Source organism: Sordaria macrospora, chromosome 1 (assembly GCF_033870435.1).
Source record: "Sordaria macrospora chromosome 1, complete sequence".
Taxonomy (NCBI): Eukaryota; Fungi; Ascomycota; class Sordariomycetes; order Sordariales; family Sordariaceae; genus Sordaria; species Sordaria macrospora.
This window is the reverse complement of record NC_089371.1, coordinates 198,261-449,825: the sequence shown is the minus strand read 5'-3', so window position 1 is coordinate 449,825 and position 251,565 is coordinate 198,261. Positions and strand designations below refer to the sequence as shown.

The 251,565-nt window shown below is 51.6% G+C and overlaps 74 protein-coding genes and 1 non-coding gene across 75 annotated transcripts; 37 read left to right on the top strand and 38 right to left on the bottom strand.

Annotated features, from left to right (window-relative positions):
• Positions 1-3,546: 3,546 nt before the first annotated feature.
• SMAC4_08050 (uncharacterized protein) lies at positions 3,547-4,912 on the bottom strand. The gene is made up of 3 exons (XM_003347435.2): positions 4,764-4,912; positions 3,983-4,704; positions 3,547-3,910 (listed from the first exon to the last, which is right to left on the bottom strand). Exons 1-3 carry the CDS (start codon positions 4,782-4,784, stop codon positions 3,772-3,774), a joined length of 882 nt encoding a protein of 293 aa, XP_003347483.1. The 5' UTR covers positions 4,785-4,912; the 3' UTR covers positions 3,547-3,771.
• A 129-nt stretch (positions 4,913-5,041) lies between these two features.
• Positions 5,042-9,000, top strand: SMAC4_08049 (uncharacterized protein; the record flags this gene model as incomplete). Its single annotated transcript, XM_003347434.2, has 4 exons — positions 5,042-5,577; positions 5,632-5,721; positions 6,176-8,355; positions 8,657-9,000. Exons 1-4 carry the CDS (start codon positions 5,465-5,467, stop codon positions 8,998-9,000), a joined length of 2,727 nt encoding a protein of 908 aa, XP_003347482.1. The 5' UTR covers positions 5,042-5,464.
• An 809-nt stretch (positions 9,001-9,809) lies between these two features.
• Positions 9,810-13,085, bottom strand: SMAC4_08048 (uncharacterized protein). The gene is made up of 4 exons (XM_066090733.1): positions 12,659-13,085; positions 11,281-12,321; positions 10,969-11,094; positions 9,810-10,687 (listed from the first exon to the last, which is right to left on the bottom strand). The coding sequence occupies exons 1-4, from the start codon at positions 12,839-12,841 to the stop codon at positions 9,974-9,976; spliced, it is 2,064 nt and encodes a 687-aa protein (XP_065945467.1). The 5' UTR covers positions 12,842-13,085; the 3' UTR covers positions 9,810-9,973.
• Positions 13,086-13,376: 291 nt separating this feature from the next.
• On the bottom strand, positions 13,377-17,746 carry SMAC4_08047 (uncharacterized protein). Its single transcript, XM_003347432.2, has 2 exons — positions 17,449-17,746; positions 13,377-17,372 (listed from the first exon to the last, which is right to left on the bottom strand). The coding sequence occupies exons 1-2, from the start codon at positions 17,563-17,565 to the stop codon at positions 13,728-13,730; spliced, it is 3,762 nt and encodes a 1,253-aa protein (XP_003347480.1). The 5' UTR covers positions 17,566-17,746; the 3' UTR covers positions 13,377-13,727.
• Positions 17,747-18,322: 576 nt separating this feature from the next.
• Positions 18,323-21,491, top strand: SMAC4_08046 (uncharacterized protein). The gene is made up of 3 exons (XM_003347431.2): positions 18,323-18,522; positions 18,644-20,979; positions 21,135-21,491. The coding sequence occupies exons 1-3, from the start codon at positions 18,474-18,476 to the stop codon at positions 21,213-21,215; spliced, it is 2,466 nt and encodes an 821-aa protein (XP_003347479.1). The 5' UTR covers positions 18,323-18,473; the 3' UTR covers positions 21,216-21,491.
• A 447-nt stretch (positions 21,492-21,938) lies between these two features.
• SMAC4_08045 (mitochondrial 37S ribosomal protein mS29) lies at positions 21,939-23,509 on the bottom strand. The gene is made up of 2 exons (XM_003347430.2): positions 22,811-23,509; positions 21,939-22,742 (listed from the first exon to the last, which is right to left on the bottom strand). Exons 1-2 carry the CDS (start codon positions 23,439-23,441, stop codon positions 21,958-21,960), a joined length of 1,416 nt encoding a protein of 471 aa, XP_003347478.2. The 5' UTR covers positions 23,442-23,509; the 3' UTR covers positions 21,939-21,957.
• A 523-nt stretch (positions 23,510-24,032) lies between these two features.
• On the top strand, positions 24,033-24,653 carry SMAC4_08044 (uncharacterized protein; the record flags this gene model as incomplete). The annotated part of the gene is made up of 1 exon (XM_003347429.1): positions 24,033-24,653. The coding sequence occupies one exon, from the start codon at positions 24,033-24,035 to the stop codon at positions 24,651-24,653; it is 621 nt and encodes a 206-aa protein (XP_003347477.1).
• A 1,203-nt stretch (positions 24,654-25,856) lies between these two features.
• On the bottom strand, positions 25,857-31,115 carry SMAC4_08043 (uncharacterized protein). Its single transcript, XM_066090732.1, has 4 exons — positions 30,027-31,115; positions 28,856-29,611; positions 28,025-28,774; positions 25,857-27,967 (listed from the first exon to the last, which is right to left on the bottom strand). The coding sequence occupies exons 2-4, from the start codon at positions 29,451-29,453 to the stop codon at positions 27,105-27,107; spliced, it is 2,211 nt and encodes a 736-aa protein (XP_065945466.1). The 5' UTR covers positions 29,454-29,611; positions 30,027-31,115; the 3' UTR covers positions 25,857-27,104.
• A 2,502-nt stretch (positions 31,116-33,617) lies between these two features.
• On the top strand, positions 33,618-35,286 carry SMAC4_08042 (uncharacterized protein). The gene is made up of 2 exons (XM_003347427.2): positions 33,618-34,229; positions 34,300-35,286. The coding sequence occupies exons 1-2, from the start codon at positions 33,863-33,865 to the stop codon at positions 34,917-34,919; spliced, it is 987 nt and encodes a 328-aa protein (XP_003347475.1). The 5' UTR covers positions 33,618-33,862; the 3' UTR covers positions 34,920-35,286.
• A 1,055-nt stretch (positions 35,287-36,341) lies between these two features.
• On the top strand, positions 36,342-39,526 carry SMAC4_08041 (uncharacterized protein). The gene is made up of 6 exons (XM_066090731.1): positions 36,342-36,835; positions 36,905-37,231; positions 37,301-37,879; positions 37,941-38,187; positions 38,250-38,277; positions 38,333-39,526. Exons 2-6 carry the CDS (start codon positions 36,908-36,910, stop codon positions 38,802-38,804), a joined length of 1,650 nt encoding a protein of 549 aa, XP_065945465.1. The 5' UTR covers positions 36,342-36,835; positions 36,905-36,907; the 3' UTR covers positions 38,805-39,526.
• Positions 39,527-41,207: 1,681 nt separating this feature from the next.
• On the top strand, positions 41,208-42,824 carry SMAC4_08040 (uncharacterized protein; the record flags this gene model as incomplete). Its single annotated transcript, XM_003347425.2, has 3 exons — positions 41,208-41,240; positions 41,295-42,563; positions 42,626-42,824. 3 exons carry the CDS (start codon positions 41,208-41,210, stop codon positions 42,752-42,754), a joined length of 1,431 nt encoding a protein of 476 aa, XP_003347473.2. The 3' UTR covers positions 42,755-42,824.
• Positions 42,825-43,184: 360 nt separating this feature from the next.
• On the bottom strand, positions 43,185-46,658 carry SMAC4_08039 (uncharacterized protein; the record flags this gene model as incomplete). The annotated part of the gene is made up of 1 exon (XM_003347424.1): positions 43,185-46,658. One exon carries the CDS (start codon positions 46,656-46,658, stop codon positions 43,185-43,187), a length of 3,474 nt encoding a protein of 1,157 aa, XP_003347472.1.
• Positions 46,659-51,542: 4,884 nt separating this feature from the next.
• On the top strand, positions 51,543-53,740 carry SMAC4_08038 (uncharacterized protein). Its single transcript, XM_003347423.2, has 4 exons — positions 51,543-51,837; positions 51,905-52,030; positions 52,095-53,220; positions 53,288-53,740. The coding sequence occupies exons 1-4, from the start codon at positions 51,668-51,670 to the stop codon at positions 53,456-53,458; spliced, it is 1,593 nt and encodes a 530-aa protein (XP_003347471.1). The 5' UTR covers positions 51,543-51,667; the 3' UTR covers positions 53,459-53,740.
• A 7,333-nt stretch (positions 53,741-61,073) lies between these two features.
• Positions 61,074-61,658, bottom strand: SMAC4_08037 (uncharacterized protein; the record flags this gene model as incomplete). Its single annotated transcript, XM_003347422.2, has 1 exon — positions 61,074-61,658. The coding sequence occupies one exon, from the start codon at positions 61,656-61,658 to the stop codon at positions 61,074-61,076; it is 585 nt and encodes a 194-aa protein (XP_003347470.2).
• A 492-nt stretch (positions 61,659-62,150) lies between these two features.
• On the bottom strand, positions 62,151-66,339 carry SMAC4_08036 (uncharacterized protein). Its single transcript, XM_066090730.1, has 3 exons — positions 65,653-66,339; positions 63,401-65,572; positions 62,151-63,173 (listed from the first exon to the last, which is right to left on the bottom strand). Exons 2-3 carry the CDS (start codon positions 65,483-65,485, stop codon positions 62,883-62,885), a joined length of 2,376 nt encoding a protein of 791 aa, XP_065945464.1. The 5' UTR covers positions 65,486-65,572; positions 65,653-66,339; the 3' UTR covers positions 62,151-62,882.
• A 268-nt stretch (positions 66,340-66,607) lies between these two features.
• Positions 66,608-68,524, top strand: SMAC4_08035 (uncharacterized protein). The gene is made up of 2 exons (XM_003347420.2): positions 66,608-67,947; positions 68,004-68,524. Exons 1-2 carry the CDS (start codon positions 66,678-66,680, stop codon positions 68,036-68,038), a joined length of 1,305 nt encoding a protein of 434 aa, XP_003347468.1. The 5' UTR covers positions 66,608-66,677; the 3' UTR covers positions 68,039-68,524.
• Positions 68,525-69,241: 717 nt separating this feature from the next.
• SMAC4_08034 (uncharacterized protein) lies at positions 69,242-71,348 on the top strand (the record flags this gene model as incomplete). The annotated part of the gene is made up of 4 exons (XM_066090729.1): positions 69,242-70,095; positions 70,171-70,234; positions 70,310-70,879; positions 71,014-71,348. 4 exons carry the CDS (start codon positions 69,242-69,244, stop codon positions 71,152-71,154), a joined length of 1,629 nt encoding a protein of 542 aa, XP_065945463.1. The 3' UTR covers positions 71,155-71,348.
• A 186-nt stretch (positions 71,349-71,534) lies between these two features.
• SMAC4_08033 (uncharacterized protein) lies at positions 71,535-72,606 on the top strand. The gene is made up of 2 exons (XM_003347418.2): positions 71,535-71,996; positions 72,203-72,606. The coding sequence occupies exons 1-2, from the start codon at positions 71,616-71,618 to the stop codon at positions 72,590-72,592; spliced, it is 771 nt and encodes a 256-aa protein (XP_003347466.2). The 5' UTR covers positions 71,535-71,615; the 3' UTR covers positions 72,593-72,606.
• Positions 72,607-76,934: 4,328 nt separating this feature from the next.
• On the top strand, positions 76,935-80,241 carry SMAC4_09688 (uncharacterized protein; the record flags this gene model as incomplete). Its single annotated transcript, XM_003343130.2, has 3 exons — positions 76,935-78,002; positions 78,159-78,787; positions 78,867-80,241. The coding sequence occupies 3 exons, from the start codon at positions 76,935-76,937 to the stop codon at positions 80,239-80,241; spliced, it is 3,072 nt and encodes a 1,023-aa protein (XP_003343178.2).
• A 3,176-nt stretch (positions 80,242-83,417) lies between these two features.
• On the bottom strand, positions 83,418-87,046 carry SMAC4_09095 (uncharacterized protein; the record flags this gene model as incomplete). The annotated part of the gene is made up of 2 exons (XM_066090892.1): positions 86,500-87,046; positions 83,418-86,409 (listed from the first exon to the last, which is right to left on the bottom strand). Exon 2 carries the CDS (start codon positions 85,815-85,817, stop codon positions 83,418-83,420), a length of 2,400 nt encoding a protein of 799 aa, XP_065945462.1. The 5' UTR covers positions 85,818-86,409; positions 86,500-87,046.
• Positions 87,047-88,492: 1,446 nt separating this feature from the next.
• On the top strand, positions 88,493-89,964 carry SMAC4_09096 (uncharacterized protein; the record flags this gene model as incomplete). The annotated part of the gene is made up of 2 exons (XM_003345007.2): positions 88,493-89,557; positions 89,644-89,964. 2 exons carry the CDS (start codon positions 88,493-88,495, stop codon positions 89,797-89,799), a joined length of 1,221 nt encoding a protein of 406 aa, XP_003345055.1. The 3' UTR covers positions 89,800-89,964.
• A 452-nt stretch (positions 89,965-90,416) lies between these two features.
• SMAC4_09097 (uncharacterized protein) lies at positions 90,417-90,830 on the top strand (the record flags this gene model as incomplete). Its single annotated transcript, XM_003345008.1, has 1 exon — positions 90,417-90,830. The coding sequence occupies one exon, from the start codon at positions 90,417-90,419 to the stop codon at positions 90,828-90,830; it is 414 nt and encodes a 137-aa protein (XP_003345056.1).
• A 688-nt stretch (positions 90,831-91,518) lies between these two features.
• SMAC4_09098 (uncharacterized protein) lies at positions 91,519-91,953 on the bottom strand (the record flags this gene model as incomplete). Its single annotated transcript, XM_003345009.2, has 1 exon — positions 91,519-91,953. One exon carries the CDS (start codon positions 91,951-91,953, stop codon positions 91,519-91,521), a length of 435 nt encoding a protein of 144 aa, XP_003345057.2.
• A 783-nt stretch (positions 91,954-92,736) lies between these two features.
• SMAC4_09099 (uncharacterized protein) lies at positions 92,737-94,112 on the bottom strand (the record flags this gene model as incomplete). Its single annotated transcript, XM_003345010.2, has 3 exons — positions 93,685-94,112; positions 93,440-93,593; positions 92,737-93,313 (listed from the first exon to the last, which is right to left on the bottom strand). The coding sequence occupies exons 1-3, from the start codon at positions 93,812-93,814 to the stop codon at positions 92,737-92,739; spliced, it is 861 nt and encodes a 286-aa protein (XP_003345058.1). The 5' UTR covers positions 93,815-94,112.
• Positions 94,113-96,546: 2,434 nt separating this feature from the next.
• Positions 96,547-98,275, bottom strand: SMAC4_09100 (uncharacterized protein). The gene is made up of 2 exons (XM_003345011.2): positions 97,834-98,275; positions 96,547-97,776 (listed from the first exon to the last, which is right to left on the bottom strand). The coding sequence occupies exons 1-2, from the start codon at positions 97,918-97,920 to the stop codon at positions 96,922-96,924; spliced, it is 942 nt and encodes a 313-aa protein (XP_003345059.1). The 5' UTR covers positions 97,921-98,275; the 3' UTR covers positions 96,547-96,921.
• A 1,803-nt stretch (positions 98,276-100,078) lies between these two features.
• Positions 100,079-100,512, top strand: SMAC4_09101 (uncharacterized protein; the record flags this gene model as incomplete). Its single annotated transcript, XM_003345012.2, has 1 exon — positions 100,079-100,512. The coding sequence occupies one exon, from the start codon at positions 100,079-100,081 to the stop codon at positions 100,328-100,330; it is 252 nt and encodes an 83-aa protein (XP_003345060.1). The 3' UTR covers positions 100,331-100,512.
• A 555-nt stretch (positions 100,513-101,067) lies between these two features.
• SMAC4_09102 (uncharacterized protein) lies at positions 101,068-102,131 on the top strand (the record flags this gene model as incomplete). Its single annotated transcript, XM_003345013.2, has 2 exons — positions 101,068-101,293; positions 101,780-102,131. Exon 2 carries the CDS (start codon positions 101,811-101,813, stop codon positions 102,129-102,131), a length of 321 nt encoding a protein of 106 aa, XP_003345061.2. The 5' UTR covers positions 101,068-101,293; positions 101,780-101,810.
• A 651-nt stretch (positions 102,132-102,782) lies between these two features.
• Positions 102,783-103,226, top strand: SMAC4_09103 (uncharacterized protein; the record flags this gene model as incomplete). Its single annotated transcript, XM_003345014.2, has 1 exon — positions 102,783-103,226. One exon carries the CDS (start codon positions 102,783-102,785, stop codon positions 103,101-103,103), a length of 321 nt encoding a protein of 106 aa, XP_003345062.1. The 3' UTR covers positions 103,104-103,226.
• Positions 103,227-103,935: 709 nt separating this feature from the next.
• Positions 103,936-104,184, top strand: SMAC4_12935 (uncharacterized protein; the record flags this gene model as incomplete). The annotated part of the gene is made up of 1 exon (XM_066091169.1): positions 103,936-104,184. The coding sequence occupies one exon, from the start codon at positions 103,936-103,938 to the stop codon at positions 104,182-104,184; it is 249 nt and encodes an 82-aa protein (XP_065945461.1).
• Positions 104,185-107,492: 3,308 nt separating this feature from the next.
• Positions 107,493-107,873, bottom strand: SMAC4_09104 (uncharacterized protein; the record flags this gene model as incomplete). Its single annotated transcript, XM_003345015.1, has 1 exon — positions 107,493-107,873. One exon carries the CDS (start codon positions 107,871-107,873, stop codon positions 107,493-107,495), a length of 381 nt encoding a protein of 126 aa, XP_003345063.1.
• A 2,960-nt stretch (positions 107,874-110,833) lies between these two features.
• On the bottom strand, positions 110,834-112,123 carry SMAC4_09105 (uncharacterized protein). Its single transcript, XM_003345016.2, has 2 exons — positions 111,797-112,123; positions 110,834-111,707 (listed from the first exon to the last, which is right to left on the bottom strand). The coding sequence occupies exons 1-2, from the start codon at positions 111,864-111,866 to the stop codon at positions 111,127-111,129; spliced, it is 651 nt and encodes a 216-aa protein (XP_003345064.1). The 5' UTR covers positions 111,867-112,123; the 3' UTR covers positions 110,834-111,126.
• A 197-nt stretch (positions 112,124-112,320) lies between these two features.
• Positions 112,321-113,800, top strand: SMAC4_09106 (uncharacterized protein; the record flags this gene model as incomplete). The annotated part of the gene is made up of 3 exons (XM_003345017.2): positions 112,321-112,529; positions 112,591-112,833; positions 112,895-113,800. Exons 1-3 carry the CDS (start codon positions 112,464-112,466, stop codon positions 113,798-113,800), a joined length of 1,215 nt encoding a protein of 404 aa, XP_003345065.1. The 5' UTR covers positions 112,321-112,463.
• Positions 113,801-114,305: 505 nt separating this feature from the next.
• Positions 114,306-115,755, bottom strand: SMAC4_09107 (uncharacterized protein). The gene is made up of 3 exons (XM_024655988.2): positions 115,451-115,755; positions 115,073-115,384; positions 114,306-114,834 (listed from the first exon to the last, which is right to left on the bottom strand). Exons 1-3 carry the CDS (start codon positions 115,653-115,655, stop codon positions 114,350-114,352), a joined length of 1,002 nt encoding a protein of 333 aa, XP_024511768.1. The 5' UTR covers positions 115,656-115,755; the 3' UTR covers positions 114,306-114,349.
• Positions 115,756-117,441: 1,686 nt separating this feature from the next.
• SMAC4_12818 (uncharacterized protein) lies at positions 117,442-117,636 on the top strand (the record flags this gene model as incomplete). Its single annotated transcript, XM_066091089.1, has 1 exon — positions 117,442-117,636. One exon carries the CDS (start codon positions 117,442-117,444, stop codon positions 117,634-117,636), a length of 195 nt encoding a protein of 64 aa, XP_065945460.1.
• Positions 117,637-118,742: 1,106 nt separating this feature from the next.
• On the top strand, positions 118,743-120,587 carry SMAC4_09108 (uncharacterized protein). The gene is made up of 2 exons (XM_066090893.1): positions 118,743-119,102; positions 119,373-120,587. The coding sequence occupies exons 1-2, from the start codon at positions 118,775-118,777 to the stop codon at positions 120,239-120,241; spliced, it is 1,197 nt and encodes a 398-aa protein (XP_065945459.1). The 5' UTR covers positions 118,743-118,774; the 3' UTR covers positions 120,242-120,587.
• Positions 120,588-121,040: 453 nt separating this feature from the next.
• Positions 121,041-123,118, top strand: SMAC4_09109 (uncharacterized protein; the record flags this gene model as incomplete). Its single annotated transcript, XM_003345020.2, has 2 exons — positions 121,041-122,484; positions 122,674-123,118. Exons 1-2 carry the CDS (start codon positions 122,231-122,233, stop codon positions 123,116-123,118), a joined length of 699 nt encoding a protein of 232 aa, XP_003345068.1. The 5' UTR covers positions 121,041-122,230.
• Positions 123,119-123,533: 415 nt separating this feature from the next.
• On the bottom strand, positions 123,534-127,688 carry SMAC4_09110 (uncharacterized protein). Its single transcript, XM_003345021.2, has 2 exons — positions 126,973-127,688; positions 123,534-126,911 (listed from the first exon to the last, which is right to left on the bottom strand). Exons 1-2 carry the CDS (start codon positions 127,407-127,409, stop codon positions 124,409-124,411), a joined length of 2,940 nt encoding a protein of 979 aa, XP_003345069.1. The 5' UTR covers positions 127,410-127,688; the 3' UTR covers positions 123,534-124,408.
• Positions 127,689-129,858: 2,170 nt separating this feature from the next.
• On the bottom strand, positions 129,859-133,493 carry SMAC4_09111 (uncharacterized protein). The gene is made up of 3 exons (XM_003345022.2): positions 132,273-133,493; positions 131,612-132,210; positions 129,859-131,556 (listed from the first exon to the last, which is right to left on the bottom strand). The coding sequence occupies exons 1-3, from the start codon at positions 132,697-132,699 to the stop codon at positions 130,072-130,074; spliced, it is 2,511 nt and encodes an 836-aa protein (XP_003345070.1). The 5' UTR covers positions 132,700-133,493; the 3' UTR covers positions 129,859-130,071.
• An 834-nt stretch (positions 133,494-134,327) lies between these two features.
• On the top strand, positions 134,328-135,509 carry SMAC4_09112 (uncharacterized protein; the record flags this gene model as incomplete). The annotated part of the gene is made up of 1 exon (XM_003345023.2): positions 134,328-135,509. The coding sequence occupies exon 1, from the start codon at positions 135,090-135,092 to the stop codon at positions 135,507-135,509; it is 420 nt and encodes a 139-aa protein (XP_003345071.1). The 5' UTR covers positions 134,328-135,089.
• A 2,561-nt stretch (positions 135,510-138,070) lies between these two features.
• On the bottom strand, positions 138,071-140,371 carry SMAC4_09114 (uncharacterized protein; the record flags this gene model as incomplete). The annotated part of the gene is made up of 2 exons (XM_024655990.2): positions 138,071-139,982; positions 140,152-140,371. 2 exons carry the CDS (start codon positions 140,369-140,371, stop codon positions 139,144-139,146), a joined length of 1,059 nt encoding a protein of 352 aa, XP_024511770.1. The 3' UTR covers positions 138,071-139,143.
• A 1,180-nt stretch (positions 140,372-141,551) lies between these two features.
• Positions 141,552-143,585, bottom strand: SMAC4_09115 (uncharacterized protein; the record flags this gene model as incomplete). The annotated part of the gene is made up of 3 exons (XM_003345026.2): positions 142,705-143,585; positions 142,497-142,575; positions 141,552-142,416 (listed from the first exon to the last, which is right to left on the bottom strand). Exons 1-3 carry the CDS (start codon positions 142,850-142,852, stop codon positions 141,552-141,554), a joined length of 1,092 nt encoding a protein of 363 aa, XP_003345074.1. The 5' UTR covers positions 142,853-143,585.
• A 262-nt stretch (positions 143,586-143,847) lies between these two features.
• On the top strand, positions 143,848-145,075 carry SMAC4_09116 (uncharacterized protein). The gene is made up of 2 exons (XM_066090894.1): positions 143,848-144,192; positions 144,406-145,075. Exons 1-2 carry the CDS (start codon positions 143,864-143,866, stop codon positions 144,602-144,604), a joined length of 528 nt encoding a protein of 175 aa, XP_065945458.1. The 5' UTR covers positions 143,848-143,863; the 3' UTR covers positions 144,605-145,075.
• A 307-nt stretch (positions 145,076-145,382) lies between these two features.
• On the bottom strand, positions 145,383-145,781 carry SMAC4_09117 (uncharacterized protein; the record flags this gene model as incomplete). Its single annotated transcript, XM_003345028.1, has 1 exon — positions 145,383-145,781. One exon carries the CDS (start codon positions 145,779-145,781, stop codon positions 145,383-145,385), a length of 399 nt encoding a protein of 132 aa, XP_003345076.1.
• A 1,128-nt stretch (positions 145,782-146,909) lies between these two features.
• SMAC4_09118 (uncharacterized protein) lies at positions 146,910-147,956 on the bottom strand. The gene has a single exon (XM_003345029.3). It carries the CDS (start codon positions 147,658-147,660, stop codon positions 147,109-147,111), a length of 552 nt encoding a protein of 183 aa, XP_003345077.1. The 5' UTR covers positions 147,661-147,956; the 3' UTR covers positions 146,910-147,108.
• Positions 147,957-149,962: 2,006 nt separating this feature from the next.
• Positions 149,963-150,373, bottom strand: SMAC4_09119 (uncharacterized protein; the record flags this gene model as incomplete). The annotated part of the gene is made up of 1 exon (XM_003345030.1): positions 149,963-150,373. The coding sequence occupies one exon, from the start codon at positions 150,371-150,373 to the stop codon at positions 149,963-149,965; it is 411 nt and encodes a 136-aa protein (XP_003345078.1).
• Positions 150,374-151,556: 1,183 nt separating this feature from the next.
• SMAC4_09120 (uncharacterized protein) lies at positions 151,557-152,324 on the bottom strand (the record flags this gene model as incomplete). The annotated part of the gene is made up of 1 exon (XM_003345031.1): positions 151,557-152,324. One exon carries the CDS (start codon positions 152,322-152,324, stop codon positions 151,557-151,559), a length of 768 nt encoding a protein of 255 aa, XP_003345079.1.
• A 2,564-nt stretch (positions 152,325-154,888) lies between these two features.
• SMAC4_09639 (uncharacterized protein) lies at positions 154,889-155,420 on the bottom strand (the record flags this gene model as incomplete). The annotated part of the gene is made up of 2 exons (XM_003342373.2): positions 155,181-155,420; positions 154,889-154,991 (listed from the first exon to the last, which is right to left on the bottom strand). Exons 1-2 carry the CDS (start codon positions 155,336-155,338, stop codon positions 154,889-154,891), a joined length of 261 nt encoding a protein of 86 aa, XP_003342421.1. The 5' UTR covers positions 155,339-155,420.
• Positions 155,421-161,601: 6,181 nt separating this feature from the next.
• On the bottom strand, positions 161,602-163,007 carry SMAC4_09807 (uncharacterized protein; the record flags this gene model as incomplete). Its single annotated transcript, XM_066091013.1, has 2 exons — positions 161,602-162,520; positions 162,580-163,007. 2 exons carry the CDS (start codon positions 163,005-163,007, stop codon positions 161,602-161,604), a joined length of 1,347 nt encoding a protein of 448 aa, XP_065945457.1.
• An 8,117-nt stretch (positions 163,008-171,124) lies between these two features.
• Positions 171,125-171,511, bottom strand: SMAC4_13005 (uncharacterized protein; the record flags this gene model as incomplete). The annotated part of the gene is made up of 1 exon (XM_066091213.1): positions 171,125-171,511. One exon carries the CDS (start codon positions 171,509-171,511, stop codon positions 171,125-171,127), a length of 387 nt encoding a protein of 128 aa, XP_065945456.1.
• Positions 171,512-172,857: 1,346 nt separating this feature from the next.
• On the bottom strand, positions 172,858-173,309 carry SMAC4_13004 (uncharacterized protein; the record flags this gene model as incomplete). Its single annotated transcript, XM_066091212.1, has 3 exons — positions 172,858-173,065; positions 173,152-173,164; positions 173,237-173,309. The coding sequence occupies 3 exons, from the start codon at positions 173,307-173,309 to the stop codon at positions 172,858-172,860; spliced, it is 294 nt and encodes a 97-aa protein (XP_065945455.1).
• A 2,398-nt stretch (positions 173,310-175,707) lies between these two features.
• SMAC4_13003 (uncharacterized protein) lies at positions 175,708-176,233 on the bottom strand. The gene has a single exon (XM_066091211.1). It carries the CDS (start codon positions 176,186-176,188, stop codon positions 175,823-175,825), a length of 366 nt encoding a protein of 121 aa, XP_065945454.1. The 5' UTR covers positions 176,189-176,233; the 3' UTR covers positions 175,708-175,822.
• A 3,534-nt stretch (positions 176,234-179,767) lies between these two features.
• On the top strand, positions 179,768-180,181 carry SMAC4_09566 (uncharacterized protein; the record flags this gene model as incomplete). Its single annotated transcript, XM_003343422.1, has 1 exon — positions 179,768-180,181. The coding sequence occupies one exon, from the start codon at positions 179,768-179,770 to the stop codon at positions 180,179-180,181; it is 414 nt and encodes a 137-aa protein (XP_003343470.1).
• A 4,476-nt stretch (positions 180,182-184,657) lies between these two features.
• Positions 184,658-185,122, top strand: SMAC4_09565 (uncharacterized protein; the record flags this gene model as incomplete). The annotated part of the gene is made up of 1 exon (XM_003343421.1): positions 184,658-185,122. One exon carries the CDS (start codon positions 184,658-184,660, stop codon positions 185,120-185,122), a length of 465 nt encoding a protein of 154 aa, XP_003343469.1.
• Positions 185,123-189,029: 3,907 nt separating this feature from the next.
• SMAC4_09564 (uncharacterized protein) lies at positions 189,030-189,587 on the top strand (the record flags this gene model as incomplete). Its single annotated transcript, XM_003343420.1, has 2 exons — positions 189,030-189,216; positions 189,313-189,587. The coding sequence occupies 2 exons, from the start codon at positions 189,030-189,032 to the stop codon at positions 189,585-189,587; spliced, it is 462 nt and encodes a 153-aa protein (XP_003343468.1).
• A 1,643-nt stretch (positions 189,588-191,230) lies between these two features.
• Positions 191,231-192,076, top strand: SMAC4_09563 (uncharacterized protein; the record flags this gene model as incomplete). The annotated part of the gene is made up of 2 exons (XM_003343419.1): positions 191,231-191,636; positions 191,988-192,076. The coding sequence occupies 2 exons, from the start codon at positions 191,231-191,233 to the stop codon at positions 192,074-192,076; spliced, it is 495 nt and encodes a 164-aa protein (XP_003343467.1).
• A 1,443-nt stretch (positions 192,077-193,519) lies between these two features.
• On the top strand, positions 193,520-194,143 carry SMAC4_09562 (uncharacterized protein; the record flags this gene model as incomplete). The annotated part of the gene is made up of 1 exon (XM_003343418.1): positions 193,520-194,143. The coding sequence occupies one exon, from the start codon at positions 193,520-193,522 to the stop codon at positions 194,141-194,143; it is 624 nt and encodes a 207-aa protein (XP_003343466.1).
• A 516-nt stretch (positions 194,144-194,659) lies between these two features.
• Positions 194,660-195,607, top strand: SMAC4_13002 (uncharacterized protein; the record flags this gene model as incomplete). Its single annotated transcript, XM_066091210.1, has 1 exon — positions 194,660-195,607. One exon carries the CDS (start codon positions 194,660-194,662, stop codon positions 195,605-195,607), a length of 948 nt encoding a protein of 315 aa, XP_065945453.1.
• A 26-nt stretch (positions 195,608-195,633) lies between these two features.
• On the bottom strand, positions 195,634-196,715 carry SMAC4_09768 (uncharacterized protein; the record flags this gene model as incomplete). The annotated part of the gene is made up of 1 exon (XM_066091008.1): positions 195,634-196,715. The coding sequence occupies exon 1, from the start codon at positions 196,582-196,584 to the stop codon at positions 195,634-195,636; it is 951 nt and encodes a 316-aa protein (XP_065945452.1). The 5' UTR covers positions 196,585-196,715.
• A 2,190-nt stretch (positions 196,716-198,905) lies between these two features.
• SMAC4_09766 (uncharacterized protein) lies at positions 198,906-199,454 on the top strand (the record flags this gene model as incomplete). Its single annotated transcript, XM_003342928.2, has 1 exon — positions 198,906-199,454. One exon carries the CDS (start codon positions 198,906-198,908, stop codon positions 199,452-199,454), a length of 549 nt encoding a protein of 182 aa, XP_003342976.2.
• Positions 199,455-201,019: 1,565 nt separating this feature from the next.
• SMAC4_09593 (uncharacterized protein) lies at positions 201,020-201,520 on the bottom strand (the record flags this gene model as incomplete). The annotated part of the gene is made up of 1 exon (XM_003343594.2): positions 201,020-201,520. One exon carries the CDS (start codon positions 201,518-201,520, stop codon positions 201,020-201,022), a length of 501 nt encoding a protein of 166 aa, XP_003343642.2.
• A 1,076-nt stretch (positions 201,521-202,596) lies between these two features.
• Positions 202,597-204,033, top strand: SMAC4_09592 (uncharacterized protein; the record flags this gene model as incomplete). Its single annotated transcript, XM_066090980.1, has 2 exons — positions 202,597-203,397; positions 203,465-204,033. Exons 1-2 carry the CDS (start codon positions 202,971-202,973, stop codon positions 204,031-204,033), a joined length of 996 nt encoding a protein of 331 aa, XP_065945451.1. The 5' UTR covers positions 202,597-202,970.
• A 2,644-nt stretch (positions 204,034-206,677) lies between these two features.
• SMAC4_09590 (uncharacterized protein) lies at positions 206,678-207,117 on the top strand. The gene has a single exon (XM_003343592.2). The coding sequence runs from the start codon at positions 206,843-206,845 to the stop codon at positions 207,077-207,079; it is 237 nt and encodes a 78-aa protein (XP_003343640.1). The 5' UTR covers positions 206,678-206,842; the 3' UTR covers positions 207,080-207,117.
• Positions 207,118-208,142: 1,025 nt separating this feature from the next.
• Positions 208,143-208,224, bottom strand: SMAC4_13001. The gene is given in 2 exon segments: positions 208,143-208,177; positions 208,188-208,224. It is a non-coding gene; the product is annotated as a tRNA-Glu (tRNA).
• Positions 208,225-208,984: 760 nt separating this feature from the next.
• On the top strand, positions 208,985-213,254 carry SMAC4_09589 (uncharacterized protein). Its single transcript, XM_066090979.1, has 2 exons — positions 208,985-212,043; positions 212,103-213,254. The coding sequence occupies exons 1-2, from the start codon at positions 209,456-209,458 to the stop codon at positions 212,857-212,859; spliced, it is 3,345 nt and encodes a 1,114-aa protein (XP_065945450.1). The 5' UTR covers positions 208,985-209,455; the 3' UTR covers positions 212,860-213,254.
• Positions 213,255-213,941: 687 nt separating this feature from the next.
• On the top strand, positions 213,942-215,570 carry SMAC4_13000 (uncharacterized protein). The gene is made up of 3 exons (XM_066091209.1): positions 213,942-214,739; positions 214,806-215,052; positions 215,127-215,570. The coding sequence occupies exons 1-2, from the start codon at positions 214,429-214,431 to the stop codon at positions 214,864-214,866; spliced, it is 372 nt and encodes a 123-aa protein (XP_065945449.1). The 5' UTR covers positions 213,942-214,428; the 3' UTR covers positions 214,867-215,052; positions 215,127-215,570.
• A 2,960-nt stretch (positions 215,571-218,530) lies between these two features.
• On the top strand, positions 218,531-219,487 carry SMAC4_09579 (uncharacterized protein; the record flags this gene model as incomplete). The annotated part of the gene is made up of 2 exons (XM_003343660.1): positions 218,531-219,149; positions 219,207-219,487. The coding sequence occupies 2 exons, from the start codon at positions 218,531-218,533 to the stop codon at positions 219,485-219,487; spliced, it is 900 nt and encodes a 299-aa protein (XP_003343708.1).
• A 2,629-nt stretch (positions 219,488-222,116) lies between these two features.
• Positions 222,117-223,325, top strand: SMAC4_12999 (uncharacterized protein; the record flags this gene model as incomplete). The annotated part of the gene is made up of 5 exons (XM_066091208.1): positions 222,117-222,341; positions 222,412-222,875; positions 222,949-222,994; positions 223,056-223,106; positions 223,287-223,325. The coding sequence occupies 5 exons, from the start codon at positions 222,117-222,119 to the stop codon at positions 223,323-223,325; spliced, it is 825 nt and encodes a 274-aa protein (XP_065945448.1).
• A 4,716-nt stretch (positions 223,326-228,041) lies between these two features.
• SMAC4_12998 (uncharacterized protein) lies at positions 228,042-228,428 on the bottom strand (the record flags this gene model as incomplete). The annotated part of the gene is made up of 1 exon (XM_066091207.1): positions 228,042-228,428. The coding sequence occupies one exon, from the start codon at positions 228,426-228,428 to the stop codon at positions 228,042-228,044; it is 387 nt and encodes a 128-aa protein (XP_065945447.1).
• Positions 228,429-229,804: 1,376 nt separating this feature from the next.
• On the bottom strand, positions 229,805-230,557 carry SMAC4_12997 (uncharacterized protein; the record flags this gene model as incomplete). Its single annotated transcript, XM_066091206.1, has 1 exon — positions 229,805-230,557. The coding sequence occupies one exon, from the start codon at positions 230,555-230,557 to the stop codon at positions 229,805-229,807; it is 753 nt and encodes a 250-aa protein (XP_065945446.1).
• Positions 230,558-232,027: 1,470 nt separating this feature from the next.
• Positions 232,028-232,309, bottom strand: SMAC4_12996 (uncharacterized protein; the record flags this gene model as incomplete). The annotated part of the gene is made up of 1 exon (XM_066091205.1): positions 232,028-232,309. One exon carries the CDS (start codon positions 232,307-232,309, stop codon positions 232,028-232,030), a length of 282 nt encoding a protein of 93 aa, XP_065945445.1.
• Positions 232,310-233,247: 938 nt separating this feature from the next.
• SMAC4_12995 (uncharacterized protein) lies at positions 233,248-233,550 on the bottom strand (the record flags this gene model as incomplete). The annotated part of the gene is made up of 1 exon (XM_066091204.1): positions 233,248-233,550. One exon carries the CDS (start codon positions 233,548-233,550, stop codon positions 233,248-233,250), a length of 303 nt encoding a protein of 100 aa, XP_065945444.1.
• Positions 233,551-233,832: 282 nt separating this feature from the next.
• Positions 233,833-234,711, bottom strand: SMAC4_12994 (uncharacterized protein). The gene is made up of 2 exons (XM_066091203.1): positions 234,379-234,711; positions 233,833-234,302 (listed from the first exon to the last, which is right to left on the bottom strand). The coding sequence occupies exons 1-2, from the start codon at positions 234,655-234,657 to the stop codon at positions 234,252-234,254; spliced, it is 330 nt and encodes a 109-aa protein (XP_065945443.1). The 5' UTR covers positions 234,658-234,711; the 3' UTR covers positions 233,833-234,251.
• A 248-nt stretch (positions 234,712-234,959) lies between these two features.
• SMAC4_12993 (uncharacterized protein) lies at positions 234,960-235,358 on the top strand (the record flags this gene model as incomplete). The annotated part of the gene is made up of 1 exon (XM_066091202.1): positions 234,960-235,358. One exon carries the CDS (start codon positions 234,960-234,962, stop codon positions 235,356-235,358), a length of 399 nt encoding a protein of 132 aa, XP_065945442.1.
• Positions 235,359-241,631: 6,273 nt separating this feature from the next.
• Positions 241,632-247,720, bottom strand: SMAC4_09536 (uncharacterized protein). The gene is made up of 2 exons (XM_003344175.2): positions 246,620-247,720; positions 241,632-246,552 (listed from the first exon to the last, which is right to left on the bottom strand). Exons 1-2 carry the CDS (start codon positions 247,096-247,098, stop codon positions 245,625-245,627), a joined length of 1,407 nt encoding a protein of 468 aa, XP_003344223.1. The 5' UTR covers positions 247,099-247,720; the 3' UTR covers positions 241,632-245,624.
• A 1,011-nt stretch (positions 247,721-248,731) lies between these two features.
• SMAC4_12992 (uncharacterized protein) lies at positions 248,732-249,169 on the bottom strand (the record flags this gene model as incomplete). The annotated part of the gene is made up of 2 exons (XM_066091201.1): positions 248,732-248,904; positions 249,085-249,169. The coding sequence occupies 2 exons, from the start codon at positions 249,167-249,169 to the stop codon at positions 248,732-248,734; spliced, it is 258 nt and encodes an 85-aa protein (XP_065945441.1).
• Positions 249,170-251,565: the final 2,396 nt, after the last annotated feature.

Genomic DNA, 251,565 nt, shown 5'->3' with positions numbered 1-251,565 from the left:
GCACTGAGATCACATGCAGAAGAGCAAAGAAAAGAGACTGATTTCGGAGGACGAATCAGTGACTGAGTGTTGACCATGTCTATAACTTTCGAATCGACACTGCCGGTTTGTGCACGTCGAGTAAAGGTGAAATGGGATTATGTGAAGTAAACAAACCCCTTTTTTGCAAGTACTTCTACTTCCGGAGCACCGCGACCAGGGACACTCAACACACACGCCTCAAAACAGCCTCGACAGAGTAGACCGAGGCCTTACCTAGGTACTCACAAACCTGCCCTGCCCATACTTCGTGATATTTCCTTCTCCATTGCGTCGGTCTTTCACCATTGGTTACTGACCATTTCTTTTATCGTCTTTAGGTCTAAATGCGTAGGAAGCTATAGACACTCCTCCGAAGCTGCTGAAAATTCCACACCTTCTCGGCCAGCAAAACGGGGAAGTAAACCAACCTCTTTCGTTCGATATAGGCACTTTACGGAGTTCTGGGATTCTCAAGCAGTCGAAACGGAGTCTACCTTCCTTGCTGATATCCTATCATTCGATCGGGCATTGATCATTGATCATCCATAATCGTCTATCAGACAACAACAGGCCACCTGCCCGTTGTATTGACACCGTGGCTGATCCGGGAGCTGTCCAGAAAAGTATTTAACATCGTCCTCCCCTCGCCCTTTTCCCCTCTTCTTTATCTTCCTCCTCTCTCCATCATCAGCAGCACACTTCTCAAAGTCCTTTTCTTCTCCAACAGTGCCTTTTCAACATCTGGCACATTATAGACTTCTTTGTAATGACTTCAGCCTTATTTTTCTTTGGCTCTCTTTGCGACGTAAATATGTCCAGCCTTGGGCCGCTCGCCGGCGTTTTTGATGATGCATTGTCCTCGTTTCGCATGCCTGCATCCAACCCGAACGCTCTTCCACATCGACCGTCCGAATGGAGTCTTCCGAACGAAGTTTCACAACGATGCCAGCAATTGGGACACCATTAGGGACATTCGATTGCATCCTTCCTTTCCACTCCCAAGTCATCACTCTCGACCACGAGCGTGACTTGTAAGTTCGACCACCTCCTTCTTCCAAAGATGGCGGACCAATTCTAACAAGCCGCCTGTGTGCAGCATGACACCTCCAACTCCGCTCAAATGAACATTTATTTACCACTGCGTGGTCAAAGGCTCACGACACTGTTGACTCTTCGCTGTACAAGCCATTCATTCAACAAACCATCTGAACCTTTCCGATGAAAGGCCACCAAGCTGCAGCAAGACCACAGCCACGGCAAAGATAATTTGACCATGCTTTCCTCGATCTTCGACCCATATGCCCGCCGCCAATTGCACCAGGGCTTCTATCACAAACACATGACTACCCATCATACATGTTGCGGCCAACACTTGATGACTTCCAGTTCCATCACACCCAGCGACCACCATGCCCAGCCGTCTCCCCATCTCTGAACCCACGCGCGTGGCACTTGAGCGTTCGGATGTCCTCCTGCAAGGCTTCCGTGTCCGACTTGGCATCATCGAAATCAGAAACGGGTGCATTGATCGAATTCCATGTGGCGGGACCATTCCAGCCATCACGAAACCCAATCTGTGTCCCGCTCAGAAAGCCGCATTCATGTGCTTCGACCAGTCTTACGTCGATTCGGCCACCTCGTCATTCTCCTGGAGGGAAGATGAAGGCCCATCCGAGAGAGACCCTTTTCTTCCGGCAACTACTTTGCCCAACAATTCATCGCCGGCCTCCATTACCCAAGCGACTACCTTACTCATTTCTCTGCCCCGACTACGACGGCTACTACTCATGTCTTACCGATTTTCTTCTTTTTCCGAAACTTCTGGCAGTGGAAATATCTCAGGGTTGCAATGCCCAAAACAAGAAGAGCGCGGGCTGCGACTGGAGGGAGGCCACCTACCTAAACAAGCACTTTACCGTTTCCGGTGAACTGAATGAAGGGGCTGAGGAGTTCAACAACCAGCGGCCATTCTTCCGTCTCTCAAAAAGTACCGGCCGGGCCTGGCCCTTGGCCGAAGCCTCGCGATTCGTGGGTGAACGTACTGGACCGTCCTTCTTATCATTGTGTGGTCTTTGGGTGTCTTTTGTACGACTGGGGGGCTACCACAGGCACAGGAACCTAAATTCCCCACATGGACCGAGAAAGTTTAGATGACTTGCTCCAGCATATCATCGATCTGGAGGAAAACTGGCAATGGCCCGGGCTGCTTCAGAACCTCAACCTCAGAATCAGTTTGAATCGTATCTGCCTTCCATTACCTACTCGGAGCCAGAATCAATATCAGCCACAGGCTTACAACCAGCCCCAAGCTCCCTTAAGTTCGAGGAGCTGCTCGGAAGCGTCAAGCCTCTCCCTCTTTTACCTTTTGCCATTCACGCCGGTGTCTCCTCCCAGAGCGTCGACGAAAGCCTCGCTCGCCTGCCCCTCATAACTCAGCCAGCACCGTACCGTGTCTACGGTAGCTGGGCCGAGGTGGCTAAGGGGAAGAGAAGGGGTTTTCACCCTGAGGATGGGCATTGTTTGTGATTGGGCTTGGCTGGCATGACGAACGACGGGAATGCAAACCGGCGAATGTAGGCTGATTGGGGTTCGAGGAGGTTTGAGTTGCAAACCGGCGAATGCAGGCTTGGTGTGGTGCGAGGAGAAGTTTGAAATGGCTTTGGGTTGTTTACGATTCTGGATACCTACATTAGGTGCCGTTCTTTATATGCGTAATGTACTATGGTTCGGGACTTGAAGAATTGGCCGGCAGCATTGGAGGAAGTGGTTGCGAGCAGCGAGCCAGAAATGCAGGACAAAAGCCGCCAAAAGCCGTCATCGTTTCTGCAAAGGTTGATAAACGCAGAAAGCTTTACCGTCTCTGATTCTTGGTTGAACGTCAATCGTGCGTGCGTGGGATAGCAAAGAGATGCAAATATTCGCTGGCGTAAGGATGGGCACAGCAATGGCAAATATGTTGAAAACTAACTTACTAGGTACCTAGAGATAGCTTCCTGGGGTACTCCTCTGTTAGGTTTTTTTTTTTTTTTTTTTTTTTTCCAATCATCCACCACCTTGCTTGCTCCTAGAAAGTATCACTCTTCTAACGATGTGCATCCTCCTATTTGAACTTTCTGCATCTTTTCTCCCTGTTTAGGTACTGTCTTGTGTTTCTCCTCTTTGATCTCCAAAGTGCTTGCTCAGAATCTTGCCACTCGCTCAGCAAAATGGTAAACTCTTGGGTGCTGGACAGGGAGTCCGTTTGGGGGGGACATTGGTTGAAGAGCTCTTGGTACGGGTCAGCGGTTATCCTGCGGACGGACATCCCATGGATGCAGAATTGGGATGGTGAGAAATATAATGGAGGATGTTGTTGTAAAGAAATCGGTTGAAAATGCTGCCAGACACACCCGGCGCATGCTTTAAGCCCTGCGTTTATTGTTCCCAACTCGCCCGAGTCATCCGGCTGGCTGATTGCAAGATCACTTGGAAAGATAGCAATAAGGGTGATGAAGGTGTGGTGCTTGGTGAAAGAAAGGACTAGATCACGGCTTGGAGTGGATGCTTAGGTGTAAACGACAGATACAAACAGCCGAGAATGAAAACAAATGGGGTATGCGTGAAAAGACATGCCGAAGAGTATCAATCGTGAATGGAATAAGTGATTGTGACGTCTTGTTAGTTGTACTGTTTGCCTGTTTGAGTGTGCACAATGCCTCGTGATTATTATTCGCTGTTTTATATTCAATTCTTGTTCCCATCCAGCGCTGTTTAGAGCTTAGAAGCAGGTCCAGAAGCCTCAAACTCGACCTTGTTTTTGCAACTACCGACCTTCTCCAGATCCACCTCGACAACATCACCGTTCTTGAGCCAAAGCTGGGGCTTGCGGCCCATGCCGACACCTTGGGGACTATTTCGTTATATTTCAGCAATCAGCAATCATTTACCACCGCTCAAAGTCCCCCAGGGAGGCAATACTCACGTCCCAGTAAAGATAACATCACCAGGCAACAACGTTGTTCCCTGGCTGAGGAACGCAATCGTCTTCTTAACGCTGAAGATCATATCAGCGGTACTGCTCTCCTGCACCGTCTTCCCGTTCAACTTGGTCGAAATCTTGAGCGTCTGCGGATCCTGAATCAACTCCTTGCTAACAATGCCTGGCCCAAAGGGCGCCCATCCATCAAACCCTTTACCCAAGCTCCACTGGCCTCCGCCGCGCTTAATCTGCCAATCGCGATGAGAGACATCATTACCAACCGCGTAGCCAAGGACATAATCCAACGCCTTGTCTTCGCTAACCTCGCGACACCGCTTCCCGATGACAGTGACGAGTTCGCACTCGTAATCGAGGCCTTCGCCCTCCTGCGCGAGGCGCGAGATGGGGATCGGGTCCGTGGGGCCGGATAGGGAGGTGACGGGCTTGTAGAAGAGGATGGGGTAGGTGGGGATGGGCATGTTGGATTCGTGGGCGTGTTGCTCGTAGTTGAGACCCAAGCAGCGGACGGTGCGGACGTCTTCTGGTGCCAAGGGGGAGAGCAGGAGGCGGATGTCCTCGACGGTGTCGGTTACGCTGTGGGTGCCGAAGATGTCACCTTGAATAAGGCGGGCTTGTTTGGCGGCGCGGATGTCGGATGTGCCAGAGGGGAGGAGGGCGTCGCCGTAGTAGGTTTTGCCGTCACGGGCGAGGAAGCGGATGAGACGCTGGTGGTGGTGGTGTTAGTGGCATTGTGAAGTGATTGGGTTGAGGGTGGTTTACGTACAGTGAAGGACTTGGAGGCCATTTTGAATGATATGTGAGTGTGACTGTATGGTGGTGAGTGAGAAGAAAGGATCAGGACTCAGTGAGGGACTGAGAAGTGACGATGACGGCATTTATAATGCAGATAAGGCGTTCATGTTTCCTCCGCCGTGCCCCGGACTCGGAGTGGATGTTGCAGTGGGCGATCTGCGGGCAGCGGGCGCTGGGCAGCGGAGCAAGCGGTACTTCACCCGGCTCACGGCTAGGTAGCTGTTGTCTGTTAGTGGTTACCCCACATGACCGCCTAAACGGCATGTAAGAGGACGTCGATGACATGGTGAAACGGAAGTGTGTACTTTGCTTCCGGTAAAGCGGATATAAGGCAACGACATGTTCAGATTTCAATGTCCTAACGGGAGCGTTCCAGGGATACTCCCACTGTAAACAAAAGATATCCCGGTGTGCGGGAACCCCCATTGTTAGCGCTCGGCCGCCCGGGGTAAGCTCTGCCGAGGTCTCCAATTGGTGACAGCATTCCCGTAGCACTAACAATTAATTTGACGATGGATGCCGAGCGCTCCGCCAATCCGATGTCTTGCGTCATAACAATTTTCGACATCATCACCACCTCCTAACCAGTAGTCTACACATCTCAACTGTAACACCACCTCCTAACCAGCTCAGTCTTCAACTCTACATACTAACACAGTCAACAGCATCATTATGGCCCGCTTGTCTGGTCTGCAAAAGGAGGTCCTCGGACTCTACCGGAAATGTCTGCGTGAATGCCGCAAAAAGCCGGAGGCCACTCGGGATCACTTCAAGGCCTTTGCTAGGTGAGTGAGATCAGATACTTTTCTTCTCAAGGCACAATGCTGATTAGAATGCAGGACCGAGTTTGAAAAAAACATCAAGGTTGACAAGAGAGACTTCTCGGCTATCGAGTTCCTCTTGCGCAAGGGGTCGCGCCAACTGGAAACGTATGCCTCGCCCGGAGTCAAGGATATCAGATAGGGAAGCTTCATCTCAGCATTCATCACTCCTTCTTCCGTTTACCGCTGGCGGCATCTTATTTAATCCAAGTTCTTTCCTCCTTCCCTCTATGGTTCAAGTAGCTGTGGTGCCTTCCGTCCACAGCTCCCGTCTTGATGCAATCTCCTGGCTGTCTCCGTGTTCCCCCATCTCTCAGTCCAACAACAACATCCGCACATAATCTGTCAGTCATTTCCAGCAGACCTACACCAACGGCTTTTGCAATAAACACTCTTGGATCCGTCTCTTATGGAACATCCTCTCTTGGATCTGTCCCCTTGAAACAACCCCTCTTGGATCCCTCTTGGATTAGAATGGCCCGACAATGCCTGCATACAACTTAGCTTAGAAAGGAAGTCCGCACCGTCGGCCAAAGATCAACACCGCCTCTCCCTCCCGCAGTCCCAGTATCGCCCGTCGCGCAGCCGAGGAAGTCTTTCGCAAACCTCTCAGTCTATCCCTCCAGAAACTTCGTCGGGCTCAGGCCAAGCGACATGCCACCAAAGTCCGCGTCTCGTTCGTTCACTCCAACGGGAGTCAGAATCGTCTTTCGGGGTCTGCCAGGAAGAGGTCGTCAAGTCAGCGAAAGCAGCAGCCGAGTCCTCCGAAGCGCGGTGCGAATGGCGGTGCTATACCGGGGATATGGCAGGATATCAACTACAAAGGAGGGGGACCGAGACAGCTACCCAAGAAAAAGAGCCGCGGTTCATATCCCAAGTTTGGTCCATCTGATGCCTCCTCTTCACAGGAAGACCAGTGTTGCTTGGGCAGCCCGTCGAAGAAAGATGCAGAGAAACCACCTGGAGCATACTGGGGAGAACTTTCACGATCACCTGTCAAATCACCGCCAAAGGTCCCCAACCAGCCAGGCGAAGAGCCATCATTATACTTCAGCAGAGATAGGCGATCCGTCATCAAGTTACGACCCCTTCCACCTCTTCCGAAAGGCCCGAGTGCACCAATGCCGAGGCCGAGACCAAATCCAGGTACACCAACTTCGAGAGGAAAAGCCGTTGCAAGACCATCACCTGTCAGGCCGGGAGCATTGCAGACGCGGAAGATACCGATGCATACTGAGGCATGGGTTCCTCCTGAAACATGGGGTTCCACTAACAGACAGCTCAAGCCTAACAAGAAAGGTTCTCCTGGTGGTAAAGACCGCGCCAGCAAAAACCGTCATATCGTGTCCCGCTTCTGCAACCATCGAAAAGTATCGAACAGACCAATCGAGCTCGAAGAGGCACAGCCGGTAAGTGGTGCAAGCAAGCTTCCACATCCCCCTCCCGCTATTGGTGAGACGCAAAAATCCATCCGCACAGTGAAAGAGCTGCTCCCATACCAAGACCAGTTCCGGGCTGCCGGTCTTGCGGTGACATCGAAGGAGCAAAAGGCATTTCACAGGCGAGGCAAACTTGCCCCTTTGCTTGGAAAGATGTCACCTTCAAGTGGAAGTGAATGGCTAAGACTAGACGGAGGAACCGAGACCAATGAGATCGTCACTGAGGTTAAGAAAGATGACTCTCCCTCTCCTATCAATGTTGAACAGATACCACTGAAGAGTGGGGAGGATAAGCTTTCCAACGCGTCGTCACCATTGTCGACAAAGCCGGAATCCGTATCAAAGGGCCTATCATCCCCAGGTCACCAGTCGGACAGACAAACGCCATGCTCTATGCACGATGAAGAGAAAGAAAACATCATACCAACAGCCCAACCATCACCTGCACCAAACCCCGAAGGCATTCCAAACTCCGATAAAACCCTCCCCGCCTTGCCGCGCGTCTTCTCTCAAGTCTTAGTCCGACACGGCAGTGGTCCCTCGCGAAACTCCAGTTGGAGCGCAGCCATGCGCCAGGGGCAGTTTCCGCCTACCATTGTTGAACAAAGGGAGCCGTCGCTTGATAAACAACAAGAACAACGGCAACAGCCCAAGAAGCGTCATCAACCAACCCCTACCTCCAGCATCCTATCCGCGACCAGTTACGAAACGGCCGCCATTGTCCAACCAGCAAAGAGCTACGGGCAGTTACCTTTACAGATACGAAACACAAGACAAAATAGCGTTAGCGAGGTCACTGTTATCACGACCAAGACACCCCATCCTAGCGTTGTTTCCAGTATTGAGCTACCGAAGAGTGTTGTTTCAAGCATGGAACTGCCGGGGAGTGTCAGAACTAGAACAGGCACACCTTCATCGCTAGAGAAAGCTCTCGACGAAGCAGTGCGACGGTTGCAAGCCATGAGGGAGACTGTTGTGGCTAATCCTGGCACTGTCAATTTCAAGACTTCGCCAACGTCCAGGTCGAAAGGAACGGGTAAAGGGAAATATCAACACAAACGGTCGACGAGCAGCAAGACTGTGCCGTCTCCGTCGCAGAAGTTACGAATGGCTAAGGCTTTGAGGAAGGAGAAGATGTTTGGTGCTGCTGTGGCAGTGGCAGTGGGTGATGATCACAGTCCACGATCGAAGCCGTCTTCTCCAGCCAGCACATGCACAGCCCTAGTGAAAAGGGAGGATGACATGCGGTCTTCTCTGGCCAGTATGGGCACAGTGGAAAGGGAAGAGGGTCAGGAAGTGAGAGGTATGACGGCATCGCCAACGCCGACAGTCGAAGAAGCAACGGTTGTTATCATCCCCAGGCCCAGGGTTCCGTCGAGGGCTCCACCTTCACCTCCCAGACCGGGGTCGGTGTTGGCTTCTATTGAAGTTCATTGTTCACCTGGTCCATCGGTTTCTTCAGTACCGGCAGTTCCATTGGCTACGGCGAGGCATATGCCGGAGGTTGCTGCTGGTGGTTCTGGTGGTCATGCGCCGCTGAGGATTACCCGCCCCGAATCAGGACTGAGTCCGAATCCTGCTGCCTTTCCACTCCCTCCTTCCAGGCCGGAAAGCAGCCGTCGACATTCCCGTTCTGACCTTGCTCATCAATCTCAGGCACAGTTCCGCGTTAGCAAAAGGTCTAGCTTCATCTCCAACCAGCGAGGTTCCGGTCAACGAGGTTCTACCCACCGAATCCCCAACCAACGTCCCCCCTCCCAACAACAACACCAACGACCACCAACCCGCCGCCAAACCCGCCCACCACTTTCTGGCTTATTTCACTCCCATTCCTCTGATCATCACCTTCCAAGCACACGCACATGCACGAGCTATAGAGACTCTTACCGACATTCACAGCGACATTCAAACCACCCAGACCGACATCTCCCAGCCTCCGACATCTTGAAGGGCCTGAAAATCATGTGCGCCGCTTCAGCCGATGAAGATCTAGATGCATGGTTTCGACATAAAACAGGATTACGACTTCGACGATTTCTAGCAGATCTGCGAACGTTCGAGGAGCTGGGGGAGGAGGGTATGGCTAGGCGGAGAGCTATTAAAAAGGAAGAGAGGGGAAGAGAGAGGAAGATGGGGATGAGAAGTTCAAGTAAAGGGAAGGGGAAGGAAAGGGCCTCAACTTACAGCAGAGAGGGGGATGGTGGGAGGGAAAGAGGGAGGGAATCGAGATACGGAAGGGAGTTAAGTCATGCAAGAAAGGCGAAGAAGTACGGGACCGGAACCGGTGATGTGAGAGATTCGAGGTGCGGTGCCTCTCGAGGTTATGGGGCTGAAACTAGGAGGCAGTCAACCTACGGAAGCTCAAGTTGGGAGACTCGAACTCAAGATCACGGAAGCAGTAGCAGGACTCATCAGCGTCAGCATCGGCTTGGTGGGAATGGGATTAGTGAAGAGAATGGGAATGATACGGAGAGGAAGCGCAGAAGTGGAAGTGGACGAAACAGCATCGGATTGGGAAAGAGAACGAAACTTGGATATTAGACTATCAGATTGACATTGCCTAGGTTACTTCGGTTCGGGAGTTGATATATCTAGGTACATTATTGCATTCATACGGACGTTGTAGAAGACTGTTTGGTCATCATTGTATTTTTTTATTTTTTTTGATTTGCTTGTTTGGAACTGGTCTATATCATCGTTTTTGGTACCTACTAGGTTAGGTGGAAGAGAGGTAGCTATCTTTTGTTTATTCTGGGCAATTCTTTAAGTGTTGTGTTTATTAATTCTTTCTCCTTTCTCCTTTGTCCTTCAACCTTTCAACCTCCAACTTTCAACTCTTTCGGACACCAACCAGCCTTTCGGCCTTTCAGCTATTCAGCCCTACCATACCTACCCATCATTTCACCATCAAGCCCCCTTACCTAAGCCTCACTCTCAGCAAGCTCCTCCTTAGCAACCTCCTCCGCCTTCCCCAACGCCTCCTCAAAAACCTCTTTTAGTTCCTCCCACCTCTCCAATCCCACACTAACCCTAACCTGCTCCCCCACGGCTCCATAGCCCTCATGATAACTTTTAACCTTTTCCTCCGCACCCCACAATAAATCGTTAAACGGCAACGCAATAGTCAAATGCGCTCCCAAGTGCGGACCCTGGTGCACGTGCAAGTTATCGTAGAAGGCTTGCGCGATGCGCTTGGTTGGGAAGTCGATTGATAGGAGGCAGCCGTAGCCGGGGGTGAAGGATTCGTTGCCTTCTAGTTTTGCAAGGGCGGTAACGAGGGTTGGCGGGGATGATGAGGAAGTAATAGCGGTGGTAGGAGCGGGAGACGCAAGGCGCATATACTGCTTGTAATAATTCTTGCAGGGGTTGGATTCGGCGGGGAAGAATCCTGGGTAGAGAACGCGGGATACCACCTTTGGAGACTGGTGGGATTGGGAATAGGTGTGGAGGAGGGAGGCGAGGTTTTGGGCGTTGGAGTTGTGCGTGGCGGAGCGAGTGAGGTAAGAGGTGGAGTTGGCGAGGAGGTGAGACGCGTCTGGGGGGGAGAGGGTGTTATTGTGAAGGGTGGTGAGGGTTGAGAGGAAGGGGGTGTGGTAGGAAGAGGAGGGGGAGAGGAGGATGGAGCCGGCCATTACCTTTTACCAATAGTTAGTATGTACGCTTGTTTGAAGATGAGGGGTAGGGGTAGAAGGAGGGGAGAGGTGAAGGATTGGAGCAGAAAAGGAAAGGAGGGAAGGGGGAATGAGGGAGGGAGTGTGGACGGGAAAAGAGAAGAGATGGAAGGGAAGGGAAGGAGGGGACAACAGGGGAGCAGAGAAATAATAAATGAAGAGGTAGACAACACCTGAAAAGGCGTAAAGTCTGGAAAGGGAAAGGGAAAACGGAAAACAGAAAACGGAAAAAGGGGAAGACTTACATCCGCATAACCGCTAAACGTCTTGGTCAAAGACGTAACCACCACATCCGCCACGGGCAGGACGTCGATATTGCAGAATGACCCGACCGTGTCGTCAATGACAACCGGGAAGTCGTACTCATCGGCCTGTCAAGTCATCTTGGTCAGCATCGCCCTTCCTCATTAATCCTCTTTCACCCAGCCCGGGTCCCTTCCTTCATCCATCATCCATCAACCCCATTCCCCTTCTTCCTCACTATTTCCCACCTCTTGTACAACCTCAACCTCAACCTCAACCACATCCACACAAGGGGTCACAGGAGAAATACTCACAATCTTCCTCAACCGCCCCAAATCCACGCTCACAAGCAACGGATTGCTCGGAAACTCCACAAACAAATACGCCACCTTCTGTCCCTTTTGTCGCAGTCCCTTGCAATACTCCTCGAGTTCATCCATCACTTTGTCGGAATCCTCGCAGTTGCCGAAGTGTTTGAAGCCTTCAACCTTTTCTTTCTTCGCTCCTTCCACCTTTTGTCCTCCTCCCTCTACCGTCCTTTCTCCAACAGTCGGCTTCGGCTCGGTCCCCTTTTCGGCATTGAGGTCCTCACTGCGCTCGGCCTCACCTTCAAGTTCCTCAAACAAATGAAAAGTACTATGAAACACCGCCCCCAACGCCACCACGGGCCCCTTCCTGCCCATCTTAAAGAGGGCTTCCTGCAAGCGAAAAACCGCCGCCATGCCTGTGGTATACAGAAATACGTCGTTCGGTGTAAGTCTGTTGGCGATTTCGGGGTCGCGGGGGAGACGTTGGCAGAGGGTGACGATTCTTTCTCTCAGCTTTTCGTGCGCAGAGCTCTCGGGTAGATGAGTAGGTGGGGGGACGTCCTTCTCTGTCAAAGGGCCGGTGGTGGTGGTAGATCCGGGGAGGAAATCAGAAGCTGTAGCGCTCCATTCCAAAACTTTGAACTGTTCCTGGCTGCCCTGCTCGGGATCCTCAGAGTTGCCAACTAACGGCAAAAGCACCTCGGCCAAACGAGTAGAAATCCCCACACCAGGATCCGTCCAAATCCCTTTGATACCCTTTGCTTTATCAAGGGGGTAGATCACCAGATAGAGTCTGACCTTCTCGGTAAGACCTCCACCAGGGGAATTGGAATCGGCGTCAGGGATAAGCGGGACGTTAAAGAAATCTACCACTCTGAACAAGAGAGCGGAGGTGTCGCTTTCGGTGAAGCGATGTTCGGCTCCTCGGTGGTGAGAAACGCAGTAAGTGGCGGCGAGGGGGAAGACGTCGGGAGTGGTGAAGGGGAGGCAGCCGTGGGTTTGGGTGGAGATGTCGGGGCCGAGGTGGGTGAGGAGGTTGTTGCAGAGCTGTTGTTTGTTAGCTAGGGTGCCTGAAACGATGAAATCGACCTCTATTGAGGATGGAAACGGAAAGAGGATAGCGAAAATCAAAGAGAAGAAGCGGAAGTGGAAGTGGAAGTGGAAGTGGAAGTAAAGGTGAAGGTGAATGTGAAACTGGAAGCAGAAGTTCAAGTGAAAGTAAAGCAGAAGCGCAACGACAACCCCAACCAGCACCACAACCAACCGAACCGCAACAGCAAAAGCAACCCAACCTCCGCCAGGACCATAACTAAACCCCATCCAAACCAAAACCAACCCCCAACCAAACCACACCCAAAAACAACAGAACTCAAAGAATACATACCTCCTTAACCAAACTCAGCGGAGAAAATCTCGGATACATGCTCTTCAACTGCCTGCCTATCTCGGGGTCTCCATCGCGGAAGCGAAGGGCGGTGTCCCAGCCGGGCAGGTGGGCGGTGATTGCGTGGGGAGTGAAGGGTGGGAGGGATTGGCCTAGGGGGGTGGTTATGGGTTTTATGGTCATTTTTACTGTCGTGGGGTCCTTTGGGGTTTGGGTTTATCGTGAGGGTGAAGGTATTCGGTGGTGAGCTGTCTCCCAATTACCCGTGGACGTGAAGGTGTCGGCGGTTGTTGTTCGATCGACGTTACTTGGGATGTTGGTGAAAGAGGAGGGAGGTGAGTGATATCCAGCTAGCACCGGTCCTATCTGCTCAGTAATGTCAGTCAAACCTATGGTTCTGCGAAAGCTAAAGGGCTAAACTACCAAGGGCTTACAAGAGTGTCTCGTGAGATGTCAAGTTCTAGTTCACCGTCCAAGACCTTGACTAAAGCTGAATAAGTCGACGTTTCACTGCATCTCCTGAGCCGCTTTTGAGCCGCCCCGAACCCCGAAACAACCTGACACGCCGCAGCCGCTGTCACAGAGCCGAGACAGGGGATCGTGGTCCGGCTGCCACGGTGCCACGGTGGCCTTCAGGAACCAGGGCCGAAGCTGTGTCAGCTGTATCCACTGAAAACGTGTGCTGACAAACGCCAATAGCCGCTCGCCGACCATGATCCCCGACTCCCGAGAGCCGCTTGACGGCTTTGTGGTTCGTGAACCCCTGAAGGGCAAAGTAAACAAAGCGGCTCTCGGGAGGACGTCACCGAGATCACCGCCGACCAAGAAACGCAACTCTCAACTCAACTATTAACCCTGCATTATTTTCCAACTCTGTTCTATATCTATACTATTACATGCTTGCTCTTCTGGTAACCAAAACTAACAACTCCCAACTCTAGTATCAACCCTTCACCACAACCATCCATCTCCCAATCGCTGGCTTGCTTGCTTGCTTCCCACCTCCCACATCCCACTTCTCACTCCCATCCACATCCCACATCCCATCCACAACAACAGTAGTCTACACCTACATCAAACTACTCCTCCCCCCAATCTCATTACTCCCCTGCCCATCCCTCATCTCGCCGCTCCGTCCCACCACAAACTCATGATAAATCTTCTCCAGCCTCTTCCTCTCCTTGACACTAATCGACGCTCTGGTTCCTTCCAGCGCTTTATACAAATGCTTCCAGTTGACCACCACTTCTTTGTTTAGTGCGCCTGCATTGTCCTTACCCCCCTTGCCTGTTGTGGCATTGACGCCCTTATCGGCGCCGTTCGTCTGACCGTGAGCAGCAGCAGCTTGCCTAGCAGCGGCAGCAGCCCTCTTCTGCATCATCTTCAAAGTCTCCAACTTGGCGCTAATAGCCGCCTTCTCCGCCAGTTCAGCAGCTCTGGTTCTGGCTTTGACGAGTGTTCCATCGCCCTGGCCATCACCGTCGGCGTCTCCATAGCGGAACTGAACAAAGTCGTTCCTTCCTGAGCCCTTCGATGCCACACCCTTACGTGAGTGAGAAACCATACTAGTGCCCATATCAGCCAACGCATCATGAATTGCCTCAAGTTGCGCATTCGACACCAAAGCCTGCAAATCCGCACCAGTGAACCCATCCGTTCTCTTGCCCAACTCTAGCAGATCCTTCTCAGAAGACCAGACTTCCTCCGCGACGCGAACTTTCTGCGTCAAAGCCTTGATAATATCAAGACGATCTTCCAGGTTAGGGAAATCGCATAGTAGACTCTTGTCCAAACGACCAGGTCTCAACAGCGCAGGGTCGATCAAGTCAGGGCGGGAAGTAGCTGCCAAAACATAAACACCCGACAGACCCTCGGCACCATCCATTTGCGTCAAAAGCTGGTTAACCACGCGATCCGTCACACCGGTAGAATCGTGACCACGCTTGGGAGCAATGGAATCGAACTCGTCAAAGAACAAAACGCACGGCTTAGCGGCAGAGGCGCGCTCGAAGAGGTCACGCACTGATTTTTCTGAGGCGCCGATGTACTTGTTTAGAATCTCGGGGCCTTTGACGGAGATAAAGTTGAGGCCGCATTCGCCTGCTACGGCGGACGCTAGCAGGGTCTTGCCGCAGCCTGGGTAGCCGTATAACAGCAGACCGGAGCGCAGGCGGAGAGGGCATTGGGCAAAGATGGGCGCGTATTTGGTTGGGTACTCCAGAGTTTCGAGTAGGATTTGGCGGGTTTCTTGGAGGCCGCCGATGGAAGCGAAGGTGGTGCTGGATGATTGCAGGGTGACGTTGCGCAGCGAGGTGGGTGTGAAGCCGGAGATGGCGGCGTCAAAGTCGGCGCGCGCGAGGGGGATCGTGGAGACGTCCTTGTCGAGAGATTCGCCCACGCAGCGGCTGAGGGCTTCGTTGCGGGCGCGGGAGATGAGCAGAATGAGATCACCGGGCATGTAGCCGTCGGTTTGGCCGGCGATGTCGAGGAAGTCGAGGTCGGCGTCGAGGACGAATCCGCTGGGCTTTTTGGAGACCTTCTTAGGTGCGGGCTGGTTGGAGCCCTCCATCCAGCCGTCGCCGTCTTCACCCCCGGTGGTGCTGCCGTCGCGGGTAGGCGGACGGCTGTCGAGATCTCCGTCGGCGATTTCGCCGGTGACCTCATCAGCGGGAACCGCGTCCTTCTTCGTAAGAGCTTCCATGATGCGGCGTCTGGTTTCCTTGTCAGGAGCGCTCAGGTCGACGATTTCACGTGCGACGTGACCCCCAACAATGACATTGTGAAGGGAGTCTTTGCCTTGGCAGGTGGCAAGCAAGACGACGTTGCTATCTTTTCCGCAGTATTGCTTGACCATGGAGCAGATGGCTTCACTGACTTGTCTGCTCCGGGCATTATCGTTTCCGACTTGGAGTTCTTGTTCCGAAGGGCAGAGCTTATCGAGGTCATCCAAGACAACAACTGCCTTTCCGCCGAGTCTTGCACCCCAGCTGGCTGCCATGAAGAGGTGGTTGAGGGTTTCCTTGATGTTGGATATCCTGCTCTCATCATTGACAAGTTTCGTGCACGGGAAGTAGGTGGTGTGATAAAGATGGGTTGACCGCAAAGTGCGAGCAACTGACTGTGCCACAGATGTCTTGCCGGAACCCTGACCACCAGTCAAGAGGACTGAAGACATGTGAGTAAGGTGCAACTGAAGCTTCTCCAACAGTGAATCAATGCCAACTAGCAAAGAGTCAGAGGTCTCCAGAGACAAGTCAGTTTCACCCTCTAACCACGCTGGCTTGCCAATAGGGGCCTGGACGGAAATGGGAACCTTCCAGTCTGATCCCAGAACCCAACTTAAAGGCTTCTTTCCAGACGCCTGAGTAGGAAGCGCGGGCTCAAATTTGATGATACCACCCTCCCAGCCACGAGGGCAGTCAAAGCCATCATAGAGCGCCAGGACCTGACCATCAGTAATAGGTCCAGACAATATCCCATTACCCTCAGGTCCGTAGATGTGGTTGACCTGCTTGGCAGCCTCCTCCTTTTCAGCCTTGGACTGACCACCGAATTTCAAGCCAGCGGAAGAGGTAGCCTTGGTCGAAGCAAACGGGTATATGTTGATTTTTGTAAGCGAAGCGCGCGAAACACCGTCCTTGTCCACGCTCTTCTTGCCCAAGGGAGATGGAGCCGCTTCAAGCTTGACCACTCCACCAACCATACCCTCGCTTCCAACTGCCGCAGCAAGAGGCGATGAAAGAGCAGCTACCTGTCCATCAGGAGGGTCATCCCATCCGCGGAGGTGAGCCACAATTTTGGTTGATGGTGCCGAAGCCGGATCGACCTGCTCGGGCTGAACAGGGGTATCGGTTGTCGGTTGCAAACCAGCTGGGCGCACCACGGTAACAGACACAAATTTGGCCCCCTTCAAGTCTCCCGTTGTCAACAAGTCGCGGTCAACCCATACGCTAAGGTCGTCGGTCGGCTTCTCGTCGTCGAACCATTCCTGGAGATGTTTCCGGTCGATACCCCTGAGAAACACGGGTGGCTTCTTTTCCTCCTTCTTTTTCCGACTTGTGCTGGCCGAGCTCTTGCCGCTCTTCTTGGAGTTTCCACCCACACTCCGGTTATCCTTGCTACTGCGTGTCTTGGAGCGGACCTTGGGGGCCACGATGATTTCGGCGTCGGGAGCGATCTTGGCGCATGGGGCGTCAGGAGGTAGAGGAGGGTCGATGGAGATGACCTTGATGTTGGCCTTGGATGTTTGCGACAGGTGTAGGGTTAAGGGGTGGGGTGTTGAGAGAACGCCGCCGGGAGCGTAGACGGGGTTGGGGATGGCGCGGACTTGGAATAGGAGGTTGTCTTCGAGGAAGGTGCCGTGTAGCTCGATCATCTCCCAGTCGTCGGGAGTAAGGGGTTCGATGTTGACGGTGGTGGCCATGGGCGGGTCGAAGTGTACTGTGGCCATGACCTTTTGTCCTTCTTTAAGGCCTAGGGTGCCGGCCAGAGTGGTGTCGATCTCGACGAGGGGGATTTCCTGGTCGCGTGACGATGTAGACCGCGTCCTGTCGATGCCGTGACTCCCCACCAGGGGGTTGACCTTGCGCTTGCTGGGCATGCCGGTCCATCCTACAAAGATGTTTTTGTTGACCGAGGCGGGGGCGCCTTGTGCGATGGCGTCAGGGGTCGACTGGACGCGGTAGTTGAGTTCGACAATGACATTCTGGGCGGGCTATTTGTAAGGGTTCTGTGTCAGCTAGAGTCTAATAACATATATGGTTTTTCTTCCATCTCTTCTTCTAACTCACCGTGTTGACGTTGGAGAGGAGGGAGGCCAGTGACGGTGGCAGGTTGACGAAGCAGTTTTGGAGATGGACCAGGGAGATTTCGGCAGCCGTAGACTGCGCGTTCTTTCTGGGAGCCATGTTGGCTGGTGGGTGTCGTCTTCGTCGGTGTCGACTACTGTTATGGTCGTGATGTTGTCGCGGTGTTTTGCATAGATGATGAAGAGTCCAAGAAAGATGCCAGATGAAAGTGTCCTGACCGTATGGTTAGCTTAGCAGAGTTAACCTAACAATTACACCGGGAATCCGCTCCCATCCCCGGGTTTCCAGCTGTCTTGGTTCTCTCTTTGGGCGGAGATCAGGGGACATGATTGGTGTTGACTGCAGCTGATTTGGGGAGAACTGGAGCCGCCGCTGGAGCCCGATTGGAGCTTCTCCAAATGCCCCAGTCGCATGTGCCGAGGCACAGGGACCTGTTACAGGGGGTTTCGGGGATGTCCCAGCGCAGGTACAGCCGCATGTATTGTTAGGATGGACTTTGTCTTGAAGATGGTGATGATTTTGAGGAAGAAGATATCCGGAGTTGCAACCACAGGAATGAGTAAATCTGAGAGATGAAGGATGTCTAGATACTGGACAGTGTTTAAGAGAAAGATAAGCTGGTTACAAGTACTCAATGGCTTGAGATGATGGTGAATGTCGCACTCTTACAGTCTACACTTATGAGGCTCAATTCAAGACACAAGTCCCTCTCCAACACTGACACGCATCCTGTAACTTCATTCCTGCCACTCACTGCCAACTGCCACTGTCAGTGCCCAGGGACGGCTGCAGCCCATTAAAGATTCCTTTGCTTGGACGCGTCTCATGGCGACTCAAAACGCGACAAGTCCAACCACCCCCAGTCAACTTGGGGACCCACTCTTTGCTTCTCCATTCAATGTTGACATTCATCCAAGCCGAATTCCCATCGCAACCAAAACACCAAAACAACCTCTAACCACCACACCACATACCGAGTTGCGCCACATCACCACACAACTCCCACCATGGCGCTCCTCAGATACCCCGCCCCCGTCGATTACGACGCGCAAATGTGTAAGTGATCATATTACAACTCCAGAGCCAACGAGGAGGAGGGAAAACCTGGATCGCATCATCTTGAATCGCGGAGGAGAGGATCGCAAAAAGGCAGGAAAGCTAATGGTCAGAGAAACAGCCGCGTTCGAAAACTTCCTCGACGGCTTCAAGACATCTCCCCAAGACACCATCACCCATGCGCTAGGAAACATCGACATTAACGAGGACGACCTGAGCGACGAGTATGACTTCATGGACGAGGACGACGATGCGCAGGAACAGCGCCGCCAGAAAAGAGCTAGGAGACGCGCCCCCCGCCACAAGTACAAGGAGCTTCTTCAGGAACTGGCCGACCGCAAGATCAACGAGATAGTCATCGACCTGGACGACCTGCAATCATGGGAGGACGATGTCAACGAGGGCCTCAAGCTGGTTGAGTCGGTAGAGCGCAACACCAAGCATTACGTCGAGGTCCTGTCGCGCGCCGTCGACAAGCTGATGCCCCAGCCCAGCCAAGACATCACATTCAAGGACGATGTGCTCGACGTCCTCATGGCCAACCGCCAACAGCGCAACCGCACCCTCACCGAGGCCGCCGAGAACCTGCGCGACCCCGACATGCTCAACGACACATACCCCGCCCAGCTCACCCGCCGCTACACCCTCGTCTTCAAGCCCAGGACCATGACCGATGATGGCCCTCAAAAAGCCCTCTCCGTCCGCCAAGTACGCGGCGACCACCTTGGCCACCTCATCACCATCCGCGGCATCGCCACCCGTGTGTCCGACGTCAAGCCCATCGTGCAGGTCGGCGCCTACACCTGCGACCGCTGCGGTTGCGAAATCTTCCAGCCCGTCACCGATAAGCAGTACGCCCCCCTGACTCTCTGCCCATCTAAGGACTGCAAGGAGAACCAGGCCAAGGGTCAGCTGTACCCCTCGTCAAGGGCTTCCAAGTTCCTGCCCTTCCAGGAGATCAAGATCCAGGAACTCGCCGAGCAGGTCCCCATCGGCCAGATTCCCCGTACTCTCACCATTCTTGCCTACGGCAGTTTGGTCAGAAAGGTTCACCCCGGTGACATTGTCGACATTTCCGGCATCTTCCTCCCTACCCCTTACACCGGCTTCAAGGCTATGCGCGCCGGTCTTCTTACCGACACCTACCTCGAGGCGCACCACATTGTGCAGCACAAGAAGGCCTACACCGAGATGCAAATCGACCCCTCCCTGCTTCGCCGCATCGCCAAGTTCCAGCAAACCGGTAACACCTACGAGTACCTCGCCAAGTCCATCGCCCCCGAAATCTACGGCCACCTCGACGTCAAGAAGGCTCTCCTCCTTTTGCTGGTGGGCGGTGTAACCAAGGAAGTCGGCGACGGCATGAAGATCCGCGGCGACATCAACATCTGCCTAATGGGTGACCCCGGTGTAGCCAAATCGCAGCTGCTCAAGTACATCTCCAAGGTCGCTCCTCGGGGCGTGTACACCTCCGGCCGGGGTTCTTCCGGCGTGGGTCTCACCGCGGCCGTGATGCGCGACCCTGTGACGGACGAGATGGTTCTCGAAGGCGGCGCCCTCGTGCTCGCCGACAACGGCATCTGCTGCATCGACGAGTTCGACAAAATGGACGACAACGACCGCACAGCCATCCACGAAGTAATGGAACAACAAACCATCTCCATCTCCAAAGCGGGCATCTCCACCACCTTGAACGCGCGCACCTCCATCCTGGCGGCCGCTAACCCGCTTTACGGGCGATACAACACCCGTCTGTCGGCCGTAGAAAACATCAACCTCCCTGCTGCCCTCCTCTCCAGATTCGACATCATGTTCCTCCTCCTCGACACGCCCACGCGCGACACCGACGCCTTGCTCGCCAAACACGTCGCGTACGTGCACATGCACAACCGCCACCCGGACATCGGCACGGGTCCTGACAGCTCCGTGTTCACCCCCGAAGAAGTCCGCGCCTACGTCGCCAAAGCCCGCGAATACCGCCCGGTAGTCCCCCAGGCAGTGTCAGAGTACATGGTCAAGACCTACGTGCGCTTGCGCGCCCAGCAGAAGCGCGCAGAGAAGAAGAACCAGAATTTTGGACATACCACCCCCCGTACTTTGCTAGGTGTGGTCCGTCTCGCGCAAGCCCTTGCGCGTCTGCGGTTTAGTAACACGGTGACGCAAGATGATGTGGACGAGGCTTTGAGGCTGGTGGAAGCTAGCAAGGAGAGCTTGGCGCAGGATGATCGAAATGCTGGTAATAGGAGGGCGATGAATGCCAGTAGCAGGATTTATAACTTGGTCAAGGGGTTGGCGGATAGTGGAGCTTGTCGGCCTGATGATGCGGACGCAGAAGAGGAGGAGGAGGATGAGTTTGGGGTGGAGATGAGCTTGAGGAAGGTCAAGGAACGGGTCATTGCTAAGGGGTTCACGGAACAGCAGTGGCTTGGTGCGTTGGATGAGTATACTGATTTGGATGTGAGTACCCTTCTTTTCTTTACTTTCCCCCTTACGTTCCCTTTTTCATTTCCGTCTTCCCCTTTCCCCCTTTTCCATTTCCTTTTTGTTACCCCCTGGTTTTGGTTTGGTGTACTACAATTGGGGAATGATGCTAACAACATGACAAAAAACAGGTCTGGCAAACAGCTGGTAACGGAACGAGGTTGGTGTTCATTACTGCGGGTGGCGAGAGGGAGGGTAGCGAGGATATTTGAGGAAGTCACTAAGAGAAGACGGTATAGAGGGTTGAGGGAGATTGTGACTGGATATTGTTGTTGGTGTTAGGGAAAAACTGTTCGGCTGTTTCTGTTTATGATATTGATGTCTGGATTGTGTTATTGTCCAGATTGGCGTTGTAAGGGTTCAATGAATGATTGCTGAGTTTTGGGTTTTCATGATGACTTGAGTTGATTTGTGCTGTGTAGTGAAATGGTATGGGCCGGATGTGAAGTTGGCTTGAAGTTAGTTTCCAAAGGACTTGCACTTTGTGGTTGTTTTTCTGGCCCTCCTACATGTGACCGAATCCTGGGTGAAAAGTAATACATCCAAAACATTGCTATTTTCGACGTCCAAACGAAGTTGATGTGTTCAAATTACCAACCTGTTGTGAGATAAATATCTCTGGAATGGACTTTACCTGGTGACGGTCATTCAAACTTTGTTTGATCATGTTCAAAACAGTTGTCAAAAGAAGAGTGACTCAGAGTTTCATCTCATCCAGCAAGCTTACCTGATCTCCTTTACTGTCTAACCCCAATTTCGGATACTAAAAATACAGGCTGATATTTTTCAATCCCTACCCCCACTACCTAACCCCTATTTTCTAGAGTTACAAATATCTATCACATACATACACTTACCCACCTCTATATACTCCCCCAGCCTCATCCCCCAACCCCCTATCACTCCCTTTCCCCCCTTCCCCCCAACCCCCTTCCCCCCTCCTCATTTAGGAACTTAAGCCTTCATAGTCAAAAGCGTCGCCCTCTCCATCTCCCCCACCACTCCATTCCCGCTCAACGTCCACTTCTCACTAACAATCTGCTCATCGACCCTCTTCTTGAGCACGCCGCTCGCAGCCCAATACTCGAGCAATCCCCTGGCCTCAGCCTTGCTCACGCCCTTGAGCCTCAAAATATCCACGCTCTTCATGACGCTCTCCACGCGATCGTCGTATTTCTTGCTGTAGGGGTCGCGCTGCGGCACCACCTCGGCCTTCGCCTTCTCCGCTTCGCGTTGGGCAATAGCCAACTCCATACTAGCGCTTCTCGGCGAGTTACCGCGGGTAGTAGCAGCCAGCACCGCTCCGCCGTTTGGCATCACTTGGTTGCCCGACAAAATATCCGTGAACAGCTTGACGAGCGTCAAGTCGTGCGAGTGAATCAGCTTGAAGGCCGGGTCGCGGTAGTCGGAGACTTTCATGATGTGGGCTAGGCCGTCGAGGGAAAACAAAATGGGGGGACGACCGGCGTTTTCGGCGTTGAGTTCGCGCCAAAGGGCTTGGAAAACGGCCCAGGCGCCGTCGGCTTCTTTGGCGGAGTTGATGAGTTGGAGAAGCGGGGAGTTGATGGGGATGATTTGCGGCAGGTCGGCGTGCGAGTAGACCGTGTTCATGCGCGACAGGACTTTCTCATTGGCGCGCTTGAAGGCTTGCAAAAGCTTGAGGGTGTAGGTTGGCTGCGTCCAGAGAGGGGAAGACTCGATGGGGGCGTACTCGGTTACGGCTGTGGTTAGTTCTTGGGCTGTTCGTCACACGAGGTATATGTTAGTTTGGTGAAAAAGGGTAGGCAGAAGAAGGGCGGAAACGCACCCTCCGGAATATGCAACACCACCCAGTCGTTCATAAACGCATGGGTCATGGCTTGCAACAACATCATGCTCTTGCCCGTTATCCTGTTACCCTCGATGACCACGCGGATCATCTTGCGGCCCTTCTCGGCAGCCTTCATCTTGTTGACGAGGTCGACCGTCTCCTGGCGGACGAGCATGGCGGGCTGGCGGAAGATTCCCCAGCACTGGGTGGGCTTGAAGGCCTCCATGGCGCGGAGGGCATCGACCACGTCTTCGGGCAGGGCCTTGATGGTGCCGACGTTATCCTGCTTGGACAGGTCCGCTGGCCTCAAGTTCTCGAGCCCCGGCACGGGAAGGGCGTTATTGTTGCTGAGCACGATCTTCTTGCGGTAGGCCTTGCGCTCGCCGGGCGCAGGCGGCTTGCCCTGGTGGGATGCGACGCCCTTCTTCTTGACCTTTCTGAAACGCAGCTTCATGGGCCGGTTCGCGGGGGAGTTACGGCCTCCCTGGCTGGCGCTGGCGCCGGCGGCCTTGAACGAGGCGTTGGCTGTGAAGGTGAGGGTGCCGCCACCGGCCTGGAGCATCTGGCGGGGGACCAGGGCCACGGCCGAGGGGCGCACGAGGCACCGAAGGCAGTTGGACGCCGACATGGTGTGTTTGTCCGGTCCGTCGATCGGTCGGCCTGTCGGTCGGTCGGAGGGGTGGTGGTGTGTGGTGTTGAGAGGCTGGCTGGACAGCCCGTGGAAGCTACCGGGCAAAGCTATCGCAAAGTCAACAAACCGGACCGGGACGGGGACGGGGATGGGGACCACTGATGCCGCACACTGCACACGGCACTGCGGAGCGGGCGCGTTCTTCGAAAGTTCGCAAGCTCGGACCAACTTTGAGAGGGACCATTCCCCGGCGCCAAGAAATCGGCCGATTTGCCTGTTTGGGGTAACTCGGCCAATGGGAACAAGAGATTCCATTGACAGGCGGTCCCGCACCATCCCCAAGCTCAAATCTGCTGCCCGTCACCGCCTAAATTTTCAGTAACAGCAGCATCTCCCAACGTTCTTCCAGAGACTTGCGATCCCCAGTTCTGCCAACGACAAAAAGATACCCCCAAGAATTTCATTTTCAACCACCAACATCAACATCGCTCGGGCATATTAATCCCAACACGGCGCGCCCATTGAATCCATACCTCGGTCACCACAAATACCCAACCACTTAAATCAGTCGACAACAAACAAACCATCATGTCCGACGCCGCCACCACCCCCGCGGCCGCTGCCAGCAGCACCAAGCCCAAACTCCCCGTCACAGTCGACAAGCCCACACCCTACACCTTCGACCTCGGCCTCCTTCTCGCCAACGACCCCAACCCCTTGAACCTCGAAAAGTCCTCCCCTCTCGAACCCCAACTGGCGAGCATCGCCCGTGACGGCGCCCAGTCGTTAATCAACCAACTCCTCTCCGCCTGCCCCATCTCATCCACACCCGCCGGCGTCTTGCTATCACTCCCCCCTCCGCAAACCCCGCTTCCTCGCGAAAAGCCCGTTCCCAAACCCAAAGCCGAGACCAAATGGAGCCAATTCGCCAAGCGCCGCGGCATCAAGCCCAAGACGCGCGAGCAGCGCCGGAACCTGCAGTACGACGAGTCCACGGGAGAGTGGGGACGTAAGTGGGGATACAAGGGCGCCAACAAGGCCGGCGAGGACGCGCCGATTATTGAGGTCAAGAAGGCGGCTGAAGAAAAGAGGATGGAGAAGGGACAGAGTGTGCGGGGCGATAAGAGGCGGGAGATCAGGGAGAAGGTCAAGAGGAATGAGAGGAAGATGAGGGCTAATGCTAGGAGAGAGGATGGGCGGAAGAAGTAGATGTCACCTTGAGGTTGGCATTGCTTACCGTTTTGTGCAGGGTTGGAAGGGTGGAGGAAGGAACGAGTGTGGAAGTTGAAGAAAGGCATGTGGAAGGAAGGATCGAGCATGGAAGGGTGATGGAAGTGAAGTGCTGGCTCGTGTATCAGCAAGATCAGCAAGGACACAAGAGAGAGAAGACAAGACAAGACAAGACAAGAAGAGGCTTCGTTACTACCCTTACCTTACTAGGCATTTCGGCGTTCAAGGTTATACTTACTGTTATACTTACTGTACTACTGGGAGGATTCTACATTACAATCAAAGTTATTCGATCGATCATCGTGGCAACAGGCGTTAATGTTAATGGCTGTATCAAAAGAGCCGTATCAAAGAGATGGATAGCAAGTCCATGGACCTCCCAGTTTGCCTGCTTGCTTGCTTTATTGTTTCCGTACCATTGCTGTCGGATATCTATCCTACCGTACATGTTTAAGTACCATTCATTGACACCCGAGCGACTATTTTACTTCCTTTTTGACCATTACAGTCTACCTAATACACTACGCCACATTCCATGACAATACTTACACCTTCGGCATAGTCCTGCACACCTTCAGGACACTCGTCCATGCATCCATCCATCTGTCAATGTCTTTATGAGTCTAGTATATATAAGTCTATACGAGTCAAGTCAAGTCTGTTCAAGAACTCGTACATCGAAATCCAAATCGTCTTCGGGAATCCAAATTCGTCCATGTAAATGATGTTTCAGAGATAGACTCTGGTTTGACATGGTTCTTGCCTGTTACGTGCATGCTGTGGACTTCTGTTCTTTGTTTTTCTTTTTTTTTTTCTTTTTTTTTTCTTCTTTTTCTTCTTTTTCTTCTTTTCTCCTTTTTTCTTCTTTTTCCTCTTCATATTTTTCTTTTTTTTTTCTCTTTCTTATGGTTAATTTTTTTCTTTTCCTTCATTGTTTGGTTATTTTTGTTTAATTTCTTCCACTGCCTGGCTTCCTTGTGTATACCGTAGGTAGGTTCACCCTTACCACACCATTCGGTTGTCAGTACCCTAAGCATCGACCGTTATCATCGCATGGACTTAAATGTGTTCAATCACCATATCCATCGCATCGCCATCATCACCATCACCCATATCTTTTTGCATTTCAGTTGCATTCCAGTTACATTTCACTTCATCACTTCATCAGTCTTCTATATCATGCTTGTACCCAAGAAATTCAGTTCAATTCCATTTTACCAAACCGCAACCCGCAGTCCGCAACCCGCAGTCCGCAATCCGCAGTCCGCATACCACGTACCAAGCATGGTATCTACCTAAGCTAGCTTCAATAGCAACCCATTCTCTCTTTCTCTCTATTCTTACAAGTCTGACTGTCCGGGATCTTCCCCGACCCGGATTCATGCTGTCTGACTGCCTATTATGTCTCTTTTCGCCATCCAATTCAAGTCAAGTCAACTTTTCTCTTCTCTTCCCTTCCCTTTCCTTCTTTCTCTTTGTAATTTCAACCAGCTGTACTTTTTCGCGCTCCTCGCGTGCTGAATTCTTTTGGTTCTTCTTGTTGGTGTTGCTCTTCTCTCCTGCCCTCCACTGTGGTCGTGTTGTCCGGAATCCAACCGTGAATTGCTTAGTCGCTTCCGCAATTCGACTTGGCCACTTCTTCCTTTGCTTTCTTCCCCTGTTCACTCTCTGACTGCCCCCTTCATTTTCTTCATTGGGTGCAAAGCAACTGTGAACGGTGACCTCACAGCTAATGGGCAAAAATGGCAGCAGGCTGGCAGCGGCAAGGAAAGAAAAATGATAATTTCGACTCGACTAAAAGACAACTGTACGCGAAAGGGGGTATTTTCAAACGCAACCAAGCCAGCAAGCAACCGATTGAACAACAAAACGAAAAAGGAAATAGACACATTGATAACGATCGCATAGCATTGACTTCTTCTCTTCGAACTTCTTGCTCTCCTGCTTCTTCTCCTTCGCTCTTGACTTCGATTTCTTCGACTCAACTTGACTTGACTTGACTTTAAAAGGAAACTTTCTTCTTGTAGAAACTTGATGTGTCTGTTGGTAGTGTGGTGTGATAAACATGGATTGGTATGATAGGTAAATAACTATAACGTTGTTCTTTGGTAGAGTAAACGAGAGATAAGAAAAGAAAATAGAGAGAATTTCGTCCACAGCATAAAAGTCGTGTCGTGTGTGTGTTTGTGTGTATCTCTGTGTTTGAGTGGTCTCGGTATGACTCTTTACGAGTTTGAGATGGTGATATGCCCCCTCTCCGTGTCCTGTCCATGTCCTCAGCAGACCGTGACTGTGACCCTGTCGCAACGGACTAGTGGACTAATAAACCACTCGCGAAAGCCTCCTCACTAAAAAAGGTTGATAAACCTGTAAGTATAAGGAAATTGGAAGAACAAAGAAGCGAAGAATGAACAAATAACAACAAAGCCCCTAAAACCCCATCGGTGATAGTGGTTTTATGGGCGAAAGAGCCGGTAGCTCACCCGGTTGTAGTTGTCTCTGATTCTGATGCTGATGATAATTTGTTCCTCGCGCAGGTGACGCGTCTCGATCACTGACCAGCGTGATGGTCGTCGATATTGTTGCGCCGGTATCAACAATCGCTGTTTGTGTTGTTTCTTGCTGCGCCGTCGGCGTGTTGTTGTTCTTTTTCCTTAGTCGCTGAACTTGTTGTGGTGCTGCTGACTGTTGCGCATTTCCGTTGCTGCGATGGCATCCTGGAGGGATGACCTGACCTCCTTGTTGTTGAAAAGCCTGAGCCTGAGCTCTTTGCTCTCTTTCTCGTTCTCGCTGTAATGCCCTTTCCTGGTCTTCTCGTTCCTCCCTTTCCCTCAGCTCCGTCTCCCGCTTACTCCTGTAGCTCCTCGGTGGCGGTTGGTCGAATAGGGCATATTCCTCCTCGATGTACTTGGCTTCGTTTTTGCATCCCTTCCAGCAGTCCCGCCAATCGCACACCAGAAACTTGAAACAAAAGGCGTCGATCTTCATGCATGGCTGGAAGCAAATGCAGAGATTCCGGAAATCCATTTTGTTCTTGTCCGAGTGCGCGAGCAGCAGGCTCAGGTGACATGTGATGGCGAAGAGTAGGTAGTACTTGAAGGGCGAAAGGTTGGAGAGCTCTTCTCTAAGTAACTCGGGCACTTTCTCTGACCCCGCGCATTCTTTCGCCACTCTTTCTTGGGCTGCTTTCGGGAATAGTTCGTCGGGTAGTTCGCGGAGCCATGCTTTTAGCATCGAGCCGATAATGTTGATGTCGTAAAGATCGGGTTGTTCGAAAAGGTCTACATCGAGTTCTGCCAAATTTCCATGTTAGCGCCGGCTCAATGACACTGTACTCAAAAGCAACATACCCTCGTCAAATTTGCGCTGCCACTTTTTGATCTGCGGTCCACTGCCAGGAACTCGATATAACCCTTCAACATCGCTTCCCTTGTAGTTGAGATAGTCGATCGCTCTCCAAGGGAATGCCGGCATCCAAAACTCTGTCTTGTCGCGCGAATCCTCCAGCCTCTTCGATATTCGAGTTAACCGCGTCTGCTCGACGAGCGGTAGGTTGATAACCTTGAGAACGTAATGCTCGTCGTCTATTACCGGCTCCTTTGGTGCGAATCTGTCTTCCCTCGAGCTTCCAAATAACTTCTTGCTGAGAAAGCCAGCGGCTCTGCTTTCTTTTATTCCGTTGAAAAGCGACCCGCCTGCCTCTTTGAGCGACAAGGACTGATTCCTGTTGATGCCCTCGAAATGCTTGCTACTTCCCACCCTCTCCGCCGAATGGCCTCTTGGTCCGGGCACCATCATGTCGCGAAAAGTGCGTTCTTGTGATTGTATTGGTGCGGTTCTCGGTGCCGATGTCGCATACACCTTGTCGGGTTCGCCAGGTCGCGCGGGCGCGTAAACAGGGTCTCGAAAATGTTGCTGTTGGTTTTCCTTTTCCTTCTCCTTGTGCGATCTTGTGCGACTTAGTAGGGTAAATGGTTTTGGTTTGCTCTTTTTACTATTGTTCGCTGTTTCGTACTCGTTGGATGAGATTAGAGATACTTCGGACTTGGCAGGCAGAGTCGGGCTCTTCCTTTGCGACGGGTATTCGTTATATGAAGGGTCTGTGCAAACAAGAACAAGTTAACATACTGAAGAACATCAGACCGAATGGTATCATTCACACAAAGCGACCCTTCACACACCTAGAAGCTTATGATTGACATTTGACCGTGAATGGGCAGATGGTTCGGTCTCCCTCGACATACCTTCTGTTCGCGATTCAATAAGCTGAGGGGAATTCGCGCGTTCTGACAACCTGCTTGATTTTCCAAAGCTGAAGAAGAAACTCGACTTGGACGACTTGTCCTCGTCGTTTCGGCTATGTTTGTGGCCCCGATGATCGGACGATTGCGACGTTGGTACCGGCGTGGAGGTGGTCACGCGCGAATGGTCCTCAGGCGGGACTTCTGGGGATTTCTGTCGTTGGTACCGTTGGTCTTGGGAAACGGCGACGGGTTCGACGGGTTGCTGGGTTGGGGGTGACGAGGTTCTCGGTGGCTCCCCGGGGGATTCTGGCTTTTGAAGGGCGATCTTGAAAGGGGAACGTGGGGACCTTGGCGATCGCGAGGCTTGCGGAGTAGAGCGCCCACTGCCCAAACTACCACTACTACCGGTAGCACTGACGGCGCTGCTTGTTGAAGCTTGTTGTTGGGTGGTTTCACCAAGGCGCGGAGAGGTTTCTTTTCCAGGAGTTCCGGATTCTGCCAGCGTAAGCGGTTGCGGTACGCCTTTTCGGGCCATCTCTTTTCGCTCACTTCTTGTAGTTGTGTTCCAGGTCCAGCGACCGAGAAAAGATCGGATCGAAATCGGGTATATCAGGTTGTGGCGCCTGTGTTTTAAGGATAGAATAGACTATGTATGCTTGTTCGTCGAACGGGATCCCGATTCGTCGTTGTTGTCTGGCGCAGTCAGAGAGTTCAGGTCAGCGTTTCGGTCTTGTCCGCTGCAGTATCACGTCGAATGTCAGGGTTTGCTTTTGCAGTTGCAGGGAGGTTAAAATAGACGAAAGTGGCCGACTGCGACAAATGAGGCAGCGACCCAACGAGGCACAAACGTCTCGAGGTAACATGAAAGTGTCAGGTAGGGATGGCGCAGGCTGCACACAACCGGCGGCGCGCGAAGGAGCCGAGAGAGAGAGAGAGGAAGAGAGGATATGAAATCCAGCACAGGCTGACAGATATGCACTAGTATAGTAGAATGGAGATGTGTAGTGGATCGTGTATTGTGTATGTATGGAGGAGGCAAGGCGGAGGAGGATTGCGCAAAGACGGGCAACGGTATGGTATGGATGTGACGGGCGCGGCGCTGGCTGACCTTTTGGCAAACCAATTGATTTCCCAACTCGGCGACGATTTTTACTGCGGCATCCAGCTAGAGGTAATGTAACCCGGAGTAGGTAGTCGCTCGCAATATTTGATGATGACGAGGCAATGGCATGTAAGGGGTCGGAGATATACTCGATGTCGACTACACGTATGTACCTATGCGGTTCCGCAGCCCTTCTAGGGTGCCGTATGGCAACAGGCTAGGTATATGCGCACCGAAGAGGGAACAAAGGGATCGTTGGGCGTGCGCTCGCCGGGGTGGATGTGAGGCCTATGAACTGGGACCTCGCGAGGGAAGAAGTCGTGTAAGGTCGAAGAGGGTAGGAAGGCTACCTTTCGACGATTGTGCCGGTGTTGTATAATCGGGGAGACCGCCAGCGGGCAGCCCGGTTGCGATTGGGTGGGTGGTGGGTTGTAGAGTCCGGCAGAGTCGCCGTCGTATTGAATTGTACGTAGTGTTGAAAATGTTAAGGGGTCAAATCCTGTTCGGAGGTTTCAATCTGAAAGCACTCGACAGACGGGATGTCAGCCTGGGTCGGAGAATGGGTCCGTTCCTGCAGCAGCACGATGCGTGTGAGAGGTGGTCGGACGGTGGTCGATTTGGCAGGATACTCCGAACCCGTTGATGCGTTGACGTGTGGATGGATTGGGGGGAGTCGGTCGATTATGGAGTTCCCTGGTTGGACTTCGGACAGTTCTGGAGTCGGGTCTCTTCTTTGCTTGAATGGAGTCTGATGAAGGGAGCGGGACCAGGGGACTTGATTAGGGAGATGGAGAACACGCAGGGCAGCCAGGGCACCGAGCTTGACGCTTTGAGCTTTTTGTCAGGCGCTGGCCGGCTGTTAATGCTGGCAAGCTTAGCAGTCGACCCCGTTAACGTCGTACTAACAGCGGAGACTTGTGTTCGCCCAGATTGAACACGCAATTTGGGAGGTTGTCTGTGGTACCTGGTCAGAAGCTGACAATAGCAGTGTGGATCCTATTCCGCTTCAGGCCCAACAGGAACTCATCACACAGCGGCAGGACACAGCTTTGACATTTCTTGTTGTTTTCCCTCCCGGGTTTAACCTGATGTTGGTGTTGGAGTGACGGAAGGACACAAGTTCCAGAAGGGAAACCTGAAACGGCAAGCGAAAACACCAAAAAGCAGTCACTTCAGACTCTGCCCATCCTATCCATGAAGCAAGGGCAGTCTCGATGCTTGGATTGGCCCGACCATACTTGTGGTGTACGGTACCGTCTCGCCCAGGGGTGTGGGTGTCATCAGGGTTCCTTTGTTCTTAAACGCCATGATGGGACCAACAGCTACGAGAGAAACAACCAATCTCCATCTCTCTTGTCCGCGATGTCCACCCCCAAGAACATGTCCAATCTTGACAGGCTGGGCATTCATCAGCGGGGAAAACGAAGGGTACATTTGTGTGCATCTGTGGCGGGGTAGATTGCTTCATCGCTTCAAATTGTTGAAGAAGAGAGCGCAGTCAATAGTGAGTCCACGCAGTGTTCCATTTTCAGGCAATGTGTGGACGTTGACTCCATCACCTCCGTTCTCTGTCCAGAAGGGAGGGAGGACTCCAATATCCATCCGGTGGGCTGTGTCCAATATTCCATTGTCACTTTTCCCGTTCGTGCCCGTCAAGCAAAAGCAAACCAAGCAACATGGAAGCACCAACATCACCAACAACTTGATATGGAATGTCATGATATCCGACATATCACGGGTTGCAAATATCCCGATCCGTCCCCTTTTGTCCATAGTGCTGATGATCGCCTGGGTGCCCTTCATGGATGCTGTGAATACACCGCTGGAACTTGAAGAGCGGGAAGCCAGGGGGCCAGAGATGGGCTAAGGTAAGGTACAGCAACAGATCTCCTGGGCTTGACCTGGCGACCTGCAAACTAAATCAAAGAGGGGCTTCTTGGCCTGGTTGAGCCGCAAATTGATGGCCTTGTGGCCCTGCCATCAGATGATTGAAGGTGGTATTCGTTCATCATGAAAAGGAATACGATGGAGGATTGAAAGATGTTCACAGAAGGTGAAGAGTCCCAAAGAAGCATGTTGGGCAGATGTCTTCTAATTGGAGACTCTTCACTCCTCCATCCACCTCTTCTGAACACCCGCCATGACACTTGACAGTTATACAGGCTTCAGCAAACCTCACAAAAGGTCTCTGCGTATGACTGATAATGCAACATTGAGCACCATATCACCAATGGCGCTTATAGGCGCAATTGTTTTGTTTGTCGTCAACTCCCAATCGCTTCTTCAACTTTGATGTTTCTCTCTTTTGGTGATGTTCCTCTCCACATCCCGTCTCTCCGCCGGCTGTCACAGCGGTTGAGAGTCGGGGCCCGAACCACTTTAGTCCGTTTCTGGACTAGCTCCAGGAACACAGGCCATTGCTTCTCAACTCTGACTGGTCTCTCATGCCTCTCTCGTCCCACTTGGCTGACGACGGCCATCTCTTCCGTGACAAGCGCTGTCTCCAATTCGACGGGACGGCTTCGGGACTTCAACGTTGCTTCCAGCGCTTCTCACTGCAACTTCTTTTTTTCCCTCCAAATTTGTTGAGTTATGTGACGAGTCGGTATTGAATCCATGAATCAAAGAGCAAACAATCGCCGTCGAAACATGGTCAAATCTAGGCCTTTTACCAGAGGACTGGTCCTTGGTTTCAGCCACCACCTCACGACCTCAGGTTCCCTGGAAGTGACACAGATTGCATAACGGCAAGATTCGACCTGGGCAGTCCACGTTGCAACTTGCAAAAAGTCCAAAACACCAAAGCCAAGACCCGGCGTCACTGAATGCTTGGTGTCTCGAATCAATGATTGCACGAGACCGTGATCTGCTGCAAGGACTAAGAAGCTGCTGCAGCACTTACCCTGGCCAGACAGATCTCGTAACATTGAATCAGATTTCTTTTTTCCGATTTGACGACGTGGAAAGAGGCTGGATGGACGGACGTTGTTGCGCACTTGCGCCAGTCATTGATGTTGATGTTGATGGACACTGCATCGCTTCGAGATATGGTACCAAATCGCCCTGTAACACTGATCCGAAGCGCCGGCCAGATTCGTCATCTTCCAGTAGTGGGAACTGTCGATACTCAGCACATCATGAAAAACAATCCAAACACCTATCTGGTGATTGCGTATCTCAACCAGCTGTTTCCATGGAAAAACAAAATCATCACGCCTCATCAGGCTTGCGGCAATGTCCAAGTGGAAGGCTGAGATTCAATTTGGATGGAGACAGAATCGTCATCATCCCTATCACAAGACGATGGCCGTTCGTATCTCATCTGCTCATCTTCAGCGCCGGTGCACTGTATTAGGTTGCTAGAGGTACCACTGCTGCCCAACCTATCAGCTCTTCATTTAAAAAAAGATCACGACATTCATTGAGATGAAGCTCATTTACCTGATCCGTAGTCGCGACAGAGATCCAAGATCAACCTGACCCCCGCAAATACGTGTATCCCACATTCGGGCATCTGGCAACGTCAAGAGATGGGTGACGAATTCGTGGGATTTCGTGGGATTTCGTGGGATTTCTGAGAATTGTCATTGCTCGTTTTCTCCTGCAAAAGCACAACAAGGCATCTCTTGGCAAAGCGTCTTAAATGGTGGCTGCCTGCCGAGCACTGATTACGTAAGATTTCAACGTCCCCGCCATGGTGGGGTACCGTGGTCAATGGAGGCTGAGCTCGTTGAATCGTAGCTCCGACCTCCGACTTCCAAAGCCCCGCGGTTCTTGATTCCTCCAGCCCGATCCATCCAAAGCTTCCACCGGCCACCATAAAACCCGCAAATTCTCAAAACATGACACAAAACTTCACTTCTCTCCCACAAGAGCTGCAGCTCGCAACCTCAGCCCACGTTAAGTACATCCAGAGTCTCGACTCTAGAAAGGACGAGTATGACTACTGGTTGACGGAGCATCTGCGTCTCAATGGCCTCTACTGGGGCTTGACCGCTCTGTACCTCCTCGGCCACCCCGAGGCCCTCCCGCGTGCCGAGACCATCGACTTTGTGCTGTCGTGCCAGCACGAGAACGGCGGCTTCGGAGCGGCACCGGGTCATGACGCCCACATGTTGTCCACCGTCAGTGCCGTGCAGATCCTCGCCATGGTCGACGCCTTTGATGACCTCGAGACGCGTGGCCGAGGCAAGGCGCAGGTCGGAAAGTGTGCGTCGCCATCATTTATATCCAGGTAAACCCCCTCGGCATGTACTGACATTCACCCTTTCCACTGCAGATATCGCCAACCTCCAGGACCGTCAGACCGGCACGTTTGCGGGTGATGAGTGGGGTGAGGAAGACACTCGCTTCCTCTACGGCGCCTTCAATGCCCTTTCCCTTCTTGGCCTCCTCAACCTCGTCGATGTTGACAAGGCTGTTGACCACGTTGCTGCATGCGCCAACTTGGACGGCGGCTACGGTGTCAGCCCTGGTGCCGAGTCCCATTCTGGCCAGATCTTCACCTGCGTGGCTGCCCTCACTATTGCCGGCCGCAAGGAGCTCATTGACGTTGATCGCCTGGGTCGGTGGTTGAGTGAGAGGCAGATCGCCGGCGGTGGCTTGAACGGTCGCCCAGAGAAGAAGGAGGACGTGTGCTACAGCTGGTGGGTGCTGAGCAGTCTGGAAATGATTGGCAAGACGCACTGGATCGACAAGGAGAAGCTCACCAACTTCATCCTGAGCTCGCAAGACATGGAGAAGGGCGGCATCTCGGACAGGCCTGGCGACATGGTGGATGTCTGGCACACCTGCTTTGGCATTGCGGGCTTGAGCTTGCTGGAGTACCCGGGCTTGGAGCCGGTTGACGAGGTGTATTGCTTGCCCAAGTCGACCATCAAGCGTGTCCTGGGTCGTTGAAGGGAAAGGATGTGGTGTGGTGCTGTTGTCGGAATACGGTACGATGACAAGTTCTTATATCTACCCCCATCATCATCATTCACTTGATACAAACACACAACTACCTCCTGCCATCTAATAACCTTCCGACACGCACACCGGGCGTCGGCAGGATACAAGGCGGGAGAAGATTAACCCATTGCTCGTGTGGGCTAGGAGTGCTGTTACTTCCCTTCAGTGGGTTTGTGATTCATTTCTAGTACCGGCGAGTACTCCTACTGCATTATTGTTGCTTGGGTGAGCTTTTGCAACGCCAACCAACATGGTTAGGTCGGAGACATTTCCATTTTCATAGTGTTCCTTTAATACAATCAATCTTCTTTCGCTTGAACCACTGCACATTGTCTTGTTGTCACGGTCCATCCTCTTGCAAACGTTACTTCTTCGTTCTGTTGTGTTCACCTTGTCATTGTCTATCTATTCTCATATTTGCGTGACCCAGGTGCTAACAATGCCATTCCACCGATGAGGTTCTAGAATACCTTTGGCAATTAAGAGATTCAGTTCTCTTTGTCAGGACTAGAAACCTCTCTAACCTTCAACCCAATGCGCACAGAGTATTCCACGATGTTGCAACATGTTGATCTTGCTGATTATTTCACGGTAATTACCTGTCACTGCAGCTACCCGTCTCGCACTTGGCCGCCACCATTGGACAATTGGTGACTGGATGTCGAAGTTGCCCGTTTGTTACGTTACCGCGATGGGGTGCAAGACAAACCGCCATGGGATGGCCTTGGTTCATAAGGACACTTTGCCATCAACGAACTCAAAAACAAAGCAAACTGATGTCAGATATTTCAGGCTATCTGGACATCTTTCGGAGCCGAACAGTGAACAATCTTTTCCGCGACTGCCTCCGGCAACTACGATACTTACGTTACGGTACCGGGCACCTTCCAGCCTGACCCCTCCGAATCCGTGATCCTGGGTCCTCCTCGTTCCTTCCCAGTCTGACGAACTCACCCACCTTCCTCGTCCACTGACAGACACCCGGGCACCAAACCACCCACAAGTCGCATCGTACCTTCCTCAAGTTGTCCTCAGATTCGTGGCCCACCCTTCTTTCCATTGTGTGTGCCCTTGATGAGGGTTCTTCTTGTGCCCTCGGCAGGCTGAGCAGGAGTGGCTGTTGCACTTTTCTCCTTTCTGCAAATTCTCTGTCCTCCAAAGTTCTTCCTCTCTCTAACCATCAGCCTTCCCTCGACATCATCTGTCTGCTCGTCGCGGAAGTTCCTTCCTCTCGCCAACCTCTACGAATTGACGGTCCCTCTGTCCTCCAATCGCGTCACCAGAGACGACCTTGGGAGTTGACATCTTCCAGTCCATTATTAACGGAAGAATCTGTACTTCCTCCTTTCTTCCCTTCTTCGTTCACTCTGACCCGCCAGGACTTTTTCCCGGATCCCTTCTTCGTAGAGATGCATGTGATGGACCCTGTCAACAACACCAACATCGCCATCACCACTGCCTTCACTTTCTTGGAGACTCGTGCTTGCTAGGCTCCTGGATCCGGCCTAATCACCGTACAGTTCTGTCTCGGGCTACACGAGTGTCCAGCTTCCATCATTGGGACTTCCATCCAGCAGACAGCCTACAAACTTCATCTATATCCCCCGACGGAGACCGACGCCTTCAACACGCCACTGCTCTACGCCTTATGCATCACTCGTCAGGAACTCCTTGAATCAACACTACCGACAGTCCCACACACACACGCACACAAATACCTCAAAGTCTTGCCTGCCCATCCTTCGTTCAAAACACTCGTCTTCCCCTTACTGCCGGCGGAGTCATTGCAGTCAAACAACTTTGTTCCCAAGTTCGACTTGATCCTGCAGTCAACTCAACACCGACCTCCCCGGTCAACCCCGGCAGTGAGTTACTACCTTGTTGCAACCATGCACAATAACAATGCCGTCCTGTTATTGACTTACACTTGCTAGACAATGGCCGCCGTCGCGCCAATGGACATGGATATGGAGGAGACGAAGTACGACCCTACTTCGATCCCACTCAAGTGCACCATCTGCCCTAAACAACCAGTCTTTTCCGATGTCTCCCACCTACTCACACATTGCTCGTCCAAGAGTCATCTGTCCTACCGCTTCAAGACCGAATTGCGGTCAGGTAAGGATGATGAGTCGAGGGAGACGTTGCAGCAATACCTCAGATGGGAGGAAACCAGTGGCATCAAGGGGCTTCTTATTGAACGGCTTGAAGCAAAGGAAAACAAAAGACCGGCAAAGCGTGGCCGGCCGGCCGGCACAGGTGTAAGTGGTCACTGCTTTTCTGCCAATCCCCCCTCCGAGGGACGCCACTGAACAATAACCCCCCTACAGAATAAGCCCAAGGCTTTTCAGAATCGGGATGACTTGGTCAAAAACGAGCCGGTTGGCGAGCAGCTGGACCGCACACCCGTGTTGACCCACTGGATTACCGACCCGAACAACGCGTCCCTCCAATTTCACAATTTGCGCCACGGTCACGGATACTTGGACCCTCCCGGTTTTCAAACACCCGTTATGAAGCGCATGCGCTCTGACTTTTCTGCCCTGGATACACCAGACAACAACATGCAGGAGTTTGCGGGCAAGTACGCTAGGTGGCCTTCCGAGACTGCGACTTCGGACAGCATCCTTCCCTCCTCTGAAGTCACGTCTGAAATTACGGAGTTTGACGACGACGACGACGAGTCCAGCAAGCTCAAGGGGATTCGCTATCCCGGCATGGGCCTCTTCGACTCTGCCAACGAGCAACAAAAGCGGAAGCGCAACCAACGCAAGGACGAGTCTGTCTTGAAGCTGATGGAGGAGGCTTCAACAACTATCGAGCGGAATGAGGTAATCTACAACGGAGATTGGACTTTGCAGCGTGAGCGCGATGTTTACGCCAGCCCCTCGATCTATGAGGGCAGTCCGGTACGTCGTCTCCGTTGGTCGCGCATTTCTGGTTTCCATTTGCTAACATGTCTCACGACAGGACCGTGAGCTGGAGGAGGCCGACAACCACAAGAAGAAGCGCAACCGTCGCGCTTCCACCTTGGCTAACGCAAAGCCTCGTGCTACTCGCTCTTCTGCCAGGACCAAGACAGTCGCAAAGACCAAGTCCACCCGCGAGGATACCATGTCCATTGACCAAGATGAGGGCATTAGCCAGGTCTCCGGCCACAGCCATGGAGGTATGGAAAGCTATGATGTGTTCCATGACCCCCCGCAGCGCAGTCCTCGTGAGTCACTTGAGGTCCAACCTATTCTTGTGGACCGTCAAGCTAATTCTTGATCGCTCTAGACCACAATGGCAGCCCCATGGGGTCTTTGTAAGTCGTCGCGAGTGTGTGATTGAGTGGCCTTTGCTAACCGACATGTTTCTAGCTTCGAGCTTCGCCACCGCCCAGCGCTAAAGGCGCTTTCTTCAAACGGACCTCTGCCTTCCAACGGCCAGCTTGGATCTTCTGGTCCCAAGAATCTGAACGGTCCACAGCTGTCGTACTTCTCGCAGCGGGACAACATGGCGAACTCTTATTCCGGCCTCCCCAGCAACGGTCTGTCCAACAGCGGTCTTCCAAGCGGTCTCCCCAGCAATGGATTTTTCTCTTCGCAGCAACACCCCAATTACAGCGGACTTAATCCATTGAGCATTTCAGGCAGGCCTTCCTACATGCAATCGTTCAACTACAGTGGCTATGGGGGCGAGTCTCCCAGGGCTCCCAACACTTCGGCTTTCCAGCCAATCAATCAAATGGTCAGGAGCATGTCGACTGCCATGCCTTACTCAAGCTCGTATGCCAGCCCGTACCCAGCTGATCCAAATCTCGAGCGCCCAGCCTCCGACTGTGATGTTTGAGGAATAGCAGTCCTACAAACGCCAAGAAACCGTGATGTTGACGTTATGACAAACCTAAAAATACCCCAGTTGGAGGAGTGACTTGGACGTCTTGAGATGGCTGTTGTTATGTTTTTGTGTTTATGCGTGGGACAGAAAAAAGTTCTTAAACTGACTCTATGGTGTTTGATATCGTATCTGCATTTGTTTCGGGATCCCAAGGGAAACACACTTTTTGTTCTTATACTTGGTTGGGAGTTACTCTCGCATCTTTACCTTATACTGCATGGCGGGCGGATGATTTGTTTTACCTATCTCTATTCTCATGGTGTTCGGGACTTTAAGGCGCATCTGAGTGGGATCAAAAGACCGAGGATAGACGTTCTGAGACGGAAAGCTTCTCGGCAACACTCAAGCCAGGTGGACAGGCCCGAGACTGATGAGTGTATGATTATAGTTGTAACCAGAGGTGAATCTTATAAATGGGTATTATCACTCGTTGGGGAGTCATAGTTACCGCACCGCGAGGCGCATGGGACCACAGTCTGTAGCTCGTTAATAGAGTTGGATGATTGTGGTTCTATAACGAGACTATGCCCGTGTGAATATGCCACGTGATTTGTACTTGTAATGCTGCTGTTATGGGAGCTCCTTGCTTCGTGGTAGCCGTGTCAGTCACTGTTGGCTTAGTGCCGAAAAGGGAAGGTGCGATAGGAGAGCGCCTGGATTTGGAGGAGTTTTGGTCGGAACTCGGATCGGATGATCTGTCACAGTGAAACCTCAAAACTTTATTTGGACATGATTGTGATTGTTCTTCCAATCGTTTTCCAACTACTCTAATCACAGTTTTTGTTCTCAGTTCTAACAAACCCACCTCACCGGATGTCGCCGAGATGGACGCCCATCTGTCACTCTGCAATATTTAAAGCGATACTCACTCGTATAAGCAGCAAGCAGTATGGTTTCCTTGTTTCGAACCACACCAGGGCACCTTTTACTTTCGGGGAGTCATCTGTACTCTCAGTCTTTTTACATCTTTTCTGTAAATGAAACATTAGTCCAAATCATTTTTTCCCCAAATATCTCCTGCACGATGTGCTTGTAACACCATAAACAACATAACAGACACCGGGTACTCCTCGGTATAGTTCAAGAACCTTCAAATCTGCTTTCTCAGAAAGGCTATGTAGCGACTGCTTTTGTGGATACGTGGGTAATGAATGCGATGCGAATAACCTCAAGATTTGCGGCTGCTCGGCGCGCGGGCGGGCTTAGAACTCGCCAACAGTGCACAGACTGAGACGGAGTTCAGTGAATGGAACTGAACGGAGAACCTAGAAGAATTGCAGGAGGCGTGGCGAAAGAAGATGATGTGGGAGCAGGGAATAAAAGGGGGGAGTTTGCAAAGAGGGCTCGCTCGCCTGAACACCCAATAACGAAAATGGAAGCAATGAGATAAGCGAAGTGGTTTTGATGAATGCTAAGTTGTAAGTTGCGAAACAGGATGTCTAGAAGGGAGCGAGCGGCACCGACCAGCAGTTCGGAAAAGGAAGGCACACTGTGACACTGGGCATATAAGCACTCCTTCCTTACACGGTATTCAACAACAACCGTATCTGGTGAACCCAATGGCTCCATGGTGTAGTGGTAGCACATCTTGTGACGTTGGCCTCTAACCAAAGGTAGGGGAAGGATATGCAGCGGGAGAGAAGGGCTCAGGTTCGACCCCGAGAGGTGGCCATTGGGTTCACCAGCGCATTATTTTTCTGTCTTTTTTCACCTTTTTTTCTTGTTTTTCGCTGCCTGTCTTTCACTAACAGCACTTACCAGTCCTTTATGGGGCTGGCTGTCTTGCATGCATTTTCACATATACCCTCCTCGCAGGATATGATCCCATTTGCAGTGTGCCTCGTGATCCTCCTCGTTTTGTTGACTATAAGTGCGTGATCGAGACGGTGCTTGGAGACTGGCAATTATACGTGGTGTTTGGTAATCGGGTGGTGAGAGCTGTTGACCGTATTTTCCAACTACAATACGAGCTGATGTGCTGTCGTCGCCAAAGACGCAGATTTCCCACCACGCTCCTTTCTTACTTGTTTATTCGCCTCGTCAATGATGTGGCCTGGCTATCTGGAAGTGTTCTCTGCCACGCCATAATTTTTTCCCTTCTTTTTCAGTTGTGCAAGTACGGTCGCTTCCTTTTCCTTTCTCTGCGCCTCGCCTCATTCACCCAGTAATCTACCAACTTGCTCATCAAATCAGCTTCGCTCGCCGGCTCATTCTCCAGTCTTTTTGCGCTTCTTCACCGCTTCAAATCTTTTGCCTGCTCGTTGGCAATTTCAGATTCCCGCGGAGTCAGGAATCAGAGGTTCACTAGCACTCAACGGTATATCCGAATCTTTGCCCCTCATCGCAAGTATCATCATGCACGGCAGGGCCAGAAAATGCTCACTTCAAGTACAGCTGCCTTTCATGGCCAGATTGCTAACGTGTGGCATGTTTTTGTTTCAGATTTCCAGCCCACGGAGTTCGAATCTCCAAGCTTCCAAGATAACGACCCCAAAGGGAGCCCCAAGTCCGAGTTTTGCACCCGAGGACCTTGATGGTCATCAAGAGAAGCGTCCCAGAGTTGAGGACCAAGCCAGCTTCGTGGTTGTTGATTCCGAGGTCGTGCAAGCAACGGCCCTCGATGAAGCTATCGCAAGTGTTAGCGAGGCGCCCACTACTCTTGCTCCTGCTCCTCCTTCTGCTACCCCTCAGGAAGCATTGCCAAATCCGGCTGCTCCCCTTCGAGAGGCATCGCCAAGTGACGCCGATGCATCAACCCTCTCCCCGAATACCCCGCCTTCGAATGTTCAAGCGACCTTTGAAGATGAAAGCGATGAGCTAGCGAGCATTCCACGTCGTGGAGGCAGGTCTCCATTACCCAGTGGTGATGTACGGATTCTTCTGTGGCGGGACGAGAACTCGTGCCTTTTGCGGCGAGATCATCATCACCACGAGGAAGAATGGGAGGGCGGGAAAGATTGCCCGGGAGGCACAAAGAGCCCCTTGATGGTGAGTGGAAGGCCTCAGTTTAACCTGTTTGTTGACGGGTCCTACCGGAGCTTGCACAAGCCTAGAGAAGAGGAGGAGCGCGATACGTTTTCCCGCGGCGATTACGGCGTGGTTTTTCGCAACCCGTACCACAGCCGGGGAGATGACGAGTTTGACCATGGCCAGAATGGTGAAGCCTGGGACAATAACAGCAACACGCCCCTTGAGCTCAATATTCCGGAGGACGCTTTGGGAAGACGGGAGTTCAACATCCGATCCTGGATATCGCACCGTGTATACTCCTCCCGCCACGCCGAGTTGGCGGCTATATCACAGGGGCTCGAGACTGCCATTGCCGTGGCCAAGCGCCAAAACCCGTCTTCCGGAGCGTCGGTTACCATTTTCTCCGACAGCAAAGATGTTATCAACCGGATCGCTAGACCTCCCATCTCTGCTGACATGGAGATGACCGATGGCGATGCCATGTCTATGCCACTTGTACGTGTCATAGTCTGGCAATCCCACTATCTCGCCGATGAATGGAACTGCGAGATCAAGCTCCGGTGGCTGCCAAGGTGCTGCGTCCTGGCTCATAAGCTCGCTGACTATGTCGCGGAATGGTGGAGGGGCCCGGACAAGCTCGAAAGCGGTGACGGCACTGCCATCGTCTTTCAACAAAAAGATAGGCCTGTCTGGCGCAGAGATGGTATCCTCGACACACTTCACCAAGACCTCTCGAGCGTTGTAGGCAAAATCGAGAGGGGAGAGATTAAACACCCGGCATGTCCTCCCGTACGCACCGCTAGGCTCAAGAGAAAAAGAGACAATGGGGGAGATATGCTGGATCGATTCGCTGGTTCAGCGGTGCAAACGAGAATGAGGATGAGGATGAGGGCCGATTCCTTCCTCCAGATGCCGCCTATCTGGGAACGTAACCCCGCATATGGCATGGTGGATGAGGATTTGGGCAAGCTCTTGAAGGGTAGTCCGTTTAAGTGTGAGTAAAGGTTGTGTGTGGTGTGTGTGTTAGGGAGGTTTTGTTTTTGTTTTTCACTAGGATGTGGTCTAATGTGTGGATTGATATATGTTGGTATGGAACTCGGTAATGCCGAGATGGTTTCCAGCCTCACGCGGTATACCTACCTTACGCTTCACACTCTGCTGGATGCCCCTGGTGGATGGATGAATGCCTGCCGGCCGACGGGATAATTCATGTTCTCTCTTTCTTCCTTTGCTTCATCTGCTTTCGAGCGTCAGTCATGTTGTTCTGTTATACATCATCATGGTGTTTATACATCTAATTGATCTTGATGGACCTTTCATGGCATGTCATGTCATGATACGGCCTTGTAACTTCAACTACAACTACAACTGCTCAACCAACCCCAACAACTGCTCCAACTTCTCTCCATCATCATCACCACTTCTACTTCCATCACCCTTCAAAACATCCCCCAACAACCCCACCGCCCCCTTAACCCTCCTCGCCCTCACCACTTCCTCCAACTCCCTCGACTTTTTCGCCGCAACCTCCAACACCTTCCTTGGTATTCTGGCCAGCCTAGCAACATTGAGTCCATAAGACCGATGCGCCACACCTGGAGCGAGGTCATACAGGAAGGTGATTTCCTCGTCTTCATCCGCTCTGTCCCCGTCGCCCTCTCCTTCGGCGCCATCAACCTCCATGATATCCCCACCATCATCATCGTCATCCGCCTCCTCCCCCTTAGGGCCCTTATTACTAGCAAACCGCATATGCACACAGTCCACCGCCCTTATTTTCTTTCCTTGTACCTCCTCATCTAGCACAATCCCCTCAGCAACCCTCGCCAAGTCCTGATAATGCGTAATAAACAACATCAAACACCCCACATCTCTCGCCACATACTCCAGCACCGCGCCCGCAATCGCCGCTCCATCATGGGTACTCGTCCCGCGTCCCAGCTCATCGAGCACCACCAGACTTCGCGGCGTAGCTTGTCTTAGGATCGATGCGGTCTCGGATACTTCGACCATGAATGTCGATTCGCCTTTAAAAAGGTTATCGCGGGCTCCCATTCTGGTGAAAATGGCGTCTGAGAGGGTTAGGGTCATGCATGTTGCTGGAACGAAGGAGCCGATTTGGGCGAGTAGTACGAGAAGAGCGACGGCGCGCACGTATGAGGATTTACCGCCCATGTTGGGGCCGGTTATTAGTTGGGCTTGGGCTGAGATTGAGCCTGACGAGGAGGAGGAGGAAGAGGATGGGGTGCCGAGAGACATGGTAAAAGGTATGTAACCATTTGGGAGCAGGTGTTCGGCAATTGGGTGGCGGCCTTCGGTTATCGACAAGAAAGATGGGTGGGAAGATGGTAGGAAGGTAGGTTTGGAATACCCCGGTGACGCAGCGACGGTGCTCAAGGATAAAAGACAGTCAAGCGTTGATAAAGAAGAGACGGCGTCGCGGAGGGGTTGGTATTCCCCTGCTATTTGAGCCAGGAGATCAGCAAAGGCTTGATCGCAGGCTGAAGCCAGACTTTCTTTGTGTTGATCACGTTCTGCTATTAGTCTCAGTACCGTGGGCGTGTGGAACCTGGACACCTTTTTCGTTCCGGAAATCTTTGCCCACGAGGCTGGAACGCGCTTCAAATCCGTGTTGGCCACTTCGATCAGGTACTCGATTCCGGCCACGGTCACGTAGTTGACGGGAACCTTCTTGCCCAGCTCCTTGGCGGCTTCGGAGCGGTGCTCGTCGAGGTCTTGTTCCACGGCTGCTATGCCAAGTTTGTGTTCGGAGATGGCGTCGGTCTCGTGCTGTTCGAGAAAGAAGGCATACTTGTCGTCTTTGCGGGCGGCTTCGGCGTTAATTTTGGAGAGGTGGGCGGTGACGATCGGGCTGATGGATGGCAGGGTCATGATGGCGGAGGTGAGCAACGGGGAGGCGAAGCCCGTGTCGGAAGGGGATATGACGCGAGCGTATTCGAGGGAGATCTTTTGAAGGGTTTGTAACGTCGAGAGAAGTTCGGGCCGGGTGCATTTGCCGTAGTAGATCCTGATCAAGCTGCGCTCGAGGTCGGCTTTGATGGACTTGAGCATACCCACTAGTTTGTCGACCTTGGCGGTGGACTGGTTGTTTAGAAGTTCTTCGACCGCGGAGACGCGCTCTTCTAGGCGTTGCTGGTCGAGGAGGGGACGGCCGATCCATTTTCGGAGAAGACGCTGGCCGAAACGGGTGTGGGTCTTGTCGAGGGCCCAAAGAAGAGAGCCCTTCTCGGAATGGTCGGTGGCGTTACGGTATACTTCGAGGGACTCGAGCGTGGTGCCGTTGATGAGCATGTGCTGCCGCGTGCTGAAGGATTGGAAGTATTTGGTCAAGCCGAAGATGTGCTGCAGGCCGTATTCGGTCAGGTGGATGATCATGGCTGAGAGACAGATTATGACGGCTTCTGGCAGTTTTAACACCTTGTCGAGCAAGGCGGCCGAGCGCTCATCGCTGTCCTTGGCTTTGCCGGCGTAAAAATCCGTGACGTGCGAGTAGGCCTCGGCTGCCATGGTCTTGCTCTTGGGAATTCTTTCGACACGGCTCTTGTCGCCAAACACATTGGTGCTGCTGCCGGAGAGATGTTGGATGAGCTTGTCTGTGGCTTTGCTGAGATCGCCGACGATGAGGAACTCGCAAGGAGATATGTGGAGTAGTCGAGTCTCGATTTCCCGCCGCATGAAGCCGTCTTCGAACTCGTCGTAGATGATGTCGCCGGTGGCTGGTTGAACGGCAATGATGCCGACATTGACCTTTTCGTCGGTTCCCATGCCCTTGGCCGGAGTCTCTGTCAGACAAAGCAAGTAACCACCAGAGGAAGCACCCGTCGTCTCGCCTGGCTGATCCAGCTCGCCTGTCTCATCGATATAGGTGCCCTTGGTGTAGACATTGGTGAGCTTCCGGACGAAGGGAGCATTGCGGTTATCTCCAGCCTTTTTCAAAGCAGCCGTCTCGATCTGCCGGACCACTCCGACCTTGTGACCAGCGGCGACGAGACGCTTAACATGAACAGGTAGACGGTGTACGGGTATGCTGGCGGACGCAAAGCGGTCGAGATGGGCTTCGGAAGGGTGTTCATCGTATCGGAACTTGCCCGGTATACAGACGATGCTCAGCTCCCTGGCCGCTATGCGGGCGTCTTCGCCAAAGAAGCGGAATTTGTACCCGACCTCGACGATCAAGAGTGTATCCATGTGTTTCCTTTTTATTTCTAGGAACTGTAGCTCCATGGGAGTGAGCTTGCCCGTCTTAGCCCCCTTCTTTTTGGTGGCAGCCTTGGGTGCTGGTTCCTCTTCTGCGTCGTCTTCGCCGTCCTCGCCACCTTCGCCTTCGGCAGCAGCAGCAGACTCGGTGTCTCGTCGCCTGTAGTTGAACATGCTATCGGGATGACCGAGCTTCTTGACGAACTTTCGGTGGAGTTCTTCTTTCTTTTTGCGTTCAGCGGCATCTTCCTCGTTCTCTTCTCCGTCTTGGAAGGGCCGGCTCGCGTTAAGAGCGTACCGTTCTGTTCGGGAGGAGGAGGACAGCGTCAAGGAGGCAACGGCGTCTTCGGTATCCTTTGTTGCTGATGATGGGCCATTGGACTTGCGCCGTTTGGCGCCTCTGGGGGCATCATCTTCGCTTTCGTCGTCGTCTTTTGGGGGTTCTGGTCGTTTCCTTGTCGATGATGTCGAAGGCTTGGATGGTTTGGACTCGGTTGCTGGAGGTGCCTTCTTGGTGGCGTTCTGGCTGAGGTTGACCAAGGGACTGGTATTTCGTGGGGTGAAGAAGCTCGAGATTGAAGCCTGCTTCTTTTCGGGGGGTCGTGATGGACCAGCCATTTTTTTGTGAATTAATGTGGTTGGATGTCACCCCAAATCCATGTCTTTCGTTGTCTTGGTGGTGCAGTGGCAGTCAATCAATATCAGACGCGGTCATCAACGACGCGCAGTCGTCGCAGTGGACGCGGCAGAGAGTGGGGCTCCATTACAGTGGCTGCAGCGTTTTCACATGATTCAGACTTAACCCGAACCCTGACAATAATGTCTTCAACCATCAACAACATGATTTCACTCTCTTCTTTTCCAACATCAAGACATCTTCCACGTCCAACGATAATATCTTGAATCTTGAAAGTAAACAATGGGATCCAAAACTTTCATGATTCAAACACATGTTTTTTCTGATCCCAGAATATCCACTCCAATTACACGAAACCGGGCCACATCCGAGCCCTTGGAGACCATGTGACACCTCCAGAAACAAGCGGGTGGCCTGTGCGCCCTCCCTCTCTTCCTTGTTCTTTCGGCACCCTTCCCGAAATGCCGACTCTCTCTCCAATGGCAGTCCATGTGCCCCAATGTTTCCCCCAGACTCCATGTCTCCAACTTTTTTCTCTTTCTCCAGCTTCTCCAGACCTGCTCTTCCCCATGATTCGCCTTCTTCCCCCCATACCGTTTCCCCCGCCGTTTTTTTTTCCCCAAGGCCTGATCCGATTGGGGTCTCATTTTGAAAAGAGAGAAATTCTCAAAGTACCTTTCCCACTGTGTTGGATGCGGTCTTTTTTTTTTTTTTTTTTTTTTTTGAGTCCGGTCTTGGAGATAGGTAGTCAGGTCCTTCATCTCATCTCAATATCGCCTCAACCTCTTTTCGGACAGGGACATTTTTGCATTTTGGGGTCGAAAAAGGGCCTTGACAGAAATGCAATTGACGGGACTCTAGCGGAATGGACATCCTTAATTCCCCCTATGCATGAAGTTTAACTTGTCCATGTCTCTGGGTCCATGTTGAAGCTTTCATTCGTCTGGGAAATATCACCAATTTTGCCGTTCTGTTCGTCCCAATCGCTTCCATTGTCTCGATGTCTGACAACATGATAACTTCAATGGTTTGACCTGATCATTGATTCTTGTCAACGATCAGTTGGACTCGCTTGTTAGCCGAGGTTGTGCGTGTTTGTTTACTCATTCTTACTCGTTCTTCCATCTGCCGTGCTTTTTATCCTGTTTCTTTTCGTTTTCAAGGCCCGGCGTCTACAGTGGACACCGCTAGAGTTACCTCTAGGGACCATGATCTGATGCCATCATCATGATCATTATCCACCGCCAAAAATCCACTGCCAGTTGTGGAGGATGTGGACGTCTGGACGGGTTTCAGCACACAGTATGGGGAAAGCTGCTACAGTGGATAGCCGCGTGTTTCTGCGTGTCCGCTGTGTTTATCCAGCACTTTGTTCCTTGCCTGATCCTATCGGTGTTGTTCCCTCGACAACAACAAGTTCCAGTTTCATGTCCATCAATGGAGATGTCCGTTTGGTCCATTGATCATCGCCAACAACGGAAAGATAAACAATGGACACACAACTGAATCCACATGGCAACCATGGCTCTGGGTTCTTCTCGATATGGGTTTGATAGGGTCCAGAAGCATCGACATGTGTTGTGTTTACCAGACTAAACAACCCGCAGAGTTCCAGACTCCAAGATCGTCCAATTTTATTGTCAGAGAAATCCTCCAAAATCTCGGCGCTTCGTCCCGAATCTGCAAACAGACTACCGCGACTGAACATGTGTTGAAGGAACGGATGCCGCGACCGGGTCCCTTCTCAGACAGAGACAGACCAAAAACAGCCAAGACCACCAATCCTTCAACTTCAGTTCTCGCCAACGCCGCCCATTCGTCAACTGTCCCTGCCTCGCCTGCCCATGAAAACGGCGCGGCCGAAGGAAGGACGCACTTCAGGCTAAATGCACGCCAAGACGGGTAATCTGCCCTTGCTCCCACCCTCCCTTTGACAAACACCATTGGTGAATCTCACAAAGGTACATCGCACACTGTCCTCGTCTCAGCCGGTTTCCTGGGGTAGTGTATTGGTGGCAGCCTGGGTGGGGCAAGAGCTGGGGAAAGCTGACGTGGGGAATCTGGGGAGCTGGGGGAATTGTGGATGGAGTCATGTAAGGTCATGGAGTCAGTTTGGGGTGAGAGCCGCAAGAAGCAAAGAAAAGAAGTCAAAATTACGGTCATGACATTGACATGGAATGGCGATGGTAAAAAGTCCTGGATCTTGTGATCACCAGAAATCGTCCTTGACGCTGTCATGACTTTGCTACCTACTGGCGTACACTATGTTGACTCGAGTGTTCGGCAGCCTACCGCCCGGTAGCTAGCTGCCTTCTCGCTAGAGGTATGTAAATGGCGTCCTGTGGCGCTCCTTGGTCCCGGGTTCGCGGAGAATCCTTCCTGTCACTCTGTTGTCGCCTGCTCACATGCCGGTTGACTCTCCGTTCTGACTTGAACCCTAATTTCTACTTCCCAATGGGGTGGCGTTGTTCAGAATTCGTTTCCCAAAAAGTCAAGGTCACGAAGAGCTGGACATGCATGGAAGCATGGCAAATGCGATGCGATGCGGCTCTCTTGCCGAGAATTCAGAGACATCCGGACCGGATTCATGGCCACCTCCATACGGTAAAGTACACTACACTACTGTATCCTCGCCGTTGCCGCCGCCATCTCTCCCCGGTGATCCCATCTGATGATCAATTGGACCATTGGACCATTGGACCACTGAACCATTGGCACCGCTGGCGGCTGGACCGACTGGACGAGGCTGGCCCCTTTGAGATCCAGATTCACAGATCTCCGGTTGTAGTACACCACCACACACGACGGTCGTAAGGCCGTGTCTGATGATTCCCGCTGTAGGCCTGCCTGTAGCCTGCTGCATAGCGAGGCGTCTAGCCTCGGGTTTTGAATGCATGTACGTACGCACTACGCAGTGCATGACATGACCTGTCAAAGTCCAGGACGTCCCAGATCCAACAAGCGAGGGCCATCCCAGACTTTTTACATTCTGCCTGATATTGGAAAAATGAGCTTAAACATAGCAACACGCGCGCCGCGCCGCGGGAGGGAGGCATGGTCCATGTCCGGTTGGCTGAGCAAGCGAGGCAACAAACCCTCAAAGCTCAAACCGGTCGGCCGGTGCGTGCGGGCGCAAAAATGCGGCAACATTGGACCTACACTAGGTATTCGACCCGGATCGCGGCCCCGTATCATTTTGGCGGCGGCGTTGGTTGTTGCCGTTGAGGTTGTGTGCCGCGTCCGTACATCAACCACCATTCGACCATTCGACCCGGAGCAAAACAGCAATGTTGAATCGGGACGGCGTCCGTCTTGGGATCGGGAAAATGTACAAACCCCAAAAGAGAAATAAACGCCACAGAACCCTCACACCCTCACACACATCTGGTGCATCCGCTTGGCAAAAGCTGGCTGATGTGCCATTACAGATTCGGTCCGCCTATGCCGCTGTTGTCTGGTTGGTTCAGTTGGCTGACCTCGAACAGTAACACACCATTCAACTCGCTACGACTCGCTTATACGCTGTGCCGCAGGCCGCTATTGTCGAATTGGTTGCACTGTCTCGAATGTGCCCTCAAAATCGGTACAAGGTAGGCACGACAGCAGTCAAAGTCGCAGAACCGGTCCGTGCAAACAGCAAGCCAAAATGCCCAGGACGGCTGGACGGGTCATCCATGAACCCCAGATGGGGATGTCGTCTCCTTTTGGCTTTAGCTCCTCGCGTGGCTCTTGAGGTGGTGGAGACGGAAGAACAGACGATGATTGTGGAGAAGGATTGAATTCTGGAGGCTCTGGAGAAGGAAAGAGCCACTGCCAGCCGCCCGTTCAACGTCCTGCTCGCAGGGAAGTTGCGAGGAACGCTGGGAACTTGTGTTCGGCAACGGAAAACGAGGGGGGAAAGAACGGGGCACACTGGGGGGCACAATGGGGTGACGATCCCGGAGGTGGAGTAAAACTCTTGTCCAAAAAGTTGGGGAAAGGTTGGAGAGGGTTACAGTACATCCACCCATGTTCTCCACACGGAGATACATACGGTGTGTTTTCCGTCCTTCTCTTCCACTCTTCCATTCTTCAACCTCACCACTCACTCACCACATCCATCTGCTCAAGTCACTCACCCACCCCTGAACACCCCTGACTGCTGCTTGGGCTTCGGCTTGGAGTGGCAGGTTGCCGGAAACCCCAAAACCACCCCCCACATACTACAGTGTACAGTACCGTACCGTACCGTCGACGACAACAACACCACCAAAATCTTCGATGAATGCTTCCATGGACCGACGACCACAGGATGGACTAGCCTAGCCTCGGTGCTAAAAAGTCCAAGTAAGTCCCTGGCCGCTGGCCCTCCCCCCTACCCGGAAAGACCGACAGAGGAAATGGAATCGTGATGATCATGCATCTGACTTCCCATCAGTTCCATCAGACGGTACCCGAACCAGATCACCAAAATGAAGGGCGGTTCCGTTCCAGGGGGGAAGGCTGCATCACAGACCTCCAGTGTCAAGCGGAAGTGGAGGCTCGTGGAGGCGGCGGCCGGCCAACATGGTCGGATTGGTTAAGTTTCGGTGCATGCTGTTTGGCTGGTCCCTTTCCATAACACCCTGGCTGATGGTTGTCCGCCCCCCCGCCCCTGTTCAACACAGTACCTGCCAATGTACCACTCCCAAAACCCCCCAAAACTTAACTATGCTCCTTTTGGTACGGTAGGACCTGGGTACGTATCCAGCAGCATGCATGGAAGACCGCTCCCGGTCCGGCTGCCCGTCTGGGTCACTCTCCGTATGGGGGCGACGGCAGCGTACCACTCCTTACTACAACTCGTTATATATAATCCCCCTTCCCTCTCCCGTAACGCCTTCTTGTGTGTCTGTCTTTTTCCTCATCAGCCTCTCCTCCACTTGTCCCAGTGGAACGGATTAGATCCAGCTGTATCACTCAGCCCAAGAGACAAGACAACAACAACAACAACAGCAGCACCACGTCCAAGATGGGCATTCTCGACAAGAAGCCCGTGGCTCAGGCCGTCGACCTCCACCAGGTTCAGGAGGAGATTCCTCAGTTCGAAAAGGTTGACTGGAAGAAGGACCCCGGTCTTCGCAAGCTCTACTTATACGCCTTCATTCTCTGCATTGCTTCCGCCACCACTGGTTACGATGGGTAAGGACATTCAACCATACCATGTTGAGATGCACAGCTCGCTGACACTCATCTCTTTTTCCTGCAGCATGTTCTTCAACTCCGTGCAGGCCTTTGACACATGGAATGACTACTTTGGCAAGCCCGAAGGCCAAAAGCTTGGTCTTCTCGGTGCTCTCTACCAGATTGGTTCCATTGGCTCCATCCCCTTCGTGTAAGTATCGACGAGAATCGTACGCATCGTGGCCTTCATCAAACTAACTCGATATGCTATACAGTCCCCTCCTTACCGATAACTTCGGCCGCAAGCTCCCCATCATCATTGGCTGCGTCATCATGATCGTCGGTGCCGTTCTCCAGGCCGTCTCCAAGAACCTTGACATGTTCATGGGTGGCCGTGTTATGCTCGGCTTTGGCAACTCCCTCGCCCAGATCGCCTCCCCCATGCTTCTCACCGAGCTCGCTCACCCTCAGCATCGCGCTCGTCTCACCACCATCTACAACTGCTTGTGGAACGTCGGTGCCCTCATCATCTCCTGGTTGGCTTTCGGAACCGACAATATCAAGAGCGAGTGGTCGTGGCGTATTCCCGCCCTGCTCCAGGCCTTCCCCTCCGCTATCCAGCTCGTCGGTATCTGGTGGGTTCCCGAGTCTCCCCGTTTCCTGATCGCCAAGGATAAGCACGACGAGGCCCTCCATATCCTCGCCAAGTATCACGCCAACGGCGACGCCAGCAACCCCACCGTCCAGTTCGAGTTCCGCGAGATCAAGGAGACCATCCGTCTCGAGATGGAGTCCACCAAGAACAGCAGCTACTTCGACTTCTTCAAAACCCCCGGCAACCGTTACCGCCTCGCCATTCTGCTTTCGCTCGGTTTCTTCTCCCAGTGGTCCGGCAACGCCATTATCTCCAACTACTCCGCCAAGCTATACAAGACCGCCGGTGTCGTCGACTCCACCGCCCAGCTCGGTCTCGCCGCTGGCCAGACCTGTCTCGCCCTCATCGTCTCCATCACCATGGCCATGCTCGTCGACAAGATCGGCCGTCGCCCTGCTTTCCTCGCTTCCACTGGCGGCATGCTTGGCACCTTCGTCTTCTGGACCCTCACTTCCGCCCTGTACGGAGAGCGCGGCACCAAGGGCGCCGACAAGGCCATGATTTTCTTCATCTGGGTCTTCGGCATCTTCTACTCGCTCGCCTGGTCCGGTCTGTTGGTTGGCTACGCCATCGAGGTCCTCCCCTACAGACTCCGTGGCAAGGGTCTCATGATCATGAACATGTCCGTTCAGTGTGCCCTCACCCTGAACACCTACGCCAACCCCATCGCTTTCAAGGCCTTTGGACCTCGTGAAGACCACCCCGAGGACAAGGACCACTCCTGGAGGCTCTACCTCATTTACACCGTAAGTTTCTCATCTCTTGTTTTGCTGCTATGCAGGAAATACAATATGCTAACAATTTTGACAACAGTGCTGGATCGCTCTCGAGCTCGCCTTCGTCTTCTTCATGTACGTCGAGACCAAGGGCCCCACTCTCGAGGAGCTTGCCAAGGTCATCGACGGCGACGACGCCGACGTTGCCCACATCGACATTCGCCAGGTCGAGAAGGAGGTCGAGATCCACGAGAGCAAGTCTGCTTAAGCGGATCGGTCTTCTGTCTCGCTTTCAGCGACTATTATCTGGCATATCAGTTGGCTAGCTGAAATGTTTTGTTGGCTTGATGTTTGGAATGGAAAGTTTACGAATATGTTAATATTAAAATGTTATACGAAATGTTAATGGCGGGGATGACAATGGTTGTCAAGATGAGAAATGGGCTGGGATGGATGGTTGGATGGTTGGATGGAAATACTTTTGGTAAAGCGTTATTATACCCTCTTTGTTGTTGTTGTTGTTGTTGTTGGAATAGTTTACAGACGATAATGGCACTTTTGTCGCTACAACTTCTTGGTGTCTTTTTGCGCATGCTTTTTGTCTGCTCTGATGATTTACGGGAGGAACAGATGACTGGCGATGGTTTCATTCTTCCATGTCAAACCGTCGAGTGGAACGAATGAAGAGAGGATCACGACAACGAGCCATCATGACTGAGATCGCCACCGAAGACGTCAACGAAAGATTGCCACAAAAGAGCTTAGACCGGTCACGACGACGAGAACGGAGGAGATGATGACTCTTAGACGAACTACGTCAATTCATCAGAGAGAAGGCGCCACAATGACTCCCATTTTGCCATTACAAATATCATCACCATCCGTTCCTTCCCATCAGACGGCATTTCCCTTTGAAACACCAATTCAGCCCCCGCGAACGGAAGAAATTGAAGACAGTACTGCACCAAAAGTCCTGACCGGATCTGGCACGGAATCACCACTCTGAATTCCCGATCCCGCTGGGGAAAGGCGTTAGGCGGCCACACGGGCACCACACCAGCAGTCGCCAACTCAACTTTGCCGCGCCGTGCAGAGGGAGACAAGCGAGCAAATGGGTTGCGGGCCAGGTCACTCCAACCCCAATCTTCCTCCGCAAGTATGTACTGTACTGTATGGGGACGAATGGGGATGGGAAGGGTATAGGGGATGTACTCCGTGTGAAAAACACTACTAAAAGCAGCTAATGCAAGAGAATGTTCTCTCTATTTAGCCGGACCTACAAAGTTGCATTGGCCTACTTGGCTTCCGGGTAAGTTCATTAGTAGTGTAACACAGTAGTGTGCATACCCGTCTCTACAAACGTCTGAGACCTGTGGACCCTAGAGGTTACACAAACTCCATGATGATGATGAACACATCACACGAAGAACGATGAAGCACAAGATTCCTTGGTCACGGTAACCCGGATCCTGGATATCGATCTCGGACACAAGGACGTGGACGGATGGGTTGCTGGATAAATGGGAATAAGTCTCATGGGAGCGTGGATGTGGAGATTGAGGGGAGATGATGTCGTGGACTGGTGGGGAACAAAATGACCAGGAAGATGGGGGAAGTACGAGGTAGGTAGAGGTAGTGTACGATAAAACTGGTGGAGCATTGTGTCGTCTGCGAGGTTTCGTGTGGGAAAAAGGGATAGACCTTGGGCTTGATGCAAGAAAACCCCATGGGGAATTGGGCCGTTGGCTGGAGGCAACATTAGCAAGACACTCGCCAGTTCCGACTCTCTGGGCGCCTTTGGTTGGAAGAGGAATGCATGAGATGTTTGGCGAGGTGGTAGCAGCAAGGTCTGGTATCATCGTAGGGCAGCAGTACGTTAGGTCGAGCCTTTCTTCCTGGAGACAGCTGCTACACTACCGTACTGCACTGCCGGATGGGCAGAATGGGGAAATCGTTGACGATACTGCAGCAGAAGACGAGGCAGCACTCAGCAACGACAAACGACAGATGGATGGACAGAAGATCTACATGCCCATCGCCAACGGAGACAGAGATAGCAGCAAGACAATACCTGCTCCTACACTACAGACCCACTACACCCACAGGATTTTCTGCCCAGACACCCAGATCAACCGAGACACGACCATTCGCCGACGGAGAAAGGCGCCAAAAAGGAACCAACCCACTTGCCACCTCACCTCACCTCACCTCACTGATCGTTAACTCACTGCTCACCTATCGGTTATTCCAGATCTTCAGTCCAGATCTCCGGTCCAGATCGATAGTCTGCTCACAGTTCACCACAAGGTTAGCTTCCCCCGCAGCGGCGAGTATGAGCTTTCGCCCCTTTGCACCATCACAAGACGTCAAGACGATCTGGAATACCTCGCTTGTTGAAGCAAGTTCGTCCAGATCACGATAGAGCGTCATCCATCGACAAGTCAAAGTCTGGCTCACAAGCCATGCCATAGGGGCAAATAAGAATATCAGTTGACCTGATGTTCATGATGAATTCGGAGAACTACTTCCCCAGACGTAGGTAGCCTAGGTAGGTACTCCGGACACTGTACGATATGAAGATCAAGAGGTGTACACAATAGGTGAATGTGCTGGTAAATGGCGTCTGAGTCGTGACCAGTCATGGCTGAAGAACAGTGAGAGCAACCGGCCATCATCACCGTCGGCGGATATAATCACATTCTAACGACCAAACGTGCATGTACGGGTAGAGGTCCCTAAATCCCAATCTGAGATTCTGAGTTGCATAGGGGTCCTACAGTGGACCAGCCGCGAAATGCAGATTTGGAGAAGGAAGGAAAGAGGAAGTGGCAACTAGCTCTCATGCTTGCCAGTTGAGGCAATCATATTGAACCTAACGAGAGAAGGCCGGAAGGGAGACTGCTACACAGTTACCATACAGTACATGAGACACACAAAAACCCGGCTCTCTGGACACTGATACGAGCCACATATGAATGGGCAAGAGGCTAGAGCAGCTAGAGCAGACTAGACCCGGGGATGAATTGCCCGGTTAAATAGGAACAGCACCAGTACATACGAGGGTCTGGACTGGAGCCGCTGGACACCAAGCCAGGGAGGGAAGTATAGGTACGTACCTCTGCCTAGTCCTTGTTGAAAGGTACCTTGAAGGGTACTACTGTATGGACCCAACCGTCCCAGCCGTCTGTGGGAGGGACTGGTCTCATGCACGTTTAAGGAGATCGTGGAGACTAGGTTTGTTAGAGACTCCATCTGATCAAGGTACGGTGAGGGCGGTTGGAGTTTTGGAGCTGGAGTTCTTGGAGACGTCTCGGATGACGAGGGCGCGAAAACTCCGGCGGTGTCAATGTCGAAGATCGAGTTCCCTGGGGGAAAATTATATTTTCAGGAGGCTGGAATAGCTGTTGCTCTCGAAGAGGCATATTTGGTAGGGTAGGCTCGGCATTGTCCCAAAGAGTTGAAGCCAAAGTGGAGGAGGTGGTCGATGTTCAAGAGGCAATAGAGGAACATAACCGATTCTCAACAGTTCACCCCATCAATAAAACTCTCCCTACAAAATACAATTGAAAAGCATAAAAATGCTGCTTCTAGAAATCCTCACCTTACCATTCGTACCTCCATACTACCACACCATCACCCGCGCGTCTAACAACATGCATGTATACTGCAACCACAACCTTCATCTCAAACCGTGAACGTGGTAGCATCACCATTATATCTACTGCAATAATCAAATGGACACTCGAAAATAGTGGTGAGGTTCCCCTGAGTCGTGCATAAGTTACCGTTGTATGAAACGGGACTGTAGCATTGACCCCGATCAAGAGATGAGCTGATCCACGAAGCGGCCCGCCGCCCGCGGATTCGGAACCGCGGAGATATTGCGTGCATGTGCTATATGAAACTGTTATACAATTGCTCCTGATCAATTAAAATCCCGCTCATTTATTACTTTGTACGTATCAGCTCCGACAAGTCCTCGCAGGTACGAAACATCGCATTTTACGACAGAGTTGATTGTTTCAAGGCTTAGTCGTTCTTGAGAAGCACGACGACAGGAAGCCTACACATAAGACAATTGCAGTACCGATAAATATATTCTGGTCCCCAACCGTAAAGTTATTGATATCCGTTTTAATGGAGAGGTAATAAGGAGAATGTTAATAAAGCCTTATCAACCTCTACCCATAATAGATCTCTAGAGGTAACCTCTATGCTTAACCCGATTAAAATTCTTCACAAAAGGCACTCTAGCCTCTTATAAAGACTCAAACGTTCAAAGCAGATTTGGAAGGTGCTTCAACTATCGAGGAGTGCCCCGGCGTATGTATGCTATGTAAGGTAGATATACCTATCGTTTTCTTCTCCTGCTCAGGATTACTCCGCGGTTCGCTAAAGAACTATGAATGCTCCATTCGTCCCGAAACATACTACTACCGGCAGCCAGTTACTTGTATTCCTTGCCGGAGTCGTTTGTTAGCCTAATATTCGGAGTCCTGCTTTTCGGATCCGCGAGTCTCAGGATCCGGCCAGGGAACAAGCGGCCAACGTCCCTTCTTCAAGTTCTGTTGCACGCAGCACTTTGGTGAACTGGTGTACCTGGAAAATTACGATGGCGTAGCTGCTAGGCTGGCTCGAGAAGCCCGTACCGCCGATCTGATAACTAACGGTAAGACACGTTTCAATTTGTTCGTTTATGGTTCATAAGACGGACGATACGGTACGAAAGCAGTACCTCAACACTGGCGATTCAGCCGTGGCGGTTACAGTGTTGTCTTTAGGAGACCATATCATGGAGAAAGGGACTTCACGGAGTATGATAAGAACAATGACAACCAGACTCAATATATTGTAAGACGTCCCGAAGATGCCTCGAGCACAAAGGACTTCAACATCGCCTCCTGGCCCTCCCGTCACGCCCTATCCATGCTTCAGGCTAATATGGCCGCTGTCTTCCACTTATAAGGAATGGAAACCGCCATAGACATAACCCTTTCTCTGTGTTCCTCACATTTTTGACAGACAGCGACTCGCCGTAAGCTACACGGAGAACGCCACGAAAATCTTCAAATAGGCCCGCCAGGATGACAAGAACTTGGGCGTGGAGATTCTCGGTTTGCCGATGAAGTTCGTTTTGGCATCACTGAGCTTGAAAGGGAGTTAGCGAGTCCGCCATCAATTGGATATCCAGAGGCGTGGCGTCTTCATTCTTTGGTTCTTTCCCGCCGCTCCCAGTCAAACTTTTACAGGCATTAAGAACTTCAGGCTCCAAGACAGAACCACCACAAAGCGACCACGATGCCACGTGAACTCTACAACAGTACAACCACGACTCTCCTGCTGAGATGACGTCGAATTTTGAGGTGAACGAGGAAATTTGGAGAAACTCACCCTCTCATCATTTTCATCCCCATTCTTCATCGCATCCGACACCGGCAGTCTGACGTCGAGGCACCAGACAACATGCCGACTACAACAATCCTAACGTACGAGCTCAAGTTCGAGGAAATAAACAGACGCGTAATGGCATGGATCAAAGACTTCATTAGGCAGCAGGAAGTCCGATTTTTTGAGCAAACTGCTTTGTTCTGCTACCAAACTACCCTCCGCTATCTGTTCTTCAAAGAGCTACGCCTCACTCCGACACCTGGCCGCCGTCCACGTCAGATGATTATCACCGCAAAACAGATCTCTTCCAGAGTCTCGGTAAACATTTTTAGATAGCAATGATAGTCACAACCACATTACAGGACTTCCGCGGCCCTCGTTTGAACGCCTACTACGACTCATGTAGGATTACCCAAAACGCCAGATCCCGAAGACGACAACCCATATCCCGGGGTTTTTTGTTGGTTGTCATAATGTCATTCACTGAGCAAAAAAGGATGGATTGTGGAAGGGGAAGCAAGTGCAATTCTATCCGCACCCACCTCCGCCGACAACAGTCACAATTAATCCACACATACCTAGTTCCAGTGGCTGATCGACTTGACCATGAAAGTATCTTATCTTCCCAAGTTGTTTCCCATCCATTAGCGCTTCTCCATTTTCTTGATTTTGAAAGGGTGCCGCTGAGTTTAGTTGATATTGATGTACATTGCAAAACTTGGACATTGCAAATGCAAATGACAAATTCATCCAAAAGACTTGAACATCAAGATTTTCTCAACACCGAGATAATATATGAGTATTTAATACTCTCTTTAGTAACGTTTATTATTCTCCCCAAGACTCAGTTGTTCCCAATAGTAATTTGGAAAAGTAAGCTGTTGTAAATTGTCTTGCCTGGTGGCTACCTGGTTGGCGGTAGGTTCGGGCAGAATAGAATGACTCTAAAAGATACTAGACTAGAGTATTGTATGCGAATAGCTTTAGTATTTTGAATCTGCCAAGCTCTGCGGACTTAGAGTTGCTAAAAGTAGGTACTTGCACGCTCGACTCAGTGAGTTGGTTCCATAAGGTATTGATAAAAGAAGAACAGATTAAGGCGAAGGAAGGAACGATGAAAGAGATCGGCCACCGGTATTAACCTAGTCTGTCGGGCGTGGGGGTTTCTAGCCCTCGCAGTACAATATGTTGTGATGCAGAAAGGAAATCTCCAACGATGGTACGTGTGACGATGACTAGTAAGTAATAACAAGATGTTGTTGGTTTGTTGCAAATAAAAGAGAGTAGAGAATGGCGACGGGACTGATAGTTCTTATTCGACCTCCATACTTTGGAGTCTTTTAACGTACAAGATGGGTTATTGCTACGACGGTTAATAGAAACGTGAATAAAAAGGAGATACTTTGAATATAGATCTAACTAGGTGTAGTTCCCTTCGCCGGTGCATCGCCGAACCCGGACCGACCTAAGCGGCATAGCGATGCCTCGGTCCGGGCGAGCAGCCGGGGCCCGGGAAAAATAGAACGCCAAGACGACCCCACCCGCCGAAGACCGGCAAACCGACACGCAAACTCACGTTGGACACTCTGCCACATATTGGCCAACAGAAATCGAGTAAACATCAATTCTGCTGCATTAGAAAGATAAATGGCTGCAGGTTCATTCATTGCTGCAGTATATTACATATTCCTCTTAAATTAGTCTTTGACTGAGGTCATAAATGTCCAATCCACACAACGCTTTTTATCCGCAAACTAATAAAGACAAAGTAGTTCTAGTACCCACTGTCAACCTCTATTCTAGCCAAGTCTTTTTCTTAAATAATTTCAGAGGAAAAAGTGCGAGAGTGGCTACTTCGTCATCTAATACTTTCATTTTGGGTGTGCGCGGAGGGTAGCTCTTAATTTTGTCAACAATCCTCGCAACATGCTCGTGCAAAGCATCAAGCATGCCACCCCTCCGCCATAAAGACTTATCCTTCTGCTAAAAAAAGACTCCACCACTTGCTCCATCATGAACACCACTCTCGTGCGCATCCCCGTTCTTCCACCACCCCGCAGCGTGATCAGCTAGTTTGTGAGCCAACACACAGCATCTCGGCAACCACCGCAACGTAATCTCGCAGTTCCACTCCTCGGTGAGGTAGTGTGACTGCTAAATTATTGTACGCAATAGCGGCATGGAGAGAGCGTCGGACTTGGCCATGTCCTTATCACTCAGGGGCCGGGGAGATCGGTGGAGGCGGTTGAGGCTGTCTTTGCTATCTGTAAATATGGTGACTGAAACACCGGAAGAGGGCTTTTTGGCGCTTAACGATAGTGGCCACAGTCTCGAGCGCCTGCGAGAGGGCAGCCATCTTTGAGTGGCGGGAGGAGTAGACGCGGCATGAACGCCAGGAGCGAATGTTGATGTCTTCTTTCGCATTCAAGTTATCTTCTTAGGCGCCAGGAAGCGAAGCGAACGCAATGTCATCGCTGTTATGGCCATGGTCGAACTCAACAACGCCCCCTGCCCTGCCCCTGTCCCTGCCCATGGTACGGGTTCCGGAAGACTACGCCGTAGCCACCACGGGCAAAGCGGGCTTGAGGGCGGGGTCCGGAGGTTTGGTGTGCGATAGTGATACCGCCGCTTTGGTGGGAGCCATCGACAAAAAGATTAAACTGGGGTTTTCCATCAACCACCAAGGGGGCACTTTGCGCCTGCCGGGCAACTTTGCGTGCGGCGGCTTTCTTGTTCCTGTTCTTTGAGGTCGGGGAGACAATGATCTCGCCATTAAAGGCGCGGGTCTCGTTCTGCCACAGGGGGATGCGGATGTCACCACTCGGTGACGTGGAACAGCCATCTCGGACAGGGAGCTCTTCATCGGGGGCCGGCGGCGAAGCGGGCAAGGGAGGGATATGTTCTTCAGGCTCACTTGGCGCTGAATCTTGAGGTTGAAGGGAGGAAAAAGGGCCAACAGGAGGGGGGATGTGTGCCTCTTCGACATTTTCGTCGATCTTGAGCCGCTTGTCTTCATGATTGTCGTCGAGGTTGGCTGAAAAGCCCGGGCTTGGGGATCTCTTCGGAGGAGGGGTCGTCATCTTGGAAGCTTGGTGACACTCTCGTTAGTATTCTGATCTGCGCAAGGGAGGGTAAATTTGGTGTGAGACGTGGTCGTAGATCTTCTACGAAGCCCGATCAGAGTTGCGATCGTGTGTAGAGATCTTGGGCCTACCTGATGGATTAGACGTGGCGCGAGAAGAGAGAGGGGAAAAGGGAAAGGGAAGAAGGAAAGGGAGGAGCAATTGCCAGCGGGGAGCAGGTGCGAGAAAGAAAGAAGGCGGGGCAGAAGAATATCTCGCGCCGCGTCATTGACGATGTGAGAAGCAAACGAGGAAGGAGCGTGGTTGCCTTGTGTTGGGGTGACGACAGGCCGGAGTAAATCAGTTCGTCGGAAGGTACGGTCGCAACCTCTCACCACCAGATTACCAGCCCTCACGATGCTCATAGGAATCACGAACTACACTACAAGATACGCCCAACGATAGATAAAGAGCTGGGAGCTGCTGTGGATGACAACGGATTGAAACAGTAAAAATGTCCAAAAAAAAATAATTGCCGACAAACTCAACCGCCACCTCTCGGGGTCAAATCTGAGGCCTGCCGTCCCGCTGTATTTCCTTCCCCTACCTTTGGTTAGGAGCAAACGTCAAGGGCTGTGCTACCACTACACCACGGAGCCATTGAGTTTACCAGCCAGCTGGGTTTGTGTTGAATGCCGAGTAAGGAAGGGGCGCTTATATACCTCTAGCCACGAGTGTGGCCCGTATGCCTTCCTGCCTTCTCTTCCTCCTTGAATGAGGTGCCTCCCGTCTAGGTGGCCAAGCAACCGGCAGGCAGGGCAGTCCCTTCTTGCCATTTCAGATGGGAACTCCAGTCGCAACTCACGCTCGTCAACACCCATCGAAACCACTTTATAGATCCACCGGGTTGTTTCCATGCTCTCTACACTATGACTACTACGCTGACTGCATCCAAATTCCCTAGCAACCGCTGATCTAGCCAATGTTCGACCTCAACCCGTGCGAGTATCCATACTGATGATATATACGCGATATCCAAACTTCTCATGATTCCAAACTCATGCAACATATCCTCTGCGTCATACTCATGCTCGTTCCAATCTTATGCTCATCCCAATGCGTTGATCCAAACCTCCTCATTCTTTTCCAAGCCTACCACCGCAAACTCCCAACAAGCCCCAAACCCGACCCAGTCTTCCCTTTTCCTTCGCTTGTTTTTCCAACCTACCAACCCTTACCAGCTCACCAAACCCCCCTCCCCCTCCCTTCAAAAACAAAGTTCAACACCACCGCCACAAACAGCGACGCGCAGAGGATACTCGGTCCCCACTTATCGTAATACTTGGCCGCCTTTCTCGTCCTGATCGCGCGGCTGCGGTAGAGGTAAATGACCACGGCGTAGCACAGCGACATGATGGCCAGCAAGGTGAAAGCGCCGGCAGCGAAGAAGGAGCCTCTTCCACCGCCCTTGTCACTGGAGCTGAAGTTGAGGAGGGTGACGGCTATGGTGCCGATGTAGATTGAGTATTCGAGCTGTTTTTTGTGGAGTGTTAGTTGGCAGTCCATGAGGGGGGGATGGGGTAAGGTAGGGAAAGGATACGGAGGGGAAAGGATAAGGAGGGGAAAGGATAAGGAGGGGAAAAAGAAGGGAGAGGAAGGGAGAGGAAGGGGGATGGAAAAGGGAAGGGAGAGCAGGAAGAGAAAGAGGGAAGAGAAGGAGGGAAAGGAAAAAGAGAAAAGAAAGAGGGAAGAAAACATACCCATCCCAAAAACGTCCTCTCAGCAGCGAAATACACCTTGGGCTCCACCCTCACCGGCACATAAATCTTCTTGCCCTTGGGCGCCTTGAACCTCTTCTGATGAATCTCGCCCGCGCCCAACAAACTCTCCAGCCTTGCGTTCCTAGGTACTTCCGTCGCTCTAGGCACAGGAGCCATCGCCTTAAGAACTGACCATGTCCCCCTCGCCAAAGCGTTCGCGCGTGTTTGCCAAAGGGTGGAGTAATACGTCCATCCACCAACTCGCCTAGCAACCTCGAGCCTTTCATCATCGGACTCATCGTCGGAATCGTACAGGTAGGTGTCTTCGTTGGAAGCCCGCTCAACGGTCTGGTCTTCCACATCGTTAGCGGTCAGACCGCCACGAGCCCGGCGATTCCTAGCAGAGCCTTGAGCGCTGGTCTCGCCGTTCTGGCTGTCTTGGCTGCCGGTGGCGGTCACGTTATCGTCGTCGGAATCGTAGTCGTCATCTTCGTCGACGTCGGAAGTGCTGGTCGTGGTGGAGTGTTCGAGACGCTTGATGCCAAAGTTGTGTGTGGGCGGCTTGCGGATGTCGACGTCCATCTGGGGCATCCAGAAGGGCAGGAGGTGGATGCGGTCGGGAAAGAGGGTGGCGGTGCCGTGGATGAACTTGGAGAACTTGGGGACGGCTTCCACCAAGTGGCTGGAGATGAGCTGGCGCACCCACTCGGGCGGTTCCTGGCCGAGCTGCGTCTGCAGCTTGACTTCGAGGACGGCGTAAGGGAAACGGACGATGTCACTGGGAGGAAGCTGGGAGAAGGGATAGTCGATGCCGATGTCCATGCGCCGCCAGTTGTCGCCGGAGCGCTGGACACCGTCAAGGTTGTCTTCGCGGATCATGGTCAGCTCGGTATCGAGCGAGATGCGCACACGGGCGTCGGCCGGGAGCTGGAAGGCCGTGCGGTGGTAGAAGGAGCGGCAGACTGGCTTGTAGCCCTTCTTAAGGACGGTGTACTGGATCTCGGAGGCGAGACGCTCGTCTTCCGCAATGGCCTTTTCTGACTTCTTGCCTTCCTTACGAGCCTTCTCGAAGATGGCAGCGGGGAGAAGCTCGCCGCGCATGTAGGCGTTGACGTTCTTTTCTTTCAGCGCAAAACGGGCCTTGACGGACTTTTCACCGGTCCAGTCTTCTCTGTGGGTCTTCCGTTCGACGAAGATGGTCTCGTTTTGCATTCCACCGTACCAGCGCAGACGAATGGCCTCGGCACCCTCGGTCTTCTTCAATCGGCCCTCGTATAGGTCCCATGTCTCGGGGTTGTCGTAGTAGATGGATGTGATGGCAGTGTCGGCCTCTTCGAATTCCTTGCTAGGGTTGAAGACAAGAACAGGCAAATGCTTGAGGATGATCAACTTGAGTTCGGTGACGTTGTCGGGGTGCACCCAGTACTTGGTGGTATGTCGGATAAAGCTGCCTTGGCTTCCACCAGCAGAGCTGTCGCCCTTGACGGGGTTTCCTCTTGTCCTGACCAAGTCGTACAGCTTTGACAACTTGACGACCGATGCATCGTAGTTCTCCTTGTAGAATGGCTTCGCCTTGAGACGTGTGTCGAATACGGGCTTCAACCGCCACCCCGTCATTTTGTCGTGCTTCTTGATGATCTTGTAGAAACCGGTGTAGTTGACCTGGACGAACTTGGCAAGATCGTGGACATCGGCAATAATATCGCTAAGATCCTCCTCCAGCAGCATGAACTCCTCCTCCGTCGGCCCATCGTCGCCCAAACCTCGCTCGTTCAAGCGGGTGACGACGTCTCTGACTTCGCGCTCGCTGACAGCTATCCTCCTCGAGATCTCCATGGCCTTGACCTGCTGCTTGGTATGGACCTTGTCGAGCTCGGACTCGAGCTTGCTGACGAAGCGACTTTCATCCTCCTCTGTCCACTCGCCCCTCGACTTCTTTCCGGTGTTGTCCTTGCCGTTGCCATTGGAGGCAGCCGAGGGGGTGCCGCTGGGGCGCTTCAGGTCGGCCTTGAGGCCATCATAGTCGATGTAGTACCATTGATATTCGCGGATGATGCTGGAACGCAGCTGCTCGCCGAACTTCATGACGATAAGCCCTGGGCGTACTCGACGGGGTTTGGTGGGGGAGTTGGAGAATCGATACTTGGTCGAGCGCCACGTCTGTTTCCCTGTCTTGAGATCCTGGACGATTAGCATGGGAGCGGGGTATGGGCCAAATGAATCTTCGGAGACCGTGATGGGTAGCTTCGTACCTGTTTCTAGATGGCGGGACAGTGGGAGTAGATATCGTTCGCGCAAAGAAGAAAGATCGTGTGACTCGGCCTGGTAGTCAATGGTCGAAGTAGCGACGGGAACGTCGATGGGAACTGGGAGGGAGGGAGGGAGCGTGCGGTAATCGGTTGGTCGATACCCAATTGTCGTCTCGGTAGTATCGATGGACCCTCTAGAATGTGACGACAGGGAGAAGCGACAATAGTGCGAACATGTGGTTGTCGAGTGGTTCGTGGTTGTGGTTTGTTGTTGGGATGGAGTTACTTGCTAGACTTGCCAGGCGAAAAGATGGAACTGAGCATAACAGAAGTTGGCCGCGACACTAGCACTGACGCTGCAAGCTGTCGGCGCTGAGCTGTTAGTAAATGCTACGTGTACAGGGCGACTTGGTTAGCGGCGGGCGGTCTGAGGTCACAATGAAGGCACGTTCCACAGACGGCTGTTGCCATTGGCCAATCAAGCCCTACCCTGGGGATCAAACATTGGACCGCAGTGTCGTTCAAAGTGGGGTGATACCGTCACTGTAGTGGGCTGTGCGCTAACAGGGAAGGGCCTGTTACTGGTGAGAAGCTGTTAACGACGGACAAGCACGCTGGTAGTACGGTATCTTTGTCATGTGAAGATGGAACGAACTCCTCCAGAGTCCAGACAAGAAATTGCAAGCAGTGCATATGGATGAACATGGTAATGAATTCTTGAGAAGGCTTTGATCAGTTCATAATTGGGAAAATCTGTATAGAAGTCGCCAGGTGCAGTTGAATGTCGTAGATCAGATCATCTTCCAGCTACATAGGCCACAGCGGCCTAGCACTAACAATTGCACTGTAATCAGCCGGCCAGTGTTTATCACACATAACCCTATCCATAGTTCACTTCATCACCACCAACCCTGAGTCCTTCAACCTGCAAGCCCCACTGAAAAAAATAAACTGCCCAATCGAGACACTTGACGGCCTCACTCTCACTCAATCAACAAGTCAACATCACTCCTCAAACACCAGCCACGATGTCCGACAACGACTCGATATCAGTCCGCATCTCGGAGGATTGCCCTCCCGGGATCCAGCGCATGCTTACAGCAGCTTGGGCCCATGATGTCAAGACAGTCAACCAGCTGATTGACACGCCCGAAGTCGCCAGAGGCCAGGACCCCAAGACCGGCGAGTCTCCCCTGCACGCTGCCATCCGCTCATGCGGTCCTCCTTCTGAAGATGACACTCCCGAGGACCTTGAAGCAGCCAAGGCTACCGTCTCTGAGCTGCTCATGTGGGGTGCCATCTGGAATGACGTTGACAACAACAACGAGACTCCCGGCTGTGTTGCTGCTCGTCTGAACAGGCCTGAGCTGTATGAGCTCTGCGTCAACGCTGGTGTGAGGGCCGAGATGTTATTTGGTCTGATGGATGGGTATGAGGCTTTGGATAGCGATGATGAGGATGAGGAGATGGCCGAGGGTGACGAGGTCCAGGCTGAAGACGGCGAGGAAGCTCCTGAGCTCGTCGCTGCGGAAGAGGCCGAGGTTGCGCAAAAGGAAGAGGCGAATGCTGAGGAAGAGAAGCCTGCTATCTTCCAACCACCTGCGGTCAATCTCGAAGAGCAAGTCACCAGCGACAAGTACCTCCGGTCCACTGTTGCCTACACCGACGGCAAGCTGGTCGACGACGCCGGAAACGGTGTCATGATGGCCTGGGAAACCGATATCATGCGTCGCAGCGTTGACGCCCTTCTCCCTAATAAGGAGCCCGGCAAGAGGATCCTCAACATCGGCTTCGGCATGGGTATCATTGACGGCATGTTCGCCGAGACCAAGCCTGCCGTCCATCACATCATCGAGGCCCATCCCGAAGTTCTCGAGTACATCTCCACCCCGGAATCCAAGTTCGATTCCACCTGGGAAGAGAGCGGACCTGTTCCTGGTGCCTACAGAGTCTGGGAGGGCAAGTGGCAGCAGATTGGCCTCCAGCTGCTGGAGGAGGGCCATGTCTACGATGCCATCTACTTTGACACCTTCGGCGAGGACTACGGTCAGCTGCGCATGTTTTTCACCGAGTACATCCCTGGTCTGCTTGACTCCAACGGCGTCTTTGGCTTCTTCAATGGTCTCGGAGCTGATCGTCAGATTTGCTACGATGTTTACACCAAGGTCGCTGAGATGCACCTTGCTGATGCCGGCCTGGACGTGGAGTGGAAGGAGATTTCTGTCGACATGAAAGAACTGGCTGAGGCCGACAAGGACGGATGGGAGGGTGTCAAGAGGAGGTACTGGACTCTTGATAGTAAGTCTCCATCGTTCAACGTCCCGTGTTCTTGACTGCTTGCTAACATTCCACAGCATACCGCTTGCCCGTGTGCACATTCCTCGGATAAGCTTATTCTCTTCATTTTCTCTCTTCCAAATGTCAAAGCCGCGATACCCATTCTCCACCGTTGAACCCATTCAGTCCCGCATTTCGTGCCATTATTCCCGTTTTTTGTCCGTTGCTCAGGTTGGTCTTTCTCTGATCATCCACACACACATGCAAACGCAAATTATTCCCCTTGTCTGGATCCAATATCATGTTGTAGTGTCTTCATGGGACAACACACCACGTCGCCGGCTCCACTCCGACCAACCACAAGTCCCGGACTTTGTTCCGCTTCGGTTTAGCAGCGACCGACACCGCAACGACGACCCGTGATGAGCTTTTCACTTCCCAAGTCGGGCATCTACGCTAGGAGTAGTAATGTTCCCTTCATCCACATACAATGTTTTCCTCTTATAACTTGTCCAATCTTGTGTTATCTTGCCAAGATAGCGTACGCAGCTACATATGTACCCACACCAGACAGATGCCGGAGGATCGATAATTGGCCAGAAATGTAACCGACCATGTCAGCATCAGATGCTTCAACTCGCAACCAGCAAACGCTGTACCGATATCTTGATGTCGCCAGGGTATAAAAGCTAGATAAAAGCTTGTTTGGTCGCCCTGCCGGTACCACCCTAGGCTCGGTCCGCGCCTTCCCATGCATCAATAGATCAGCCTCCATTTGCTGTCGATTTTTTCTTCCATATCACAAGCACCTCCACCACCTCCACCTCCTGAAGCAAGCTAGAAAAAACCATCACTGCTTTAAAAGGCTCGCCGAATGGGTTGAGACGAATCACCGCAAAGGTGCGCGGGGAACAAACTCCGGCACCGGTTTGGAGCGACGATCATCTCGCTGGATTGGCCAGTTGTTTGACTGTGGACCAAGTGGTTCAAGTCTAGACAGGCCGTGATGTTTCGTTCGTGCAACAACCATCGTCAGGGTTCGAACTCCACAGCGCTACTACCTTACCCTGCCTACTAAACATCCAGTTCACAAGTCGATGCGGCTACATTAGCTTCTACCCGAGACTAATGATACGGAAAGGTGTGTGCTACACAGAACAAGTCCCGAGCGGGTGTACGCCGGGCCTGTGAAAACCAAAAATTCATGATATCTTGTTGACAGGCAGGGAATATAAAGCATGACAGCTCGGCCTCTATTCTCCGGGTCGAGTTTCTCCAGCAAAGGGACGACTACAGAGTCGACAAGCTACCCAACATGATTCTCTTTCCGACGAAGGCCTCCCTTGGGGGCTTCTTCGACCCTTCTCATCTCACGAATGCTTCTCCCAAGACCATTGTCATTGCTGTCTTTGTCCTCCTCGTTTTCTACTACATAACCTCCTCCATCATCGCCTGGTACCGCCTTCGTCACTTCGACGGCCCATGGCTCGGCAAATTCTCCTACCTCTGGATCTTCAAGATCATTCACTCGGGCCAAATGGGCGAAGCAGCCCACGCCGCCCAAGACAAGTACGGCGGCGTCGAGCCCGGCTACCCCTCCACCGTGCGCATCGGTCCTTCAGACCTCATCACCACCGAGCTCGAGCTGATCCGGCGCATGTCCGGTGCGCGCTCACGTTACGTCCGGTCGAATTGGTACAAACTCAACCGTCTCGATCCCTACGACGACAATATGTTCAGCACCACCTCAACTGTCGAGCACGACAAGCTCAAGAGCAAGATGGCTCCCGGCTACTCAGGCAGAGATAACACCGGCGTGGAGAAGGATATTGACCTCGTCATCAGCAAGCTTGTTGATAAGATCAGAGCCAAGTACGCGGCACCCAAGGGATCCACGTCACCGATTGGGAGGGAAAGGCTGGAGTTCGGCCAGATGGCTCAGTATTTCACCTTGGATGTCATCTGCAAGACGGCGTTCCAGGTCGAGTTCGATCATATCACCAAGGAGGAGGACGTGTTTGGGTATATCTACATGGTCAACAATCTGGTCTATGGAAACGCCATGGGTGCGACGATTCCGATGATCGGAAAGATTCTGAGCAACCCGTTGTTCTTGAAGATCTTTGGTCCGACGACAAAGGATCCGAAAGGGATGGGGTTGATTATGAAGTCAGTTTCTTTCTTTCTTTCCTTGTCTATGCTGGCTTGATCGGGAAGAGAGATGACTGACAAGGCATACAATAGGGTCGCTCGCGAGATTGTCGGTAAACGCTTCGCTGCTGATGCCAAAGATCAGCAGGACATGCTCGTACGTTCTTCCCCCTTCCTCCATTTTCCCTTCCTTCCTGTCCTCTCACTAACCATCCCCTGCCAACCACAACAGGGCTCCTTCATCCGCCGCGGCCTCACCCAGCGGCAATGCGAGACCGAATCCATCTTCCAAATCCTCGCTGGCTCCGACACCACGGCCACCGGTATTCGGTCGGGTCTTCTCTACCTCTGCTCCAACCCACGGGCCTACACCCGCCTGCAGCGCGAAATCGACGAACGCATCGCCTCAGGTCTCATTTCCAATCCTTGCATCACCAACTCCGAGTCCCTTGCCTTCCCCTACCTACAAGCAGTCATCTACGAATCTCTCCGCATGCGCCCACCTTTTGACGGCTTGCCCTTCAAGATCGTGCCGCCTGAGGGCGACCATACCCGCGACGGAAGGTTTATTCCGGGGGGAACCAAGATTACGGCGACGTTTGGTGCGATGCAGAGGAATAAAGAGGTTTTTGGGGTTGATAGCGATGTTTGGAGACCCGAAAGGTGGTTAGAGGAGGAGGGTTGCGATGCGGAAAGAAGGAGGGAGATGAAGAGTGTGATGGAGATGGTGTTTGGGTATGGGAGGTGGCAGTGCGCGGGGAAGATGGTGGCGATGTTGGAGTTGAATAAGGTTTTTTGCCAGGTAAGTCTTGTTTTACTTTCTTCGATCGCCGGGGAGGAAGGACAAACGTTGGTGGATGGATGACGGACTAGACGTGGAAGTTGGGGTCTGCGATGGGCGTGTGACAACAAAATGCTAACACGGCATGTAAACAGTTGATTCGGAACTTCGACTTCCAGCTCGCTGACCCTACGCAACCGTGGAAGAGCCGCAACTATCATATCTTTTTCCACGACGACTTTTATTTCACTGTCACAGACAGGCACAGCAAGTTGGAGGAAGACAAGTCTGGCTAGAATACTGTCAAGATGTGCCAAAAATCCGCAAAACGATTGGAGTACTGTCCCAGGCACTGTCCCCTCTTCTACCATCTCTCATTACCCGTGTATCAGTTCATGTTGAAGTTCATGATGCCGCCCTCTCTCAACTGTTCAGACCCCAAAGACGGGCTGCCTCCGATGGCAAATCACCCTGACCTTCTCAACCGCCGAGAAACTTGCATACGGTCATTTGTCATTGTTGTTCACGAGCACCTGAGTTGGATCCACATCAGCATCGATGTCATTTGTCCCTCACTGTTTCGGCTTCAAGTGACCCATGGGCCATAGCTCCGGAAGCTCTTCCCAGCTTCGAGTTCCGTTGGTACTAACAGTCCTTCCCCAATTTGCGTGCACAGCTGTTAGTACCCACGGACCTCGTATCACACGTCAAAGTTCTCGTATCCAACCCCTCAAGCAATGACGTCCATCCCGCGTACATGCTCTCCAGACGCCACCGTCAACATGACATCTTCAGTCCAAGCTTTTCCCATCCACTCTTGCGTCTCTACCTAGCGGTATATGAAGGTCGTCCTCTCTCTTCATCATTCTCCCCGATTGCGTGCTCCCTACTTCTCCCTCTTCCTTTAACCATCATCGCTCCTTCCATGCATCATCAGCATCATCACGAACGTCAACAACACCACCATCACCACGACGAACACAACATGCCTCAACACGGAAAGAAGCAGGTGCACCGGGAGAACATGGGCCAGCACCCCCATCATAACAGACATGAGGGCGAGCAGGAGCCCGGATACACCGATCTCGCTTTGGAGGAGGGTCATGACTTGATTTACCTCGCTGAGGAGCAGGCTCATGTATGTTGATGATTCCATTCCGTTCTTCAAGTGTTGCATTCACTCTTTTCGTTATCTCTCACTTGTTACTTGGGTTATTTATCGCCTCTGGGCATTTCGTCCAGGCGTTTTTTATTGATCGTCTTCTCCATCACCTTACTCTCATCCCTTCTCCCCTTCATCCACCCATCTACATCCGACACACACACTAACACCCTCAACCGCAGATGCACGACGACGAGAAAATGAACATGCCCCAGTCTTCATCTTCGAAAAAGTCTTCCCAGCCTCAGTCCTCCTCCCAATCCCAATCCGCCCAACAGCAAAAGATGTCCCAAATGGGCAAACAAGGCGGCATGACCCAAGGCAAGACCGCCAAGATGATGCCCGAGTCGTCTTCGTCTTCCTCGGGAAACATGCCCCAGGGTTCGTCTTCTGGCGACATGGGAAAGCAGCAGCACATGGAATCGGGCAACAAGCAATCCGGCGGCATGGGCCACAAGATGGGGGAAGGCATGAAGAACATGAAGGAGGGGATGGGAAAGAAGATGGGCGATATGAAGGAGGGGATGAAGGAGGGGATGGGCATGGGGCATGGAAGCGAGATGAAGAAGTGAATACCCGGCACCAGTATCGCGAGTTTGTCGGGAGAGGACGAAGAGGAGGTAGTGAAGGGGTTGGAGATGGAGATGGAGACGAGAGAGGAGAGGGAAGAGAGGGAAGAGAGGATGACAAGGCAGAGGGGGCAGGAGAAGATGGAGGCAGGAGGCAAGATGATGAGACGGATTGGGAGGGGGCTGGTTTGTGGGCTTTGGTATTAGGTGGTGGGTGATGGTCTGATGTAGTGATAATAGTGTATGTATATACGCCCATGTCTGAATGAAATCCTTCCCTATATATCCCTGTCTAAATCTGTCCTGAGTAGAGCGTGAATGGTTTCTAGCTGTGTTCGGGTGTTAACCGTGATTTGACGGACATGGATAGAAGAACTCTTTCAACAATTAGGTCGTCGGTTATGAGCAAGTTCATGTTTTGAAAAGGCATTCAATTTATCCTGCGCTTAATGTCTTAAGAACTTATTTGTGGCAAAACACACCATGTGTCCCCCTTTCAGCGTTCACCGGTAACATCACCATACCGGAATGCCGGCCGGATGCCGGAAAGGTGGGGCGCCAAAACGGCCTCACCCGGGAGATGCACGGGCCACACGGGCCGAGGACCGGCAAGCGAAGCGAAAATCCACGTTGGACACTTGGCGATATCTGAATCGCAACAACTTTTGTAAAAGTCTGGCGCATGTGCACCGTCTAGGAAATTGGTTCCGGGCTTCTTCATGACGGCGATATTCGATGTACTTTAAAGGATGGGGTGTAGACCTCTGTATTCGTGCAGTCACAACTATACCCGACCGCCTAAGCAATCGAGTTGCCGGGTTCCGTCACTTGTATCCTTTTCTGGGAAGTGGGAATATGGCAGGTTGTCGTGGTGATGCATTCGGGTGCGTTTGATGCTCGGCTGTTATGGACAACTCCGTGGGGTGGCGGTCGATGCTGGATTGGCAGGTCCACCGCTTAGAACCATCATTCAATTCCCCACGATGTCTTTCGTCTGCGCATCGCAAATCTTCAGTTCTCGCTTAGTCGAGCATAGTGACAAGTGATGACTGGGCGGACTGTCGCCGCATGTGATGAAGAATTGTAGGTTGAGGGTCGGGGGATATAAACACCGGTTTCAGATGTTCCGTCACCAAGTAATTGGTGGTAAATGGCCCCGTGGTGTGACAAGGGCAGTGTTGGGCTTGGAACAGTAGTTCAAATTCAACTAATAAACTACTTTGGTCTCGAAGGCCTTGTTGAATCCTTTCAAGCCTTTCATTCAGGCTGGACTTCCTGGCCTTCTTATGCCAAAGCCTTCCTTCCTTCTAATAGGTACGTACATCTTCCTATCGGCCTAATCTGGCCGCAAAGCCACAATGCATCTATCTAGTGTGCACTATTGTGCTTACATGTGGGTCTTCCTAAATAGCTTCCTTCAGTGTTCTTCCTTCATGGCCTGGCTAGCGCGGCCTAGCGTGGAGGCAGTGCAGGCGGCAGTTGTGTCGTTGGCTGGAATACGCCGAAGGCGCTAAGGGTACTGAGGGGATTCCGGGTAAGTCGTGCCGTTGGAGGAACAGACTTCCCGAAGGTGAGTGTAGCCTAGTTGCTTGAGACATCCAGCCGTGTGGCAAGGCTTGGGGTTCAGCCGTGCGGCTCTTGGGGAGATTAGTGGTATTGTCGAATGTCCGTGTGACAGTAACTCACTACCGGTAGGAGCTAGGAAGGACTTTAACAGGGCTGTAAACGCTAATCCCACCAAGTGACCGAAGTGATGACTGTGTGGTGTATTAAAGGGGCAATGATATAGATTGCAAGTTTGTGACGCTAGTTGCAATGTCAAGGAAACATGGAGGGGCAAGAGAAAAAGGTATGAGCGGGCCAACACACGACGGCTGAGGGGGAGCGGGTACCACTGTGACAAGGGCAGTGTTCTGGGCTTGGAACAGTAGTTCAATTCCGCTGATAAACTACTTTGGTCCCGAAGGCCTTGTTGAATCCTCTCAAGCCTTTTGTCACACGGACATATGCCACACTCCTGGTGTCATACGAGAAAGACCTACATGTATGCAGATCGCTAGATGCCTTGGAGCCTCAGGTGACAAGGACCCGTACGTACTAGATAGGTACCGTTTCCCTTTGGCATAAGAAGGCCTTGAAGCCCAGCCTTCCTCTAGAGGTTGAAAGGACCAACAAGGCCTTTGAGACCAAAGTAGTTTATCAGCGGAATTGAACTATTTGTTCCAAGCTCAGAAACCTGCCTTTTTCACACTTGGGCAGTTTTAACTAGAGATCGATCCATACTGAATGTTATTCATTATTTCATATAATGATAATTTTGCATAGTTATCGCTATTCCAATGTTCCGTGCACAAATCCGTGCCCCAGGCACTCAAAGCCTGCGGCGGCCTTCTGCTGCTGCATCTAGCGTCCTTCAGTGCCCAAAAAAGGGGCCTTGGCAGCCAACCTTGAAAAAATGCGACTCTTATTTCACACAATTACCGATAGTGAGATAATGAGGATAGACCACTAGTTCTCATCACAAGGTTCGAATACACAAAGCGCAGGCAGAGTTGGGCATATGAGCATACGACAACTCGCCAAACCAGTATAACTGGACCGTTGTGCAAAAAGGATGCAAATGACCTACCAAGAAAAGAAAAAAACATACAACACCAGGGATTCGCTGGTCGTCACCGAGCCAACTACTAGTCTGGCCCTCACTGGCTTATCTATGGGAGAGCGGACGGGATCCCGAGTTTTCCAGTGGGTATGGTCGTATGTGGTTACTTTTAAATTTGAACTGGCCTTATAAGCTTATGTATAAACGGGTCTTTTAATTATGTGTCAAGGGAGTCTCTCGCTGTTGTCTTGTTGAATTACAATGGACCTCCTTTATGTACTTACCTTAACCTACCTTCATCTGCCTGCATCAGCCTACCTCTGCCCTTCCATTCTAGCACGTCATAAATATGCGGTTGGCTTGCAGCACACCCATAGACTACCTACAGTAAGAACTCTTGCAGTTGCAAATAATTCCGGCAGCCCAAAATCGTTGCAAAAGGGGGGAGGTTGCAAAAAGAAGGTGCTGGTGCACAGACCACACCTAGCCCTTCCAGCCACTGGATGACTGGCCATAGACTAAAAGAGTGGGCCACCTTGGGGGCAGCTGTCCCCTCGGTACAAGGGTATAAGTGTCCTCTCCCACCAAAATCAGACCCCTGTTTTTGCAAATTCGGGCCATCAGCGTTGCAAATAGCAGTTAGCAGTCTTCACCACTAAAGGGAATGCGGGCAGCCCAAATCTTTAGCAAAAGGGGGGATTTTAGCAAAAGGGGGTGTTAGCAACTGCAGAAGGTTCTTACTGTAGTCCGAAGCCATGGCCAACCTCCCCTCCGAATACCAAGTACAAGTTCTATGGTGTTAGCCTTCCTCTGTTCCTTGCGTCTGATTCTCTTCGTTGAGGCGTCATCTCCAGGGGTTGGTGGTGGAATGAGACGGTTCCGAGGACGCGGCGGGCCGCGGCGGGCGCCACGCCGAATTGATCCCACCCCGGGCCCGCTCCTTTTTTGGTGAGTTTCCCTCGTGACTCTCGGCGCTTACAATACAATCGCGTTTCAGTCGGTCTCCGAGATACTTGGGGACGCTCAATCTTTTAGCAATAGATGGCGAGGACCAAACGCGATGGAGAGCCTCTTTTGGGAACTCTAGCTACGGCTATAATCGATATTATCTCAACAGAATGACGCGCCGCCCGGCAGTTCTACGTTCCTGGGCAAAACTTTCCTCTCGGTGCTCGCCGGTAACCCTAACCCGCTGTGTTAATCTTGGGATTTCGTTTTGAGGCTTCACATTCGGAAAGTTCATCCTTTTCTCACCTCACCGTTCCTGAATGTACTTTCTTCCCTGAAGCTTACCGTGACTTTCAACCACGTGATGTGAAGGGCATCAGAGCGAGCAAGCATCCAATCAAGACCATCTTCCCAATTTGATGCTCTCTCCTCTTTACCCATCCACTCAGAACAGCTCTCCATTACAATAAAGGCTGACCAACGCCTTTCCTTTCCGGGCTTGGCGCCCTGGGCCTCCCAATCACCTATGCCCAACGATGTACCCAACGCGATTATTGATGAGTCTTCTGCTTGCAAAACAGCTGCGCCGAAGAGGCTGTGCCCGATACCTCTACTCAGTTCCCATCGGTTGTGGTGGAAGTCAGAGTCCAACTTTCTTTTCGCCAGACATCTCGTTCATCGCGCGACACCGAAAAGATCACCATTTTGAACGCGAGGATTGATACGGACGTTTGGAAAACCGATAAGCATTGGTGTCGTCGTTATCGGATCAGACAAGGCACCCGCTCCACGACAATGGGGGACGATCTCAAGTACGCCGCTCCTGCAAGCAAAAACGGCTTTGAGATTGCGATACTCTGCGCACTACCCAAGGAACGAGCAGCTGTTTTGTTACTCCTCGACGATCTCTGGGATGGAAGGGGCAGTGACCGGCACCGATATGCTAGGGCCCAAGGGGACTGCAACATCTACACGCATGGGCGGATCGGGAGGTTCCATGTGGTTATTGTCCTTCTTGACACCATGGGCAAAGTCCCGGCTGCCGGTGCAGCTACCGCCATCCGAATCGGTTACCCCAATATTTCCCTAGCCCTGATCGTCGGCATTTGCGCCGGGGTGCCATTCCCCAAGAAGAGTCAGGAAGTCATCCTTGGCGACATCATTATCAGCAACATCCTGATTCACCGCGACTTTGGAAGACAACACTCCGATCACTTTAAGGCCAAGGTTGAAGCCGAGCATGTGTACGGCCGACCGAACAAGAATATTCGGAGCTTGCTTAGGTCGCTGGGAGACGATGGTTGTCCTGAGGTCGAAGAACAAGCTGCAAAGTACCTACGGCAGCTTCAGGAGAAAGATGATACGGACCCAAAGCGGGAAACCGGCAAATACAAATACCCTGGAGTAGACAAGGACAAACTTTTTGACGATGCTTACGAACATAAACATCACGACCCTACCTTGGATTGCGGCTGTTACACACAAGGTTCTATCTGTGAGAGATCCCGGGAAATTGAGTGTGATGAACTCGGCTGCGACAGCAATTGGTTGGTTCCGAGGCAAAGGCTTACTCGACATCGTGCCCAAGGATCGTCCCCGCTTCCTCAGATACACATTGGCCGTATGGGGTCCGGAGACAGTGTCATACGCTCTGCGCAGCACCGCAATGCTCTCGCTGCGGAAGAAGTCATCGGCATAGAGATGGAGGGTGCGGGAGCTTGGGACGAACTGCCTTCTATTGTGATCAAAGGGGTATGTGACTACGCTGACAGCCACAAAAGTAAAATGTGGCAGGACTATGCGGCGGCTACTGCTGCATCAGTTGCGAAGGCTGTTTTGGATGAGTACCCAGGGAGTGGAAGGGTTTCTTGGTACGCACATGGTCCGCAAGAAGCTATGAACCCGCTTGGTGATTCTGCAAGGCACCAGGAGATGCAGCAAATGTCAGAGAAGGATCAGCAACGCTTAAAGGACTCGCGCATTACCAATCCTCGCCACGATAAAACTCACATCGAACAGACCAAAGAGGGTCACTATAGAGTCAAATTCTCTCTTCGGAGTATGCCGATGTCAAACAACTTTGTGCCTCGACCCTCTGATATGACTGGTATTGAGGAATCTCTTCTTCCTTGCCACCAGAAAAAACAAGGGCGCAATGTCTTTGTTCTTCACGGGCTCGGCGGAATTGGGAAAACTCAACTAGCTGTCAACTTTGCACTGCACTACCAAGCTGCCTTCAGTGCCATCTTTTGGCTAGACAGCACATCAGAAGACAGCCTTAAACAAAGCTTTGCCAGTTGTGCAAAGAGGATACCAAAAGACCAGATTCCTGAGAATATCAGAAGTCCACAAACAGGCGATGAAGTCGATCTCAACGATATTGTGGAGCACGTACAAGAGTGGCTCGCAAAAGATGATAATGTCGATTGGCTTTTGATCTTCGATAACGTTGATCTGGATCACACGCAAGGAGAAATATCGGGCACTTATGACATTCGAAAGTATCTTCCGAGTGACCACGGCGCAGTCTTGATTACATCCCGGTTGTCCAAGCTAGCACAGCTTGGCGAATCCAAGCGCATTGAATCTGCTGACCCAGACTTGAGTAAGAAAATATTCGAGAAGTGGTACGGGAAGGAACTAAGTGAGTATCCCAGGTCACTACGAGACTCAGCCCTAAAGCTGATGCTAACGCGCTAATTCAGTGATGGATGATGATGCAAAAAGGTTGCTACATTTATTAGGAGGTCTGCCACTTGCACTCGCGCAAGCCGCTGCATATATGGGAGAATTAAACCTTCATGTCGCTTCGTATATTCGCCTATATGAGCAGCAGTGGGATGAACTCTTCCAGAATACGGACTCCAGCCTGCCAGACTACGGTAATCGCAGCGTGTGGACGACGTGGACGATATCGTTCAACGCAATCGAGACGAGGGATAAGAACGCTGGGAATCTGCTCCGGCTTTGGGCTTTTCTCGACAATAGAGAAATGTGGCACAGTCTACTGCAAGTGGCCATAAATGACCAGGAGCAATGGCCCAAATGGCTCCGCGATATAGCATGCAACGAGGTTAAGTTTTTCAACATATTGAGACTGCTGCTCCGCTACTCTATGATCGAGGCACGAGAGTCCGAGCAAAGCAACTACAGTATGCATCCCGTAGTACATAGATGGATATCGCATATACAAGATGACTCTCGGAAGAGAGTGTTTCTACGGCTAGCGGTAATGTTAATAGGTTTTTCAGTGCCTCACATTACGACTAAGAATTATTGGGTACTCCAGCGACGACTTCTCCCTCATGCGGAGAGGTGCTTACGGTGGATGGGAAAATTAGAAGGAGGAGAGTGCAACATGGAAGACATTACCATGGGTCATGCAACAAATAGCTTGGGCAACCTCTACTCGGATCACGGCCGGCTAAAGGAGGCTGAAACAATGTATCAGCGAGCGCTAGAAGGCTACGAGAAGGCGGTCGGACCGGATCATACGTCGACTCTCAATACAGTTAACAACTTGGGCATTCTCTACTCGGATCAGGGCCGGCTGAAGGAGGCTGAAACGATGTATCAGCGAGCGCTAGAAGGCAGGGAGAAGGCGGTCGGACCGGATCATACGTCGACTCTCGATACAGTTAACAACTTGGGCATTTTCTACAAGCATCAGGGCCAGTTAAAGGAGGCTGAAACAATGTATCAGCGCGCGCTAGAAGGCTACGAGAAGGCGGTCGGACCGGATCATATGTCGACTCTCAATACAGTTAACAACTTGGGCCGTCTCTACTCGGATCACGGCCGGCTAAAGGAGGCTGAAACAATGTATCAGCGAGCGCTAGAAGGCTACGAGAAGGCGGTCGGACCGGATCATACGTCGACTCTCGATACAGTTAACAACTTGGGCATTCTCTACTCGGATCAGGGCCGGCTGAAGGAGGCTGAAATGATGTATCAGCGAGCGCTGTCTGGTTATTCAGCAGCCTTAGGCTCGTCCCACGCGAAATCTCTCCTTGTCGTAAAGAACATAGCATCTCTACAACTTGTACAAGGTAACTTCTCCCTGCATCAACTAATAGTCAAGTTTGCTGAAATTTACAACTAGGTTCATCGTTAGAAATCGAATCGTCGTTCAATTATTCTTCGCCAGATGAAATTACTTCCACGATAGTTGAAGCTCCGCTTCAATTAGGTTCATCAGCCGCAACTAAGACGTCGTTGAAGAGGAGGCGTTCAAAAACCGAGAATAACTTACGAGATAAGATATGCAGAACCCTCACGAGAACTACGCCATCTGAATCGACGGAAGGCTGAACATAAAGTTGGAAATTGCGTTTTTGCCCCAGTCATCCAAACCATTGTAAAAAAGCTACTCTCATAGATGATGTTCCTCTCACTAAGCTTGTATATAGGAGTGAGAAGGATATCAAGCGGGTTGTACTGCTGACAACTTTTCAGGGTTTCTACTGAGGGAAAAGGTGGAGGTTGGCCACGGCCACAACATCATGAGGGTTACGGTGGACTTGAACAGGGTAGTTCACCGAGTAAGGAGACGGGAGGAGGCCTTACTGGAGGAGGAGAGTGTGACAAGGGCAGAGTTCTGGGCTTGGAACAAAGAGTTCAATTCAGCTGATAAACTACTTTGGTCTCGAAGGTCTTGTTGATTCTTTCAACCTCCATGAGAAGGTCGGGCGTTAAGGCCTTCTTATACCAAAGAAGGTTGGTACGTACCGAGCCCTGTGTGCCAGGCATCGGCGCGAGTCTATCTAGTTCATCTGCCTACAAGTAGATCTTCTGAATGCCAGCCTTCGTCCAGTTGCCCGTCGGTAATTCCGGTCGGTGGTTTAATTGATGAAAGTCGCCGGCGGATGTCCGTGTGGCATTCTGTCGGTAATTCTGGTCGGCAGTTTGACTGATGAATGTCACCGGCAAATATCCGTGTGACAGCCGTGCCTGTTGGCCGAATAGTCTGGTTGAGGTAAGGCTGGCATTGTATGGCGAGGTTGGGTTGATGTCAAGCATTGAGGCTCTATTGAACTTCAAACCCAGGAGTGTGGGCAATGTCCGTGTGACACCCTGTCAAATCGACGGCTACGATTTTTACGGATTCGGAGTTTTCTCAACACCACATCAAGAACAACATACTAGCGGTAAATTATATCCAAGGTCAACGAAAGCGTAAGAGAACACCCGATTTGCCATTCAGCAAAGATCACATTCTTCCCATAGTTCGCACAATTATTTGGCAATCTCGCTGGTTGTTCGAACATGGCTGTAAGCTTGAGATTCATTGGATACCTCGCTGCTCCACGTTCGCAACTCGCATCGCCGATCATGTTGCTGGCCTGTGGCGGAGAGAGGATGCTGTTTATAGCCAGGGAAACTTGGCGCGAAACAGAAGGGACGGGATCCTGGACAAGCTGCACCAGGATGTTAGCGATGTTGTTCGTTCAAGATCAACTCCTCCACCGACGGATCACTTTGCTTCTGGACGCCCAGACAAAAAGCGGAGGTTGAAGAAGTACCTTCCAGCCGAAGCAAGAAATCTCCTGACAGAGGCTCCCCGTTCTGGGGATCAGAGACCTTCGACTCAGCCCGAAATTCCCACGCTTAACGAGTTTCCCGCAGGGTTCACTCGCGCCTTTGGCACGTTTCCCAGGCCCCATTCTCCCGCCCGCGGTCTCTGCTGGGAGATTACAGATGAGGACGAGAAGAGACAAGACCGTCAAGAGGAGACGAAATTGACTTGAGTGACGTTGAATCATGCAGGTAAACATCACGCAAGAAGGGTCTATCAAGCACCACGCTAGCATCGTGCATTCGGCCTGCATGCATGCACAGCTTCTATGACAAGGGCAGAGTTTTGGGCTTGGAACATGCAAATTTAGGAAAACGAGAGGGCTACCTACTTTAAAGTGTGACGAACCGTTACAAGCACAGGAGTATTATCGCTGCGATAGAACAATAGAGTAACGAAGTAGTAGCCGAAAGGTACTGGTAGATTGTGATAGCTATTGCTTGCTGAAGAGCCTTATAAAAGAAGGCCTCCCGGCCTTCTTTTATACTGCTCTTCGCTGGACCCGGTGTACTGGACCTGAGGACCCGAACCTTTCGGGTCCTCCGATACTACGGACCCAGGAACCCGAAGCCTTCGGGCCTTCGGGTCCAATCTGATTGGTCTATCTAGCTAGCTAGCTTACATAACTTTGGTTGGATCGTAACATAAAATTATAGAAATTCCTATCAAATTTCTTTTTTTTTTTGACCAAACGCCCTTGACCGATAAAACAAAAATGTTTTAAAAAGATTTCACACGCTAAAGAACAACTACACCCTCTTTGTAGGCTCAACATTCAAATACTGCGTATAATATAAGCATTAAGCTAAAAATCTGATGCGTACGCCTAAGGCTTTGGTGCGTGTGGGGAAGTTAAGTCTTCCGATAAGTACTCACTCAGTGTTCAAGTGTTTGGAGAGCAGTGAAAAGCAATGAAGAGCAAGGAAGAGCAAGGAAGAGCAAGGAAGAGCAAGGAAGAGCAAGGAAGAGCAAGGAAGAGCAAGGAAGAGCAAGGAAGAGCAAGGAAGAGCAAGGAAGAGCAAGGAAGAGCAAGGAAGAGTAGGGAAGAGCGTCAAGAACATTAGACATCGGGAGCAAGGGTTGGTAATAACCGCGAACGGTCTTGGTTGTTGAGGATCAGAAAGTGAAATGAGGACCAAGGACCACCTTGATATGCCTCCCAGAGATGAAGTGGTTTTGGGGAAGGAAGGAAGGAAGGAAGGAGGGAAACAGAGAGTCAAAACAGAGAGTCAAAATAGAGAAGAAAAAAAGGGAATGCCTAACCAAGGTCGCCGTACCTATGTACTTGGTAGCAGCTCGTGTTTGAGGCGATAGCAAGTACAAAACTGTCTACTTGGACTAACGTGAATGGAAAGTCGCGCTTGCAAGCTTAGTAATGGCCACAATAGCGCAAAGACTTTCTTTGTGTAGCAGGTTCCTATGTACTTCTCTCAAACAAGTACTTCTCAACACAAGCAACTGATCGCCACTTCAAAGGCATCCACAACGCCTCGCTTGCCTGACGTCAAAGCCCTGGGTATATCCATTTTTACAACCAAGAACAGCCATATCGTAACAGAACAAAAATGCTCGCTACACCCAGTAATGACCACGAGTCCATGGTAAGGAAGAAAAAAAGAAAAGAAAAAGAGAAGCAAATACATATACACATGTACTAACAAGATACTTCGTAAAGGAGGCCTCGTCCTCTTCGGTAAAGGTACCTAGTACCGTCTCAAAGCCCACTGGGAAGGCAGACCGGTGTAGCCCGATCTCCACGGGCACTCATCATCATCACCATCCTGACCATACTGACACAGAAGACAGCTGGGGTTTCCGTTGCCTGACTCAGGACCGTGACTCGCGTGTTGCTGCTGCTCGGGGTAGGCGGGCAGGCTGCCCGTCTCGAAAGTGAAGTCATGGTCTTTGCCTTTGAGGAATCCACTAGAAGCTCCTGGTGCCGTCTGTTTCAACAGAGCATTTTTCTTCTTAGCTGGGATCGCGCCCCTAGTCTTCTTCTTCTTCTTCTTCTTCTTCTTCTTGGGAGCCTGCGGCTTGGGTTTGGGCTCGGCAGGCTTGGTACCCACGGGATGGGGCTGGTTGTCCTCTGGATCGGAGCTATCAGAGTCTAGGAGAATGAAGTCCACTGTGCTCCTTTCTTTGGCCGTCTTGTCGTGCCTGCTTTTTGACATCCTAATCCTTTTCTTTGCACGTTTGGGTTGCGTCTGGGACTGGGTCACAGGTTTGTCATTGTCGGATTCGGAGTTCAACGGAATGTAATTTTCGGTACTCCTTGGTTTGGCTGTGCTTCCACCCTCCTTCTTCTGCTGTTCTTTCGGCGGCTGCGGGAGAGGCTCATGGTTCATGAGAAGTTGTGGCTGCGGCTGAGGTTCCTTTGAAGGCTTTGCCTGAGACTTTGACTCCTCGGGATTGGAGTGCGGAAGAATGGAGTCTGTTGTGCTCGTGTTCTTGGCCCTGGTCGCATCAACCTCAGTCTTCCTCCGTTTGATCGGGCGTTGTGGCTGAGGCTCGAGTTCCTCCTCCTCCGAGTCCAGAGCAATGTAGTCGCTTGGACTATTGAGGTCAGCAATGACTTGTCTTGGGCTCCATTTCTTTGCCGTCACCGCAAGCTTCAGCTTCCCCATTCTCCATAGGAGTACATGACGGTCGCGGGGCGTATAGACCCTTGCACGCTCGATGGGACCAACCTGCTCATGCAGCTTGTCCATTATGCCGTCCCTCTGGCTGTGAGGGAGGTGCCTTTGGTTGAAACCACTACCCGGTTTGGCTGTCTTCCACTTGTAGGACATATGATCAGCCACCCTGTGACCGAGCGTGGTGTTGCGAGGCATCCAAATCATTTCGATTTTGCAGCCGCGGTCGGAAAGGTAATGCGACAACCACACGATAACTTGTACAAAAGGGTTGGTGATTTTCGCGTAGAATGATGTGTCGACCTTAAGAAGAGGGCGCTTGCGCTTCAATCCATCGGCTTCAGTTGTGAGAATGCCCTTTTCAATTCGTCCTAGGTTTCCTTCGAAATCGGTAAAGATCTTGACCATTGACGCCTGCGGTTGGTGCTGATCAATCCGCTTCGCAACCTCTTCCAGTGCTTGGGCAAGAGCAGCCATCTCGCAGTGACCAGATCCGAACGTTCTATCGGATAGCCAGTGTCGTATTTTAAAGTCCCCAATCTTGATGCCGTCTTCCTCGCGAGATTTCATAGTTGTGCATGCTGCGTTGGAAGCTCTGGCGGTAGCTGCTTTGTCGGCGTCATATGGGTCGCGAAAAACCACGGCGTAACCTCCCTCCTGTTTAAGCTTTCGGCTGCCCAGTTTGTACACACTTGATCCGTCACAGAATATGGCAAACTGGGGCTTTCCGTTAACCATAAGCGGGGATTTTTGTGCAGCTCGAGCTGCCTCAGCGGCAGCGGGCCCAGCGGAATCCAGATCACTCTTTACTCGAGGGTAAGTAACGGTTCCTTTGAATGACCGCTTTTCTTTCTTCCATTGGGGGATTCTGTGGTCTGCGATGGGCGAGGAAGAGCGTCGCAAGTGTAAAGGGGTAGCAGTTGTTGCGCTGGGAGGCTGAGCAAAGAGGATGTTGGCATGGGCCACTTCGGGCTCGTCACCAGTCCGGTCGCTCTTCAACATCGCGTGCTCTTCTTCGTAATTGTTGGTCGCAGCAGGAATGGATCCCTCCAGTGAGGATATCTCCATGATGTTGGCCGCTCTCTTCGAGATGAGAGTTTTGTGACTGTAAAAGAACGACCTTGCGCGGTTGCGGTGCGGTGCGGGGCTGGACAGACGGAGCCAGGAGTGTGAGGGAAGAAACAGAGAAAAAGAGGACGCCGAGATGCACCTGCGAGATTTGAAGGGCGGGGCCACGCAAGATGCGCCTGAAGTGAAGGGAAACGACAAGAGCGCCAAGAAGTAAACGGGTAGGAAGGGACCCATCAGGCGAAGAGGGACGGGTCGCGGGTCGCAAGTGGAAGTCTCAACTCTAAACGTTCCACTCCCACTCGCGCGCGGGCCCGATGACACACCCATAAGTTTGTGCATGTCTCGCTTTTGATTCGGCACCGGTGTCAGGAACAATTTCAGCTGGAGGATGTTGGCCATGGAACACGCAAAGATGAGAAGGGGCGGTAAGGGGATCTCAGGAAAGCGGATTTAAGACGCAGAATAATAGCCACTCTAGGACCCCAGGCGCAGGCGCAAGTATTTCTAAGGGTTTCACTTAGAAAGCCCAAAATGAATAAACCTGAATTCTGCTGTACTAGATTGTGAATGACGATTGCACTAAGGTGGGTGAACCAGAGCAAGAAGACATGGCACAGGCCTAACAATCGTGTGTTTGATATCATCGCATCAACGGTTACCTATGTCCAAAATAATATTACAAACGCTTCCCTATTGAAAGACGAAGTGCGGACAAGGAGTCATGGTGTGTGAACAGTCCTAAGCACGGAAACAAAAATGAAAATAAAGACGTGAAAAGCATAACAGAGAGCGACAAACACACCGACTTAAAGAGCAAAGCGTGTTTGAAGCACCGCAAGAAACCACCTCATTGAGCAGCCCATAGATTGGAAAGTTCTGGGGTATGAGGTGACGTATGATGTGTTTACGCCTTCAAAGAAAAATGACCGTACGTCCCTCACCCTTACCGCCTATATCATTGATGATCGTCTTGGTACCCAACTTCAAAGTCCTGGAAGTTCGTGAAGTCAGCACATGGCTCTTAAGGGTCATGATTGCAAGCTCCTTATCTACACGGTATGTTATCAGCACCTCAACTGACCTCAAGGTTGATTAACTCGTAAACTTGGCGGTCAGGCTAACGCGGCGCCGTGGGAGAGAACAAGGGGAATGAATCACCGACGGCATGCGTGAAAGACTCGTTATAATGTCATTCGAGTGAAGAATGAGTCCACATTACTGCCTAACATCCCCTATGAGAAGAAATGGCGATGTATGGAATGATGAACTTGGGTCTTTCGGGAGTGGGAATCTCGCATGAATGGGAGCGAGAAACAATACTCACGTGGTGCCAGCTGTTAACACTGCAATAGTTTGGAGGAGGAAGCAAAGGCGGAAGGCACGAGCGCCGGCAAGTTGTACTTCTACCTTCACACACCACCGGCAGCAACTGGGCACGGGCCCCGCACTTTCAGCGACACGACCTACTGGGACCATCTAAGCACCTAATTCTAGACTTTGTACCACGGTCCAGTAGCCTACCTACTAGCGCGTTGGATCCAGAAAATGCGTGGTGTTTTCTTCAACCTCTGCCTTGTTCCGGGTGAGCGCCTCAGTTCAACCCTAAACATGGTCAGTTCATCTTTTTGCTTTTTTTTTTTTGCTTTTTTTTCGTTTTGTTCTTTTGTAACTTTGGCTTTTCTTCACCCCCTCCCTCCAGCTGTACTGTCGGATATTTTATTTTCTTCTTTTTGCCTCTTTTCCACCGGACGTCACCTTGACAGATCTTCTCATCAGCCGACTCAGTACATTGAGCTGATTCACGATCCTGTCCCCGGTGTTCATGAGGCAGGGTTACCGTCAACACATTTGATGGCATCCATGCCAAACCTACTACTCCAGCGGAAACTCTCGTGCGCATAAGACATTTTCTCACCAAGAATCACAGTCCGTAAACCTCACGGCTTCAAGATCCTGCTTGCACCCTTTGCCGACCTATCGCAACTCGACGAGCGAGCTGCCCTCATGCGAAGCAATCCACAAGATGGAGTATTAAAATTGTAATACTCTCGAATGTTATTGCTCCCTACCATAATGCCTTGGTTGTTGTCGATGGGTCCCCCTTGGTATGTCCCAAGATCGAATGCTTTTTGTTGCCCGGCCTCCTCTTTCGGTCGGCTGCTCATTATGTCGATCTGTTAACGGAAGACGCCTATGACTGCCAAACCTAGGAGTTCCACTAACACTAACACATCCTGGAATGTCCACTTCGCCAGTGGATCCCGGACGCGGCTGTTAGTGTCAACCCACTGAAGGCCGGTGTGCTTGGGTATCGCACTATCAAATTGCGATTTACCGCATACTTCAACTTGTCACCGTGTTGTCATGTCGGGTCACATTCGAGCATCATTGTGCTTCTCGACATGGATGATTCCCAACGACATTCTCATCGTGAAGAACGGGCAATGCAGTGGTGCCAACTTGGCCTCCAAATCCTCTAACATACCTAAGACCAAGTCATCCCCAGGAAGTTGCGTCCACGTGGAAGTCCCGCGGATCCTTCAGTCCACTCCGGTCAATGGTCCGTGCTTCAGATCCGAGGCAAGTCCAAGTGTGAGTTCCCTTCACTTTTTGGGAGTCGGTTCGCCCATCGCTCCTTCCATGCCTTCTTCCATGACCGGTCGTGAAATCTTGCCCACTTCGGTTTTCTTCTCTTTTTACCCCGCACATACCGTCTACGGGGGGGATGTTTGTTTTTGCCCTGTCGCTCTCTCACATTTCATTCTTCTCCCAACTCAGATTGCCAGGTCGTTTCATCACCGCGCGAATCAGTCAATTCATCAGTCTTTGTCTCTCGCCGGTAACCTTCCAGCAAGGAAATTGACATTCTCGTTCATTACATAGACCTTCTCTTTCGCCCAAATCCCAACCTTTTGTACGTGACGCAGAGACCAACACTATACGGCAAGTTACCCCGATATTCTTCTTTATTTGATCGTTAGTCCTTAATGTGTCGCTTCAGAGCTTCAGTGTTTCTGCCGCCATTGTCATTGAGTGCTAACAATGTTGCTGCAAGCCCCTCACATATAAATACCATGTCACCAAGGAAGCGCGACCGCGGGACTTTGTCTTCCTCGCCTCAAAGTCATACTGACAAGCGACCTCGAATCAAAGAGGACGATACTGGCAAAAGGTCATCCCAAAGCGAGGGAGAAGCCCCCATGGACCTTGCCTCTAGCTCTGATTCTGAGCCAGACACAATAACCACAGTGAGGCCCTTTTCCAACTCGCTCACACACCAGCGCCCTGCTCCTGCACCAGAAAGCGAGACCTCCGAAACCGATAGCACGACGGCTTCGACAACAGACGATGACTCGGATGACAACGACGAGACCGAAGGTGACAGGGACAGCGAGGAGAACACGGGTGTCGTCAGCTGGGGATGGGGTGATGCTCATTTTCAGTATGAGCTTGATCCTGTCCGGGCAGTCGGACAAGACCAAGAGCAGGACACCCCATACTCTGATCCTCGGATCCCTCTCTGGCAGCAAGAAGATCGGATCTTCGCAGATGACATCCTCAAGGAGTATCCAGAGATAGCCAGTCTCGTGGCCGTGAGTGAGTCACACGGACCGCTTGAGATCGACGGGGTTCCGCAGCTTTCTCTCTTTTGCGACGGATCCATGAAGGACTCAAATTTCGAAGGATGGAAGATGGGAGGTTATAGTGTAGCCTTCCGTGACCCATTCTTTGGCACGGGCGACTCCGTTTCCCAAGCGGATCCAGCGCGGTTTCTCGCAAAGCAAGCCGTTCGAGAGCATTTACAGGTCTCAAGCTTTCAGCAGCAGGAAGAGAATGAGAGCCGAGAAGGTCTTGCTCAAGTGGCAGACTTCACCATCCTCGAATATGCCACCCAGGCCCTTTCCGTTGGCCACGTTGAGCTGGGCGCAATTTCGCAATGCTTGGAAGTAGGTATAATGCTACAAGACGAACATCAACGGGATTCTATGAAGATCAGAGTCTTCACAGACTCTGCCGCAGCCGTTGAGCGGCTCGAGTTTGGCATTCTCCCCCTGGACAGTGACGAAGGAAGTTTCTTTCGCTGGTCCACCAACCCGCTAGTCCGAACCATTGTCTGGCAATCACATTACCTTACGAGCGTGGCTGCTCAATTAAAATCCGTTGGCACCCTCGTTGCTGTGCCTTGGGTCCAGCTCTTGCTGATGCGGCAGCCTCTTCGTGGAAGTCCTTGGGAAGAAGCCGATTTTGCCAGACAAATCTGCCTGCTAATGCCAGAGATGGGATATTGGACAAGCTGCACAAGTGGACCGAAGATGTAATTAACTGGGAGCCCAAAGAGCAACCGGAGAAGAACCCGGAGGAGCAGGGGGCGGAAGATTAGTGTCTGACAGGACTGAGCTTGGCTCGGACCTGTGGAACTCGGTCATCATAGAAGAGTCATGGAGTAGATGCGTGTCAGGAAGATCAGTGATCAAAAGGTGGTTTCGTTTTTCGTGGAAGGAGGTCCTCCTCCATTGAAACTAACCAGGGAACGTGATGTATCAAAAGTACTTGGTGTAGAGCTTAATTCAAGGGGATGCGTGATCGATAAGGTGAAACGCAGGAAAATACAAGTGTAATTGTCTCAAGTGTGAATCGACTTGCGCTGTCTACCTCTCGTAACCCCAGACCCTTTCCGTCCTGTAACCTCATGCTTTCATGGAAGCTTTTCCTTCCAAACTTTTCCATACCAGGTCAAATGTGGCTGTGCCAAGACTCGGACACGCGCATAATATTTGCCGGTAACGAGCTTCTGCCGGCACCCTTCCACTTTGTCATCCTTCCCCTTCACCTTCACCTTCACCTTCGTAGCCCTCCACTCGTTTAATTAAACTTCTTTGCCTCACTCACCCAACAGAGTCGTCGTTCTTCATTAGTATTTCACTTTTGGACGTCAAACCATCACGACATTGCGACAGACTTGTCTTTTGCGGCAACTATTTCGCTTTTCCACATCCAATGGCCGGCACCAAGAGATCGGCTCCGTCGAGGAGCTTCTCACCGGAGGACAGCCCGAGCAAGAAGACGCGAATTGACCGCCATGTCGACATGAAGCAGCGCGGCGCACAAGACAAGAACTTTGAGCGGAAACAGGAGGAGGAGCTGAAGGCCTCGACGGAGTACCATGAGCAAGCGACGAACGATAAAAAGATGGCAGTGAAGAAGGACTCGAGTGTGAAAGACGAAGCCAAAAAGGATGAAGAAACCCGATTCCAGCCGACAGCCGTCATCGACCACTTTCAGAACGACGTTACCACGTGCGACGGTCGCGACACATCACCGACTGTTTTGCTCAAGGGGAATGATGAGAATCTTCCCTCAAGTCGCATGAAGCTTCAGGAGCCGGTCGAGAAGGATGAGAAACAGAGGTGACAGATGGAGTCGCCGATGATTGCTTGGGGAGCCACGATAAATTAGCCAGCTCTTCTTCAAAAGTTGCTACCAACAAGCGCGCCCTCCTGGAGTTAAAGGTTGAAACCGAGACGGATACGGAGAAGGGCACGGTACTGGCTGGTATGACTGCGATTGCTTCGGAATTTTTGGCAGAGGGCCCGTCTTGCGACCCTCCGACTCCCGGCAAACCACAGCAAGCACAATCATCACGACTGTGGAACCTCTGGATGCTGCACCAGAACTGGCCTCGTTTACTCCCGCGAATTTGAACGCGAAAGCCCAGAGTTCTCCGAGGAAGACCCTGTCGGAACCCAGGATGCCAAAGTGAATGAGTTCAATTCCCAAGAGCTTTCATTTGCGAGGGCAAGATCACCCTGATCCCCTACGCATTCCCTGGATATCAGAATTTCCCATTGGTTGGACGAAAGCGGTTATTATGCCGCGAGAATCAAAATCGACAACAATAGGACGAGAGCTAGCTTTATCGCGCGAGAGGCTACTCAGACCCCCTTGATATACCTAAGCTTGGGATCCGGATATATGCCCGTCACATGGGCCCTTCAACCCTACAGATCTTATGAACAAGGGAAACTTTCACTACAACCGCAAACTCTTCGAACACCTCCACCTCCAGACACGTTATACCACAGCCTCCGAGTAGACTGCCTTAGTTGCCGCCGCCGCCGCCACCGTTACCGCTTCCTCCTCCTCCCTCACCACCACCGCTATGCCCACCTTCTCCATGTCCTCCCGCATGGCCTCCCGCGTGCCCTCCACCATCACCTCCCCCTTGCCCCTGGCCTTGACCACCATCCTTCCTGTCCATAGGGATCATCTCAACAACAACCGGGTGATCGTAACGTCCCTCACCCTCAGTCCCAGCACGTGGAGCCTCAGCAGCTGTCCCTGGTGATGCCTCAACATCAGCACCAGCAGCTGCTGCGCCTTGTTCACTATCTTGTCGTTGTTGTTGTTCCTGCTTTCTCCTCTTGTCTCTTCTCCTTCCCCACCATATCCTGAAGCCGAAGCAGAGGGCGAAGACGAGGACGACGCCTAGGCTGAGGGCGATTACTTCGCCAATGTTCCAGACTCCGTTGCCCATTGGGGGGTTGATGGTGGTGTTGGGGCTGGGTTGGTGGTGTTGATTTAGACGTCTTTGTCTTTGCCGATCAGGCTATATCTTGGTTGCATGTTTAGCATTCAGAGCCAATACTCCCGTCATTAAAGGGATGAAGCAGCTGACGTACCGGAGGCTTTCTCGGATCGATATAATCACTGCCCGTACTGCGATCATGACTGGACTGGACAGATGACAGGGCGTCCCCGGTCACGGACATTTTTCTCAATGGGATCTTGCTTCTATATAGGTCGCCTCCATTTGGATCCTATAGGAGGATGACCACCCCATTCTGGGAGATGACAGACAGCGGTCACCCTTGGACAAGCGGGTAGAGATTGGACAGGTGTACGGCGTCCTTCTCGAAAGACGAATGTTCTCGAGCTTAAGGTGGTACTCGAGTCACCCGGATCACGTCAAACGTTGCGTGGAACATGGGAGTTGGTGGTACAGCTTGTTTCAGACCGGATGCCAGCGCATTTGCCTAGCACATTTATGGAAGACGAAAGATGGTGGAAGTCCCGAGGTAAAGGCAACAAAGGAACATGCTGGTAATTGAGATTGTGAGTCACTGAGGCCGTGTGCAAGCAGTACATGCCTTCTATCATTCTCTGAGAGCCACGATCAAAACAAGCCAATACCACAGACTCTTATTAGCCCCATTTATGATCCTTTTGCTGAGGTTCCCCCAACCCTTTTATCCCCCCTCTCAACTGCGGACCTCTGACCACATACACCACAGTGACCACACCTACTCTAGACATCCCGTCATTCAACCTCAAAAACAGGCGACGGCGACTGCAATTCCACAGCTCTTTCTGTCGTCGGTAGCTCAGACAGCCTGGCAGACCACTGCCACGGTAGTTCAGAGACCTCATCGGTCTTAGGAGACTGTACTGGTGCCTCATGAGTCTCTGGTGACCCATCAGACCCTGACTTCTCTGCAAGTCTTTTAGCCCTCCTTCGTTTCCACCAGAATGCCAAACAACCCAGTGCTAGAATAGCCAGGACTGGTCCTGCGGCGGCTCCGGCTATCCAGGCTTTTGAACCAGAGGAGGAGGAAGATATTGTAGGGACATTGGAGTCGTCGGCAGTAGGCTGTGGTTGAGATTCCAACCCGGAGATTGACGACGCGGGGCTTGCTGTCCCCGTTGTCATCTCGCTGTCTTGGGAAGAGGTTGTTGTTGCTGCTGTTGAAGTAAATGTGCCCGGGCTGCGATAGAGCGTAAAGTGGTGATCACCGGTGACGTCAACGGGCTCGCACCCGAAACTCACCCAGCTTAAGCTCGCTGAGGGATAGCTTTCGTAGATGGTGGTGGTGAGGCAGTAAGCTTCCCATCCGGTGCTGGGATGGTTAGATGCATGTTAGTCTTTTGTGTTGTTATGCGCTCAATGTACCCTACTACAGACATGGCAAGTACGCAAAAGTTTGTGCTTGTGCTAGTGCTGAAAGGCTTGGGATTGAACATACCATATTTGTGATTTTCCATTCGCAAAGTATTGCGTGATGGCCGAGCAAGCAGTCATCATCTCATCGTTGAACCAGACATCACCAGCAATCATGCAGGTGGCATAGGTGCTACTGACGTGAAAGGTGCTATCATCCGGGCATGTTAGCCACGATCCTGAGAGTCTGTTAGCTTTGGGCTTTCGCGCTTGGCTCATTCGCATCAAATATCAGACACGAGGGTTTTACTACAGGAACAGGACTCCTACTGGTTTGGGCCTGGAAATCAGTGGTGAAACCAATCAGACTCCTTGGTATTATGATTCCCTTTTGCGTATATGCAGTCCCCGCATAGACGCACCCAAGGAGTATGTACGGCAAAGACAAGCGAAGCGTCATGGTTGAAGTGAAGCAGAACAGATCGGGATGCACGAGGAGTCAGCAAGTGTTGAAGCGGAAGCAATGGAGGAAGACAAAGATGGGCAGAATGTATTGATTGAAGAGAGAAGAAGGGAGAGAGTGATCGTAAGGATCACGAGCGAGCTTATGTACATAACCCAAGTGGGGAACGATCTGGTAAGGCTGAGATGCGAATAACTTCAACAGCAAGCTCATGGAAAATGGCAAAATCCCAGCAAGTCAAAAACTCGGATCATGGAAGGAAAGGCTTAAGAGTGATCTTATAGAGCGATTGAAACGAAGTAAACAAGAAGAAAGTCTGCACATAGTGATTGGTACACAGACTCCGCCAAATGCGTAGTACCTTCGCCGTTCGATTCGCTTCGGCAATGCTTGAGCCCGTGTTTGGTTGCGTTGTACCTCGCCACCGCGCAACATGTGGAACCTTGTCTCTTTTTTTCCGTGGCATTGTCGTTCGATAGGCAAGGTTTGCCTCTGACAAGCGGCATGCTATTGCGCGGCTTAACAGAGATCAGGAACCGAGTTTTGATGAGTCGCATGGTCTGTATGAGCACCATCTCCACCCCACCATCGCCGTTGGTATCTCCTGCAGCATTAAAAATCGTGAAAAGGACCCAGGGCGTCTGCCTGGGAAGTTAATGTTGGCTTTGATGACGTAGCACTTACAACTGCAGAGGTAGATTTAGATCGCCGAGGTGGTAATTGGGCGTGTGCCGGAAAAAGATCAGAAAGCCGCTGCAGAGGGAGTGGCGGCGGAGGGGGATAAAGGTCTTGGTGAACATCAAGAGTTTGCATACTTGCTTGTCTTCGAACACTCCTCGCACCACTCGTGAACATTGATCTCCCATCACAGAACGGATACGAGAGTGTTGTGTTTGTTGGCGTAGCACTTAGAATCGTAGAGCTAGGTGGCCGATATAGCGACGGGGCGTCTGCCGGAAAACGACCAGAAAGCTGCTGCCGGGGAAACGGAACCGGAGTCAGATGGAGGTCTTGAATCTCTGGGGCCTCAACTGAACGGTGAACATCAGGTATACTTGCTTGTGTTTGAACACACCTTGCACCACTCGTGACGGTTGACCTGCCGTCACCAGAAACTTGAAGAACTTGGCCGTTGTTGCTGTTGTTGACTGGCTGAACTCCGGACTTCCTCCTGGTACCCAACCAGTATCCCAAGGCCCCGGCTATTATGGCAACAACTGGGCTGGCCACAGCACCGGCTATCCAGGCCGGCTTTACTGACGATAGAGAGTTGACAGGGACTTCAGGTTTAGTTGAGGAGGGCGTGGCCATACCGCCCGCTCCAGATGCCGGGCTCGGTTTACTTCCATTGGTAGTGTGTCTGGAGGTAACGGTGCTCGTGGGGATTGCTTCAATACCAGCAATAGGGATAGAGGAAGCAACAGCATTGGCCAAAGACTCATTAATCTCGCGAAAGGCGGTGTGAGCGCTCCAGTCGTTTCCACAGTCATAGACCAGCCAGCTGTTAGCGGCGTACGGCCAGGACTCGTAGATAGTAATTGAGACGCACTCAGCGTATGTGCGCGTGCTTTGACTCAGATAAGATAATTAGTTCGACTGTTCTTGGTTTCAAGGTAAGGTCCTGGGGATGCCTTTCTTGGATTGGACCGCGAGGTGACATATGGGCAAAGTCCAAGCGAGGCAAGAACATGGAACTTACCACGTTTGTGTTCGCCCGAATCTATCTGTAAGAGTCCTTGCATGACACCTTGTAGCAATGCCACACGACGTGGCCGTCGACGGACAGCACCCTCCATAGGTGCCCAAAGTCCAGAAGACAGAATCAGGTGAACAAGTTAGCGTGGACTCTGTAAATCCCGCTGTTAGATGCCCTTATTTGGCCATTTTCGTGATTGGGTTGATATGTTCAAAGTGGCATGAACTCACTTTGGCCATCTGCATGACGGTAAATGCCCTCAAAGTTCGGCGCGCGAGTGGTCGTTTGCGAAACTGCTAGATTGATGACTGTCCAGAACGTTGTGAAGTAGAGCCAACTGCATAAGGGCTGGGAAAATCGTGTCCGTCTAGCCATGAGGTCGCTTATAGACACGATGGGCGGGGGAATCTGATGGGAGCGCACTGCAACAGTTCATCGTAAAGAGAGTATTCGCGGAGGAGAAAAGGAGAGAGGGGTGGCAAGAAGGATGTCTTGATGCCTGGAGAGCCGAGAAGGCCTTGTTAATGGGTGATCAAGGGATCGAATTAATGACACAGTCGAGTCTCAGGGGTGCTTCGGTCAAGCCGCAAAAGTGGAAGTTTTCCCAGACTTCAGCGACTACCGGTGTTGAAGTCATGGTCAGCAGAAGCTTTGAAGCTCTGGGGTTGGCCTTTGCGCGCAATCCAAGGTCCACTCGCCAAACATACGACGGCAAGTGCACCATTGCTCTTCCTTTCAGTCAACAAAGAAGCATGGCATTGAGCTAGGTACGTCCAGTAAGAGATGGAAGATGAGTGTTACGATCCAACCAAAGTTATGTAAGGTAGCTAGATATATAGACCAATCAGGTTGGACCCGAAGGCCCGAAGGCTTCGGGTCCCCGGGTCCGTAGTATTGGAGGACCCGAAAGGTTCGGGTCCTCGGGTCCAGTACACCGGGTCCAGGGAAGAGCAGTATAAAAGAAGGCCTCCCGGCCTTCGTTTATAAGGCTCTTCAGCAAGCAATAGCTATCAAAATCTACCAGTACCTTTCGGCTACTACTCTGTTACTCTATTGTTCTATCCCAGCGATAATACTCCTGTGCTTGTAACGGTTCGTCAAAATGAGTCTGGCTTTCACTGACCAAACAGGCACCGTACTTCCCCTTCATGTTAGTCGGGGTTACGGCAGGCGCAAATAAACAAACAAACAAACCCTTACCGAATTTTCTGTTCCGACACAACGACATGCACGTCTTGATTGGACGAGATTGCCCTTAACTTCCCGCATTCCATTTCCACAAGCCTTCTCATTATCCATATCATTGTTACGGCCGAGTTACGGTCCGATGCCACCAAATCAGTCAACTGACCTGCATCAACACCATTATTTCCACCACTCCACCCTCCCATCCCACTGCCTTCACTCATCATCGGAAATTACCCAGTGTCTTCTCCATCGCCGCATTCCCCTGCCCCATTACCACCCGATAGTCAAAGCTCTTCCGCAGCTCAAACCAACTGATACTCTTCAAGCACGGATACGCACTCAGATCATCGCTCGCCAACGCCTTCAGCCAGCTCTGCTTCAGCTCGGCAGTATCCGGCTTCGTCGCCGTCTCGGGAATCACAAAGTGCTTCCGATACTTCTTCGCATACGCCTCATAGAACCCGCCATAAATGTTCCGGAAGTTGGCCGTCGTCTTGCTCGCATAGATGTCCATACCAACTATGTCGACGTACTCTGGCCCGGGCCACCACTCCTCGTACAGATCCATGGTCTTGGCGTTGTTCGGACACCAGAACATCATACAACCCTCGATATCTTTGACGGCGGAGTGGACGGTGCGCCACGCTTTGACGAACTGAGTCGAGTTGCCGCGGTACGTACCCGGGCGAACGTACCAGTTCATCTCGTGCGCGAAGCGCAGCCAGACTTCAATGCCTTGGTCGGTGAATTGCCTGACAACCTTGGCAATGTCAGCGGCGATGGCGGGGGTGACTTCATTGAATGAAAGACCATTGGGCATGACGGAGGCAATGAGGGCGGCCCCGGTGCCTTTGATCTCGTCGAGGTGGCGTAGGAGTTGGTGCCCATCGAAGCCGTCGGGAGAGTTGATCTGCGAGAAGATGGAGACGGTGCTGGCGTTGGCGTGGTGGCCAGTTGCCCGATTGATCATGGAGATATTATCTCCACGCTCAATATCAGGATTCCAACCCCAGTAGACGCCGTTACGGCCGCGCAGGCCGGGGTGATATGGTGAGTCGTTTGGAGAACATGGTTCCTGCTTTGTGTCAGTTCCAGATACGTCTCTTTGTTCGCGAAAAGTGTAATAACTCACCCTGAACCATAGCAAAGGATTGATGGGAGTCTTTGCGAGTGTCTCTTGCCAAAGGACACTGAAAAGCAACAGGAGTGGCAGGTACATCTTGTCGTTTCGTTGAGTGTCACGCCCTCCGACGGACTAAGGAAGTGGACAATGTCTCGAGTTTTTAACTGTTTCAGCAGCTCATTGTCGTCGTCCTTCAACGGAGAAAAGAAGCAAACATGACATCCAAGAATGAAAGCGGTGGAGGCTTGGAGGTTCAAACAAAGAACAGCTGAAAACCCCATATCTCCACCAGATCGGTGAGCACCCGGATCTAGTAGAAATGAAGACGTGTCGATCCGCGCCTGATTCTGAATGTCGTCAGGCACTAGCAGGCCAGGATCGCCGACTAGCTCAAATCCCCGCCACTATCTTAAAGGATTGGTCAATTGGTTCCCACGAAATCCGCACTTATCACGCCAAGCCCGCAAGAGGCTGATTTGTCTCGGTGATGCGGTGTGATCTTCATGTCGGTTTAAACATTTAACCTTCTTTTCAACATGTTTGAAATGCCGCTCGAGTTACACGTTCGGCGGCCCTTGCATGGCGTTGAAGGCGATTTGACGAACTGATGCAAGTTAAAGTGCCGACATAATCGGGACCAGGAAGCGAGTTGTCTTATTGCCATGCATGTCTCACATTCGCATGGAATCGGCAGACCGGTTCGTTCCTTGGTGTTTGTGTTTGATTTGACGGCATGGGAGATTCGAGATCCAAATCTGGCTCGTGATTGTCTATTAGCTGAAGCGGCTGAACCGAGTCTGTTTGCTTGCCCCTGTCCAGGAACCGTTCGAACAAAGCCACAGCGTCATAGCTGGGTGTGGGTGTGATAGAACGTGGGATGTGCGATATGCACTCAATATGTGCACTACGGAAGTTTCAATCCGTTAACGGCTAGTCGCCATGTTCGAGAGTGGTTGCATGATGCAAGTATCGCTCTGTTGTGTTCGTGTCACGTACCGGATCAAAGTGTTTGTGTGGTGCCTCATCCAGGGTTTCCATTGGCTTGGGTCTATGTGCTTCTGAAAGCGCGGAACATCGGACAGCTGTTCTAGAAGAGTAAGTTTCCTACGATTCACCTTTGGCAGGGGCAATTTGATGAAGCTCTTAGGTGTTGTTGTCAACTGCAAGTTTGATATCTTCGGTGATTATAGAGGTCTCGGGGCATCTGTCTTGCTGATGCATCAGTATTTGTCGACACCCGACATACAGAGATTCGCTGAGGGTAAGCCTTTTCACTTATAACTCAGGCCCACGGCGTCCTTTTACGCACACAAAGAGCCTAGCAACGTACCATATTTTTTCCTCGATGTCACCATTCTGGCACACCTTCTTGAGCCGAGACTTTTCCGACCCTCATAACACAACCATCAAAGAAAATGAAATAAGTTCTCCAGATACCACAATGAGCTCCTACTCTAAACACGGTGCAGTCGGTGGTAGCTGCTGTTCAGTCGACTCCGGCTCCTCAGCATCAGGTTCTTCCGGCCCTTCGGGCACTTCCGGCTCCGGAAACGTCTCTTCGTCGGGAGGTAGCACCTCGGGGTCCTCCAGTACATCAACTGGTGGGTCGACGACTAGTCAGGGGTCCAAAGGTAGCACCTGGGGCAGCAGTGGAAGAACTGGTAACTCGAGCAGAGGCTTTACTAGCAAGTAGGGGATGATCTCTAGAACACAATCCGCTCTAGGAAAGGGATAGACGCCGGAATGTCAAACTAGCAGCTTTAGGGTTAAAATAAAGGAACTATGATCATGTCAATGATGTTTCAATCGTTGTTGGGTCTAGACTGAGAGTTCCTCTACGTACCTCATTGTTAACAATCCAAACCCCATTGACAGGTGGATATGCGCAATGTTTGGTCTTTAAGTGTAGCCTTCTTTCATCGTCTCTGCTTTTGTAACGCAAGCGTGAGCTCTCGGCGGTGACTGTGGCATCGGAGTAGTTCGAGTCTCAAGAGACACTGCTGGTCGTAGATAGCTTCTTGACTTCGGCTTGGACGCAACCGGATGGAAACTTTCAGTATTAGGTCTGTCACAAAGCAGAACGGCAACGGCAGCTGACCACTTACGCTACTAACTTATTAGCACGCTGGCTGTAGCTCCCAACATAAAAGGTGCCTTCTGCTCACCACAGGTGAACCCCTCAGATCTTCCACTTCACAATTCCAAGCCTAACAGAACCAGTCAATAAACCCACACAAGTACTTCCACCACCAACATGAGCTCCTCAGACAAAGAATCATCCTCCTCCAGCGGCAGCAGCTGGTTAACCACCCGCGACAGCGGTTCGAGTACCGACTCTAGCAACAGCTCAGGCACCTCCCAGGGTTTTGCCACAATCTCTCCTGGCGTGGGAAGCGCCGGAAACACGACGGTGGGCGGATCGACTGATAGGTACTACTATAGTGGGGGCCCTGCAGGAGGTAGTACCACTGGTGGTGGAGGTTCTAGTGGCCATACCACTAAATAATTGCTTGGTGTTCATATGGCTCGATTGTGTAGATCAGGTAGTTGCTGAGAGACTGGACGACTTCCGCTTTGTTGGGCCGGGTCGATAGCTGAGGTATAGGTCATGAAGACCATGGAGAAACCTAGTCTGACCTGTGAAAAAGGGAAGTAGCGTTGAGTTGTATTCGAGAAAAATAAAACGAATTATGGCAAGAGGCAGTGTTAGCTTCATGTTCAAGAACTGGGTTTTGAGTGTTGTGATGCATGAACTGGACTTGACTTCGTCACAACGGTGTTTGGCATCCGGCCCTTCCCGGGTAGCCCGCACTTTCCTGTCTCATTCATGAGGAGTAAGTGATTGTTGGCAACATGAGAAACGTTTGGTCATCCCTCAAGGGCTGCAAGATCGTTTGCAGTCCGCTTGTCCTTACGGCTTCCTTTGCTGATAACGCTTGGTGAATCCAACACATCAGTCCTGATATTTCACACACCACCAAACCCGGAGTCCCTCCTCCAACCCGTCATCTCCGGGAAGAATGTCCAGATGAACCACGATCACTCGCTCATGGCCGAACATCAGGGACAAACATCTCGTCAACAACTCGAGCCTCAACTATAAGGACACTCAAGCCTATAAGACTCAACCCCTTCCCTGCCCACAGAATCTCTCAAACTATCATCACACATCCACACTTCCACATCCTCAAATCCCAAATACCTACCCACATCAACCCCAAGTTTCCAACAAACACCGTCAAGATGAGCTCCAACAATTCCGGTTCCGGTTTTACCGGCGGCTACAACCTCACAGGCGGCTGCATCTCTACCACTCGTAACTCCAGCTCGGGCAATACTTCAGGCAATACCGTCAGTTCTTCTTCTTCCTCGTCCAACTCCTCTATCTCTCGTCACGACAGCGGTTACGCCACGGGCGGCGGTGGCGGATCGTCTTCCAGCTCCGGTGGCAGCAGCGCTGGTGGGTCGAGTGGGTATCAGGGTGGCAGTAGTGGGGGTAGCACCGGTGGAGACTAATTGCGTTTGGTATGCTTTGGAGAAGTGGAATGAACTTGGAGTTCAAGGAATGATGTTGACTTGAAGGACCGGGGGGAATCATAAGGTGATAGGGCTGGAGATGGATTGAAAGCGGAGGCGAAGCATCCGATAGTCAAAACAATACAAGATAGCCCTGAGGGATCTGGGTCTCCTGTGACTTGTATGTTCCGTGGCGTTTACCATCAACGGTCGTGCTCACGCTGGCGAACATCACTCACTCGCATATAAAACACCACCTCCACCACCTTGTACCTCCCAAACTTCCACTTGGAATTACCATCAACGGATGTCACTACTCTCCACTATTTCCATCCATACGCAAGATACTTGAACGTCCGTACCGATTCTTCCAACTCCCACATCTTACTACCTTCCGGGCCTCTGAGTCCTCTAACTCGCCCGCTAACCCGCAGTTCAGTTCACAGCCTCATCTTGGATATTACCCGAAAATGGCCGTTCTCACTCCCTCGGTGAACAATAATGAGTACAAGTGGAAGAAACCCAAGCGCGAAAGCCGTTCAGGGAGTCCTTACGAAAGGCCATCCAATTCCGGTAGTTCTGGGTCTGGTTCTAGCGGTTCTGGCACCGGTAACTCGAGCGCCGGCAATACTAACACAGGCTCTGGGGGTTCGGGGTCCGGTAGCTCTGGCTCTGGCTCTGGCTCTGGCTCAGGTACTTCGAGGTCTAGTTCGTATGCTAGCGGTTCAGTGGCTCGTCGGGAACTGGTGAGAAGGACTCTGTATGTAGACAGCTTGGTGTTGATCGCCTAGGGGTATGTTGGGAAAAACTGGAGAAAGACGAGAATGCTGAAAGGTAAAGAATTCGTGGAAAGCCAGTGGGACGAAATGAAAGCGATGAGATAAGGAATAATAGCCCCACACAAGACAGAAAGTATGAAGCTTGTTCCAGTACATGTACCACCTTATCTGTTTCGTGCTTCCATACTGCCACGAGGCATCTGCGCAATACGTCCCCTCAATCATTGCCGCTGGTGCTTGATGAGATCTCAGTAAATTGCCGTAGCTTGGGGCCTAAGAGCACAAACCTCACTCGAGTGTCGCAGCCGCATTGGTCATTTATGCCAAACCATCCAGACCGCCAGAACCAAACAGCCGAACGGAAGCCACTTGGCGCTGGCAAACCATACATGTACCACCACAAGGTCGAGGATGTTCAACGATGGATATGCTCAACGCAAACATCACCCACTCGAGGATATAACAGCCTCGAGACTTCCACAAGCCCAGGCTCCAACTCATCATCAGCCAGTTCCACCACTCTCTTCCCCTTCCCAAATTCCCGACCAGAAGCAGACACTTGTCCGTAAGGAATTCTTCCCGAACCCCTAGCTTTGACTTCCCCTGACTTCCCACAGCCTGGCATCCTCTTCTCAGTCACTCACCCATCCATACAACTACAAAATGACCGTCCTCACTCCCCCCAAGCTCGACGATGAGTACAAGATACCAATCGCCCAGGCTGGTTATTTCGGATACAGCTCCCGCGGGGGGTCATCTGTTGGTTCTAGTGGTTCGAGGTCCGGTGATTCGGGTTCCAGCGGTTCAGGTACGAGTGGCTCGGGCACCAGCGGTTCTGGTTCCGGTGGTTCCGGATCAAGCAGTGGTGGTCAGGGCACTTCCAGCTCTGGTTCTCGTTCTAGTTCTGATTCAACCTCTGGAAACAGTGGCGGTTCATCCGGTGGCAATTTGAGCTCGGGAAGTGCTGATAAGGAGAAGAAGTAGTTTGCTTTCGGGTGCCTGGGCGCAGGCTAGGCGGGCAGATAATGTGAAGTAGCGATGAAGAGCGAGGAGGTGTGTGAAGACCCAGTTCAGTCACTAGACTGTGAAGTGAAAGAAGCGTATCGAGTTGACCATGCGCGTTCCCGCCTCGATCTGTGTCATTGTTGCGGTCCCGTATTGTCGGTGTCGTGCCGCCTTGAAATGGAGAGTTTTTGGTGACTTTCGCGTCAAACTGCTGTCCACAAGCCGCCTCCCTACCAACGACGCACTCGCATCAAACACCGGCCTAGTTTGCCCCCGCTTCCTGATCATCACCCCTGAGAAAGCAACCGTTATGACCTCCGGTGATCTGATGTCCGAAGGCACCTCGGTGACTCGGTCAATACTACTCACGACCTGATACCAACAGTCCAAGGCAAACTCGCCTGAGCCCATACTTTTACGGACCGAATTCCGAACAGCATGTGTTCAAAAATACACTCTCAAGAATCGAGGTCAAGGCCACTTGACACTGACAAACCCGTCGACCAACAACATCGAGAACGCCAACGACTGACCTCTGATCTCATCCCGTCCCTTCCGTGTCTAGGCAGCCGTTTGTCGACGCATCACGGCCTCCGACGCCATAGCATCATCAGCGCTCACCCGAGCACGCAAAGAGGACGCCGATGCTGCTAACTCGAGCATATAAGCCCCATTCTCACCCTCCAACTCCCAGCTTTCTTCACTATCCACCATCACTTCCACATCCACAATCCGCATCCAATCCAGACACCAGACCTAGTCCAGCCTCAGAGCAGTAAGCCTTCCCATCACCCAGCACCCTGCCCATAACATGACAGTGATCCTTTCAGCCAGCAACAGAACCCAAGTTACCCCATCAAAACCCCAAACCCAACTCAACTCAAACATCAAAATGTCTTCCGCCACTCCCCAAAAGAACACCACCAACGATGCCACCGCCGGCCTGAACGACGAATCGCGCGGCTACCCCAAGCCCATCGGCCCTAAGCCTCCCCCCAAACCTACCCGTGAGGGTGGTGAGGCTGCTGATAGCCAGAGCACTGAGGAGAAGAAGGAGTAGGATGATGCCATTGGCGTGAGTGACGGCGCGAAGGACGGCACGAAGGGCGCTAGAGGCGAAAGGAGTGGAAAAGATGAGGCGGAGTGTTGGTGTCAGTAGGCAGTAGGCAGTAAGTCTAGGGATTGTCGTTTGAGAGAGCAGGAGATGGGGAAGTTGGAAGATGAAAACAGGGTTCGCAAGGGGAAAGTCTTGAACTGCGTTGTGAGAGCGGAAAAGGGATGAAAGGGAAGTAAAAGGCTGATAAGTAACGAAAGACGACCAGGGAAAGGCAAAGAAGAACCAAGGAAGTCTGACTCCGGACACATGCACATAACACCCGAGTCTAGAAGAGAGAAATAAAATGTCCCGAGTTCACCACTCCTTCCGTTGCACCAATGCACTCGCAATATGGATGTATGTCTTAGACATGTGTCCATTGTTCGCTTCTCATCTCAACGTCCATGCAATGTCTGTCTTGTGTTGTCTCGTCTCATTCCTCCCCGTCACCGAAGCTCCCTTGGAATGCTGGGTTGTTATTTTGTTTCGTGGTTTTGTTTTGCTGTTTTGTTTTGCTCTCTTCCTCAGTACCTCTCATAATTCGCGGGGCAGTAATTTTCCGCTCACTCGAGCGGAAATGCGTGTTGATACATAGCCTCGAATCGTCGAGATGCCCAACGGCGAGAATGTGATAGTTAGTTGTCAAAAGCCGGCTTTGGCCGCTCGAATGCTCGTTTCATTCTCACCGGGTGCCCATTGTACGGCTTCATGCGCGGAAGTCATATGTTCATCAAGCCGCAATGGGATGTAGCAAAGCTGTGGGGAAAAGAGTGAATCACCGTTGTCGCCGTGGTGACCGCTGTGGATGTTGATCCAATTTCGGTTGGTGTCGGTCAAATGTTGGAAGAATTGAGATTCGAATTTGATGTTGCTCGGTTCCGCCTCTCCTGGCGCGCCCGGACCCGGAGCCGGAAGGAGCCGTGGAGTGGGCGGGGTGGAACCGGAGGGGTTCTTCCGGCCGGTTGGCTGTTGTGTTGCTGTTAGTGGTCTATTTTACACTAGCAGCTCGCTGCAATAGAGATTGACCTAGCTGATAATGGCTGTTAGTGGCTTCAAAGTTGAAAGCTAAGAAACTCTGCCCTACAGCGCATGCAAGCACTGCGCCTCCCCCAGAACCCCCAGATCACCACTGCAGCCGGCCTCTACCATCTTTCGACAGTGTCCACAACCCCTACAGCTGTATAGTAGTGTCCACACCCGCTGTAACCTGAGTACCGGTACTTCCTGCACGACTTCCTTTTTCGCTCTGCAGGCCTGCACAACGGACTTTCCCGCTCACATTCGATGTCCACTGTTGATCTGCAATCTCGATCACCACCAGATTTTACCAAGAAAAAGAAAATAAGCTTTTGTGATTTCCTTTTCCTTGATCATTGCGCAGATCAAAAGCAATTCTGGCACCTTTTTAGAAAACAGATTGTCGCTGTCAGTCTTGTTGTCATATACACATCATCACGGACCTTTCCGTCGCCCTTTTAGACAGATGCTCACCCACGGAGGACGGTCTTTCAGGGAACCCTTCATCGGACAATGGAAATGCTCTTTCAAAGAGATCGCAAGAGCCTTTGCCGATTCTCTTTAAGAGGATTGACAATGCCCCGGCCCGTTTGCTCATTGTTCTCATCACCGGTACCGGAAGAGAAAGAGAGAATCTCGACAGACAGAGGTGATTTGGTCATTGGTTACCGTTATGAGCCTCATTATCACATATGCTATCGGTGACATTGCGGCCCACTTGGCATGAAGGAGCGTGCGAGTTTTGGGAGATTGAGGTTTTTGGGAAATTGCACTCACGATGATTGTAGCGAGCGGTAGCGGCAGCGATAGTAAGGGCAAATTTGCGCAGCAGTGAAGCAGTGAAGCAGCGAAATGTCTCACGTAATATCCCAATTGCGCTCATCTCACGAGAATCATCACATCATATCCATCGTGCCCAAATGACCGTTGCTACTCTCGTCAAAACCACACGCGAGAAACACTCAACACCATATATGCAAACATAAACATTAGATACGAGACATGCACCAAAAGTAGAACAAGAATAACTTTGGAGGAGGAAAGATTCAGATTCGGGGTATATCATCTCAAGAACGCCAGAAGCCTTTTCGCCAGTAAACACGCGTTGAAACTCCGGTACCAAAACGAACACACCGTTTTTGATTGATATCCTGGTATTCCTTCTTCTCATAAAACCTCCTCCACCTCCTTCATCTCTCTCCTAAAAAGTCTCCTTCCCCAAGGCGTGCAAAGATTCCCTCCCTCCCTCCGTCCGTTCTCCAGCCTGCGTATCCAAAATCCGCTTCCTGGTTCAAAAATCATATTCATTCCATATTCATCAACATGTACCCAAAACAAAAAAGTTCCTCAACTCTCTCCAAAAAAAAACCGCATCATCAAAAAAGAAAAGCTGGGTATAAGACCCTCATATCGTGCATGAGGGCATAGCGATCATTGAGCTCGCGAGAGGTGAAGTAAAGAGGATTAAAGGGGCACAAGTGCCCCAAAGTCCAGCCAGAAAAGCAAAAACAAAGCAAAAACCATATTGCGCAAGTCCCAGTGTGTGTGTGTATGTCCCCTTTCCCCGTAGATGAGAAGTGAAGTAAGCCACTGGCGCAAAAGGCCAGTTAAGTAAGAGCAAAAAAACAAGAGGGGGTATCGAAGTGAGTAATTTGGTCGTTGCATGGGTTCGTCGTGTTCGTTAACCGCAAGCGGTGAAAAATGTTGTATGTAAGTGTAAAAAGGGTTTTTGGGGGAAAGGGGGGAAAACAGGAGGGGGACTTGACATAGGAACTTGCGACAAAGGAGAAGTGGTTTTTGTTTTTGTTTGGTTTGCTGGAATGAACGAATTGAAGTATTAAAATGCAAAGCTTGTAGCCAGTAGAGTTGTAAGGCGGGTTCCCTTTCGTGAGACAGAGAACCCAACTCTAACTTGTGAAGGTGAAAGTATGAACATTGGTATGTTTGTGAAGACCAAAAGGTGGTTTGTGTGTGGTGATTGACTCCGACGACGTGCGCCGAAGCCAGAGAGGGTGATGCGGCGTTGCATGCTCGCGCCAGGTAAGGCGGGGAGCAATGCAGAAAACAAAGAAAAGAGCTGAGGTGATGTTTCGCATCGAAGAGTTCGGGTGGTTTGTGGCAGTGATGTAGAACGGATCTTGTTGTTTGTGTCCATGTGTGTGACAGTGTGCTTTCCTTGTCGCCGACGACAAAGTAAAGCTCCTCCTCCCCTCCCCTAGTTCATGATCCAACCACGAGCCCACGGCACCACCACCTTAGAGCATCACAGCAGCAACCGCACCGGCCACCATCGCGACAGCAGCGTGCGACAGACCACCCATGCCACCGACAGCGGCGTTGGTCGACTCGGTAGGCGCCGCGCTCTCGGTGACGGTGGGGGCATCGGCACCGGTGGTGATGGCAATGATGGGCGATAGCGTGGGCTGGGAGAAGTGGGTGTTGGTGGTGGTGAAGACGACGGTGCTGTTGCCGCTGATGGAAACGACGGTGGAAATCTCGGGACGCGTCAGGGTGACGGTCTTGGTGAGAGTGGCATAGCTGGTCATGGTGGTGGTGGAAAGGTTGGGTTGCTCGCTGGCGGAGGCCATGAGTGGGAGGGCGGCAAGGACCGCGAGGATGGAGGTGGTGAACTGCATTTTGTCTGATTTGTTTTGGATTGGAGACCGATTCCGTCCTTTTTCTGCCTTTTTCCTTATTGCGATTGAAGCTCTCAAAGCTCTTTTTGGATATTTCCCTTTCGCGCGCGACGTGTCGGTACGGTTAACGTAAGTATGTATGAGAAGTATCGGTGAGATATTGTGTTTGTCTGTTGTTTGCGACGGGATTGATGATTTACGGTATTCGTGACTCGTAAACGAGGTTGGTGTGTTGTTAAAGAATGACTGGCCTGAACACTTCAAGTATTCAAAGGTCGGAGAGGTGTTTTGATTGCTCTTGAAGAGTATATAACATAGGACTTTGCCAACGAAGCCTGTGGGTGAGCGGATGAAGTAAGAAAAGTGGAAAAGAGGAAAAGGGAGCGGGATGGGGCAGCATGGGTTCAGGAGGAGAAAAGAGATTGTCTGGATCCATGCCGAGTCTGGGGTCGGTCAACTAGGCCAACGAACTAGGTCCGACTAGGTGCCGGTATGGGAATGGCGCGCATTGTTGCGAAATTGCCTTTGTTGACGCCAAGAACAAAAGTCAGTAGTACCTGGCCTTTTTGGGCAACCACAAAGGGAAGCTCATGACAATCAAATGCAGGAACCGCTTTGTCCACCAGAGGGTTCTGATTGGCTGGACTCCCACAGACCGTCTGTTCCTGCAGGTATTCGGTACCACCAAGACAGGCACTCTCACCAGCCAAGACGTTGCAAAAGACACCTCGCGCGGCAGGTATCAGGCACCTCATTTCCAAGGGAAAAGCTTGCAGGAAATTGCGCTTCTCTTTAGCCTCTGTTGACTTTTGTCTCTTTCCCCAGAATTTTCTGATCCCGACTCTTTTGAGACGAACATGGTCCGTGGGCGAGGGCATTTCGGGAACCCTTGGTTTTCGGGCCTATATCGCGGGCTGAATGGGAGGAATTAAAACGACGATGGCGTCGGGTTAAAGATGGGCTTTGTGTTTACGCGAAAGGGGGAAAGAATGCGCCAATGTGGGCGTGCAATGGCTGAATGGGCTGTGCTTGTTCCCATTGTTGACATCTTCAGAAGTCCAGATTCCAAACTTCAATTTGCCAGCTTTGGCGATGAGAGCCTCGATGTTTGTCTCGACCACGCTTGCACGCTTTATCGCTGATCCCACCTTACAACACCAGGTTCCAGCAAATTATCACCGACAGAACCACATCTCCAGCGCAATCCACTGATGACGACGTTGGTGGCGTGAGTGGTTTGGGGATGTTTCTTCACCTCAGACACACCTCTAGGGCGAAAAGTGTAATTTGCGTAATTTGGTCGGCGGCAGGGAGTTCCCGTCTGTGATTGTTGCGTGGATTTGCGCCGTCCACTGGACGCAGAACACACGCAAGCGAAGCGATTCCTACGCCGCCCACGCCGCCAGTTCAGTGAGCTTGCCGTCTTGCCCGCTCTCGAATTTTCATTGGTTCAAACCTCAAGGTGGATCGTGCGGGGATGGAAAGTCAGGAAAGCCGGGAAGGAGAATGGTACCTGGCGCTAAACCGTTTCCGGCTCTTCCTCCCAGGCTCCCAGGTACTTTCGGGAGACAAACCCCCAATTGGCAATTCAACCTTTCAAATTGACTTTTGACGGTGAAGAGCCTCCTTTGACTGCTTTGAGTGGCTTTTGTCGCTCTTTTCGTCAAGATCTCCTGCTTATCGTCACTCATCATTGACAATCTGCGACCGTTTAGGAATGGAATCCTTGCTTTCTCCAGTCCCGGAACTCCATCCACGACATGTCCACATCCCTCAACGCAACAGCATCCCCGGGCCTGACTACACATCAGAAAATCCACCCCAAGAGATTGGTTCACACCCTTGTTGACTTTCAGTTCTGTAAATCAGGATAAAAAGCTTGCTGAAGCTTGTTCACGCCCGCTCGGTTTGGGCATCCGAGATGTTGATCACAGTCAACCTGCGTGTCCCGATTAAGAAACTTCAGATCGTGGGGATGGTATTTTGCGGTGAAACGGCAGAGCGGATGCAAGAAAAGGAGTCAGGCAGTCGGGTACGCTCGCCTCCATTTACTTCATGTTGACATGCAAGCGAATTGAGACAATGAGGCTTGACTGGAGCTTGCCTGGGAAGGAAGCTTGCAGCCTCAGAAACGTGGTCGCAGCTGGTCGCACCATCGTGGTCCCAATATCCACCACGGAAACATCTCCTTTTCTTCCTGTTTGGAGCTTCTCTTCAGAGCCACTTTGAGTTCCGTATGTGACACAACCAGGGCAACCAGGGCCTGGGCGGCTGTAGCATCGTGAGCTTCCAGTAAAACATTATCCGACAAGCCACTGCCAGACATTCTTTCCAATTCCCCCCACACGGACAGCTGCGTTGACCATCATGGTCAACGGTCAGAAAAGGGCCAAAAAAATTTGTCGAACCTGCGCGGAGCACGATTCGAACCGCTGCTACTATGGTGGTGGATAAGCCATCGGAGGTAGCGACCCATCTAACGACTTCACCACAGCCCCGCGGTAAATTGATGACTGTAGTTCCCAAACACAGACCTCAAGTACCCGCCTTCCAACATGTAGTGAACCGTGATACGAGACTCCAGGCATTAAGAACGGTAGAATGCAGCGTTGACAAAAACGCTGCCGTCAACAAGGCTTTTTGAAACACGCCACGATCTCGATGCCCTGCCATAGCTAAGAATCCCTAACCCCGGCCTTCAGCTTGGTCTTCTTCCATGGTCACATGAGCAGGCGCCCGACTTTTGACGAATTGACGAAACCGCCATCGCGGTAAAAACTCTCGGCGACCTGAAACAGAGACCGGAAAGGGCCGAACGTGAAACCAACGGCCGCTTCGATATGTCGTGGAGAGCGGTTCGTTCGGGTAGTTATGCGAAGTGTTGTTTGCTTAAGGAAGTGGAAAACCGGCACCTGCCAATTAATATGTCAGTGGTATAACTCTTTCGCTAAGACCGAAAGCTTGAGCGGTGACGGGCTATGACGGATTATGCCGTGGTTAACGCTGCAAGGAAGGGACAAGCGCCAAGACAATGCCGGCCAGCTTGTGCAGGATAGCGGATGGGTAAATCGACGATAGCTTCACTAAGCTGAATGTTGCTGCAGAACCATAACTCCATATTCCCAACCATGGTGGGTATTCCCAAAGCATCGAAAGCCAAAACCTGAACTCCGTAGATGTATCTTCCTGACCATACCATCACATCCCTCTCATTCCTGATCCTCTTCCCATTCCCATCAACGGCTCTCAGTCCTCAAGTAGCCCTCCACCGAACCCCGACCTCCACACAGCTCACAGCTCTCACCCTCGCCCCATTCCCTTCCTCCTCTTCACTCCCATCATCCCCATCATCCCCTTCTTCCCCCCTAGCAACATCATCAACCCCCCTCACCGTCCTCGTCCTCAACAACACATTCAGATCCCGTTCTCTCGTAAAGAAACACCCCACCTCCACAGCCTTCTGAATCGCCCTCCCTGTCGCGACCAGCACAACATCATCCAGCGCATCTTCCACCGGCCCTTGTCCGTCTCCTTGCGAATTGCCTCCAGAGCTGGTGTCGAGGGCAGCTATCCTCGCCGTTAGGGGTAGCCCCTTGGTAGACTGTTGTCGCGACATCGAGGACCGAGACTCAAGACCTTTGCGCACGCGCTTGACGAGGGACATGAATGGAGCGTTGGATGTAACTTTTATTATGAGCGTGTGGGGAGCGCGCGGAGGTGGGCGGTAGCCGTCGGTGTCGGTTGGTATTGTGGAAATAGCTGAAGAGCGGGAGGCGCTGGAGGAGAGGCGGTGGGAGAGGGGAGCGGGGAGGGGACGTTTTTGGATGCGGGAGCCTGGACGAAGAAGGGTCGTTAGTTCGGGGCTCGATGAGGTTGGAAGGGTAGGGGAATGGGACTACCACAAAGAAAGAGGGGTGACGTACCTTTGGGGATAGCTGGCATCTTCTGTTCTGGCCGGTTAGGCAGCGGTTTGGGTGTTGTTGATGCCTCCATCGTGGCTTGATTTGTAGAATACTTTGCGCGACGCGATTCTAGAGTCGAGAGCTGAGGGTCGAGAGTTGCCTAGCTTGATGCGCCGGCTGTCCTTTTATGCTTGGATTGTCGCGGATGCCGTAATTGACTCCCTAGTTGTAATATTCAGGCTGATGAGTCGGTGAAGTACGGTTGATCGTTTGAATGTTCGTTTTCGTCGCGGTTGTTTGTATTGCAAAGATGGCCAAACGGGTGTTGCGCCAGGAGACTTTGATGAACAAATGCTGAATCAAGAAACAGTCAAGATTCAAGAGGGTGGGGTCACTTACAACCCCAGATTCTCTTGCCGCCTCACCGCCTGCTGCATGCGGCTTAGCTTGCTTCTGCGGCCGCGAAAGCTCCCCACTTGGCTCCACGCACCAAGCATCCCGTCATTCAGTTGTCCCAATCGCTGTCCATTCAACTCCAGCAAAACATCACAACAGGCAGCATCTTATCGTCCAAGTATTATTCTGGCCACGACAACATAGCCTCCTCGACAATCCGGACCAGACGATGGATGCCTGCTTAAACAACACGAATCACCCATAAAACCCTACGCTACCACCATCATCAACCATGTCTGTGGAAATCTGGCCACCTATTGCGCCAGACCACCTGAAAGCCGCCGTCGAGACATCCCAAGTAAGCCTATCCATCTTGTTCATCCGAGATCCAGTCTACCTGCGACACCATTTCTGTAGAGATTTGTGAAGGCTGGGAGCTAATTGACTCGCCCTTTGTGCGCCCTCCTCCTCGACAGAAACGCGAGCTCGATTGGCTCGTCCAAGAACTCCGCGAAACCCTCACCAACCTCAAGCATGGTCTCGAAGACTGCTATGCGCTGCTTGCGCCGATAGACCCGGGCAGCACCTTGGTACTCAGCACACCACGAAACGAGATCGTCAAGGGACACATCACCCGGGTCGGAACACGGATAGTCAAGGGCGTCAGTCGCCTCTCCCTCTCTGCCTGCTCTTCATGACAACCACTGACAAGAGACTGTCCAGACAATCCACCTCCGCCTGCGCACCCTCCCTCAACAAACCCTCACCATAAACCCCAACCACCCAATCCACCTCGCGCCTCTCGTCACTTTACACACTCTCCTCACACACTCCCTCGACCTTTTGACGATGACTTTATCATTCACCTACCCGACCGAGTCCACCACCATCACCTCCTCCGCTTCCGCTTCCGCGTCCGCATCTTCCACATCCAAAACCAACCCAAGTTCACAACCACCACAACAACCTCAACTTTCCACCGCAGCCTTCCTCTCCTCGCAACTCCGTCTCCTCTCCCAATCCATCTCCGAATCCTGCGCAATCCTCAAAGGTCCACCATTAGTAACAGCCGCCGACCCCTCCTGGACCACGCGATCCATCGCTCCCTCGCACTTCGTCCCCCCATTGACGGCCGCCGCGTCAAATAATAACCATAACCACCCTGGAGCAACGCCCATACCGCCGATAAGTTTCCATCTAAGTATCCAAGAAAGCAGCATCGTTCTCTGGCTGCGCAGTCTCGAATCGGCCAACGCCCCTGTTGGTTTCGGGACAAAGCTTGCTTTTGCGATTGGTACCGCAAGAAGATTGGAGCATGATGAGGCGGATAGGGTGTTTGGGTTTTGTTGTGCTGGGGAGACACATACGGCTGGGCCGGGAGGGAGTCCGGGGGGTGTGATGCCGAGTAGCAGTAGCGGCAAATCTTCGCAGACTGCGGGTACGGGGTCAATGGCGGGGAAGAAACCACAACAGTCACAAGTGGATGTTTATGTGAGAGAGAAAGTCCGAGTGGAAAGTGCCGATCCTAGTCTGCTGTCTCTTGCAGCGAAACTAAACGCTTTGGGACACACGTTGGGCTTGGCACGAAGAAATCTGGCGGCGGTGATGGGAGAGGAGCTGGAGGATTAGAGGGCCAGACGGCTACTGTCCTCGTCGAGGGGGAGTACTGGTAGCTACTTGGGGTCAGATGGGACGGGTGATGTTGAAAGCGTTTACGGGGGTCGTTGTTGTTGTTCGCATTGGCTGGAGTTGGATAGGACGTTTTATACCAAGGGGTTTATGTGTTGTTTTCGGCATTGTTGTCCGTAGTCTGCGGTAGTCCGTAGGAACAGTCTACGCTTTGGGGGTTTAGCAGGCGCTTCGTTTAGCAGGCGTGGTTTTATCAGTAGCACGGTAATGTTTTCAGAGGAGAAGTACAAATACGAATGGTATCTGTTTCTTAGCTTTCATGACTTCCCTGACATAATCGCAAGTTCGCCTAACTCGCCTAACACTCTGACTCCAAACATTACAAAACGCAGCATTTACACATGTATAACCCCCATTATCCTTCAGTAACCCAGCACATCACATCCCGTCATTATCATCTCTTTCAGATTCTCCCCATCTCCCTCCCCAAAGTACTTCACATCCCCCATTTCCCTCTCCCTTTTCCCAATCTCCCAACCTTTGTCCCAATTAGGCAACAGGACTCCAACTCATCGGCACCAAAATCCTGCTCTTCATAGTCTGAATAAGCGGAACAGTCTTATGCACCGTCTCCGCCCACCCCTTGATAGCCCAACTCTCCTCTCTCTGCCTCCTGCGTTCCTCGAGGTCTGCAAACTGCCACAAATGGTGCACGGTATTGAGCTCCCCGATCTGCACGAACCAAGCGCCCACTCCCTCCATCACCTCGCGGCGAGCCTTGAGGCCGCGGCGCCAGTGGGTTTCCCACTCCAACAAGTTGCCCGGGTGTAAAGTGTAGGAGCGCAGTTCGAAGATTCCGCCCAGCTGGCGGGGCGGGGTGGTGGGCCAGAAGGAGAATTCTTGCATTAGGGAGGTGTGCCGCTTGTGAAGCAGGGGGGCGAGTTTCTTGGAGAATTGAGGGTAGGAGGGGTGCGAGGAGAGGGAACTCAGGGAGGAGTGTAGGCCAGTGTAGCGTTGGTATTCCCAGATGTGGACTGTGTGATTTATGGAGTTAGTAATTTGGCCTAAGTGATGTTGTTTCGGGAAAGTGACGCTGCGCTGGCCTTTTTTTTTTTTCTTTCCTCGCTTCGCTCGAGTCGCATCACTCGTTGGCAAAACTGCTATGGGAGCAGCAGGCGCAACAAAAACCCAGGAATCGAGCGAAGCGAGGACCAAAAAAAGGCCAGCGCAGCGTCACCATCACCATCCTTAAAGGAAAGAGAAAATACTAACCAAAAGTATCAACATCCCCCACCTCCCCCCTCCAACTGCCCACAAGATGCACCTTATTCTCCGGATCCCCCGCCCACTTGGGGTACCACTCGCCCACCAGCGCCACATACTCATCCACGCACTCAGGCTTGACCTGGTCAAACGTGATGCTGTGCACATACTTACCGCGCGCCAGCACCTGGGAGAAACTGGCTTCCAGCTGGGCATCCAGCTCTCTTCCTTCTTTTGTGCCGTAGATGAGATTCGTCAGGGGGCCGACTTTGCGGGGCGGTTCGTGGGCGGCGGCTTCGGCGCGCGCGAGCTGGGCTGCTTCTGTTTCGGTGTGAGAAGATTTGGAATCGGGGGACGGGGATGAAGAAAGAATGGACGATAACGCACTCGCTTCCTGCTGTCGCTTCTGCTCTGCTAGCTGCTCCCGGAATAGTTTCTGTTTGGCATTGAAGGAGTCGACCGTGTTGGGTTTGATGTCGGCTAGGGAGGGGGTTTTCTTGGAGTTGGAAAGGACCGTGGGAGTGGCGGAAAAGGGCCGGAGTCCACCAACGGTTGTTGGGCGCATGGCGCGCAGGGCTTGTCGTGATAGCATCTTTTCGGCAGTGTTTGGTGGCTTAAGGATGATGTTTGTGTTGTCCGTAGAAATTGAAGTTTCGCAAGATAGGTGCGAAGTCGAAGTGGTTGTGCTGGTCGAATGCGACAAGCGAGTGACCGTGACGAATGCGGTAGGGTTCAGCTCGGCTGACGGTTGTATCCGTTTCGTGGAAGTATGATACCTGGGGTATGTATACTCTTGTAGCTCCTTGAAATGTGACTGTCGCGAAACAAAGAAGCGAACCTCCTGGAATGGGTCGATATGGTCAATATGGCACGATCCAGGTGATTGTTGTGGTTTGATGTGATGTTCCGAGGTTGGACAACGTCCTCTTCCAGAAGGAAAGTGGCAGTTGTGTTGTGTTCCTTTCCGGTTCTTGGGGGGAAGCAGCAGCTTTGACACGTTCGGGCAGCAGACAGCAGACAGACAGACAGCAGACAGCGGGAAGGCGGGCGTTTCTTGTTGCGTGCGGGGAAGCTTCGTTCCTTCTCTCTTGAACAACCAAAGACTGGTACTGTCCTGTACACGGCACGGGATGTGAAGCACACACACGCACAATAACCAGCAATGGAACGACGGAGATAAAGGTGTGAAGGGTGTGTGAACGGAAAGGGACAAAGTTTGGTAGGAAAGTAGGACCGGGTGAAAGTGAACAGAGTTGAGAGAAGGAGGGAGAAGATCAAGAGTTATTGGATGGGGGAAGAGTGTCGGGTAGGCTGTGTAACGATGAATTTCCAGGGTAGCAATGAGGAGGTGTTGTTCTCGATGTGAGTCTCGTTTCCCCGCAGTCTAACTGTCTTGGTCTCGGATGTGGTGGTGGTGAATGGTGATCGATGTCTGGATGTTGGAAGCTGTATGTAAACAAGAGAAGAAAGGGGGCAGATGTTGAAGGAAACACAGAGGAATAATAAACATCTTGATAAACAGACAATCACTTCTTGATGGGGATAAGAGTCTAAATAGCTTCACTTAAAGCTCCCATGATTTGTCCATCGTCAACTTCACCGACCAAAACCCTTTGTTGATCCTTCTCTCCGGATGTCTTGTTTACTTTCCCTGTTTCCATGTTGACATGATTCAGACGAACCAACAGTGACAATGCCCTGGAAAGAGCCCTGAACAAGAATGCTCAAGCGAGCACTGGCGAGACCAAGCAAGAAGAGGAGCTGCCCCTGTTGTTCCTGCTCCAAGTTTCCACTTGTTGTCCAGCAGGGTCCTCGCACTCCATCGCTCTTGACTTGTCCACCAATTGCATGTCTCAGAAACAGGCAGCTCCAGACGGGACCGTTCCCGCAAACGGGAGTGCGGGGTATGATGTCACGGAATGGAGTCATTTGTCACTGGGCCAAAACGGAGAGAGGCTGCCACGTGATGCCAGGCGTGATAGGGAAGCACGGACCATTCGCTGCTCTTCGAACTTGATGAAGCACAGCTTGGAGCTTGGGCCTCCTTCCAAAATTGACACCCCATATTTCAGGCACCAACATCATCCAATCGGCGGCGGACGGCAAGCTCACGAAAAACGCTCGCCTTGACAGAGCCGACCCTTCATCCGTCACTCGTACAAACCCACTCCCGGACTTCAACCCAGTAGCCCGCAAATACCGTCAACATGTCTTGGTTCGGCGTCACCCCCCTCAAGAAGTTCCCCACGCCCGTTTGTATGTTGCCGCCTGATAAATCCCCTCAGTCAACCCTATAAGACAAGACACATGCTAACATGCCTGCAAACAGTGCGGCCGATGGCTCCCTTCTTCGCTGCCGGTATGCTGCCCCGCGACCTATGATAACCCCCGGTCCGATCGCCGAATGCCCGAGGACAGTCCGACAACAATCAAATATCCACTGCGACAAGGATAGATCTTGGGAGGAACAAGAACTGACACGACGCAGGTTTGGTCATCGCCTACGGTATCAACTCTCTCCAGGGCGCTCTCATGCAGTGTACGTCGCGACCTTTCCTACATACATCTCCTAGGTCTCCCATTGGGTTATCTCTGTCCTGCACCGATGGGACCCCTCGACTGACAGACCACAAACAGCCGATGAGTGGAAGAACGACCCCCGCAACATCTACGCCAAGAACAAGCCCGCCGCTCACTAAGCGATCGATTCCTTCGAAAGAACGAAAAGAGGCAGAGATGGAGTGATGATGTGATAGAACGACACGAACAAGACAGCTTTTGGCAGACACCCTAGACCATTATCGAGAACCCCGACCCCCAATGGACCGTTATTCTTCATCAGCAGCAGGAAACTGGCGCCAGTGTATACTATAATGGGAGAAACCAACAAGCCGGAATGAAGTGACTTGTGTCGGATACTGCATTCGTTTCAGGCAACTGTGACATGCGCCCATTTGCGATTCGGACGACGACAACATCGACAACAATGCGCGAGGAGAAATTGGGCGAGCAGCAACGAGAGGACGATGGAGGGTACATGGGCGGGGGCAATGGACACAATCGATACAGCGCACAGTACGTGTGTGCAAGTTTCCGACAATGCGATCCACCCTTTACCACGACCCATTGAGGCCATCCGAGGAAACCCATGCTTCACACCAAAGAAGTTGCCAGTAGACGCGCTTCGGCGTGTCGAATCGACATTCACATCATTCCCCCGTTGATATGGATGTTTTCGCACTGGCATAGAGAAATCATATTGACTCATTGCTGGGCGCCCATGTTGAGAGACCGTTATGCGTCTTACGGGTATATGGGAATCAGTAGAGGTTACATTCTTTTGTCTTTTGTTCTGGGGAGTTGAGCTAGATCGGGGTGTTGTGGGTGGGATGAGTGGAAGTCGAAGGTGAGTGAATCGTAGGCTTTAACGTTGACCTGCTCCTTTGCCTCCTTGGCCCGAGGCGGCGACGTCATATGTAGCCCCTGAAATAAACAAATAAAAGACTACTGAATGAGGGTTCATCATTTCCCTACCTTGAAGCTGCTCTGTTTGTTGTGACCATTCGGTGTTATGAAGGCAGTGTTCTTATCTTGCCCCCTGGCCTGATTTCTAATCTCACGAGGCTCCGAACGGGCGCAGTAGCGAAAGCTCAGCCGAAAATCCGCCGTCTCAGTCACATCGACACGACTCATCCATTTTCACTTTTTCACATGTTCCGCCTTCTCATCCGCACTCCCGCCAGATCATTTCAAGTTCTGAGCGCTCAACCATTCCGATCATTTTCAATCAGCGCTGCATTCAAGTTCAATTCCAGTCTCAACATGGCCGACAGCAGCAGCGCGCAATCAACTCCCGTCGAGTCATCGGCATCGACGACACCGGCGCCGCCCAATGCCAATGCGCCCGCCCAGCAAAAGCAGCAAAAGCAGCAAAACAACAAGAAGCAAAACAGACCTCCTCATCCTAATGCCATTGCCGCCGCCGCCAATGCGAAACCGAAGCCGGTCAAGAAGGAGGTTAGGATATTGATGCTTCATGGTAGGTTTACCGATGGTACCTGATTGCACCTCATCGCATTTGCGCTGACCCCGCGTCTCTCACCGCGGCGAATGGCGAACGGGTCGGGTGAAGGTCACTCACCGCGGTCAGCTCATTGCATTTCTTCACCATCACCACCATCACCAACGAAAACATCACGAACACCGTCTCATCTTAATAATCACTCCATTCTCCCCTTCCCCTCCCCTCCCCATCACCCTGTCATTCTCCTCTCTCATTACCCCAACACACACTGACAACACGCCACAGGCTACACCCAATCCGGCCCTCTCTTCCGCGCCAAAACCCGCGCCCTAGAAAAACTTCTCATCAAAGCCCTTTCCCCCCTCAACCTCGTGCCCACCTTAATCTACCCCACGGCCCCCAACCGTCTTTCCGTCTCTGACATCCCGGGCTACGAACCCTCTCCCAATTCTCAGTCCGGGCCCGGCGAAGAGAAGGAGCTGAGCGATTCCTGGGCTTGGTTTCGCCGTGAAGAAGCAACCTGGAATTACCGCTTCATTGGCGAGGGCTTTGAGCGCCTAGCTGAGACGATGGAGAAAGTCAATGGTGGTGCGGTAGTTGTGGACGGGTTGGTGACGGACCAGAAGGTGGGGGAGGAGGGTGTTGAAGAGCCGAAGGAACTCAAGGGGGTCGTGAGGAGCGAGGTCATCGACGGCGTAATCGGCTTTTCGCAGGGTGGCGCAATGGCAGCTATGCTCACCGCCGCCATGGAGCACTTATCCCCGGGTCATCCACGCCCGGTGTTAACGGCTGAGCATGAAGCCTGGGCTAGGCAGATAAGGGATGCGAACAAGGGGCAACCGCTCAAGTTCTGTGTGTCATACAGTGGCTTTTTCGCACTGCCGCCTGAGCTTGGATGGCTGTGGGAGCCGAAGGTCAAGACGCCGACGATGCATTTCTTGGGAAGTCTGGATACGGTTGTTGAGGAGAGTAGGAGTAGGAGGCTGGTGGAGGCTTGTGAGGATGCGGTTGTTGTGGTGCATCCGGGCGGTCATTATGTCCCGGTTAGTAAGGAGTGGGTGGCGCCGCTGGTGGGGTTTATTAGGGGGTGTTTGGAGAGGTATAAGAAGGAGGAGGAGGAGGGGAAGAAGGGGGAGGAGGAGAAGAATTTGTGAGGTGGAAGGGTGGTGGAAGGGTATAGAAATGAGAGAGGCACCTGAGGAGAAGCAGACGAGGTTCCGGAGTTCTGGACGAGGTCAATGAGAGAAGGGAAATATCTTCGGTACAGGCATTCAACTCAACAATCGCAAAGGGTCAGACTGCGGGTGCCATTGAAAGAAGTGGCTTCAGCTTACAACGGAGGGTTCACAGATAGACGATAGACGATAGACTGAGAACGAAGAGAGCAAGTAGACCGAGGTAGATACCGAGAAGACATCGACCTGTTCACATCATCAGGTGTGAAGTGTATCTTTCCATGTCAATCTCTCCCTCTTTACAGCCCGTTTGTCATTTTCTTTTGCAAAGCCACACATCAGAGTCATCAGCTTCTACAGAGTAAGGTTGTTAAAACGACAATAGCCATGGTCCAAACCGTCGCTTACCAGTCGACCGGAACCGAAAAGACCATTCTGGGGGACTAGATTGGTGAACTTTCATTTCAGAAATCGCTCATCAACCTTTCGGTATCCCATCTCCACAAACGGTGTTGTACATATTACCAACAATTCACAAACCTTGACAACTGCCTGTACCTGGCTATAAACTTCCATATCGGCGTCAATCAGTCAGTCAGTCAGGTCAATCACTAAGTCAAGCACCTCCAGCACGTTCACTGCAGTGAGTGATTGTACCTCAAACATTCCCTTGTTCTCACATACAGTTTGCAGAAAGACCGCCAAAGTCGCCTTGCCTCGTATCTATCACGTTCTCTCCCTTGCTTTTTTTCTTGTTTTTTTTCTTTATTTATTTTCGCCCTTTGCCTGTTCTCGACTTCTGGATCGTTTGAGTTCGTAGAAAAATGAAAGTGGGAGATGGAGAAATCCCAGGGCAGGATGAATGTTGATGAATTAGGTATGAGGGCTTGAGGGATGCTGGAGTGCTTGAGTTCAAGAAAAGGAGGCAAGGAGATGGGTTGATGGAGATCCAGGAGGAAGGGGTGGAAGGAAGGTCGACCCTAACCCTCCATGTCTTGGAAGCTGCAGGGGCCAGGGGGTTGCAGGGGAAGGTGGCTGGTGTTGTCTGTTTATCTTCGTGATGGTTGTGGTTCGGGCGGTGCCTTCTTGACTGGTTTTCGAACGGAATCTCGGAGAATTAAAGGCCGCCGTAAAAGGTGTTAGGCACCAGCACTCCGTTGAATTGATGATGGGATGGATAATCACGTAATTGACAGTGTTATCTGTTGATGAGAAGGCTTGGTGATTAAATGGACGCTAACAAGCACTAACAAACAGACCTCAACAGGAGGAGAGGGAAAGTCACTCGTCCATTGCATCACAACCAAGGTCGAAATATGTCTTGAAACCAATTTTCTGTTTTACTGAGGATCTACTTTATAGGATTCAAATCCCATCGCCCCGAATGGTGCAAAAACTTTACCTTTCTCTGTGGTATTGTGCTCCGGAACGGTCAGATAATGATGATGACGTTAAAGGCTTGGTGGGGCCGTCAATCGCGATTTGCACCACTCAGCCCGAGCGTCGTCTTACATCCTCCCCATTGGGGAATAACACCAAAGTCGAAGATGTAATCAATATCTGCCCACCAGGCTCACACATCAACTCCCTATCCAAAGCAGAAAGAACCTTCTGGCCCCAAAGAACGTATCTTCCAAGAAAGAGAGGGGAACGCAAGTCAATTGATCAATCATGTCTCGCCTTTTAGTGTGGTGATCCGCGCGGTTTGGACAGCCATGACGTTATGACTTTGACATCATCACGTCTCTTGGTGAGGAGGAGGAGGAGGACTGGAGGAGGAGGTTTCTCGTAGATATATATGAAAGCTCGGCCAGGTTGTCTCTTTTGGCCCAGACCACAGACAACAAACAACCAAATCCAGCAACACAATAGAAGAGAAGAGCTCTCGAAAACCACCACTCCACGAACCGAACAACATCAAAAGATCCATCTCTCAACCAAATAGACAACCCCCACAACACCATCACAATGTCCTCCGACAACAAGAACAAGCAAGAGCTCAACTCCCTCGCCCAGTCCGCCGAGCGCGACCTCAACAGCTGGGAATCCAAGACGGGCCACCGCCGCACAGGGCTCGAGGACGACACGGGCATCAACGAGTTCAATGCCTCCAAGAAGTTTCCCGGCACCGAGATCCATTACGGCGACAACCTGGTGACCAACGCATCGTACAACCGCAAGATTCCACAGCAGGAGGGCGGGGATTTGGATGATAAGGGACAGTAAGTCCTTTTTTCTTTCCTCAAATTTGGTTCTCTTCTCTCGGTTCTCTTCTCTTTCGGTTCTCTCAACTGCCCAACTGGTTTTCTTCAGTTGGTGTCGTGGGCAACCCAAGATATTTGAGGGAATGGGAACCGAGTCGGGCGAAGCTAGGAAACAAAGGTGAAAATGGTGCTGACCGGATGTAACAGCCTCCTCCGCGGCTCAGCCTACGAAGGCCACGGCGGTCCCGAAGACAAGACGGCGCACATCTACCAGCATAACCCCGGTTCCATCGACGAGTCCGTCGTTCGGGGCTGGGGCAAGGACCCGCGCGAGCTGAACACCGTCGACCCTTCGCGTCCGGACTTGCTCCCCCCCGAGATGGCGCGCGGTCACGGGTACGAGAACACGGATGGCAAGCCGCGCCGGCACCAGGAGGGCGTGCTGGAAAGCGGAAGAAAGGCGGCGCAGCTCAATGTCTATGGAGAAAATACCGGTCTGGGTCATAGAGTGGATTTGCCCGCTGGTGCGAAGGGCGGGAATAAGTGGAGGGGGTCGGAATGGGAAGCGCCTGAGAGTGTACCCGACCAGGCGGCGGATATGAATGAGGTCCCGCCGGAGAGTGTTGTGGAGACTAGTAAGAACTTGCGCTAGATCTGGATATGACGGGATGTGAAGGAGGATGGCGAATAGGGGAAGGATAGATGGGGTATGGATGTGATGACTGTATGAAGTATGAACTTGTACTATAGTGTATCTTAGCTTGGAACTTGACAGTTTTCATTTCTAGACGTATATTCGTCTCCTGGAATCCCCTGCATATTGTTGTTCCATCTTCCAATAACATCATTCCATCATTCCATTTTCCACCTTCCATCTTCCCATAAACCTTCTTCAAAAAACCGCATCTCGCTCCTGCACCCCCTCCTCGCTTATCAACACTTCGGCCGAGAAAACAGTCAGAATGCAGAAAGAAGAAGCACCAAAAGTGGAGAAATCTGAGACAACCAACATTGATGATCTCTCTCGTACGACTGTGTGAACACAGGGATGTTGCCGTTTCGTGGTACAACGTGCTGAAATTCTGTAACCTCGCTTATGGTGCTTGCAGGTGCTTGCAGGTGACTGATCGATATCGGTCGCTTACCTTAGGGTAAGCGTCAAGGATAAGAGCTGGGAGAGGGCAGGTAGCACACCGGTGTGGAGTCGAAGTCTCGAAGATGTGATTGTTGATGTCGAGTAGTGGTATTGAAAGGCTGGATCTTCTATCAAGAGCTGGTGGACTTTGCGGACATTTTTTCTTTTCCTTCCTTTCTGTTTCAACTTTGAGGAGGTTAGGGAGGACTGAAGGGATGTAGGTAGTAAAGAACATGCGGGGAAGGAACAATAGTCAACAGTCCATGTCAACAAGGAACCAGGAGGTATTATTTCCCATGTCCATAGACCTCAGTACATGTAGAAGCAGTCATCAGAAGCAAGGGATGGAGCCAACCAACTAGTTCTACCATCTATTTCTGCAGGGGTCAACCACGTTCTAGTAGACAGAAACAACATAAGGCAGCAACGGATGCATCAAAAGCCACAACACCCAGCAAACATCCACGGGTTCTGTTCAGAAAAGCAATCCATTACGCCTTTGCGCGCCTAAAGCCTAACCTAGTGGTCTGAGGTATCGCGTAAGCAAATGAAGAAAGAAAACTAAATTCCAAAGACCCAGAGATGGGAGCAAAGGACATGTGAAGAACCGGTGTGATATGACAACATGAGTTTTGAACAATGACCCAAGAAAACATCCACGAAACAAAACAACAACAGACAAGAACCGTAATGCATCCACGTGATTGAAGTCTTGCCTCTCTTCCATTTCTTCCCACCGATGATCACCATCACTCCTTCCTCCTTCGGAGCCCCTTCTTCGGGGCCCCTTCTTCAAACCTTCCAAGCTCACAAAGCAAGAACTTCATGCCACCTTCCCCACCTGTCCTCATACCTGCCATTATTCCCATGGCGGAAGTCAGACCCGTTACTTCCGCCAGCAGTGCTGTTCCCACTACTACCTTCTCCACTGGCAGTACTCAGATCCAACACCTCCGCCTCGAAGCCGTGTATGTCGCTGTACTCTGTATCCGCAGGTGAACTGTTGGCAAGGACAAACCCCCCATTATTCGTATCGACAGCCGGTTGGATCGAAACAGGGACAGAACGCGGTATCGGAATCGGTGGCAATCGACCGAACCCAGCAGCACCCAAACCCAAACCTGAATCGAAGTCATCAACAGGCCCAAGAGGGCCATACGACCGAGGCGAAATCGTGCCCAAACCTCCGTTCCTCACTCCATGACCAAAAGGCACAATCGGGACACTCATACTCCTCCCGCCCAACATCCCTACCCCAGGGACGTTGACTAGCCCACTCACACTCCCGCTTCTAGGCATGACGTGCATCCCCATCCCGCTTTGCATCCCCATACCCATCTCCCTCACCAAATCCCCTCCTGCTCCTCCTCCCTGTTTTAGTGGCATCAACATCCTTTCCCTCTGAGTCTCTCTTTCAACTTCCAGCTCAAGCTCAAGCTCCCGTTCCCTCTCCCTCAGCGCCCCCCTGAATTCCTCCGCCTCTTCCCAATTCCCCACCCCACGAAGATAAGCTTCCACTTTTCTGGTCGTCTGAATCCAGAATTGATCTCTTCCCCTTGTCACAGTTCCGCTGATTCCAGACGGAGACCCTGTCATCGTGAGACTCATACCCATTCCCATTCCCATACCCATGCCGATTCCCATCCCTAATCCTATACCCATTCCTAGAGGTAGTTGATGGTTGTTGGGGGACAAAGACAAAACGGTGCCGGGAAGTCCGCCGCCGTTCATAACCAGGATTTTGCGGCGTAAGGAGACAGCTTGGGAAACGTCTCCTTCGTAATCAGCAATGGATGCGAGGAAGTGGTGCGCGGAGAAGAAGAGGTAGCGGTCGAGGTATTCCCAGTTTTGCATGGGGATCGGGGGGCCTAGTGCTAGTAGTCCTTGGGGTTGTGCTTGTCCTGATGCTGGTGTTGGTGCTGGTCCTTGGGTGATAAGATCGTGTGGTCTGGGCGCCGGTGCGCTGGTTATGCTGTTGATGTTGATGCTTCCCGCTCCGGGTCCGATAATACTGCCGCGGTTTCCATTCCTAGAGGTAACCCTATACTTCTCCTCCAGCCTCTCGATCAGTCCACCCAACATCGCTCTTGCCCTATCACCTGCTGCCGTTTTCCCGTCTCGCCTTCCACCTCCCCATCGCCCTCCTGCTTGTCCCATCCCTCCTCCTCCCTGCCCGCCACCCCCATTCTGCGCCCCAGTCTGTCCCCCAACACCAGCATCAAAAAGCGGCAAATACATCCTCGCCAATAACCCTTCCAACTCAAGTATGCGTTCCGTAGTCTTCCCCTCCCCCCACCTGTCCTTCTCCCTCCTCACCAAACCCCCAAAATCACTAACCAGATTCTTCACAATCGCATGTTCCGGGTCCATCAGGATGACATATCCCCTCTTCAGGTGAATCGTTACATGGTCCGTCTCGCCCCTTAGTTGGCGGCAGGTGTTAATCCAGAGTTTCCAGGCCCTTGTGATGAAGAGATGCAGGGAGTTAAAATCGGAGGTGGTGACGAGGTGGTGAAGACTAGAAGAGATCTGGTGTAGAGGATGGGAGGTGGATGTGCAGCCTCTGCCTGTGTGAGGAGATCCGTATTTTAGGGTGGTGAGGTGGTGCAGGAAGCGGGTGTATATGTGGAGGATGTCGTGGGGTGGTTGATGTTGACCATTGGATTGGGAAGAGGGGTGGGAAGGGTGTGCTTTGGTGGTGTTGGGATGGGTGGAGGAAGCGTTATGCAGAATCAGAAGTTGGGGAACAGCAAGACAGCAATCCCATATAGCTTGGATATCGCCTTCATCCGCGGTGGTAATTGCTTCTTCAATCTGCAGAAAGGCGTGTCGCAAGAGTGCGCCGCCTTTTGCTGTTCCTTGGGGACTGTTGCATCTCAGATGCCGAATCGCAAGAGAAATATTTTGGAGAATGGAATTAGAGCACATGTTGGCGCTGTCAGCGGCGTCAATGTAGTTGGTATCAGCGATATGCAACGTCGGTCTGGAACCATCCATTTTCCACGGCGTCTCTCGTTCAGGGTCGGCCCAGCGGGCGATGTAAGACGCGTACGCCAGCAAAGTTGACTCGACTAGGTAGGTTGGCTCGCTCTGGAAGTAAAGGCGAATCATCTGGGCTGGTTGCAATATGAAGTTGGCTTGATGACATCCTGGCTTCGAAATATGGCCGTTGCTGCTATGGCTGCTTGAAGACGTGACCCCTTTTCTTCGCATGGATCGAGACTTGGTCGGCTTCGTCGTGTTGGTGTTGCCGGATTTGTTGTACTTTGCCCATCGCCATTTGGCGAATTGGCCTTTGTACATTCGGGCCCTGAAGTAGCAATGAAGTTAGTCAACTGGTCTCCAGGCAACTAAAAGGAAAAGAAGCATACGTTGCCTTGAAGCGATGCGTTGAAAGCATAATCTCCACCACATCGTTCAGTATAAAGTTCTTGTTCATGTACAAATCATAGATGATATCCTTCTTCGCCTCCCAGTCAGCCGGACAGGTCGGCACCAATGGCCGTTCAGGCAAGTTGTTGTTGTTGTTAGGTGTCGTCTTCGTAACTGGCTGTCCATGCTGCTGCTGCTGCTGCTCCGTCGTCGGATGCGCGACATTGTGATGGTGGCTTTGACTGTGATGACTAGCGGTTGAGAGGGGAGAATGATGCGAATGTGAATGCGATGAGGAACGGTCGTCTATCGATCCTGAAGAGCTATCAGAGTCAGACGAATGACCGCTGACGCTTTCAGGACTGAGGGGTTGGTTAAAGTTGAAGAGTTGAGCAGATTGAGTCGTAGACGGGGATATGACTTGTGACGCGCTCATGATAGCATGTTTTGATGGCAGGGTGGCAATAGGATTTTCTGCCAAGGGCCCGCGGGGGTAGCCAGTTTGGTCTAGATGAATTGGTTGCTAATAGTCGTGGACTGAAAAGTGAGTTGTGAGTTATTGAGAGTCTGTAAGCGATAGAATCGTCAAGCCAGATTGTTGTACGGGTGTGGTTGGATGGAACAGAGAAATAGGATGGATGGAGGAGTTCAAAGGGGGAATGGGATGACTGCCACAAGAGGAGTGAGTGAGTGAGTGAGTGAGTGGACAGAGACCATCCATTCAAGGATTCCTGTCCGTACAAGGGGGCGATCGATCATCCTTGATGCTCGCTTGCATGCCCTTCTTACTTGCCATGAGTGGTGCCCTGCCGCCTAGAACAGAGCCCCCAGACCGAATGATGGACACCCCTCCCTACAGCTCTACCCCATGCCTGCCGCTTCCCTTTCCGTCTTGAGCGTGTATCCCATCTTTTTGCCCGTCTTAGCCGTTCACGTTTCCTGTGTGTACAGTGTTAGTTTCTTTCCTTTCCACCCATCGTCCCGTCTACCAGATTTCCTTGCGTGGTGCACACTTTCCTCCCTGTCTTCACACATCCAGCCCCGCTCCCTTCTCGCTTCTAGTTCGACCCTTCAATCATTTCCTTTTGCTATTTGCGTCACCCCAAACTCCGTTGTGTCACCGTCGTACAGCCCTCTGGTGAAGCCTGGAGCCTGCATTCCAACACCCAGAATCTTCACACAAGTGACAGAAAGAGGGAGGGAGAGATGCCACAATCTGAACAGGGCGGCCGTCCTCGCCCCGCATTCTCTAATGGCCAGGGTCTGAGATGGGCAAATGTGCACAGCACACTCCCTAACAAGGCCATTCATGGTGTATGCTAGCCGAATCTGCTCGTTTTGTGTGACACAGTAATCGGAAGAGGGGAGGCCGACAGCGTTTTGTGTGTCGGAACAGGGATATGCTAGCGAACCTCGGTGTGCTGTGGTTGAAGCTCTAATGAGCCGGGATCAACACTGAACATCACAGCAACATTCGGTCCTACCAATTCAACCACGCGAGGCTATGAAGGTCGTTGTCGGAATCAACAGCCCAATAAAGCATTGGAGTGAGAAAAACGCCCGAAATCACCCCACGAGCAAAGAGCAAACATGAACATCTTCCAAGCCGTAGTACCCGTCGATAGCCCGTCCGTAGAGGCTCCTTTGTGAGATACCCCGGGGTAAGCTAAACGGAGAGGATACACGCGCGCTCGTAAGACACCCGAGAAAAACTGGTAGTGATCAGCTCAAACGCCCGCTATCTTTCGTGCGGGTGCCGGGTGGCTCTCAACTCAGCAGTTCGTGGCGGTTCTGTGTGTGTGGATGTGTGCGGCCTGGGCGTCGGCTACCTACCGGCTGTCGAGCTGTGATACTCCATCATGGGGTATTCTAGCCGTATCTGTGGCGTGAGAAACCACTCTCACAACCCATGTTGATGTTCTATCACAACTGACCAGCCAACCTTTGAGCGTCGAAGGGGAACACGTTCTGTTGCGCCAGTTAGAAGCTTTCATCAAGACACAAACTGAGTCCGGTCCCTTGGTTGGGATTGGATAGCGTACTGCAGAACTGGATGTTTAGGTATGATGAGATTTCGTTCCACCCAGCAGGCCATAAGGGAGGGAATCCCAGTCAGTCCCAGTCCAGTCAACGGTCTAGTGCACGCCACTATGACCACAACACTAGGCCACGAGGTGTCAAAGAAGTCGGTCGATGTTGATCAACAGAATCACTGCTGGGTCTTCCATGCCACCATCACTCCCTGGCAAGTGTAGCCCGTTGATTGTAGACGAGTGAGGGTAGATCTTGGGGACCATTCAATCACTGAGAGCACAAAGCGTGCTGGCACAGCGGTTTTCGTATGCACCGAATACCTAGTTCGTGGAACCGCGTTGCAACCTCGTGGAACTCGGCAGGGTGAAAGCATTGGCTGATGGCTGATGCAATCTGTGTATCGTCTAGCCGCACTGTGGTTTCGTGTGGTCTTGGTGAGACATGATAGTGGACTTGGTGAAACGTTGGAGAGCAGAGGAATTGCGCCATCCGGGCGTTGGTGTTGATGACCTAGCTTTTTTGGGTGCTGAAGTGTGTTCCCAGGTCATGATGGCTGTGGCACAGAGATTGGGACTGGGGAGGCGAACAGTCAACCGGAAAGTTGGGAGGAAGATTCTGTGGAAACGGACGAGTGAACAAGATGATATGATAATGATCAACGTGGACACGGTCAGTTCCACGGCCGAGTGGTTCTTGTTGCCCGGCTGCCGTCATGGCCGTATGTAAAGTGATGTAGCTCAGCTGCTGAGCGTTACTGCGTTTGGAACCTCGACGCCCTGCTTGTCAGTGTCAATGGGGCCAACAGAGAGCTCACCTGTATGTGTATATCAATCACATCACGGCCACCCGCCTGAGGTAGAATAATATTTATACAAGTACCAAAACAGTGCAAAAAGCTATATGCGGAAGCTGGTCTACTTACAATGTCGAGACGGCCTATAATCTCCATGTCCCAGCTCGACTCCAAAGATCGAATCCAGATGCCCTGATACTGTACATCGTCCTAGCCAGATGTCCTTCCCTTCCTTCCATTCCTTGCCAAATCATTCCCGCCATGCTCACCCCTAGTAGTGAAACAAGGCAAGAGTATTCGCAAAAGTCGCCAGATTCTGGTTCCAGCCCGCCAAATCCTTGCTGTCTCTAGTGATCATGCTGACACTACCGACCGTGTTCAGATTGTAAACCTGCACCCACGGGTCCGCGGTCTCTCCAGTAGACCCGGTGGTCTTGTTCGAATGGAAGGGCGGCCTGTGGCTCATTACAAACTTTCCGGGGTTTCCAGCTCCAGTATCCCTGGGAGGGGTGCTGGTACTGAAGCCAGAGCCAGGGTTGAGGGGTCCAGCCCAAAAGATTCTGGCCTGACAGTTCTCACCAGAACGAAGAGTGCTGCAATTGACGTTGTAGTTATTGAAGAAGCTGTAAAGGCCGGCGCCGAAGATGACCACGTTTTTTGAACCGAGGATCCGGAGACCCCACGCCATTGCACAGGCTGGGTTACCGCCCAGAGTGAGAGAACCATCGGAGTTGATTGTCGTGTTGGCGCCGTACTGGACGCTTTGACAGTCGGTGTGGAAATCAGGGTCTCCGAGAGTGGTGTCGATCCGGGTGAAAGGGAACGGAGCAGGCGGGTTGGGCTGGTAGTAGGGCGTCTCGGTCTGAGCTTGACCCATGAAGACGTCGGTTGCATTGAGCAGCTGGTACTGGTAGAGTGTGTGATGTTCGCTGGAAGTGCCTACAAGCCAGACACGTTTGCCTTCAACCAAGACACCACGTCCAGCAAAGACGCTGATCTGGGTATTGTTGAAGTCCTCAATGTCGTGATCGGCAACCCAAAACCAGCTGTTCTCCACGTAGACATTTCCAGCCTTCTTGGTAACGTGAAAGCTCAACCATGCTGAAGTACACTTTGCATCAGCGTGGACAGCGGCATCCGGAGTCTTGAGACAGTCAGCGAGTTGTAGGTTGGATCCTGCAAAGCCACCAATACGTGTGTGGACGTCCCATAGACCAGAAGGAGGCATTTCGGCAACGGTAGAACTTGGGCCAGCTGGAGGATTGAGGTTGTACTGGATCAGGACAGCACCTGCTGTTCCTCCCTGGGTAGACACAATGATGTCGCTAAGTTCCACGCGGCCAGCCTCTCCCGGAGTTCCAATCTGAACCACAGCTTGCGGGGCGTTGATGTCTGCGAACTTGGGACCCGCACCGAGGATAACCGCTGCCATGGCTTCACCCACAGCTCGAACACCGCCTGGGATGTGAATAGTGTCGGTGACCTTGTAGTATCCTGCGTCGATGTACGCTACAGCCCCTTGCGTGTTAGCGGCAGTCTGGAACAGGTGGTTCAATGCTGCGGTATCATCGGTAATTCCATCGCCAACGGCACCATAGGATCGAGCGGAGAGGAAGGCATAGGTCGCGTAGGATTCGTACTGGGGCTTGGACCGCTCGTAGAATTTGCCGTTCTGCTTGAGAGTGGTAGGTTGAGGGAAGTAGACCTGATCGCGGTCCTCGTACTCGCGTGGGCCATTCGGGGTGTATGTGTTACCCTGAACTTGTTAGCATTTCTTGCCTAGTGGATCCTGTTGTTGAAGGAAAACCTACCCTTGCGTAGCCTGCGTCATGAACCAGTCCCGAAGGGTTGCCCTTCAGCAAAGGGCCATCCGGACCCTGAAGAACGGTTGGAACGTTGACATAGTCCACGTTTTCGACCACAAGTGAACCTGTGGAATTGACGTGGCTGGCCCCACGAAAGGTGGTCATGGCCGTCTGGACGTTGACGAACCTGCTGTCCAGAAGAGTGACAGAGCCAACGGCGTTGCTGGACATGTTGATGCCGACCTCGCAATCATAGATGTTCAGGGACTTGTACGTCCAACCCCAGTTCCACAGCTGCATGATGGCTGTTTTGGAGCCGTAGAAGGTGAGGTTGCGCATTGTGTACTGCTGGTTGCCGAACTGAGCGCCCTGCTTGCCGCCGTAGAAGACCAGGTCCGCCAACATGCCGCCGCTTCCTTCCTCCATGAAGATACCGGTATGATCATCTTCGGGTCGGGAGGAAAGCTTGAAGATGCAGTTCTGGATCGAGGTAGCCTGGGAAGAGGGCCAATGGAGGCCAGCGACGGTACCTGGGACGTCCGTGGTGTCAAAGACAAGGTTGCGGATTTGACGGAAGAAGACATTGGTGGCTTTGAACTGAAGGGCTGTGCAGACACTGTCAGTTGGGGAAACAATAGGGGTCAGATGCAAGGGTGAGAAGACTTACTACCACTGTTCAAGTACGGGTTGGAGTCAATCAAGCCGATGCCGCCGTAGGACTGGAAGTTGGGGCTGCCCTTGATGACCGGCATGGAAGTGGGATCGCCAATGATCTGGGTGTAGTAGTAGTTGATGATGTTGGTAGTGACGAGGTAGGTACCGGCAGGAAAGTAGACGACAGCCGGTGTGGTGGTGGTTCCGTTGCAGAAGGGGCCGCCGCCGCAACGGTTGCCGGAGCTGATGGCGTTGTTGATGGCGATGGTGTCGTCGGTGACTCCATCTCCTTTGGCGCCATGGGCCTTGACATTGCGGAAGACCTGGTAGGATTTGTCGGGGTTGAACGATGCGACGCCCTGGTGCTGCATCTCCTCCATCCAGTAGGCCGCACTGGCGACTGAGGCCAAAGCGGCGAGCACGATGGCTTTCAGCCGCATTGTGACAGAATCGGATGGTTGGTAAGGATGTGGTCTTCAAGAGTTTGAGGCAATCTGTCGACAGCAAGGAGGCGTCGAGGAGGAAAGCGAAGCCAGTCGTAAATGGTAAAAATACGATGCGTGACCGAATGCAAAAGGAGGGTGGAATGCTAGGAGAGAGATCGAGAAGGCAAAAAGATTGTGGGAGTAGATCAGCGACCGAAGCACATTATATCCGGTTGGTGGTGAAGGGTCTTGTCAGGACGAACGAGTGAAGAGGTTTCAGGTTTGAGTGAAGGAGGACGGCAGAGGAACCCAAGTTCAGCGGAGCAAGTGAAAGTGAAGGTGAAGAGGCCTCGTTGGATCTGGTTGGCCAGGGGCCGGTTCCTGCTCGTCACTCCTTCCATCTTCGACCCAATGTGTCGGTCGGTGGGCATCGACCTTGGTGGGCTGCGTGCCTTCCTTCTTCAATCTGGACCCGTCGACTCACCAGCAGGGCACTGCACGTGACGAACCGTATGAGATGGAGTTTCAATCCGCATCCATCGCCAGGGGCGCGATCCATCCATTGAAGGTATGCGGTCCCAACTTCAACCCTCCGTCCAGCTTCATCACAACTTTCCGACATCCTTGGTGTCAACACGGTTTGGTACCCCTTTCAAACTGCCACCACGCACTCAATCATCATTGCAACTTCATCCCGACAACAGACTGCGACAAGTCTGTTCCCATTCAGTATTGCCCACTGCCCGCCCAACCCTTTCTGTACCTCAACTCAACTGTGGCATACGCTCGCATGTCGCATCAAAGCCCCCCCCCCGGCGCATCTGCACAACTGCCTGACTGACTGGGCTTCTGCCTGCCGGGTGAGACTTCTCACACACCTAGGCAAGGTATCTCAAGAATAGAGCAAGCAATGCCAGTTCAGCACCGCTCGACAGATCCTAGGCAATCCTGTCGATTACCATATAGACATTCCGGCGGCCGGTATCACGGACCAGGGTCGACCGACTCGTTGCTCGATTTTTGGAAAGGTGATGGCCGCCAAGCACCTTCGTAGTCGCAAAGAAGGGCATCTCGCCCGCTCAGTGCTTGGACATGGCGCAGTACCAGTGGGGGAGGGTGCCCAACCACGAAAAGCGCGAGAGAGTGTCTTTCTGTGGGGATATCGACGAGCAAGATGAAAGGCAAGAACGATGCGTGACGTTGAATGCCCGGTGGCTGCTTACGTAATGCTGATAAGGGCCCTTAGCAGAGAGCCTTGCATTTCAGCGCAAAAGTCGTTAACTGCCACTGTCGGCCCGAGCCAAGCTCCGCGTTTGTTTCCCCCACCGTGCCGGCGCCCCCACCCTTGAACGACATGCCATTCTCTCATCCAGCGGCGGCTGTTCTCGACGACATGGTCTCAGGTCTAGCGACAACTTTTGCACAACATGCACCGCGGCCATCGCCCGTTCCGTTACCTTCGTTAAAGTGTGGGGCAGCGGTACATGATGTCCATATTCTTTTGGCGCCTTCTTCACATCCTCTCTGCTCAAATGGATTGATGGATCTTCCAACGGTTCAAGTGGCCGACGCACTGTTCCTTGACCTCTTCCTCCTCGTCTTCTTGCTGTCCCAATCGCTGGGAACATGCCGCTGGCACCTCTCACGAGATTGTCTGGATCCTGCCTAGGACGTCAGGTTTCTTTGTTCTGCCGCGTTGAGCTTCCCTGCCCCTCTGCTGTTGTCCAGAACCCCGCTTCGAAACAAAGACAGCAAGCGCTGTCAACAGAACATAACATGCCCCTCATAACCAACACCCATTTTGACCCCGCTCGGTATCCCGTCACCAACATTCACCCCCTTCATCAACCCGTACCACCATGGCTCAAAACACTCGAGTTTCAAGCGCGGCTCATCAGTCCGAATCGACCAGGACCCCCTATGCAAGCACCTCATCCGCTGTCATCACTGCGAGCCCCAGCAACATGTCTCCAAATACCTTTACTACCACATGGCTGAGGATATGGTCGCGCCGAGGCCAGGACGAGGATGATCACCTTGCGGATGGTGCTTGGTGATGTGGCATGGGTGTTCGGTGGCAGACAAAGTCTAGAGGGGACATGCGCTTCTTGTTTGCATCAATGGGACGGCAATAAGCGCCGGACACCTCATGTTCGTTTACGTTGACAACCAACGGGCATCTGAGCTTGTCACTCTTTGGCCATCAACTGTTGGCACTCAATCAGCACATCCATGCCCTCCCTGTTCAATGATATCTCGCATCCCCAGACTCTCACTCCGGCATATATCTTCATTCCTTGCTCCCACCCATGGCCCTCGTCGAGTCCTACATATCCAATCCACCCAGCTGTTTTCGCGACCACCACTAGCTTCTACGACTTGCCGTTTTTTATTGAACCGAAACGATGCGTCTCGCCGCTTCTCTTCCGGTTGCGCTACTTCTAGCCACCGCAGACATGTCTACGGCTACTTCCAGTCCCAGCGTGACCACTGCTCCCACTGTCTCGCAAGATATCCCTAGCACCTTCATCACCACCGCAAGCAATTGCACGCACACCGGTCCGACTCATTCCATGCATCGTCGCGACACCGAAGCCATCACCTCTGCTCCAGCTGTCGCACAATCTGCAAGACCACCGGTATTCACCTCCGTCACATGCATCGAGGAGTCAAACTATGGGGAGGAGGACGGATATGTCAAGCATATATGCAAGACTTTTGAGTACAGGCTCAAGGAGCTGGAGAGCGGTGCTGGATGTGCCCTGCCGCTACATAGCACGCTCTGGGGAATGGCGGCAGTGGCTGCTATCACCATGTTGTTTTGAGCCGTTCATCGTTGATGGCAGATCACAAGCCTAGATTTAAAGCTAACTTGCATACATGATGGAATAGAGACAGCCGGATCGGCTTGGATCAGCTTCGGGTGAAGTTGAAGGAAGGAGGCTGGGGGCGAGATTGGAAATACCACCATTTAAACTTTTTAGTGCAGCCAAGTGACTCCACATCTTAGTGCACCTGCCTGTCGATCCTTGTCACCCGAGCCGTATCAAGCTCCGATACGTGTCAGGGCTGGACTTTTCTCCAGGCCGAATCCACCGGAAGGAGGCTCAGCTGCCCCAGACCCCTGGAAAATCTCTCGGCCTGCTTTACCGCCGGAGTTTCCTCCATGATCTGCGTCTTTTTATTTTCTACAGTGACAGCTACTCCCATGTGACTGTCGAGTCTGTTTCACTGCCACGGACATAAAACGACCACGTCTCTTTCATGAGCTCAAGGACATACCGGCCTGTCTGCGTCCTTACACATATCCGACGTCTAAACAGAGCTTACTGCCATCACGAACATCTGGGCAAGAAGTCTCCATATTAGCTCTCACGAACAAACAACGGTCACCAACACCTACTTACGGAACTCATCAAATCCTTGAAAAATGCGTCTCACACACCTCACACTCAGCTTCCTGAGCCTATCAACCGCATCCGTCATCATCAACCCCCAGTCCCAATCCCAGTCTCCTTCAGTGACGATTTCCGCCTCCACCTCAAACATAACCGAATCTGCAGTCCAAACCGGCACGGGGCCTTCCAATGCACCCTCAATGACCCGCGTCAAGCCACCATCACCATCCCCTCCGCCTACCCCTCTCGCCGCAGAGATCGACTTCACAGATTTCGACGATGAAGACCTGAACGAAAATGTACAACACCACGGCCACGGTGGTGGCCATGGACGTGGCAGAGGGCACAGTGCTAGTACTAGCAGCCAGGCGGGGACAAGTGGTAGCGGTGACGGGAGCAACGGGGCCAGCAGTGGAAATGGAGGAGGTGGTGCTGCTGTTGCTGCTGGCGGAGCTGCGAATGGGAAGAAGAGCGATGGTGCTAGGCCGAGGGCTGAGATGCTGGGCATTGTGGGCGTGGGGGTGGTGATGATGGGATTGGGGGTTTTGATGGTCTGATGCATCCAGGTTCCAGACAAGTTTGTTGACGTGCAGTTGCCGGCCGGCCTCGGGGCCATCATCTATCGGGACAGAATCCTTTATTGCGGTTACCTTCTCGCACCAAAATCACTCCACTCCAATTCTCTGACCAGGGACTCTGGCGACGCATCTCAACGAGGACATGCGTGAGCCTCATGACGCACCGATGTGGCCCCCATCATCGAAGCTACGACATCCAAGCTTTGTTTCCGCAATATAAAACCGACGGTTACACCACTCCGCCGCTCCATTCCAATAACTTCATCAGCACCAAGTCATCACAACCACCAAAACCAGACATAATGAGTCCGACAACTGTCCTCACCGTCGCCCTCGTGGGCTCATCCACAGCTTCAACATCAGCATCAGCATTAGCATTCGCCATCACGTGCGGCTTAGCACAACCATCTTCACACGCCACCACACTCCCCATGCCATTGCTGAGAGCCCGAAATCCGCCAGTGCTATCCCCGGTCTCAGATCAAGACTCCGACACAGGTAGCGGCGAGTTGACCGATGTGGACGGCGAAGATGAAAATGAGAATACTCAACGCCATGCCCACGGCCATGGAGGTCACAGCCACGGAGGTCACGGCAGCAATGGAGGTACTGGAGAAGGTAATGGGCACAGCAGCACTAATGGAGGGGGTGCAGCAGCCGTGGCTGGAGGGGCAGGGGCAAAGGGTGCGGGAGGAGGATGCCTTCGCAAAGCACTACCGGCGGTTATGGCGTCGTCATTCGAAATCCTTGGGCCTAGACCGGCATGAACAACCAATCCACCACACCCTACTGGTTCGGCTGCTGCTGCTCCTCCTCCTGCTGTGATGCCCTTGAGGTTGGAGCCCAAGTCGGGCTTTGAGTCTGGTGTCAAGATCTGGTCCTACAATACACCAAGAACTACTCGTCCAGCCGTCGGCCCAAGCGGAAGCCGGTGCCTTGGCGCAGTCTGGTCTGTTTTTGCGGCCCTTCAGCTCCATTCATGGAGCATCACCAACCGGGATCAGAAGCAGGCGCAATGATTCAGATCTTCGTCACAGACTCCCATGAGCGCTGGCACCGCGTGCATCAACCGCGGACTGAACCATCGGCCGTGGCATCGTTCGGTCAGAGTCAGACACACATCTCGCCGATCATGCGGGCAATTGTTTGGATGGCGTACCTCTACCTCTACCGCATCAGGGAGCTGGGTGCCCGGTGAAGTGAAAGTCCGTTGGAATCCTCGGAGGTGCCGGCGCTATTGGGCCTAGTGTAGGCTGGCGGATGATGATGCGGGTACCTCTAGGCACTTCTAGATTTGCGAAAGGGAGGCACTGGAGTTTTTAACCAGCGAATGGAACATGTCAGGCTATGCATGAGAGGGATAGAATCCTTCCGGCTCATGTTGAACGAGGAGATTGGGGGTGTGGCGAGGGAGCAGGAGATGTCTGATCTGGAACTTGTACCTGATTGGATTGGCTCCTAGAGGTAGGTGATGGATGCCGGGTGGTTGTTTGTCTTCTTAGTGTACATGTAAGATATCTGTGGTGATCTTCACGGGCATGGAAGGCAAGGAGTTGGTAGAGATTTAGCTTGTCATTGAGCGTGGAACATGAGAGTGCCTAAGGATGGTTAATAACGCAGCATCGGGGATTGAGTCATTGACTTTGAGGACGATATATGTCTTGATGTATAGAGGTAGTGTAAAAGTTAAATACTTTATTATCCTTGGCAGACTGCATCATGTCTGCATCATTGTTCAGTGTCAGTGAAGGAGGACATAGGCTGTCTGTCGCATAACAGGAATGGTCTGATGCTGATGACCTGGGTCGTGAAATGAAAAGGAAGATGGCACGGTTTGGGGGATCCGTAATGACGGACTAGACGCATTCACGCCAGCGTAACACTCTGTGCTTCCCATGTCCCTGAGGATGTGGCAGGGATATAAACAAAGCACCCAGCCCTTCCTCCAGAGCGTATAAAATTCACTTGCCAGTTCCCGACCATTCCACCCTCCAGGCAGATATTATCATGGATCCACGCAAACTCGTGGCAAAAGCCAAGCAGGAAGCCACTACACTACATCCTCTTTCAACATCCCTATCACAAGCCAAACCACCCACAATATACTTAACTAACACCAGTAAAATGCGCCGCCCTTCATCCCTCGTTTTCTCCCTCTCCTCCGTGCTGCTTGTCCTCGGATCCAGCACAGCCGTAACCTCATCCTCGCCCCCTCCACTCCCAACCCTACACCCAATATTATTGCCGCCCGCCATGATGCGATCCATGTCAAGGGCACCACCACCGTTGATCCCCTCGACATCAACCCCCCTTCGCCACACCCTACAATGTGACCTCCAATAACATAACCGTACTTCACCGTCCTAATTGGCGTAACTTCACCCACACCAGCGAGGGCAGCGCAACCAACACTCCCCCCGGTACTACTTTTCTCGCTGTGCTTCACCAGCGCAGCCCCCCTGGGCCTGCCGGAAATTTCCCATTCATGGCAGCTCAACTCTATCGTGCCACCGGTGCCCTCCTCCGCCCATCTCATACCTCGTTACTCCCGACCCCAATTCCTGTGATGGGCTCTGGCTATGCAACTCTACTGGCTTCTCCTTGATTTCTGATGAGCCATACAGCTCGTTGCCATGCTGCGCAGCAGCCCCCGTCCCTTGTTCTCCTTCTCCTCCTTCTCCTGCCCCTGATGTACCTTCTCCGGACCCTGACTCTCCGGCAGCTGCGGCGGCGGCGTCCCGAGCGGCCAGTCCTTGCTTCCTTCCCCGAAGGAAAAAGAAGAGACAGAGGCCGGCAACGCCGAGCACGGCGACTGCGGACCCGACGCTAATTCCGGCTATGGCGCCGCTGCTTAGACTTCCTCCTTTGCCGCTTTCTGGCTTGGAGTTTGCCGGTTCGCCACTGGTTTCTGGTCCCAAGCCCGTCGAGGAGGGAGCGGGAGGACTGGATGCCGCCGCGGACGGAGTTGCGGCTGTACTCGCGGCAGGATCATTGGTGGTGGTGGTGGTAGATAGGAGGGGTAGAGATAATTCTAGCGACGAAGACAATGCAACAGATGATGTGATTTGAGACAATGTCGTTGATGTACCGGCAGAGACAGTGACTGGTACGGGGTCGGCGCCGGACGACTCGCTACTAGTCATCCATGGGTCGGGTAGAAAAGTTTTGGGAGTCTCGCGTCGCGCTACAGAAACCCACGCGTAACCTGCGCCATTCATATTAACTCGAAATCGGCAGAAGTAAGTCCCTCTGATCCTGTTTATACCGTGAATCACGATCGGGTACGATCCATTGGGACCGGGAACGCCCGTTACTTCGTCAACTAAAATAAGATTACAGCAAGTCGGTTAGAGTAATTTGAAGACTTGGAGCAAATGGAAGGTACCTCTAAGCACTACAGCTGCGGATGGCGGGTTGCAATACCTCAAAGCTAATTTACTTAGAGGTAGGCAACGTGACAGGGAAGGAATGAAGGAATGGAAGGAGCTTACCCGTCTCGTCGTTTTCCCTGCTATTAGTGTCCCCACAGATAACTGAAATATCGTTCGTCGGTTTCTCATTCTTGAAGACTACCCAGATCTCATCTTCGAGGTAGACAGTCCGCCAACCGCCACTGGGGTATTCCTGCGGGAATATGACCACTCCGACTACGGGACTGATCAATAGGACCAGCGAAATGAGAAGTGGTATGAAAGGGAGCCGTGGCTTCATTATCGGAATTCTGTGTAGGCCCCTTTGTACTCTTGCTGGGAAGTCGATTGTCGCAGTGACGAAAGAAGAGGATGAACGAGGAAAGGAGGTGGTTTAAGATCCAACAAAAGCCAGCACCGACGAAGCGACACTCAACATGTAGAAGAGCACCAGAAAGCGTGGCGGTAGAAAACAGAGCGATGCGGTCCCGGCCGCCAGAGCAGGGTCACTCGCCTTATAATAAATGTCCCTTCATACCCTTCTGCCCTTCTTTCCGTGCGAAATTTCTGTAAAAATTCCCGTCACTTGGGCTGACTCGTGGCTGGATCGGTCGCGTACCCGCGTGGCAACCGCATATGTAATGGGGAGTTACATCGCTCCATAATGGCCCGCCATTCCCAACAAGTGAGGACCATACGAATTCCTAATGACCACCAACTGCATGAGAATGCAATGCGAAAATCTTCGCTAGACCCTTATGGCCGACTGATCGGCGGCCTGGTGCGTGTCAATGTGTCTGGACTTCATGGTGACGAGCAGTACATATTCCGAAGGAAAAAAATGCCACAAGCCTTGCAACTTTGACGGAATCCAGGACTGAGAGTTCAAGGCAGCATAGACTGGTGGTGTAGCCAGCCGTAAAAGTGCAAGGCAGCGTAGCTCGACGATGTAGCCAGCCGATAAGCTCCAGAGTAGGAGCAAGGTGACACAACAGAGTACCTGGAAAGCTTGGAAGGCCATGCAGGATTCATCACGGACTAAAACTTGCTGGCCGAATTGGATGGTGGACTAGTGGTGCATCTGGCACAGTATGTCGAACGTCGGTTGGACTCTTCTCGGTGCGAAGAGAATATCAGGCCCTCCTTCCGCCGCCAATCATTCGTTTTTACCGTTCCGTCGTACTCATCGGCCCACCGCGTGGCACTGCGCAACGACCAAAGGAAGGAAATGGTGATAACATTATATCATTCCCGGCCACACTTCACTCCAACAGGCAATGTGACTTCACGGGTTCACATATCAGCCTGCTTGCCCAACTCCCCGGGAGGCCCCTACCAGCCCATCTTGGTTAGAGATGTCTGTCTTGCAATCATGCCACTAGCCGAGGGCGTGTTGGAAAGCTGAGAGAGTTCGCACAGTAGCAGTTGGATGAGATTCCCGGAGCCGCCGATTGCACCACGGAATGTTTCTTCCACGTACCTCACGGGGCCTCAACAGTAATATCCTGCTTCGCCTGCCTCTCCATAGCCCGTTGATCAGGAGTCGGTATCTCCGCAATAACCCGTGAACCATTCTGATACCGCATCGCCGCATTCGCTGAACTCTCCGAGTGCAGCTCCAAAACCGCCGGCGGTGGTGATAGGCCGTGCCCTTGCCAGCCGGACATAGTCGATGGGGTTCCAGGTCCCGAAAGCACCGAGTGATAGGGGTATGGGCCGTATTGCGATGGAGTCGAAGGCGGATAGTACGACGAGTATAGAGTCGACGGTGATAGCGGATGTGGTGTATAAAGCTCAGGCAATGGGTTGCCCATCTGACCTTGTTCCTCCATATGGTCCCCTTCGTATCTTGTCTGGACCATCGTGGTCGGACTTCCGCTGGGTGTCATATCGTCGCTCTTTACGTTCAAGCTGTCTTTTTCGAGCCTTGCATGTTCCTTCTGATTCTTCCGCCGCCACCACAAAGCAAATAAACCGCCGCATAACAGCAAGACGGCCATGGCTCCGACGATGGTTCCAGCCATCCAGGCTTTGGATTGTGAGGGAGTAGAAGGCTGTGGGTCTGCGGTAGCGGTAGCGGTAGCTGTCGTGGCCGCGGAGGATGTGATTGACGGCTCCGTGATGGAGGCCGAGGACGCTGGAGTGGGCGGTTGTGGAGTGCTGGAAGTCGTGCTGGAAGTCGTGCTGGAGGTTGAGCTGGCTGAGCTAGTTGACGTAGCTATCTCGCGGTATAACGAGTGAACGGCGTAACCTGTGACTCCGCAACCTATTTCTCTCCATTTGGTAGTTGCTTCGGGGAATTTGTCGAAAATGGTAACGGTGACGCAGTTCGGATAGTCAGAAGGACTGCGACCAAGGACCGCAGTGTCAGCATGCCGGTTGATCGGTTCGAGAAGGGCCACAGTTCGCCAAAAGATTCTACATACCATACTGAAGTGCCACCACCATACCTCAGAGACAGCGTGTTGCCAACACATTCCGTGAAGAAGTTGCAGTCGGGGTTTCCTATCGGGCAACAATACGCGAAAGATCTCCAGGTGTCGAAGGTTGCGCTTGGCCCGCAACCAAACGAAGAGGCTGAATTACACAAAGTCAATACGAGAATAACCTGTCATTTTCCATGAAAGATCTTACTATCACGGTTTTCGGCAAAGTAGATGCCCTGGAACGCAGGGTCAAAGGTAGTTGTCTGGCCGGCTGCTGAGCTGATCATTATCAAGTATCCCACCAGTGCCTTCTGAACACGACGGTGCGGGGCCAACCCAGTGACTCTTTGGACCATCGTGATGTTTTCACTGACAGTTATCAACAGAGGAAATGTTGGAAGGTTGGATTTTGAAGCTGATAGAGGATGTCAAGTCGAACGGTAGCTTGGAATGGACCGAAAAAGGGACGAAGTCGGTGGAAGACAGCAGTTCAAAGAGGGGTGAGAAAAACGCAGCGCGCAGTCGGGGAAAGTTGGAGGGTCAACCAGAACCTGAATACACGACCATGCTCTTTCTCTCATTCAAACAATGGTGTGCTTGTAGACAGAAGGTAAGACGAAACCGACAAGTTATCGGGGCCTGTCTCAGCTGTGGTCTTTTGGTCTGTTTGGGCTGGTAGCCCACTTTCAGGTCGCGACACGTTGAAGCAATTGTACCTCGTGCTGTGGTTCCATTGCGGCATGTCGTTGCCTTCTGGTATAAAGGCCCACGGCCCGTAGTGTTTGCTTGACTGAAGCAAGGGAAGAAACCTAATAAGAACAGACATGTTTTCACAAGTCGCCTGCTTCATGCTTGGGCAAACACCTGTTCTTGAATTTGTGGTTTGGCTTTTCTCGTGCTGGCTCTCCCGCCATTAGGTTGAGTATTGTTGGTGTATGCAAAGCAGCGGTTGTTGAACCACATGGTGGACTCGCCGCGGGCGCCACCCGGGGCCTGGTTTGTGATCGAGTCCCTCAGGCGTGACAGCTCGTAGCCACAGTCATGCTCGCGACACATCTCTGCGTATGCGCGCCTTGAGTACTCCAACCATTGGTCCGAAGGAAGTCGCTGTCATCGTTGATGAGTTGGAGGCAGCAATACGGTATTGAGAAGGCGAGAAACCTCGGTGGCAGGGTGGCAGGGCGTCAACATGCTAGGAGTCGTGGTCAAGCGTATGCAGGAAATAGAGTAGAAGAAAGGTAATGAAATCGGCAATAGAGGTCATTGGTCGATTTAAGAACTATGGAATGCAAAATGGACAACACAGGAGGCGATGTTGTTTGCCAGATTCAGGTGTTTCGGAGAAAGTTTATGAGGACAAACAGGCGATGCCAAAATTGCCTGGACATGTCCAAATGGAGCCAGGATGTGCGATAAGGGCTTTGGAAAGGCTTATCCGGCCAATCACAGTTGCTATGAGCTTATCAGTAGCTGCTCCTCTTCTTATCACTTACATGGCCGCTCTTGCCCCGCATCAGACACTCCAAACATCAAATGTCAATGACAACGTTCCTTCCCTTCCTTGTGCTTTTCCCAGTCAAATCACTTCAACCAGCATTACAGCTTTTGGCAGGTGCAAAGAGGCGAACAGCAGTTTTGGGAGTCACAGTGGTGGCTTCCTGATCATCGATGACGCAATCGCTACCGGCTCCTACAGGTAAAATGCACCATATCCCTTCTCTTCAGTTCCTTCCATGCCTCGAAGTCTTTCCTTCCAAATCTCCCATGCAACACAGCAAGAATTGCCGTTTCCTCCTTTTCTTTACCTACCAATTCTTCTGCTGCCCCTCATCTCATGCTCCTCCCCGTGATTCCCCCTTGCCCTCATCCTCCTGCCCCTGCTTATTCCGCAACAACACAACTCGTACAGGCCCCAAAGCAGCAAGCAAGCTATCGTGCCGACACCACATATGAGGCCTATCTTCTCTCCGAAACTGAGTCCACCTCCGTCACCTCCGTCACCATCATCGCCCGCGCCATCAACATCAACCGGTGGTGGATCATGGACTTTGGGCTGGTGCGGGTCCAGCGCTAGAGATAAGTCAAATATTCATGACAAATACAAGTAAATATAAACCAGTAAGTAAATAAGTTGGCATCTCAATTTGACTTGGCAACTTGCCCGCCTTCTTGGCATCCCGGCAAAATCCTAGAGTTAGGGTTTAAGGTATAAAAACACTTCATTTTCACCCCTGAAAGATAGCCCCACTAAAATCCTTAGGTCAAAATTGGCCGATAAGGAGCGATAAATATCGTCGAGTCAAATCAAGTCAAGTCAAGTCAAGTTATGGTTAACCTCAAATATGGTCAAGCCAAGTCAGATCGCACCCCCAACTTGGCTTGATTTGACTTATCTCTAGCGCTGTGCGGGTCTTGTTGTTGAGGGTAGGCGGTCGACAGTCCAAGAGGAAGGCAAAGGACCATAAGGTGGTGAAGCAAACTAAGGAGAAGCGTCATTTTGGCTGTTCGTAAGTGCGTTATACTACTCTCCTCGCCTTCACTTCACTGAGCTGATGCTACTGCTACATTCGAGGAGGAAGCCATTGTATTTGTACCTAGGTATGGACTTCTTGGCGTCGTCTGCCGACTCTACTCTATCAGTGAGTCAGTACCATAGAGTTGATATCCAGTGATATAGACGAACTGTGAAGACCAGAACCGCTTGCTTCCTCCCTCTACCTTCTTCACTGACAGGGCTTGATTCTCGGGCGAGGAGTTGATAATTTGGAAGAGAAATCACAGCATGCCCTACCTCCATTGCGCCTTCCAGACATCGATCTCTCCACTCCGCTGCCAATTTCCCACCTCCATTCATCCTTCGCTCTTTCCTTCCGCCACTTACTATCCTTAGATCGAGGCCCTCCTGTCAGTATTCGCCATATCCGTCATCTCAATCTCCTCCGGGCCCTCCTGGCGCTGATGCTCCGCCCTCTCCCTGCGATAACGACGAACCTCGCACATGACCACTTCACCAACCACCCAGCAAAGCCCAGTCACCATACTCGCGACCACAATAAAGACTGCAATAGCCTCCGCACTCGGCTTTTTGTTTCCGCTGGCGACTGCTAGGCCATCGGAAGTATCGTCGCCGCCACCGCCAGTATTGTCGCCGCCGCCGCCAGTATCGTTGGCGCTGCTTGTGGGAGACGGGGTGCTGGCAAGTTGAGTCTCGCTAGACGCTGTCGAGAACTCCAGGAGCGCGTAAAGCGTGGCGCAAAGGAGGAAGTGAAGGACGGGAGGGCTCATTGTGAAAATGACTTGAGGCGCAATGGTTTGAGTTTGTTGTGTGGTTATGAGCAGCGCGACGGGCTGTCAGATGACTGGCTTTCAGTTAATCACTTGATCTGCTTCTGAACGATGGCTGAGCTGTTTATTTGGGTTGCAAGTTAGCTCTTGGTCTTGCTCTCGCTCAAGTCTTTCTTAAGTACCAGACGGGAGTGGAGGCAGAGGGTCTGTGCCACGTGGCAACTGTTTTCTGAGGCTTTGGGATCTTGAATTCCGACTAACCTTAGAGTGAGGTTCAAACGAAGGTTTTTGATCACAATTTGTGGGGGACGATCAACGTGTCTTCGGGTCTTGGAGCTTGTCGCTGTCGGCGACACTTGCAACGGGAGTTCTTTCGGATTCCATCGCGATCTGGATTGCGCTAAGAGGAGATGGCCTTTTGCGGTAACGACTTGAGTTGTTTTGGTAGACCTTTTGACGGAAGACATGCTCCTCTTGATCCTGGACCATAGAAATAGAAGAAGGCGAGAGAAAAGTTGTTGTGGTTGGGAAGAAGAAGAAGCTACAAACGAGAGAGGAAAAGCCAGCTAGGGCTGGTATCAGTTTGCTGGAGAGTTACAGAGGGGGCCTAGCACGGCAGGCAGACGTTCGGCTCGCCCGCTGGTCGCAAGATTATCTTATCCCTATTCCACGTGTTCAACCACTTGTTTCGCTATTGTGTATATTGGCGAAATGATGATGAGATGGGATGGAAGAAGGTAGACGTGATGAGCATCACGGACGTGTCTAGCCTCAGACGGTTTCCGCATGTTCGATTGGAGATGAGGATGTGACCTTTGACCTAAGGTTCAAGGGCGTGTTTGTTCTTGCAGTTGCCCAGTGACGGAATCCTTCTCTTGGTGGAAGAAACGCCTTGGGTGAGAGATAGAAGAGGTTCCCTTACTGAACTACTGTCGGAACCAATACCGCCAAAAGTTACGCAGTCAATAAGCATGGTCTTGAAGAGTTATTGTCGACAGTGGTAACTGGTAACGTCTGCTGTTGAGACCTCTCGGCCTTAGTTCCACGCGTGCATTATCGGTCATTATCCCGGATTTGCCTCTGTTTTCCCCTACCCCTTTTGTTGTAAAGATCATTTAGCATCACACGATTTCACTTGCTACATCATTTTAGCACCGTATGAATGGGATTGTATGTTGTACTATCTTCGGGCTCTAGGTGACCTGTCCAGGTACCAGTACCGGCTCAGTAGCCGAATCTTCCATGTCACTACAAACTAACTTATCCTGTACAGTAACCAGAGAACAAATGCTACTTCCCGCGATACCACGTTCCCCTATTCACGACTTCACCCATGCACAGTCGTTCTTCTCGCTCGGTACTCGCTGCTTCCATACCACTTCTTCTTCTCCTGCTTTCCTCTTTTCATTCTTCCCATCTCTTTCTGGTGTCCCTTCTTGTGGACCTTGTACCCTACGACTATACAGACAAGAACAACCACCGCTCCTGCAACCGCACCCACTTTGGGCCAGAGATCATCCGTTGACTTCTTCTTCTTAACCTTTTCGTCGCCCTTTGGTGCCGTCGATGGTACCAGAGCCCTCTTGGAGGAGTTCTTCCCGTCGTTCATACTATTCTCATCTGTTCCTTCCTCGCTGGCCGGCAGCTCGCCGGTGGTGATGGAGTTGGTGTTATCGGAGGAGGAGCGTGAGGCTAGTTTGGCGGCGACTTGCAGGTCGTCATGGATGGTCCGCGTATTGCTATGGCCGGGGATAGGACCGGGGAAGTAGATTGTCGTGCGGTCTTGCAGAGTCCCATTCGCTCCTCGTGGTATGAGGATGGCGGCCGAGGTGCTAGCGAGAAGGCCAAGCGTGAAGCGAAGGAAAAAGTGCGTTCGCATTGTGGGGGGCTGCGTAGGACTGTAGGAGACCAGCTCTTCTGAAGGTTGCTGAAGGAAATCACCAGGAAGTCCTCGATTGAACCTTGAGTGGTTGAATCGGATGGTCTACATTTGGGACCATCGGGTTCTCGAGGGTGAATGCTGCCACCGAGATCTTATGGATGTGCCCGTTGAGTGTGCCGTGTATGGGCCGCCTCATGAACAAGCACCGGGTCTTATTGGTCTGCTGTCTTTTCAGTCAGCGATGCTCAGCAACTTAGAGTACGTTTGAGGGCTGCAAAGAGAAGAATTTCCTGCCATCAGACGGCATGGTCAACCATTTTGCCTTTCAGGATGTCAATATGGCAAGTCCATGGATACAAAGCTTGGTCGGTTCCAAGTTTGTATCCCTTTGAACGCGTGGCCGGCGTCGGTCGTGGTGATTATTTGAGGATGGCGGAATGTTTCAGCATGCCGGAACAATGTCCAAGGCGGCCGGTCATTGTTGGCAATTGGTGAAGGATAATGTGTGGCGTGGAAAAAGCGGCTACAGGTAAAAAAAGATACGGCAAGAATGAGGGCATTGTCGTGAGCCGGACTCCATTATTTTTCCGGGACCGAACCTCATGTCACTTGCCTGTTTAGAGACACACGCAGCTGTCGGCGCTATGGGCAGGCGTGCCTCAGCCATGGAAAATGAGCATGGTAAGAATCAGCGGGGTTATTCTCTATGGTGTACTTAACAATTCAGGACCGGAAACGGTGGTGGAAATGTTATTGCACTACTAATACGCTACAAACAGAAGGCCTCCCTTGCGTTCAACAATGCTGTTGATCGGGTGGCCCGCCCCGCGCACAGACCAGCCAGCTGCAAGTCTTTGTCATCCAATGCTACCACTACCAATAACATCTCTTCCTATGCCGTTCTTCTTTCTCTTTCTCTTTCCCTTCTGACCACCTTGACCAACCTGCCTCCACCCTTCGTATTGTCACCCACACAACGGGTTTGCGCTCTCCTTTGCCAGCAACCCGCCTGCGTCTAGCAAACCAAGAACCGCGCAGCACACGCTGAGCGCGATCCAGATGCCTGCGTTAGTACGACCAGTCGGAGGCCGACCGACTATGAGGAATCGCGGACTTTTCCTGAGTCAGAAGAAATTTCCAAGAGTGGGGGAAGACTTGCGGCCTGATTTCCGACCGTTACCGCTGTATATGCTTCCGTACCTGCTTCCAGCCACAGCCACGGGTTTACCTTTTTTGGCGTGCTTGGGTACGGATCCGACATTGACGACCATGGGCATGGGCGCAATCGCTGCCAGTCTGGCTCCAATGGGGTGTCGTGGTGGAGGTCTGAGGGGTCCTTTGGGCTTGGGGAAAAGGGTGTAAAGATTTGGCTCAGGCCTCTGGCCAGTTGTGCCCTGGCGGTGTGCCGTTCCTGCGCGCCCCGCCTTGTAATGGTACTTGCGGTTTTCATATTCCTGCGCCATTGCGTCCCCGAAGACCTCGTTGACCTTAGCTCCTTTCCCGAGTCGGCGCGCCTTTCTTGCTGCTTCTTGGTTTCTTCGCATTATAGCCGCCGCAGGGGATTTCTTGCAGGGCCCATGCTTGGAGCAGCTGCAATAACGCCAACAGCAGAGATTGATATGCATGGTGTTAGGTGAAATGGTGAGAATCGTGGCTGCATGGCCAAGGGTCATCCAGAGGTGAGTGCTCCTGTCTGGTTGCTTATATTGCTCCCCTCGTGGTAAGGAACAGGACATCTGGGGGCCAAGTTCTTTGTTGCACAAAAATGGGTTTTTACACTTCTTCCGGTCACTTGGGCGCCAGTAATCGGTTCCTTGACGCCACCCTCCACGGACCTGCAAAGACATACACCGGCTCGGCGGAAGGCATTCAAAGTTTTGGAAACGTTAACGACGGTGATAGAAAACATAGGAATGAATCACGTTTCATCATCCGTTCTAGCCTTGTCCCAAGCCACAAAAGCCTGCATCGTTCTACCGATCCCGCATTTATCGCGTCCTTTTTCCAATGAACAAAGACCTCGACCCTCGACATGATCCAGTCCCGTCACGATCATAACCGATGTTCAAACCAAAGGACACCGTATCAAACCCGGCACCGAAACTAAATTGTACCCTGTCCCCATCACAGAAGAAGATCAAGCCCGTTCACATGGATGTCCACCCCCTAGCGAACGCGCCATTTTCTATGAAGAAAGTAACCACCGATTAGTATCAGTACACTGACACCACAGGCTATTCCTAGAATTTCGAAATTGCCAAGTCCATCACCATTTTCCTTCTCCATTTTCGCTCCATCTTCACTGTTTTTTTTCCAGCTTCCACGCTGTAGGACTTGTCAACCCTCTTTCCGTAGGACCGGGGATGGGAGAATCTCTCTCAAACGGAGGATTTCCACCCTCGTCGTTGGATCTCCTTGAAGGCGTCTGAGGAATATCCTCGGCAAGTGTAGGCCACGCCTCGTGTGGCCTCCGGTGTGACTCGTCGTTCGGGACTTCTTGGTCCTTCTTCCTCAGAGATGCAGAAGTTGGATTATTGGAAGGCGACATGATGCTTGGAGATGTGCTGAAGTAGGACTCGTGTTCCGAGTGGACGGGCTCCCTCAGGATGAGGGCTGACGTCGCAGGCGTCGGAATTTTTGGCAAGGCGATTCCAGCACAGAAGTGAAGAAATGCGCATGTCAAGAGAGGTACTGCGGAGAAAACGCGCATTGTGACAAGGATGGAGCTGAGTGTCTCCGTTGAAGTAGAACACTGTCTTTGTGGGTTGCTTCTTGGTTCCTTGCAAGTGCAAGTAGTGATGATATAATGGACTTGATGCGGAAATGAGACCAGAGAGTACCAGATTCATCCAGACTACTTATAACCCTCGAAGCGCTCGAATCTGAGTGTTTACAGTCGGAAAAACAAACAGCTCGCATTTGAGCGTTAACCTATCAGTCTAAAGTGAGTGCATTACCGCGCGACAAAACTCAAGCCAAGATGAGGAATTCGATTCTAGGACGGCTCAAAGAAATAGGCGCCGTGAGAGAAGTGGCATTAGTCCCTGTCTATCTACTGTATTCTGCTTCTGCTTTCTCTTCCACATTACGCGCCCTTGGTTCACCAACTGTCCAACAAAGCATGCGGAGCGCTGTGCTGTTAACCAACTGCCAACAAAAACAACCTATACTCGATACACCCTGCGCCCAATAGACCAAAACACAACCAAATTCCGTGATATTACCAGTCCCATCCGTGTAAATCGCTGAAGATTGTCATCAACCTGAGCTGGCCACCGCATCATTCTTGCCCTGCGCCGCAGCCTTCTTCTGCCCACGCCTTATGAGGAGATGACAAAGACCAGCAACAAGTAAACACAGCCCAAGGCCGCCAAACATGATAATCACTAGTACGGCTGGTACAGGAAAGCGTATCTTACGGTTCGGGTCAGCAGGCCTTCTGTAACTGCGCAGTTTGCTGTGTTTTCTGTCCCTGCCCACATCCAAAAAAGCTTCGCTTCTGATGGATACGGGAACATGAAGGCCGTCGTCAGTAGAAGTTTGCCGGGGAGCCATAACTGAGCTCGACGTTGTTGGATTCCTGGATAAGGGTAGCGCTGTCCCTACACCAGTGTGCATGGGCTTGGTGTTAAACGGTATGCATTATATCCCTCCAAGCCAAAGTATCAATCTCAACGGTAACTCCATGACCATCCATCACTCAATCCAATCTGTTCCTATTACTAACTGCTCTTTCCTCTCCAAGCCACAAATAAGCACCAACACCTCTTCTCCCACATCAACCACGCCAGATACAGTCCGGCTTTCTCTCTCTACCAATACCAGTCATAGATGTCCTGTACCATCGGGGACCCTTCCATCGTATGGATATCTCCAACGGACCAGCCCTACATCTACTGGGGCGGAGCTGCCCTACGCACTGCAAGCTCCGCCTTGATTTTGTCATTCCTTTCCTTCCAATCTTGCGCTCTGGATTCATATCCGCAGATAAGGTTTTCCCAACGGTGCTTGCCGCCTCTGCACTGAATGAAGGCTGCAACACAGAGAAGGCAGGCAAGAAAACCGGCACTCACCCCAATCAAGGCGTTGGTCTCGGCTGTCATGTGCGACCAATACCCGTTGTCCCTGTTGTAGTCCGGGTCTTTAGCTGAGTCAGGAATGCCGGGGGTATTGGCGCGCACCACAGCGGTTGAATCATGGTTTTCGGCGTTTTCGATATCAGAACTTCGCCTGTCGAGGCCGGACCATGCCGCCGGCTCTTCGTCTGGCGTGTTCGGAGATCTCTCTTCGACGGCTGAACCTTCTTGCTGTCTCCCGGTCAGGCGGGGCATAGCCTCTGATGTCTTGGCTGGGTTCGGTGAAGCTTCGACTGGGAGATGGTCTTCCCGTTTCTTCGCCCCCGATGGATTCATGGGGGCCGTAGCGATGGCCGACACCACAGCTAGATTGAACAAGACGCTCCGCTTGGACAACGGAGAATGAAGCGTTTGGCTTGGAGTCAAACTTGAGGTCCGGCTTGGGAGCTCCCGTTCCAAGTGGAGAGGCTTCGAGTTGAGCTCCTTCAGGCTCAAGGAAGGCGATGATGGAAGCGGAGCGGCGGCGCCAAAAGGCAGGCCGAGGAGGCCAGACGTCAGAAACGAGAGGAGAAGCGCGTAGTGCATTTTGACAGGACGTTGATGATTTGTCTTCAGTTGGAGTTGGCGCGGTAGGTGCGACTTCGACGATAGAAACGAGTGCGTTCTTGCCTTTCTGAAAGATGGTGGTAGCTATTGCTCTGCCAGAGAGAATGACTTTGTGGGGCATGATGTCAAACTTCCGGACTAACCCCTTGGCAGGAGCCGGCTCTTGCTTATAACCTCGTTGGAACATGACCGTTGGATGTATGGCTTGCACTGCAAGACTCAGAAACTAAGCCAGGAACACAGAAGTAGACGATCTAGCTAAGCGCGCGGCGAAAGTATAGAATGCGATATATGAAGAGGAGTACCAGTTTTGACAAAGTGGTGGAACCGCAGTAGATTGCGTCTAGCGCGGGGACTTCTTCAACCTTTTCTGCCCTCAGCACCCTCACTTGCAAGTCAATGATCCCAAAGTACCGTTGGTGCAACATTTGCTATTTCCGGCTCACCATTCAAGCTTTCATCAAACCAACAGGGGCATCTTTCAAAGCGGGTGATAACGCCAAGGTTCCCATGGAACCACCATCTTTCACCAACGAAGCTTATTGTCCACGACCAACGGCCAACGAGCCGCATTTTGGCGCTCACACGCTAAGTTCCGTTGCGGACACTCATGGATCTGGAAAAGCGCATGGCAAAGGGGAGTCGCGCTCTAGATCCTCTTGATTCATCCTTCCCTCAAACAGGCTACACCGTGGTCCATCTACCTCACATGATCCCATACCGTCTAATTCCCAATGTTTTTTCCACTTCATCTGCTCATCTCTAAACACTCCGATACCTCAAAAGTGCAACATCATGGTCCAGCGGTATAGGTGCAATCGTTCGCGGGTTGTGACTAGGGCAGTATTCTGGGCTTGGAACAGTAGTTCAATTCAGCTGATAAACTACTTTGGTCCCGAAGGCCTTGTTGAATCCTCTGAAGCCTTTCCATCCAGGCTGGGCTTCCTGGCCTTCTTATGCCACAAGGCATCTATCTAGTGCACACTATTGTGCTTACATGTGGATCTTCCTAAATAGTTTCCTCCAACGCTCTTCCTTCCTAGTCTGGCTAGCGCGGCCTAGCGTGGAGGCAGTGCAGGCGGCAGTTGTGTTGTTGGCTGGAATACGCCGAAGGCGCTGAGGGTGCTGAGGGGATTCCGGGTAAGTCATGCCGTTGGGAGAATAGACTTCCCGAAGGTGAGTGTGGCTTGGTTGCCCGAGGCATCCAGCCGTGTAGCAAGGCTTGGGGTTCAGCCGTGTGGCTCTTGGGGAGATTAGTGGTGTTGTCGGATGTCCGTGTGACACGGGTTGAGCATCGGGGATCTAAGCGCTGGTGAACGAGATTAAAATGAAAGGACCGAAGGCGTCAAGTGCGTACTTCCACTTGACGGCCTGTGGATATATTGGCTACCCTTACGCACTCAAGGCGGCTTGCTAAGAGGGAGGTGCGTACGGATTTCAAGGCATGGTGGGCCGCGAACAAGCCAGAATCATATGCAGACTACCGGTTGGGGGTCTCTATCAAGCCTAACGACGAACTAAAAGAGCTGGACAGACGCTCTTTACACCACCTCCTCGCGGCCAGGTTTGGCCACGGGGATTTCAAGGACTACCACGAGCGCTTCGAGCACGAGGACGCCCTGCTGACATGCTTCTGTGGAAGCTGGAAGAATCCCTTCCATCCCTTTTTCTGCAGGAAGGCATATGCAGTTTCCCCCGTCACGGGCGAAGCGGCTACGCGGGAGAATCTCTCCCTTGCTATTGGAATATACTGGCAGCGCTTCATCGCTAGAATCCAGACCTCGCACTTCTTTTCATGGCGGTATCCCACCGCTGGCCTTTCTAGAGCGGTATAGAGGACTAGCGGTATAGGTTGGTTGTAATAGAAGCGGAGTGAAAGTTTGAGACGTATATTTACCACGAAGGCTTTACCTTTTTAAACGTTAGAGCCTTAGTTGGCGTCTTAGTCAATTCTTGTACTGCTAAAGCAAAGTTACTTTTGCTAAGGTTAGCCAACAGGCTCAAATACAACGCCGCTATACCCTTGTCAGCCCAAATTTCTACCGCTCGAAGGCTCAACCGCTAGAATCTGTACCGCTATAAAAAGATGGGTTTTTGAAAGAAGAGTAGCGGTACAACAGCTTGGCGACTATAGGAACAGCCAAGACACTAAAACCAGACCCCAGGCCAGAAAGTCACTTCTAAGCCAAACTTTCCTTCCCAAAACCAGCGCCGGTAGGATACCGATCAGACTCTAATGGATTGTTAACAGAATTTGGACGCACTGGCAATAAGGAGAGACGGATTTCAGTAATGTCCAAACTGGACAATTCAATTTTCCAAGACCACAAAGTTCAAATCAGCCACTCTTTCGCCGAGTTCAACCATCCAGTCAATCCCAGTTCGGGAACAGTTTTATTGAGCTCCAACAAATCTCTCAAACATCAACCCCAAGGTCGACCACTGCCCCTCTCTTCAGTCAACTTCCTCTTAATCCCCAACATAGTACAACCCCGCCTGCTCTGTCTTTCCTCACAGATAACTCTGGGAGATAGGTATGCCACTTAGCAACGGTTGGCATATGACCAAATGTGATCGTTCAAAAAGGCCGGGACAGTCGGGGCATCGCCGCGCTGTTGCCAGCTGCTTCCTTGGCAATCACGGTTTCTGAATTATTTTTTTTTCGGATTAGCATTTTCCCCATATTGGTCACGAATTCGTTTTAACAATGCACTCACTGGAAAAAGGTAGTGCACCCCGAACCGCCACGGACAGAGCTGGCTTTGTCGCCTGCGCCGTTGAGGTTCCCTTTTTTAATTAAAGATGATGCGTTAGTACAAGCCAGACCTGTTAGACAAGCAAAGGAACAACGTGCAGCAAGTGGCGCCATCGGGCCTGTTCTCAGCGTGAGGCTGTCCGCCATAGTTGATGTCGTCGTACAAGGTGAAGAACCTGGCCTGGACGGCCGGGGCCGAGGCGAGCATCAGGCTGGCGATGAAGGTGGTGAGCTGCATTTTTGTGGATTTGTGTGATGTGGATGGATGTAAGAGTTGAAGGCTTGCGGTTGTGTTGGCTTTGTAGTGTTGGGAAGAGCTGTGGAGATGTGATGGTGATGAGAGCAAAAAAGAGGACCTCGTGGGGTAGTATTTATACTCGCTGTCATTGCGTCGACATTCTCTTCGGGTTGTTGAAGATGCTCGTCAACTCGGAAACGAAGTCTAGTCGTCCCGTATTCGGTCCCTGGTCTCGGTCTCTGGTCTCGGTCTCTGGTCTTTGATCTCGGTCTCTGGTCTCTGGTCTCGGTCTCGGTCTCTGGTCTCTGGTCTCGGTCTCTGGTCTCTGGTCTTTGATCTCGGTCTCTGGTCTCTGGTCTAGAGGTATCCATGATGATCCTTCATTCATGCCGTACCACATTTACTAGGATATCGTGGAATTGCTCATCTCGCCGAAGCCGCTGTCCTAGTGGGTATGCGACAGGTAGTCCGAGATATCTACAACATCGCACTCGAAGCATCAGGCTAGAAGTCTGCATTACTACTATACTAAGGTATACGCAAATTTGAAGGAAGCTTGGTATTGACTTCTGACTATAACAGGCAAGTAACACGAGCATCAGTCTCCAGACGTGTAGTGTTTAGATGTGGATCTTTGGAGAATATTCATTTGTCGTTCGAGTTCTACTGTGTAAGTCGACGGGCTCTAGGATTAGTTTGAGTGGTTCAGCGAATCATCACGATCATCAAGGCATGGCATTTAAGTAGTTAAGGGTAGTCAGCGCGGCACTGCAGCTTTGCCTCAAACTCGGACTGTAGTACCGTGGTAACCATACCATCAAGGTACACTGTAGCAGTGGCCCTCGGACTCTTCTCTCTAGTAGTAGTGCATCTCGGACTTGTGACCGCTTATTCGGTGTTACGTAACTCGAACTTGCAAGATGTGGTTACGCGAGTTTAAAAGCAGAAAGAAGCGTGTCATTCAAGTACTATCGAGTCCGAGTGTATATACCCGAATGTTCCCTTGCCAATGGTCAACCAAAAGAAAAAGAAATGAAAAATCTTCAAAAAACCATAGCCCAAAATCGTCCATCCGGCGTACTCGTCATTCTACATATATCTTGCCCGGAACTCCCAAGTGTTCAAATCCATCATCGCCATCACGTGTACGCCTGAAGAAATGAAAGACAAAAGAGGAAAAAAGAAGGAAAAATATGATCGACCTCTCGAATAAGCCTACCTCAAATACCTGAGTCGTTCTTTGGTTGCCAAGGGGCAGTCGGCACATATGCGCCAGGCGCCACGCAGCGCAGTTCGGTTCGACAAAGTCGAGGTCCATCTTCTTAGGGATCTCATCTGCTCTCTCGAGGAACTGTACACTCAAGCCCACGCTGGCGTGCCACTGCATTGTCTCGCGGTTAGCAACGACACTCTCGAAGCCTAGGTGTAACTCTATGGGGGTCTGTGTCACACGGACATTCGACCTCGACCCTAACCCAGCAGCACGAGGCTCGCAGAGCCGCACGGCTGAGCCTCTCGAACCCTTCAAAATGCTTCAGGCAACCAGGCCAACTCGGTCGGAGAGTCTATTCGACCGATAGCACAACCTACCCGAATCCCCTCAATAATCCCTGGCGTATTCCAGCCAACAATACGTACGCCGGCTGCACTGCCCCTCATATCGGGCTGTGCTAGCCAGGCCAAGAAGGGAAACCCTGCTGTCACAAGAACGATCCCTAACCAACCAAGGCACTCCGGCGGCGATAGGGCGGTACCCGTGACGACGCCGGCGTCATAGGAAGGAAGGATATTGGAGGAAGATACTCGGGAAGGATCATATGTAAGCACAGCGGTGCACACCGCTAGATAGATGCCTTATGGCCTCATGACCCAGATCAGGCCAGCAGAAGGAAGGAAGGCTTTGGCATAAGAAGGTCGGGAACCCCAGCCTGGATGGAAAGGCTTGAAAGGATTCAACAAGGCCTTCGAGACCAAAGTAGTTTATCAGCTGAATTGAACTACTGTTCCAAGCCCAGAATACTGCCCTTGTCACAGTCTGGCAAATACTTACGGCAATGTGGCAGTGGAACAACCAAGCACCTGGGTTATCATTTCGGAATGCTACAATCAGCCAGCCCTTGTCGGGAAGCATTGTGGCATCTCGACGTGTAGGGTTGTCAAAGGTGATATTGGCGGAATCTCTGGCTGGGTCGAATCAAAGTGGCAGGAGCTGGGGATCAGTAGGCACGTCGGGCGCCGGTGATCTACCGATGATGACGAAGTCATGGCCCTGTACATATCGAGTTGCGTGAGCTCCAGCTGCCTTGTCTGTGTCTGGAACCAAGGAAGAATGGGAGCATATAAGGACTTACGTGTAGGTGCATCGGGTGAGGAAGTCCGGATGTATTCTCAATAAGCCAGAAGCTCCACTACAACAATGTTAGCAAGATGAGAACATCATCCGGCAAATGAGACATGGTAAATGGAGAACTGACCTTGCTCTCGCGCGGAACTTCGAACACGTTCTCGTCCCTCGGCTATAAAAAGTTGCCCTCTCTAACATATTCCAAGATCCGCTTCTCCCAATTCACATTGAGCGAAGTCTTATTGACTATCTATAGAACCTTGGTAGTTTCGCTCCTATTATTCCATAGGGTAACTAAAAGCGTATCATCCCGAGTGTGACGGCGCGAGGCCTTTGCATGTTCAAGGACAGAGCGAGGCACACGTTGAATCGAAAATACTGAATTGAAGAAGAAGAAGAAGGACTTCCAAATTAGGAAGGTGGGATGGGCTGGTCGAAGTTTTATACCCAGAGCCAGAACCTCGTGAATAGAACCGATAGGTGAAGGCCCAGTCCAGTAACAGTCAGTGACCACCCAGATGACCATAACGTCATATGAGGACCCTAACGGCCATGCCGTCACACCGAGTAATATTAAGTTCGGTTAGCGGTATATTGCGTAGTACGACTCGTTTAAATTTTATCCTCTCTTTGCATCGCAAGTCTTCCGGAACGGGACCTTCAACGGTTGGGATATTATTCATAGCATCCTCGTAGTCGTAATTGAGGATAGCGGCGGGCCTAATTGCATTTGCCCTCAAGTTTTTACATACTCTATCAATAAGCGCGACAGCGTTAATCTAATAATTGCCGTTACCGGGGTCGTTGCGAATCTCCTCTTCTAATTTCCCGTAAATAATAATATTATTATTGGAAGGTACGAAGCTAGTTCTTTGAAAAGGAATTCTTACCAATAAAAAGGATAAATAATAAAATAAAAATAATGGTCTTCTCTACAATTAATAAAGAGGGTAATTCGGTAAAGCGCGATAGCGGGCAATAAGTAAATATAAACGTATAGAGTTCATTAAAACGGTTATAATAGTATATTAATTGAATAAAAAGGTTTAGTATTAATTGAAAAACATAAAGTATTTAAGGAACTAATCTTTTTTTTTCTACTCGAAGTCTCCTTCTTCTTATAAATATTTCGGAGTTTATACGTATCCTAATTTTATAAAAATTAGTATATACGTATTTATTATCGATTGAAAATTTCAATAATTTTATGCCCAAAATCCTAGCGTGAAGATTGAGTTCGGAAATCGAGTCCGCAGTTTGAATGAAAATTTCGCTTCCTAATTCTACTTTTTCTTTTTTTCGAAATTTCGATAATTTTAATCGGTTTTTATCCTTTATTAATAAATTTATTCTTCAAAGAAAGTTTTTAGAACCTTTTACTTCCGGATATAATCTTATTTACCTTTAATCACCTTTAGTAAAATTTACGGGTTAGGGTTATATATAAAGAAAAAGTTCAATATTCTATTATAATTTATATAAAAATTATATACAATATTGATTATATTCAATCTCGTATATTATTATAATATACTTAAACATTTAATTTCTTTAGTACAATAATACCCGTATATTATTAAAATAGCTTTTCTCTAGGCGGAGCCTATTATACCCGGGAAGATGATAAAACGCCCATTTTACTATATGTAAGGGTTCTACGAGGTATACACACAGGTAGGCCTTGGTGAAAGTGATAATATTCGACAAAGAGGAAAAGGGAAGTCTGTGCCAGTATGGCATGGAGCTTACAGCTAAATACACAAGAGAGGTGCGTATATCGAAGGTGCTAGAAACGCCAAGGTCGGAAATGTGGTTCGTGCGGCATACCCCAGGAGTGCACCCAGTCAGAGGGCAGGCCTGGCTTTCATAGAGTTCAAGCCAGGCAAACACCCCTAGGCGCCAGCCCCATGACACTATATTTCTTATAAAATTCATTTATTATATATATAATTATTAAAGATATTCTTTGGTAAATCTTTTATATTCAAAATATCAATAGCTTTCTTTTACTTATTTAGTATAGACTTTTATTACCTTCTCTTTTTGTTAAATATATTTTCTGATTATTATATAATTCTCCTCTTTTTTTTCATCTCTTTCCTTTTATACTTCATTTAAATTCTTCATAATTCTTTAAAATTGTTACTTATTTATTTCCTATTTTATTCTTTTCTTTTTATTAGTCTTTATTCTTTTATTTCACTATATACTTAACTTTATTATTTTCTTATTATTTTTTCAACTTCCCTCTCTATCAATACTTTATTTACTTTTTTATTTTACTTTATATGTTTTCTTATATACTAGCTCATTTACATCCTTATTTACTTTACTTCTTATTTCTTTATTTATTTTACTTCTTATTTCTTCATTTATTTTATTATTTATTTCTATTTTAATATCCCTATTTACTTAGTTATATATATTAGTTTCCTTAATTAAATTCTTATTAATCTTTACAATACTCATTTTATTACTTATTAATGATTTTCTAACTTCCTTTACTTTTCATTCTTTTATTACTATTTCTTCGGTTTTACTTTATTTTTATTATTTCCCTTTTTATTACTTTTATTCTTTTCTTTTCCCTTCATTATTTGCTTTTTCTTTTTCGTTTCCTTTTTCCCTCCCTTTCTCCTTTATTCTTTCCTTTTTTTATTCTTATTTTTTCCTTTCCCCTTTTTAATCTTTTATCTTTATCCGTTTCCATTTTCTTTTCAATTCTTAATTTATTTTACCTTCTATATATTTTTACTTTTATATTTTTTCAGGTTATTATTCTCATTATTTCACTTATATTTCTAGATTATAATCATTTTTAATTTATTTAATCATTGTTTCTTTCTTTTTCTTCTTATTTATTTATTTATTTATTTTTTACTTTATTTCGTTATTTATTTATTTATTTTTCTATTTTTTTCTTTATTTATTTATTTGTTTATTTATTTATCTCTTTTTTACTTTCTTTATTTAATCATTTGTTTACTTATATAATTATGAGAAACGCTATTTGTACGGCTATCAAACTCTATTTGTCGGTTTCCGCACAGGAAGCGTGACGCGAGGCTTGTGGCTTGCACTCGGTGTCGGAATGCCGCCCTGTTTCTGTGCCAACACCTTCGCGAGCGGCTTGTGCTGAAGCAGTACGTCAATCCTGCTGTCCCTAAGCGTGGCCTTCAGCTTGTTTTCGTTTTTGCCATCCACCCGCCATGTCGCAGGATCTCCTATACCCTGCTGATCCCGCCTGGGTAGATCCACCAGCTCAGCTACGTCGTCGCATTTCCCCTTAATGATGTAGTCCCAGCAGTCTTTGAATTCCGCTCCTTGAGGCTCTGGGTCAATGTTGATCCATGCTGTGATACCATCCCGCCGGCTCGGGTCTCTAGGGTGTCGATGTTTTGTGTATAGAGTCGTTCAAAGGCGGTGAAGCCTGTCGCCAAAAGCAAGTTCCCCAGTGTCAACTTCGTTGTGATCGTAGGTTTCATGACGGCCATGGAGGCTCGGTTGGGGCATATCAAAGGCACCGATACCGCCACCGGTGGCTAGATGCAATCCTGAGATTGACCCAATCTGCATGCCCCCCGGTCTCGTCGTCGCCCACATGTAAAGGGGCTCAACAAATTGCTTCCTGCTAGTCGGCGTCGCACTGAGTGCCCTCATGAAAACATCGAGTAAATCGACATCATCTGCGTCTTCGTAGTCTATGGCCTGCTCGGCTGGGGAGTTAGTCGCTGACCTGGAGGCTTTGTCGTACGAATTCAGCACGTTTATTGTGACAAGGGCAGTATTCTGGGCTTGGAACAGTAGTTCAATTCAGCTGATAAACTACTTTGGTCTCGAAGGCCTTGTTGGTCCTTTCAACCTCTAGAGGAAGGTTGGGCTTCAAGGCCTTCTTATGCCAAAGGGAAACGGTACCTATCTAGTATGTACGGGTCTTTGTCACCTGAGGCTCCAAGGCATCTAGCAATCTGCATACATGTAGGTCTTTCTCGTATGACACCAGGAGTGTGGTGTATGCCCGTTTAACAGTGTGGCATATGCTCGTTTGACAGTGTGGCATATGCCCATTTGATAGTGTGGCATATGCTCGTTTGACAGTGTGGCATATGCCCGTTTGACAGTGTGGCATATGCTCGTTTGACAGTGTGGCATATGTCCGTGTGACATTTATACACCAAGCGCCAATCTCAAAGATCTTTTCAAAGATGCCCATCCCGTTGACCTCCAGCGCTGCCATACCATTCGCCTCCAAGCCCCCAATTTGCAGAGGCCGCAAGACCAACCCAGTTTGCCTAGCGATCGTCAAGGGAAATGCGAAATGCATACTCGCATTCTCCGCAGTCCACGACAGGTGCCCATGCCGCAAAGAGGAGAGCCAGATAATCAGCCTGAGCCACTGCTGGGTTATCAACAGATTGGCGGTTTGAGATGGTGTTGGTTCTGCCACTGGAGCTACAGGGTCGGTAGGCGAAGACGAAATTGATGAGGATGAGAGCGAGAGGTCGGAGAAGCCGCAAGCCTGGGTGACCGGAATCTGTACGGAGGATACGGCGACGGTGGGTGAGGGAGGAACAAGTGGGCGTGGGATGGACAAGCCGCCTGAATTGCCAGCTGGTCGAGCAAGTTGGTTCTGCAGAGCGAGGTAGGTATTGACGTCGACGGTGGGGTGGGAACCATAGGTCCAGGCTTCGATGATGGAGTCACGAAGGGGAATGTAGATGCCGAGAAGTTGGAGAAAACCGGTGTGGATGCCGCGGGATTCGTAAGCGTGAAGGGTCATGGGAAGTTTAGGTGTCCGGCGCAGCATGAGCGGCTTGTTGCGTAAAATTGCGAATGACCTGCTTTTGTCAGAATACGTTCTATTACAGAACTGAAGAACATGATAATGGAGACTTACTGTTCCATAACATACAACAGCCAAAACACCCTCTGCCGACATAGAGCCTCCTCGGGACTCAAGCCTGCATAAGTCGACTCATCCTCTAAGCCCAGCTCCTGCGCAAAAGTCAGAGCCTCTCTCAGGTACACCCAAGCCTTTGTGCTCCGGTTAGTCTCGAAGAAGGAAGAAGCCAGAAACATGGATGAGACCACCGTGTTCAATGAAATGTTCTCATATAAGTCATATTCCTTCCTAACATTCAAGCAGTCGTTGAGCAGGGAATGGCCTGCCTTGTCCCAGAACTCGGGACTCTCCTCAGCCCCGAGGCTGTGGCCAGACATTCGGAAACAGGTGAGAGCCGAAAGGGAAAACAGGAGGTTCTTTTTGGGAGGATCGCAAGTTCGTAGGTCCATTCGTGGGATTTTCGGGATGTATAGTACGGGCATGACGGAATACAGGTGTTGATAGAAGATTTCTACACATTTTGGAACAAGGTAGAGGAAAGTGCCCCTCGAAGTGGCAAAAGGGCCGCTTGTTTCGGGGGCTATGCTCACGTCGGATGTCCTAGTTGTAGAGACGGAAGCGTTTTGCGGGAAGATATCGGTGTTGTTTGGCCAGGCTCCGTCGCTTACCGCTAGACTGGGTTTGGTCAGCACTGCGTATTGACACTAAAAAAACAGAGGGCGCTCACTCAGCAGAAATGCTTGGACGATGTTCTTTCTTCTTGACAGCCTCATGTTCTTTCAATCTATTGCATTGGATATTTGCGTCTTTGCAAGGTTGACAAGGTAACCGGTACGGAGCCTGTGATATAATTTGAGGGTTAATGACAGTGATGCAAACGTATCAGAAGAAGTAACAACAGTCTTACTAACCTTGTGGAAGAGACACTGCTCTACATTTGCATTCTTGCAGTTCGTACAAGGTTGGCCTTGGCCCAAATCGCCACTGCATCTGATTTTTTGTCTGCGGCAACGGCCGCACTGACAGCTGTCAGCTTTTCAAGAAGTGAAGTCAGTGAAATTGTTAGTCAGAGATAACCTACAGCAATAGGAACCTTCTTCCTTTGGAACTGCGACTTCATATTAACTGATGACGAAGACCTTTCATCAGTGATGGTCCGAGGAAGACTAACTCCTACGTTGTGTGGTGGAATATGGACCGCCGTGATAAACAAGTCTGTCTGACTGGGTAATCCTCGAACGAGGGGTTTGAACGTGTGGGAATGCGAGAAAGCGAGAGAATGTCGTGCCGCAGACGGAAAGTGATTGAAGACTGATCGATCACGTTGAGGGTTACTCGGTTATTGCGAAGGGATAGTGGCATTCAAGTTTTTGGAGTCAAGGAGAAAGGCGAATACAGAAAGAACAGAGGACGTTTGCAGGAGATGTCATACTTTTTATAACTCGGTTTCACCCGAAATGAATGGCCGGTTCCTGCATCGTTTCCCACTCAGTCTGGTCCAAGAAATTCTTTATGCGCACGGTCGCGGAGAACGTAGAGATAGATATTGCTAACAGACCATTAAGGGATGGAGGCTAAGGAGTCATGGTTGCGCTGTCGGGAGAGAAATGAAGTCGGCTGAACAAGTTGCATTAGCTTTGACACAATTTGGGATAGGAATCTGACGATAAGCATCCTGCTGTCTTGTCTGGGTGATCTGGGTTTCTCTCTCCTTTCTTTTTCATTCAGAAGACACCTTCTCCGGCGACTTACCTGGCAATCACCTGTAACCAGCTCGGGGAAGGCTCTCGATTTGGAATGCTGACACCCGGACTGTAGGCAGCTGCAGAGTGCAAACCCAAAAAAACAAAAAAAAACAAAGGCCGAGTTCTTTGCAATCTAATCATTATTTTAATGTGGGCTTGTTTGTTTATCGTTTGGTGTGGGTCTTCGGGTATGGCTTTGAGGCACAAGAAGACTCTTGTATACAGTAGCGAGGGTTTTTCCTTCCTCTTTCTTCCACTTCCTTCCTCTTTCTTCTCTTCAACCCCTGTTTTGCATTTTGTGGTAATTAAGAAGGTTAGAGTAGACCTTACGAGTAAGAAGAGGGTTTTATATCAAGACTAGTCTCCCAGCCACCCAGATTCTGGCTGCAGACCTTCCTAATACTCTGGGAACCCCCAACTCTAGTTGATGTACGCTAGTATCGGCACGTTGGGTGTCTGCTGTAGTGGTTCGGGCTGAGGCTCCTGTGGGCTATTGGGGGCGTAAAACGAGTCGTTTGGATTGGGTACGTGAAAAGAGTCGTTTGGGAGTGTCGGTATTGTCGCGAAGGAGCTTGCGTTGGGTGTCTTCCACAGACATGGAATCCACACCGCCTTCCGGAAGAGGCGCTGGCCAAAGTAAATGTCAAGCTCGGCGTTCATCTTTCGGTTCGCCAGTCTGTTTGGAAAGAATATGCCCATTGCATTCTTCATAGCCATAGTGTGTAGTTGATCGGTGAGCTGGCGCGCCAGAAGCGAAGGATCGAGCCATCGTCCAGGGATGGTTTCCGGAACGGGGGTGACAATAGGGGCGCCTTCGGTGAAGGATGCGCCGAGGAGGGTGGCATGGAGATGAGAAGACACCTTCTCCGGCGACTTACCCGGCAATCACCTGTAACCAGCTCGGGGAAGGCTCTCGATTTGGAATGCTGATTGGTCTCAAACTGGTTTTCCTCACTCTAACTTGCTCTTCCTTACTCTAACTTGCTCTGCCTCTATCTTCCCTCATCTATTATTATGGAACCTCGTCAGCTGGTCCATATGTACAAACTGCGGGACCAAATCAATCAACTGGATTCAATCCTAACCAGGTACCGCAGCCTATTGGAGCATCGTCTGTTTATTGCGTACAGTGAGTTCAAGCGCCAGGACACGAGACTGTGTGACAGCCTCGCAAAGTCATTCAGCGTTGGTCCCGACTACTCCTTCTCCTCATTTTACTGCCAATGCTCGCCAAAGCTAGATAATGGCGGCTATCAAAAGCTTATTTCACTGCCTCAGAAAGCCGCAACACATTCTCTTCTCTCCCGTTAGATTGGCGACAACCTGTAAATCAAGCCTAATGTCAGCGTGCCACATCAACGTTTCGTCGTTCAATGATCAAATGCAGCTTTGATGCTGCAATGGAGGACATGCCAAAAAGGCTGTTGAAGCCATCACATTCTTTGGCGTTTCTGTCTAAGTGGATACGATCCACACATAGCTACCCTGTATATAAACCACGTCGGACTCCGTCCTCCCTGTTCTGTTCTCTCTCTCTCTTTTAACCTAATTAATACACGAAATTCACTCCCACACTCAATGCCACTTGTGGTGTATCATTCCGTTACCTCCAACAAAGGCAACCAGAGGGTAACGTTTGTTTTGATATCAAGGCTTCAAGCCTCGCTTCGAGCCAAGCCCCATGCAAGGATGCCAGGGGGGCGGGGCAACTTTTCTCGTAATCTGCCCAATTGTATTCGTTATTTTAGCGCCGCCTCTCCATTCCACCGTTTTGCCTCCGTCCGAACGATATGGATATGGGAGCTGGTGGTTCAGTTTTTTGACCCTACCACGTGATGAAAAGACCCGTTTCCTGACCTTCCCGCTCCCATAGATAAGAGCAGTGAGGGCCAGACTAGTAGTTGGGTCGGTGACGACCAGCGAATCCCTGGTGTTGTATGTCTTTTTCCTTCTTTTTTCCTTCTTTTTTTCCTAATCTCTTTTATAAAACACACTTGTTGGTTTCCTTTGTTTTGAGTCCGCATTGTATTTCCGAAGCTGGCAATTTGGTCGCTCAAGTGGTCTTATATAGTTGTGATAGCAGTCGAGAGGCACAACTGCAAGGCTGCCATCACAAGGCCTGGGAACTCAGTGTCACACGGACATTGCCCACAGTCCAAGGGTTAGGGTTGCAAGGCTCAGCAGAACCTCAACACCTGGAATGAGCCTCGAGATGCCCGGTGACCCCAGGGCTACGATCCTCACCCCGGCCGGACTCTCGGCCACGGGTACTACTTACCCGAGCCCCTTCCGACACTACCGGGCTAGCGAGCCAACTAGGGAAGTGCTGAAACACTGTTGAAACATCATGAGACAATCCCCAGAAGTAACACAGCCAAACGAAGCAAGAAACACGGCGCCCAGACAAATGACAGCGCCAGAAGGAAGATGGAGAATAGATGAAGGCATAAAGATCCACATGTATGCAGACTGCTAGATAGAGGCCTTGAAGCCTCACGCAACAAGGCTTGATACGTACCGCAAGTACGTACCGATTCCCTTTGGCATAAGAAGGCCTGGAAGCCCAACCTTCTCCTGGAGGTTGAGAAGATCAACAAGGCCTTCGAGACCAAAGTAGTTTATCAGCGGAATTGAACTACTGTTCCAAGCCCAGAACACTGCCCTTGTCACACTCAGCCCTCGTCTTGAGGGTTGAAAGGATCAACAAGGCCTTGGAGACCAAAGTTAATTATCAGCTGAATTGAACCACTGTTCCAAGCCCATACTCTGCCCTTGTCACAGGTACCTACCGAGTCCTTTCTTTACCCGGCATCTGCAGCGGCCGTGGAAATACCTACTTAAAGCCTCCGACAGCTCATGATAACCACATACGACCATACCCACTGGAAAACTCGGGATCCCGTCCGCTCTCCCATAGATAAGCCAGTGAGGGCCAGACTAGTAGTTGGGTCGGTGACGACCAGCGAATCCCTGGTGTTGTATGTTTTTTGCTTCCATTTCTTTTTCCTTTTCGTTCTTTTTTCTCCCTTTCTTTTATTTTTCTCCCTTTGTACATCTATCCATCTTTGTGCGACCTGTATCGAGCATCTTCTATTCTTGAATTGCCACCCCATAATATACTGTTGGAAACACCAATCCCGTCCTTCCACCGCCCTTTCCTTCCTGATTTGGATACCTGCATGCATCGCGTTTACTTCCTTTCCGTTGATGGGCAAATGGACGGGAGGCTGGCGCATGTAACCCATACCTCCCTCTTGGATCTTGGGAAGGTGCTCTCGGCCAGTGGGATCATGAAAGTGATAAAACCTGGACAGACGGAGGTAATGGGAACCGACAACCAGTTCTTCTTCTTCTTCAGTTCCCCATCTCCTTCTTTTTTGAGCCAAGGACCATTGCTGTGACCGACACTTACTGGCGGCAACATCTCACTGTCGAATCTCGATAATTCTCCTTTCGAAAGCGTTCATCCCATTTTCTCTCTCCTCCAATTCCGGAGTTCTTCTGCCCTCGATCTCGCCAATCAAATCCCCAGTGTCTCCCATGAACACCATAATCTCTTGCCCAGAAAACAGAGGCTCAAAGGACCAGCCCGATAACATGAAGATGACCGAGGAGGATGTCAATCAACCACGCGGAACGGCCAACACAAAGGACGGCAACGATCAGCTCACGTCGACAACCTCAAGCGACCTGCAAAAGCTATCAATTGACGGGCCAGCTGGAAGCACTCCCTCCATGTCACATCAGCGACCATCATATACCATAACAACAACGACAACGAAGAAAGTAACCTTCTGGTCCCTCCCCCGCTAACTCCGCGACATGATATGGAACGAACCTCTCCCCCCAGCGGACGAGATCTTCCCAGCCAACATATCCTGCACCTGCCCATTCGAAGACCTCGAGACGCACATTCGCAACAGGAATGCCATGCCGATAGCGATTGGACAGACGTTTCCGGGGCTTGTGTATGCTCCCCAGGTCTTCAGCTGCCAGCCGCCGGTCTTGGCCCACGTCTGTCGGGAATCGTGCGAGCAAGCGCTGAGACGGTACGAGGCGGCGTATAAGGGGTTTGATTCCACCACCGACCAGGAACTTTATTCAGATTCGACGACCAAGTTGTTCCTAGGGGAGAAAGAAATTGCGGTGGATTTCGGGGACGGTTGCTCGGTACTTGTGCGTCGATGTTGCTGGTACGGATCTTGAGCTGAACGTATACGACGAAGAAGATCTTGAGGAGCATGAGGAAGAGGCGCCGGACGTCCAGGTGGAAACGGAGGAGGAGGAGGACGGTTACGGTTCACCAGTGCCATCCCAAGAGAGCGACGACGAGCTAGAGGCGCCACCACTGGGACAAAATGACGTCCAAGAGGCCATGACTCCCGACGGAGATGACGACAATAACGCAGAGACGGACGTTGAAGAAGAGCGTGGAACCTGGGAGGGATATCTCAACATTTTGGAGGAAGCTCCTCTTTGGGAGCAGGATGACCTGCTGGTCCTTCGCTGCCTGTGGACGGGCATGGATCGTCAACCAACGACGACCACCATCATCTCCAACTTTGTCCGATCAGCCTTGCTTGATCTTTTGGCGAGGGCCAAAGACTACCAGATCATGGTAGTTTGTAGTCTCCCGGGCGGTCATGACACTATCCCCTTTTCCTGCCACGTATCAGGGATTGGGGTGTATTGGCTAACCGAGCTCCCGGCTGCACCTTCGACAAGCGGAACTATAACCCTACAGGTAGTATGAAGCGCTTCGTGGATATTCGCAACCTCGATGAAGTAATTGGGTTTGTGGGCCTCGTCAGGATGATCTGGTCTTATGACCTTTCTGAAGAAGAACAGGAATTAGAATCCCTTCTCTACGAGGGGGAGCTGGAAAAACGACTGGTGGCTGAGTGTCTGGAGCCTTTCGAGACGTTGTGGGCCTAGGAAGGGAAAGATATCATCAAATCGTCGCGATACGGACGGATGCCCAAGCTCGGAGTCGTTGTTGAGACGGAACAAAGGTAAGGTAGTAGCGTACGCAGCACGAAGGGGGTATCGACTGGACTGGGGACAGGTGTGTGCACAGACGGGGCGATATATACGTGCTACAAAATACATCATCACCGATGGGTCGGTCTGGGAACGGAAGCCAAGGGTTTTGAGTGGTCAGATCTGAAGATACGATGGGTTATAACTTGTTCCTTGGTGAGTTCGGACGTTCTCATCACAAGACAACCTTACTTTACCTTTCCCCATGTGTCCTTCAGACTTGGCATACGAAACATGATAGTGAGACGTCTTTCTGTTCTTGGGAATGCATTGGAAGATGCACGTGAAGTAGGTAACCAAGTTGAACGATCCCAGCAATGGGAAAATAAATCCAGACACACAGCAGCAGAGGTAAATATAGAAAGCAATGGCTGACAATGACGAAGTGAAGCCAGCATCTTCTATATCGCAAGCCAATAAACATTTGGGAATGGGCCTCCGTCGTCGCGGGACTTGGCTTTGGTTGTCTGCGATACCAGTGTGGTCCAAAAAGCTTGGGTTCACGGAAAAAAGAGACCTCCAACAACAACCGGCGACGAAACAATAACCATGCACTAGTAATTAAATCGATTCCTTCAATACGGAAAAAACGTCTTTATACAAATATTTCCTCCACATATAGAGCTCTCAAACTGTTATATCGGGGGTATTGCATCCGAGTGTCTGAGAGGGTCGACTTTTTTAACCAGGGGACTTTGGACCGGGTTTGAGCGCTACGTAGCCCAGTCTTTTGAAAAAAAATTTAAAAAAAGATTTAATTTTTTTTTGAACAGCGAGTTAGAGTCCTCAATCAGGTACACTTGTAATCCTTTAGATGATTTCTTTTCGTGGTGTGATGTTGTTTTGTGGGCAAGTGGACTTATAGAGTTTGCATGAGGGTTTGGTGCGGTGAACCCAGATCTTGGACATCTCGGCGGGTTTGGATCGCCACGTACCTATGTTGTCATTGTTGTAAGGATATGTAATCACCTCCACGAAACACCATGCGGCTCAGTAAACCACATCGAGCTCGGAACCAAGCCAATTTTGATTCACCTACCTATATGGCTGTTTCTCCTCCCCTCCCCGAAACACATCCTGACAAAGCAGTTCAACTGCACCCTCAACATGAACGCAAACTCGGACCCACGATTCTATATTGCAATCAAGCCAAATCAGGCGCCGGATCTGAATTGATTCGGTGTTTGTGATTTCCTGTCCCAAGTCATAGGAAAATCCACGGCCTAGGTAGAGGTACCTAGGTAGAGGTATCAATGAGTAAACGAGGCTTGCTAGCAAAACCTTGGAGAGATAGTTAAGCAAAATCCAATGAAAAGTCTCCATCCTCTGGGAAAATCACCCCGTGACCGAGCTCAATATCCTCCATTTGCGTGCGTCCCGCGCTTCTTGAAGATGTCTGCGTTGGCAGATACCAGGGCTTTTCTCCGTCTGACATCCAAGTCCAGCTCGAAGTCATTGCGTTTATACGCTGACTTAAAAACTACGCTGACGTAAAAAGGCCCGTAAGATAACCCCTTTGTTACGATCCAATCAGAGAATCCTATGTAGGCTAGACTAGATGACCAATCAGGTAGAACCCGAAGGGAGGACTCGAAGGGAGGACCTAAAGGGAGGACCCGAGACGAAGGATCGGGTCCACGGGTCCAGTATATCGGGTCCAGGAAGGCCGGTATAAAAGAAGGCCTTCCCAGGCCTCTTGTTACCGGATCTTCAGCAAGCAATAGCTATCACAACCTACCAGTACCTTTTGGCTACTACTCCGTTACTCTATTGTTCTATCCCAGCGATAATACTCCTGTGCTTGTAACGGTTCGTCACAGAGGTGAGGCAGAGTTTTTCTGTAGGGCGGCGGTGATGGTTCGTGCGAGGCGGTCAGCTTCACGTGCGTGAGCGGGCGAGACGGCGGAGAAGCGGGCGAGTTCGGTGTCAAGAAAGGCGGCGAAGGAGCGACAGACCTCCTCTTTGGCGAGAGCTTCAGAGATGAGGGTCTCAGCGAAAGACGTGATGGGGCCGGAAGCAGCAGAGGTGGCGGTGGTGGCGTGAGCAGGACGAGCTTCCTCGTCCGCAGTTCGGGTTCTCTTGGCCGACTGCGCCGTCGTGGAGGGCGGGGGCAGGACGAAAATAGAGTCCGGCAGAGGTGTAACCGGTATTATAGCCGGCAGCGGTGGTTGGGGGGCCCCAGAGGGCGAAGGCGTAGACATTTTGATGTTGTCAATGTTTGGATATCGACCGTGAAAACGGCGATTTAGGTTGTGTTAGTGATTTTGCGGGCAACCAAGAGTTTTTGTTGTAGGAGGAAGATGTCAGCTGGAGGTGATGTTGCAACGCAGCTTGGCGGTTGACGCAGGCCGACATCCTCCCCTTTTACATCCTGCTGAGATAGGGAAAGGCGACAAACGGAGAAAGGGTTGGTTAAGGAAGAAACGAAAGACGAGAAACGGAAACCAGAGTAGACTCCTAAATACCGGGAAGGGGTGCCGGTGAATGGACAAGGTGAATGAATGGGCGAGGCCAGGGCACGGACTTCCAACACTTCTACTTCAAATTCTGGCAGCGAACACGAATCAAAAAAAGAACATCCCAATACAACCGGACGCAGAAGAAGGGAGAAATGGAAATTCCAGAGCAGGTGGTTTAGGAAGCAAAGTGAATTGAAGGAGGAAGGGGAGTACTGCTAGAGGTCCAAAGTTCTCCACAGCAGGCGCCAAGGTGGCATGATCTCAGCACAGCATCTGCAACACCTTTTGCCTGGGCGCCAAAGGTTAAAATAAAAGCGCAAATATTTGTGCTGGGTATTAGGGAAATACAATGCGGACTCAAAAGAAAAGGAACCAACAAATGTGTTTTATAAAACAGATTAGGAAAAAAAGAAGGAAAAAAGAAGGAAAAAAAGAAGGAAAAAAGAAGGAAAAAAAGAAGGAAAAAAGAAGGAAAAAAAGAAGGAAAAAAAGAAGGAAAAAAAGAAGGAAAAAAAGGGAAAAAACATACAACACCAGGGATTCGCTGGTCGTCACCGACCCAACTACTAGTCTGGCCCTCACTGGCTTATCTATGGGAGAGCGGACGGGATCCCGAGTTTTCCAGTGGGTATGGTCGTATGTGGTTATCATGAGCTGTCGAAGGCTTTAAGTAGGTATTTCCACGGCCGCTGCAGATGTCGGGTGAAGGAAGAACACTTTTGCGGTCCCCCCTGATTTGTCGTTCTCAAGTCCCTGGCCTTTTATTTCTTTTCAAATGACATTGTGGACCTTCGGCATTTATTTGTAGAAAGCGGGACGGAAAAGGCTAAACAGTGTCGAAACCATGTTAGTTCTGCGTTACGTACATGATCGGGTTTTTTTTTGTTGTTGTTGTTGTTGTTGTTATTTTTAACGTCTACTTCCGCCTCCCGTAGGGCATGAGACGTGCCACATCAGTAAATCTCGCGTACAAAGATAAGAGCAGTGCTCTAAATGTCCACCAAAAAACCATTAACCCGAGGGCAACCCGAGGCCTATTGCCAGTATAAATCATGTGTTGCCCGTAGCGTAAACGCGGCCCAACACCTTCAATCGAATCGCCCCGTGGGCGACCAATCCGCAATGGTGCCAGTGAGCCACTGAATGTGAATGTAGTCGAAGTAATTCAGTTGAAAGGTCAATTTCTTCCTTGGGTCTTCGATGTCGAAGCGGGCGTTGGAAGGTACCCGGCTAGGTTGAATCGGAGAAATATCGGTGCCAGTTAGAGTGCAATTAGGATGTTCGTCCGCAAAGTCACTGTGATGAAGGAAAAAGAAGATGTTAGCAATCGAATATCGGCCCGAATATCGGCCCAGAAATTATGTCTGACAAGTTCGTCTTACATGGCCCAGACTCCTGTAAGTAAAAATGATCAGTAAAGTGCAGTAATGGGGAAAGAGCAAGGGCCGTCAAAGTTCATCAGCTTACCAGTGCCGGTACCGATGTCAAGAGCTGTCCGAATTTTATCCTTTGTCGAGCAGGGCCGGGTACAGCTTCCCATCGAACAACCTAGTCATGGTCTCGTGGAAGATGTCCAACAATTCATTTGCCTTCTCATCAATAGGTCCCCTGAGTGGCGCACATGGATCAGTAGTTGGTTCATGTCTGGAATATCAACGGGTACGGCACTCGTCCTGCTAAAAGCATTCGAATATAGACGTACCAATACTCCCCATCAGTCACAGGACAAAAGGCCTGTAGGCTCCGAAGACTCATCAGCCACTGGGGACGCCGGGCCAGGTGTGGGCGACTTCTCCTTCATGGGAGAGGAACTCATTGTCAAGGATGGATATCAAAAACAATGAAATCAGTTCTGTGAACTGGATAAGCTGGCGGAGTCAATGCATCTTTGGTGTTTTTGTGTGCCAGCGGTCCCTGTCACACGGACATTTGCCCGCAGTTCTGGGTTAGATGTTCCGAGGCTTGACAGAACCTCAACACTTTGCATTAGCCTTGACTGCTAATGGCGCTGAGCATCATCCTGAGGTTCCCCTTTCATCACGGGACAAGAGGGTACCGTTAGGGGCATGGTGAGATATGCTCTGTGATACAATGCGCATGAAAGACAGGTCAGCCCGTGCATGCGTACGTGCAGCTCCAGTGACTGCTGGGCCACAATGACGACGGGACAGAGGCCGAGGCTAGAGGAAAGAAGGAGAATGGGTGAAAAGCAATCAGGAAGATCAACATGGAGACCGCTAGATAGATACCTCGAGGCATTAGGCAACAAGGCTCGGTACGCACCTCAGTACGTACCACGCCTCTTTGGCATAAGAAGGCCTTGAAACCCAGCCTTTGGTTGAAGGTTGAAAGAATCAACAAGGCCTTCGAGACCAAAGTAGTTCATCAGCTGAATTGAACTACTATTCCAAGCCCAGAACACTGCCCTTGTCACACCGTGTGACATATGATCTTAGCACAGCATCTGCAGCACCTTTTGCCTGCGCGGCAAAGGTTAAAGTGAAGGCGCAAATATTTGTGCTGGGTGTTAGGAAAATACAATGCGGACTCATAAGAAAAGAAACCAACAAGTGTGTTTTAGAAAGAGATCGGGAAAAAAAAAAAGAAAAAAGACATACAACACCAGGGATTCGCTGGTCGTCACCGACCCAACTACTAGTCTGGCCCTCACTGGCTTATCTATGGGAGAGCGGACGGGATCCCGAGTTTTCCAGTGGGTATGGTCGTATGTGGTTATCACGTGCTGTTGGAGGCCTTAACTAGGTATTTCCTCAGCCGCTGCAGATGTGTGACGAACGACAGTCTGATCTGCCTAAGTGGGATAGCTGAAGGTAGATAACTATTAGTAGACATTCGGTGAAGCCAAAATGTTCATAACAAATATGGTAGTGTTATACCAGTCTCGGTGATAATGATCAATCGACTACTGTCGAACTATCTGACAATCTGAGTTCTCCCGTATTTCTGAGTGTCTGCTCACTCATAATGTTGGCTTACTTGAAGGTCCTGGCTCACCTTGTGAGCCCTCATAGTCCGTGAGCCCTCCTGGTTCTTCGCCCTACTGGCTCCTCTAATCACACTGTCCCGCCTCTGCGTGGCTGTCGTATGCTGGTAGCTTGGTTGACCTGTGTAACTCGCTTGAGTTCGTAACAAGATGCCGGGTGAAGTAAGGACAGTGGATAATGATTGACCCGGATGATACTAACAAATTTGAAAGGATGATTGCGACCTAATAGTCGCTCCACAAATGCGACCAGTCTGCACGGCATCGGAATATTATAGTAAGTCCGAGGAGGCTACTCGAAGAAGAAATCATATTCGATATCATTCGCGCTGGCCCTGGAGACCTGGTTATAACACGACCACGACAATATCACGCAGTTCTCAATCAAACCCCGTCTCTTGCTATAGCAACCAATTACACTCTCATCGCTAGAATCCAGACCTCGCACTTCTTTTCATGGACTTGTACGAGAAAGGCATGGCGCCAGACACTCTGGCAACAGCACACTGACGGCGGTGGCGCCGCTGACAACCTTACGGGGTTTTTACGGAGTAGAGGGGTGGAAGTTGGCCATGGCCACGACATTGAGACCAGAATGTGCCCATGACGATGCGACTCGGTATGGTCCCTGTCGACACTACCACCGCCATCAAGGATGAGATGCTCGTGCAAACCGGCCAGGAGCCCATTGCCCTCCGCCCCTCCCAGCACTACCGTCCCGGCGAGGCCTACGCGACCTAGCTTACTGCCTTATCTCCTTTGATAGGTCAGGTTGCATAGGCCTCGCCAGGGTGGTAGTACTGGGAGGGACGGAGGGCAATGGGCTCCTGGCTGGTTTGCACGAGCATCTCATCCTTGATGGCGGTGGTAGTGTCGACAGGGACCATACCGAGTCGCATCATCATGGGCACATTCTGGACGGCGTAGGTGACCCATTTCTTGGGCACTTCGACTGCGTGGTCGGGCCTGTGCCTCCGGGAAGAACGCCACAGCGGCCTTGAGACCATGCCGCGCGCCTTCGGCCTCCGCATCGAAAACTTCCGCTTGTTCTAACTTTCTAACTGACCGCATCCGCGGCCGAGTTCTGTCTGTCCTTGGAAGATTACGTAGCCAAAGCCTACGCACTCGCCCTCTGGTCTTTCTTCTTCCGTGTCCGGGTCCTCCGCGTGCGCTGGGGGGCCCATCTGCTTAGCTATCATAGAGCCGTCGGTGTAAACGACAATCTCCGAGGGATCTCGTTGGAGAAGCCATTCTTTGAAATCCTTGGCAGCCCTGTCCTTAGACGTGGGCGCTGGATCTTTGTGAGTGTCTCTGTTATAGACGGGCGGCTGTAGAACCGGCCGCGGGAAAGGCAAGGCGAGCTGTGCAGCCGTCTGTAGAGTTGTAGGGCGGCGAGGCAGGCCGCGCGGCATCATTCGGGGTTCCGAAAGACGCGGGACGAGCGGGTGGGCAGGATCTAAGGTGAGGAGGCGCACAGCGTGCCGCCGCCGGGCCGCTTCTAGAAGAAGGGGGACAGGAGGCAGGCTAGCTTCGCGGTAGAGAATGGCAAGGCGCGTCGTTCTCCACACTGGTAAGCTGGCGCGGATGGCAATGTTAACCGCAGTCCGGACTTTATGGACGAGGTCCGCCAGTCCATTGCTAACAAGCGGAAAATCCCCTTGTTTACGATGAAGGGCGTGCTTCTTATGGCCTGGCCACCAGATTTCAGAGCCAAATAGGGCCTTTGGCAGGACGACAGCCTTCATAGCCTTCACCATGGAGCCTGGAGGGGCGCCGTGGTAGACTCTGTTGAGACCGCGTATGTGGCGGACTACCTGCTTGGCGAGCTTGCCGTGGAGCCAGATCCCCAGCCAACGCATTGCTGGCTGTGCAGCCACCTCGACTCCTCTGTGCGTAATGGTCGGGAAAGGCGCAGTTTGTCTCTTCCTGGAGAAAAACTGAATTTCGGTCTTGTCCGGGGAGAACTCAACAGCGTTGTCTACTCCCCACCGGACCATGGTTTCCGGCTCTCGTTGAGCCTTCTCAGCAACCTCTTCGTTCGAGGGGTATGTCGCCCTGTAGCAAAGGGACGGCATCCTCGATCGGCTCCATGAAGACCTCCGTGAGACTCGAAATTCTTTGGCGAGGAAGGCTGCCCGTGCAGCTGAAAGGGCTACTCGTGCTGCCAGGAGGGCTGCCGGTGCCGCTGAGAATGCTGCTGGTAGGGAAGAGAGTGAGAAGGAGTAAATTGTGGGTTGGAATTTTATGTTTTGTGGAGGTATTAGTGGCTTTCAAGATATCGATGTCAGAGTAAACTGTACGCGGGTGAATAGAGATTTTTGAAACCTGGCCATGCCTTCATTTCCCAAAGAAAGGCATATTGTCCGCTGATGAATGCCCTTTCGACCTTGAACCCACGTTGGCTGCGCGTGATTTTTAACCTAGCAGAGTGGGGAGCTGACAGATTTCCTGTAAGCCTCACCAACCGATAATAGAAAGCATCATTTTGCTAGGTTGGGGTGGTGGTGCCATGGTTGTGTGGATGAAGACATTAGGACTCATGCAATTGTTGTAATCTGTTAGGTGGTTAGTTCTGTCCACACTAAGTTCTGGCGCTGATGCTAACACACACAGTAGCTCTCGTCACGAGCTCAGAATTTAAGCCTGTTCAAGGGCCAAAGCGGTACCAAGACTGTTATGAACGTGATACCGATCGGAAACTTTCCACATGCCTGGCCTCGACAGCGAAAGCGCAAACAGCAGAACATCACAAAACATCGCCATCTTCTCGTCTTGCACCCGCACTGCTCGACCATCGTTCCACCATTTCACCACAAGCACAAACCGTCCTCTACAATGCAAACGAAGCGCGCGTTTATCCTTTTGGCAGCGAGAAACCAACGATCCGTGTCTTTCGCAACGTTGGACGGATACCGGCCATGTGGACAAAGGACATCCCGTCGTCATGGGCACCGCCACCAGTATAGCAAAGCATCGAACAATGATTCCGCAGATAACACGCCCTGGATGTGCCCTATCCAAGGGCAATAGAAATAATGATGTTACAGGGTTTGTTGTTACACATTACGCGCCAGAGAAGACCGGTCTGTCGCAACCTGACCACGGAGATGTCTTCCATCCTGTATAGGTCAGATCAGAGACCCTACCAACCCAATTACCAGTCATATACACTCAAGAGCATTGGAGGCGGAGCCACAGGCCTCAACTATTCCTCAAACTCATCCATCGAGTCATCCGAGAAGCCAAATACTCGATGAGCCTGCGCGAAAGCCCCGACCGAACCTCTAGCAATAAACAGACAAGGCAACGGAGTACCCGCCTCCAAATAATTCCCGCACGAGATGCACCTACATGTTCTTCTTCACTGCACGCTTGCCTTTCTGTGTGGCACCTCCGCCGCCGCCGTATACCCGGAATACGAGCCACGAGAATTCCCCCTCGTGAATTCCACGCGTGTCGTCGATGACACGACGATCTACTTCCCCGGTCCCGTCGACCTTCGAAGACGAGTCCGCTCCGCACCTACCAGTGTCAATCTGATAGGACCATCCTTCCCAAAAACCACAGATATCTCTGCAGAAAACATCACCAGTGGTACAACTGAGGACAACTGCCACGAGGGTTCTGTCAACAACATTTTGAGCAGAACGGGACAACAGGAGAAGAGCAGAGAAGGTACGCCTCCAAGCAAAGGGAGCCCCAACAAAGATCAACGAGCAGCGGATGCACACGCAATTAAACCACTAATCCCGTTCGGTGTTGCCTGCGTCCTTATTCTCTCGTTCATGAATGGAATATTCCTGTGGTCCTTCAGGAGAGCACGTAGAAAGGAGGAAGAAGCGAACAACAATGGAATTGGACAGGTCGGAAAGATTTGAGGGGTTGAAATGGCTGGCGGAGAATTCCTATCACTGTTATTACATGTTCAGGGTTGATCAGGGAAATGAGATGGGAGTTGCAAATTCATACATCTCCTACTTGTTTTTCTAGCTGCATACAAAGCTGGAGATTGACCAGATGACGCCAAATGCTAATCTGGTCCCCTTGCTAGAGTCACGAATGAATTTCCCTAGTACACCGCTCCCGACAGAGCAAGGGCAAACTCCCTTCAGCCAGCGTTTCTCCAGCATAATACCCGACAAGGAAGCGATCAAGAGACGGGATAATAACACCAAGGACGACGAGAAGTCATGCTGGTGTCATTGCCAGTGTTCAACAACGGAGACCCCGAAGAAGGAGGAAGAGAAGAAGAAGCTGTCGGGAGGTGCAATTGCAGAATCGTGCTTGGGTCAGTGGCGGGAGCTGCATTTGTGTGGTTTTGGGTCTGTGTGGGCTGCCTGAGGTTACTTAATTGGGCATGTGACTAGTAGACGGGATCGACTAAGCTATCTGTAGGTCTAGCAAGATATTACCTCAGAGAGGGACTCAAAGCTCACAGGCAGTGGATCAGGCTTCCTTTTAACGGAAAACTGCCAGTGTTGGATCAAATGTGTTCATTAACTCAGAATTGATGGAGAACCGCTCATTCTTTTCACCTTTGCATCTCGCTTTAGTATCTGGTCAGATTCGCATGATCGGACCGTTGGAAACTTGTGGTTTTCTCCCGGCCTTACATTCTCGGTTTTAAAGTCGGCTTCACCAGACACCTACAAGCCGACCACCCGGTGGTGTGCATCATGAACGCTTCGGGATTCAGGCTTGATAGAACTTTTCCGATTCTTACAAGCTCAATGCCCTAATAATGCTTCTGATTCATGAATCATGAAGGGACATATCTGTGGTTATAAAGCGCACAGCTTCCGCGGTTCCAGGAACGGAGTTTGGTCACAAAGGAATCCACAAGCGGCAGAACCAAGCCACTCCAGCCCTTCTTATCCTCCTGGAGCTTTTCAACAAGTAGCGACCTTTTAAAACCCAAATGGTCTGCCAAATACCAGTTTGAGCAGATCACAGACTCAGCACAGAAACAGCCGTCCTCCATTCCCAACACTAAAATGTATCTTCAACTCCTCCTTCGGCTCTTACTGGCCGCCCTCTTCGGCACCTCGACTGCATCCGCCCTTCCGAACCAAGAACCGAAATCTCGAGAGGTCACGAGCCCTACGCACGTCAGGTCAGACACTCAGACAAGTCCCGCAAGCACGCCGATCTACCACCGCAGCCTAGAAAGGCCAGCACAACCATCTCTCAACGACGAAAGTGAGGAGAGCGCCCAAGGAACGCATTTCGCATACATCGCGGACGGCATGAAAATGAAGATCAAGGCCAGGAATATGGATAACACGGAAGAATATGGACGCATTTACAAGCGGGAGACAAAGGGCGTAGCTCTCATTGCCGTTGGTGTTGTCCTTGGGGTTGGTTTTCTGTGCGCCGTCGGCCTGTGGTTGCACTACAGGCACCGTTAAAGCAGAGTGAGAAATGCTTGGTGGGGGTGGGTCGTGATCGAATTCAATGGGGATGGTCCGCAGGACGGCTCCGGGGAAGTTATGGGGAAGGGAAATTTTGGTTTTAGTTTCGGCGAACGAGGAGGGAGTAAATGCGGATTGGGGAATTGGGGAAGGAAAGGATTATGTAATTAATTCGCGAGTAGTGTGCTCCTAGGAGAATGGTGCACATGCTTCGGGTTTGGCGAAGCTAGTCTCAAAGGTCTCATTAAGACATGAGATGTAATGGTACGGAGTGAATGCCATGAGATTCATCAACTACCGGTGAGAAGACAACGTGCTGTGAACATTGGAAGACGGGATGCCAGCGGGGCTCCACTATCCAATACGAACTAGCGCCATACGGTGAGTGGCCAATCATAATTCGCTTGCCGTCCCGATGCGGCAATACCCCGCCATTAGCGCCAGACTGGTCCCATGCTTGCCCCTGCCCGCCATCGTTGATATTGATTTCGTCTTCGCCCGTCGCCAGCATTGTTTCCATTCCGGATTTCACAACCCCAACATCCAGATTCACCACACCGCACTTGGCCTTCCAGCTCGCTGTTTCCTTCTCTTTGCTGTGCCAGAACACGTCTTCATCTGCGTGTGTCTTTCCTTGCTTCACACAGGTATCGACTTCCTCTGCTGGAGCCGCTGCCGTCACTCCTCTCCTGCACCGTATGAACCAGCCCAGGAGCCCGAGTAATGAAGCTCCGCGAGCCGCCTGTTCTTTTCTCTTCTACTCTGTTCTGTTCATAAGACTTACGGCTATGGTCTCCAAGCCCAACAGGGCGGTTGGTCGCCAATGAAAAATGGAGAAACAAGCCGGGCAGGATGAGTGAACAGCGAACGCCTGCAAGGGAGCCAAAAGCTGAGCGAGACGAGCGGTTTTGTCTGTTCGGCAACCCATGCGCTAGTCATCTCCGAAAAGAAGACCAGCGTTTACCTCGGCGGGTAACCCAAATTATCGGCCTTGCTGTCCAACGTCTACGCACTGGACTGTGAAGGATCAATCAGGGTCAAGGTATAAGAAAAGGGGAACCCGAGGACTGACTTACCTTGCCCGCTTGGGCCTTTTGTACCATAATTGATTGCTGCAATACAATCGAAAAATAAGCACAGCAGTGATCCATCTCCAAAACGCCCAACATGAAACCGACACAAATCCTCCTTCGCTTTGCCATCACCATCCTCTTTGGTGTTTCCGCCGTATTTGCCCTTCCTGAGGGGAAGGCAGGCCTGCGAAGTGCCGCTGTTTTGTCAAACAGGGCCGACTCAGCCAACGGCGTTCGGCAATCGAGACGCAAACCCTTTACGCCGCCCGACAATGCATTATTCGCCGACAGGGAGGAAGACCACACAGTTGCGCAATTACCAAAACGGGAAGGGACACAAGGTACGGACTTTGAGAACATACTGGGACGCGGCAGGACGGGTGAGAAGGGAGACGCATTTGGAGTAATTGGGCGCCGAGGGCCGGAGGGTTCTGATAGAACCTTCGCGATTATTGGGGGAACTATAGGGGGTGTCATCTTTCTAATTGGTAGCTGGATCAGTTTCCTCAGGTGCAGAGGATCAGTCATTGGCGGCAAGGCTTGACGGCACCGCTTGGAGGTACTTCGACACCGCTGCTGCCTGTCATGCCCTAGAATGATTGCGAAAGAAACATTGGCTGATGAACAATGTTCGTGCAGTTACAACGGAACTTCTCCCAACTTCCACGAGTACGTCTTCCGGTTCGCACCAGAACCTACGAGAAATTTCCCCACGCAGGATGGGAAAGAATACAAGTGAGATCTTCGTAAGGGAGCAACATATTGAAGGCGCGGAGCTGGGAAAAGCAGAAACTGAGGCCGAGAAGCACAAGAAGGATGTCGGGAAACCAGAATTCACTCAGCGTTGGAAACTTGACGCAGTGGATGGGATCTGGATATTCTCTCTAGCACTCTTCGGTTTAGGGCTTGCATCTGCACTCTACCACAAGGTGTTGTGGTGGGGTCTGTCCCACCTCCATTCACTGACATTGTCATGTGGGCCCACCAGCCCGCACCACCATGTATTTAGCCCTCCACATTTTCTTTTCCTTTCTTGTCTTCCTAGTTTAACACAATCAACACACTTCTTGTGCCCACAAACCCCAAGACAAGGTCATCAGACCGTGGCGGTGGAAACGTGAAGAGAAGAAGGTCGCAAGTTCTGGCGGACTACCACTGAGCAATGGAGCTGCGGCGGCAGCACGTTGATGGATGCTTGAATTGCCTCTGCTAAGAATCATAAGCATTGGGAGCTTTTCTAGAGAAGTGTTTCAGTATCTCTCGGCAATTTTCTGTCAGTCAACCTGTCTATGTCAGGCTCAACTGTTGGAAAACTACTTTGGTTATTGGTGTAATCCTGTCTTTTCTGCCGAGCCAGCCTTGTTTTGCATGCTTAGCCTCTAGTAGATACCCTAGAAAGGCAGGAGTTCTATGTACGTTCGAGACTTCTAATGTGACCGTTTTAACCTGTTCTCTTAACTCTATAGCCCCTAAGGATACTCTGGTATTCCTAATTGGCCTGCATATCTCACAGCACAGTGGCTTTGAGATTTTTCTTGAAAGGTGAAAATGGTCGACTGTTGGGAAAGATGGGGCCCAGCGTCCGATAAGGACAGACGATAAGGCAGTCAACCAATCATAATCTGCATGCTTTCCCGATGCGGATATACCCCGCCATCAGCGCGCAGCTTTCCAAGGCTGCCCCTGCCACGCACTGCTAACATCAACTTGCATTTCTCCCTTCCGTTGATGAGTTTTTGCGCCGCTGCTACCATTGTTCTCACAACGCTCCATTTCCAACCGGCAAGACAGTCTGCACATTTTTACAGGACCCTGAAGATGGCCATGAAAGGACAGGTAGAACAAAGACCTCACGAACTAGGGAAACGAATAACGAGCATCCTTTGAAAGCCAGTCGGCGCCGTGCAAGGAGACGGGAGGAGGCCTTGCGGGAGGAGGAGAGCGAGAGCGAGAGCGGAGAGGAGTGATTTTGTCCTTTCTTTTATCTTTTCCTTTGTTCTACAGGTCCCGTCATATACTGGCGGCTCGCTCACTGGGCGATTCGATTATAAGTGTTGGGCCGCGTTTACGCTATGGGCAACACATGATTTACACTGGCAATAGGCCTCGGTTTGCCCTCGGATTAAAAGGTTTGGTGGACAGTTAGGGCATTGCTCTTAATTTTGTATGCTAGAATCACCGGTGCGGCACGTCTCATGCCCTACGGGAGGCGGAAGTAGACGTTAAAAATAACAACAACAAAAAAAAAACCCACGAAGCAGCCTTCCTCAATTCGAGATGACGGCTCTTCAAGCACCAACATCCACAAAGCGCAACCGCGAACCCTGAGCAACACCACAAGTCCTAACGGCAATGATTGGGGGAATCCTCAAAATGGGCCTTTGGCTGAGCGAAAACTAACCGAAGATCAGAAGTCAGATTGGCTCTTGGTTGCGTTTTGGGTGTGGCGGCCGTGATGTTCATCTGCGCTTGCTGTGGGCGATGCTGTTTGGATCGCCTGATTTTCTGGTTCGGGAATGAAAAGCGGAAAGAGAAGGTGCGTGAGAGAATACGCAAGAGGATGGAAGTATCAGGACTCACTGTCGATATGGAAGGAGGAGTCTGGAAGAGTTTGTCGGCGTGGCGCAAGGCATCCAGATAATAGATCCGCTCCGGAAGCTTGGGCCGGGCTGGGCTGAGCCCCGTGAGGTTCCAATGGCATTGTTTTCCTTATTAACACTCTTCTGTCAGTCTGTCAGTCTGTTCCTCTCTTGATTTTTCAAGCATGTGTTTCCTTGCGGCATGCAGGAAATCTCGTGAAACGTTCTGGAGGGCGATCAACCAATTAGATGTCATTTCAGATCCCAAAGGGAAAATACCCCTCCATCAGCGCCCACCTTCATGGATATTCCGGGCCTGCCCCGCAGTCCCGTGTTCTGCTCGTTACTTTACCGCTTGTATTGAACATCCAGCGCCTCCTTCTCAACAATCGCAAATTCATCGCAGTCTAAGCATTTCTTTTCTACCAATATCCAATTGCTACGCCAGACGAAACATGTCAAAAACATCGAACGCCGAACGGCATGTTCACCCATACCTAGGTCGTTGCCAAGGGCAGGTTATATTCCGTCATGCAACCTACAGGCTCGTTGGCATCCCAGACGAAGAAAAGCGATTGCGACAAAGAATCGCAACAACGTCAACAGACCAACAGCCAAAGCCAGTAGCAGCCCCGCCTGAGGACGTGATACATCAGCGTTAACACCCCTTGGCTGGCTCAGTGCGGCGTCAAAAGCCTCGGTGACTTAAAAGGCGCTGTATCTCTCCCCCGTACGAAAGCTTCTCACTGGCTGACGGGAATTTCCTTGCCAGTACTATTCTCTACCGGCGACTCGGCGCGACCTAAGACCAGAAGTACACAATGCATCCCCAAGACATTCCTCCATTCACCCTTACGCTGCTTTTTGAAGTTGCTATTGGCAATGCATTCGTCGTTCCCACACCAGGAATACCTCCGTCAAGCCTTCCAGAGATCTCCAAGCAGAACACCGATGTAATCGACGAAAGCCAACCACCTGTGGCTGTCCCGACACCCACGGTCAACTACCCTGGTGGTGTCCCGGTTCGAGTCCGACATGGAACCACCCACCTTGCCGGTAGAAAGCAAGATGCTGCACGCAAGGAAGATAGCAGCAGACACGGTACGGACAACGAGAACACGCAGCAAGCCAAGGAGGAGAAGCATGGAGGCACGAGAATACACCGTCGAGATGTAGCAGGAATGGCAACGCCGGGATTTGCCATCCTCGTCGCATTTGCGATCCTCGTCGCATTTGCGGGTATTGCCTATTTTTGTTCACGTGGTTCACGATCGCCCAATGTATAACCAAGGGGGAGACTGCTGTTATTCGGTGAAAGGCAGTCCAATGATGGACACTTGGAGCGAAGGATAGCCTTTGAATAGACGGCATGTTAAACAGATAAAAGAAGGGAATGGAACTTGAAGGACGAGTGACACAATGCTAAAGAAGATCTTTATGCTAGGATGTACCGCCACGAAGAGAAGTTTACCGTTCAATGTTGTTGTTTCTGAAGTAGAAATAGGGCATCCTGGGTCAATCAACAAGATACGAACTCCCTGGATGGCTCATACCACCACGGAAAGAAGGTAAAGAAAAGAAAGTCATATAAAAGGCTCGTGCCTTCCACGTCCGAAAGCATTCGCTGTCTTATTTTCACCAAGGTTCTCCGCCAAACTATCGCATGAACCGAAGTATCCAGCTCCCCCCTGAAAAACCTTCTTCGTATCCCAACACCAAATCTTTTTGCAATGCATTCGCGACCTTTTCTCAACTTTACCCTTGCGCTGATCTTCCGAGCGTCCATCTCCAATGCTGTTACTCTTCCCAATCCAGAAGATACATCTAAACTAAAGATGATTTCAAGGATCCCTCGGCCGCCCAGTGCTAACAAAATGCGTCACGCTAGAACCAGCCACTACACACCTTCCACCTGTAGATGAGAAACCAGCCAGCATACCCCGAAGCGACACCAAAGATTACATCTACTGCAAAGATAAATTCCAACATGCTGAGGGATGTAATGGAGATTTCCATACAGTCCGGGATGTTGACGACGACTACTTTTATAATAATAATAAAAAGTAGTTATTTGTGTATGTGGCGAGGATTAATGCCAAAAAGGGACTTGAAAAACGTAAATATGACTACAATACACCTGAAAAAAAGGTATATGGAGGAACCCTGAGGTGGGGAAGTGTTTGGGCTCATGACCATTAGAGGTAGGTAGACTAGAACTAGCTGTTGATAGGTAGTGTACATGTAGTAGGTAATGTAAGCAGCGTTGGTGGTGGCGTGAGGTGATGATTTGGAACCAGTGTGACGATTGATCGTTTGTAGTGTAAGATATGGGCGGAGATAATGGTAGGTGTGGAAAGAAGACGGGGCTCGCTAAATGTCAGCATGGGTCTTAAATTGTAAAGAGACTAATAAGGGAGATCGTGGACAAGGCTGCCTCGTCCTCACTTGCTTATAGCCCATAGGTAGGTAGTTGGTAATGGAGATTCTTTGAGGGACAGCAGGGCAGGGCAGTAACGGGATCCCTTGCGCGCGACTCACAGTGAAGCAACTTGACGCCGTTCAACAAATGGATCGTTTCATGGTCGTTGAGGAACCAACAACTACAACCGTACCCTAGTAGGTGCTGTGTTTTATATATCGTTACCTCTAGTTTGTACTCTTCAAAATGAACCCATGTTTGTCCTCATTGCTCACCCCAGAACAGTAAATGCCTGTCGTCAACCTTAGCAGCCGCGGAGTATGGCCAATACTAGAGACCGGAAACAACAATGCTCAACAAGGAAAGTTCACCAGTTCAGCGGCAGGATCACACAACCCTTTCTTTCCGACACCGAGTCATGAAGGGGCCTGGCTTGAGAAACCTGGAAGGAGCAATTGGTTAGGACAAGTAGTAGAAACGCCCAGCCCCAATGGTAGAGAAGACCGCCACTTCTCCATTGTTTACCTACCAAGCCATTACCAAGTATTTCAGGACATTCGAAGATCTAGACCTCCAAAAGAGTCCTCGAAAGCCACCTCCACGATGAGGTCACAACTTCTCTTTTCCCTTCTTCCTTCCTCAATCGGCCTCTCCGCCGCCTCAGTCATCAAAGCGCCTCGAGACCCGAGCATTAACATTCTAACAACGCAGACCGCAAACCCCCTACGCGTACTGCCAGCTTTTTTTCAAGCGTACAGGCAGTAACCGCCACGGTGGACAGCACAGGTAAGACAGACACCTACGAAGGAAGTGAAGAAGGTGATAGACCATAGGAGGTCCCCTTCTCGGTTTCAAGAAAACGACAAGGCGGTCAGCCGCCGAGTGGAGAAGCCGGACAGCCACCAAGTGGAGGAACCGGAACAGGAGGCGAAACTGGGGCAGAGACAGGACCAGGGGGACAAGAAGGACATCAGCCGGATAAGCCCAAGCCCACGCACGACCAGCTCCCATCCGAGCCACCAAGCAAAAAGGGAGGTGTCGACGGAGGTGCCATCGCGGGAGGGACATTAGCTAGTGTTTTGGTTATCGCTGTGATCCTTATCTACTGTATAATCAAGGACAGAAAGGCTAGGATAGCGCACCAGGCGGAGAGTGACGAGGAGTATGAGATGAGGAGGCAGAGAAGGAGAGGCAGAAGGTGATTCAGTGTGGTAAAAACATGCAAGGACATTGAGTGGCTGGAAGGGAAGCAAGGACGCAAAGTGGAAGAAAACTACGTAGGCAAGACAAAGTATCGGCAGGAATAGACAAACAGGATGCTGGAAAGTAAAAGCCAGAAGGAAGGCAATGTTGAAATACAGACGCTGACAGAAGATTTCGAGAACATAGACATAAACCTAGTTGGACCAAGTCCTTCAGCGCTGAGTTTATCGAGGCCAAGAACCTCTGACGTCCATGAATATACCATCACCGTGAAGTCCGTTACGCCTGATACCATGCAGATCCGTCAAGACGATGTTCTTCGAGCGACGCAAGTTCCAACCCCAACGAACGATGGCACCACCAGCGCCGCAACGAATTCACTCCTGGCGAGAGCGATAACCGCGATAGCGACAAGCACAAAGCGACTCCCAGGCCCAATCCAAACCCAGCCCACCGACCCCATAAGCCCAGAAAAACCAAAGGAATCCGAAAAAGGGATGAAAAAGATTGCCAAAATCGCCGGTATCGTCGTGGCAGGTGGTCTCGTGCTCTTTTTTTCTGCGGGATGTTTCGTCTATTGGTGCTTGGACGAAGCTCGGAAGGAAGCAGTCAATGAGTTTTTCAGCGGTTGCTGCTGTTGTTCCAGTCCTGGCGGCGGCGGCGGACCAGGTGGCAACAGTTGTATTTACGGGTTTGGTTATTCTGGAGGGGAAGGCGATTGTTTGGATGGCTGTCTCGAGTGTTGCGCGGGGTTTTGCGAATGTTTTTGTGGTGGATTGTGTGGGGGTGTGGAGGGGATTGTAACTGCTAATTCTGGCGGTGTTGGGGCTTTATTGTTGATGATGTCGATTTTTCAGGTTCCTAGGTCGGGAGCGGGACTACGTGGTGGAGAGGACGTGTAGAGATTCATGGAGTTTGTCGATGTTGATTTGATGTTTGATTGAAGTGGCGAGGCATGGGAAATGGGTACCTTACGGGTGAAAGTGGTTGGACTGCTGTTAGTGTAACCGCCCCGTCACTGCTTCTTTTAGTGGAGGGTACTAACACAAACATCGATCTTCAAAACGCACCACAATCCTCTTTGCAAGGCTTGCCGAACACCAGTTTTGGTTGCCGGTATTTTATGAGGCACACGAGTCTCCTAGGGGTGGTTGAATGAGTCGGCAACAAAAAAATAAGGGGATTGTTGGATTTCCTAGTGCTGGATGGAAATTCTTTTTTCCTTCTTTTCGACCGTATAGAATTGTTAGCAATAGACTTTTTACACTTGCTAGATGGCATGATAAGCAATATGAACGACCAAATGGTCTTCTTCACGAAGGATGTACGAACAAACCAACCGCCCGTGAAGCATAGCACCGAGTTTGCTTGTAGCTGTTAGTTCTTCATAGCATGCCTTTATTGTTGAATGATACTTGCGTCCCGTCATTTTCTTGTGCGATCAAAGCGGTCCGTTGCTTCGAAGAAGCGGTTGGAGGTACAAGTAAGACGATTGCCCACTTCCCTTTCGCAATGAAGTTCATCAGTATTCCAACAAACAGAAACACCCATAGCCGTTGGTATTCGACAACATGCAACCACAGCTGTTCCAGTACCTGTTCCTCTCAACGATCCTCGGCCTGTCTGCCGCCTCCGTCGTCAAGGTCCCAGGCCCTCACGACCAACGGGCCATCAGCGATGATTTAAGCTCAAGTACACACACACTACCCACGGAATCTGGTTACGAGCCTACCAGTACATCCGATATCAGCAGCCAAGGTAAGAAAAACATGACAGTGAACAATGATGAACAGGGTAAACCACAAGGAGCCACCATTGTTCTTTAGAAAAGACAAGATGGTCAACCACCAGCAGGTGGAGGAGGCGGAGGAGGTGGACAAGGACAGCAGCCAGACGATGGAAGGCCGACGCATGATCCGCTCCCTATCTCACCGCCTACTGGGCACAAGACCAACATGGGTGCAGCCGTCGGGTACTCGTTACTGGGTCTGGCTGCTGTCGCCGTTGTAATCGGCTTTTGCCTTGGGCTCAGATGGAGGAGAAAACTTCGGAGGCGGGCTAGGGAGGAGTATGAGATGAGCAGGAGGATGAGGAGGGGTTACCGCCCCCGGGTGAGATTCGCGGCATGAGAGAAAGGGAGTTGAAGTGACCGTTGGAAAATGAAGAGGAAATCAGGAGCCGAGTTGATGGAGGCACCTTGATCAGTGATAGGAATAGCGCTAACGATGGGTTTGAGAGATAGTACCTGACCTTGGAATCGATGCGAGGAATGAATCGAACAAGCGTTTGCACGCACGATCGTTTGATGTCCCCGACTCCCCAAATAATTTCGTCGACGAGAAGTCGCACAACGTGATGATTGAAGTTCGAACCCTAACTCCAACTACCAAGCGCGCCGCCACCACATCCGCCCCCGTTCCGAAGCCAGCCTCGACGGGAAAACTTGGAAAGATCAAGAAAAAAGCACCCAAAGCTGGCAAATATGCTGCAATCATCATCGTCGTGGTCGTCATGGTCGGCATTGGTCTTTTCATGACATCCGTTATCCGCGGGGTGTGTTGCGGCGGTTGGGATGAGGAGAGGAAAGAGAGTTTCCGGGAGAGCGCTTCGTGTTCCAACCTCTTCAGTACCAGGTGCTGTACCTTTTGTGCTTTGGGATGTTTTTCGGGTGTCGCTGAATGTGTCAAAGGGTTGGTGGAGAGTATCATTTATTGTTTCGGTTCTCTCCTTGAGTGCTGTTGTAGCTGAGTGTTGCTGATTGTGTGAGCAATACAAGGAGGCCGAGATGGGATTGAAGCAAGGAGGAGGGTTGGCCTTGCTGCGTTAGGTGACAATGGGTGCGTATGGTGAGAGGGTTTGAGAGGAGGGGTCGAGGGGCAATTCGGGCGTAGCTGTTAGTGCTAGGGCGCTGTTGCAACTAATTGTAGTGCGTGTCACTAACGCAGTTGTCGAATCTCTGAAAGCGCGGTGATGGTGAGGTTTATCATCAGCTTGATCTTTTGATCTAGGCTTCAGGCTTTTCCTCATTCTATAGAAGACACCACATGGTTTCTCGAGCCATAAATTATCACTTTATGGTGATATCGTGTGTGACAGCGAGCAGTGGGAGATGGAATGAATAGGTAGATGTCGTCGATCTTTGCGAGAGATGTCAAGATTGCGGGGCAGGGGGGGTCGTGGTTGCGGGCTCTACCGCGTTGATTGGTCAGAGAGCCGCCATCGTCGCTTATCGGCCACTTCCGACTCCATCTTCAACGACATGTCGTCGCTCCTTCCTCGTCTGGATCAATCTGGTGTCTTCATCTTCCCCATTTTCTGTTTGAAGACGGCCCATTCTTTTCCATGATTCACCCTCATTCTCATAAGTTACCGGTTCGTACAAGAATACCCACAACGAACCGAGCACCGCACCAGAATTTCTTTGAGTCTTTGGCAGTTTCTCTCATCCCTACAGGGAGGAACAGGCACGGGCAACCAACAGACTCGTTGGTCCTGCGAAAAAAGGAACTCAAGAAAGCAACACAAAGCACCGGCACAGGGCATTGACTCAAAATAATGGCTCATTCACAGTTGGTACAATGCCTCCCGACCTACATTCGCTCGCATTCACTGCATTTGATCAACGCAACGATGTAGAGGAAGTCTGGCCTGTTGAAGGGAGCAAGGGGCCAACATCTCTCAAAACTTGGAGAAGAAAAAGATATGAACTTCCAACGTAATCCCCAACCTCAACTTCGTTTTCCATCATTCGCTGACGATCAACTCCGGCAAGATGCGCTCAGAATTCTTCGTTCAAGCTGTAATTGCTACCCTTCTTGGCCTCTCCGCTGCCTCGACAATCAACCCGGCGGCCAAGACAGAAGATCAAGCCCCCAACCGTGATGATTCGAACCTCGAGATCTCCATATCCCAATCAATCCACAGACCACACGAAAACTCGTCGTCGACAAGCACGGTGGCCAGCATCCTCGCAACTCGAGCCAGTCCCCCTCCATACAGGGGCAACAACGAAAGAGATGCGAGTGGCCACGGTGTTGTATCTCGAGAAGTCGACCAAGCACAAGATGAAACTTTACATGCCGATGATGCCCACATGAATTCAGCAAGAACTGGCCATGTTCACCGACCCCACGTGAGCCGAAGACATGGCCATGCTAGACGGGAATTCAGGAGAGAAGGTACGTTGACGATGTTTGTGTCTCTTATCCTTCCGGTCTCTTTTGTATAAAACTATACCCATCCCCTCGGGGTTCCTCTGGAAGTTTCTGTACCCGTTCCCGCTTCCCGGATCCTCCTTTCCTCTGGATTATTTCTGCATCCAGCACATCTTCCAGCGCGACCATTCCAAGTTGTATCCCTCTTCCTCTAGGGTCCCTTTTGTTCTTCCTCGTACGCGGACTATGTATTGCCTTTCTTCGAGCATCCCCTCCAGCGTCGCCCAACAGAATCCCATGCCACAACTTCACAGGATCGAACCATCCGGTGGAGGACGACTCCAGGACGCACACTGACTCCACCTTCCTGAATAGCCTTGGCAGATTTGAACCCAGCACCACCTCACAACGACATTAGCGACATGGAGATACTGGAGGACGGTTCCGTCGGGTTGAGGGAATAACATTCATCGAGGAATTCTCCTGTCCTCCTGGTTACAATTGTCTCAAGCACGGAATTCTAACGGTGGCCATTCTTGTCTCCATGTTTGGCTTCTTACTTTTCGTTGCGCTTCCCATAGCCGCTATCGGTCTCTGGAAAGTTTGGGATAAGATTTGGAGTAGCTAACGCAGCAGGAGAGAGAGGGAAGACTAATGGTACTTGGACGAGCATGTAGCTAATCTCTGTCTTACTCAACTTACTAGATCTCCTTCACAATATCCAGAATCCGCAATCCCCCCAAACCCAAGCCCAAGGTAAGGATGGCAAAGATAACAATAATTCCCAGTCTGATACAACAGAGGGTGGATCCAGCCCCAAAACATTGCTTATAATTGTCGGCGTGGCTGTGGCCTTGGTTATGATTGTGACTGCACTAATCATTTGGTGCGGCTGCTGCGCAAAGAAGAGGTTGAAGAGGTCGCGAGAGGAAGGGCGTTACTGCTTTGGATGCTGCGGAGGCGGTAGCTATCCCCAGGAGTATTGATGGGAAGCCCAGTCCATTACAGTGGGCTGAGCCATATGGTACTAACATACAGGTTTACAATCTGATAAGGAGTCCTCATCCTGGGCGTTGTGAGATAATGTGTGTACGAGGGCAGATGCAAGGTGGTCGGGAGAACAAAGTTCGTAATCTTTGGTGGAGGGGGAGGGCCGGAGGGTGACCACCACATCGGTGGAGGTTTTGGAATGCGTTATGGCCGTTCAGATTATCCTTAGGAGGGGGTCTTTATAGCACTAATACTCATATTATTCTGCACAACCTTGATAGGTGCGGAAAGTGAGCAGCACGGCGTACGTGGAAATGCAAACCGACTGAGGAGGGTTTGGTCTTGGTATGATGCGGAAAAAGGACCGGATTATGTGCAGCAGAAGGGGCGGTTAGCATGAAGTGCACGATATCAGTTCCGTCGGGGCACTGAAAATTTGCCTGCAAAAACAATGCCGTATCTCACTGAGGAACGCGTCAACGGGATACCTAAGGAACCAGAAAGCATGGTAGACGAGGAAAGGTGCAGGAGAACGGTGAGTGCATGTGTGCATGAACCTAGGTACATAATCAGTCTTCCTCCATCTTTATATAGAAACGCAGTATCAAGCCTCTTGCATTTACGAACGATATGGTCTCACATGAAGTTGCAGGAAACCTGAGAATGTGCTTCCCCAGCGGAACTCCGTTGCAGCCTTTGGGCCCCGTGGCGGGAACACAAAAGGACAAGTTTCCTTTTGGTCGTGAGGGGAGCCCATTATTACTTTCCAACGTTGACTCGTCTTCTCCCTTCGTCAACACAAGCCATCACAGTCCCATCAGTCCCATCACAGCAAACTCGAGGCATCAGGACGGGAAGAACAACCCCGAACAGAAGACCGAACAACCCATATGAGACCCCAAACAACAATCGTAAAGATGCAGTGGAAGCCGCACTCCATGTTGCCTCCCATCATGGTCCTTTACCTCACCGTCGTTGTTACCTTCCGAGGCCTTTTACCCGCAGCATCCGCCTTGGCCCTGCCCCCGAAGATCGTCCACAATCAGAAGGTTATACAGGCTATCAGCCATAATATCCACGGCAGCACTGCACCAGCCATCAAACACGTTGTGGCCACGGCCAACGTCTCTCCCTCTACCTCTACGACAAGTGCACCAAGCACGGACTGCATAAAGATCAAGAGCAAGAGCAAACTTGAACAGACAAAGTCAATCCTCAAGTACTTGAAGGCTGCATTCCACGACGCAATCCAAGCAGCCGAAAACTTCCATGAAACCATCGTCAAATCCATCATAGCCAGTGCTACCCATGTGCACCTCGAACCCCGCTCCCATACCCCCTTCCCACTCCCAGTACATGTACAAGTAAAGGTAATCAAACCTCCAGCCCTCCATGCAGGACCCTATACCCTCCACTCAAACAGCCAGCTCAACACTAACACCACGCCGCATTCCCGGCTGCAGCAGCTCAACCTCTCGAAGGACCACGAAGAAGATGGCAATGTGCATCACCTCAGACAGGACGTGAACGAGGTGAGCTAAGTGCAACAGATGGAGAAGATTGACAGCGTGGCGGGGACTGAGGTGAGTGGCGAGGATGTGTTGGAAGGGCTGGAACACGGCTGGGAGTTTATTTGGGAATTTGTCAAGGAGAGTGCCATGGCTGTTGTGTCGGCTTTGAAGGGGCTGTAATTAGTAGGAAGATGGCTAGATGTTTAGCATGTCGTGGGTGGAATAAATGGACGGGAGGGTCGACTCGAACTGCTGTTGGGAAACAATAGACGTTGTCGGGTGTGTTTTTTTCCCAGATGCGAGTCAAGGCAGGAGATTGTGCTGTGTTCCGTTAGTGGACGGGCGCTGGACGCGAGAGGTCTAGTGGGTCACGCTAACGCTTACTGTCTACCCCATGTTGTGCCTGTCGAGGTCCAGACATCTTCCTCCTACAACCAAAAGACTTAGCGCCAAGTGTTAGTCTTAACGCTAGGTTGCCCGCAAAATCCTTAACACCACCTAAATCGCCGTTTTCACGGTCGATATCCCAACATCCACAACACCAAAATGTCTACGCCTTCGCCCTCTGGGGCCCCCAAACCACCGTCGCCGGCTATAATACCGGTTACTCCTTTGCCGGGCATCCTTTGCGTCCCGCTCCCGCCCTCCACGACGGCGCAGTCGGCCAAAAGAGCCCGGACTGCGGACGAGGAAGCCCGTCCTGCTCACGCCACCACCGCCACCCCTAATGCTTCTGGTTCCATTACAACCTTCGCTGAGACCCTCGTCTCTGAAGCTCTTGCTAAAGCGGAGGTCTACCGCTCTATCGCCTCCGCCCTCGACTCTGAGTTAGCCCGCCTCTTCGTCGTCTCTACAGCCCACGCCCGCGAAGCCGAATACCTCGCACGGACCATCACGGCCGCCCTAAGGAAAAACTCTGCCTCCCCAACCCTGTCTACCCCAGACACCACCGCCCCAACAGGTAAAGGACCCGCTACATTCGCAGAAATAGCCGCCAAGGGCGTAAACTCTGCCTCGGCCTCCCGCTCCACTCCCCGCTCCAGCCCTATCCGCAAGGCTGCCCCGCCTCCTACACCCCAAAGTGACGGCCGTATCTTCCTACGACTAGATAGGGACTCCCCCTTCGCCAACAACGACACCTTCGCTATTCGCAAAGAAGTGCAAACATTCCTCCGCCTCGCCCCCACCGACATCCCTGGTTGCCATAAGGTCCCTACTGGTTTTGCCCTCGTGCCCAAGAATGACGCTGTCCGCCAGACCCTCCTGGCCCACAAGGATGAGATTAGTGCCCGTTTTGGCTGCGTTCAAGTCGAAGTGCCCAAGAAATGGGCCACCTACGCCGTCCAGAATGTGCCCATGATGATGCGACTCGGTATGGTCCCTGTCGACACTACCACCGCCATCAAGGATGAGATGCTCGTGCAAACCAGCCAGGAGCCCATTGCCCTCCGTCCCTCCCAGTACTACCACCCTGGCGAGGCCTATGCAACCTGACCTATCAAAGGAGATAAGGCAGTAAGCTAGGTCGCGTAGGCCTCGCCGGGACGGTAGTGCTGGGAGGGGCGGAGGGCAATGGGCTCCTGGCCGGTTTGCACGAGGATCTCATCCTTGATGGCGGTGGTAGTGTCGACAGGGACCATACCGAGTCGCATCGTCATGGGCACATTCTGGACGGCGTAGGTGACCCATTTCTTAGGCACTTCAACCTGGACACAGCCGAAATGGGCTCCAATCTCATCCTTTCGGACGAGGAGGGCCTGGCGGACTGCGTCGTTCTTGGGCACAAGGGCGAATCCGGTAGGAACTTTATGGCATCCGGGGATGTCGGTGGGGGCGAGGCGGAGGAATGTTTGCACTTCTTTGTGAATAGCGAAGGGGGAGTCCCTATCTAGTCGTAGGAAGACACGGCCGTCACTTTGGGGTGTAGGAAGCGGGGCAGCCTTACGGATAGGGCTGGAGCAGGGAGTGGAGCGGGAGGCCGAGGCGGAGTTTACGCCCTTGGCGGCTATTTCTGCAAATGTGACGGGTTCTTTTCCCGTGCCTGCTAGGACGTTGGAATCCGGGGTAGGCGAAGGTGTGTCCAGGGTAGTTGATGCGGATGCAGAATTTTTCCTTAGGGCGGCCGTGATGGTCCGTGCGAGGTGGTTGGCCTCGCGGGCGTGGGCTGGAGAGACGACGGAGATGCAGGCGAGTTCAGAGTCGAGGACAGTGGCGATGGAACGAGATACTTCAGCGTTAGCGAGAGCATCGGAGATGACCGTCTTTGCGAAGGACGAGATGTGTCTAGTGGTGTTGGCAGTGGTGGTGGTGTGGGCGTGACGGACTTCCTCGTCCGCAGTCCGGGCTCTCTTGGCCGACTGCGCCATCGTGGGGGGCGGGGGCGGGACGCAAAGGATGCCCGGCAAAGGAGTAACCGGTATTATAGCCGGCGACGGTGGTTTGGGGGCCCCAGAGGGCGAAGGCGTAGACATTTTGATGTTGTGGATGTTGGGGTATCGACCGTGAAAACGGCGATTTAGGTGGTGTTAGGGATTTTGCGGGCAACCAAGAGTTAAGACTAACACTTGGCGCTAAGTCTTTTGGTTGTAGGAGGAAGATGGGTAGCTAGACAGGGTAAAGGGCCGGGGGTGGCCGGAACGAATCCGGTGCTATCCCCATACCAACCATATAAAAAGGCAGTACCTCTAATCGAACAGTTGTTTTGTTCATGTTACTGTGTGATTCATGCATGAATGATGTCTTTGTACCATGGTCGACGTTCAGTGACCACTGTCACACGGACATATGCCACACTGCTGGTGTCATACGAGAAAGACCTACATGTATGCAGATCGCTAGGTGCCTTGGAGCCTCAGGTGACAAGGACCTGTACGTACTGGATACGTACCGTTTCCCTTTGGCATAAGAAGGCCTTGAAGCCCAGCCTTCCCCTAGAGGTTGAGAGGATCAACAAGGCCTTCGAGACCAAAGTAGTTTATTAGCTGAATTGAACTACTGTTCCAAGCCCAGAACTCTGCCCTTGTCACAACCACCTAGCCTGTGGCGCTGTGCCTCATGGCGAACACGATCACTCCCTTTGACCAACGAACGACCTAGAGGTATTGTGCCCTTCACCTTTCTGTGGTCTATATAACGATTGTTTACCTCTGAATTTTGAGGACCTTGGTCGTCCTTCAACTCCAGTCATGATCATGTTAAATACCAAAAATATAACTGGGTGGTCCCAACCGGGCACGCCCACCATTACCAACGGCGGAAGCACGAGCAGCCCTGAACAACAACAACAACAACAACAACAAACTTACCTGTCTGAATCTCATCAACCACCGCCACCGCCACCGCCACCGCGCGATGTCTTAATTGTCGTTGGAGTCTTTGGCTTCCTCATCATCCTAATAGTGTTAGGCTTGGTTCGGAAGTCAGGCTGTTGGGAAAGACGAAATCACGGGAGGAGGATGCGAGCGGAAGACCAGGTTGTGAGTACGGCGTGAATATAGCCGAGGAGTGGACTGTGGAGTGAGGGAGAAATATTTGGTAGGAACCCGTTGCGTAAGATTCGATGTTATTACATACTAACTTGAAATTGTATTAAACTCACATTTTGGATACATACTCTTCTGGTTATATCATAGTGATAATTGGGTCATCAGAGGATGACAGGCGAACTACTTGAACTCGAGAGACGCGAGAACCTGCTTAAGCTGAGTGCTGCTGGACTCTTGTGCGATGCTATAAATGCAATTCGCAGGTTCAGGCTTACTACGAGAACCTGATAATAAATTTAGACTCCGGTCCTTAGGATCTCTCCTTTTAAAGCTCGGAGCTTCAATTTTCCCTTCTCCTTAATTTGTAGTTGTGGCTTATAATGCACTTTGTCAAAAATCCATTAGGTGCTCCAAGTGGTATGTTTTGATGGGGTGCGGGTATGTTTACTCTTCGAAAACCCCAAGACGAGAATTTAAATTTGGATCCACCTACAAATCTACAATACCAGAAAGTATTACAAGATTGACAACAACGAGCTCTACAGGGGCATAAACTTATAAAAGAAGGTTATAGAGCAAGGAACAGGGCTCAATAACAGGAACAGAAGGGTGAGGGCTCGAGAAACATGATCGTGCATAGAAATTTTGGTGGGTATGAGTGTTGCAGTGTGCCTACAGATTATGTGTGCTTTGTGAGGGATTTTCTCTAGCCCTGAAAAGAATAGCTCGGAATTCTGCCGTGGCTGTATAGTCCCTAGCGCATGTACATACTCTATGCAAGACTGGAAGAAATATGTACAGCTGCAAGGAACGAGATTCGAGAAAAGTTCAAAGCTGCTGCCGGACAGCAATAAATATATAAACCCCCTCCCCCATTACCCACCAAGTCATACGATTTCATTTCTTCTCTTCTCAGGTCCTCTTCCCATCAATCTCAAACGAATTCACATCATATCCATCACAGCTCGCTGATCCCAGGAAACATCCACTCCACTCCACAGCAGCAGCGATTTCCGTCGACCATCTTATATGTCACTCAAAATGTCCACCCCAAAGAAGCCCTCGTGCTCTCTACAGCGAAGAAATGCCTTCCGGAAAAGTCAAAATCTCAGAAAACCCACATCAACACCGAGAACCTTTCCGACATAACCCATGTCCTCTCTACTCCGTTTCCGTCCGTCTCCTTCGACTCCGACTCTGTCTCTGACACCGACACCGACTTCTATTTCGACGACGGTTCAATCTCCATCGACGAGTCTTCACCCTGCTCCTCCTCCGTCCATGTCCAATTCGTTCCCACGGCTCCCATGATTCCGATTCTGCACAGTCGTAAATCCTTCGGCAACGACAGCAACAGAAACAGCCACCTTGACACGGAAACCGACACCGACACCGACACCGACAATGACGAAAGGGAGGACGAGGGAGACGAAGAGGACCTCATTGACTCCATGTCCCCCAAACAGAACCTCAAGATTTACAATTGCCGCTGTCCCCGCTGCATTGTCTGCGGCCCCTTTGTCAGAGAATACGCGGCGGCCATGGACGAGGACTTGCTCGACTCCGACGACTCCGACGGCATGAATCAGATGTCATACGACAACGTCGATACATTCCACTACTGCCACTATGACGGCTGCAACCCGCACCACATGCAGGTTCCGTACAACGACTACCGGAGAGAGGAGAATCCCTATGAGCAAAGCCAGGATGATGCCTCTACCTCTACTACTACTGATAGGGTCGTTGGTGGCGTGAGCAAGGTTTATAATCATGATAGGAACGACGATCGACTTGCACTTTCTTCGAGGGAGGGAGGGGGCGGTTTGTGGTCCTCTCCTATAGACCGTCGTTGAAGTCGCCTACTATGGACTTGAAGAAGTAAGAAGAAGAAGACGAACATGAAGAAGGTGACCTGGGCTGATATGGAAGATGAGGGGACTGGGTCTGAGACCGAGACCGAGATTCATGTTGCGAGCGGTCTGTGTCCAGCAGGTCCTGAAAATGGTCAGGATGCTGCTGCTGGACAAAAGCAAGCATTCATGGGTCTGCATTTTGAGGATAATGATATGGAGGTGGGGAAGGAGAAGAAGGAGAAGGAAAAGAAGAAGGAGAAAGCCACCACCAAGGGGTTTTGGAAATTGTTGACTGGTCTTTTGGGTTGTGGTTTCTGTGTAGCGAACTGTCACACGGACATTCGACCTCGACCCTAACCCACAGCACAGGGCTCGCGGAGCCGCACAGCTGACCCTTACGAACTCATCAGCCTAACCAAGATACCTCAGGCAATCATGTCAGCCCAGTCGGAAGTCTATTCAAACCGATGGCACGACTTACCCGAATCCCCTCCAAGCCTTCGGCGTATTCCAGCCAACAATACACTTGCCGACTGCACTACCCCTCACACTAGGCCGCGCCAGCCAGGCCAGGGAGGAGAACCCTGCTATCGCGGGATCGATCTTAGCCAACCATACCGACAGGGCGGCGTCGGCAACATAGCCGGCGCCAAAGGAGAAAGAAGACTGGAAGTCATTCAGGAATACCCACATGTAAGCACACGCGTGCACAACCGCCAGGTAGATACCTCGTGGCCTCATGCCAGCAGAGTCATGTACGTACCGATTAGGAGAAAGGAAGGCTTTGGCATAAGAAGGCCAGGAAACCCAGCCTGGATGGAAAGGCTTGAAAGGCTTCAACAAGGCCTTTGAGACCCAAGTAGTTTATTAGCTGAATTGAACTACTGTTCCAAGTCCTGAACACAGCCCTGAACACAGCCCTGAACACAGCCCTTGTCACACGAACCCTGTTGTGGACTAAAGCTTGATTCCAGTCCTCGTCCCATTTGGGCGCGGGCGCAGGCGCAGGAGAAGTCGCCCATGAGTATGACAGCAAGGGGGACTAGGTAGATAAGTTGCCCGTGTCAGCAAGCAGAATCTTGGACGCCTGACAGCGAGGTTTGACGATAGCGTTCAATAGGCACATGGTACAATGGCGTTTCGGCAGTTGGAATGGAAATCTGGGTTGGACTTTGGAACAGCAAGGACGGCTTGGACAACGACATTTGATGGCTTCACGATACATGTAGTGAAAGGTAGAATTGAAATTGATTGGAAGACAACTGAACTCCATGCTTCTTGCTCATGCTGTGCTATGCTGTGCTTGATCGGGACTTCCCTCCTCCTTATGTCTCCTCGTACAATCATAAAATGAACACTCAACTCCTTCTTCGTGTGCATGTGCGTGTGGATATCATAATCGTAATCTGCCAAAAGCCAAAAAAAAGAACGTATTATTAAAACAGGAGTAAAGAGAAGAAAACGCATCGGCTGGCATTCCTTGCGAGAAGCCATACCGATGTCGGTACGTGGGAAGCAACCGCTGGGCTCTAAAGGCCGTGACCTATAACAACATTAGCACCACATCAAGCCCCGGAAAAAGAACAGGAATACTCACGACCCAGTTGCTTCCCCCTCTTTGAAACCTCCTTAGCATGATACTGCTTGATCTTGGCCCGCCTCGCCTCCTCCTGCGCCTCCAGCTCCAAAGCCCGAACATGTTCTCTCGCCTGCCTGACACTTTCCCGCGCAGCCATCAGCGCACGATCCGCATCCCGCTCGGCAGACTCGGCCATCATCACGCGCTCGCGAGCTTGCATGATGGAGGGGTCGACTTGGTGGCTGGAGGAGACGCCGTTGCCGAAGGTGCGGGAGAGAAGGCTGGGCTTGTGGCCGGAGGAGTCCCGGCTTGTGGACCGGTGCCGGTCCATCGTTGAGGCGGAGGAGTTGGAGTAGGTTGGTGAGCCAGGGGAGGGGGAGCGGTTGTGTCGAGAACCGCCGAAGAGGGAGTGTCGCTTGGGGGCAGGTTCGTGGTGGACGGGAGCTGGGGCGGGCTCGGGCTCGGCGTGGCGGGAGAAGAGAGGCATGGTGGTGGTCGTTTGTGTGTGGTTGTTGATGGAAGAGTTGGTTTACAGAGTGGTTGAGGTGAGGTTATTCAAGGGCTGCTTTGGCTGGCTTGTATGGGTTGTTTGCTGGTTATCGATGGAGATGCAGATTTTCGAGATGGAAAAACACCAGCAGTTGCGATGGTATTTCTATTCCTCCGAAAAGGCCTTCATCATCGTTTGTGCACCGGATGAAACCTGCTTTTGGGACATGATGTTTGACATTGACAACGTTGTTGACGACGATCGATAAGGTAACATGACGTCAAATCAGGTTCGTGAAGGACGGTGACAGGAGCCTTTGAATGGCCTGAAGCAACCGCGCTCCAATGAGGATGCCCAGAATGACGATGACGGCGGGGCGTAGTAACAGCCCAGCATGACCCTGAAGGTTGTGAGGACAGGGACCCTGAAGAGTAACAAACAATTGATGGACCATGGCTGATGCAGGGTTTCGGGCCTAGACCACGATCGCGGAGAATGCCATCATCGGGCCTTGGGGGTCGGCGTGAAATGCTTTTCTCGGACAAGCTTCGTGCCAAGTTTCCTTGTTTTCAGCCACGGGAGGACGTCCATTCTCATTGCGCAACGTCGCTGGTTAAGCATCGCCAAGTCTGTGCCGCGACGATGAGGTCAATTGTGGCTCGGTGGGCTTGGCTTTAATGCGTCCTTTGGATCGTGAGCTGAGATGACCTCCGGCATATGAAATTGACCAGCTGGTCATGTTGGAGTCGTCCTGTCCATCGTCAACTCCGAATGTTTTCGAAGAAGTCCACCAGCCTCAAGGTGACGGCGACATTACTGATGAAATTGAAGAACACTCAATCGCAGAAGTGTAAGGTGGTTGAATACGAATACGTTTCTATGGTTGTCATGCATAAAGTCGTTGCGCTGATCACTTCCTGGATCTCGCGATGATGTCTTGGAAAGCTTCAAAACATTCGAGAAAACAAAAACATGGAAATAAGGTTGCCAAGAGAAACCACAGTGGATCATAACGTCGGCGCTAAGATTTACGGTGGAGATAGAATGGAGTTAGTGAAAGACAACGCGGGGGATCACGTGAACGGACCTTTGCCTTGTGGGCCCCACCAAAGGTTGGCCAAAAGCAAAAGAGGTCCGTGCATGCTGGCCGCGGTCTTGGAGCTCCACTGAAGCAAGAGGCGCGTCGGGACTTTTGCAGCAATTGAATGGTTCCAGTGGAAAGAACAAGCATTCATTTGGCAAACAACTAACTGATTTCAATCCTCCACCAAACATCATCATCAACAACCATTCTGCACCCCCACCACCAAGTTGACGACAGCAAAGTCTTGGAACTGCCATCACATACCGCAGATACAGTTAACATTCTTACAACCAGAACAATTAGCGAACAGATCTTTGCCCAGCAACAGCTGCTTCACCCCAAATCACCACCACATCACCAACCATGACCTCCCGCTCGAGGTCCCGGTCGCCTGGCCACTTCGACGTTGAGCGCTCCCGATCTCGCTCCCGTTCCAGATCTCCTCGCCGCGACCGTTCTCCCACACCTCGTTCCGTCCGCGACTACTCTCGCGAACCCTCACCCGTCCTCGGAGACGCTTCGCTCGACCGTGAGCGAGGCCGCTCGCCACCCCGCAGGAATGGTGGTAGTCGTCGCAGTCCCAGCCCGGCACCTGGTCGCGCCAGGAGCTACAGCCGTAGTCGCTCGAGATCCAGAAGCCCGACCCGCAGCCCGAGCCCAGCTCAACCCGTTAGAAGTACCAAGATTGTGGTTGAGCGTTTGACAAAAAACATCAACGAGAACCACCTCCGTGAGATCTTTGGCCAGTTTGGAGAGATTGAGGACTTGGATCTGCCCTTGAACAGGACATGTAAGCCCTCTTAGTCTTTGCCTCTGACCCTCTGCTATGGCAACTGCTAACCTGGTCGTACGTCTAGCCCGCACAAACCGCGGCACAGCCTACATTCTCTACGTCCACGATGCCGATGCCGAAGCCGCCATTGCCCACATGCACGAAGCCCAGCTGGACGGCGCCGTCATCAACGTCTCCATTGTCCTTCCCCGCCGCAAATTCTCTCCTTCTCCACCTACCGCCCGTAGGGGCGCCAACTACGATCCCCGTCAGCCCCCGCCAGGACCTAGAGGAGGAGGCCGCGGCGGCGGACGCAACAGATCCCCCGGACCTCGTGGTGGTGGACGTAACGCACATCGTTCCGATACCTATCGACCTCGCTCAGTCTCACGATCGCGATCCCGCTCGCGCTCCCCTGTGGCAGCGGGCGGAGGAACCAGGAGGTACAGGTCCAGGTCACGCTCTTGGTCTTCCCGAAGCCGTTCTCCTAGCCCGAGGGCCGGACGTGGTGGAAGAGGAGGAGGCGGCAGAGGAGGAGGAAGGAATGATGTGGATAACGACAGAGCACGCAGGAGTCCTAGCCGCGCTAGTTACGACAGCTATGACCGCAGGAGCAGGAGCCGGAGCCGCAGCCGTGATTGGGACAGACGTTAGGTACATCCGTCGCGCAGGGGTTAGATTGCCCGGCCAGCCTGAGGAAGAAACCACGCGATCCGTGGGTCAGGGTAGAAGCGGGAAAGTAATCGGTTAATGTGAGCATTAGGCGTTGGGGGGAGGCATGGAAAAGTCGACGAGACAAAATTGGACAACAACAGGTCCGATGTGAGTGTCATTCCCTTTTGGGAGGAGTATTGTACCAACAAAACAACAGGGAAAAGGGGGTTTACTTGTGTTAGCTTACATCGATTTTGTACAGGACGCCTGACGAACATCTCGCGATCCGAATCGAACCCCCAAAGATAGCTACCATCTGGACGATGGTTGTTGTTGGTCCCAGAAACACATGAATACGAAGAATAAGATAGCATCCGAGATTCCTACATCGTTGCTCGCCGGGTTCGTTTCTATACTTGGTGGTATGTGGAAGAGTTTTCATAAGCCATCTTACAAAGTATCAATTCTGGTCTACCCTCTCCGCCTGCTGTCATGCCTAGCCACACTCCGGTGTTATTCCTTTTGCTCGGACCAACCCGATGTTCCATCTCGTACTTCATGTACCATGTTGAAAGCCTGTACCGCCAAGTACATCGCCCAACCAGTTTTGCCTTTCTTGTTGGATGCATGTCATCGCCAACTGACCAATGACATCTGCTGACCGAGCTCCGGATAGTCGTTATACACAACGGCGATTCGTGTTCCCTCGCTACCTAAGAACACGCAACCTCAACCCCATTGATCAAAATTCGAGATGACTCTTCCTACCTACTCTTGACGATCTACACTACTACATCACGAACATCCCATCTCAGAGCCTCATCATCTGCGATTCGATTACAAAGCTACCATGTTTACGTGATGGTTCAACCCCTCCAATAACCACAAAAAAACAAGGCCCGATTACGTACCTTACAAACCCACCGATGACCAAACGAACCATGGATTTCCCAATCCAATGTCGAAATCCCTGGGAACGACGTTCGGTCAGCCCTAAACGTTGGCCTGAGGCTGCGCCATCCATCATGTGCCGCACGTATTTGTCTGGGGAAATACCTATCCCGGTTTCTCCTTCCGCTCTGTCTCGGATACAAGCGATTGCGCCACACAGTATGACTAGGAAACCGAGCCGGTACTTGGAGGCTCATGGACAAGGACAACACGGCACCACGGGGTCGGGTCGGCGCTGTTAGTTCCAATAGCTTGGTTCTGGTCCGAGTATTATTCTCAAAGGTGCTCAACACAACATGCTCTTCCTGCCAAACCCCATGAGCACCACATCAACGGGTCCGATTATATCGTCCGCTCAGGCACAAGTGTGCGTGGCGACGAAGTCACTTCTACTACAAGTGACTCCTCATGATTTAGGTGGCCAGGTGGCCGACTGATCTCTTCCACTGGACTGGGTCCTGTTCTTTGGATCTTGCTTACTGGGTACTTCCACAATGGCATCTCTCTTTCCACATGCCTGTACACCCGAGTTTCTCCCTGCACCCTCGCTCGTTGTTCCTGCACGCAACAGAGCACATGACGAACATCGGCTGTGCGCAATCCTAAGGCAGCACCCATACTGGTAGGCGAGAGTTCTCACCGCCCTGCTCTACCTACCCGCGCCGCAAAACCCAATTTAGGTCCGGGGCTCAGATCTTCCAACGCGTTGTGCCTTGTTGTCCTTTCCCATATAGATTTTGTACCTACCTATTCTCCTACCTCGTCGGATTCGTCGCTTGGTCGCTCCCTGCCTGCCATCAGGGACAAACCCCCAACTGCCACAAGGCAACTCAGGGTCTCAAACCGCAAACGCCCCCACAAGGAGTAGATACGCACCTACCGGACTCCCCGACCGACACGGTTCCTGCCTTGGCCTGTCGGTTGCCTACTACCGTGCACGGGAACGAGGGGACGAGGGACCATGCCTGGTACCTGTCTGTCAACATGGCTTCGCGAGGAAATGATGGAATGGTCTCTGGTCTCTGGTCTCTGGTCTCGTGGCCTGAGGAGTCATGGGTCAAATCACGATACACGGCTGTTTTTGGCCGACAACTACCCGACTCGAGAACTCGACAATGACTGAAGAGTCACTTCCCAGAACTCGTCTTCATAATCCCGTACTGGTTCACCGACCATACTGACCGAAAGGTCCACCTATGAGGCGGCAGCTTCTTTTACTTTTTCTTTCAAGACGGGCAGTGCAGTGCTCCTGTTGGTGCTCTGTTTGATGCTCCTGTTGGTGCTCTTGTTGGTCCTCTTGTTGGTGTTCTTGTTGATGCTCTTGTGGGTCCTCTTGTTGGCGCTTTTGTTGGTACTCTTCTCGGTGCTCTCGTTGGTGCCTTGGTCCAGTCTCTCGGAGACGTTCGGACTCCGAACACGTTCAATGTTGCCGTGGGGGCTACCTACGAGAGAGAGCTTACCTTAGTGTAGTTTTGCGCAAGAGCGTTCGTTCATTGTTGAGTTCACCCACTCACTCACCGCCGGGACTCTCAGCGTTTAGCTAAGCTACGCTGCTGCTGGTTTCTTTGTTGATGATGGATGGCCTAATAACGTACATGGTGATGTCCATCGTATAGTATAAATACCAAGATTGCCTCGTTGCCCGAGTTTGGTCGTGGTCGTGGTGTTTGTTGTAGATAATACCTTACCCTCGATTCGACTCAAGACCATTGCCCCCAGTTTGGTTTGCTCCCTTTGAGTTTAAGAGGCGGTAAATTCTAAGGTCTTCGATTAGGTTTGTCCTCGTCACGAAACAATTCACTTCACTTTGACTCCCGCCTGAACCGAAGCTTCTTTCTCAGCCTTCCCAGACAACAAGATGATATTCACCGACCTCATCCTCTTCACCTTCCCCTTTCCCTTCCCCTTGACCAGGGAGAACAACGAGGGCGAACCACCCTGCTCCTTCTCAGAGTTACTGCCCTATGCCGGTCCCGTTCCCTTAAACACGGTCCCCAATCCTCCCCGGCCGCCTACACCTGGACCGACGCCCAGACCGGGACCGTTGGCGCCGAGACCGGATGTGCCGAGTCCACCTCCTACTCCGAGGAAGTGATACTACCTAACTCTGTATGGTAAGTACCTACCCTGTCCTTCTTCTAGAGTTATCTTACCATTTCAAACAACAATGTGGACCATTCGTTGACCAGTTTGAGCAGGGCATAGCATTACGCACAAAACACGGCTTGGGAGAGCTGATCGGGCTGTTATGAGTGCCGTGGAGTCAAAAGCTGCAATAGACTTGCATTGGTTCAGTGAAGAGAACGTCATCTAGTGCAAAATGGATGCTTCTCGGGGAATGTACGTGGGAGGCCTTGGCGCTATGGAAGTTGGAGGAAAACAGTTATGGATGAGATATGTCGACGGGACGATGAAAGAGGTACTTTGTAGTACGGAATAGGACTCAATAACTTTATAGGGCTAAGGCATCTGCAAAGTTCCTACAGATTGGAACCCCATTGGACTAGTGTTAGACCGGGTCGCGGCAAACTTTTTGCTGTGTGACACTGTGAAACGTGAGATGAATGATGAGTAAACGCGGTACGTACAGCTATTACAAGGTTAGTATTACACATACTCGGTGATCCAGTTCGCCTCCATTCTTCACTTGCAGTTACAGAGTTAAAAGACACCACCAACCACACCTCTAGATTACGTAACGTGCCAAATTGCACGTTTACAGTCACAGACCCATCAAAGGAATCTCCAGGCTCCAAATCATGTGTAACAACCCGCGCTTATCACCTCTAGACTGGGTTCGTAGAACCTGAAGTAAGCGGTGAGAAGTACTTCGTGGCGGCGAGAAGTACTTCGTGGCGGCGCTTACTCAATGCCCTAACTGCCCCAGCAGCCCTAGCAGCCCTACAGCCCTACTGGACGACATAACCCGGAGTGGCTGACACTTTTCGGACCGAGAGCCAATATACCGGGACGGCCCCCCAATGAAACGGCGTCATTTTAAATGTTTCGGTGTCGTAAAAGGGCTAGTGGTAGTGGGGGGAGTGTGTCTTTCATATCCCGCTCCCGTCCCCATATGTCTCGGTGTTGACCACCGGACGATACTAAGACCGTAAGACGTGGAAAAACTAGAACGATGAAGGAAAAGGGGACAAAAAAGTTACCCTACCAGGGAGTTGAACCCTGCGCTGCGGAAGTTTTGAGACTGAGAATCCGCCATGTTAACCGATACACCAGTAAGGTCTTTTTGCAGCTCTTGTTGGAGATTGGGCTGAAAATTCAGGTTTATGATGGGCTGTTTGCGTCTGTCCCCTAGGGAAGGGGCGGGCTTGCTTGTTATGTTGGGCTGTTTGGCAAGGGAAGGGGCAGGACGTGAAAGGAAGCAGGAACAAACGGGTGGATACATCGGACCTGGGAGGAATGAGATGAAGGATAGCACTGCTGCATTATGATATTTACGACATAAAAGACTAAACCTGGAACCAACATCTGTTTCTTTGAGATTTCAATGGTGGGTATCTCGAGCCCAAAGACAACTCAGAGACTGAAGATGACATGGGTTTGTCTCCAGCAATAGAAGTTGGACACTCGTTAATTGTTAGACATCGGGCGGCCCAAAAGACATTCGATGATGTATTTCATATTCCTGGAGTCTCAGCAAATGATCTCTCCCCAGTACGACATCTCAGAGGTGTTTCTAGTGGTTTTCAGCTCTTTGGGAAGTTGACGCTGGTCCTCAGTTCGGGGACCTTGATGGTTTCGAACTTCGATGGCGGATGCCCTGACAGCTGCAGGGCGCACTGACACTGCCAGCACATGCCCGACAGAATGCCTGCAGCCCGACAAGGGCCGCAGTGAAGTCCCTGAAAGAAAAGTCTTGGCTTACCGAATGGGCTCCACATGTGTAAGCAAGGGCCTCCTTATTGACCAATCACTGACACCGGTAAGCAGCGATAAGCTGATAAGAGACCGAACAGACAAAGTCAAGGGGAGAAAAAAAGAATTTTGGTGGAGCTCTTTTGTTTCGCTGTTGCCGCCCAAAGAGGTCCTCGCAAAAAAAGACACCGACAGAGCGCTGTGCCCCAGAGTCCACCGCTCCCCAGGGACCCGCCACCGCCTTCCCCTTCTTGCCGTGTCCCAGTCAGACCGGGCAGTCCACCCGCAGTCCGACTCCAGCAAAGCGGAAGCAGACACTGCGTCGAGTGCTGTGCAGTCTTTGCATTCCATTTTTCCCTTTCTTCCCTTTCCCTTCCTCTTCCCTTTTTTTGCTTCACCTCCAAACCACACACCATCCACCACCACCCGATCTGTCTGCGTTTGCGACAGCATCAACCAAGGCTTCCCTTTCTTCCCCTTCCGCCTTGTGTCGCTACGGGCATTTCTCGCCCTAGGTCCTCTATCAGAGACCGTCTCTTTTTGACACTCCCAAATCTCCCCTCTTTATATACCAGAAAACCCAGCAAAAAAAGACACCATGACTGTCCCTATCATGGTCGCTGATGTTGGCGCCGCGCCGCCCGTCAGCCAGGCCGATGTGTCCTCCATCCTCGACACTGTCTTCACCGCAAAGACGTCGCAAGCCTCCATCGACGCCGCCTACGGTCTCTGCGAAGTCCTCCTCCAGTCCTACGGCTACCGTGGCCTCGAATTCTACGGTGTCGTCACCGAACTCAAGAAGGCCGCCGCCGACAAGAAGAGCGGTCTCAAGCGCGAAGGCGCCCAGAACCTCCTCGGTGCCATCTTCGAGAGGTTCCCTCCTCGCCAGCCCGCCAGCGAGACCCTCCTCACATCCACCGAAGCCGGCCTAGTCGCTTGCGCTCTCGACGCCCTTGCCGATAAGGGTGCCGTCGTCCGCGAGGCTGCCCAGTACGGTCTCGATGCCCTCTACAACAACCTGAGCCCCGAGGCTCTCGTCGTTGGCCTTCTGCCCACCCTCATTGCCTACCTCGAAAAACCCACCGGCAAGTGGCAGGGAACCATTGGCGCCTACCAGCTGGTCGAGAAGATCTCCATCAAGGCCCAAATCACAATCGGTACCACCAAGGAGCAGGCTGCCGAGCAGGATGTTCTCCGCGAGTCCATGGGCACCAAGCTCGCCCGCCTGATCCCCATTGTTGAGGGCGGCATGCTCGACATGAAGACCGAGGTCGCCAAGCAGGCTGTCAAGACTATGAACGCTCTTACCACCCTGCTCTCCAACGACGATGTCGCTCCTCGCATTCCCCTCCTTATCGAGACCATGCAGCACCCCTCGGCTGCCGCCGTCCAGAAGGCCATCCACGCCCTTTCCATGACCACCTTCGTGGCCATCGTCACCGCCCCTGTCTTGGCCCTCCTTACCCCCTTCTTGGAGCGCTCTCTCAGCAACCCCGGCACTCCCCAGGAGGTTCTCCGCCAGACTGTTGTTATTACCGAGAACTTGACCAAGCTCGTCCACGACCCCATCGAGGCTCGTACTTTCCTTCCCAAGCTCCAGCCCGGCATCAAGAGCGTTGTCGACCGCGCTTCTCTCCCCGAGGTCCGTGAGATCGCCACTCGCGCTCTCGCTGTCATGGACAAGGCCATGGGTACCGACCAGGACAAGGTTATCGAGCGCACACAGGCTGAGGACGTTGGCAAGGTACTGGACGCCGAGGTCAAGAAGGCTGGTGGCCTTATTGGCGACCCCGTCGTCTACCAGGCTGTTCGCCAGTACGTTGGCGAGATGGTTGCCGAGGATGTCAACCACCGCCACTGCAACCGCATTGCTGCCAGAACCGGCCCTTATCTCAAATTCCTCGTCGCTGACCCTGTCGCTGTCGGTGAGGCCGTTCAGAAGCACTTCGTCGACGAGGATGCCATCAAGTATGGTGTTCCCGAGAAGGAGGACGACGGCGAGATTGAGATTGTCAACGCCGACTTCTCCCTTGCCTACGGTGGTATGCTTCTGCTCCAGCACACCAACCTCCGCCTGCTCAAGGGTCACCGTTACGGTCTCTGCGGTCGCAACGGTGCCGGCAAGTCTACCCTTATGAAGGCCATTGCTTCCGGCAAGCTCGAGGGTTTCCCTTCCCAGGATGTACTCCGTACCTGCTACGTTGAGCACAACCAGGGCGAGGATGCCGATATCACTATTCTTGACTTCATGGCCAAGGATCCTACAATTGCCTCGGAGGGTCGCGAACGCATTTCTGAAGTTCTTGCCGAGTTCGGTTTCACAGCTGGCCCCGAGGGTCGTCAGTCGCAAAAGGTCGGCTCGCTCTCTGGTGGTTGGAAGATGAAGCTCGCCTTGGCTCGCGCCATGCTTCAGAAGGCCGATGTCCTGTTGCTCGACGAACCTACTAACCATCTTGATGTTGCCAACATCAAGTGGCTCGAGGAGTACCTCAAGTCGCACACCGACATCACCTCCCTGATTGTTTCTCACGACTCCGGTTTCCTCGACAACGTCACCACCGATATCTACCACTACGAGCCCAACAAGAAGCTTGGCCATTACAAGGGCAACCTCGCTGCCTTCGTCAACGTCCGCCCCGAGGCCAAGGCCTACTATACCCTCTCTGCCTCCAACGTTCAGTTCAAGTTCCCTCCTCCGGGTATCTTGTCCGGCGTCAAGTCGGCGACTCGTGCCATTATCCGCATGACGGATGTCTCCTTCACCTACCCCAATGCCCCTAAGCCTTCGCTCAGCGGTGTCACCTGCCAGCTCACTCTCTCCTCCCGCGTGGCCATTATCGGCCCCAACGGTGCTGGCAAGTCTACCCTGATCAAGTTGCTTACTGGCGAGGTCATCCCCACCCAGGGCAAGGTCGAGAAGCACCCCAACCTTCGTATCGGTTACATCAAGCAGCACGCTCTTGAGCACGTTGAGATGCATCTCGAGAAGACCCCCAACCAGTACCTCCAGTGGCGTTACCAGCACGGTGATGATCGTGAGGTCCACATGAAGCAGACCCGCCAGTTGACGGATGCCGATAAGGAGCAGATGGACAAGTTTGTCGATATCGGTGACGGCAAGGGCAAGAGGCAGGTTGAGGCCCTGGTCGGTCGTCAAAAGTACAAGAAGACCTTCCAGTATGAAGTGTAAGTTCTCCCCTTTTTTCCTTGTCAACAAATGATCAACGGCTAACATGTATCAACAGCAAATGGCGCAACTTCCTCCCCAAGCACAACACCATGATCTCCCGCGAGACACTTCTCGAGCTCGGATTCCAGAAGTTGATCCAGGAGTTCGATGATCACGAGTCCTCGCGCGAGGGTCTCGGTTACCGTGAGCTTCAACCCGCTATCATCTCCAAGCATTTCGAGGACCTCGGTCTCGACCCTGAGATCGCCAACCACAACGAGATCGGCTCGCTCTCCGGTGGCCAGAAGGTCAAGGTTGTCATTGCCGGTGCCATGTGGAACAACCCCCACATGTTGGTTCTTGACGAGCCTACTAACTTCTTGGATCGTGACTCCCTCGGTGGTCTCGCTGTCGCCATCCGAGACTTCAAGGGTGGTGTCGTCATGATTTCCCATAACGAAGAGTTCGTCGGCGCTCTTGCCTCTGAGACCTGGAACGTCGTCGACGGCCGCGTCACCCACAAGGGTCAGAACTCTGCCGCTCTCGATCGCTTCGAGGACAGCAGCAAGCCTGCCTCCGCAGTCACCAGCGGCCTCAACACACCCATGGGTGCGAGCGAGCCTAGCACTGCCGTTAACTCTGGTGCCGAGGACAACGGCTCCCTGGGCATTACTGGCGACAGCATGGCTTTCAAGGCCAAGAAGAAGAAGAAGATGACCAAGAAGGAGATGAAGGAGCGTGAGGCTCGTAGGAGGTTGAGGCACATTGAGTGGCTCAACAGCCCTAAGGGAACGCCGCATCCCAAGGATACGGATGATGAGGATGAGGATTAAGTGCTTACCAAACAGGAGGAGGAGTTTTGCATACCCTAGCATGGATGGATGGAATATGGTGATTCTTGCGTTGCAGTTTTAGCGATATCCAAAGATGTGTAGAGAAGAAGACGATATGCGAAGGAAAGACAAAAGCGAAGAGACTATGGTTTAGAATTGGCCTTTCTCAGTGGGGCTGCAGCGATCGATGGGATTTTTCGGACTTTTTCAACGGGGCTCGAATAAGGGGAATCACAAGGGGGGATAGACTAGAAGGCGTTTTCGTTTTTGCTTTGCTTTACTTTTTGCGGACTGCTTGGGATTTTTTCTTGTTCCTTAAAAGTTTTAGATGGCATTTCTTTATAGATCATTTGGAATGAAGAAGCAGAAGAGCTAGATGATTGTACTCTGAACTCTCTCTTTCGTTTTGGTGATCATGCATGTTATGCGCTGGCTGCAAGTGATCCTGGAGGTGGGCCGGTAAGTAGTCAAGTTTCGCACGTGGAAGCTATCACCAAGTCTTGGCGTTACTTCAGTCGTCTGCAGTACACCTCTTCTACACATGATTACAGATTTTAGGTCGTAACCTTTGTCGTCGTCTCTTAGTAGTCTCTTAGTAAGGTTTTGTCGTCCAACTTTGGTCCACAAAACCGTGCCAATCATCCACCGGCATCATCCTTTTTCTCACCTTGCTCGCCATGCAATTCTGTTATCTTATCGGCTATGACATTCGCTACAGCCAGTCGCTAACAGGTTTCACAGTACTTCCGGGCGGAATGTGTTAGCGCATTGCATTGCACCCCCTGTCACACGGACATTCGCCGGTGACATTCATCAGTCAAACTGCCGACCGGAATTACCGACAGAATGCCATACGGACATTCGCCAGCGACTTTCATCAATTAAACCACCGACCGGAATTACCGACGGGCAACTGGACGAAGGCTGGCATTCAGAAGAACTAGATAGACTCGCGCCGATGCCTGGCACACAGGGCTCGGTACGTACCAACCTTCTTTGGTATAAGAAGGCCTTAAGGCCCGACCTTCTCATGGAGGTTGAAAGGATCAACAAGGCCTTCGAGACCAAAGTAGTTTACTAGCTGAATTGAACTACTGTTCCAAGCCCTGAATACAACCCTTGTCACACCCGCCCCTGTGAATAAACCACCACACAGCAGCCTGAGGTCCCACACGTCACTGTCACTTTCCTTCCGCGTTATAGTACGTAACCACACATCCTGCGTTCATTTGTGGGTGCATGAAGGCAAAGAGAGATCTGTCTCGCGTGTTGAGACAAGGTGGCAAACTGGTATCACTCGCGATCGGTAGTCGCATGGAACAGTAGCCCGATTCTCGGGGGACTTTCCCTTGCGTGCGAGATGGTTTCAAAGTTCAGGGTAATCTCAAGATGGTATCACGGTACGACCCTATTGGGATCCTCAAGTTAATAGCGTTGAAGACTCAGGGGAACAGAAGAAGACTATATAATGAGACATACGACACCGCATTTTTGCAAGTTCTTGGGGGTAGCAAGATTCGTTTCTCTTTAGCGGTGTAAAACTGCTTCAAACGACCCTTCCCCTCAGGAATGTACTTGCCGATAGGAACTCGTCATCCATGCATATCCACCTGTACAAATCCCACCAACGATCTGGACAACATTGTTTTGCTCGCAACGCTGGTCTTTCAAATTTTCCAAGCTAATGGGGCCTCTTTGCATCCCAAACAGATAACAGAGTCCGGCCACTGCCTGAGGAAAGGAATAGCAATAAAACCTTGGCGTCTCGATTCTCGAATCAACCTACAATATCCCATACCTATCATTCTTTTGAATGCCATCTTCGAAAGCCTCGCTCACCGGTCATCACCCACTACCCCAGTTTTCGATCCTCGCTGCCGGTAAGAAGAGATCTTGTGCCACCACGACCCACTTACGCTAAATGAACTGAAAAAACAACCTTGCAGCCCAATACCCCAGTCCAGCGACCCTTGCCGCGTCCAGTCTACAACAGACCGAAGTTTTTGAAGGATCATAACTTTTTCTCAGCGAGAGGGGAAGAAGAAGAAAAGCGCCATCATGCCGCCTTCGACCGGAACCTGCCAGGACCCCACAAAATGTGAGTTGTCGCCTGAGATATCCAACGCCTTGGAGCGGTTCTCGCTTCCTCACAACTGCAAGTTCGCACAAGCAAAGCGTCAGCTTGTCGATAAAGTACGTCTCAGCCCATCCTTTTATAATACTTGCGCTCGAAACCCAGCTCACACTCTGCCGCCTTCTTACATCAGATTGTCAGCGATATTATGAACGACAAGTCCTCAAGCATCACGACTGTCCTTCAGGATGAACTACGGAAATGGGAAAATGAGAACAGGGGAAAGAGATAGGGAACAAGATACCTGAAGATGGAGTGTCCTCTCGTTACTACGCTGGAAGCACCCGTCCGGCGTTGGACTGGTTGGAGTCATTGAACAAACAAGATTGGGCCGGCGGTCGGTGTCATGGGGCTGGCACCCAGGGGTGTCTGCTTGGCTTGAACCCTATATAAGCCAGGCCTGCCCTCCGGTGCACGAACCACATTTCTGACCTTGGCGTTTCTGGCACCTTCGATATCCGCACCTCTCTTGTGTATTTAGCTGTAAGCTCCATGCCATACTAGCACAGACTTCACTTTTTCTCTTTGTCGAATATTACAACTTTCATCAAGCCCTACCTGCGTGTATACCTCGTAGAACTCTTACATTACCTATCATGGTTTTACGACAGGCGCTTATCAGCCGCCTCCCGGCCTTCGTTATACCTGGTTCTTCAGCAAGCAATAGCTATCACAATCTATCAGTACCTTTTGGCTACTACACTGTTACTCTATTGTTCTATCCCAGCGATAATACTCCTGTGCTTGTAACGGTTCGTCACACCGCCCTCGCCCTCCACGACGGCGCAGTCGGCCAAGAGAGCCCGGACTGCGGACGAGGAAATCCGTCCCGCCCACACCACCACCGCTACCCCTGCTGCTTCCGGCCCCATCACGTCCTGCGCTGAGACCCTCATCTCCGAGGCTCTCGCCAAAGCGGAGGTCTACCGCTCCTTCGCTGCCGCCCTCGACACCGAACTCGCCCGCTTCTCCGTCGTCTCGCCCGCTCACGCACGTGAAGCGGACCGCCTCGCACGGGCCATTACCGCCGTTCCACAGAAAAGTTCTGCTTCTCCTCCCTCGCCTCCTTCAGAAAGGAGACGGGAGGAGGCTTTGCGGGAGGAGGAGAGTGAGAGCGTTCAATTCACTAACAGGAATGGGTGCGATTTTCACCAAAATCCGCTACGGTTTTGCATACGCCATTAACACCACTGCAGTGGTCCAAAACGAGGTGATTTGGTACTTTGAAATCTGACAGGTTGCGGGGACAGCCGAGGTAACCTCCGGACTGGGCGGCTGCAGGGCCCAGCAAGGCCAAAGAAGCATTGGAACCAATCAGTGGCGAGTGCCTTGCAATTCCATGGTGGTTTGTTTGTTTGTGGTCTGGTGCTCTCAGCCAATCGACTTTTCTACAAAGGTGTTGCAAACCAACTATGGTTATGACATGCCAATCTTCCCCTCAGGAAGGGAAGAGGTAGGCTAATGCAGGCGGATGAAGAAGGTAGGGGTTCCCAGGGTTCTGTTGGAAACTTCCAGGTGGAGGTGGTGGCTGTTCCCGTCCGCCCAGGGCATATCTCAACCTCTGCATCATGATTCAGGAACAAGCGCGCTACTTGCGCTACCGAGCCGCGGAAGCGCCAAAGATCAGGGGTATTTTGGTGATTCATGCACCTGATTGGCTAGTTTAGGTCTAGGGGAGGTCATAGGGTGGTATTCCCAAGATTTCCCTGAGGAGTGTCTTTGTCGTTGTGTGCCAATTTTGCAGTAGCTCGAGAGCCGAAATATCGTTTGACCGGCGGTGGATATTAACGAAAGTGATACCCTGCGTCTTTACCCATAGGAGATCTCTAGTATGGCCGAGTGTAAACCCTCTTGCTGCCATTTCCTTACGAACGTACGTAGCGACGCGTGGATGGGTAGCAGTCTCCTTTGTCCATATGCGGACAGGGGTGTAAAGAGCGTAGAGGGGGTGCCGGGGAATACCAAGGCGGCCCTCATAGAACCACGCTCATGGCTCTTGGATCATAATCACATCCGCTCCTGTTACGGGAGGAGGAGAGCGAGAGCGAGAGCGGAGAGGAGTGATTTTACCTTTCTTTTGTCTTTTCATTTGTTCACAGCTCCCGCCATATACTGGCGGCTCGCCCACTGGGCGATTAGACTGGAAGTGTTGGGCCGCGTTTATGCTATGGGCAGCACGTAATATCTACTGGCAATAAGCCTCAGTTTGCCCTCGGATTATTGGGTTTGGTGGACAGTTAGGGCATGGCTCTTAATCTTGTACGCTAGATTCACCGATGTGGCACGTCTCATGCCTTACGGGAGGCGGAAGTAGACGTTAAAAATAACAACAACAACAACAACAACAACAACAACAACAACAACAACAACAAAAACAACAATAAGAGGTTCGGGTAAGCCGTGCCAGTGGCCGAGGGTCCGACCGAGGGTCCGGCCGGAGGCCACCGGGCATCTTGAGGCTAATGCTAGGCGTTGAGGCTCTGCTAAGCCTTGCGACCCTGACCCTGGACTGTGGACGATGTCCGTGTGACAGCGTCAGTGTCAAGTATCCCGCCAGGTACATCTTCAAACACGAAGGCCTTACGTGACTTCCTGGGCCTTGGCCTGGACTGACTCGACAACACCCGACATAGTATCGCGAGTAGAGCTGGATAACTGAAATGTTGAGACTGGTGATATTCGTTTGTTGATAGACAGAGAAGGTGGACGGTATCGCGGTCGAAGCGCTGGTGCAGCTGTAGATCAAAAGCATCACGAAATTGAGCGGATCGTTAGTGAAGTAGAGATTTTTAGGTTCTCGAGAAGAGTGCGGGGGTTTGAAGGACTCAAATTGTTGTCGAGCAAGATGGAAGACATTCAATGATAGAATAAAGTCGAGGGGACGAGGCCTGATGCCCCAACTATGTCATCTTGCAGTTCAAAGACGTTTGCAAAGTCTTGGCATTCAGGCACAACTTCACCTCCCTTGAACGACCTATACTTGGGCACAACGATATACTGGGATTAACGTTACACCCCCCTGTCCCCGAGGAATCGTTATGTGCAGGTTTAACAGTAGGTAGCACTCGATGTACCCCGTCTTTGAGTGCATCAGGCCACATTTCTAGCCTTGGCATTTCCAGCACGTTTGACACCTCTCGAGTACTTTGTGACGAACCGTTACAAGCACAGGAGTATTATCGCTGGGATAGAACAATAGAGTAACGGAGTAGTAGCCAAAAGGTACTGGTAGGTTGTGATAGCTATTGCTTGCTGAAGAACCAGGTATAACGAAGGCCGGGAGGCCTTCTTATATACTGGTCTTCAACCCCGGGTCCTATCTGATTGGTCAATCTATCTAGCTTACTTGAGGCTCAACGATTGGATCGTAACATACTTAACCAGGTAGGTAGCTATTAGCTCTGTTCCCGCCTCTCACCAAGCACACAAACTTTCCGATTCCCAATCCACTTTGCACACCAGACCAAGTGCTCACTAGGTCCTGACTACTGTGCGTCGCCAACCCCAATCTCGCAACTTCAGTCTTCCTACACAACAATGGAAACTTTGCAATCAGGCCAGTCGGAAGGGCCTCCCTACCCCTCGTTCGGAGAGCTCAAATACGAGGGAGTACGTGTCATCTACACTCCCGCCACCCAGCGACTCTATTGGGAGTTCGATGGTGTCTTCCCTACCGCCATTTCCGTTATGAAGGATAAGAAGGGTGCAAAGGACGATCTGGAACCATTCTTCAATCCAGACACTGGCACGTGGCACGAGATCTCGCAGCTGCCCCTCACCGAACCAAAGGTCTCGTCTCTTGAGGTTTCAGTTTTTGACCTCGAAGGACGACGATGGGAATTCGATTGGGCGAAGTGGCATGAGCATCATGGCACAACCTATGAGTCTAATTGTGCGGAGTACCATAAGCGTCATGGTGGTGATGCCCCTGCACCCATCCGCGGTCAACAAGAGTGGGTCACCTACGGAGATCTTGACGACGACGTCCGGCCTTATGCGAAGGAACAAAAGGAGGACGGTAGCTGGGAGGAGGACTCGGACACGGAGTTTCTCATCAAGTGCTGTGGAGAGGACAGACCGCTTCGGAAGGGAGGGCTGAAGTTGGTGGTCACGGCTGGCAGCGAAGATTTTGTCACGGTGCGTGACTTTGTCAGCGGTAAGTAGTCATATCTCTTCCAAGTGTTGGCTTCGGCTTTGCTAACTATGACCTCAGCTGTTCATCCCTGGCTTATGAGCTTGCGCGGTGATATTTTCAAAGCGAAGATTGTCTCACGTGAGAGGCCGTATTATGGTGGTCCGCCGGAGGAAGACACATGGATGGTGGGCTTGCCCGTGGACAGGCATTGTTCGCAGCCACTCGAGATAGAGGAAAAGAGGGAGTGGGTTCGGCGCCATAGCCCCAATCGTCGTTTGCATCCTATGCCTCCCTCACTGGTGGCGCACCTCGCGCAGAGACGTGCAATGAGGGAGGCGGGCATTCCGTTGGGGCCTTGATCCCTCCTGTCTAGAGGTAGTCCATCATCACCTCTATCGAGTGCGTTCAATACTAGACTATGTAATCATTGAGGAACATTCTAAAAGAGCGCAATCCTCCCCTTAGCTATACTATCTACCGAGCACAGTGAACTAATGAGCGGCCGTGGCAGACGCACAATACGAGCTTCCATAAGCAATAACACTCGAAGCAGCAGCCATCCCACAAGCGCCATTCGAGCAATCCCTCAAACCGTATCCAGAGTTGGCATTCTTACAGAGACAAGTTTTCTCGGATCCAAACTGTCGGATCGGGCTAAGTATTACACAACGTGTGGTGTACATGTTGTGAGCTTTGATTGGCTGCGACAGTTTGGTTTGGTCCCTTAGTCCTTCGTGCTTCGCTTCCCGATGGAACTTTCCAAGTTCTTAGGTACGTACATCCTTCTCATCATCAACATGTTCATTGCCATCCCAAAGGTACCTCTACATCATCTCCATTACTCACTCCATCCTTATATCATCCCCAATCTAGGTAACATTCGTCATTCCACTTCCCGTTGGATTATAGCCAAATGAACAACGATGAACGATAAACCATGGCCAAAAACAATAACGGTAAACAAAAAACAGCCTTGTAACCAAGCAAGCGATGTGAAAAGTAGTCCGGACACGCTCACACCAAACCAGACCCGGTGAGTGTCCGGACCTTTTTTCACACCACCTGCCAAGTAGTAATGGATCTAATAGATTTGCATTTGGTACGTTCCTAGTTTTAAGCTCTCTTCTTCTTATCCATTCCTTGGTTCTCATCCGTGGCTACTTCGTAGTACGGTAATTCTGCCATATCATCCTGAACACTTCTCCTTTTGAAGTTCGTATAGGATATTAACAAACGGCGGCTACTCGGAGTTAAAATTTCTTCAGATGGGCAAACGTAGTATTGTCTAATCTACCTCTACCTAAAGAAAGCGGTGGCGAGTAAGCTCGGCCTTCTCCGGCATCATTCCCATAGTCAACAAGCATCCATCTACACTGTAGGATATGTCCTCTTCCCGACCAGGGATTGATATGCGTCCAAGCCCGCAAATTTCACATTTATAGACAATAGAGACGATCTAGGCGTTCCTCCGTCCACAACTTAATGCCGTTTTGCAACCAATCTCTGCGCGCGTTCCGAGTCCTACCTCGCCTATTTGATAGTGTATACACCTTCCCAATGAAAACACAACTCAAGCTGTTTTCCGTCTCCAATACGAGGTGTTTGGGAGTATGATTCCCTGCCACGCATGGATTCGAATCTTAGCTGTATAGGAGGAATAGTACCCTCCTATTGCACAGCGGCTAATTCCACGCGCCGGTTCTAGACTCTACTTCACCATTGTCCGTTTCTAGCTGCTTTGGAGGATCCTTCGTGGATCTGGTGAAGACAGTGAGACTTGACACATAAGATATTGTATGAGTATAAACCATCACTTGGTGCTATTCCTCCAGAAACTCTAGCTCTTTGCATGTTCTCTACCTACCTATTGTTGCTGACTGTACTATACCTACGAGATGGAAGTCTTGCAGCTTCTTGCGCTTTTTGCGCAGCTCTTCTATCTATTCTTTCCTCAAGTGTCAGAGGCTCAATACCTCCAAGACTACATTCCGGTAGCTAACAACCCCGGACAGTACCTCTAGTCAGTCAACCCGTTTCCCTTTGCCCCCCACAATTGTCTATATCGCCAAGGCAAAGCTGCTCAAACGTCCCCTATGTTATCGGTTGGGAACCTTGTTAACATTGCTAATTCTGTACGGTTAAAGCCGGTCTATTTCATCCGTTCCTGCATGGCCTGTTATCGACCTCCACTTGACGGTGTACCTTCATTACAACTGTTTCTACATGAAGGAAATATGCAAGAATGCCGACAACTTTGAGGCGACCCCACGAGGGCAGAACCTACATCCAAACAGCCATCTTCTAAATAATGTGTACGGCTATGATCTGGATACAGGCAACACCAATTCCTATCAGCCGGACACTCACTAGGAGAGGCGTCGCAGCGCATCATGTCCGCCTAGCTGGAAAACCTACACATGTCCGGAAACTAATCAGCAGAAGCCTATGCGACATGATGGCGAGTGGTTCACGACCGCGACAGAGCCAGGGGAAGGATATGCCCTGATGCACGAGCGACAGGGAAATGCGATCCGTTACAGCAATATCTGGTACGGCTGTGATGAGTTCCCACCGGCCACATGGTAAGTAGATTTTCGCCCTTTCCAAAAGTGATTTTGAATGTCTGGTCTTTGTCATGTGCTTTGGCTGCCGAGAGTAGAGACCGATGTTTGATACTGAGATGTTTATTAGGGTTGAGGGTGGAAACGGCGAGGGGGGTTCTAACCCGGCCCAAACTCGGTGTGCCGCGATTCGCTGTCCTAACCCGACTGGCGAGACTGGAGTCAAAGCAGAACAAGATTGTAGGGCCCATCGCGAACCGTTCAATATTCTGTCATACCTTCAAACTAGATGAGTTCCATTTTTCGCTGACCCGTACGACCGATGGGGCAAGCAACCGCTCACGGACGTCTTCGTGCAGTGCTCGAAGATGCAGCCAGTAGCGATCCGCGGTATATCGCCCACAGATCGATCATTCTTTTCACTTTTATGCGCGACACCCTACCCTCAGATGGCATAGCTGCTCGCATCTCTGTTGATGATGGGACTGATGAGGACACGTACGTCTACCAGAACCGGGACAAACGCTCAGTAGGAGAAAACGGTACCTTTGCTGGCAGGCCCGTCACGGCTGCAGAGCTAAGGGCCCGCATCAAGGCGGGCAAAGGGTATGAACATCGGGTGCACATCAAGCTGACTGAGACTCTGCACTATGTAAGTTGGAACGAGCTACAACGTTGTTTATATGATCTAGGAACTGACGCGAATATCTACGTATGTCCAGGTTCCCCAGTCAGACCTGTTGGGTGAAACGATTCCTATGCTTCACAGTAACGCGACGCTTCCTAGGACCCTACCAGAGAATGTCGTTCCTCAGCCACGGAGCATGCCAGAGCATAACATTACACCGCTGCTCAAAAGATCGACAGCCAAAGACCTTGAAGCCGCACAGAATATCGTGAAGAAAGCGCTTGCCGACTCGTCAAGACTGAACAAGGCCCGAGTGGCTCGGCCCCTCCGCAATAAATACAGCTTGAAGCCCGGGAGTATTGTCGGCGGAGGTGGCGTTGCAGGTAAGCAAAACATGGCATCTAGAGGTATTGACCAGGATGTACCGCCGCTTCTGGATATCACAGATGAAATCGCGGCAGCTGCAGCCCTTGTAGCCGAGGCCGACTCGATGGGCGGATGGAAGAATGTCACGAAGCGTGCGGCTACGGCAAGCGCGGGGACGTATTGGATGCAAAGGTAAGTCTTCTTTAAATCGTTCCTTCCCGTTGTTAATGTAAATGGCCTGCTTACACTCATCGCAATGTCACAGTCTTGCTCGCAAAGGCACTGTGCCTTGGGGAGATGAACCCAACTATGTGAGTTATTGTCAGGCCTGCCCGGATGTTCGGCATGTTTCATCCGTTAACCAAAATGTAGGCTATCTTCAGAAATGTACTCGATTATGGAGCGGTGGGAGATGGTATTACGGTGAGTTCGATGCGCTGAAAGAGAAGCCCAACCCATCCCATACTCTCCTCCGCACGACCACATATATACCCAGCTTTATTATATTAACTGGTTTGTCTGTGCTTATACTGACTTACGACTCTCCCTCCTCGGTGCACAGGATGACACAAAAGCTATCAACATGGCCATGGGGACAAACAGCACCCGATGTGGCAAAGGATGCAATGGGTCTACGACTAAGAACGCCATTGTGTATTTCCCCCCGGGGACTTACCTAGTATCCTCGACTATAGCCCTGCCCTTCGGAACACAGGTCATTGGAGATGCTAACAACCGGCCGACCATCGTCGCTGCTCCAAGATTTGTTGGTCTAGGTGTCTTATCCACGGATGAGTATACCGGCGACGGAGGCCAGGGTGTTGATGGCGGGGACCCTGAGTACGTAATAATTCGGACCCCAAACTACCTTATCCATCCGTCTCAACCCTCATAACCACTCCCTACCGGTACCTACATGCACGCATTCCACATTGTCTAGGCAGAGGTATTCGAGGACATGCGAGACTGACTCCCTACCTACTTATCTTCTAGGTACTACGTCAACACCGCCAATTTCTACCGTCAAATTCGAAACATCGTCATAGACATCCGAAAGGTCACTTCAGGAACCACGGTCACCTGTCTCCAATACCAAGTCGCTCAAGCCACAAGCCTTCAAAACGTCGAGTTGATAGCAGCAGCTGGCTCGTCCCAGATAGGTTTGTTCGCAGAGAATGGCTCCGGTGGAGGCATTTCCGACGTCACATTTACCGGGGGTGGAATCGGGCTCAAAGGTGGCGAGCAGCAGTTCACTGCGCAACGCCTCAAGTTCAATGGATGCACAGTTGGAATCCAGGTTATCTGGGACTGGGGATTGGTATGGAAGTCCATCACCATGAACAATGTGAAGACGGGATTTCAGCTCGTCGGTGATGGTGGCGTTGGCAACAGTGAGTGTCCTCCCAGCTCTTTTTCTCCCGCCCCTTCGGATCTGGTGTCTTTCTTGTCCGTACAGCATCAAAGGCCCTGCGAGACGCTTTTCATATCTCTACCTTCTGTTACAGCTCAAAGGTATCATGCTAACTCCCCATTTCCTATAGTCGGCTCTGTCTCAATCATAGACTCTTCATTTACAAACGTCGGTACTGTCGTCATTGTCAATCCCATAACAGCAACTCCTGGAAAGGGCAGCACAGGGATTGCCCTTGATAACATTGTCCTTTCAGGTGTCTCGGTTGCTGTAGCCGATACCACTGGCGCCACCCTTCTGGCTTCGTCGCCTGTAATAGACCAGTGGGTCGTTGGACCTGTCTATGAAGGATCGACGACGGCTCGTACTTTCTCTATGGGTGGGCAAATCGGAAACTATTGAAGGCATTAGACACTTCTAGATCCCCAAGGAAACTATTTTGAACGCCCCAGGCCTCAGTACGAAGATCAAGCTACTTCCATGTTTGTGCATACAAAGGACCTCGGGTGTAAAGGTGACGGCTCTACCGACGACACAAAAGTGTTCCAGGCGGCGCTATACGCAAGTTTGGGCAAGATTCTCTTCGTCGACGCCGGATCATACATTCTCACCTCGACCGTCACTATCCCCTCTGGTGCCAAGATTGTGGGTGAAGCATGGTCCCAACTGGTTGCGTCAGGCTCGTATTTCTCGGATGCCAGGTTCGTTACAGCTCTTTGTCTCTTTATTTGCTGTCCAAACGCTGATTCATATCTACTTTAGCAATCCCAAGGCCATGATCAAAGTTGGAAATGCCGGGGACGTTGGTAATGTGGAGATGCAGGACCTCCTTTTCACGACACGCGGTGCGACAGCCGGTCTGATTGCCATCGAATGGAATATACAAGCTGATACACAAGGCTCCGCCGGGCTTTGGGATTGCCACGTACGCATAGGAGGTGCGGCGGGAACAAAATTGACACCTGCAGAGTGTCCTCCCGTCACGAGCGGTATCAATTCAGGCTGCTCTGCTGCTAGTTTGATGATGCATCTTACCCCATCGGCGTCGGGTTACTTTGAAAATATGTGGCTTTGGGGAGCGGACCACATGCTTGAGTAAGTTGTGCTCTACTGTTCCCCCAACATGAAGAAGAGTAAAGGTACCACCTCTGTGACTGGCTGGACTAACAACTCCCTACCTGCCACCAGTGACCCTGATCTGGTCAGTGGAAACAATAGCATGATGCAGACCTCTATATATGTTGCTCGTGGCTTTTTGATTGAAAGCACGAAACCCACTTGGTAAGCTTTCACATCTTGTCTTCCTCCCATCACAGCTCTGGAGTCCAAGAGACTAACCTCATGACTAAAGGCTTTACGGCACTGCGTCCGAGCACGCCGTGTTCTACCAGTACAACTTCCACAAGGCAGCAAACATATACGCTGGTATGTTGCAAACCGAATCGCCCTACTTCCAACCGACTCCGCCACCACCAGCTCCTTTTGCTGCCGTTGTTGGCCTTTTGCCGGGGGACCCCAATTATACATGTGCTGGTGGAAATGAATTCAGTGGCTGTGACCAATCCTGGTCTGTGGTTATAAGAAGTTCGGCAAACATATTTGTCGCTGGTGCAGGCATCTACACTGTAAGTGATGACCCAGATACAGCCATTGCTCCTTGCATCTACTTCCAAGGTACTAATGACCATCCGATTACCCAGTGGTTCTCAACATATGCGCAGACCTGCATCGATACGCAGTTATGTCAAAAGGCGCTGATGCTTTTCGAAAACAACCTCGCCAACGTCCGTTTCCAGAATCTTGTCACCATCGGTGCCAAGTACATGGCTTTTTTTTTGTTGTTGTTGTTGTTGTTATTTTTAACGTCTACTTCCGCCTCCCGTAGGGCATGAGACGTGCCGCACCGGTGAGTCTAGCATACAAAATTAAGAGCAATGCCCTAATTGTCCACCAAAACCATTGATCCGAGGGCAAACCGAGGCCTATTGCCAGTGTAAATCATGTGTTGCCCATAGCGTAAACGCGGCCCAAGACTTGTAATCGAATCGCCCAGTGGGCGAGCCGCCAGTATATGACGGAAAGCTCGGAGTCGTTGTTGAGGCGGAACAAAGGTAAGGTAGTAGCGTACGCAGCATGAAGGGGGTATCGACTGGACTGGGGACTGGTGTGTGCACAGACGGGGCGACATATACGTGCTACAAAATACATCATCACCGATGGGTCGGTCTGGGAACGGAAGCCAAGGGTTTTGAGTGGTCAGATCTGAAGATACGATGGGTTATAACTTGTTCCTTGGTGAGTTCGGACGTTCTCATCACAAGACAATCTTACTTTACCTTTCCCCATGTGTCCTTCAGACTTGGCATACGAAACATGATAGTGAGACGTCTTTCTGTTCTTGGGAATGCATTGGAAGATGCACGTGAAGTAGGTAACCAAGTTGAACGATCCCAGCAATGGGAAAATAAATCCAGACACACAGCAGCAGAGGTAAATATAGAAAGCAATCGCTGACAATGACGAAGTGAAGCCAGCATCTTCTATATCGCAAGCCAATAAACATTTGGGAATGGGCCTTCCGTCGTCGCGGGACTTGGCTTTGGTTGTCTGCGATACCAGTGTGGTCCAAAAAGCTTGGGTTCACGGAAAAAAGAGACCTCCAACAACAACCGGCGACGAAACAATAACCATGGACTAGTAATTAAATCGATTCCTTCAATACGGAAAAAACGTCTTTATTCAAATATTTCCTCCACATATAGAGCTCTCAAATTGTTATATCGGGGGTATTGCATCCGAGTGTCTGAGAGGGTCGACTTTTAACCAGGGGACTTTGGACCGGGTTTGAGCGCTACGTAGCCCAGTCTTTTGAAAAAAATTTAAAAAAAGATTTAATTTTTTTTTGAACAGCGAGTTAGAGTCCTCAATCAGGTACACTTGTAATCCTTTAGATGATTTCTTTTCGTGGTGTGATGTTGTTTTGTGGGCAAGTGGACTTATAGAGTTTGCATGAGGGTTTGGTGCGGTGAACCCAGATCTTGGACATCTCGGCGGGTTTGGATCGCCACGTACCTATGTTGTCATTGTTGTAAGGATATGTAATCACCTCCACGAAACACCATGCGGCTCAGTAATCCACATCGAGCTCGGAACCAAGCCAATTTTGATTCACCTACCTATATGGCTGTTTCTCCTCCCCTCCCCGAAACACATCCTGACAAAGCAGTTCAACTGCACCCTCAACATGAAACGCAAACTCGGACCCACGATTCTATATTGCAATCAAGCCAAATCAGGCGCCGGATCTGAATTGATTCTGTGTTTGTGATTTCCTGTCCCAAGTCATAGGAAAATCCACGGCCTAGGTAGAGGTACCTAGGTAGAGGTATCAATGAGTAAACGAGGCTTGCTAGCAAAACCTTGGAGAGATAGTTAAGCAAAATCCAATGAAAAGTCTCCATCCTCTGGGAAAATCGCCCCGTGACCGAGCTCAATATCCTCCATTTGCGTGCGTCCCGCGCTTCTTGAAGATGTCTGCGTTGGCAGATACCAGGGCTTTTCTCCGTCTGACATCCAAGTCCAGCTCGAAGTCATTGCGTTTATACGCTGACTTAAAAACTACGCTGACGTAAAAAGGCCCGTAAGATAACCCCTTTGTTACGATCCAATCAGAGAATCCTATGTAGGCTAGACTAGATGACCAATCAGGTAGAACCCGAAGGGAGGACCCAAAGGGAGGACCCGAAGTCCCGGGTCCTAAGCCCGGGTCCACGGGTCCAGTATATCGGGTCCAGGAAGGCCGGTATAAAAGAAGGCCTTCCCAGGCCTCTTGTTACCGGACCTTCAGCAAGCAATAGCTATCACAACCTACCAGTACCTTTTGGATACTACTCCGTTACTCTATTGTTCTATCCCAGCGATAATACTCCTGTGCTTGTAACGGTTCGTCACAGAGGTGAGGCAGAGTTTTTCTGTAGGGCGGCGGTGATGGTCCGTGCGAGGCGGTCAGCTTCACGTGCGTGAGCGGGCGAGACGGCGGAGAAGCGGGCGAGTTCGGTGTCAAGAAAGGCGGCGAAGGAGCGATAGACCTCCGCTTTGGCGAGAGCTTCAGAGATGAGGGTCTCAGCGAAAGACGTGATGGGGCCGGAAGCAGCAGAGGTGGCGGTGGTGGCGTGGGCAGGACGGGCTTCCTCGTCCGCAGTTCGGGCTCTCTTGGCCGACTGCGCCGTCGTGGAGGGCGGGGGCAGGACGAAAATAGAGTCCGGCAGAGGTGTAACCGGTATTATAGCCGGCAGCGGTGGTTGGGGGGCCCCAGAGGGCGAAGGCGTAGACATTTTGATGTTGTGAATGTTTGGAGACGAAAATAGAGTCCGGCAGAGGTGTAACCGGTATTATAGCCGGCAGCGGTGGTTGGGGGGCCCCAGAGGGCGAAGGCGTAGACATTTTGATGTTGTGAATGTTTGGAGACGAAAATAGAGTCCGGCAGAGGTGTAACCGGTATTATAGCCGGCAGCGGTGGTTGGGGGGCCCCAGAGGGCGAAGGCGTAGACATTTTGATGTTGTGAATGTTTGGAGACGAAAATAGAGTCCGGCAGAGGTGTAACCGGTATTATAGCCGGCAGCGGTGGTTGGGGGGCCCCAGAGGGCGAAGGCGTAGACATTTTGATGTTGTGAATGTTTGGATATCGACCGTGAAAACGGCGATTTAAGTGGTGTTAGTGATTTTGCGGGCAACCAAGAGTTTTTGTTGTAGGAGGAAGATGTCAGCTGGAGGTGATGTTGCAACGCAGCTTGGCGGTTGACGCAGGCCGACATCCTCCCCTTTTACATCCTGCTGAGATAGGGAAAGGCGACAAACGGAGAAAGGGTTGGTTAAGGAAGAAACGAAAGACGAGAAACGGAAACCAGAGTAGACTCCTAAATACCGGGAAGGGGTGCCGGTGAATGGACAAGGTGAATGAATGGGCGAGGCCAGGGCACGGACTTCCAACACTTCTACTTCAAATTCTGGCAGCGAACACGAATCAAAAAAAGAACATCCCAATACAACCGGACGCAGAAGAAGGGAGAAATGGAAATTCCAGAGCAGGTGGTTTAGGAAGCAAAGTGAATTGAAGGAGGAAGGGGAGTACTGCTAGAGGTCCAAAGTTCTCCACAGCAGGCGCCAAGGTGGCATGATCTCAGCACAGCATCTGCAACACCTTTTGCCTGGGCGCCAAAGGTTAAAATAAAAGCGCAAATATTTGTGCTGGGTATTAGGGAAATACAATGCGGACTCAAAAGAAAAGGAACCAACAAATGTGTTTTATAAAACAGATTAGGAAAAAAAGAAGGAAAAAAGAAGGAAAAAAAGAAGGAAAAAAGAAGGAAAAAAAGAAGGAAAAAAAGAAGGAAAAAAAGAAGGAAAAAAAAGGGAAAAAAACATACAACACCAGGGATTCGCTGGTCGTCACCGACCCAACTACTAGTCTGGCCCTCACTGGCTTATCTATGGGAGAGCGGACGGGATCCCGAGTTTTCCAGTGGGTATGGTCGTATGTGGTTATCATGAGCTCTCGGAGGCTTTAAGTAGGTATTCCCACGGCCGCTGCAGATGCCGGGTGAAGGAAGGACTCGGTAGGTACCTGTGACAAGGGCAGAGTATGGGCTTGGAACAGTGGTTCAATTCAGCTGATAATTAACTTTGGTCTCGAAGGCCTTGTTGATCCTTTCAACCCTCAAGACGAGGGCTGAGTTCCCAGGCCTTGTGATGGCAGCCTTGCAGTTGTGCCTCTCGACTGCTATCACAACTATATAAGACCACTTGAGCGACCAAATTGTCAGCTTCGGAAATGCAATCAGCAATCTCGTTGCCCGTGATGCTCTTGTGGCCGGGAACCCAGCGGACGTCCACCAGACTGGGGCCATAGCCCTTTCGGATGGCGCGGAAATCGAGGAAAGCCGCTTGTGACGACGCAGCTGGGGTTCCTCGGAGTCCTCTAATGACGGACGTGTTATCAAGGCATATCGTAATGCGTGGTCGGGCCTGTGCCTCCGGGAAGAGCGCCACAGCGGCCTTGAGACCATGCCGCGCGCCTTCCGCCTCCGCATCGAAAACTTCCGCTTGTTCTAGCTGACCGCATCCGCGGCCAAGTTCTGTTTGTCCTTGAAAGATTACGTAGCCAAAGCCTACGCACTCGCCCTCTGGTCTTTCTTCGGCGTCGGGGTCCTCCGCGTGCGCTGGGGGGCCCATCTGCTTAGCTATCATAGAGCCGTCGGTGTAAACGACAATCTCCGAGGGATCTCGTTGGAGAAGCCATTCTTTGAAATCCTTGGCAGCCCTGTCCTTAGGCGTGGGCGCTGGATCTTTGTGAGTGTCTCTGTTATAAACGGGCGGCTGTAGAACCGGCCGCGGGAAAGGCAAGGCGAGCTGTGCAGCCGTCTGTAGAGTTGTAGGGCGGCGAGGCAGGCCGCGCGGCATCATTCGGGGTTCCGAAAGACGCGGGACGAGCGGGTGGGCAGGATCTAAGGTGAGGAGGCGCACAGCGTGCCGCCGCCGGTCCGCTTCCAGAAGAAGGGGGACGGGAGGCAGGCTAGCTTCGCGGTAGAGAATGGCAAGGCGCGTCGTTCTCCACACTGGTAAGCTGGCGCGGATGGGAATGTTAACCGCAGTCCGGACTTTATGGACGAGGTCCGCCAGTCCATTGCTAACAAGCGGAAACTCCCCTTGTTTACGATGAAGGGCGTGTTTCTTATGGCCTGGCCACCAGATTTCAGAGCCAAATAGGGCCTTTGGCAGGACGACAGCCTTCATAGCCTTCACCATGGAGCCTGGAGGGGCGCCGTGGTAGACTCTGTTGAGACCACGTATGTGGCGGACTACCTGTTGGGCGGAGGCGAGCCTGTGCTCAATGTGGTGCTTCCAGTTCAGCTTGCTGTGGAGCCAAATCCCCAGCCAACGCATTGCCGGCTGTGCAGCCACCTCGACTCCTCCGTGTGTAATGGTTGGGAAAGGCGCAGTTTGTCTTTTCCTGGAGAAAAACTAAATTTCGGTCTTGTCCGACGAGAAGTCAACAGCGTTGTCTACTCCCCATTGGACCATGGCGTCCAGCTCTCGTTGGGCCTTCTCTGCGACCTCTTCGTTTGAAGTGCCAGTAACAAGAACTGCACAGTCGTCTGCATATCCAAAATGCTGCGCTTCGCTCTCCCCAAGGCGATGGACCGGCTCTGTGTAGAGCAAGTAGATGATGGGCGAGACAGGGGAGCCCTGAGGGAGCCCGCATCTAAGACGGCACATAGGAGTGGTCACCCCTGGGTATCGCACGCAGGCCATGCGGTCCGTCATAAAAGACTCAACCCAGCGGACCACGCAGTCCGGCCACCCTTGCTCCCGCAAACGTAAGACCATCCTATTCACTAGGACGGCATCAAAGGCGCCTTTGACATCCATGGCTACAAGTGCAGCAACGAGTCCCTTGTCGAGTGCAGCTTCGATATCATGAAACAGAGCTTCCACAATGTCAACGGCCGAACGCCTTGGAAGGGCGCCAGCCTGCTGGGGATTCAAGACCCCGTTAGAAATAGCCGTCCAAGCAATCCGCCTGCCAATAAGGCGTTCGATGCCTTTTCCAAGGCAGGACAGGAGTGAGATGGGCCGCCATCCCTTGGCCGTCGTTTGGTCTTTCCCAGGTTTCGGTATCATAACCACTTCCGCCTGTCGGAAGACTTGGGGGTGGTAGCCGGTAGCGACGCAGCCCTGGTAGAGCCGCAGGACAGGGTCTTTGATTGCTTCCCAGGATGCTTTCAACATACGGACGGTAATACCGTCGGTGCCGGGGGATGTGTTGCCAGAACCGCAAAGTGTTTTGTAGACTTCATCCGCGTGTACGACGGACGACCAGGGTAGGCGACGGCGTGGTACCGCGGGTACCCAGCCAGTATTGAGGTCTTCCTCTTAGCTGTTCCTTTCTAGAAGGGCCGTGCGGAGTGCCTCCGCCTTGGCTTCTGGCTCGATCACGGTCTGCCCATTGATGACTAGTGGAGGGGCCTCCATCCGGTCGCGGGGCTTGTGCCACGCCACGATCCGAAAAATGTCCTTGTCGTCTCGCGCTTTCGTGATAAGGTCATCGAAGAACAGCTGCTTTGCTTCTCTGACTATCCTCTTAAACTCCTGCCGAAGAGCTTCTATCCGCTGGGGGATGGGATTCGGATTGTTGTGCCGATAGTTGGGGAACATTCTGGAGGCCTGCGCGCACGTTTTATTCCACCACTTTGCGTTTTTCTCAGGTCTTGATGGCCTGCAAGAGATTTGGAGGGCCTCTGTAAGGACGTTGCAGAGGGCCTCGGCGAGCTCGTCGAGCCTTTCCGGGGAGTTCTCGCCTGCAGGGAGGAGCGGGACCAGACCCATGAGAAACGAGACGTTTTCGGCAAATAGTTTAATAGCCTCTGGGTCTTCACGAAGGACCAGTCGACGGCGAGGAGGCTCTACCGGTTGGATAGGAATGTCCGTAATGCAGACTTGGTGGTCAGAGCCGCAGTCCGCCTCTGGGGCAATTCTTGTTGAGCAGAGTGGTATGTTCGAGAAGGTAAGGTCGATAGTATTACCGCAGTTGTGGGTAGGAACACCAGGGGCCGTCAGCAAATCCAGGCCATGCTCTGTAACGTAGTCCACAATTCGCGTGGCACTCTCTGATGTTTCCGCGCCAGGTTGCCAGGAGTGGTGTTTGGCATTGAAGTCGCCAGCGAGGAGTGTCCTTGTCGTTGGTTGCCAATTTTGCAGTAGCTCGAGGGCCGAAGTATCGTTTGACCGGCGGTAAATATTAACGAAGGTGACACCCTGCGTTTCTACCCCTAGCAGATCTCTGGTATGGCCGAGAGTGAACCCTCCTGCTGCCATTTCCCTACGAACGTACGTGGCGACGCGTGGGTGGGTAGTAGTCTCACTTGTCCATGTGCGGACAGGTGTGTAAAGAGCGTAGAGGGAGTGCCCGGGAATACCAAAGCGGCCCTCGTGGAACCACACTCGTGGCTCTTGGATCATAATCACATCCGCTCCAGCCTCACTAGCAGCTTGGAGGGCAATTTCGTGCGTGTCGCGTGCTCGTGCTACATTAGCCTGAAGGACACGCAGTCTGGAATTGTTCAGGCTATCACGAGAGGGGGTTGAGTGTCTACTCATTGGCCGTCGGCCCTCTTGGAGGGCGTTTTGTGGCGGCTAGAACGACGGACTGCGTTATCCGAGGACGCGTACTCGCTCAACTGGACTACTATCATGTCCTCATCAGCTGGGGGCTGGCTTTGGTCAGAGCTGTTTGATTTAGACAGCTCGTCGGGAGTCGTGGGGGTATTTTCCTGGTTGTTGGAGGGGGCGGCGCGGTTGTATTTCTCGGTGAAGAGAATGCCACCTTTCTGGCGAATCTCTCGCTGCTGATGAGGTGTTGGGCGGATGATGGTATCTCTTTGGCGTCTCGGGCGCATAGGACACTCGACGTGGGTGGACTCAAAAGGGCCACAGCAGTTGGCGCATTGAGTGTGACGGTCACATTCTCCGTGAGCAGTACGTCCGCATTGTGGGCATTTTGCAGCGCGAGCGCACCCTCTACGTCCATGCCACCCAAAGCATTCGGTGCATTGGTCCAGTGGGCGGCGTTTCTGGACGAGGCGGCTGACGTTGCTAACGTCAAAGAGGCGGAAGGGAGAGACAGGCCTTTCAAAGGAGATAAGCCAGGTTGCATAGGCCTCGCCAGGGTGGTAGGACTGGGAGGGACGGAGGGCGACAGGCTCTTGGCCGGTTTGGACGAGAACCTCGTCCTTGATAGCGGTGGTGGTGTCGACAGGGACCATACCGAATCGCATGGTCATAGGCACATTCGGGACGGCATAGGTGACCCATTTCTTGGGCACTTCGACTTGGACGCAACCAAAATGGGCACTAATCTCGTCCTTATGGGCCATGAGGGTCTGTCGGACAGCGTCATCCTTGGGCACGAGGGCAAAACCAGTAGGGACCTTGTGGCAGCCAGGGATGTCGGCGGGGGCGAGGCGGAGGGATGTTTGCACTTCTTTGCGAATAGCAAAGGCATCTGTGTTGACGTAAGGGGAGTCCCTATCAAGTCGAAGAAAGACGCGGCCGTCACTTTGGGGTACGGCAGCCTTATGGGTGAGGCTGGATTGGGAGTTCAAAGCGGAGCGGGAGGCGGAGGTGGAATCTGTGCCGCGGGCGGCAGCTTCTGCGTAGGAGATGGGTCCCTTTCCCTTGCTGGCAGAGGGAGTGGAGGCCTTTTTGGCGGCTGGAGCAGACGTAACCGGGGTGGGCGAGGGAGGTGAGGCAGAGTTTTTCTCCGCTTTGGCGAGAGCTTCAGAGATGAGGGTCTCAGCGAAAGACGTGATGGGGCCGGAAGCAGCAGAGGTGGCGGTGGTGGCGTGGGCAGGACGGGCTTCCTCGTCCGCAGTTCGGGCTCTCTTGGCCGACTGCGCCGTCGTGGAGGGCGGGGGCAGGACGAAAATAGAGTCCGGCAGAGGTGTAACCGGTATTATAGCCGGCGGCGGTGGTTGGGGGGGCCCAGAGGGCGAAGGCGTAGACATTTTGATGTTGTGAATGTTTGGATATCGACCGTGAAAACGGCGATTTAGGTGGTGTTAGTGATTTTGCGGGCAACCAAGAGTTAGCACTAACACTTGGCGCCAAGGGTTTTTGTTGTAGGAGGAAGATGCGCGAACAAGCCAGAGTCTTATGCAGACTACCGGTTGGGGGTCTCTATCCAGCCTAACGACGAACTAAAAGAGTTGGACAGACGCTCTTTACACCACCTCCTCGCGGCCAGGTCTGGCCACGGAGATTTCAAGGACTACCACGAGCGCTCCGAGCACGAGGACGCCCTGCTAACATGCTTCTGTGGAAGCTGGAAGAATCCCTTCCATCCCTTCTTTGCAGAAAGGCATATACAGTTTCCCCCGTCACGGGCGAAGCTGCTACGCGGGAGAATCTCTTCCTTGATAATGGGATTTACTGGCAGCGCTTCATCGCTAGGATCCAGACCTCGCACTTCTTTTCATGGACTTGCACAAGAATGACCTGGCGACAGGCACTCTGGCAACAGCACACTGACGGCGGTGGCGCCACTGACAACCTTACGGGGTTTTTACAGAGTAAAGGAGTGGAGGTTGGCCATGGCCACAACATTGAGAGGGTTACGGTGGACTTGGACAGGCTAGTTCACCGTGCAAGGAGACGGGAGGAGACCTTTCAGGAGGAGGAGAGTGAGAGCGAGAGCGGAGAGGAATGAGTTTGTCATTTCTTTTATCTTTTCCTTTGTTCTACAGGCCTCGTCATATACTGGCGGCTCGCTCACTGGGCGATTCGATTAGAAGTGTTGGGCCGCGTTTACGCTATGGGCAACACATGCCATGGACTGGCGGCTCGCTCATCGGGCGATTAGACTGGAAGTGTTGGGCCGCGTTTACGCAATGGGCAACACATGACTTACACTGGCAATAGGCCTCGGTTTGCCCTCGGGTTAATGGTTCTGGTGGACAATTAAGGGACTGCTCCTACTTTTTGTACGCTAGACTCACCGATGTGGCACGTCTCATGCCCTACGGGAGGCGGAAGTAGACGTTAAAAATAACAACAACAACAACAAAAAAAAGCTATGGGCAACACATGATTTATACTGGCAATAGGCGTCGGTTTGCCCTCGGATTAATGGTTTTGGTGGACAGTTAGTGCATTGCTCTTAATTTTGTATGCTAGACTCACCGGTGCGGCACGTCTCATGCCCTACGGGAGGCGGAAGTAGACGTTAAAAATAACAACAACAACAACAACAACAAGTTGATGCGGCATAGGTAGATTATAGGAAGTGGCGGCCCGCGGAGTTCAAGGAGAGGAAGAATGATATGAGGGTCGGGTGATGATGTTGGAGATGTGGGTTGCATGGATATCTCAGACAAAAGTGGCCATAAGGGGCGTTGCATCTGCACAAAGTAGATATTACCTTACTATCCAAAGACTTCAAGTCTTGTACCCCTGTCTGGTATTTCATCTCATATCTTAGGTATCCAAGCGTTTTCACTCCCAGAGCCCAAGTCCGCATCACAGACCTGTTATTGCCTCAAACCTCCATTGGCTTGCGTGAGATCCCATTAGATCCAACCCGTCCTTGGTGTCCCAGTGTCCCATTATCCTACCTGTCCCAGCACCTGAAACCCCCAAATCCGCATTCTAGCAATGTACCCTATTACATCCATATAGGCATCGTGAGAAATATCGTCCACCGTAGGTACCGTTTAACATTGTTTTCCATCGCTTTCGCTTCTTCTTTTTCTTATTATGACTCTCTTACCAAGAGAAAGTCATCAAAGCCGGGTTCAACGCCAGCGGCAACAACAAATGACTAGCTGCCACGGTCGCCATAGGCAAGATTGCCACAAAGTCCGTAATATGCCAGGAATACGGAATAAAGGGTGCCGTGGCGAGGATAACCATGCCGACGATGAAGACGATGGAGAAGAGCATTGAGAATTTGAACTATCCACTCAAAGTTTGTCAGCAGTCATCATTCCACATTCATATCGTATGGATAGGTACGGAGGGGGGGGAAGGGGACATACCTTTTTAATAACCTTGGGCACCTCGATAAAGAAATTCGAAAACTCGGCCTCCTTGCTCGTCGCGCCCCACGTCATGTCAATCTCAAACATGTGCGCCAACAGCGCCTGGCTGACATGCAGCGACAGGCCACCGAGGAAGATGGCCAGCATGAACGTCCACTTGAAGTTCTCGATAAGGGCCGCAAGAAGACTCTTTTCGCCCACTCGGTATCTCATCACGGCCAACGCAACATTACCCAGGCCGTTGAACACGAGGATGATTGAGAACCAGACCTGCCACGAGTCGATGTAGTACTTGTCCAGGAACCCGTTGAACCAGCCTATGAGGAAGTAATTGCAGGACGTGAGAATCCACGCAGCGCCAATGGCGTAGTAAGTTCCAATGTAGGAGACGATGGTGATTTTGGAGGTGAAGCGGATGTTGGAGAAGAGGAAGCGGCAGAAGAGAGGGGTGAAGGGGCCCTTCCAGAACCATTTTCTAATGGGGTGGAACAATAGTTCGTTGCAACCGTAGGCGTACTTCTCCCAACGAGCAAGTTCATCATACACGGTGAGCGAGACACCCTCCTTGAAGCCATCGCCAGCCCAGGCGGCCAGGCGGATGATGTAATCGTTGCATTGCAAGCGCAGCGCCATGTCGAAATCTTCCGAGACGTGACTTTCAGACCAGAACTTCTCGTAGCCATCTTCGTCCTCGTACGAGACTTGTTGGATGGCTGACCAGCGCAGGATGGCATTGTGACCGACGAAGGGGGCGACGTCGCCGTTGGAGACGGTGTAGCGAATGGCCGTATAAATGAGGTTCGTGAAGAAGGTAATGCCGTTCTCAAAGTAGGTGTGAACGACTTGCATAACACCGGACGAGAACTGCATGATACCGACGTCGGGGGACTGTTCCATTTCGGAGACAGCGTCGAGCAGGCAGTCTGAGGGCACACGGGTGTCGGAGTCGATGAGGAGGATGTAGTCGCCCATTCGGATATTGCCATCTGCCCAAGCGCGACCGTCTTCCTCGAGAACATCCTTCAGAGCTCTTTCGTAAGCTTGGGCTTCGTCATGCTGGGACCAGTCGGTATGTCTGGGTATTTGGGTGAGCTTTTCTTCCACCTTGCACGAGATCATAAGTGCAAAGTTCATGTTGGAGGCCTTCTTGAACTTTCCGCGACGAGTGAAGCCATTTTCGCCATGCCGGGGTCGTGCAACCCATCCGATGCTGTGGTCAGCGTAGAACTCAATACGGGCTTGGCGATCTTCTTCCGAGATCAACTGAAGACCGTCATCGTTGATGAACATGTTGGCTGAGCCTCCTTGGAGCTCATACGTGGACATGGCATGCTTGATGGATTTGACTGTAGGAGCAATGACACCACTGAGACCCTCCTTGTACACGGGACATTGAACAGTAACGTGGGGAAGTGTGGCTGTTTGTAACCTGGGTGGTGGTCGGGCCGAGTAGAACTTGGAGTTGATCGATAGCTGCTTGATGGGACCAAAGATCTGGGCCAAGCAGCCGGTGATGACCTGAGCGAAAAAGAGTGTGAAGAAGATCTGTACGGGCGCAAGAGCAGCGAGAGCCAACCGGGTGTAATTGCCGTCGACCATGACCTCAATCGCCAGCTGTCTCCAGGCGGATCCTAAAGAAACTGTGACGACGACCAAGGTGATACTGACGAAGTAGGTGTTGAGGAGGTGGACCGGTCGTACTTCGGGCTTCACCTCGCCACTTTCCTCGTCGATCTCGGTAGCGTCCACAATGGGATTGGCCTTTTCTTCAATTTCGCCAGGTTCACCAGTCTTCCACACGAGCTCCATGAGCTCCGACTCGATTTCCTTGGCTCTCGGGATCAGATGGAGTGCATCGTCGTCCCAAACTACCAGCAACCCCTCTGACGCAATGAAGGCGGCGAACTGATGCTTCCTGGCGCGAGGGAGATCTTCGATTGTGGGTAGGATTTGCACTCGCAGGCCGTTCAGAAGCGGCACATCAACGGCATCCGGTGACCATTGAAGGAAGGTCTTGATGACTCGTGAGTTGACAGTCATTGCGCACTGTCCTTTGTTAGCTCGGAACAGTCGATGATTTCCCTGGAGACCATACCTGAACATTGAGAGCAGCGCATGCCATGGCAAACGGCGAGTTCCCCAAAGTCGGCGGACAAGCCATGTATTGGCCCCTTGACTTTCGAAGAAGCACACCCTCGATCTCGCCGCTGCCATTGGCTACCCATAGATATGAGCATTGTTGCTGGTAGAGGTAATTGACCATGACCTCATGCTTGATATCTTCCATAAACATGGAACTGGCATTCGACATTGTCGAACGCGTCGCCGAGTGAGATCTTGAGCCAGACCCATAGCGGGCCTGTGGGGGGGCGAGTACGCCGCCATCGTCCAGATCAACTGGTACATTCCCGGCCGAAGGTTGACGACCTCTCGGTTGTTTTGAGGCAGCGTGTTGTTGGGGTGTTGGCTCTGGCTTCTTCGCCTTGAAATAACTTCCTATTCCCATGGCGTCGTCGGAAGCCCAACCCTCCCCTAACCGCTTAGTATATGAGTTAGATTGCTGAAGCCTTTTCCCCCTTGCGGAGAGTGAGTGACTGAGGGGAAACGGGATGAAAGGAGCAACGTTCAAAGGATTGACCGACGTCCGTGATAAGTGGGAGAGGTTGAAGTTGATGCAGTTGGTCTCGTGCCTGTGATGAATCGGTCAGCTCATGGTTCTTAGAAGACCCCTCTCGGGAGTCCCTGGAATGGTGACGGGGGTCGGCATACGGGATGTTTTCTTTGCCTTGGACTACGTCTGTTTGTAAGCGATCTGCATCTAACACCGTGAGACAGCTGTGTAATGTCGGATAAAATGCTGGTGTTGCGTGGTTCAAGGAGAGTAGTCGGGTATGATGTGTGGGATTCTGTTGTGTGGCCTGGATATCAGGGGACCTGCTTCTTTGCGCCGATCTGTCTATGTTATGTCGGAAGTCTAATCAAGCCAAACGAGCGTGAGGATGTGCAAGAATGAGAGGGGATACCGGGACAGAAAAGAAAGGACTGGGCCTTTCCTCAACTGGATGGCATGCTCGTCGTAGCCAGACGAGTGGCTACCCTTTGGCAAGCTGACCTTTCTGATAAGAAAGCCAGTCTGGAATAGACAGAACACGATGATTTGGGCTGGATGTTCAGGGCAAGGAGCTAACAGAAGAAAGGTGTGGAGGTCCAGAGAGGTAACACGGAGGGGAAACGAGAGACCCCCTAGGAGCATGATCCGAGTCTGTTCGAATACCGAGGATTACAAGAGCATACAACCGTTTCGAGGTGTATCGATGACCGTCAATGGGGGTGTATCCCGGTAACGTCACCAATGTTTGTACGACAGTACATGGCGAGGAGGTACCTTGCTGGCCCATGGTACCAGTGACCACCGAGGCACTTGCCCTTGTCTGCCCTCCGCCCCTCGACACGGCCAGCATTCCCAAACGTCTGGCTGACAAAACCGATGGCATAGAGATGAGAGATACAGGAGCCGGCCAACGAAAAGGTCGTTGTTGTCATGGTGCGGTAAACAGAGCCACAGACTTCACTTGAGTCAACGTGCTTTGATCTGTGAGAGGTGAAAGTGAGGACTGCAAAGTCGTGCCTCAGGCCTGGCCTCACTGGGAAGTTCAAGCAGGATCCAGAACCAACATATGGTGTGTTCAGGTGTGTTGAATCTGTCTGTGGCGGCCCTGGCAGAGACAGACAGAAGCACATCTCTGCCTGACATACCTGGGCCATCAGATGGGGAGTAAAGATGAGGCGGCCGCTTGTGATAAGAAGCACTGGGGTCTGGACCCAATGTTCTGTTCAGCAATGCAGTAGGATCAAGTCAATACGGCAGAGTGCTTGCATCATTTCCATGGCGCCAATGTCGTGGTACAAGTAGCTAACGAAGCCCCAAGGGGCCTGTAGAGTATTTCGTGACAAGGGAATAACATAAAATCGATAAAAGGCTGTTAACACATGATTCAACCCTTCTTGGGACATATGAAGTGGCCACTGGCCAGTACGACCGGTTGACGACGAGGGTCAAGCCATCAATAGAAATGTCCACTGTGTAGCAATTGGCGGCCATTGGCTCAATCTTTGGCTGGGGGCTGAGCTTGTCTTTTTCGTTTTTCACGTGTCGGGAATTTGAGGCATTTTGACAACATGTCGTCCCAATCTCGCATTGCTTGATGTCTGTATTGGCGAGCAGCAAAGAGGTGTTGTGGCTGTAGCCACAGAGGTGAAGCTTCCGTTGTATGTTGTCTGGAAGAGCTGAACAAGTGAAGAAGTGGCGTTGGCAGCCTGAGGAGAAGAGGGGGCGCTTGAAGAGCGGAGGAAGAAGAGGAGGGTGGAAAACACACTTGGCTTGGCTTGGCGTTCAGGTACGAGCGGGGAGGGGGTCCAGCAATTCTCCCGTCTGCTATCTTTATTGTTCCTTTTTTCTTCCCTTTTGTTCTTTTCTGATGCGCGCCAATTCACGATTCACCGACACGCATTATCTCATTACTGCCCTCTGATCATCAATGCAACCGCCACAGGCATGTTGTTGCAGAACAGGCATGTTGTTGCAGAACAAGCAGCCGGATCGACAACAACCTCGACCATCACAGATCTCAACACTCTCCATTCACCGCAAATATTCATCAACGTTGATCAACGCCAATATCACAAGATGACAATTTGAGATCAATTCACATTTTCGACGCTTTTCATTCGCACAGTGTTGCTCGCATGGCCCTACTTGCATGTAACATTATCTGCAAGAAGATGCACAAGTCTTGGCACGTCACAATCGAACATTGGAAGCAGTGAGCTGAATCTCTCGCACTCGTTGCTGTTTGCGCAGCCACTCAGGAAACAGTCAAAGATAAGCTGTATGGATTTGACCTTGCCGTCCTCGATAACCTTCTCTTCAGTTCCTCCCATGACCTGGCAAGATAGGGAACTGACAGTGCCTCAGGAAACAATAGCCTTGTACGATGGCTGGCTGACCTCCATGACCTCCTGTTCTGGAAGCTCTTCGGATAAAGCAGGCGGTTGTCTGACTCCCGTGGCGCCATCAAGGTCCGAGATCCGGGCCTCTTCCGAGACAGAGACCTTGATGATAACGCTCCCAGGACCGTATTCAGGGCAGCCTCGACATGCTGTCATCTTGACATCTGCCCTTATGCTTCCCAAGATATCGTATTGAGATGAAGTCCGAGCTTCTTCAATGCCGAAAGCAGGCACGCGGCACTACGGCAGTGAGAATCTTACAGCAGTTCACGGCAATTTGGAGCCGCCTGTCAGCATCATCATCGTCGTCAATCAACATCCTGTTTTTATCTCCGGATCAGGATCTCAGTCGCTGCCAACTGGGTGGTTCTGTCTCCCTTTACCCCTGGAGATAAGCTTTCATCCCTCGCAATAATTCCCGAGGTTCCTACCCACGCTGTCGTGCAATCATCCCGCGCGCGCCGTCGACAACAGGCTTTTCTAGCGTATTGATGGTTGATGTTGGTCAGATCAGCACAGAAGCCATTCCAATGCGACTGAGAGAGGTCTCAAAACGGCCCGAGGTTGACCACCATCTCTTTGCCATCCTCAACACTCATACGCCTCATGTGAGTACTGAAACGTCCCAATCCCATCACCAACATCCCAAAAACAAGGAAAGATGTCAGATCGTAAAGACTCAATATCCCTTCAATATCCTTTCCTCAACCATCGTTGGTCAAGTGCACTGCCAACGCACCAACCACCATCACGTTGCCCGCCCTTTATACCTCGTCTCATGCTTCATTACCAGGCACAAAGCTTGGCATTTGAAGCTACCTTGAGCCGCCCCATCCAGCCATTTTGGATTTTAGTGGACAATTGCTCACAGGTTTGCTGAAGAAAAAAAGCATGAATGGGTGTGCTAATAGCAAATCGAATGCGCGAAAAACGGTAAGGCATAGACCACCTGCCTATTTTTGGCGACACTGCGAGGTCCATGTTTTTCGGTTCTCGTATTCATCTCATCGGTCGTGCATGTTATCGGCTTTATGACTGGTTAGCGTTGAGGCGGAAGATGCCGAGGCTGTTGGAAACCGTAAGGGTTGGTAACACAGAGTTGTTGTTGCGCGGGCAGTTTGCAAGAAGAGACGGAGGCGACTGTCGAGAAGGCAAAGCAACAAACCGGGACAGGGAACTTTGTCTCCGATGCAGAAAATCGCCGGCAACTCCCAGTCCGGACTCCAGAATACCGGGAAGGCGGAGTTAAAAACCGGACGGTCCCACACCCCGCCCCGGTGTCGAAAAAGCGCCGGGTACCCCGTAGGTCTGGGTTGGGGTTTTGTCCACCCGAAGAATGGACGGGAAGTGACGGGATCACCACACCACATCTCCTCCATTGTGAGCCTCTTGGGTGGTTACACCACAATGTTGTCCTGAAGAATGTCGTCACGCGAGAAGCTCAAGCTTCTGCAACAAAACGAAGACAGCTCATTGAAGTCTACCAAGATTGCAAGGTAGCAGATTTTACACATCGCCAAACACCGTTGAAGTGTAGGAAATGTCATACTCCTCGGTTGACGCATGTCTTGATCCAGCAATAAGAAACCGAAGGAAGCAGCTCCTAACCCTGGGCTACAACGGGCAACCTAAGCTGTCTGCCCCTCCATCGCCATCGCCGAGGTTCAAAACTTTCCACACCCCCGGCCCTACCACTTATTGGAAAGTTAGTGGACTGGCCCCTGAACTTTAGCGGACAATAACAGAATCCACAGCGGGAGATCATCGCGCAGTTCCCGCCCGGGCTCCCGTCTCTCCGCCTTTAAACTGCGCCCCACTGTCTCCAATTCCATTCATCTTCAACTTTTTCCAAAGTCTTCCCCTCAACACCACCATGGAAGCCGACTCTAAACCCAAGACTTCTTTCCTCTCACCCATCCTACTGCAAGCTTTCCAAGCAGATCGCCACAAGCACTGCACACCAAAGAACGTACAAATCTGCCAAAGTTACCTATGCATACGAAAACACCAATCCAAGTTCCAAGCCCGGATTGCATCGCCTACTTACAAGTAGGTACGACGTGCCCGGGCACAGCGACCCATCACCCATCAGGGTTGCCACCCGACCCGATCCGACCAACTTGAGGAGATGCGGAATGTCCCTGGCCTGCCTGGAAGCAATGCGCTTGTTCCACCTTCACATTAGTATTAACATCACGAAGGCGAAAAAAAGAAAAAAAAACACTTCCTCGGCAATCAATCTAAAGAATCGAGAAGCTCCGGAGCTGTTCATGCTTTTTCGTTGTCTGCTAGACGCACAACAGACCGGCACGCACGAATGCACACACAGGGCCTCAACTCAGTCTTGGACCCTTTCTTCCTCTTTTAGACTTCCTCTGGGACCCTAGGAATGAAAGGGGTGTTTGGAACAGCCCTTTGGAACCAAGACCAACTGATCAAAAGTCTGAGCATCGATCTTGACGGGTTGACGAAATCTGCGAACTTTGTCTCGGGGTGCTACGCTATGTAACCTGCTGCACGAAGGCATACTGTGGTAGTGATTGATGGAAAGGGTCTAGAACCATCGATTGGACCTTGAGGCAAAAAAAAAAAAAAGATGTTGATGTTCTGCATCGACGCGATTCCAATAATGTGACGCCGGTGTGCCATTCGGTTCGGTGACAAAATATAGATGCATGCATGCATGCACATGCCGGATCTGATCAAGCTGCTCTTCTGTCTTTCGGCCATGAATCGGTCAAAGGCAAAATGCAATGCAATACAAAAGATTTCCAGCTGGGAACCTTATCGCTAGCTAGATTAATACCCCCCCGCATAGGATCATTTATTGAGGCCCCGCGCTTTGCAAGCTTCGCCTTTTTCTGGACTGTATAACCCAAGGCAAAATAAGGTTGAGTAAGGTACCTTGGGATGCGTTCAAGCTCAGACGGGAGTTGAAGCTGTTGAATAACTGTAGGAACATGACATGGAAGGAATCGCAGAGACGGAAGGCCGTCCGTGGTCGAGAACTCGAGTTCGCCCGAGCATACAATACATACATATGTCAGTCACGCAATCCAGGGTTTGAGAGAGCCCCAGTGTCATTTGACCACACACTGATACGCGGTAGAGGTAGAAAGAAACTGGTAGCGAGACTTGCGAGATGGTGACCTAGACCGTCCCGGCGTCCAGGCGTTCGCTACCTTACCAGGTTAGGTAATCACCTACGGTAGATATAAGACAGGCCCCTGAAATGGTGCCCTTTTTCTCTCTCTCAAGGGCTAATGCAATGCCCGTCTTTCCCAGTCAGTTTTAAATGGCTGAATGGACAATGTCGCAACGAGTGAAGAAGAGCAGAAAACAGGACGGGGAAAAAATAAGATACAAGGGAAAGAAGTTGTCAGCGGACGGGACACACTGGCAACTATGGTTCTAAGGCGGGGAAGGGAAACTAAGTATTGGAATGTCTAGCGCAAAGTCGTGAGAATAACCTTTTCTTAAGGTAGCGACAACCTATGGAATGGAAGAAGCAAAGGGTGAGATATCAATAGCGTGAAACCAAACAGTTGCCACCATAATTTACCGCTAGGCCGTAGATCTTAAGCGCGTATAATAGGGCGCTCGGATGTCATTACGAAGCTTATTTCGACCACGACAACACCGTTCATGGCGGGATGATCCACTAGTGGTTTTGTCGCTATCAAGTTAATTACCGCCTTGAAGGGACCATTCTGATGATTAGTATGCTGAACGGTCATAACATGAGGTCATATCATCCATTCCTTTTACCAAGACAAGCGCTCTATGCGAACCAGTAGATAAAGATATGAACATCCGAAAAAAGAGTAAGAAAACCCGACCAAAAACACCATTAGGTCCATCACTAACCATGTCTTTTACCCCTAACATCCCACACCATCACCTCCCACGAACCGTTGACCTCAGGGCTAAAGCTCCTCATGCCCATCACACTGCTGCCACATCGTCACCTTCTCCACCTCCATCTGCGGCTTCTTCCACGTTGGGAACCACTGATCCTTGGCCTGCCAAAAGTCCTTTTTGGCATTCGGACTGGCGTCAACCCACGGCTTGCCATTAACCTGGTCCTCGAACCAGCCGTTAGTTCCGCCCACCGCCACGTTCAGAATCAGATAAAACTTTTGATCAAACGGCGTGTTGAATCTCCCCGTATGTCCCCACGGATCAACAGTTCTCGTCCCATTTTCCACCTGCGGGAAGTTGCCTCGCTGCCAGAGAGGCTTGTTGAAGTTTGTGTATAGCACCTGCAGCAGGCGCGAGTCGACGTAGGTGAAGAGGTACTTCTCTGACCATTCGAGACCGAAAGTGTGGAACTTGTTGGCGAAGGTGGTGTGCAAGGCCTGGCGCTTCACGTTGGTGCGCCAGAAGGCGTCTGAGTTGGAAGAAGGGCCCCAGTGCAGCGTGGAGGAAATGATGTCGTTGCCGCCTTGCGGGTAGGTGTAGTTGTTTCCGCGGGACTCTGCAAGGTCGATCTCGCCCGACTGAGGCCACTCGCCGTAGGTGCTGTTGACGGGCATCATCCAGATGGCGGGCCAGAGCCAGTCACCTTCGGGCATGCGGGCGACGACTTCTACGCGGCCGTACTTGATGGAGGCTCCCAAACGGGTGTTGAGGCGGGCCGAGAGGACGGGCGGGACGACGGAACTGTTGCCGGCCGTGGTGTTGGTTTCGGCGTAGCAGTTCTCCCAAACGGTGGAAGTGCACTCCCCGGAGTCGAGGAGATCGATTTTGGAGTTGGACATGAGGAGCTTGTCATCTTGGAGGGTAGCCTTGATGACTAGCTTGCCATCTTCGACGTAGGCGTTGTCTTTGGTGGTTTGTTGGAATTCGCCATTGCTGGTAGTCGACGCTTGTTAGCAACTTGAGTAGACGTAGGTGGGATAGAGTGAAGGAAGAAACATACCCAAAACCACCCAACTGTACCTCATGCTGCCACACACTGTCCCTAATGCCCTGACTCCAATCCTCATCCAGTACCAAACAGTACTTGTGCTGCACCACAGACCTGATTCCATCCCAAATCAGGAAGCCCGAGATTCCCAAGCCGATGAAGATGCCGATTAGAGGGATGATAGTTACCCACTTCTCCTTGGGGTGCTTCTTCAGTGCCCACGGCTTTTCTATCTCGCCCTTTCGTACTCGACGAGAGTGGAAGTATCGTTGGCCACCGGGAAGGGCTTCGTGATGAGCTGCTAGGCCGCCACTGTTCGATGATGTGTCGAAGCTTGATGGTGGACGGGTGCCATCGGGACTGGCAAAGGGGTTCTCGTTACTGCCTTCGTTGGAGTTCCGTTGGGAAGTGCGGGACTCGATGCCCGAGTCCAAGTGACGGCCGCTTGCGCGAGGGTCGAGGTCTTCTCGGTGGTCAAGGTCGATGTTCATTGCTGTGTGTCTGTGGTCTATCGGGACTGATGGTGTCTATACCAAAAGGAAAGCAACAATATGGACAAGAATAGATGACAGAAGATGGACAGTCTGTGTCTTGCGAAGTTTGCGGGCAAGAATTGCGAGACCAGGGAGGTCTTGTAACAAGAAGCTGAGCTTGGAGAATTGGCATGGGCTTTCCAGTCTGACCAACACAATATCAAAGGCTCCGATAAGCCTGGTCTGATAGACCTCCACGTGTGGCCAGAGCGATGGCAGAAAAGAAGCAAAGCAAAGGTCGGAAAAAGGAGCCCAGGCCCTATGGCGGCCCACTGTTAGTCCAGATTGGGACATGGCGACCCTTCAGCTCCTGAGTTCATTCTGGATGGCGGGCAAGATCAATGGTGTGTGACAGATAAGCTGGCAGGGCACTGAAGGACTTTGTGGCCGTCGAGGTTCTTGCGCATATCGGTGGGAAGAGTGCATCTGGTGTTGCAGTCTGGAAAAGAATCCGATCTTGAAAGTCCAGGTCGATGTCGAAACGGACCATGGGGGTGCAGGAAGGAATTGTGTCCCGTACCGATGGTACTTGGAGGCGATGTACCTGAACAGACAGCGTCATTACAGGGGCAAGGGGGTCATTTTAGCGCCCGTTGGTGGGCTGGTGGAGTAAGACGGGAGAAAGGTGCCCCGCTTGTAGGGGGGTTTGCCAATTTCCGACAGCCAAGTCCGTTTTGTTTGCTCCTCCAAGACTCCAACCTCCAGCATCACGAACCCTTCAACACTCCAACAACCCCGGCGACAACAGATGCGACGCCCAAAACGGGCCTCGTGTTCTGCGCATTCGAGTAACCGCCGCGTTGCTTGTGCTTTGCTTCTTTCCCAGGCAAATTTCTTAAAGGCAGACGAGCAGCCGCCACTCTCCTTGGCCCAGAAAAGAGCATGATCTGCGGCAATCTTGGCCTCTCCTCGGGGACGACAACTACGAATCACCACCAGCAGCACCACCTATGCCCAGCTTCAGCCGCCTGCGACAAGTCTGCGACAAGCACTCTTATCCCGAAAGCATGACCAATCCTCAGTTCATGGTCTGTACCAAGGTCGAGTCACGGATAACAACACGAGCTGAGAAACACCTGCGAACGGTGACCTGACCCCTCTCCAAGTGCCAACACACGCACATCCGTCAAGACGCACCCAGAATGTCCTCTTCGATTCCGAGGAAGCCACTCTACCCCTCCGTGGTACAATACGGTATGTAAATAGGTACTGTACTGAAACCGTCACCAGTATGCCCGCCGTTGTGGTACAGTACAAACCGTCTTACCGTCTTACCCTCCACCGAAAACTTCCCTTCTGGTTGTGTTGGTTGTTCGCTAACCAGGCACCCCCTCCAGCGATACCACGGTTCTCTGCAACGCTATATTCTGTGCAGACACGAGGGGCAAGGATGCTATACGACAGACCGCCAATCCTTTCCAAGATCCTGCAAACATTGCAAGGGAGTGACAGGCACCGGAACCAACACAAGCAAACCGTTGGGATAACAGGTCAACTGTTTGATGTCAAGAGGTCCTGTACATTGGCAGAATGTCCAGTGTTGTTGATGGACATCTACATCGCTACAAAGCCCATCCAGGGTAGCTGAAGATCAACCACCACCTCCTCCGTTTTGGTGACGCCGTGGCTGTTGTGGCTCAGGGCAATCTTCCCTTGTGCCTGGGATCCCGAAGGAGGACCGGGTTGGACCGTAATGGTGTCGCCTGAGAGAGGGTGTCGAGGAACAATACAACCCCATTGGGTTTAGCATCGTCAGCTCCTTCGCTAACCACTTGGAGTAGTTTACAGTCCCGATCACAATTTCCAAACTCGACCCAGGCTTCTCGATATCGCAACCTCACCACACCACCATGACTGCAAAAATTCCATTTTTACAACCCAGACCGTCGCCCAATTTGTTACATCCGAGACAAATACAAGGGTCGAAGAGTATCTCCTACCCACGCAAATATCTTATCTCTAGAGCCGCGCGCAAAAGCAAAGGTTGCGACTTCACCGTAAACGCCACAGCATGTGAAGAGAGCGCCATCTGTCATCAAGGACTCGGCCACAACAATGCTTTGTCGGTTTTGGGAGGCCACGCCCTTGCGGCTGACTGCTAAAGCCCCGACCTACTGTCATCTCAACACCAAGCATATTCTGGTGTTGACGGTCGTGATAATCCGGCCACCGGGAGCGGTCGGGCGCTTCGCGAGAATTGCAATGGTAATTCTTCCACATCATTTCCACCACGACAACTGTCTACTGGATTCCATTTGGACATCAGAAACAATAGGCAAAAGATAGCAAGACAGTCTCGCCAGTTTCAAGCCTACTGAGCTGGCCAGACGCCCACGGCCCAAGTCCATATTCGCCTCAGCCATGTTTCCTTCTTGTCGGCCGCCGTTCCAGCAATTCTCAAGATTACTGCAGTGATTAGGCAGTGAGACGCGCTTCGGCACCTCGACTGTAGACGGCACTTTAGACATCCCAGCATTTCCTCACACGTGGAACCAGTTAACGCTCTCGTAGGACGAGACCCTGATAGCGATCACCAGCTCCCAGGCCACCGCAAGGCTGTTCGACTTGACCCGATTGCTTGGTTCAGGGCCATGTTGGGTTGGCACAGACGTATCATCCCTGGACCATCACCGAGAGTATCCAAGAGCAAGTTGTTGGTTGTCTGGGTTTCTATTTCCATGCTTTGCTCGACCGTGTTACCAAACCACCTGCACCTTGCCAGGCGACCAGTGTCCCTTGTGTAACACTTGCTGACCCCCATGAAGATGACTCGCTCCTGGATTTTCTTTTAATCCCCTCCGCACTTCTCGTGTTGGCCAACAGCTGCTGTGTACACTCCCACAAGCTGAGGGAACTCCCGCTGGTATCGCAAGCCGTGGACGCCATAAACGCCTTGAATCTCCGATACGAAGTCTTGGGTAACACAACTACTTTGCTGTCAATTATGGGTAATTTATCCCATGTTCCCTTTCCCAACCGCTCGCTTTGCTTTTGTTCTGCCAGAAATGGTTCTGAATCACCACCACACTTGATTCCGTTTTCGACGATATCTTCATGTAATAACGGACGATTAGTTCCGCCGCTTGAACTTTGCAGTGCAGAACACGTGCGATAGCGTTTCATTGCTTTCGACTTGCCTCCGCCCTAACCTCTCTCATCAGTTCAGCTTTCTGCTCACCAATGGTTGGCCTTTACGTACAAGAATACCACGAGTGCACAAGATCAATGCGACTTTATGCACTGATATCTCTTCATTCGTTTCTGTCTCGACTTTCTTATCCACGCCGAGTGGCGCTCTGGACATTTTGCATCACTAGTCCCTCTGAGGTTTGGACGCGAACCAATAACCAAGATCCGCTTGGATGATCCGATTCTTGGCGCTGGAGGGTACACAAATGTCACCCTCCATCTTCTCGGGGTTAACTTCTGAGGCATGTGAACTTTGGTTTGGCATCTCCAGCTGAGACAGGTGCTGGGTAAAAAAGCATAAGGTCTCCAGACCGGCAGGAGATGCTAGTGGTAATTGGGGATGATGAGCATTTAGCATGAAGATGAAAAGCCTCTTTGGACATCTGTTTCGACATGGAGAGACTCTTTCAGAGGCAGTCAAGATCAAGAACCATATTTTCGGCTCTGACCGAGGAACTGTCTCCAAGATACCGAACCCCCACGCATCGGTGATATTGCCCAATCGCAGCGTTATGTCTGGACATCTTGGGCCGTAGTGTAAGTGACAACTCCCAACACACCAAGCCACAATCACAACCACTTCTGTCATCGGCGCTGTTTCCGTCCCAAGAACACCAAGGGATACCAAAGAAATCAACATCCGCCACACCACCAGCACCAACAACACACGCCTGAATAACCCAACATGAGGCACAACATCATGAACACCCGCCTGGCCCGCCACACCCACCCAACCGGTCACCCGCATTGGGCAAGCTCAGCAACCGGTGAAGATTGAACTCGGTACAGGGAGATGCGGTGTGCCAATATCAGCCACGTCAATCGATACCGGCATCTTCATTCACCGGGACTGTCACTCAGCATCCCGTTGCCCCTTTTAGCAAAGACCAAAGGGCAACGTGGGAAGGCAAAGGGCAAGGTGACATTTCAGCTTCGGTGTTTATCAGTGACAAGAACCATCTGACATCAGATATTGGCGAACCGCCGATTGAGCTCAACATTTGAGACGCACCGGTCAGTATATGTGCGCCCTTGCAGACCGGTAGTAGAAGTTCTAAACCTTTATAACGTCCTTTCTGCTGCAGTGGTCGATAGTTTGAACCTGGGCGAGCATCATGTCTCTGCAATCCCTTTCTCGCTCTTTGGACTCACAGCAGACGATGCAATGCCTATGCCAGATCTCAAATACTACCGTTGCTCGGATACACACCAATGAAAAGGCATTTGGAAGAGTTA

What these genes read in the sequence shown, in the direction of transcription:
- SMAC4_08050 (XM_003347435.2), bottom strand. Translation starts at nt 4,784, where the DNA reads ATGGCCTCCAAGTCCTTCACT. An exon ending in TGGCCTCCAAGTCCTTCACT is followed by an intron (nt 4,705 to 4,763) that starts GTACGTAAACCA and finishes CACCACCACCAG; the next exon opens with CGTCTCATCCGCTTCCTCGC. An exon ending in GATGTTATCTTTACTGGGAC is followed by an intron (nt 3,911 to 3,982) that starts GTGAGTATTGCC and finishes ATAACGAAATAG; the next exon opens with TCCCCAAGGTGTCGGCATGG.
- SMAC4_08048 (XM_066090733.1), bottom strand. Translation starts at nt 12,841, where the DNA reads ATGACCATAAAACCCATAACCACCCCCCTAGGCCAATCCCTCCCACCC. An exon ending in CGCTGAGTTTGGTTAAGGAG is followed by an intron (nt 12,322 to 12,658) that starts GTATGTATTCTT and finishes AACAAACAACAG; the next exon opens with CTCTGCAACAACCTCCTCAC. An exon ending in TGGGGCGGTTGAGGAAGATT is followed by an intron (nt 11,095 to 11,280) that starts GTGAGTATTTCT and finishes ATGACTTGACAG; the next exon opens with GCCGATGAGTACGACTTCCC.
- SMAC4_08047 (XM_003347432.2), bottom strand. Translation starts at nt 17,565, where the DNA reads ATGGCTCCCAGAAAGAACGCGCAGTCTACGGCTGCCGAAATCTCCCTG. An exon ending in TCCTCTCCAACGTCAACACG is followed by an intron (nt 17,373 to 17,448) that starts GTGAGTTAGAAG and finishes CCTTACAAATAG; the next exon opens with CCCGCCCAGAATGTCATTGT.
- SMAC4_08046 (XM_003347431.2), top strand. Translation starts at nt 18,474, where the DNA reads ATGGCGCTCCTCAGATACCCCGCCCCCGTCGATTACGACGCGCAAATG. An exon ending in CGATTACGACGCGCAAATGT is followed by an intron (nt 18,523 to 18,643) that starts GTAAGTGATCAT and finishes TCAGAGAAACAG; the next exon opens with CCGCGTTCGAAAACTTCCTC. An exon ending in ATGAGTATACTGATTTGGAT is followed by an intron (nt 20,980 to 21,134) that starts GTGAGTACCCTT and finishes GACAAAAAACAG; the next exon opens with GTCTGGCAAACAGCTGGTAA.
- SMAC4_08045 (XM_003347430.2), bottom strand. Translation starts at nt 23,441, where the DNA reads ATGTCGGCGTCCAACTGCCTTCGGTGCCTCGTGCGCCCCTCGGCCGTG. An exon ending in GGTGTTGCATATTCCGGAGG is followed by an intron (nt 22,743 to 22,810) that starts GTGCGTTTCCGC and finishes TGTGACGAACAG; the next exon opens with CCCAAGAACTAACCACAGCC.
- SMAC4_08043 (XM_066090732.1), bottom strand. Translation starts at nt 29,453, where the DNA reads ATGGCCCGAAAAGGCGTACCGCAACCGCTTACGCTGGCAGAATCCGGA. An exon ending in TGTCAATCATAAGCTTCTAG is followed by an intron (nt 28,775 to 28,855) that starts GTGTGTGAAGGG and finishes TTGTTTGCACAG; the next exon opens with ACCCTTCATATAACGAATAC. An exon ending in GCAGCGCAAATTTGACGAGG is followed by an intron (nt 27,968 to 28,024) that starts GTATGTTGCTTT and finishes GAAATTTGGCAG; the next exon opens with AACTCGATGTAGACCTTTTC.
- SMAC4_08042 (XM_003347427.2), top strand. Translation starts at nt 33,863, where the DNA reads ATGACACAAAACTTCACTTCTCTCCCACAAGAGCTGCAGCTCGCAACC. An exon ending in CAAGGCGCAGGTCGGAAAGT is followed by an intron (nt 34,230 to 34,299) that starts GTGCGTCGCCAT and finishes TTTCCACTGCAG; the next exon opens with ATATCGCCAACCTCCAGGAC.
- SMAC4_08041 (XM_066090731.1), top strand. Translation starts at nt 36,908, where the DNA reads ATGGCCGCCGTCGCGCCAATGGACATGGATATGGAGGAGACGAAGTAC. An exon ending in GCCGGCCGGCCGGCACAGGT is followed by an intron (nt 37,232 to 37,300) that starts GTAAGTGGTCAC and finishes ACCCCCCTACAG; the next exon opens with AATAAGCCCAAGGCTTTTCA. An exon ending in GGCAGCCCCATGGGGTCTTT is followed by an intron (nt 38,278 to 38,332) that starts GTAAGTCGTCGC and finishes ACATGTTTCTAG; the next exon opens with CTTCGAGCTTCGCCACCGCC.
- SMAC4_08038 (XM_003347423.2), top strand. Translation starts at nt 51,668, where the DNA reads ATGGGCATTCTCGACAAGAAGCCCGTGGCTCAGGCCGTCGACCTCCAC. An exon ending in GCCACCACTGGTTACGATGG is followed by an intron (nt 51,838 to 51,904) that starts GTAAGGACATTC and finishes TTTTTCCTGCAG; the next exon opens with CATGTTCTTCAACTCCGTGC. An exon ending in ATTGGCTCCATCCCCTTCGT is followed by an intron (nt 52,031 to 52,094) that starts GTAAGTATCGAC and finishes TATGCTATACAG; the next exon opens with TCCCCTCCTTACCGATAACT.
- SMAC4_08036 (XM_066090730.1), bottom strand. Translation starts at nt 65,485, where the DNA reads ATGAAGTTCGGCGAGCAGCTGCGTTCCAGCATCATCCGCGAATATCAA. An exon ending in AGAGGACGTTTTTGGGATGG is followed by an intron (nt 63,174 to 63,400) that starts GTATGTTTTCTT and finishes CACAAAAAACAG; the next exon opens with CTCGAATACTCAATCTACAT.
- SMAC4_08035 (XM_003347420.2), top strand. Translation starts at nt 66,678, where the DNA reads ATGTCCGACAACGACTCGATATCAGTCCGCATCTCGGAGGATTGCCCT. An exon ending in GAGGTACTGGACTCTTGATA is followed by an intron (nt 67,948 to 68,003) that starts GTAAGTCTCCAT and finishes AACATTCCACAG; the next exon opens with CATACCGCTTGCCCGTGTGC.
- SMAC4_08033 (XM_003347418.2), top strand. Translation starts at nt 71,616, where the DNA reads ATGCTCTCCAGACGCCACCGTCAACATGACATCTTCAGTCCAAGCTTT. An exon ending in TCGCTGAGGAGCAGGCTCAT is followed by an intron (nt 71,997 to 72,202) that starts GTATGTTGATGA and finishes CCTCAACCGCAG; the next exon opens with ATGCACGACGACGAGAAAAT.
- SMAC4_09100 (XM_003345011.2), bottom strand. Translation starts at nt 97,920, where the DNA reads ATGTACCTGCCACTCCTGTTGCTTTTCAGTGTCCTTTGGCAAGAGACA. An exon ending in ATCCTTTGCTATGGTTCAGG is followed by an intron (nt 97,777 to 97,833) that starts GTGAGTTATTAC and finishes GACACAAAGCAG; the next exon opens with GAACCATGTTCTCCAAACGA.
- SMAC4_09105 (XM_003345016.2), bottom strand. Translation starts at nt 111,866, where the DNA reads ATGGAGGCATCAACAACACCCAAACCGCTGCCTAACCGGCCAGAACAG. An exon ending in GATGCCAGCTATCCCCAAAG is followed by an intron (nt 111,708 to 111,796) that starts GTACGTCACCCC and finishes TTCTTCGTCCAG; the next exon opens with GCTCCCGCATCCAAAAACGT.
- SMAC4_09107 (XM_024655988.2), bottom strand. Translation starts at nt 115,655, where the DNA reads ATGCTATCACGACAAGCCCTGCGCGCCATGCGCCCAACAACCGTTGGT. An exon ending in GAAGCGACAGCAGGAAGCGA is followed by an intron (nt 115,385 to 115,450) that starts GTGCGTTATCGT and finishes ACACCGAAACAG; the next exon opens with AAGCAGCCCAGCTCGCGCGC. An exon ending in GGGGGATGTTGATACTTTTG is followed by an intron (nt 114,835 to 115,072) that starts GTTAGTATTTTC and finishes TAAATCACACAG; the next exon opens with TCCACATCTGGGAATACCAA.
- SMAC4_09108 (XM_066090893.1), top strand. Translation starts at nt 118,775, where the DNA reads ATGTTCCGCCTTCTCATCCGCACTCCCGCCAGATCATTTCAAGTTCTG. An exon ending in TAGGATATTGATGCTTCATG is followed by an intron (nt 119,103 to 119,372) that starts GTAGGTTTACCG and finishes AACACGCCACAG; the next exon opens with GCTACACCCAATCCGGCCCT.
- SMAC4_09110 (XM_003345021.2), bottom strand. Translation starts at nt 127,409, where the DNA reads ATGAGCGCGTCACAAGTCATATCCCCGTCTACGACTCAATCTGCTCAA. An exon ending in ACGCATCGCTTCAAGGCAAC is followed by an intron (nt 126,912 to 126,972) that starts GTATGCTTCTTT and finishes TTGCTACTTCAG; the next exon opens with GGCCCGAATGTACAAAGGCC.
- SMAC4_09111 (XM_003345022.2), bottom strand. Translation starts at nt 132,699, where the DNA reads ATGCGGCTGAAAGCCATCGTGCTCGCCGCTTTGGCCTCAGTCGCCAGT. An exon ending in CCCGTACTTGAACAGTGGTA is followed by an intron (nt 132,211 to 132,272) that starts GTAAGTCTTCTC and finishes GTGTCTGCACAG; the next exon opens with CCCTTCAGTTCAAAGCCACC. An exon ending in ATGACGCAGGCTACGCAAGG is followed by an intron (nt 131,557 to 131,611) that starts GTAGGTTTTCCT and finishes TAACAAGTTCAG; the next exon opens with GGTAACACATACACCCCGAA.
- SMAC4_09116 (XM_066090894.1), top strand. Translation starts at nt 143,864, where the DNA reads ATGCCAAAATTGCCTGGACATGTCCAAATGGAGCCAGGATGTGCGATA. An exon ending in ATCGCTACCGGCTCCTACAG is followed by an intron (nt 144,193 to 144,405) that starts GTAAAATGCACC and finishes CAACTCGTACAG; the next exon opens with GCCCCAAAGCAGCAAGCAAG.
- SMAC4_09118 (XM_003345029.3), bottom strand. Translation starts at nt 147,660, where the DNA reads ATGCGAACGCACTTTTTCCTTCGCTTCACGCTTGGCCTTCTCGCTAGC.
- SMAC4_13003 (XM_066091211.1), bottom strand. Translation starts at nt 176,188, where the DNA reads ATGATGCCGCGCGGCCTGCCTCGCCGCCCTACAACTCTACAGACGGCT.
- SMAC4_09590 (XM_003343592.2), top strand. Translation starts at nt 206,843, where the DNA reads ATGATATTCACCGACCTCATCCTCTTCACCTTCCCCTTTCCCTTCCCC.
- SMAC4_09589 (XM_066090979.1), top strand. Translation starts at nt 209,456, where the DNA reads ATGACTGTCCCTATCATGGTCGCTGATGTTGGCGCCGCGCCGCCCGTC. An exon ending in AAGACCTTCCAGTATGAAGT is followed by an intron (nt 212,044 to 212,102) that starts GTAAGTTCTCCC and finishes ATGTATCAACAG; the next exon opens with CAAATGGCGCAACTTCCTCC.
- SMAC4_13000 (XM_066091209.1), top strand. Translation starts at nt 214,429, where the DNA reads ATGTACTTGCCGATAGGAACTCGTCATCCATGCATATCCACCTGTACA. An exon ending in GTTTTCGATCCTCGCTGCCG is followed by an intron (nt 214,740 to 214,805) that starts GTAAGAAGAGAT and finishes ACAACCTTGCAG; the next exon opens with CCCAATACCCCAGTCCAGCG.
- SMAC4_12994 (XM_066091203.1), bottom strand. Translation starts at nt 234,657, where the DNA reads ATGTCTACGCCTTCGCCCTCTGGGCCCCCCCAACCACCGCCGCCGGCT. An exon ending in CACCTCCCTCGCCCACCCCG is followed by an intron (nt 234,303 to 234,378) that starts GTTACGTCTGCT and finishes TCTCCTACGCAG; the next exon opens with AAGCTGCCGCCCGCGGCACA.
- SMAC4_09536 (XM_003344175.2), bottom strand. Translation starts at nt 247,098, where the DNA reads ATGAACATCGACCTTGACCACCGAGAAGACCTCGACCCTCGCGCAAGC. An exon ending in GTACAGTTGGGTGGTTTTGG is followed by an intron (nt 246,553 to 246,619) that starts GTATGTTTCTTC and finishes GTCGACTACCAG; the next exon opens with CAATGGCGAATTCCAACAAA.